Source organism: Gopherus flavomarginatus, chromosome 5, assembly GCF_025201925.1.
Source record: "Gopherus flavomarginatus isolate rGopFla2 chromosome 5, rGopFla2.mat.asm, whole genome shotgun sequence".
Classification (NCBI taxonomy): domain Eukaryota; kingdom Metazoa; phylum Chordata; order Testudines; family Testudinidae; genus Gopherus; species Gopherus flavomarginatus.
The window spans coordinates 98,210,275-98,498,632 of NC_066621.1; the positions used below are offsets into that span (position 1 = coordinate 98,210,275).

At 43.3% G+C, this 288,358-nt stretch overlaps 4 protein-coding genes and 1 long non-coding RNA gene across 16 annotated transcripts; 3 read left to right on the forward strand and 2 right to left on the reverse strand.

The window, feature by feature from the left end:
* Positions 1–1,992: 1,992 nt before the first annotated feature.
* On the reverse strand, positions 1,993–40,820 carry CHP1 (calcineurin like EF-hand protein 1). Of its 2 annotated transcripts, XM_050954890.1 has the most exons (7): positions 40,603–40,820; positions 29,458–29,530; positions 10,522–10,602; positions 8,123–8,250; positions 6,886–6,947; positions 5,394–5,516; positions 1,993–4,028 (listed from the first exon to the last, which is right to left on the reverse strand). In XM_050954890.1, exons 1-7 carry the CDS (start codon positions 40,667–40,669, stop codon positions 3,975–3,977), a joined length of 588 nt encoding a protein of 195 aa, XP_050810847.1. In that variant the 5' UTR covers positions 40,670–40,820; the 3' UTR covers positions 1,993–3,974. The 2 variants fall into 2 exon arrangements, with proteins under 2 accessions (XP_050810847.1, XP_050810848.1); XM_050954891.1 differs by lacking the exon at positions 10,522–10,602.
* A 163-nt stretch (positions 40,821–40,983) lies between these two features.
* On the forward strand, positions 40,984–88,061 carry EXD1 (exonuclease 3'-5' domain containing 1). Of its 9 annotated transcripts, none has more exons than XM_050954824.1 (11): positions 40,984–41,083; positions 43,393–43,461; positions 48,923–48,980; positions 61,949–62,079; positions 63,958–64,025; positions 69,635–69,721; positions 70,819–70,923; positions 71,041–71,121; positions 74,175–74,318; positions 75,800–75,991; positions 86,122–88,061. In XM_050954824.1, exons 2-11 carry the CDS (start codon positions 43,419–43,421, stop codon positions 86,899–86,901), a joined length of 1,689 nt encoding a protein of 562 aa, XP_050810781.1. In that variant the 5' UTR covers positions 40,984–41,083; positions 43,393–43,418; the 3' UTR covers positions 86,902–88,061. The 9 variants fall into 9 exon arrangements, with proteins under 9 accessions (XP_050810781.1, XP_050810775.1, XP_050810779.1 ...); XM_050954818.1 differs by adding an exon at positions 41,986–42,315 and having other exon boundaries at positions 40,992–41,083; positions 70,819–71,121; XM_050954822.1 differs by lacking the exon at positions 40,984–41,083 and adding exons at positions 41,109–41,165; positions 42,079–42,315 and having other exon boundaries at positions 70,819–71,121.
* Positions 88,062–94,000: 5,939 nt separating this feature from the next.
* Positions 94,001–223,323, forward strand: INO80 (INO80 complex ATPase subunit). Its single transcript, XM_050954779.1, has 36 exons — positions 94,001–94,443; positions 112,246–112,431; positions 115,971–116,137; positions 116,262–116,329; positions 120,070–120,231; positions 125,037–125,157; positions 126,463–126,677; positions 131,318–131,371; positions 134,827–135,030; positions 135,784–135,979; positions 136,192–136,259; positions 136,602–136,811; positions 139,689–139,769; positions 142,574–142,669; positions 146,262–146,321; positions 146,779–146,921; positions 148,693–148,777; positions 149,309–149,426; positions 150,478–150,563; positions 153,529–153,696; positions 154,142–154,275; positions 156,745–156,812; positions 158,511–158,604; positions 160,367–160,544; positions 169,174–169,314; positions 179,535–179,760; positions 189,203–189,330; positions 208,408–208,502; positions 211,100–211,172; positions 214,632–214,790; positions 216,074–216,176; positions 216,748–216,836; positions 217,730–217,885; positions 219,241–219,400; positions 220,245–220,460; positions 221,259–223,323. Exons 2-36 carry the CDS (start codon positions 112,289–112,291, stop codon positions 221,471–221,473), a joined length of 4,680 nt encoding a protein of 1,559 aa, XP_050810736.1. The 5' UTR covers positions 94,001–94,443; positions 112,246–112,288; the 3' UTR covers positions 221,474–223,323.
* Positions 223,324–252,028: 28,705 nt separating this feature from the next.
* On the reverse strand, positions 252,029–255,385 carry CHAC1 (ChaC glutathione specific gamma-glutamylcyclotransferase 1). Its single transcript, XM_050954888.1, has 3 exons — positions 255,035–255,385; positions 254,412–254,447; positions 252,029–253,530 (listed from the first exon to the last, which is right to left on the reverse strand). Exons 1-3 carry the CDS (start codon positions 255,236–255,238, stop codon positions 253,126–253,128), a joined length of 645 nt encoding a protein of 214 aa, XP_050810845.1. The 5' UTR covers positions 255,239–255,385; the 3' UTR covers positions 252,029–253,125.
* Positions 255,386–255,619: 234 nt separating this feature from the next.
* On the forward strand, positions 255,620–271,381 carry LOC127051925 (uncharacterized). Of its 3 annotated transcripts, XR_007774635.1 has the most exons (5): positions 255,630–255,700; positions 260,530–260,635; positions 260,957–267,350; positions 268,902–268,999; positions 270,954–271,381. It is a non-coding gene; the product is annotated as an uncharacterized LOC127051925 (long non-coding RNA). The 3 variants fall into 3 exon arrangements; XR_007774636.1 differs by lacking the exon at positions 260,530–260,635 and having other exon boundaries at positions 255,620–255,700; XR_007774637.1 differs by lacking the exon at positions 268,902–268,999 and having other exon boundaries at positions 260,957–267,346.
* The last annotated feature ends 16,977 nt before the right edge of the window (positions 271,382–288,358 follow it).

Consider the following 288,358-nt stretch of genomic DNA (forward strand, 5'->3'; position numbering starts at 1 on the left):
AAGTATTTATTGAACACTCCTGTGTTTAAATTGATAGATGCAGTCACCCTCTGAGATCTCAACCTTCACTGACAGTTTCAGTTCTCAGCTATAATTAAACAGTCTGTGGGGTAAAGCCCATTAATATTACAAACAGGGCTTCTGTTGAGGTTTTCCCACAACCAGGGGACTCTTGTGATGGATCTAAGATCCTACAAAAGTCCATATTCAGATCAAAACTCTAATCTTGCATCTTTGGCATTGCTTTCCCACACAACTTATCACACACCAAAATGCTACAATAAAAAAAAGGTTAGATTGCAAAAATTAAGCACACAGTAGTTCAACACCCCCTCCTCCCTGAATTTAAGGTTGTACAAGTAACTTCAATTCTTCCCTGTTATGCAAATGCATTATGCTAGTCTAGTTAAATTAGTGCACACTACCTTTTCCCTCCTTAAGGATCCTGCTTCTTTTGTTACACTGTAGATATACCTTCACTTCTCAATTATAGCTAGTAAAAAAAACAAAAACCCCAACATCCTACACCTCTCCCACCAAACTGCAAGCCCTGCATACTCCACCTGGTATGTAAAAGTCAAGCTTAATATTCCCCCCCCCACACACACACACTCCCTCATGCATCAGCCCCACACTAAGATGTTCTACAGGCTCAAATTGGTCCTCAATTATACCTTTGCACTCCAATTGTTATTAATGTGGTTGCATAGCTAGCAGCAAAATATGGCCCTGAAACAGACTTTTTTAAACTCATGCATAAGTCAGCATAGCAGTTAGCTCCCTGTCCCAAATCTGTGTGGACTCTAAAGTATCTTGGAGTACAGCTAGATATGACTGTGTATGCAGAACATAATCTATTATATTATTTGTTAAAACCAGACTAGAAGTGCACTTAACAGGAACTAGTGCAGGTGTGGGCAAAGAACTATAGCCTGTGGGCCACATCCAGGCCATCAGACCATTTAATCTGTTCCTCAGCTCCAGCCAGGGAGTGGGGTCTGGGGCTTGCCCCGCTCCATGTGGCTCCCAGGAAGCAGCTGGCAAGACAACTCCCCCCATTCCCAGTTCCTATGTAATACACGCAGGCGCAACCAGGCCATTCTGTGCAGTGCCCCGTCTGCAGGCACTGTCCCCCACAGCTCCCAGTGGCCATGGCTCTTGGCCAATGGGAGTTGCAGGGGTTGTGCCTGCATATGTGACAGCATGCAGAACTGTCTGGCCATGCCTCGCAGCTGGAGAGGGGACATGCTTCCCCTCTCTTGCCCCCCAAATCCCTCATCCCCAGCCCCACCCAGAGCTATCACCCCCCATGCCTCAATAGCCGGTTCCCATCTCTGATCCCCCCTCCCACCCTCTAAACCCATTGGTCCCAGCCCACAGCTCCCTCCTGCACCCCAAACCTCTCATCCCAGAGCCCTCACCCCCGCAGTAACCCAACCCAGAGCTCCCTCCTGCACCCTGAACTCATTTGTACTCCCACCACAGATCCCACACCCTCAGCCGGAACCCTCACCCCTACCACCAATTTTGTGAGCATTTATGGCCCGCCATACAATTTCCATACCCCAATGTGGCCCTCAGGCCAAAAAGTTTGCCCACCCTTGAACTAGTGGGATGATGACAGGAAGGAACAAACGATAGTTTAGAACAGTGGAGAGATTATAAAGCAGTAGGCTCAAGTTACTTACGGACTCATGGGTAAGTACTGCAAGTCTTCCCTTAACAGATGCCCTATTATGGAGCTGAGACTTAGCATAACATTTCTCTCAGTTTGAGCTTCCTTGCAGGGAGGATAGGATGGCAAATTACAGCTTGTTTCAAAGTCATAACTGCTTCAGTTAGTTACAGGATTTTTCGTAGATAATCTTCTTGAAGAAAGGAGATCACTTTAGGTTGCTTTCTGAAGTGTGTAGAATCAGACTAATTGTAGAGCCTAACAGCAGCCTTAAGATTGTTCTACAGTGAACAGAGACCGTCACCACCACACAGGCACAATTTTTACAGTGAAGAGGTTTATTTATGCATTGATAAATACAGTATCTGAACTCATTGGGACAATAAGGCACAACTATTGACTACAACTACACAGGCAGAAAAAAAAAGAGAAACATCTACTTTTAAATAAGCAAATCAAAGCCTATAACATGGAAAGGTACACAAGATTTTAACATTGTCACATTCCTCTCCTTTTTACAATTCCTATTTTACATAATATGGTCCTAAAACCAAAATGTTTCCTTCTTGTACAGAGCAGAAATCTTTTACATTTCTCTGGCCTTACTACTAAATTGCAGTCTGAAAATTTCAAAGTGCAACATTTCTTTCTGCAACTCAATTAAAAACAGAGTGTCTGAAGAATCCACTGAAAGATTTTTTAATACCATTGAGTAAAGGAACTAAAGAAATCCATTTGAGGGTTGAATCTTAGCTCAATACTTACAGAAACTTATGTTAACACATGATGTAGAGGTGGGTGGAAGCACTTAAACACTGATTTTTCAATAGAGAAGGACCTCCAGGCCAATTCAAGACACTCCACCTGTACTGGTTGTCAGATCATTTGTTGACTTATCCACATAGTGCACAAGAAGCTGTGCAGCCAATGAATTTGGAGGTTTACAGCTGGACACATTCATTGCTTTTGATTCCTTGATTTAATATAGTCTTGCTGTTAAGTTTTTAATTTAAAAAAAATTATCCTTTCAGTTGTTTTAGTTTCATAAAGATTTGTGCCAAGTATCTGATCAGATTATATTCTAAAGTCTCACTGTTTAATCTGAACTAGGATATAGTAGGCAGTTCGCTAAAAACGCTTGTATCTAAACTTTCATGAAAGTGTACCAAGTGCAGCTAAACTAACACCTACAGGGCAGATCCACCAGCCAGGGTGGGGCTCTGATAGATGTTAAAAAAAATCATTGGTTTTCAAATTATCCAAGGATTAGTATGAAAGCAGCACAAGGTGTCACTAGTGCTATCACCATTGGATGGTGACAACAACATGAAATCAAGAAAACTAGCCATCCACAAAGTTTGAATTATAAACACTGGTAAATAAATCTGCACTAATGAAAGCAAGAAGTTGTGATGGTGGAGGTATGAGTGCCCTGTGGGAAGGATCAGTCATACAGAAAAGCAACCTAGGGAGGAGTGCTTTGTGGTCCACTGGCAGTCAGAGCCTGCAAGCTGCTCTTAAAGAAAACACCCACTTCTGCACCTGGTACTGGGGTCGTTTGAGGGTTATGAATTACAGCGTGGAGTTCAGTTTGTTCCACAGAAGTTGCAACCTGCAATCATGACAGATTCCTCTCACCTCTATGAATTAATTCCTTGGAATTAAGCATTTGAGACTGCTCAGAACTGCCACTACTCCCAATCCTACAGTCCTGCAAAAGAAGCCACAGGACTTAAATGATTAATTTAAGATAGCTCTTAAGGGCAGATCTGGAAAGAGGGAAGAAAGGTCTTGGAAAAAACCAAGTGAGGAGCAAAAAAAGACAGCTCTGTTGTACTAGTATGGGAGGGAATGAGGCAGTGCTACATTGACACCTAGCACTTACTGAAGGAATGATTTAGCTGAGGTTTGTTTCGCACTATACACTACTCCCAGTTAAAAAAATTCAGATGGCTTTTCTGTGGGATATTACCCCCTCTTGGCTTCCCAGATGTAAAGTTCCAGAAGAATAAGTCTGCAGCAGCAATACATAGGAGGGAAAGGCAATCGCAGTCATACAGCAATGGAGAGGAAGAATCTGAAATAGGGACTTTTTAATGCTTCATTCCGAGCTGCACTGCAGCCACTTCCCTTTGTTCCTGCTACACAGGGAACGTTCACCTTGGTGGAACAAGCTGGTGAGGGGTTGCAGATGTGTTTTTCATGCACCAGTAGCAACACACTAAGCAAAGATGATGGGGAGAAAATAGTGTTCTAGTCCTTAGAAATTAGGAGTGGTAAGGAATAGGTCTCCCATCCATCAGTGAAGAAATCGAATGCTCATTTTCTGCTCTACATCAACCTTCTCCAAAACCTGCAATAAAACCCAGAGGCAGCTGGTTAAGTCACTTATGTACACAGTTCTGTTCCAGTTAAAGTGCTGAATGATATTAAAAAGCAAGCAAAAGGAGTATGGGGCAGCCTGGCAAGCCATTCATTCATCTGGAGGCTGCTAATGCTGTGCCCCAGCAGCTAAGCTTTTCTTTTAAAAATTAAGAAAACCACAATGTGAACCAAGTGTAACTAATATAGTAATGTCAATCTCCAGACAGCCAGAAACAGCTAAGAGAAGTGTGGACTATCCTCATTTGTTAGGAGGTTGTTAACCTTTAACTCACATGACAAGTATCAACACTGCACAATAGAACCTGAGAGTTACGAACACCAGAGTTACAAACTGACTGGTCAACCACACTCCTCATTTGGAACCAGAAGTATGCAGTCAGGCAGCAGCAAAAACAAGCAAATACAGTACAGTACTGTGTTAAACTACTAAAAAATAAAGTTTAAAAAAAGATTTGACAAGGTAAGGAAATGGTTTCTGTGCTTGTTTCATTTAAATTAAGATGTCTACATGCATTTTTCTTCCCCATAGTCAAGTTTCAAAGTTGTATTAAGTCAATGTTCAGTTGTAAGCTTTTGAAAGAACATACCTAACATTTTGTTCAGAGTTATGAACAACCTCCATTCCCGAGGTGTAAGTAACTGAGGTTCTACCGTATTTCACTACTGGACAAGGCGTAAGGGCTTGTCTACATCAGGAATTTGACTGGCACAGATAGTGTAGAAGAATAATTACTCTGCTTTAGTTATGCTAGTATAATTCCCCTGTGTGACTATTTAAGAATATGGAGTAATTATTCTGCTATAACTGTGCCACTCAATTTCACCATGTAGGCAAGCCTCAAGGAAGGAAGCGGATCATCATTTTCTAATCTACTGTGATTGGAGTATCATTCTGTGATCTCAAGTGGACCTTGGAAGACCACCACTATTTTTTCCCTAGTTTGACTCCTGGCAAAGGCTATTTAACTCTCTCCCACAAGGAAGTTACCCTTGTGGTGGGTCTCTTCCTTGCAAATCTATTTGACTGAAAATTCAAAACAGATCCAGCTACATAACCACAGAAGAAAAAGTTTGCAGAAGAGGTATATAGGTGGATTATGAGTGATTATATGCTGGCAGCACAGCCCCAAAAGTGAACCCTGCCCTTCAAGAGGCTATGATCTCATTCCCTCTGCTAGGGCACAGGGGAACTGCAATATACTGGGAAGGGCTGCTACAATAAATGCAAAAGTGAAGAGTTGTATCTTTTTGGCTCATTTTTAACTGTTTGTGACTGCTCAGTGATGACCACGTTCAATCACTTCCTATTATTCAAAAGGTTAAATTCCCCAACCTTAACAAACTCTGTGAAGGAGATGGCACTATCTCCGTCCTGATCGGCCTCCTGGATTGTCCTGTCAGCAATACTGCCCAGCTGCTCGTCTGAAATGTTTACACCAACCATCATCCGCAATACCTGCAAGGTACAAAAACCCCAGGAACTCTGAATATCACCTTTAATAATCTTTAAGATAAGAGCATTATGGGAAGAGGATTCTGAAAGTCTTGTGCAGAGTTTATTCGCAGTACTCGGAACAAGGATACCCTCCAAGTACCAACCCTGTGTAGGTGGAACTCAGGAAGACCCTTATTACTGTCTGGAAATGTCTTCTATGATCAAGATTTTCAGTTCCTTTTGTACACCAAACCTATTGACCAAAACTGCCTCCATACAAATACAGGATATACAAGGATGCCTTTGTGCGCCCCTCCCTCCCGAACAGAAGTGCAAGCTTCTTCCTCATTCCCAAAAAAAAGTGGAATTCAAAAGGGCTCCTACAAAATAAGTGAATATGATTCTTGGAAGTTTCAACTATTTTTCACAAGATTGACAACTGCTTGATTTGACCTTTCCCTGTTTAGGATTGTTTGGTTGTTTTCTGAAGCCTTACAAGTTGCAAATATGCAGTCAAAACTGGACTAGTCAGGTCTTCTCCTTCCTGCCAGTTTGTAAGGTGCCTTTCTGTGCTGCACACAGAAGTGAGCACTTTTGATCAAATGCAGTTCCTTGCTCAAGGTGAGCCACAAACTATTATGTGTATTTGGCAGGATTAGTAGAATGCAGTTACTCTCAACTCAAATCTAGCCTGATACGTACATCCATGCCATTACAGTAATGATTTCTTGTTGCTTTTCTCCATCCAGGATGAAGCAACAAAAGCTTTATCCCCATGGGAAAAGAACTGGTCAGAAACTAATCCACCTCAAAAAACAGACCCATATCTAGTCTTCTTGTCCCTGCCATAAAAACTAAGTATGGTGTTTTTTTGTAGTGGCAGGTACCATCTGCTGATGTCTTTGTTCCAATGGAAGTATAGTCATCCATAAATAATCAAACATGTTAAAAGTTAACCTAATGCTCTGTTGAAGTTTCTGATGGAGTAGGAAGTCTATGCTCTTAAAAAGAGATTGAAAGACAAAAGTCACCACATATTTGAAGCTATGGGTAGGCAGAGTCCAGTCAGCCATACATTTTTGAATGGTCTGTAAGACGGGTCTAACCATAGTCACTAGCAGATGCAGTAACTATTGGTCAAAGGCCGCCATTAGACATCTTCCATATTCTGAAGCTGTTTTAGGTCAACAGCACATTTTTTTTTGAAAGGTCACCCAAGTACCAATAAAATCTTTCACAAGTTATCAATGCAATGAGCATGTCAACTTCATTCTTTTACAAAAAGCATTCCCAGGGAAAGTTTTTCTTTAAGGGTTAAAGTTGCAAGCTAGATCATCTAAAGACCAACAGATTCATTTTAAGTCCCACATCAGCCAATAGTGCTCTTTACCTGAAGCAGCTCATCTCGGGATATCTTGTCATCTTTATCCAGGTCATATAGTCGAAAAGCAACTAGATGGAAGGTAAGAATGAGTCAAATGAGTTCAGATACTATTTGTTCACCTTCCTCACCCACATATATAAAACTTAAATTTCATGCAGTCAAAAACACTTTTGTCTCAAAGCTGGCAGCAATGTAGGTGTTGGGTCATTTTATAATGACCATTGGTGTAAATATTAGGCTACAGCTTTTATATGATCCTGTTAAAAAAGTGTTTTATTGAATTATATAATTCAGAGTTCCCACCTACCATGAAAATCAGTTTGCTCCTGCAATTTGCCAGTGTCTCAATATATACAGTCCTCTTCAGAGGATTGCACATTATTGTCAAGAGACAACAGCGACTTAGAAATTACCTTTCAAGATCAAACCAGTAGTCCATCTAATTGAGTATCCAGCATGACAGTGGTCAGTACTAGATTTACAGGAAGACTTAGGAGCCTCCCTAATGGACAATTCTATAAATAGCCTGCTTGCAGGGGAAATTTCTTTCTAACCCTGAAGCATGAGAGTTTATCTATCCCTCCTAAATGTACTTAATTCCATAAGGAATCTTCTTTGCACTGTCACTTCTCTGACTGGCCTACACTTTGCTTGAAGTATATGGTCAAATCACAGCCTAGAATGCTGATCAGAAGACTGCTGCAGACTACCTAGGAAAGTGATTACTCCTATATACTTTGAACATATGCTTCAAGCAGAGTACGCTACAATCATGAGGGGGAGAATGGGATGGAGGTCTGAAGCTGAGTGGCAATATCATACCACATGAAGGACTGGAGAAATAGCAAGAGGTATGAGGAAGGGAAATGGAAGGCTCATTCCAGGGAGCATCTCTCAGAACTGCTCTGACACACAGCATCCTATCATAAGACATTTAGGAAAGAGCTGAAATTAGTCCAGTATAATCAAGTCTCCAGTGAGCTATGAGAATCCCTGTATGTAACGCCCTTTTACTGAGCTTCAACATATCCCAGTAGCTTCTGAAATGTCTATGGCAGCCTCTGTTACCATCTACTACTTACAGGTTTTAGTAAGTCAGTGTGTGTTTAAAAATAAGTACTGCAGTATGTCAGTTCAGACAGTGTCTTTGTGTAGGGTCACTCTTTCAGGAAACATAAGGGTAGACCAAAGAGGCAGGAGGCCAAGGAATGGAATTGTCCAGGTAGAGTGTGAAGTTTCTTACAGTGCAGCTTGTTACTCCTGCTGTTGAGTGGTTCTGGTCCATTCTGGTCTTTGCTTTTTTCATTATCTTCAATGGGTCGGAAGTGGGCCAAAGTCCTCATGAATCCACGGAAATTCACCTGGTCCTCTCTGCATGGTATTACAACAGGTCAATTGTCTAAAATTTAGCATAATACATGTTATCTATTCCAGATGTGAACACAAGCTTCAGTGACCAAACATGTCCCTTCATGACATTTCTGTAGGGGCAAGTTAACTGAGTGTTCTATAGAGTTTTTATTTACATCCAGCAACCCCTTGTCTTCTTGGTCTCTTTCAGTAGAGGGTGACCACAAGAAGTTTCCTTGTGGTCATCCAGGAACAGTAAGTATTTTCAAGAGCGGTAGCAAAATTATTGGTAGATACATGATACAATGTAGAGAGGAGATGTGGTGTGATGTAGTAAAAAGAAACAAGATTTCTTAAGGTAAGGTTTGATAAGACACATCGTTTCTATAAAATAGGTATATTTACTCACCTCAGAAGCATTGTAAGGGGTTTAAGGTTTCTAAAACATTTCCAAATTTCTTAGATGAAGCACAAAATGAGGAACCAAAATTTAGAAATGAACACAAAGGCTTCTGAAGGTAGAATCTCAAAATCTCAGGCACTGGTTCTTAAAAATAACTACTAGCTTTGGGTGTCAAATTTGACACCTTAAAAGAACTCTAAATTCAGGAAGTGTGAGCTCCCACTTTCTCAAAATTGTGCCCCTTTAAGGTGCCTCAAGTTGGGCAGCTCAGAGATTTCAGATCCCCAAAAGAGTTTACTGAAGTTTGTCTAAAGCTTTTTACTGTAGGAAACCACACTACCTATGACCACCTCTTCTCAAGCCCTTTTTATCCAACAAAAAAGGAAGAAAGGCATAAGTCAGTCAATCTTGTTTTTCCCTTAGTGGGTCAATGCTGAGGAACTGGGGAGAAGGGTGGAGATCTGACACACTGGACCGAAAAGGGAGTTCCAGGTGCATGAGACAGCTTGGTAGGAGAAAGATAGGAGAACACAGAGAATCATGCAAAGGTGCTCTGAACAAAGTGAAGTGGAGAGGAGACAGATGAAATGCAGTTTATGCTAGACATTCGAGGCAAGGAGCTTACTGAACTGGAGGGTGAGAAGCCAGTGAAGCAACTACAGCCTGTGCAGAGGAGAACACCAGTGAGCCCAAAGGAAATTACAAAAGTCAAGGCAAAAGCCATCCAAGGGCTTGGACAAGGGTCTTGGCAGTAGCAATAAGAATGGATAATTTTGGAGATGTAAAACAGTTTGAGGGGAAGAGAGAGTCTGGTTTTAGTCATGTTAAATTTTAGCTGGTGGTATGGTATCTAAGATGTCAGATGCAGATTTGAGAATCAGTATTCAGGTGGCAGCAGAAGCCACGTAGCAGGTTGACATTACCTATTGAGAGAAGGCTAAGGACAAACTCCTACAGAGAAAGGGAAAGAGCAGGAGCCCCCAAAGAAGATACTGAAGGATCAGAGACACCGAAGTAATCTAGAAGAGCAGTATGTCTGAATCCCAGAGAAAGTGTCTCTAGGAGAATCCGACTGACTATGTCATGACAGCAAGAAGAATGAGGACAAAGAAGAGGCCTTATAGCTGATGGATTGACAGTCTGCCAAGCTGGAGACTGGGGTGCAGGATAAGGCAGCTTACACTTGAATGTCACTTTTCATTGACGTTTATGATTCTGGGAGAAGGGTAATGTGGTTTAAAGAAAGTCTAAAGGTGAAGAACCAGACAATTAGGGGTTAAAGCTGCTTAATAAGAGATACTAGTGCTAGAAGTGCGTTTGCAGCCGATAAGTCTCTATTGGCTCCTCTATGCAGGGTTGTTGTTGCCATATTGGTCCCAGGATATTAGAGAGAAAGTGGGAGAGGTAATATCTTTCATTGGACTAAACTTTTGTTAATCAGAGAGAAGTTTTCAAGCTTACACAGAGCTGTTCTTTAGGTCTGAGAAATGTACTCAGTGTCACAGCTAAATACAAGATGGAACAGATTGTTTAATCTAAGTAGTTAACACATTTCAAGGCTCCTGGACTTTCACCAGAGGCATTCAGCAGCATGACAACAGGAATGGAGAAAAGGTTGACATATGAACCAGAACTGAGTATTGATTAAGGATCATAACACCCTGGTATGGTAGGCAAGTGTCCCCATATTACAGATAAGAAACCATTCAAGAGAGGTTAAGTGACTGCCCAAAAGTCTCAAAGCAAATCCATGGCAAGACTGAAGATAGAATCTAGGTATCCAATTCCTACTCCCATGCTTTAGCCATAAACATTCCTCTGATTAGAGCTTTGCAATGTTTGTCACAAAACTTGTAGACCATTTGGAAATGCATTCAATAGGAACTTACCCCTCTGGGAAAAAGGCATTGATAATCCGGTCTCCCAGGGGGTTGATGGCAAGCTCAGGAATCCGTTGGAAGTCTTCACGGCTAAGGGAAGCAAGAATATGAGAGTCTTCATAAACTTAGCTGTAGAGAAAGTTGCATAAAGACTGAGTAAAGTCTAATGAAAGGATCCACAACACAGCATACCCATTTGGATTTTACTTCTTCGGAAGAGTACTTTGCTGTTTGCTTTCCAACCATAATAGCGCAATACCTGTTAAAAGTTTATTAATGGCACCAAGATAAGGAGAATAGTGCTGAGCTTGTATTACATTACACGCCTATAATAGTGCTAATTTATCAAGTTAATACCACTTCTCAGATACAGCAAATACCAATTTGTGCAAGCAATTCTACCAAAGAATTTGAGTTATCCCTCTAGAATGATTGGACAATACGCAACTACAATAAAAGAAAGCAACATAATGAAAAGCAAGCAACAACTAAAGTAAAATGTGTTTAGGAACAGAGCCACTTGAGTTGGAAGGAACTTTAGATTAATTCATCTGGAGCGATGTATCACAGCCTTGATGATATCCCCAAAAGCCACTAATCAATTTTCAGGTTTTAAATTTTAATTTCTTTCTGTCTAGACCCTTTGCTGTATGAGCAAGATATTTACATAATGCTGTGGAAGTTAAAGTTGAGCTTGTTTCTGTATCGAACAGGAATTTTTCCCTACTTTAGAACAGTAACCCTTTTCTATAGGCGCCCATCTAAACTAAATAGATGTGCTGATTAAAAACTACACTGGTGGACAAAGTTACATTAGTATAAAAAAAAGTGTTCACTTGTATAGCTTATTCAAATTAAGAATGCAAAATAAGCAACAATAAAGCACCTTTATAGTTATACTGCTATGTTTGTAAAAAAGTCTGACCAGTATAACTGTCAGTAATTGGTGTAAGACTTAGGGCTTGGCTACACTGGAGAGTTGCAGCGCTGGTGGTGGCTTCACAGCACTGCAACTCACTCACTGTCCACACTTGCAAGGCACATATAGCGCTATATCACCCTGGCTACAGTGCTGGCTGTACTCCACCTCAGCCTGGGGAATAACGATTGCAGCGCTGGTGATGAAGTGCTGCTCCGCCAGTGTGGCCACCAAAAGCACTGTTATTGGCCTCCAGAGGTATTCGGAGGTATCCCAGAATGCCTGTTCAGCCACTCTGCTCATCAGTTCGAACTCTAACTGCCCTGGCCTCAGGTGACCTGCCCTTTAAAAGCCCTGGGAATTTTGAAAATCCCCTTCCTGTTTGCACTCCACACCTGGCTGAGCAATCAGTGAATCTTTCCAGGTGACCATGCCTCCACGCGACAAACGAGCCCCAGCATGGAGCAATGGCGAGTTGCTGGACCCCAGTGTTTGGAGGGAGGAAGCTGTGCAGTCCCAGCTGCGCTCCAGCCGTAGGAATTACGATACCTTTGGGCAGGTATCAAGGGCCATGCTGGAAAGGGGCCATGACCGGGATGCGCTGCAGTGCAGGGTTCAAGTGAAGGAGCTGTGGAGTGCCTATTGCAAAGTCTGCGAAGGAAACCGCGACTCCGGCGCTGCTCCCACGACCTGCCGTTTTTACAAGTAGCTGGACGCGATACCTGGGGGTGACCCCACCGCCAATCCGAGGACAACGATGGATGCTTCAGAGTGGGTGGGGAAGGAGGAAACTGAGAGTGAGGGTACTGGGGTGGGGAGGAGATACCCCAGAGTCCCTGGAGGCACGCAGCCAGGAGCTCTTCTCAAGTCAGGAGGAAGGTAGCCAGTTGCAGCAGCCGGTACTTGGTGGAGGACAAACAGAGGAGCGGGTTCCCGGTAAGTGGCTTTTATTTTGAGGATGGAAATTTTTCGGGCGAGGAGGGAGGGTTCTGCATGCATGCATGCCTAGATGTGGAATAGCGAGGGGTGCGGGGGACCATTGCTGCACACAGGCAAGCTGCATAGGGGCCAGGGCGGAATCCACATTGCTGTAGAAGACCCTCTCACTCTTCCCAGGTGACCCGCAGCAGTGAGACATCTTCCAGGATCAACTCCTGTGGAAAATGTTGGAAGAGCATTCAGCGTAGGTGCCCCCTGCAGCTGTTTGCTTTCCCCATCGCACAGAAACCCCGAGGATAGTACAGCCCTGAAGCAATCAGTCCCCCTTACTCACCATTTCGGGGCTCCTGTGGGTTATGTGCGCTCTTTGGTATGGGAAAATTATGCTATTGTGAAGAATGTTACTCCTTCACTATGTGGGAATAACTGTCTGAGATATAAACAAAGCTGCCTCTGTTAAGTGTTGCCTTTTTTGCCTTTCCACAAGCAACCTTGAGTTCTCGGCTGCCCGAGTTATCAACAGCTCAAAGACTCCAAAACCTCCAGAAGAAGCCGTGAAAAAGCAAAGACGACCTGCTGCAAGCAGTTATGGATCACTCTGCCACAGAGAATCAAAAAGTGCAGGATTGGAGGGAAAGGGAAAGGGAAAGCAGGATCCGCCAGAAAAACGCAACAGCCAGAAAGAAAAGCCCAAAGCAGCTGATAAGGATCCTGGCATGCTAAGCAGACTCTATCCAGGCACTCGTAGCCATGCAGGCAGAGCACTACCGTGCTGGTCCCCCCCCATCCCAAAGCTCTTTCCCTTGTGCCCCAATGTCAGCTCAAAACCCCCTTCTCCAGCATCCAGGTTCTTACCACCACCAGCTGCCTCCAACACCTGTACGTTCACCAACCAGCCCTGAGAACTACAACCCTTACCCTCTGCACTCAATCCCCATCACCATGCAGTATAGGCATCCTGAAGTTCAGCAGCCATTGCACAGCACTCCAAACAGGACACATTCAAACCTGTGACTGTCCAGTTCCCCACCCTACTCCCCTGCCCTTTTAGGTTCCCAAAATGTTGTGTGTCTGTCAAAGTTATTTTTTTTTTCCCCAATAAATGAATTCTTGGTTTTGAAAACACAGTCTTTATTATTGCAGAAAGTCAAAGATACCTTACCCCAGGAAAGAAACAGGAACTGCAAATCAGCTTAGGAAAAACAGATTCCTACTAACATTGTAACCACTGCACTTCACTCTCGTGCAAGGCACCAAACATTACTGTTGGTTTTCAGCCTCAAATTCCTCTCTCAAGGCATCCCTAATCCTTGAAGCCCTGTGCTGGGCATCTCTAGTAGCCCTGCTCTCTGGCTGTGCAAATTCAGCCTCCGGGCATTGAACCTTGGAGGTCCATGCCTGACTGAATCTTTCACCCTTCCCTTCACAAATATTATGGAGGGTACAGCACACGGATATAACCACGGAGATGCTGCTTGACCCCCTCAAGTCTAGCTTCCCATACAGAGATCACCAACATCCCTTTAAACAGCCAAAAGCACACTCCACAGTCATTCGGCACCAGCTCAGTCTAGTTAAACCGGTCCTTGCTCCTGTCAAGTTTCCCTGTATATGGTTTCATGAGCCAAGGCATTAACAGGTTAGCGGGGTCTCTAAGGATCACAATGGGCATTTCAACATCCCCTACTATGATCTTCCAGTCTGGGGAAAAAGTCCCTGCCTGCAGCTTCCTGAACAGGCCAGTGTTCCAAAAGATGCGTGCATCATGCACCTTTCCAGGCCAGCCTGTGTTAATGTCAATGAAACGCCCACAGTGATCCACAAGCGCCTGGAGAACTACAGAGAAATACCCCTTCCGATTAACGTACTCTGATGCTAGGTGGGATGGCGCCAGAATAGGAATATGCGTCCCATCTATCGCCCCTCCAGTTAGGGAAACCCATTTGGGCAAAGCCATCCACAATGTCCTGCATGTTCCCCAGAGTCACGGTTCTTCTTAGAAGGATGCAATTAATGGCCCTGCAAACTTGCATCAACACGATTCCAACCGTCAACTTTCCCACTCCAAACTGGTTCCTGACCGATTGATAGCTGTTTGGAGTTGCCAGCTTCCAGATTGCAATGGCCACCCGCTTCTCCACCGTCAGGGCAGCTCTCAATCTTGTGTCCTTGCGCCGCAGGGTGGGGGCGGGCTCAGCACACAGTCCCATGAAAGTTGCTTTTCTCATCCGAAAGTTCTGCAGCCAGTGCTCGTCATCCCAGACTTCCATGATGATGTGATCCCACCGCCCAGTGCTTGTTCCCCGAGCCCAAAAGCGGTGTTCAGTGCTGAGCACTTCCGTGAATGCCAGAAGCAATTTAGTGTCATACGCATCAGGTGACTCGCTATCATCGTCAGACGCCTCATCACTTTGTATCTTAAGGAATAGCTCAACTGTCAAACGTGATGTGCTGGTGAGACTCTTCAGCATACTCCTCAGCAGTTCGGGCTCCATTTCCCACAGAAATCGTGCCGCACAGAAACTGTTGAGAGTCAAGATGGTGCCAAACGCGGATGGAAAAACAGGGATTGCTGGGATGTGAAGTGATGCATCATGGGGTGTTGGGACAGGAAGCAGAATGACCCATACCCTCCGCCCCCTTCCCACAACCCACAGCGCCAAAATGGGACGAGGTGCTCTGTGGGATAGCTGCCCATAATGCACCACTCCCAACACCGCTGCAAATGTGGCCACACTGCAGCGCTGGTAGCTGTCAGAGTGGCCATACTCCAGCGCTTTCCCTACACAGCTGTACGAAGACAGCTTTAACTCCCAGCGCTGCACACCTGCAAGTGTAGCCAAACCCTTCCTTATTCATTTAGGCCTGTAGCTGGAAAGGTATTAATTAGTGGTAGAGGTCAAGACATACTAAAATGCTGGTTGAAAATGTAAACACATTCCTGCCAAGCAGCAATAATTTCAAACTCTTCCTTGTTGGGTGACCTTGTGCCAAATTTGCAGAAATACTAAACACTGACAATTCCACTTGAAATCAACAGGAGCTCTGGGCACTCAGCCCTTCTGAAATTCAGCTCCAAGGTCTCAAGTTGGGCACCCAAGAACTAGTTGCTTTTGAAAACTGTCTTAAGCAAATGAAGTGGTGATACCAGATAACAGTCAGTTCAAGCTTCTCGAAGCACCAAACCTAGCAATGCAGGAACCTGAACATTGAGCTACCACTTCACAGAACTATAAACATTAGACAGAAAGACCCACTGAGTCGAGTCTCACCTATTGCCAGTGGGGAACTGCTCCCCACAATGTTCTCTAGTGCTCTTCCAGTCTAGTTTTAAAATTTCTCCTGCTGATGATATACTTGAGGACCCAGCTGTAGCGTAACTATTGCTGGGGTCCCAATTTAAGTTCCTTCTAAGCTGTGCTGTCACGCAGCTGCCTATTAAGCCTTGCACAGGGGCTCAGGGCTACGGCAGGGAGAGATTCCGTTCTCCCGGCGTGGATCTGTTACGGCAGGAGAGAGGAGCCCCTCCCAACCCTTGGCCCAGGCCAGGCCAGGCCTACTGGAGCTGCTGGGGAGAGGAGCCTCTCACTTGGCCCAGCCCATCCCTGCCAGAGCTGCTGCAGCTGGGGAGAGGCACCTCTCCCCCAGCCTGGAGCTGCTGCAGCGAGAGAGGGCTGGGGTGAAGTCCTCTCTCTCCACTGCAGCCCCAGGGCAGACTGCAGCCCAAACCCCTCATCCCTGGCCCCACCCGTGCCCACACTCCAACCCTTTGCCCCAGACCCGAGCCCCCTCCTGCAACCCAAACCACTCATTCAGAGCTTGCACCCCCCAGCCAAAGCCCTCATCTCCCTCACATCACAACCCTCTGCCCATTCCCATGCTCCAAATCCCTCAGCCTCACCCCACCCCACGAATTTTGTTACATGCACCAATATGGAGGCGATGTGTCACACAGCGCCTCCACACTGGTGCACATAAAATTCATTCCGCACACGAGTGTAAAAAGTTAGAGGGAACACTGGTCCCAATTATAGTATATTTGTCATAACATGGTTAAAACAGACTATGGTCTTAGAGTATAGTGGTGAAATGACCAGATTTTTTGACCGTTTCTGAACAATGCTACTGCCCTGTGCATGCCCATGCCTATGTTAATCTTCAGAGACATGATTAAGAACCATCTATACATCAAAAATTGATAGCCACGTTGTAACCCAAACCCCTCAATACTGTTGTATTTCAAACAAATGAGGAGCACAATACATTAGTGATTTAAACAAAGATGTAGTAAAGCATCTACATCGGGGTAAGAGCCATTTTAACTTCAGTGTTTTGGCTCCAATACCAACGTGTAGGATCCTACCAAATTCACAGTCCATTTTAGTCAATGTAACAGTTATAGGATTTAAAAAATTGTAAATTTAATGATTTCAGCTCTTTAAATCTGAAATTTCATGGTGTTGTAATTGTAGGGGTCCTGACCCAAAAAGGAGTGGTAGGAGGAAGGGGGTCACAAAGTTGTTTTTGGAGGGGGTTGCAGTACTGCTACCCTTACTTCTGCGCTGCTGCTGGCTTCAGAGCTGGGTGCCGGGCCAACAGCTGTCGCTCTCCGTCTGGCTCTGAAGATAGTGTTGTACTAAAAGTGGCAATACTGCAATGCCCCTAAGATAACATTGTGACTCCCCTGCAACTCCCTTTTGGGTCAGGACCCCCAATTTGAGAAAAGCTGGTCTCTCCCATGAAATCTTATAATATAGGGTAAAGCACACACAAGACCAGACTTCATGGTCCATGATGTATTTTTCATGGCCAAGAATTTGGGTAGGACCCTCCCAATGCGTACAAGCCACTGAAAGCAACTATTCCCACATCCTGTCTAAAATTTTCTATTGATATAACATCAGATTCCTTGCTTGTTAAATTTCAGCTTCAGAAAAACTTTCAATAGTTCAGTCTCATGTTGTGCCTGGTTTATGGCAAGAGATTAAAAATTAACTACAAGTAACCCCTGGGTTTCAAATCCACTTCTATTTTTGTTCATTAATGGGACATTATGGGGTAGGTATTATAATTGGAATAGCAGCAACAGTCATAAAAATGACTGCAGAAAGGCAAGTTGTACCACATTTTATACACCGAGGCCCCTCAGAGTCATTAGGGACCTACTTTACCTGGCTAAGGCTGGAGCCTACAGGAAACTGGATGTTCTATTTCTTCCTTGTTCATGCGCCATAGCAACAGGCTTCTCCCAGTGAGACTTTCCAGGAACCTGTTTCTACTAAAACCTTGCTTAAAAGTTGCTTTGCCTATGATCTTTAACTGCAGATTGGTAGTCTGCATAATAACAAGAGTATCCATGACATTTTTCAGTACTAAACAAGTGTTTCTGCTGCAAACTAGTAGTTTCTAGGTAGGCTATAATACTGAACTGTGGGATGTGTCTCCTGAAGGGAACACAAGAGCCCAACATGGGGGCTGGTGGGAGACACCCATCTCATTGCCTTGTCCCAAGCAGCTGAAGGGCCATTACTGGCCACTCATTCTTTCACAGGCTACTGCTCTTATGTTCCGTCTTCCTTGACTAGGTGGTCATACAGAATGCTGTTTCCCTGATGTCTGACAAGAAAGTGAGCACCCCTGTGCAGAACTGAGGAAAGAACCAAAGAGAGAATGTGACAGCAGCTGTGAGGATAGACAAATGGAAGATGTTTCCCTTTTCCTCACTTTTGGGAACTAGGAGGAACTACTGGAGAAGTGGGGCAAGATATAAAAGTGAAATAAAGGGAGGAGAAAACTGGCAAGGAGAGTAAAGCTTTGTCTATGCCGGTTTAAAAAAAACCAACAGAATTTCAGGGAAGTTTTCCTGTGTAGGCCAGGCCAGAGAGCTGGGAAACAAATGTCCAAAGTGGAAGAGAGAACTAGGAGAAGAATAATGGGGAGAGAGGAAATGAAAAACAGAAAGCAAAGCAGAAAAATACAGAGGAGATCAAATGGGTAAATGAGTCAAGTGAGATAGGGGAGTGGCACTATGTGCAAAAGCAAGCACAGAGTCAAATATAGTAAAAAAATTTAAGTGACTCACACACTACTGTAGAATCTCTATAGATAGAAATTCCATGCTTGAATAATAAGACTAGCAGTAGGAATATGCTACAGCCCACCTGACCAGGATGGTGATGGTTAAATGCTTAGCAAGATTAATGGTTTTCTGTTTCTTTAGCCTCTCTAATGGGGGATTTCAGCTATTCCCATATTGAATGGGAACATGTCACCTCAGTACCAGATACAGAGAAAAAAAAAATGTACACACCAGTAATGAGAGCTTCTTGGAGCAGCTAGTCCTAGAAGCCACAAAGGGGGAGGGAATTTTTGACTTAGTCCTAAGTGACTCTCAGGCTTTGGTCCAAGGGGTGACTATAGCTGAACCACTCAGTAACTGACCATAATGTAATTAAATTTAACATCCTTGTGGAGGGAAAAAATACCAAAGAAACCCACCACAGTAGCATTTAACTTCAAATAGGGAAACTACATAACATTGAGGTGGCTAATTAAACAAATTAAAAGGAATAATCGCAGAAGTAAAATGCCTGCAAGCTGCATGGAAATTTTTTTTAAAGAAAATACCGTAACAGAGGCTCCAACTATATGTATACCTTCAAATTAAAAAAACACACCACAGTCAAAAAATGCCACCATGGCTAAACAAAGTAAGGAGGTGGTTAGAGACAAAAGGACATTTTTAAAATTTGAAGTCAAATCCTACTGAGCAAGGAAAAAAGGAGCATAATCTCTGGCAAATCAAGGACGATTAGGCAGGCCAGAAGAAGACTTTGAAGAACAACTAGCAAAAAGACCCAAAAAATTAACATAAGCAGGCTTCCTGCTTAACGATCAGTAGGGTCACTGGACAATCAAAATGCTAAGGAAACACTCAAAGACGACAAATCCATTGTGGAGAAGCTAAATGAATTCTTTGCATCTGAGGTCACTGCAGAGATTGTGAGGAGATTCCCACACCTGAACCACTCTTTAGGTGATAAATTTGAGGAACTATCCCAGATTGCAATAGAGGTGGGTTTGGAACAAAAACTGATAAATTAAACAGTAAAGGCACCATGACCAGATGGTTCTGAAAGAACTTTAATATGAAATTGCAGAACTACTAACTGTGGTACGTAACCTATTGCTTAAAACAGCCTCTGTACCAGATTGACATAGCTATTGTAACACCATTAAAAAAAAAACAACAGAAAACCACACACTCCAGAGGCAATTCAGGCCAGTAAGCCTAATTCAGTACCAGGGAAACTGATTGAAACTATAGGAACTAACAGAATTATCAGACAGATGAAAATTATATGCTGGGGAAGAGTCAACATGGCTTTTGTAAAGGGAAACCATGCCTCACCAATCTATTAGAATTCTTTGAGAGCAAAGGTGATTCAGTTTATATACTGTACTTGGACATTCAGAAAGCCTTTCATAAAGATCCCACATCAAAGGCTCTTAAGCAAAGTAAGGAGCCATGGGATACATTGGAAGGTCCTCTCTTGGATCAGTAACTGGTTAAAAGGTAGGAAAAACTGGTCAGTGGAGCAACGTAAAGAGTGGAGTCCTCCAATAATCTGTACTGCTCAGCATATTCATATGATCTGGGAAAAAGGGGCAAGTAGTGTAGTGACAAAGTTTGTGGACAATACTAAATTACTTGAGAGTTAAGTCCAAAGCTGATTAAAGAGTTACAAAGGGAGCTCACAAAACTGGCTGACAAGGCAGGAAAATGGCAGATGAAATTCAGCGCTGATAAAGGCAAAGTAATACACATTGGAAAAAAATCATCCCAATTATGTATCTGAAGTGATGGGGTCTTGTCATAAACAGATAGTTAAGGGTTAATAACCCTTTACAGGTAAAAGAGACAAGCAGCTCAGTAAACCTGGCTGACACCTGACCAGAGGACCAATAGGGGGACAAGATATTTTCAAATCTTGGTGGAGGGAAGTCTTTTGTTTGTGCTCTTTGTGTTGTTGTTCGCTCTTGGGACTAAAAGGGACCAGACGTATATCCAGGCTCTCCAAATCTTTCTGAATCAGTCTCTCATGTTTCAAACTTGTAGGTAATTAGCCAGGCAAGGCGTGTTAGTCTTGTTTGTTTTCTCAACTTGAGAATGTTTCTTTTTGCTGGAAGGATTTTACCTCTGTTTGCTGTAACTTTGAACCTAAAGCTGCCCCCCCACCCCGGTCTATAGGAATCTGATTACCCTGTAAAGCATTTTCCATCCTGATTTTACAGAGATAATTTTTACCTTTTTTTCTTTAATTAAAAGCTCTCTTTTAAGAACCTGATTGATTTTCCTTGTTTTAAGATCCAAGGGGTTTGGATCTGTGTTCACCAGGGAATTGGTAAAGTCCCTCAAGGCAACCCAGGGAGGGGATGAAGTTTTGGGGAGACAGAGTGCCCCAGACACTGGAATTCTGGGTGGTGGCAGTGTATACCAGATCTAAGCTAGTAATTAAGCTTAGAAGTATCCATGCAGGTCCCCACATTTGTACTCATAAGTTCAAAGTGGGGAAAGAAACCTTGACAGGTATAAATTAGCTGATACTTCAGAAGAAAAATCTTGGAGTAATTGTGGATGGTTTTCTGAAAACGTCTGCTCAATGTGCAGCAGCAGCAGCAGCTTCCCACCCCAAACCCCCCAACAATGTTAGGAACCATTAGGAAAGGGTTGATGATAAAGACATAATATCATAATGCCACTGTACAAATCCATGACACACCCACACATTGAATAATCCTTGCAGTTTTGGTCAATCCGTTTAAAAAAAAAAGACGTTTGCCTTTCTCGATACTTTTTTGAATTCACAGATAACTAGGGGTATGGAACAGCTTCCACATGAGAAATTAAAGAACAGACTGTTCATCTTAGGAAAAAAGATGACTGAGAGGGGATATGATAGAGGTCTATAAAAATCAAGAATGGTGTAGAGAAAGTGAATAGGAAGTGTTATTTACTCTTTACAACACAAGAACCAGGAGTCACTCAATTAGCTTAATAGGCAGCAGGTTTAAAACATAAAAAGGACTTCACACAATGCACAAGCAGCTAGAATTCGGGGCCAGGGGGATGTTGAAGGCCAAAAGTATAACTGGATTAAAAAAATAAATCAGAAATTCCTGCAGGATAGGTCCACCAATGGCAATTAGCCAAGATGGCCAGGGATGCAAGCCCATGACCTGGGGCAGGAAGAATTACGTGATAATTGCCTTCTTTTGTTCATTTCCTCTGAAGCATCTAGCACCGGCCATTATCAAAAGACTGGATACCGGGCTAGATGGATCATTGGTCTCACCCAGTATGGCCATACTTATGTTCTAGATGTGGTATTTGCATCAGTGCATGCAAAGACAGTAAATTTGTTTTAGATAAAACCAGAATCCTTCTTTTCCCCGGTACGTTTTAAAAACATGTCATGTCCAGACATACAAGTATTCCAACCAATTTCATAGGATCATAGAAGATTAGGGTTGGAAGAGACCTCGGGAGGTCATCCAGTCCAACCCCCTGCTCAAAGAGGGAAGAACACCAACTAAATCATCCAAGCCAGGGCTGTGTCAAGCTGGGCCTTAAAAACTAGTGGGATGGAGATTCCACCACCTCCCTAGGTAACCCATTCCAGTGTAATTTTTCTTAATAGCCAACCTAGGTCTTCCCCACTGCAACTTGAGACCATTGCTCTTTGTTCTGTCATCTGCCATCACTGAGAACAGCCTCGCTCCATCCTCTTTGGAATCCCACTTCAGGTAGTTGAGGGCTGCTATCAAATCCCCCCTGCACTCTTCTCTTATGCGGATTAAATAAGCCCAGTTCCCTCAGCCTCTCATCATAAGTCATATGTCCCATCCCCCTAATCATTTTCATTGCCCTCTATTGGACACTCTCCAATTTGTTCACATCCCTTCTGTAGTGGGGGGGGGGGCCGCAAAACTGGGTGCAATACTCCAGATGTGGCCTCACCAGTGCCGTATAGAGGAGAATAATCACTTCCCTCAATCTGCTGGCAATGCTCCTACTAATGCAGCCCAATATGCAGTTAGCCTTCTTGGCAACAAGGGCACACTGTTGACTCATATCAAGCTTCTCGTCCACTGTAGTCTCCAGGTCCTTTTCTGCAGAATTGCCATTTAGCCAGTCAGTCAGTCCCCAGCCTGTAGCATGGGATTCTGCCGTTCTAAGTGCAGAACTCTGCACTTGTCCTTGTAGGACCTCAGATTTCTTTTGGCCCAATCCTCTAATTTGTCTAGGTCACTCTGGACCCTATCCCTACCTTCCAGTATATCTACCTCTCCCCTGAGCTTAGTGTCATCAGCAAACTTGTGAGGGTGCAATCCATCCCATCATCCAGATCATTAATGAAGGCATTGAACAAAAACAGCCCTAGGACAGACCCTTGGGGCACTCTGCTTGATACTGGCTGCCAACTAGACATTGAGCCATTGATAAGACTGAGCCTACGGGAGACCATAAATCATTCTTTGTTATTGTTACTGTTCTAATAGTGCTTTAAAATATTTGATAGGTGAAGTGACCAACTCTATTCTGTACCATGAGCAAGTGTGCTGCACATCAGTGCTAATTTTCAGAACAGTAATTTATTCAAAAGGTTCAGTTTGATCTGAACCAGTTTTTCAAAACTGCCACTTAATCAAAAAATCCAAAACCAATTGTTTGCCCAGATGTACTCTAGAGCCCAGAGCTTGTGAATCTGACCTAGAATTGTGTAATTTTTCCCTTGCTTGTTTAGTGGGAACTCATCTCTTATAAATTAAGTGTTTCAGAGCCTCACATTTTGAGCACTGGAATAGAAAGAGTGCAATTCCATTATCCATAAAGTCACTCCTCTCTGGGACTAAATGTATTTAGAATCTTCCACTTTCTACCTTTGTCATTGTTTGTTCTGGATGATTTTTCTGAGCACAGAGCTTCCTACTTCAGACTCCAAGACCTTATCAGCACTGGAAGGTAAACTGTTTGCTACAGTCGTGTACATACCCTTTGAAACAAATGGTTAGGCAACAGATATGTGACAGGGAGTTTGACACTGCAGGAGTAGTTTAGTAATTATTCACCCTAGTAAAGGCAAATGAACTCCCCTTATCCACAAAAGCTTCTACTCTTAAGCTACACTATTATAGACTGGGCCACAACTGACAATATTTGTATAACTCAGATTAATTTTAAGTCTTGACAGAGGAAATAGGTATGAATTGGATCCAAAAAAGTCTACTGTAGCAGCCACCACCTTCACACGCTAACTCTGATGTTTGAACTGTTGGGTAGAGTAAAAAAAAGGCTTATGTACTTCCGTGTAGGTATTCAAGATTAATGTGAAAATAACTGGGGCTAGAAATGGTTGCCCAACACAGTACACACTTCCCTGTTTAGCTTGAAGTAGAACTCGTAAACTTATGGATAAATGGCTTTTCAACTCATGAAAACATCCCTAAAAATTCTCATTCTGGCAGAGACTAATTTTTTCTAAAAAAAGATGACTGTTTGGTTCTGTTTGTGTCCAATGCAACACTAAAATTTGCATCAAAAGGTTAACCCATTTTCAAAGTTTGCCTGTGAAAGTCTGCTAATTTTAGAGGAGTCTAGCTTCAATCATATGTCCACTCCATGGACAACCTTCCCATTACAACAGTATTTTGTCTCAGTCAATTGTTAACATGTCTTTGCCAATGAAAAAATAAGACTAATACTACATTCTACCTTCTTATTCTAATAAGGATCACAATATCATCTTGCTTGGCGCTGAAATAATTCAAAACAGATTTAGCGCTCATCTTTTCAGGATGCAAATCCCCAAAAGCTACGGTTTACTGTAAACCATCTCTCTGAAGTTTAAGAATAAGGCTGAACTAGAGCTATTTGCAAGGATCCCACTTTTCTAATTCAACTGGGATCAATGAGTCAGTGATCTAGGTTATTCACTCTCAGACAGTGGTCCACTGAACGCAATCTATGGAGTGCTTCCTGGAGGTCTGCAAATCTGTTTGTCAAAATTTTCACACTGATAGATATCTAACTTATGTCTTACAGAGAAAAAAAGCTGTGCACAGACTAGTGTACCTGAGCTAGCTTAAATCCAACAATAGCAGCGAAGACGGTATAATAGCACTACCTTCTGTTTGGGTAGTATAAGCCTAACACAGACTCTGGATAAGAACAGAGTGGGCGAGCAAACATTGAAGCCCGTGTTGCGCTACTTGTGCTAGCCGCATTCAAGCTAGTGTGAATAGACTAGCCCTTGTACAACTTTTGCTGTGTAGATGTACTCTAAGATTTCAAGGACTGATGCTTGCTATTAGTTATAGCCCATTCCAAGGCTGAGTTTCTTGAGATTTATTTGGCTTAACAAACCCCAATCAACTCTTCACACTTTGAATGTCGGACTCATCTGTTACGTGTTTCCTTGTTGTGAATTCAGTAGATCAAATTTGCAGGAGACATCAAAATGGAAGGGTAGCAAACGTGAAGAGAACCAAAATCCCAAATTACCTCAGTAGATGACGGACAATTCAGTATTAACATAGCCTTTTCTTTGGGGTTGTTGAACTGTTAACAAAGACATAAAACAGGTGGGGACATAACCAAGACGCTGCACTCTTGTAATTAAAACAAGTTTAATTTGTTTGTGAATATATATTTAGCAAATCAGAAAGTAACAAAAATGTCAGAGGGGAAAGTGTTATGAAGAATCCACTTCAAACTTTTCTGTGCCAAACTCTGTGGTCTGGTCGATTGGCACAGTGCTTAATTCAGTATGCACTTTATTTTTGTGGTTCTCATTTGAAAGTTGTACACAGAAGACAAACTGAAGAACTCACACCCTGCACCTTTCTGATATGAACAACTACTTTTAAGAACATTCACGGCCCCCCAGATACTTGGCACCCACTCTCCTGTTTGTTCTTTTATTGAGCAAAGTATATAAAATACATTTAAAAGGTGCAAATGAACTACAAGTGAATGATCTGCAGATCAAAAAACAGTATCAAGTTCACTAGGCATCACCAAGACAATTAATAGCCTGTGACTCAGCAGTAACACAAACAATCCTTTTAGTCACAGAAGCAGCTGCAAAGAGGGTATCATGGAACAACTTTTGTGATAAGTATTTATAAAAGTTAGAGGTGACCTACAAAAGAAAATATGGGTTTGTATTTGTGTCCTTATTATAAGGTTTGAAATTTTTGTTTGTTTAAATCTTAGAAATATCAGGAATGTAACACGGCTGCTACTCTGAAGTCTGGTCTTGTATTTTTCGGAGAGATTTCTTGCATGGCTCAGACTGTATATTCACACTACAACCCTATGCAGCTTTCTGAAATCACTTCTAAAACCTCTTTTGGTTTAAAATACGTTTCCACAAAGCATCAGGAAGGTTTTGCCCTGGGGACAACGAATATTTAGAAGGATCTCAACTCAGTTCACTGGTGCTAGAGCTTTAAGCAATCTGAACAAAAAAATTAATTCTGTCTTAATCAGATTCTCACTTGCATGGTTGACCTGATGCTATACCTATCAGTCCTCCACAGAATTTTATATAAAGACAAGACCTGAATTTAATGTAAACAGGCAAAAAGAAAACCTTTAACTGTCTTTTGCACCTTCTATAGAAAAGAAGTCTGGCAGCAAAGTAGGGCTGTCAATCGCATTTAACTCATGCAATTAATTCAAAAAATTAACTGTGATTAATCGCACTTTTAAAATCGCACTGTTAAACAGAATACCAATTAAATTAAATATTTTTGGATGTTTCTCTACATTTTCATATATATTCATTTCAATTACAACAGAATACAAAGTACACACTGGTCACTTTATTTTTTATTACAAATATTTGCATTGTAAAAATGATAAACAAAAGACAGTATTTTTCAATTCACCTCATACAAGTACTGTAGTGCAGTCTCTTTATTGTGAAAGTGCAAACAGGTTTCTTTCTTACATAACTGCACTCAAAACAATGCAAAACTTGAGCCTACAAGTCCACTCAGTCCTACTTCTTGTTCAGCCAGTCACTAAAACAAGTTTGTTCGCATTTACAGGAGATAATGATGCCCACTTCTCAATTTCTGGTGACACTTTAAATAAGAACAGGCATTTGCATGGCACTTTTGTAGCTGGCATTGCAAGGTATTTACGTGCCAGATATGATAACATTCGTATACCCCTTCATGCTTCAGCCATCATTCCAGAGGACATGCTTCCATGCTGATGATGCTCGTTAAACAATAACGTGTCAATTAAATTAGTGACTGAACTCCTTGGGAGAGAAGTGCACGTCTCCGGCTCTGTTTTACCCGCATTCTGCCATACATTTCATGTTACAGTACTCTGATGACTCAGCATACGTTGTTCATTTTACAAATGCTTTCATTGCAGATTTGACAAAACACAAAGAAGGTACCAATGGGAGGTTTCTAAAGATAGCTACAGCATTCAACCCAAGGTTTAAGAATCTGAAGTGTCTTCCAAAATCTGAGAGGGATAAGATAGGGAGCATGCTTTCAGAAGTCTTAAAAAGGACAACACTCCGATGCGGAAACTACAGAACCCGAACCACCAAAAAAGAAAATCAACCTTCTGCTGGTGGCATCTGACTCAGATGATGAAAATGAACATATCAGGTCACACTGCTTTGAATTGTTATCGAGCAGAACCAGTCATCAGCATGGACGCATGTCCTCTAGAATGGTGGTAAAAGCATGAAGGGACATACGAATCTTTAGTACATCTGATATGTAAATACCTTGCAATGCCAGCTACAATTGTGCCATGTGAACACCTGTTCTCACTTTAGGTGACACTGTGAACAAGAAGCAGGCAGTATTATCTTCTGCAAACAAACAAACTTGTTTGAGCGATTAGCTGAACAAGAAAGAGGACTGAGAGGATTTGTAGGCTCTAATGTGTTACATTGGTTTTGGTTTTGAGTGGGGTTTGTTTTGTTTTTTTTTTTTTTAAAATCCTACATATGTAAAATACTATTTTATTTTTACTGCAAATATTTATAATCAAAAATATAAAGTAAGCCCTGTACACGTTGTATTCTGTGTTGTAACTGAAATCAATATATTTGAAAATGTAGAAAATATCCAAAACAAACAATAGAATACCATTTAAACAACAGTGTGATTAATCACAATTAATTTTAAGCACTTGACAGCCCATTAGCAAAGTGTTTTAGCTAAAAGTTTAGCATGTCTTGCTCCCATATCTGTCTCTAAGAACATTGAGGCAGTTGCAGAAAATTTCCAAAATTCACAATAAGTGGAAGATACAACTATGGAAGCTGCCATTTTGTGGGTCCTCATGCTGCAGATATTAGTGTTGAAGACTTGCTGAGGCTTTGGGGAAGCAATATTTTAAGCTTAACAATGTTTTTAAAGGTGTTTCAGAAAACTGCAACTGAGTTATGAACTCTTCTAACTACACAGGGGTGCAATGTGAATAATTTCTGTAAAAAAACGAAAATCTGCACAGCATCGTAGGTGTGCATAGCGTCTTACAAACATTAGAGCCTAGAGAACCTCCTCCCCCCCATTTGTGTTAGGTATTTAAACAAAAATAGCCCCTGCTCCCAAGAGTTTATAATTGAAATGGTCAAGGCTCAGTTGAGTGTAGAACACAGCTGCAGAGGGGAGGTAAGGTAGAGGGATAACAAGAATGACCAAATACAAGGTTGCATATATTAATTGGGATGCTTTTTTGAGAGATAAGTGAACAAGAGATAACAGGTTACTTATCCCATTGCCATTAGGCCATTAACATGGGCAGAGATGGGTCTTGAAGTATTTGAGAGAGATCAAAGCAGTGGCTATGAAAGTTGATTTGGAGGAAGAAGCCTTTTGGTAGGGTTGGGCATATAACTGGTCAAAAAATAATTGGTTAATGAGTCAAACATTGATCAAATATGGTCAGTGCTGTCAAATATTTTAAATTACTAGTTTATTAGAAGAATAACAAAAAAAGTAAGATTTTATAGTCTCCAATGTACATAGCCATGGATAGACATTTATGCCCAATTACAAATTTACTTAACTGGGTTATTTAACTCAGAAAAATGGACTCAAGCAGTAACAGAAGGAAAAACAGAGCAGGGAGGGAAGGGTCTCTCCACTCCCCTTACTAGCACAGAACTTTTAATATGATCAGCAAGGTATGGCTGGGGACACAGGTGGGGCATGAGGATTATAAATGGGATATTTGTTGAGGGGGAGAACTGGGTGTTTATTTACATATAGTCATTTAATGCAGAGTTGTTTGCTTAATGAGGGTGGAACTGTGATGCATTTGAGAAGGAAGAGCTTTAATGGCTGTGCCGCTTTTCTTGGTTTTGGGAAAGAGGTTTAGTGACTGAATCCTTCTCTCCTCAGCTTCCTTCTGAGTTAATTTCTGTGCATCTAGTCAGTTTAGATCAAATTTTAAACTCTCAGGAGCAGGGATGACCACCTTTAAAAGGTGGTTTATCAAGCACATGTACACTGAAGGCTTGGTATTCAAATAAATAACATATCTTTGAGAAAATTCCAGACAACCAAGATGCTCAACTTTCTATTAGTTTGCCTCCCCCCCACCCCCACAACAGTACGCAGTAAGCCATCAAGACATTTAAGTAGGCTTGCTAACAAACAGTACCATAATGAAATCAAAAAGGTAGGCCACCATCAACATCAGGGCATTCTTCCTGGAATATCTGACATTACTTGACCAGCCAATTGACTGGCTTGTCAAACTTACCTTTTGGTATAATTTTTTAGGATGTTTGACTTTTGTTAACACTGATTTTTATACACATTTTAAAACATTGTCTGCTGCTCTCCAAATATGTAACTGCTTTATACACATTTAATACATAAATTTAAAAAACTGCTTTATTTTAACATGTTCATTTTAGGTCAGTAGAAAGAAGACTCCGATTCATCAGGTGGGAAGATCTATGTACAAAATCTTATTACATTAACCATCATAACTAACTTGGATTATCACAAGCTGAATGGCAGAAAGTACCTACCTAAGAGTCCCATTCTCTCCTTTGTCTAGGCTGGTGAACCGACTGTACAGACGTGTGATCTGACTGTGGGAAACTGGAGGGGAAAAGGAAGTTAGATAAGTCAGTTAAACAATAACCCCATACCCAGATTGTTTACACTGAACAAGTCATCTGCAATGAACCAGACAGATGAAAACACTAGAGCACTGGTAAATTTGTCAGTCTGAGTTGCGCTGCCCCTTCCCACCTCCCCCAATAGCAGGGAATAAGTCTGGGGTTCTCACACGAAATCAAAGGAGTAGAGGCCAGTGCTGTACATCTAGTAAGGGGCTTAGTTACTTTTGTTAAAGACCACAGGCTACCAGTGAGAAGTTTTCAACTCTGGCAATCGGCTATCATTACATTTTTAGCCTTGAAAATGTAAACTAAGCAAAGATCAACCCCAATATGCCCATCCCTAAATTGTCAGAATCCACAATTAAAAGCCTTTCATGCCCCAAAAGTCAGTTCTGTTCACTGCATCAACCCCTTCCCAAATCCCCACTCAGGTTTGAAGAGTGGAAGTTTACATTTTTATAAAATTACATTGATACAGATTAGACTTGTAATTTGCTTTCAAATTCACATTCTAAATTCAAATAATGTGAATATCCTTCAATTGTATTTTCCATATTGCCAAACTAACAAACCAAAGCTCTTATCTCTTCCATATTTCTGATGAGCAAAACATTTTACAATCTGGCTTACAGATAGGATAGTTCCTCTGGAAAGCTAGCTGGGCATGCAAGGGAATAAAGGCAGCGAAGAATGCATTAAATCTACTTTCCTCCCGAAAAAGTCTGCCTGAATCTGAATGCAACTAGTTTCCAGGGTTCCTTGCTGTACTTGGACTCATTCAAATTAAATAAAAGAGACCACGCAAAGGAGCTACGTTTTGAGAGAGCAGAACAAAGCTTTCAGATCAGAAAGTTTAAGGGAGCCCATATGCAGACAAGACAAACATTGCATACCCAACAAGTCTACAATTAGTGGTAGAAATGCCAAATTCAAAACAAACTATTCAAAATCAACCCAGGTACTGTAGGCAGCAACTGATATGGTGCTGCCAAAAGATATTATCTAACATCTTACAAAGACTCTACTGAGGGAGTACTTTCTGTGGATTCTGGAGTCCTGATCCCCCAAGTCAACAGGCAGGACTGCACTGGCAGTACAGCTCAGACCTTGTTAGGTGTTTCAGATTTGTACTAATTTAATACACCTAGAGAAGGAGTTTCCTAAATCCTTGTGTTTAGTCTACAGCCCTCTACAAGACTTAGTTATAAAAGTGATATTAAGGACAACTGTACACTACAATTAAATGGACTTAAGTTACGTTGATGTACAGCCACCATAATAATTAAATTGGTTTTACACATCCATGCTACACTCCTTGTGTCAGCAGTGTGCTGTAAGGGTAAGATCTTTTCCTGTAGCCATATTATATGGCTGAAGGCCTTTGTCTGCAGCCATATTAGGAGAGCAGCAGCCATTAGCCAAGAAGCAGAAAAATCCCATCCTCACATTCCATCTAAATCACATTCAAACAATGTAATATTGGCTGTTAAGAAGGCGATCCTGTCCTAATAGCACCAAACATCACCAGAAAAGGAAACAAATCTTAAGATGGTTAAAGAAAAGTTACTTTGACAGCATTCTGTCTGGCAAGAAATGACTTATCAATAGTTGAGATTGTGAAATCCTCGTTTCTTTACTGTTTTGCCTTTAGGGTCTCCACTTCTCTATTGTGGATCTGTATGATCTTGGTCTGGTTCTTCGACTGTTTCTGTCTGTTACATAATTAATTTTGCTAGGTGTAAATCAATTATGGTGGTGGAGTATGACTGGTTTAAGGATTGTTTTATAGTTATGTTAGGATTGGTTAAAGAACTGTTAACCAATCATTTTACTAAAATATTGCTAAAGGTATAGCTAAGCAGGACTCAAGTTTCACTATATAAACTGGGGTCCAAGGAGACCAGCAGATGAAACAGAAGAAGAACTCACCTCTAGACTGACATGCAGCAACCAGAATCCAGATGAGACTGGCCTTGCCTGGCTAACAGGGAAAGTCTGCCTGCATGATCAGGATTGGTGAGCACAGAATTGCATGCTTAGCATGTGCATTTAGCTTGATAATTGTTAATAGAGGATAAGGATATTACTGTGTAAGGCTCTTTCACTGGTAAAAGGTCCTGAAATCTGCAAAGAGTACACCTTGAGCCCTAGGAACTGGATAAAAGGTAGGCATCCCTAGAGCAGGGGTGGGCAACCTGCAGACCACACATAGTCTATCAGGGTAATCCGTTGGCAGGCCACGAGATAGTTTACACTGACCATCCACAGGCACGGCTGCCTGCAGCTCCCAGAGGCCACAGTTCGCCGTTCCCAGCCAACGGGAACTGTGGGAAGCAGGAGAAAGCACATCCCTGCAGCCCATGCTGCTTCCCGCAGCCCCCATTGGTCAGGAACAGCAAACCACAGGCACGCCTACAGATGGTCAGTGTAAACAAACTCTTGTGGCCCACCAGCAGATTACCCTGATGGGCTGCAGGTTACCCACCACTATCCTAGAGCGTGCAAGTAACAGAATTTTGTTCTGGTAACAGTGCGTTCTCACCAAGAGCACTTGCACTGATTTAACTGCCTGTGTGGGGCATTGTGGGATGGTTTTTGAAAGGCAGCAACAGTTGCTGTAGGCAAGGCAGTGTCCACCCTGACATTGCATCGACCTAACCACATCAACTTAAGGGCATCTTGGAGGTGGAGTTATTAAGTCAGTGTAGTAAGCAAGTTACATTGATGGGAGCTACATTTTATTGTAGACTAGTGATACTCAGATCTCAGTGGCTTAGGAGCCAAATTAACAAACATTACCCAAGAGAGCCATAGTAGTGTCAATTCATTTTTTCCATTTACCATTGTTTTTATATACATCTTATTCCCACAGCAAAGTGACTGACCAAGTATTCTACAATTGGTCAACAACACTGTAAAAGCATCCTGACTGGTTAACTGTTTTATCATCATGTGCTGCAAAAAGCTTCAGGAGACACATTAGAGATATTTACGGCTCCCAAGCTTCAGTCTGAGTATCACTGATGCAGACGCATATGTCAGCCTGACTCTGTAGCATAGACCAGGCCTTAGTGTGCTATTTAGTACCACGCCAACTCAGCTGTTTCAACAGCTGATAAATAGGGTTTATTAATAACAAATGTTTAATTCCTACCTGAATAGGTTGCACAGCAGGTATCAAGTCTGTATGATTGGGACACAATAACTCAATTCTTTTATCAGGCTTGCGCTTTCACGGAGTTATTTGTTTAAACTCTGCTGTTCCCTTCGCTAGGATTGGTTGCCAACAGCAGTTTGCTCCATGTTTCCTTGACAACCTTGTGTCTTAGCATGGGTTGGGCAATATAACAATTCCAAATAACGCAAGTACATAGCAAATTGGCTCTGGTGTTTCAAATATTGAAGTTGATTGTATTATAGATGCAGCTGATAGGTCCCAGAGCTTTAAATAATTTACCAGATGCATACTTTTGAGGAGTAAAGTGATGGGGAAAGAGGGATGCACTACCATCTAAGTCCAGGCCACTGTCCAGAATTAGAAGCCACTAGAAAGGAAGAAGGTGCCAGGATTTCTACTCAGGGACCATCTTTTGGATCACCTTCCAACTAGGAGAAGTTTGATAAATTTGAAAACTTTGTCCTTGCTTCTAGCTGGGTTAGAGAGGGCATTGTCTTCTCCCCACTGAGAATCTCATGACTGCTGCAAAGGGGAAGCAAGTCAGGCCTCTGCTAATATGTTCCTTCCCAACTTATCTTTCTGGCCCTCCCCCACAGAAGTGTCAGCTTTCTGAGTTCCTGGAGGGGGCCTGACCCCCTGCTCCACCCTAGGCCCCACCCCTTCCCAAGCTCCCACCCCCACCCACCCTCTTCCCATTCCTGCTCCTCCCCTTCCCCATCAGCACCTCCTGCATACCACTAAATAGCTGATCCCCAATGGGTAGGAGGCACTGTGTGGAGAAGGTGAGTAGCTGATGAGCAGGTGGGTGCTGAGCACCCACTATTTCCCCCCCCCATGGGTGCTCCAGGGCTGGAGCACCCATGCAGCGGACACCTATGTTTAAGGGTGCGAGTATCATGGAGGTCATGGATTCTGTGACTTCTGCAGTGGCCAGCTCAGGCAGCCCCATGACCAGCCACACCATCACATCCCACTGCCCCCCCAGCAGCAGGAGTTTGGGTGTGAGAGGGGGCTCATGGACGGGGCACAGGAGGGGGTGAGGACTCTGGGAGATGCTTACCTCAGGGGGCTTTCCCTAAAGTGGTGACATGTCCCTCCCTCAGTTCCTAGCTCCACCTGCTGCCTCTGCCTGCAGGTACTGCCCTTGCAGCTCCCATTGGCTGCTAAGTCATCTGGCAGAGCCAGCCCACCTACAAGGAGCCTGCCAGCATCAGCAGGGGTCCTGGGCCACGCACCGCTGTCCATCATCTCCCAGCACGAGCAAGGTCCTGCCCCCCCTCCCCTCCCATTTTAGTCAGGGGTATAAAGTACAAATTATGGACTGGTCACAGGGATGTAAATTTTTGTTTACTGCCTGTGACCTGTCCATAACTTTTACTAAAAATATTAGAAGAGTCCTACCTATGCTCCCCCATAAAAATCTGCAGTGCTCAACTCTGCTGTCCTCAGCATTCTTGAATGGCAGTGTAACAATGACAAGATTCTTGACATTCAGTACTATCCACAAAATGCTGAAAAGCAACAGTGAAACTGATTCGAGATGTATTAAAATCAAAGTAAAATTAGCTTTACAAGCAGCATCAGCGGTGGTCCTTGAGCAATCTGCAGCCTCAGGAAGATAACATTTCCTACTTCAGACATCCCTATTCTTAAGATGACCTGTAGAATTTAAAATTTAAGTGCTTTGGGGTGGAAACTGTCTTTTTTCCAATAAACACTTACGGTGCTCCAGGGTATGCTGTCACTTGAGTACGTTTACATTTGTTTCATGTTTGGAAAGTCCTTTGCAATTAAGAATCCACTTAAACTTTTCCATTAAAATTTAAATTTTACACATCTACAAACTCTTGCACTCTCTTCAGGGAAGTCTCCCCCCCCCTCCACCCACTTGTAGCCAGCAAACTGCTTTTAAACACCCTGATTGGGACTACAATAAACGTAAGTGCACCAAAAGGATTAATATTTCTGCATCCCATGTTTTTAAGAGCCTTATAGTACAGATGTATTGTTATCAAACAAAAGTGCATTTTGAGAAAGTATGTTTTCTGTGTAATAGATATTCAATTGAAATCTTTCCCCAATTAGTTCTCTTTTGTGAGCTTGTGCGTACATGCCTAACTTGCTCTGTAATCCCCTCCCACTGCACATAGACACAAAGGAAGGGGACAGATCAGTAGTAATCTGATTAGTCATGAAACAAGATAATTATATGATCAAAAAATTCAAAGAGACAGGTTACAGGCAGGGCAACAGATATTCTATGATAGAGGTTATACTGTAAGTGTTTAGGTGCATTACTTCAGCACAAGGGGAAAAAGGGTGTGACCTAATAGTTCAAGTACTTTAACATTCCTATGTCTATTCGAGGATCTGTAAAAAACAAATGTCAACAACCAACATTTTCCAAACCAGGCATCATTCCAGACCTCTCCCCTATTTCTTACACTGGCTACTGAAATTTGCACTTCAGGGGGGTTCTTAAGATGGTCTTGAAACAAAGTTCCAAGCAAATTTCCAAGTTGATCACCATGAACTAATGGGGGAGGGGAAAACAGCAGTACTGTAAAATGCCATGTAAGATCTTAGCATGGTACTACCACTACCTTGGACTAAGGAATTCAGGGAGCAAAAGTTCAGAAGTTACTGTGGTTACACAAGAATCTACTGATGATTACTTGTCAGATGGCTGGGTTTTAAGGGACATTTAACCTGTTTTCCTTCCTGAAAGCCTTAACTATACAGGTACGGCAGACTTACTATTATGCACAGAATGAATCTCAGACTGTCAGCACAGACTAAGTACGAAACAATCCAAAGCTTGAACCTAAATTTTAAATTCAACATGTGAGGAAATAAAAACAAGCTGCCACAGAGATCTTTTTTATCCACTCCAGGTACAAAAGCTAATATGGAGTATTGTGTAGCTAAATTAACACCATCAGCTGTGGGTTTGCACTGCCTGTAAAGGGTCTACTTTCAGTAGTGGGTAAGACACCCACAACTGAGAGAACTCCACAGGCAAATATCCACCAACAGACAATGTTTAAACCAAATCCACTTACTTCTTCCTATCCAACAGAAACTGGAGAAAAGACAGGTTTCAGAGTAGCAGCCATGTTAGTCTGTATCCACAAAAACAGGAGTACTTGTCGCACCTTAGAGACTAACAAATGTATTGGAGCATTAGCTTCTGTGGGCTACAGCCCACTTCATCAGATGCACAGACTGGAACATACAGCAAGAAGATATTTATACACACAGGGAACATAGAAAGGTGGAAGTAGCCATACCAACTATAAGAGGCCAATCAATTGAGATGAGCTATAAAAAAAAGAAACTTTTGAAGTGATAATCAAGATGACCCAGAGAAGGTGTAAGGATACTTAACATGGGGAAATAGATTCAAACCAGCACTCTCAGCTATCTTCGGGACACCACTAACTTCCTGAGGAAACTACAATCCATCGGTGATCTTCCAGAAGACACCATCCTGGCCACTATGGATGTAGAAGCTCCCTACACTAACATTCCACACAAAGATGGACTACAAGCATGAGGAATAGTATCCCTGATAATATCACTCTCACAGACCTTGGGAGACAGACCAGTCCTCGCTTACAGACAGCTCCCCAACCTGAAGCAAATATCAGCAACCACACACCATACAACAAACACTAACCCAGAAACCTATCCTTGCAACAAAGCCGGATGCCAGCTCTGTTCACATACCTCTTCAAGTGACACCATCACAGGACCTAATCACATCAGCCACACCATCAGGGGCTCGTTCACCTGCACATCTACCAACATGATATGCCATCATGTGTCAGCAATGCCCCTCTGCCATGTACATTGGCCAAACCGGACAGTGTCTAAGCAAAAGAATAAATGGACACAAATCTGACATCAGGAATCATAATATTAAAAAACCAGTGGGAGAACACTTCAACCTCTCTAACCACTCAGTGACAGACCTGAAGGTGGCAATTTTACTACAACTAAACTTCAAAAACAGACTCCAAAGAGAGACTGCTGAACTTGAATTAATATGCAATTTAGATACAATTAACTTCGGTTTGAACAGAGACTGGGAATGGCTGGGTCATTACACTAATTGAATCTATTTCCCCATGTTAAGTATCTTCACACCTTCTAGGGGTCATCTCGATTATCACTTCAAAAGTTTTTTTTCCTGCTGATGATAGCTCATCTCAATTGATTGGCCTCTTACAGTTAGTATGACTACTTCCACCTTTTCATGTTATCTATATTTATATATCTTCTTGCTTTATGTTCCAGTCTGTGCATCTGATGAAGTGGGCTATAGCCCACGAAAGCTAATGCTCAAATACATGTGTTAGTCTCTAAGGTGCCACAAGTACTCCTGTTCTTTTTTTGGAGAAAATACAGTTTAGTAAAATGGAGACAGACGAGTATGCAGTCCTCAGAGTGATTAACAGTGTTACCATTTCTCAAGTTGGACATTTAGTCACAACATGCTGTTCTGCTTTAGCTGGGTTCACTTTAAGAACTATTTAGCAGAGTAAGTATCAGCAGCACCAAGCTTTTAAGAGTTGGTAGATGTTACAGAACCTTGAGAATGAGCCATATTCACAGCAATACTAACAGTGTTTTTCCACCAAACTTTGTTCTGGGTATTTTATGGTTGCTTTTTAACTGCCCTTTACTTGTCTAGACATTTACAGAGGTGGAAAGCAAGAGTAAGGTGCTAATCAAATGGTGGAATTTTCCATCCAGTGTGCAAACTACAGAAGGTAGAGCAGAATCAAGCTCCTAGTCTATAATTAAAGACCAGAAAAATGAAAGATTACTAAAAAATGTAATAGCCTGTAACAGTCCATATAGACATGAATCAATGTAAATTAATTTCACTGACAGGAGAGTTTTGTTTTATACATCCTTAAATAAAAATTAAATCCTGAAGATAGACATTAACATTTTAACTTAGACCACAAAAAACAATCTGAAATTTAAGTTGCAAACCACAAATATAAGTCTCACATTAAAAAAAAAAGTTAAAATGAAGCATTTAAGGGTAAGCAGGGCAGGAACTCTCTTAGCACCGGTTCTGTCACTTTAAAGTCAGTCTCTACACATTCTAAATGTTTATAAACCAGGCCCATTGCTTACTAATAATTCTCCAATATTAGCTGAAATATTAACAACAGTATAATGCACCAAGTGCCAGAGGCCTGTTAGAGAATCATTCCCAAATATTTGCTAGTGGTACTGGGACCAGCTAACATTTGGAATATCTAGAGGCTGACAGTTTAAGTTAAACCTTTGCTTGCTTTTAAGTTTTGCTCTTTTTAGTAAGAGATGTGTGAATACACATGCAATGATACGCTCGGCAGAGCAATTTCCGGCTGACATTGTGCAGGGGGCTGCATGATAAGCTGGTAGTAAAGATAAACGGCAGTTGATGAATCCAACGAGCATGGAAACTGTCTACGTGCTCAATCTACTTGTGACAGTGTACCCCATAAGGCTTTATGGAAATATGTTTATGAATGTATATATATATATGACATAACTGGAATATGTTTTATGCTACATATGCCATGTAACATATCTCTGTAAAGGTTATGTTCTATTGAATCTATTCATTCTACTTGTATGCATGTGTCATTGTATTTGAAGTTATGAATATTGGCTGTGTACTTGCTTTATTTCTAAGTAGCCTTAGTAAACCTTTTGGTCAGTTTCTTGGGAAAGGAATGTGCAAATTAAGTGCCCAATCAAGAAACACTTAAAGGACAATATCATGTTGGGTCTGTGCTGGAGCAGACTGGCATGTCTGGCTCAACAAGACAGGGTGCTGGAGTCCCAAGCTGGCAAGGAAAGCAGTGGCAGAAGTAGTCTTGGCAAATCAGTTGGCAGCCCCAAGGGGATTTCTGTAATCCAACCTGTCACACTACTTGTGTCAGGAATATGCAGGTGGTGGAAATGCATTTTTCTGGAAGATGCTGGGAGAGACAAAATATTCTCATAGAGGCAAAACACAAGAGGTAGGGAAACGTTTAATTTGGAAAGATCTTAGTTCTCTGCAGGGGCTGAAGCAGCAAGACAATACCTTGAAAAAGACAAATGAAATCCTGGAAGTCAAAAAAAAAAAAAAAAAGTGATTTCTTAATTCTAGGGAAGGTGGCTGCAGTGAATGACTGAAGTTCTCAGAGTTGCAACCATCATGTCTAGTCCACAAAACACTCAATTTTACCAAGACAGTTTCATTTACTAATCCATGGACTATTAGTGACACCACTCGTATTTTGCCCAGATTCTGTATTTATGGAAAGGCAATGGTTCAACAACTAGAGGATGAGGTAGGCTAAACAGAGTAGTTTTACTACAACAGTTCTTAAAATGGTCCATCTGCATTCATGGTATAAGGATTTGCAAACTTTTCTGTTGTTGACCACATCCTCAAGTCTCATGGATCATCTCTCTCGCATATATGGTGCTTTCAGCCTCCTTCTTATTTGCAATCGTAACATCCCTAATGCAACTATGCAATCACTTCAATGGCAAAGTAATACCAGGAAGCCATTTTTTGTATTTTTAGCCTTTTAAAATAAGTTTAGTAGCTGGAAACAATGAAAACCAGAAACATGCAATAAGCCAGCTCTCCAATGACTACCAGAAAGTACCCTATCAATTTATATTTTGGCAAATACAAAAGTAGACTGACTGTGGTCTTCTCCCTTCACATCTCAGGCAATGCCAAAGCAAAAGCTAACTGCATCTTCTAATGTCCATAGTAACAGCTCCTGCGCTTCCTCCCGATAGCACTGTTGCAGGGGACGGTGAGTGTTGTATTTTGGATATTTGCTCAATAGCAATAGACCACTGGGGACACTTGCCTTAGGTTGGTGCAGTCCCTATTCAGCACTTACATGTTACCTGAGCTACAGTAGAGAATCAGAGATTTGTACCCAACTCCCTGACAGTCTCTGCTTTCTATTATGCTATGCAGATCTCTGCCATAGAAGAGAATCTGTCTTGGCGGTTTAGGCCTATCAGGTTAGGAACTCTGCTAGCACTAGGAGTTAAACAATGGCCGGTACTAGCACAATTTTACCTATGAGGCAGGTAGGACCTTTGCAGACAAAAGGCTTCTCAGCACACGTAACTGATTTTGACAAGAAGTGCTACAGTGCTTCCACCCTGCGTGTTCCTCGTTTACGAGCACCAAATAATGGTGGCAGTGGGGTGCAGGTCGGGGGGTGTAAAGACCTCTGATCCCCTACAGCAAAACCCCATAATCTTATAGCGACAGTCGGCCCCTTTTGCTGGGATCGCATCCCCCATCATGACGGGTTCACATGGGCCAGTGAATCACATCCCTCCTCCCCACGAGAGACTTGTTTCCGGGACGGAGGGAATGACCAGGGCGGGAAGGTGCCTGGTCATGCACAGAGCACCTGTCCACAGGCGAGCCAGCGGTCCCCGCCTGGCCGGAGCGGGAAGGGATCGAGCCCCGGGCGGCTCAGTCAAGGGAAGACAAGGGGCTAGCTGTATGCCGGAGCGGGGGACTGACTGGGTCTTCCCCGGCACCCAGAAGCTGCTGTGCCCAGCCGTGGAGAGCCAGAGGCGGTGAGGCAATCTCCGCACTGCCGCTGGGAACAAGCCTCCAGCCCGGCAGACTGGCCCGCACTGCGATCGCAGCATGGAAGCTGCGCTCGGCATCTCAATGGCCCCAACCCCCGGGCCTGGGCTCAGGTGACCACCAGCTCGAGTCTCCGCCAGCCGCGTCGCCCCGCCCGCCAGTGGGGCAGAGACCGGCCGCCCGCGCCCGTCCCGGCTCGCTCAGCCCAAGCCCGCAAAGCCCGGGCCGGCAGCCCGCTACTCACAGCCCGTCTCCTTCTTGATCTCCTCGATCTCCTCGTCCCGCAGCAGCGAGGATGCTCGCGAGCCCATCTCCGGCCGCAGGGGAGCGGGGCAGGGACAGCCGCGGACCGCACAGAGAATGGGGGGAAAGGCAACGGTAGGCTCGGCCAGTCAGCGGGTCCCGGACGCTGCGGCCCGACACCGACGCAGCTGAACACCTGTAAGCGAGAAAGGGAGCGGTGAGACCCCGGCGCTTCCTCTTATCAACCCCGGCCGCGGGGGTGGAGCGCCCCTTCGGCCCTACGCCGTAACCCCGCCCCGCAACTCCTCACCTCTCGCAGAGAGCTCATCAGCGCCTGCGCGGCGCGGCCCCTGTCTTCCCTCCCGCAACGGTCACACTTAGGGCTCTTCAACGTCATCACGAGAGGCCCTAAAGGCGCGGCCCGTGGAAACTACTACTCCCAGCATTCAGCGTGGCGCGTAGTACTGATTACTCACTGCCAGGTGCCGCATTGTACCCTGGGAGTTATAGTCCCGAACACGGCTCTTGTGCCGAGCTAGGCGCAGGGAGTTTGTATGGTCTGAGGTGCCCGCCGCTCTGCCCGCGCTATATAGTAGCGAGTCGCTTCGTTCGCTTAGAGGACTTGGCAGTGGGGAGGGAACTTGGGGAGCTGCTCCTGTGGGGTCCGGGCCCCTGGTGTGATTCCTTGCCCCATGCAGTGACCTTAGTGGTGACCTGTTTATCCCCAGGGCTGTCTCTGGGCTCCCCCTGCCCTGCGGGGCCCAGTGCGAGCCCATCCCCACTGCTCTGCACCTGCGTGCGGGCTGAGGGGCTCCCGACTCGCGCTCTCACTCCTACTGCGTGAGCTGCGACTCGAGGTCACTCCTAAGGGCGGCGTTGAGGTCACAAAAGCAGCCCCAGCGTGGGGCGAGTTAGTGCGCTGCACAATAGGGAGGGAGCACTGGTTGGCAGAGAGGAGGATTTGATCTGGCAAACCATTAGAGGTGTTGGTAAAGGTTGGGAACGGCTGCCAAGCTGGTTGGTCCCTGTATAACTGCTTCTCTGCACTTAATAGTGCACTGTATTTACTTTTTAGTGAATGAGTCTGCTTAATCTTAGTTGTTAACAGTTCCCATGTAGGAAAGAAACTCGTGGTCTGTTCAGCAAAATTTCTGGCATTGTTATACTTTAATAATTTCAATCCTGTAATGTGTAAAGGATCTTCAGATTTTGGCATTTATGCTCCATTTGACAGGGAAGCTTGCAATGCTGGTTTTTAGAGCTAAATGTAATTTATTTTACTACCATTGCCCCATGTATGCAGTTGGTTGACAAATATGGTGCCTGTATGTGTATAGGTATATGAATTATTATATCCTGAGGTGCTTTCCTCCTCAATCTGCAGCTTTATTTTACTGGATGCTGAATGTCACAGCTGGAGAGCATTAAAATGAATCTGGCTCTATCTTTTCATTTTTCTTCTTGGATTATCCTGCAGAGGTCCTAAGAAAAACAAATATTTTAACAGAGGAGTTCCCCTTTTCATTTCCTACTCTGCTGAGAACCAGACTATTTGGGGAGCTAGTTTTGGGATATACCAACATGGATCCAAGCAGCGATTACCAGTTCCTCAATGAGATTCTGGGAAAAGCAGTGAAAATCACCTTGAAATGTGGCGTCTTCCAGGGAATATTGCAGCATGTGGATTCCAGCAGAAGTATCATTCTGAGCAGAGGTTTAACTCTTGTTCTGTACTTGTCACCTAAATTAATATAGTTCTTCAAATGCTGGGGAGGGAGGGAGGAGTTCAGGAAGATGTATTTACATATCCTGAACTGGATAGGATAGGGGCTCACTGGCATGCTATATCATATGTTGGAAGGGTGTGTGGGCTGGAACTTCATATCCCATATTGGAAAGAGAACATTGTTTCCCACACGAGAAAGAATAGATTAATGTGATAGTTATACAATTTTTGATGTGCCAGGACTGAACTGAATGTTTGTTCCATTCCATTCTCTGGTCTTTTCTGGGACTGTTTAGACTAGTAGATGGAGAGCATTGCTTGCCCAAATTCTGAATGTAGTGAACAAATCTGAGAGGCTGTTTATTTTAAAAGATATCTGAGATTTTAAGTGAAATAGAGTCATAATCTACCTTCATGATTTATCATGAACAAGATAAATCTGCATGTAGTCCTTCATTTCGGGAGAATAGGAACAGGAGAGGGTTCTGATGTACTTATGCCTTGCTCAGCAATAATTATGTGTAACTGGAACCTGTGCCACTCAAATTACTCAATAACTGACTTTGACTGATAATTCCAGAATAATTAATCTTCAGCCATTAAGAAACTAAATAGAACTAGGCTGCTCAGTCTTTCATGTAGACTGCACCTACTGCTGATTGTACCAGGCACAGACTAACCTTCCATTGATTTCAGAGGGGCATGGTTGTACTCATGCAATGAAAAACAAGCTGCAGAAGAGTGAACACTCTTACCTAATGTAACATTACAAAGGAAATGGGCCCAACTGTGCTTTCAGCTTTGGGATTGCAAAAGAATAATTGAGTCCAGAATTTGCCTCGTTATGTCCACAAGACATTTGCGTACAACACTCTCATTGTTTTTTGTATCCGTTTTACTCAATACAGTCATTTGAAATTGTTGATTTAGTGCTTTTGCCAGTTGTCATTAGCGAGCACAGTTCTCTGGCCTTATTTGGTGTGTAATCAGTTCTTACCTTGACTTTTATTGCAGAGCTCAATGTTTCTGATTATTTATCTACCTATCTTTTTTTAATTATTTCAGTGAAGAACTTGGAAACAGGCAGAAGCATGGCAGGTGTGAAGATGTTTTTTGCTTATGAAATTGTGAATGGTGAGAACTTTCTTTGTTCTGCAAGGGTGAGGTTCATGGGTATTATTGTTTAGCGCTTTTGTTTTTCTTTTCTAATGATGGGCCCTATTCAGGCCTTCTTATTTGGATAAAAGTCCCATTTTAGTCGTCGAGAGTTTTGGCTAAGTAACTCCTAAGTAAGGAGAGGAAAGATGCCCTAGTGGTAAGGGCCCTAGTCTAGGACTTGGGCAATCTGACTTAAAGTCCCTGCTGTGATGAGCAAGTCACTAACCTATCTGTGCCTCAGTTTCCCCATCTGTAAAATGGGGATAATAGTACCACTTTTCCTCAAAGGGATGTTGTGAGAATAGATGCATTAAACATTGTGATGTGCTCAGATGCTACAGTAATCAGGGAGGGCCATGTAAGTATCTTAGGCTTTGTTTACAGTAGCACTTTTGTCTGCAAAACTTCTGTAGGTGAAAAAAACAAAATTGAAAAAGATTCAGTGAGAAGTCTCTTGTTTAGATTTTCACTTTCCCCTGGAGCGTTTAAGCCAAACACAATAGAATTGTGTTAAAAATGAAAATGACTATAACAAATGAAACCGACTATAATAAAACTTTATAATCCAAGTGTTAAGTAAATAAAAATTGAAAACATTTTAAAGGGACTTATTAAGATATAATAATTTGAACAGTACATGAGAACTCTCTCTCCAATATTTCATTAAACTGTGCATTCTGTAAAACGCATACAAAATAGCTGATGTTTTCCTGTCTTTCAAAGATTTAATAGTAGATGTTATAAAGAGGTCTCTTATTACTATGATTTAAAGGGACACAGTCAACTTAAAAATCATTCTTCTGTCTCAAAATGTACTTAAAATAATAGATAAAACCTAAGATTACTATAGCTGAGAGGTCAGGGGAAAAATATTTCCTGTTCCTCTTTCTCTGCTCCCACACAGCTTATTTACTTCGTGCATATAACAGCACTTAGCATATAATCAATTTTGCTCTTTTCCCTATATAATGAGTCAGTTTCCCCATTTGTTTGTTTTGGGCCTATCACATAGCAATATAGGTGAGAAGAACACTTAAAAAAAAATAGAAACATTTGATTATGCAACGATAAAATCAGCAGGGAAGTAGTATCCAAAACTGCAAAAATTATAAAATGGGGATAGTAGTACTTGATCGTCAATCTCAAAGGGCATTGTTATGATTAGTTAATGTTTATAAAGTTCTTGAACATATAAAGTGCTATATGGTGCTGATTCAAAGCCCGTTACAGTCAATGTAAAGATGGCCATTACTTCATGGATCAGATTCTTCAATTTAAACTACTTTAACGCTTTTTTTTTTAAATGATAATATTTCAAGTTGATGGTCTCCCCTTAAATATTTTTATAAAGTATGCTATGTTACGTTGTTTAGTATACTGTGCCACGTTATACTGATTAATATGCTCTGAAGTACTATCTGAATTAATTAAAACTAGGCAAATTAAATGATCAAAGTACGTTTTGAGATTTATTAGCCTTGTGTTTATGTCTTGTTTCCATGAATTAATGAACTAAGTGAACACCTTGTGGAGAGACTGTGTTGGGGTGATCACTGTTGCCTCTGCTCGTCTACTTCCCCAGATCCAAAAAGACACAGGAGTCAGAGCACTCCATTCTCAGATAGAAGAATTTTTCTGATGAAACAAACTGTCTAAGATAACTTTATTTTGAAGCCACTCCCACAAATAAATAACTCATGTGCAGTATGCTACTCTGAGGCCTTTTTAAAGCTTCATTGGGGATAGCCATTGTGAATTTTTTAGAAATGTCCCTAGTGTAGACCGGCCTATCTGTGTACTGCCGACACTCTCAGTTTTGCATTGGGGGCAAGGAGATGGAAGGCAGCTCTGAGTGATCTATGTACTGTACATCCTTGCCTCCTCCTTTGGTTTATCACATTTACAACAAAATTTAATCTGTAAACTGTGGTGGTGCAATATTGGCCTTATGCAGGGCCATAAACTCCACCAGAGAGGTCCTTTGGGGCCATCTGCCTGTCCCAAGTCAGGATAAAGGAGGAGGGTTGGGCGTGGGGCTAGCAACTCCACCTCGTAAAAAATCAACCTGCTACAGAAACGCCAACAATAGAGACAACAGAGACTTTTACCCTGGAAAAAGAACGGTCTTCAACTCGAAGATGCATGACGCTGGGTGGTAAAAGCTGTGAGGAAGCCACTAAGCCGATTACCCTTCTTGCAACCAGGAGGATTACCATCGGCACATGGAACGTGAGGACCATGTACGAGTCAGGAAAGACGGCGCAGGTTGCAGCAGAGATGAGGAGCAACAACCTGACCCTATTAGGCATTAGCGAGACAAGATGGACGCAAGCAGGACAGAGACGACTGTTGACAGGAGAGCTGTTGTTGTATTCAGGACATGAAGAGAGCGACGCACCCCACACACAGGGAGTAGGCTTCATGTTATCCAAGCAGGCACAGAGCGCACTGATTGGTTGGGAGGCACATGGTCCCAGGATCATCACAGCATCCTTCAGAACTAAAATGAAGAGGATTAAGATGAATGTTGTTCAGTGCTATGCTCCAACTAATGACAGCGAAGAGGAGGATAAAGATTATTTTTACAACAGACTCCAGAAAATGTTAGAGATTCTCCCAGACAAAGACATCATCATCCTTATGGGAGACTTTAATGCCAAAATTGGACCTGACAACACAGGTACGAACAAGTTATGGGGACCCACGCTCTGGGAGAGATGAGTGAGAATGGAGAGAGATTTGTGGATTTGTGTGCACTTAACAACCTGGTCATAGGAGGTAGCATCTTTCCTCACAAGCGGATCCACAGGAGTACCTGGGTATCACCAGCAGGCATGACAGAAAATCAGATCGATCATGTCTGCTTTAGCAAGAAGTTCAGAAGATCCTTGCAGGACGTTAGAGTTAGAAGAGGAGCAGACGCGGCGTCCGACCATCACTTAGCGGTGGCCAGATTGAAGCTGAAGCTGAAAAAGAACTGGATAGACGCGTCAGACAGAAGAGTGAAGTACAACGTCAGCCTTCTGAAGGACTGTAAGACCAAGGAAGATTTTGGACTGACGCTGAAGAATAAGTTTTCAGTATTACAGGATCGGTCTGAGGAAGAGAAAGACAGTGTACTAAACAGATGGCAGAAAGTGAGAGAGACACTTAGGTCGGTATGCCAGGAAGTGCTTGGAATTAAGAAACACCAGCAGAAAGAGTGGATCACAGCAGAGACCTTGATCAAGATAGAAGACAGAAAAAAGAAGAAGGCAGCAGTCAATAACAGCAGGACTAGAGCAGCAAAGGCCAAAGCTCAAAAAGAGAATGCTGAAGCCCATAGAGCAGTGAAGAGGATTATCAGGAAGGACAAGAGAGAGTATGTGGATGAACTGGCAGCAGAAGCGGAGCAGGCAGCATACAGCGGTAATATGAAACAGCTGTATGATACTACCAAGCGACTGTCTGGAAAGTTCAGCAAGCCAGAACGTCCTGTTAAAGACAAGCAGGGAAAGTCTATAACGGGAATAGAACAACAGATGAACAGATGGGCGGAGCACTTTGAGGAACTCCTGAACAGACCAGCACCACCAAATCCACCAGATATCAACCCAGCCAACGAGGACCTCCCAATTAATTGCGATAAACCAACCAGAGATGAGATCAGAAAAGCCATCACCATGATGAAGAATAGGAAGGTGGCTGGACCTGATGACATCCCAGCAGAGGCCCTGAAAGCAGACCTGGATGCTTCAGTGGAAATGCTGTACCCCCTCTTTGAGAAGATATGGGAAGAAGTAGTGATTCCGGTAGACTGGAAAGAGGGATATCTCATCAAAATCCCCAAGAAAGGAGATTTTAGCAACTGTGCCAATTATAGAGGAATCACACTCCTGTCGGTGCCAGGGAAGGTCTTCAACTGAGTCCTCCTAGAGAGAATGAAGGATGCCGTTGATCCACAGCTACGAGATGAACAGGCAGGTTTTCAGCAGAATAGATCATGCACGGACCAGATAGCAACGCTTCGCATCATAGTCGAGCAGTCTATGGAGTGGAACTCCTCGTTGTACATCAACTTTGTTGATTATGAGAAAGCGTTCGATAGCATGGATCGAGAGACCCTCTGGAAGCTCCTTTGGCACTACGGCATCCCAGCAAAGGTGGTCAACCTGATCAAGAACTCATATGACGGTATACACTGTAGAGTGATCCATGGAGGGCAGCTTACTAACAGCTTCCAGGTGCAAACTCGAGTCAGGCAAGGATGCTTGTTGTCACCACTTCTCTTTCTCCTCGTCATCGATTGGATTATGAAGACATCCACTTACAAGCGTAGGAACGGAATCCAGTGGACGTTGTGGACCCAGCTTGATGACCTGGACTTTGCTGACGACCTTGTGCTCCTTTCGCACAGTAAACAGCAGATGCAAGAGAAGACCAACGTAGTGGCAGCCACGTCATCACAGGTTGGCCTCAACATTCACAAGGACAAGACCAAGATCCTTAGGATTAACTCCATCAGCAATGACCCAGTCACACTAAATGGAAGCCCCCTGGAAGAAGTGCAGTCCTTCACTTACCTAGGTAGCATCATCAACCAGCAGAGTGGCACAGACGCAGACATCAAAGTAAGGATTGGTAAGGCAAGAGCAGCCTTCTTACAGCTCAAGAACATCTGGAGCTCCAGAGAGCTGCCTTTGGCAATAAAAATTCGACTGTTCAAATCCAATGTGAAATCAGTCCTACTGTATGGAGCTGAAACCTGGAGGACAACCAAAACAACCATCAGGAAGATCCAGACCTTCATTAATAGCTGCCTCAGAAGGATTCTCCAGATCTGCTGGCCAGACATCATCAGTAACATCCACCTCTTGGAGAGGACCTGTCAACTCCCAGCAGAGGAAGAAATCGGAAGGAGAAGGTGGGGTTGGATAGGACATACACTACGTAAGCAGCCAACTAACATCACCAGACAGGCACTGCGGTGGAACCCCCAAGGCAAGCGGAAAAGAGGTCGTCCAAGAAACACCTGGCAACGCGACCTGCAGGCTGATAGCAAAAAAATGGGCTATACCTGGAACCAGCTAGAGCGAATGGCCCAGGATAGAGGACTCTGGAGATCTGTGGTTGGCGGCCCATACCCCGATTGGGGTGACGGGCATGAGTGAGAGTGAGTGAGTGCAGGGCCATATAGGTTTCAGTAGAGATGCTGTTGGTTCAACTTAAATGCCACTAGTATAAAATATTTCTACCGCATACCAGTGCCTGTGATATCTGATCTGATTACTTTTTACAATGAATGCCCCTTTTCTCACTACACCCTGCCATGACTGTGTTCCACACTGGTCAGTACTAGTTCTGGCTCACATTCAACTTCTTGGGGATTAAATGTAGTTCCTAGTCAAAGAGTTGCTGATATTAGAGCTGTAACAGAAGTTGTTGTTTTTTATTACAGTGGAACTGCTGGAGGAACTGGAACAAAATGCAGCAAAGGGAGCTGCAACTCCCATCAGGTATGTTGGAAGGGACTTTTCTTTCATGACTGGAAAAAGAATGTACCTATTAGAATAGCCAACAAATGGATGGAAAATCTTATGAGTGTAAGATTAAGTAACACCAAGATTGTGTTGAACTGTTCTGAGAGGGAGTGGATAAGGAGATGGCTGGGGTGCTTCGATTACTGAAAAGACTCTTCTAAGATGTTCCTCCTTCCTCCACCAGTGAATAATTTGTTTGGTTTGTTTTATATTGAACTTGTGGTCACCAGGGAATATTTCTCACAAAACCCCCTTCATCCATGGCCAAACAGTTGTACAGGGGAAGCTACATTTCAAACCTTATCAAATGTAGGTGAGTGTGACATCTGGAAGCTGACACAGGTGTGGATTTGTACTTAAAACTCTTTCTTTTCTACTCAGAGTTGCATCTCCAACACAAATTGTGTTAGGTTACTTGGTTTTCAAGTATTTCCCAAGGTCATATTTGAAACTATTTAATTTCCCTCATAAGGGAAATGAGGATTGACCAGCTTTTGCTAACCACTCCCTTAAACTGGAGTTTGAAAGGCAAATACCACCCTGTTTAGCAGCAATCTTTTACATATATAAAAAGTCTAACTTAATCGTTTAACAAAATTTATTCATCAATCCTTTAAATAGAAGCTTTTTGATAAATGACCCTTTGTCTTTAGGGGCTTCTCTTCTCACTTGTACTGCTTTAATTATACTGGTGTAGAAACCGATATTGTTCAAGAGGTATAGCTCCCTAGTGTGGATGCAGTTATGATGGTGTAACAGCGCTTATAGCGATATAGCTTATAAACACTATAGATTGTACTAATGTAAGTGTTTTGGTATAAAAGCATACTCCTAACCAAGATAGTTAAATCGTCCATAAAACTATGTAGATCAATCCTAAGCTAGGTGCTTCAGTATTCCTTGAAAATACGGGTAAGATCTGATGAGAAACAGTCAAATGGAAAAGAATCCCATTCAATTACATCATGTAATAGCAGACAGCTAAAAAGTGACAAGTTTTTAAAGTGCTTTTATACAAATGCCAGAAGTCTAAATAATAAGATGGGTGAACTAAAGTGCTTTGTATTAAATGAGGATATTGATATAATAGGCATCACATCAACTTGGTGGAATGAGAATAATCAATTGGACATAGTAATACCAGAGTACAAAATATATTGGAAGGACAGAGCAGGTCGTGCTGGTGGGGGAGTGGCATTCTATGTGAAAGAAAGCATAGAATCTAATGATGTACAAATCTTAAATGAACCAAACTGTACCATAGCCTCTATGGATAGTAATTCCATGCTTTAATAATAAAAATATAGCAGTAGGGATATAGTACTGACAACTTGACCATGATGGTGATAGTGACTGTGAAATGCTCAGGGAGATTAGAGAGGCTATAAAAATAAAAAAACTCAACTATCCCCATATTGACTGGGTACATGTCACCTCAGGATGGGATGCAGAGATAAAGTTTCCTAACACCTTAAATGACTGTTTCTTGGAGCAGCTAGTCCTGGAACCCACAAGAGGAGAGGAAATTCTTGATTTAGTCCTAAGTGCAGCACAGGATCTGATCCAAGAGGTAAATATAGCTGGACTGTTTGGTAATAGTGACCATAATATAATAAAATTTAACATCCCCGTGGTGAGGAAAACACCACAGCAGCCCAACACTGTAGCATTTAATTTCAGAAAGGGAGACTACACAAAAATAAGAAAGTTAGTTAAACAGAAATTAAAAGGTGTGGTGCCAAAAGTGACATCCCTGCAAGCTGCATGGAAACGTTTTAAAGACACCATAATACACATGCAACTTAAATGAAAAAACACAGTAAGCGAATGAAAAAAGTGCCACTGTGGCTATACAACGAAGTAAAAGAAGCAGAGAGAGACAAAAAAAGGCATCCCTTAAAAAGTGCAAGTTAAATCCTAGTGAGGAAAATAGAAAGGAGCATAAACTCTGACAAATGAAGTGAAAAATACAATTAGGAAGGCCAAAATAAAATTTGAAGTGCAGTTAGCGAAACACTCAAAAAGTAATAGCAAAAAAAATTTAAGTACATCAGAAGCAGGAAGCCTGCTAAACAATCAAAGGGGCCGCTGGATGATCAGGATGCTAAAGGAGCACTCAAGGACAATAAGGCCACTGCGGGGAAACTAAATGAATTCTTTGCATCAGTCTTCACGGCTGAGGATGTGAGGGAGATTCCAAAACCTGAGCCATTCTTTTTAGGTGACAAATCTGAGGAACTGTAGCAGATTGAGGTCATTAGAGGAGATTTGGAACAAATTAATAAACTAAACAGTAAAAAGTCACTAGGACCAGATGGTATTCACCCAAGAGTTCTGAAGGAACCCAAATGTGAAATTGCAGAACTACTAACTGTAGTTTCAGTGACAGACCTGCAGGTGGCAATTTTGCAACAGAAAAGCTTCAAAAACAGACTCCAAGGAGAAACTGCTGAGCTGGAATTGATATGCAAACTAGACAGCAGGGCCGGCTCCAGGCCCCAGCATGCCAAGCACGCGCTTGGGGCGGCACGCTGCGGGGGGTGCTCTGCCACTTGCCGGGAGGGCAGCAGGCGGCTCCGGTGGACCTCCCGCAGGTGTGCCTGTGGTGGGTCCACTGGTCCCACAGCTCTGGTGGAGCAGCCGCAGGCAAGCCTGCGGGAGGTCCACCGGAGCTGTGGGACCAGCGAGCGGTAGAGTGCACCCCGTGGCGTGCCGCCGTGCTTGGGGCGGGAAATGGCTAGAGCCGGCCCTGCTAGATAGTCACCTTAGGTTTGAATAGGGACTGGGAATGGCTGAGCCACTACAAACATTGACTCTATCTCCCCTTGTAGGTATTCTCACACTTTTTATCAAACTGTCTGTACTGGGCTATCTTGATTATCACTTCAGAAGTTTTTTTTCCTTACTTAATTGGCCTCTCAGAGTTGGTAAGACAACTCCCACCTTTTCATGCTCTCTGTATGTGTATATATAGCTCCTCAATATATGTTCCATTCCATGCATCCGAAGAAGTGGGCTGTAGCCCACAAAAGCTTATGCTCAAATAAATTTGTTAGTCTCTAAGGTGCCACAAGTACTCCTGTTCTTTTAACTGTAGTTTGTAACCTATCATTTAAATCGGCTTCTATATCAAATGACTGGAGGATAGCTAATGTGACACCAATTTTTAAAAAGGGCTCCGGAGGTGATCCTGGCAATTACATGCCAGGCAACCTGGTTGAAACTATAGTAAAGAACAAAATTGTCAAAAACATAGATAAACATAATTTGTTGGGGAAAGAGTTTTTTGTAAAGAGAAATCATGCCTCACCAATCTAATAGAATTCTTTGAAGGGGTCAACAAGCATGTGGACAAGGGGGATCCAGTGGATATAGCGTACTTAGATTTTCAGAAAGCCTTTGACAAGGTCCCTCACCATAGGCTCCTCAGCAAAGTAAGCTGTCACGGGATAAGAAGGAAGGTTGGATCGGTAACTTGTTAAAAGATAGGAAACAAAGGGTAGGAATAAATGGTCAGTTTTCAGAATGGAGAGAAGTAAATGGTGGTGTCCCCTTGGAGTCTGTACTGGGACCAGTCCTATTCAACCTATTCATAAATGATCAGGAGAAAGGGGTGAACAGTGAGGTGGCTAAATTTGCGGATGATACAAAACTATTCAAGATAGTTAAGTCCCAAGCAGACTGAAGGGCTATGAAAGGATCTCACAAAATTGGGTCTGGCCAACAAGATGGTAGATGAAATTCAGTGTTGATAAATGCAAAGTAATGCACATTGGAAAACATAATTCCAACTATCCATATAAAATGAGGTCTAAATTATCTGTTACCACTCAAGGAAGAGATCTTGGAGTCATTGTGGATAGTTCTCTGAAAACATCCACTCAATGTGCAGTGGCAGTCAAAAAAAGTGAACAGAATGTTGGAAATTATTAAGAAAGGGATAGATAATACCAAAAATATCATATTGCCTCTATATAAATCCACATCTTGAATACTGTGTGCAGATGTGGTCGCCCCATCTCAGAAAAGATATATTGGAATTGGAAAAGGTTCAGAAAAGGGCAACAAAAATGATTAGGGTATCGAACGCCTTCCATATGAGGCAAGATTAATAAGACTGGGACTTTTCAGCTTGAAAAAGAGTTGACTAAGGAGAGATATAATTGAGGTCTGTAAAATTATGACTGGTGTGGAGAAAGTAAATAAGGAAGTGTTATTTACTTCTTCTCATAACACAAGAACTAGGAGTCATCAAATGAAATGAATAGGCAGCAGGTTTAAAACAAACAAAAGGAGTATTTTTTTCACACAATGCACAGTGAGTCTGTGGAACTCTTTGCCAGAGGGTGTTGTGAAGGCCAAGACTATAACAAGGTTCAAAATAGAACTAGATAAGTTCATGGAGGATAGGTCCATCAATGGCTATTAGCCAGGATGGGCCGGGATGGTGTCCCTAGCCTCCGTTTGTCAGAAGCTAGGAATGGGTGACAGGGGATGTGATTACCTGTTCTTCTTTGAGTGCTGTCCCTGTAGGTGCTCCACTCTAGGTGCCGGTGCATCCTGGCGCTGTTGATCGGAGATTTTCGGTAGCAGTGCCTGGTTGGGACGCACGCAGTCAGTTGATATCTCCCGTCTCGTTGGAATCTTCCTAAGTGCGTGCGCCCCACACCCTCCTCAGTTCCTTCTCAACCATCCTCGTCTGAAGATGGGACTTGGGGCAGTGCTGCCTTTTCTTCCCTGGTCTCTATAGAAAACAGTAACAAAGAACATAGAAATAATTATTACTTAATCCCAGTTGTTTCCCTTCCTTTAGTATAGTTACATAATTAGTTTCTTAAGGTATGTCTACACTACGGGATTATTCCGATTTTACATAAACCAGTTTTGTAAAACAGATTGTATAAAGTCAAGTGCATGCGGCCACACTAAGTACATTAATTCGGTGGTGTGCATCCATGTACCAAGGCTAGCGTCGATTTCCGGAGCGTGGCACTGTGGGTAGCTATCCCGTAGCTATCCCATAGTTCTCGCAGTCTCCCCCGCCCATTGGAATTCTGGGTTGAGATCCCAATGCATGATGGTGCAAAAATAGTGTCGCGGGTGATTCTGGGTAAATGTCGTCACTCATTCCTTCCTCCATGAAAGTAATGGCAGACAATCATTTTGCGCCCTTTTTCCTTGGATTTCCCTGGCAGACGCCATAGCATGGCAACCATGGAGTCCGTTTTGCCTTTTGTCACTGTCACCGTATGTGTACTGGATGCCGCTGACAGAGGTGGTACTGCAGCAGTACACAGCAGCATTCATTTGCCTTCGCAAGATAGCAGAGACGGTTATCAGTTGTTCTGTACCGTCTGCCATGCCATTGTAAATTGGCAATGAGATGATGGTTATCAGTCATTCTGTACTATCTGGTGCTGTCATGGGTGCTCTGGCTGAGGTCGGCTGAGGGCGCAAAGACAAAAATGGGAATGACCCCCCGGGTCATTCCCTCCTTTATGGTTTATCTAAAAATAGAGTCAGTCCTGCCTAGAATATGGGGCAAGTGTGCTAGAGAACCAGTGTACCAGAGAGCACAGCTGCTCCATTTCTGCGGGATCTGACACGATGAGCTGCATGCCATTCTAGGGGGTGCCCCCGCAACAACCCCACCTGTTGCTTCCTTGCTCCCTCAACCCTCCTGGGCTACCATTGCAATGTCTCCCCCTATTTGTGTGATGAAGTAATAAAGAATGCAGGAATAAGAAACACTGACTTGTTAGTGAGATAAAATGAGGGGGAGGCAGCCTCCAGTTGCTATGATAGTCCAGGCAGGACATTAAACGGTGCGGGGGAGAGGAGCCCAGCATCCCGCTACTATGATAGTCCAGGCAGTACAGAATCTTTTCTTTAGACATGAAAGGAGGGGGCTGATGGAGCTCAGCCTCCAGTTGCTATGATGAAGACGGTTACCAGCCGTTCTGTACCATCTACTGGGAATGACTGGGAGTCATTCCTATTTTTACCCAGCCGCCCCCGGCCAACCTCACCTGAGGCCAGCCAGGAGCACTCACAGCCTGCTGCTGCTGCTGATGGATAGCAGTCACATTGTACCGTCTGCCACCGCGGAGGGGAGGAGAGAGGGTGCTGCTGTTCATTGCTCCAGCACCATGTCTACCAGCAGCATGCAGTAGACATAGGGTGACATATAAAAAAGTCAAGAAACGATTTTTTTTCCCTTTTCTTTCACGGAGGGGGGGTAAATTGACGAGCTATACCCTGAACCACCCCGGACAATGTGTTTGACCCTATAGGCATATGGAGCTCAGCTAATAATGCAAATGCTTTTCGGAGACTGTGGGGACTGTGGGATAGCTGGAGTCCTCAGTACTCCCTCCCTCCCTCCATGAGCGTCCATTTGATTCTTTGGCTTTCCGTTACGCTTGTCGCGCAGCACTATGCTGAGTCCCTGCTGTGGCCTATGTCTGGAGATTTTTTCAAATGCTTTGGCATTTCGTCTTCTGTAATGGAGCTCTGATAGAACAGATTTGCCTCCCCATACAGCGATCAGATCCAGTATCTCCCATACGGTCCACGCTGGAGCTCTTTTTGGATTTGGGACTGCATCGCCACCCATGCTGATCAGAGCTCCACGCTGAGCAAACAGGAAATGAAATTCAAAAGTTCGCGGGACTTTTCCTGTCTACCTGGCCAGTGCATCTGAGTTCAGATTGCTGTCCAGAGCGGTCACAATGGTACACTGTGGGATATTGCCTGGAGGCCAATACCGTCGATTTGCTGCCACACTAACCCTAATCCTATATGGTAATACCGATTTTCAGCGCTACTCCTCTCATCGGGGAGGAGTACAGAAACCGGTTTAGAGAGCCCTTTATATAGATATAAAGGGCCTCGTTGTGTGGACGGGTGCAGCGTTAAATCAGTTTAACGCTGCTAAAATCGGTATAAATGCATAGTGTAGACCAGGCCTCAGTTTAAAAAAAAAAAAAAAAAATCTCTCAGGCTTGTCTCCTGTTGAGACACTCTCCCCGGCCATTTCTAATTCATATTGCCAGGAGCTTCAGGATTCAAAAGGTGCATTTCCTGTCATGACTCCATGCCATGGACAGATGGGCACTCACATTGTGTGAAGTGCCTTGGGGACACCCACATCTCCGCGAAGTGCCTCCATTGCGCGAGCCTCAAGTCAAGAGCTCGTCGCGACAGGGACCTGTGGCTCAAAATGCTGATGGAAAAATCCTTACAGCTGCTTTCGGAGACGGGAAAAGTTAAACCCGCTCCTACATGCTCCCCAACCAGATCTGAACCAGTGTGGAGCATTGCTTCACCCTCCCTGGAGTGAAGGCAAGAAGCAGAATAGTCTCACAGGAGAGGCTTTAACAAGGGTAGGGGGTCTCCTGCGTGATCCCTACGCTCTCTGGTGACAGCGCCAAAGGTAGGTGCCTCAGCTTTTTCTAATGCCTCAGCCGCGGCTCCTACAGAGCACAGAGGCAGGGACCCGACCTCCCGTGCCGGGAAGGTCCTTGTTGCCCCGGTCCCCTCAGCACTGAAAACGGCCGCGGTGCGGACAGCGTGCTCCTCCTCGGCACCGAAAACTGCTGCAGTGCTGACAGCATGCCCCTCGGCGCCGAGAAGAACGTCGGCACCGAGCCTATCTTCCACCAGGGCACCAGCAGCAGACCCCCTGCAGGGCACCTCCAAGCAGTCTGCAGCACTATGTCACTTTGACTTTCTCTTGCTAATGAGCTAGAGCAGAGAGCAGGCTCAGCTCAGCCCAGGGAGGAGGAGCAACCATTTCTCACTCAATGTGACCTTTCAGTGTCACCTGAGCCTCACTCTCCGCTCCTAGATACACAGGGCTCATTTTTTTTAACTGCCACTCTCTCCACCTGAACTGGCTTTCACTGACGGTGACCTTGAGATGCAGCAGCAAGCGGAGTTCTCCCCTCCTGCTTCTCCTCCACAGGCACCTCTGCCACCTCAGGTTGTGGCTCAAGGTCACCAGCCTCAGTTTCCCTACTTCGCCCCCCCCGTGTGTGACACCTGGGTTCTCCTACCCTATGCCTTGGCCTCAGTGGTACCCTTGGCAACATCCTCCTACCACTCCTCCTTCTGTGCCTCAATCTCCTGCTCTGTCCACTTCTAGGGTGCCTGAGCCTCCTCCTGAGTATGCAAGTTATGCACCATATCCTGACTCACCGACCCCTAACTCTCCATTAGCCCTGGACAGAGCCCTCCTCCCTCCACCTCCACAAGCCGTGGACGACTGTAAACAATTTCAAGAACTTTTCAGGAGGGTGGCACTCAGTCAAGATATCCCCTTAGAAGAAGTTCAGAAGACGCAACACAGACTCCTCAGAATCCTTCAACCGTCTGCACCCTCAAAAATCATGCTCCCTATAAATGAAGCACTCCTGGAGCCAGCTGACACACTCTGGCAATCCCCAGCTTCTTTAGTACCAACTTGCAAAAAGGCCGAACATAAATACTATGTCCCTGCTAAGGATGCTGACTTCCTATTTTCTCATCCACCACCGAACTCTCTTGTCATGGATGCAGTTGCACAGAGGAAGAAACAGTCACAATATCGACCCACCCTGCAAGAGAAGGACCTTAGATGCCTCGACGTCTTGGGCTGCAAGGTTTATATGTCCTCCACACTACAATTCAGAATTGCAAACTATTCTGCTCTCCTCGCCAGTTATGACTTTGATAATTGCAATAAACTTTTTGAATTTGCCTCCTACATTCCAGAGGATAGGAGAGCAGACTTCAAATCAATCCTGACTGAGGGCCAACTAATTTCCAGAATGGCCCGACAGGCATCTCTAGACATGGCGGATACAGCAGCCCGTACAACTGCAACTGCTGTGGTTATGTGCAGATCCTCATGGCTCTCTGCATCTGGCATCCCGAAAGAACTGCAGACCAAAGTGGAGGATCTCCCCTTTGATAAGGACAAACTTTTCTCCAAAAAAACTGATGAACTCCTTCACACCATGAAAGATTCTAGAGCGACACTGCGCACCCTGAGCATTCACCCATCTCTTCCCAGGAGACAACGATACCAACCCTACCAAAGACCCCGCAAACAACAGTACTATTGTCCTCAACCCAAACCATGCAACATAACTAGGAATCGTACTAGACCCCCCAAGCGCAGACAAAATCGAAATCAAGCCACCACCTTCTGTCCATCGGGCAATAAACAACAGTTTTGAAACGTTGGTCAAGGGTCTGCATGACCACCCCTTGATTCCACCGCTTACTTGCCCATTTGGCCACCGCCTCCAGAATTTCCAACATGCCTGGCAGCAGATTACACAGGACCGCTGGGTCCTCAAATTAGTTCAGTCCGGTTACTCCATCCCTTTTATATCCTATCCTCCTACCCTTCCCCATCCTTCTTCAGGGACCCTTCTCATGACCACTTACTTCACACAGAAGTGGCGCATCTTCTGTAACTAGGTGCAGTGGAACCTGTGCCGACACAACATCAAGGGACAGGTTTCTACTCCCATTACTTTCTAACTCAGAAAAAGACCGGAGGATGGAGGCCTATACTAGATCTATGCCGACTGAACAAATTTGTGAGGACAGAAAGATTCAAGATGATCAAACTGGGCACAATAATACCTGCACTGGATCAAGGGACTGGTTCACAGCCCTTAATCTACAGGATGCTTACTTTCCTATTATCAATTCATCCGGCTCACAGACGCTTCCTACGATTCACAATCGGTCACGACCATTTTCAGTACAGAGTTCTTCCTTTCGGACTCTCCACAGCACCAAGAGTTTTTTCCAAGACTCTAGCCGTGGTCATGGCTCACCTCCACAAACACGGGGTCATGCTGTTGCCCTACCTGGATGATTGTCTTGTCAAGGGCAACTCCTTCGGTGAGACACTTCAGGCTACCCGTTTGGCCATCTCCCTCTTTCACAGCCTAGGCCTCCAAATAAACATCCAAAAATCCACCCTGACACCTACACAACAGATCAAGTTCATCGGAGCTTATCTCGACTCAATTCAGAGCAGGGCCTCGCTCCCATATCACAGATTCCTCGCTATCACGCAGCTCAGATGCACGCTCTCTATTCGTCCTAGGACACAGGCAAGAATCTGTCTACAGCTCCTTGGTCACATGGCAGCCACCACCTTTGTGGTTCAGCACGCCAGGCTACACATGAGATGTCTCCAGGGCTGGCTCAATTCCAGTTTCAAACCCAACAGACACACCTTAGGGATGCTGCTAACTCCTCCTCCCAATGTTATAGCTTCCATACATTGGTGGACAAGTCCAAAAAACCTCTGCATGGGGGTTTCCTTCCAGCAATGATCCCCAATGCTCATGCTCGCCACAGACGCTTCCCTAATAGGCCAGTGGTCCGCATCAGAGACGCACCTACACATAAATCTCTTAGAGCTCAGAGCAGTGAGGCGAGCGTGCCTTCACTTTCTTCCCTTCATAAAGAACAAATCTCTTTGGGTCTTAACAGACAACACAGCATGTATGTACTACATAAACAGACAAGGGGGAGCCCGATCACATTCCCTTTGGATGGAAGTCATTTGACTATGGAATTGGTGCATACAACATCGAATACAAATCATTGCTCCCTACCTACCAGCCACAACACTACTGCCGACGCACTCAGCAGGCACTTCTCAACAGAACATGAATGGGAACTGCACCCCGCAGTACTCCAAAAGCTCTTCTCCCTGTGGGGCCACCCCTTCAATAGATCTCTTTGCCACAACCCAGAATCGAAAATGTCCCCTGTTTCGCTCCAGAGAGGTACTCAAGATTGCATCCCTAGGGGATGCATTCCTCGTCCCATGGAACAACTCCCTCCTATACGCCTTCCCACCAATTCCTCTATTATACAGGGTTCTTCAGAAGATTGCAGACGACAAGGCCCGGGTCATCCTTATTGCCCCGGCTTGGCCAAGACAGACATGGTATCCCTACCTACTCCGCATGTCCTCCCATCACCCATGGGCTCTCCCCAACAGGCCAGACCTCCTTTCCCAGGACAACGGACGGGTTCTTCACCCCCAGCTCCAAAAGCTCCACCTCACAACCCTGGTTCCTTCATGGTTCCAAATCCATGAACTAGTCCATTCTGAGCAAGTCCAATATGTCCTCCTGCACAGTAGGAAAGACTCCACTCGTAAAACCTGCCTGCAGAAGTGGAAGCGTTTCGCCCTCTGGTACTCACGTAATCACTTAACCCCCAATAAAGTGACCCTCCGTAACATTCTAGACTACCTCCTGAAACTAAAACAGGACAGACTTTCGCTCAGCTCCATCAAAGTGCACCTGGCGGCGCTTACCACCTTCCATGACCTATTAGACAGATAGTTATTCACTCTTTACCCACCCTACCATAAAACGCTTTCTCACGGGCCTACAAAATCTCTACCCTGAAATTTACCCAACAGCGCCTGCATGGAATCTTAACCTTGTTCTTCATGCTCTCTTGAAACCTCCATTTGAGCCCTTGGCTACCTCCTCTCATCTCCATGTGGCCATAAAGGTGGCTTTCCTAGTTGCCATAACATCGGCAAGGAGAGTTGGTGAAATGAGCGCCCTGATGGCCCACCCTCCCTACACAATCTTCTCCAAAGACAAAGTCACTTTGAGACCACATCCTAAATTTCTTCTTAAGGTGGTATCGACCTTCCACCTCAACCAACCTATATACTTAGCTACTTTCTATCCCAAATCTCACAAAACTCTTCAAGAGGCAACCCTGCATACTCTTGACATCAGGCGAGCAATCACCTTTTATTTAGACAGGACTAAACCATTTTGTAAGTCCCCACGACTTTTTGTTTCCATTACCGAAAGATCGAAAGGTACGGTTATCTCTAAACAACGTTTATCCAAGTGGATCTCTGACTGCATCAGATCCTGTTACCGTGCGCAAAATCTTCAACCGCCTGAAGGCATTAGAATTTATTCCTCTCAAGCCATGTCGACATCCTTTGCCTTCCTACACAATGTTCCCATTCCTGACATCTGCAAAGCAACTGCATGGTCATCTGAACACACATTTGCAAAACACTATGCTCTCACGCAAGACACCACGGCAGACACCATAGTAGGCCTTACAGTACTATCTACAGTACTCACTGCCGCATCTCCAAAGTCCCACCAACCATAGTGGGTACTGCTACACATTCACCTAGAGTGGAGCACCCACAGGGACAGCACTTGAAGAAGAAGAGAAAGTTACTCACCTTGCAGTAACTGAGGTTCTTCGAGATGTGTGTCCCTATGAGTGCTCCACTCCCTACCCTCCTCCCCTCTACTTTGGAGTACTAGTATGATTCTCCACGGTAGAGAAGGAACTGAGGAGAGTGTGGGGCACACGCACTCAGGAAGATTCCAACGAGACTAGAGATACCAACTGAGTGTGTGCGTCCCAACCAGGCACTGCTACCGAAAATCTCCCATCAACAGCGCTGGGACACACCGTCACCTAGAGTGGAGCACCCACAGGGACACACATCTCGAAGAACCTCAGTTACTGCAAGGTGAGTAACTTTCTCTTCTGTTCATTCCATAGGTGCCAACTTCTCCTGGTGCCAGTGGGTGGCCCCCCCCATCCCAGCCCTGCCCCAACTCCACCTCTGCTCCACCCCCATTTCAACCCTTCCCCAAAGTCCCCACCCCAACTCTGCCCGCCCACTGCCCGTATTGGCCAAATCCCGGGCCTGCCTCTTCCCCACCTTCTCCCCTCAGTGCTCCGTATTCTCGCTCCTCCCTCCCACAGCTTGTTACGACATGTGGGGCAGCTCACCACATGTCTGTATGTATGATACTGGATGAAAGTCAAACAATGCCTTACAACATATTATCATGTTTATGTTGTATGTCCCAATGCGTGTTCACTACAGCACTGTATGTGATATCTTACACTGTTTTTTTGTGCAGGGACAATCTAGTTACCAGAGGAACTGATATGGACAGGGGAGAACCAGCAGATCACAGCCCACAGAGTTCTTCTCGTATTTCCCCAGAGAGCCAGGTCACCATCCTGAGTAACTTAAAATATACCCTGGCAGGTAACTGTGATATTAGGAATGCAAGTTCAGTATTTCTGCAAGCCAAACACTTAGTATGTGGCACAAGCTCCTTTCCCACGTTCTATATCCTTTTCACGCTCTATATGCAAATTGGACCAAAATAACTAAATAGGTTTTTTTTAATTCTCACCTTTAGTTATTTCAGGGCAAATCTGTGTGTGGTCTCTCATATTTTGGAATAAGAGTGACTGTCTCTTAAGTCAAATTGAAATTAGGCACTCTTGTTCCAAAATATGGCAGTCCACACACAGACTTGCCCTGAAATAACTAACGGTGTGAATTAACTATGTGTTTGGCCCCCTCCATCTTTCTATTTCCGTTTATTTAGTTATTTCGGTTCCGTTTTGTGTGTAGACAAGCCCTTATTCACGAAGCAGCTTGAAACCTTAAACAGAAGTGCAAGTTTACATCAGAATGGTACAAGCTCCTTGGCTTGTCATAAACGGAAAACAAGAAGATGGCACTGGAGCTGCTATTAAAATAGTCTCCAATTTGTCCTGGCTAATAAGGAGGAAAAAGTTCTCTCCGTAATAATGCATTTTAGTACTTGTGCCTTCAAGAGGCACTTTGAATGAACTTCATTAAATGGGCTTCAATTATCTCATAGATCAGTTAACACTAAAGCCTAATGATGCCAATTTAAATGTCAGCTTTGCTGACTATTTCACTGTTGATTGTTTCAGCATCAACATTCAGCCATTCTGGGACTGTGGCCCTATAGTCTCTTCCTCCTTACCTTTTGAACTCAAGTGGTTCACAACACCTTTTCTTCCCACATTCAACTGCAGGCTCATAAGGAGCAATATTAAAATATACAATATATATTATATAAAAGGAAATCTTAGTTGTCACATTATACATTTTTCATAACACTTTTACTATGGATTTCTCCCAGCTGTAAAATGACTCTTTCACAAAGCAGCACAACTACTCTTGCACAGAAGTCAAAGTATTTCATGCAATAAGCAATACATCTTGTGTGTGTGTGTGTTAATCTGATGTTTCATTTATTTTGTGGTATCAACTAAAAACTTAAGCCTGGAAGATCACTGTGATTCAAACTCCTTGAATCTTAAAACAGAGAGGAAAATTCACCGTTCCCCCTCCTTCTCTCTCCCCCTCCCAGACTCTCCCTGAGAGAGAAAGTAATCCTAACACAGAGAGAGAAAATTAACCTTTCTCTCCCCCTTCTCTCCTTTCTCCCCCCCAATTCTCTGGTGGATCCAGACCCAGTCCCCTGGGTTCTCACCAGAATAAAAAAACAATCCGGTTCTTAAACAAGAAAAGCTTTTAATTAAAGAAAGAAAAAACAGTAAAAATTATCTTTGTAAATTTAAGATGGAATACGTTACAGGGTCTTTCAGCTATAAACACTGGGAATACCCTCCCAGCCTAAGTATTCAAGTACAAATTAAAATCCTTCCAGTCAAATACACATTTGAACTCCTTCCAGCCAAATACACATTTGCAAATAAAGAAAACAAACATAAGCCTAGCTCGCCTTATCTACCTAATACTTACTGTTCTGAACTTAAAATAGGCACCTACCTATTTTTTTTTAAACATTTGAAGATTACTTTTAAAACTCGTTAGTGGTTTCTGTTTCACATTGAGATCAAAATTCTGGAGGCTGGAGTTGCTGCTGACAGACAATCATTCTATGTTTGCTAGGCATAGTTGCAGCAAGCTTGGTTTGGAAATGCAGTAATGTATTTGGACTTTTTTGTTTTGGAGAAAAGGGAAGGTGGGACTGTGTACAGCTATCATAAAGATGAGACTTGAGTGCGGGTATGAAATATACATCCACTGTGATTACTGATGCAGGGGAAATCTCTAATGCTGTGTTTTTCATTGCAGAGGAGGAAGAAGAGGAAAATATGAAGTACATAGTCATTGATCAATTCCAGCAGAAATTTGGTCCCGCTGTGAGTAATAACAATGATAACATTCAGGCTATATCTACATTACAAAGTTAAATCAACATAAGTTATGTCAGCTATCATCCACCGCTGTAATTCTACTTCTTTTGCAATCCACACCACACACATGATGGCAGATCGTGTCCACAGTTGGCGCTCTTGCATTGACAGACAGAGCCGTGCACCGTGGGTGGATATCCCACTGTGCAACTTGCCACCATCTGCCTCTGGGTGTTCTGGGAAGAGTTTGCAGTGCTTTGTGGGGACGGGTTCACCATCCCATTATGCAGTTTTCTCCATCCCATTATTCCATGGGCTTCTAACTACATTTTGCACGGCTTTTCAACAGCCACTGTAAACTGCGTGCCTGCCATCTGTCTCAAAGCATGGATCCTACACTTCTCTCCCGTATTGCCATGAGTGTTATGAACACAGTATTTCATTAGCTGTGAATCTGATGATGACTCCTGCTCTGTCATGGAAAGAAACAATTCAAGATTGCTTTTGGCATTCACAGAGCAGCTGCACATGGTGGACCATTGGTTCTGTGCACAGGAAACAAGCACTGAGTGGTGAGATTGCATCATGATGCGTATATGGGATGATGAGCAGTGGCTGCAGAACTTTTGGATGCACAAAGCCACCTACCTGGAACTGTGTGTGGAGCTCGCTCCTGTCTTCTGGCGCAAGAACACCAAAATGAGAGCTGCCCTAACAGTGGAGAAGCAAGTGGTGATCACTGTGTGGAAGCTGGCAAGTCTGGACTGCTACTGCTCAGTCACAAATCAGTTTGGAGTTGGGAAGTCCACTGTGGGGGTTGTAGTGATGCAAGTGTGCAGAGAAGTCCACTGTGGGGGTTGTAGTGATGCAAGTGTGCAGAGCCCTTAATTGCCTCCTGTTACGAAGGACTGTGAGTGGGAAACAGTGGATAGCTTCGCAGCAATGGGATTCCCAAACGGCAGCAGGGTGATAGATGGCACACACATCCCCATTTTGGTGCCAGACCACCTTGTGATGGAGTACATCCACAGAAAGGGCTGCTTTTCTATGGTATTACAATCTCAGGTGGATCACTGGGATTGTTTCACTGATATCAAGACGGAATGGTCAGGGAAGGAGCATCAGGATGGATTGTCTGTCTGCTGATTTTGAGCAGCCAGATACTAAGGCTATTACTTAGTACTAAGGATACTAAGAGGGGTTCAACGGGGGGGGGGCTGTTCAAATCAGGGAAGCTTTGAAGGAACATTTTGACAATGAGCCCCAGTAATATGTCTGTCTGTAATGCATTTAGCCAGGCATTGTTGTCTTGCACCGTAGTCTGAACTTTGTAATGATTGCTGTGTGTGCATTTAATTTTATAATGCAAATGCACCAATTGCCACTGGGTATGAATTTCAGCAGCAATCACTGTTTGTAGGAGATAAATAAAAAAATGTACTTATAGAAAGATATGGAATTCCCATTTAACAGCGATGCAAACATTTATTTGTTCTGGAAGGGACATGAAAATGAAGCGCACATTTTCAAATGAGGTTTTCAGAGTTGGGTATATGTCCAGCTGTCATTGTGATACATGTCCTTCAGGGTGGAGCACATGGGATACTGAGGTGGCCCAGGAACATATGAGGAGTGTGTGTGGGGAGGGCATGGAAGGCAGTTCTGTATGGGCTGCAGGAGGAGGCAAACATGGGTTTGTTCCATCTGCAGTTAAGTCAGGGACCTCAGAATGTCTGCTTGGTCCTGTAACAGCTGTATCATCTGCTCCTGTCCTTTTTTCCTCTCTTGGCTATTCATATGCATTTTCTCACTGATCAGCTCTGCTCACAATCCAAAGTATCTGAGGATTGCTGCGCTTCCCGGAACATGTCTTCCTTATTCCTCCTGTTTCATTTCCTTATCTGACAGAGCTGCTCAGCCGCTGTGCAGGAGGAGACCGTCAAGGGCACATCTGCAGAAGCTAAAGAAATAATAGGCAGGGGCACTATTGTGAGTGCATTCACAGCCTTGAATCAAACTAGTTAGAAACACCACTTTCTCACTTCCCCTTGGCAGGCACACAGCACAGCAGGGGCCCTAGCCATGGTGAGTTGGCCCTGCGGTTGAAGGAGCAAGATGGGACTAAGGGTGAGGGGCTTCAGAGGGGAATCACTATAAGCGCCTAGGGCCACTATTCTGAATACTGGCACCATTTTCCACAGGTGGGGGTGATAGCAGCTGATATCTTGCTCCTGAGGGTAACTGAAGATGCAAGGTTGCAGCTCCTGCTTACGTGTGGCTGCGGAGCAGGTTTGTATGCTGCTTGCCTAAGTGCTGCTTTGTTGCCTGCAGAAATAATTGCCGATTCATACAGCAAAGTTTCCTATAGTGGGGGGAAAACAAAGTAGCCCTCCCAAGCAACTTTTGGCAGAAGATTGCAGAGAACCTACAAGAAAGTTTCCTAGAGATCTCTAAGGAGGATTCCTGGGAAATCATGGTGAGCATCAATAAACTTTCTCGCAGGACCCCCTCTGCCTAGGTGCATAGGGGAATGAGAAGCATATACTGTGCCTGTGTTGGGTATTTAAGTCCCCCTTCTACCCTGATTTAAAAAAGCAGAGCTCTACTTCTTGTCTCCCTGCAGTATCAAAGAACAAAGTGTATTTTCCAGAGCTCCCCTTTCTTGCATCAGGTGCATCACAGCTGGAGTGCTGGGACTGGCTAGACCCCTCCGGAGTTGAGAAGAGTTCCTTGCTCACCATGCCACCGCACGTCCCTGTCACCTGTCTTCATCCTCCTCTAACTTCACTTCCTCTTCCACCACATCTTCCTCAGTGTTGACTCCACTGACCACAGTCTCCAGCTCCTGTAAAGCTCCTTGTAGAAGCTGCAAGTCTTTGGAGATGCACCAGACCAACGATTGGCCTCCCTTGCCTTCTGGTATGCCTGCCTCAGCAACTTGATCTTGGCACGGCACTGCTGCGTGTCCCTATTTTGCCCCTTCTTTATGCCATGAGCAATCTGCCCATAGATATCAAAGTTCCTGTGGCTGAAGTGGAGTTGTGATTGCACAGCTTTCTCTCCGCACAGACCCAGCAGATCCAACAACTCAAGAGTACTCCAGGCAAGCGCACGTTTTGTTTCAGGGAGCCAGCATGGTCAGCTGGGCAAATGCTATGTGAGCTCTCCATGCTGAGCAAACAGGAAGAGGAATTTCAGAAATTCCTGGGGCTTTAAACTGGTGGCCAGAGCGAACACAATGGGCTTTGTGGGACACCTCCTGGAGGCCACTTAGGGTGACATAAGCAACACAGTGTTTACACTGATACTGCATCACTCTAACTATCCCCATAAGCCCTACACCTGTTGCCAAGGTGGTTTTATTATGTCAGCGTAGCAGGGGAGTTAAATCAGTGGGAGGAACATTATAGTGTGTACACATCCACAGTTAGGTCCATGTAAGCTGCCTTATATTGACTTATCTGTGTAGTGTAAACATGGCCTTAGAGTGGTGATCTGTGACCTTGTCTTAGTTCAATAGCCAGTAGATAGCTATGCAAGATCTTGACCAGTTCTCCATGAGATATAGTTCTGGAGTACACTTTACAGCTTGTGTTCCCTAACTCCTATGGAGATGTGGTAACCACTATTTGTCTGAGTAAAGTGGCAATGACCTCTTTGATGACCATCAATGACTTCTTACACCAGCATAACAATGATGTGGAAAGGTCTGTGCACATGTATCAAATGTGGTGGAGTTCTGTGCATGTTTGGGGTTTGTAATCTTTGTGAAGTCTATCAAATATGGAGGTCTATGTCTATTTTGTGTGATTTATATCAATTGTGTATAGCAGTTGTGCAAGGGGCCATGTGTGTATGGGGGTCTATCAATTGTTGGGAGTCAGAATTAAATTGATGTGTTTTGTAGGAATTAAAATTTAAATGGCCTGTGTAGTGGGGAGCATCAGAATTACTTGATGCTGGGTGACAGAATCAGTTGTCGGTCTTTTCAGTGGTGTGTGGGGCTTTTGCAAGTTACCACCACTTTTTTTTTCCCCCTCTCCCCAGTCTGCCTCACTTGGGAAACTGGCTTTGCTGCTCTCGATCAGTGGTTCTCAAAGCCGGTCCGCCACTTTTTCAGGGAAAGTGCGGGCTGAGGGATGTGCTGGCTGTCCTTCCGCAGCCCTCATTTGCCTGGAGCGGCAAACCGCGGCCAGTGAGAGCCGCGATCAGCTGAACCTGCGGACGTGGCAGGTAAACAAACCGGTCCAGCCTGTCAGGGGCTTTCCCTGAACAAGCGGCAGACTGGCTTTGAGAACCACTGCTCTAGATTCAACAGGAGGCCTAAGTAGCTGGTGGTGAGAGGGTTCTGTCATAGTGCCCTTTGACCTAATGACAGATTCATGATTAAAAACCTTATCTGGAGGAAATGATCTTGTCCCCTATGTTTGTATAACATAAACAATTATTGTTTTTACATGGCAGTGGGACCTGCAAGGGCCCCATTGTGCTAGGCCTTGTACACACACATAGCAAAAAGATGATCCCTTCCCCAGAAAGCTAATCTAAGCATTGTTTGAAAAGGAAGATGTGAGATTTTTTTTTCTAAAAAATTATAATGCTACTGTGACTGGTCTGTGCTCTGAGACTTGCTTTATTGTAAGAATACTATAATGGTCCAGACCCCTTTTCCTTCAGTGCTCCAACTATGCCTCTCTTCAGTTTCTTTTTATGCAAAAGTTATTGACAGAAATTGATAGTGGTTAGGCCGCTGGTGTACTGAGACCACTGCCAGTCATGCTGACCAATATTGTGTCATTGTTTCCTTGTACTCCACCATCTGTTTATCTGAATCCATTTTGCCTTATACTTATATTGTAAGCTCTTTGAGGCAGGGACCATCTTTTTTTTGTTCTGTTTTTGTACAGCACCAGTGAGTGGGCTCCTAGGTGCTACAATAATATAGATAATATGTACAGCTTTAGAGGATGAACTCCTTTTAATCCGTGGGCACTGGGTATCAAAGCCTCCCCAAACAGCCCTGCGTGGCCCGGTCACGTTCCGTCCCCAGGTCCTCTCCTGCTTCCCGGTGCTGGGCTGGGGCCAGGGACTCTGGGCAGCTGGATCTGGTGCTCACAATGCCTGCCCCACACTCTGGAGGGGACGATCTGGGTTCTTGCAGGGGAAGGCGGGCAGTAGGAGTGGGCCGGGGGCTAACCTCACTGAGCCTGTGGTTCACCCACCACCAATGTTTTACTGCATGGAAACAGATAAAGTACAGGGAGCAAGCTTATCCATAGTATCTCAACAATATGCCTCAAACCTCCTCTGGTGGTGAAAGAGTTGTTCATTATCTATGCTCCATACAGTCCTTGAGCTCTCTGCCAGGACTATCAATGAGGGCACTGATTATAGTATATGTTGTGCTTCATATGCTGTCTTCTAGTAATTGGACTGAAACCTCCAGTGTATGTCTTACAGGCCACTAAACACCTGTCAGATGCAAATTACTTTTGGTCACTAATGACTTCTGTTGAATTTGAACCAATGACTGAGAGATGAAAGACTCCCTGTTTTTATGACCAGTCTCCCAAGCCATCCAATTCCTATATTCCTTTTCTTCTTGTTCTCACTAGATGCTGCACATCAAAAAACAGAGTGTTTTAGGTATGGCAGCAGAGGGTGTTAATCTGTGTCGTCATGGAAGACTCTGCTGGCTTCAGGTAAGGGACAGTTAAAGAAAGAGAGCATGTGTTTTTTCAAGATGTTCCACTGTTAAGAAGGCATAATCTGGGGGAAAAACTTGGGCTAGGTCTACACTTAAAAAAATATACTTGTATAACCCACATAGTTAAGCTGGTGAAAGCCATTTTATAGAAGCAATTATACTGATATAAAGTGTTTCATATCAGTATTACTTATTTTACTTTGCTGAACCTGAATAAGCTGTACCAATATAAGCAATCTGATATAACTGCATCTACACTAGGAGGGTTTTGCTGCTTTAACTCTGCTGGCATAGTTAAAGCAGGAAAACTCTTTATGTGTAGACTAGGCCTTGATGATGATTCATCTTGAAACAGGTCAGAATATGGGAAGATTAGCTGAAAAGTGTGAGTCCAGAGATGTTTTAAATTCATGATAGTAAGGCCTTATCTCAATTAAAAGTTGTATTGGTTTAACGTTCAAGGTTTAAAAAACAATTTATTTAAATGTGTCCGAAGCCTGTGTGGATGCTCTTAATTCAATTTTAAATCTGGTTTATGTAAAATTAAGTGTCCACACAGGGTTTGAATGAGTTTAATTAAATTGGTTTAAAATAATCCAGGGCAACTTTGAATATAAGCAAGGCCAAGTCTTATATCAAAGTCTGGTGGCAGAGGACAGGATACAGTATTTTCATTTTAACCCTTGTAGAGAAAGAGGAGTCCATGAAAGGAAAAGTTCAGGGGGACTGTTATTCGCTTTGTCTATATCCAGTGAAGGAAGTGAGGAAATGGAAGGTTGGTTTAATTCAAGCATTTTGGATAGGATTTCTAATATATATGTTCTTTGCATGTCTGAAAATGCCCATTATGTAACTGCACACAATAAGCTACTGAGTTTGATCCCTTATTGCAAGCTTGTCTGCGAGTATCTGTTTGAAAACGGGGGATTATCTCCAGATTAATATTCGTGAAACTGTAAACCTACTGTCCTCAAGGTACTTTTTGTGAACAACATTCTTTTACAAAGCTGGGTTACAGCAGACCCTCCCTCTTCTTTTAGATCCCTCTCTGGCTTCCCCACTTGCAAATAAATTGGGATTGTTTTGTTTTAGGTAGCCACGAGGAGTCGGGTTTTTTTATTTGATATTTTCCTTCTGGGGCCTCGAGTTTTCAAAAATGGACTGCAAGTGGTGCTGGAAGACAAGAACATTTTGAAAGTAAGTGTTCAGAAGGGTGGCAGGGTGTGTGAGAAATGGTTGAGCCACATCAGTAAGAAATTGCAATTGGATATTGAATCTACAGTCATATTCAAGCATCTTTCTTCGGTTCTTCAGGTCATGCATGACTGCCGTTTGATCTCAGACTGCCTGTCACATCAGCATGGAATCATTCTTTCCAACGTATTTGATACACAGGTACCCTGCTGACTAGTTTGGTTTGTAACCGGAGAACAGTTTCAGCAAGAGAAAAGCTTACTGGCTTGGTATAAGGGTTTCTCCTGACTAGGATACAAGCAGGGCTGGCTCCAGGCACCAGCGAAGGAAGCAGGTGCCTGGGGCGGCACTCCGTCTGTTATTGGGGTGGCATGTCGGGTCTTCGGTGGCAGCTCAAGCGTGCCGCTTTAGTCTTTGGTGGCAATTCGACGGTGGGCGCTTCACTCCATCTCTTTCTCTTCGGCGGAAGCACAATCAGGTTTTTCTTCTTTTGCAGCTTGGGGTGGCAAAAAAGCTGGAGCCAGCCCTGGATACAAGCATTTTGCTTAGAATGTATTAGCTGTCACGTTCTAACTAACACACTCTAACACCCCAGTACAGACCAGATGTCCTGATTTTATAGAGACAGTTGTGATTTTTGGGGTCTTTTTCTTATACAGGCTCCTATTACCCCACCCCACCCCCATCCCAATTTTTCATATTTGCTGTCTGGTCACCCTAAGGCAGGGGTAGGCAACCTATGGCATGTGTGCCGAAGATGGCACGCGAGCTGATTTTTCAGTGGCACTTACACTGCCCAGGTCCTAGCCACCGGTCCAGGGGGCTCTGCATTTTAATTTAATTTTAAATGAAGTTTCTTAAACATTTAAAAAACCTTATTTTCTTTATATACAACAATAGTTTAATTATATATTATAGACTCATAGAAAGAGACCTTCTAAAAATGTTAAGATATATTACTGGCATGCAAAACCTTAAATTAGAATGAATAAATGAAGAGTCAGCACACCAATTCTGAAAGGTTGCCGACCTCTGCGCTAAGGCAAGGCAAGCTGTATATATATCTGTGAACAGATGGTCAAAGGCTTCAGTTTGACCAGCCAGCATGTGCTAAAGTATAGCTTGCCTTGTCTATATTGGACTTTTTGAATGTGTTAGTACGTGTTAGCTAGAGTTCTAAGTCCTCCCTCCACTTTTTATCCTAGTCAAGAGAAATCTTAACCTACAAAAAAGGTGTTTTGTTTGAGCGATGGTTTAAAAATATGTTAGGAATTAGTGTAGAAAGGTTTTAACACCTTTTAAAGATATGTATGTTGATCATGATCAATCTTGGTGGAAGCTTGAGGCTTATTCCCACTTACATGGGGTCCAGATTGGCCCCTGGATACAATCAGTGTAAATCTATTTTTACTCTTTCCATCCCTATTGTAAGTGCAGAAACAGAGTAAAGAGTTAGGCCACATATGTCTACTGCTGGTGCAGCTCCACAAATGCTAGCAACAGTGAGAGTGATAGAGTAGACCAGGCAGTGATAAAAGCATCTGGTTCCACAGTTGCTAGCTGTGATAGAGCTGCATCAGTACTACACATGCGGCTTGTCTTGACTACAACTTTTTATTGTATTAGAACTTGATATTGAAGAAATGAATTAACCAACACTATGCCAACTATGATTCCACTCAGTAGAGACAGGGATAAATTGTTGTTTGGCTAGTCCTTGTGCTAACCATGACTTGTGAAAAGACATAGTTAGCATAATATTATTTGTCTCAACTCTTAAAATCATAGTCTAGCAGGATAATTTTTCTTAGTGTATGCAAGGCTTCTCTCTTAACCCATCCCCAAACATATTTTATTTAAATGCCTTTTGGAGCAGATGGATGAACTGTTGTTCTAAGTCACCACCAGCAGCCAAATATCAATCAGAATCACCAAGCCAGTGGTAGGCTTTGTTTGCACAAGCAAATTTTTGCAAAACATTTCTTTCAGTACCTACCATCAGAGAACCTACTCTAGCATGGAAGGTTTTCTGGCTCCTGCATGGTGAACTGACATATTGTTGAAAACAATTGGCAGAGCCATCTGCATAGTGAGTGCCTGGTCTAAGCAGACAAGTTGCACTGGTATAACTCCTTTTATTTTGGTGGGAACTAATATGCTCAATACTCCCTCCCTTCCCCATTGATAGATCTCTTGACTGATTCATAATCAGTCCAGTTCTGTCTTGGTGAGAGCTAAATTGGTTTAGTGGCGGAGTAGATGCATTCCACGTCCAGTATATCTAAACTGATGCAAACAGTCTTTCCACTGCTGTCTCACTGCACCAGTCACTGAAGAATCAACTTGTTTTCCTTTCTGCACTCCATTTCACTGGGGTCAATGTACCTAGAAGTCACCACCTCTTAGTGCAGGCAAACCCACGTAGACCTCATTTATGAGTTACTTTATAGCAAGCAAATACCAGTTCTTAGAGAGCCACAATTTTTCAGAGGAAAATTCAAAAGATGTATCAGTATGCCTCACTCAGCGGCATGGTTCCGCTGTTACTAACAGCTGTGCAGATATTAGGAACAATGAAATTATTTGTTTAAAAAAAGAATCTCTAGTGTAGACATGGCCCAAGTCTGCCTGGCTTGAAAAAAATATTTTATTTACCTTCTACCTGTGAGACAATTGTTATAGTAACTACCCAATCAGGTGCTATCAGTTAAGTGATATAACATTCACTGCAGCCCATTTGTGCACAGCTATGTGTGGCTTTTTATGTACTTTTGTGAAAGTATTGATTTTTGTAGCTTTACTACTGTGTTATAATAGTGAAGCTTATAGTTTTTGTTTATAAATTCATTTCATCATATTTTTCCTCATTTTTTGTCAATAGTTTAATAATTTAAGAAACAACAAGTTTAGTGAGAAAGGAAGAAATCTAACAGGAACTTTCCCTAAACGTATAAGTGTTACATTTTAAAAGGAGTGGGTAGAAAACTGTTAGCTCTGAGATTGTACACAGCCAAAATAAGGATTAATTTGATGGCAGAAAACTTATCTAGAGGTTGTGCAAAGAGTGGCCCAAGAGAGACAGGGATGGCGGAGCCTTGTTCATGCCCTAAGCAACATTTAAAGGCGTGGGAAAGATTCTGATTTGGAAATTTTAATTTTTTAATATACTCTCCAGTAACAAACTTCTATATTCTCTTTTTGGACCAACAGATGCTGATCATGACATACTGATCCCTTTCATATTCCCTCTGCAGGTTGCTGATGTCTTGCATTTTTCCAATATAACAGGTGGGTTCCTTCCACATCGCATCAGCTCCCTACAGGAGTGCTTGATGCGGCACCTCAAGATGTCCCCGCGAAAGGTGTCCTTCCTGGCGTACAGGCAGCAGGCTGTTCAAGTGAGTGGCTCAGCCAGTTCAATACCAGTCATTGTCTCTAAGGCGACAATCAAGAACTGTACATTGCCCCTTTTTAAATGTTTGTCTGTAATGATTGTCGGTTGGAGAAGGAGCTTGATGGTAGGAAACTCAGATTAATTGATGCAGTTTGGGATCGTAACTGAGGGAGTTTGACTCTACTTGGTATTATCCAGGCAATCTAACCACCTAGGGAGCACATTAGATGACTGGTGCCACCCATACTCACTGTCACCAGCTAAAGGGAAGGACATGTAACCTCCCCACATGACTCCTCCCTACCCCATCCCCAGCCCAGGGCCCCTGCACTCTCCCTGACCCTCCCCACCCCATGTTACTTGGGTGGGGGACTCTGTCCTCCTGTTGTGCCGGCTACCCCGGCATGTTTGGTTGCTCTCCCTAGCAGCCAGGCCCTGGAGCCACTCCCAAATTCCTTCCAGTACAGCATTGCAGCTGCCTGGGAGAATGCCTGGCTGCGGCAGCAGCAGGTGCCACCAACCCAGGCTTGGCATCTGGGACAGCGGCTGAGCAAGTTGGAGGCCCCCTGCCCTCCAAGGCATGCTCTCTGAGCAACAGTAGCTGGCTGCAAGAGAGCTTGGCTGGGGTGGGGGCAGCAGCAGCCTGCTCTCTGCCCAGGCTTGACTTCTGGGACACGAGCCAACTTTGAGCATGCCAGGGCATGCGGGGTGCCTCCAGCTTGCTTGGCCAGTGTTCCCAGAAGCTGAGCCTGGGTGGGGGGCAGCCTGCTGCTGCCACAGCCAGGTGCTCTTCCAGCTGCACCAGGCAGCATCCAAGCAGCGTGGCTGGAAGAGGCTCTGGCCCGACTCAGGCTATTTTCTCCCAGCTCTGGCCTCGCCTCTTCCTCTCTCCATCCAGGCCGACTGCTGGAGAGGCACTTGACCCAGTTGTCGGGACACTTGACCCTTCGTGCCCCTCTCACAAGTCGCCTCAACAGCCGGTTCAAGCTTTAATTGCCAACAGTGCTCATGAATGTATTTTCTAAAAGGTCATTTTGAAATTATGATTTATGGCCAAACAATCTACAAACCATGAAGAGTCACGAAGCTCTTAGATAATGTAGGGTATGTCTAGATTGGATTAGTTAAACTGGCAAAACTTCTGTGCACAGAGAAGGTCTTAGAGGGTGCTACTGCAGTGGTATAGCTAACAGGTTTCAGAGTAGCAGCCGTATTAGTCTGTATCCGCAAAAAGAACAGGAGTATTTGTGGCACCTTAGAGACTAACATTTATTTGAGCATAAGCTTTCGTGGGCTACAGCCCACTTCATCAGATGCTAACATGTGCTTCAACAGCACTGGGAATATTACGAGCATCTGGAAATACAGTGTGAGCAGGTGAGAAAACAAAGCACATGGGCAAAAATTGCTCTTAACTTTGCTAACATTTTTGCTAGGTTAATTGGTGGTTTGTTTTTTTTTTTCATTTATATTTGGGAAATGCAGGAGAATCCTGATATATGGTTTGTGAGACCTCTTCCACCTTTACTCCTGAAAGTGTTGGCTCTGGAAACCGTTTACCTTCTACCTCTCCGCTTGTTGCTACTGGATGAGATGATGTCTGACTTAACAACCTTGGTGGATGGATACTTAAATTCATATCGGGAGGGATCTGCAGATCTGCTGGGAAGCACAGAGGTAGACGCTGTCTCACTCGATTTTCAGATTGGCTGTATCACTTAGTGTCATTTTGCCTACCTCCCACTCTTAACTACCACAGAGTTATTATTCATGCATAACTATAGATATGTCAACTATTCTGTGCATCTGCAATTCAAATACACACATTCTTCCATTTACCAAGAAATATTTCTTTTAAAACTATTTTCCTTATCTTGCCTTCTTGAGACGTCTTATTAGTTCAAATTCATGGATAATAGTTTTCATCCTTGCTTTCAGAGAGCTTGTCAGACTCATGCCAGAATTCCTTGCAGTGGCTGTTGTGATACTTGAAGAAATGTGGGAGCATCCATCTTGAAATATTCATCAATGGCTATTAGCCAGGATGGGCAGGGATGGTGTCCCTAGCCTCTGTTTGCCAGAAGCTGGGAATGGGCAACAGGGGATGGGTCACTTGATGATTACCTGTTCTGTTCATTCCCTCTGGGGCACCTGGCATTGGTCACTGTTGGAAGACAGGATACTGGGCGAGATGGACCTTTTGTCTGACCCAGTATGGCCGTCCTTATGAAAGTGGTTCTGGGATGTGGGTGGTTGTTGCAAAACTCTTGATATCAGGAGGAAAGAACTGTTACACAAACCAGAATCAGCAAGGATGCTTGAAGGGCTGCTGATCTCAGGGAAAGAAGCTGCAATGCTTTTCAGAATGATCTTGCTACTCATTGTGCATACATTCTGGTGCATATATTCCTAGGCATCTGCATTCCTTCTGCTATCACTCCATTTCCTAGCACCTCCATAACCCTCTCTGCAACAACTCTCTTAGATGTATTCTCCAATTTGGTTCCCTTAATAAAACCCCACCTATAGGCCTCAATCTTGCAAACATTTACATGCATATAGGTAAACATATCCATGAACAATCCTATTGAATGGGACTACTCATGTGTATAATTAAGCACTTGCGTAAGTGTTTGCAGCATCAGGGTCTTCATTAGTATTTTATCCCTGGTTTACAGTAATAAAGGTCTGAGTTACCATCAACACACGTTTCAGTAGAAACCATGTAATTTGGGCCTAGGATTGAAGGTTTAAAAAAATGTTAGTCTTGGATGTATGAATATTTTTAAAAAGTATGCAGATTTTTTCTTTGTGTATAATTTTAGAAGCCATTGTTTTAAAAAGTATACAGTATACTATCATTATAATCTTTAATCAATGCATAGAAAACAAATATGAAAAATCATATCTGAGACCCACATGAGCAGGATTTCCTTTGGCTTTTGACTTGTCCCCTGCATTGAGAATCACTTTGGATCGCTGAGATTTTTTTTTCCTAAGCCTCACTAGAATTTCTGCATTGGATTCAATATCTGAAGGGTATGTCTAGAATTAGACTTGCTGAAGAATTCAGATGACTGAGATTGGAAAGGACCTCTAATCCATCCTTTTGCATCACTGGATCACACTTCACCAGGACTTGGGGCTTGGAATACCTACCTTGGAGATTATTTAATTAGCTATTACCATTGTAAATAAGAAATGAGGCTGGGACATATCCACAGAGGAAAAATGTTCTAAAATATTCTACTGCTCCACATTTAAATGACAAACATGAGATAAGGAATAATAATGTAGCTCAGCTTTAAGAAGGAAACACAATCTAAACTTTTCCTGGTCTGGCCCCAGTTCAACAAAGTGCAAGTTTAAATCCCTGGGACTACTCATACGGCTTCATCCACTAGATGTCACTGTTGCTTCACAGATGAAGGGGAAGATGCCATAATAATAAATATTTCTTGTAAAGGTGACCTGCAAAGGAAGAAAAAGGTATCCATGGTCTTCAGGGAAAATAGGTTTGAAGGGACCTGAATTTCTAATGTAAAATACATGCAGAAAAAGGGGTGGGAACAAACCCAACCTTTTAGACCATCATTATATGTAATAAAGAAGCAAAAAAGCATAAATTTATTTTCCCCTCCCCATCAGTTTACCAAAAAAAAAAACAACAACAAAAAAAAGTGGGTTACTTTAATGGAATACCCATACTAACAATGGGTCAAATCTTTGGTGTTAATCCATTGACTTTATAGGATTTAGATTGAGAATTAATCTGGCCATGTTCATTTAAAAAAAAAAATCGTTACCTATTTTTTTTAATTGCTGTTAAAATCTAAATAGTTCTCACATTTTAATGATCTAATTTTCTTCTCACTATCTGCTTCCTTTTTAAAAAGCTCTCAGCTTGGACAATGAAAATAGTTGGTTTCACTTCTGTTTCTAGTCATTTCATACTCATGCCAAACCCACACAAAAATGCAGAAATTGGGCTTGTTTTTGGCTTAATTGGCTTGTGAGTTGCTTGTTGGCTAGTTTTTGGCTTGTAGCTTGTTGCTTCTTATAGCTTGTTACTGCTGCTTTTTTTTTTTTATCTGCTCCCGGCCAGCAGGGGCAAGATGGGGGAGAGAGTCGGGGTGCACAGCAGGCCCACCACAGTCCTAGACTGGACGCTGGGGGGATCTAGTTACATAGTGTTGAGGTTCTTAGGGATTGACTTGTTTTGACCTTGTTTTTGAAATGGGATTAGCTTGATTTTTGGCTTATTGTAAAAGTTGGGGTGCGTATTTACCACATGAAAGTTGGCAACTGTGCTTTCAGCTACACTTGCACTAGCAGACGTAATCTCTGTGTGCTGTGGGAGGAACAACTAGATGTTCAGTTGTTTATGGCCTTCTGTTAAACACACAGTTCCACTAGTTTAAGTAAAATCTGTTTTAAAACTGATTTATTTAAATCAGTGCAAAACCACTGTGTAGACACTCTTGAATTGAATTAAACTTGGTTCCGTAACTAAATAAATGAAATCAATTTAAAAGCATCTGTGATGTCCTTCCCCTTTGAATGTTTGAGTGCTCTTCCCTCCCGAGTGCAAAGCCTCACTTTCCTGCTGTTTTCAGTTTTGCAGCCTGAGTAATAAAGGGAGCATCAGACAGCTGTGTTCCTATAAGCTCCCCTTTTGTCTATCTCCTCCTTCGCTGGGTCCAAATACAACATTTTGAGATGCAGGATTTTTATCCCACAAGTGTCTACTTCTGTCTCTGCCTGAAGAAGAAACATTAAGGCCTGGTCTACACTAAGCGTTTAAACCGATTTTAGCAGTGTTAAACCGATTTAACGCTGTACCCATCCACACTACGAGGCCCTTTATATTGATATAAAGGGCTCTTTAAATCGATTTCTGTACTCCTCCCTGACGAGAGGAGTAGCACTAAAATCGGTATTACCATATCGGATTAGGGTTAGTGTGGCCGCAAATCGACGGTATTGGCTTCCGGGTGGTATCCCACAGTGCACCACTGTGACCGCTCTGGACAGCAATCTCAACTCAGATGCAGTGGCCAGGTAAACAGGAAAAGCCCCGCGAAATTTTGATTTTCATTTCCTGTTTGCCCAGCGTGGAGCTCTGATCAGCACGGGTGGCAATGCAGTCCCAAATCCAAAAAGAGCTCCAGCATGGACCGTACGGGAGATACTGGATCTGATCACTGTATGGGGAAACAAATCTGCTCTATCAGAGCTCCATTACAGAAGACGAAATGGCAAAGCGTTTGAAAAAAAAAATCTAGAGGCTACACAGTGCTGCGTGACAAGTGTAACGGGAAGCCAGAGACTCAAATGGACGCTCATGGAGGGAGGGAGGGGGTACTGAGGACTCCAGCTATCCCACAGTCTACAGCAGTCTCCAAAAAGTATTTGCATTCTTGGCTGAGCTCCCAATGCCTGTAGGTTCAAACACATTGTCCAGCGTGGTTCAGGGTATAGCTCGTCAATTTACTCCCTCCCCCCACCATGTGAAAGAAAAGGGAAACAAATCATTTCTTGACTTTTTTCAGTGTCACCCTATGTCTACTGAATGCTGATGGTAGACGCGATGCTGCAGCAGTGAAGAGCAGTATCTGCTCTTCTCCCCACCCCGGTGGCAGACGGTACAATATGACTGCTATCCGTCGTCACCATCAGCCCGTGCTTGATAACTGCTGAATACCCCTGGCTGGCCTCAGGGGCGCCTGGGTAAAAATAGGAATGATTCCCTCCCTCCATGAGTGTCCATTTGACCCATGGTCATTCCCAGTAGATGGGACAGAACGGCTGGTAACCGTCTTCATCATAGCAACTGGGGGCTGAGCTCCATCAGCCCCCTCCCTTTCCTGTGTAAAGAAAAGATTCTGTAGTGCCTGGACTATCATAGCAGCGGCATGCTGGGCTCCTCTCCCCCGCACCGCTTAATGTCCTGCCTGGACTGTCATAACACCGGGAGGCTGCCTCCCCCTCATTTTATCTCACTAACAAGTCACTGTTTGTTATTCCTGCATTCTTTATAACTTCATGATGCAAATGGGAGGGACACTGCCACAGTAGCCCAGGAAGGTTGAGGGAGGAGGGAAGCAACGGGTGGGGTTGTTGCAGGGGCACCCCTCGTGAATGGCATGTAGCTCATCATTTCTGCGGGATCTGACACGGAGTGGCTGTGCTCTCTAGTACACTTGCCCCATATTCTAGGCAGGACTGACTCTATTTTTAGAAACCATAAAGGAGGAATTGACTCAGGGAGTCATTGCCAGTTTTGCTTTTGCGCTCCTGGCCGATCTCAGCCAGGGGCACCCATGATAGCAGCAGACAGCACAGAAGGACAGATAACTGTCACCTCATTGCCAAATTACACTGGCAGCAGACAGTACAGAACAAGTGGTAACCATCTCTGCTATCATGCAAAAGCAAATTAATGCTGCTGTGTAGCGCTGGAGTATCGCCTCTGTCCGCAGCATCCAGTACACATATGGTGACTGTATAAAAAAAAAAAAAAAAAAAAAAGCTGAACGGGCTCCATGGTTGCCGTGCTATGGCGTCTGCCAGGGCAATCCAGGGAAAAAGGGCGCGAAATGATTGTCTGCCGTTGCTTTCCCAGAGGAAGGAATGACTGATGACATTTACCCAGAACCACCCGCGACAATGAATTTTGCCCCATCAGCCACTGGGCTCTCAACCCAGAATTCTAAGGGGCGGGGGAGACTGCGGGAACTATGGGATAGCTACGGAATAGCTACGCACAGTGCAACGCTCCGGAAATCGACGCTATCCTCGGACCATGGACGCACACTGCCAAATTAATGTGCTTAGTGTGGCCGCGTGCACTCGACTTTACACAATCTGTTTTTATAAAACCGGTTTATGTAAAATCGGAATTATCCCGTAGTGTAGACGTACCCTAAGCAAATCATACTATGAAAAAAAGGGGAAAGTTTATCTAGAGGCTCAAGGTGGCAGACTGCTGATTTTGCTGCTGGGACAGTGTGAACCAGCCAGCTAGAGAGGGGGAAACTGGCAATTAAAAGCAGAACAAAGGAATAGGTTGCTGCCTGGAGCTCCTGCAAACAAAGCAGTGAGGGGAAAGCAAGCAGCCATATTGATTGACCAAATGCAAGTGGCAGGCAAGCAGTTTAAATCTGCATTGAGAGTTTATAACCAGCAGAGGGAGCCCAAGTACAGACAAAGGAAGAATTGTGCAGAAGGAGTACAGATGGAGAAACTCTTTTATTTGTTAGTGCACTGTGAGACAAAAAGTGGTCAAGAAGGTTAAGTCAAACAGGAGAACAAAGAAATAGCAACTTTTGTGGGCATTGCTGGTGAATTTGGTGACAATCCAAATAGTGAATGGTGTTGTACCTCAAATGTTTTGAGCAATTTGTAATCTGCGACACCATTCCAAATGAACGCGTTTCAACCTTGCTAATAGTGATGGGTCTGACGGCATATGGACTGCTATTGTCTCCAACTGCGTCCAGAACCGCTACGTTCATAGCATTTTTCTTCTACTCCATCAATGATAGCAGAACATTATTGGTTCCATCAGGGAAGTGGAGAGTTGGTAGCATAGTTTGTTGCTGCTCTAAGGAAGTTGTTTGAGCATTGTCAGTTTGGGTAAAAATTAAGTGATGCCCTGATTGATCAGTTATTCTCTGAATTAAGCAATGACCCAGTTTGGAAGACGTTACTGACTGTATCAGTGCTTACATTCAAGAAGGCTGTTGAAGTATCAATTGCAATGGAAACTGCAGTGAAGTAGTCTCTGGAATTTAGTGTGAACCAAGAAGTTCATCTCATGAATCGGTGAGACAGAAGCCCACAGGAATGGAAGGAATTTCCATGTGGCCGTTGTGGCACAAACTACATACACTGAGAAGGATTGCTGGCCAGGCTAGTTTATTTGCAGAAAGTGCCTGAAGAAAAGAGACATTGCCATGACCTGTTGCTCAGCTCAGCGACCAACACAGAGTAACCATCCATCCAAGAAGACACCTATGAAGATTGAACCTAAGAAAGGATGGAATTCGGGAATTCATAATGCGGAAAGAGATGAGCTCTAGTGACAATGACCAAGACCTAACATTACATGTGTTATCAGAAGCCGGAGTCAGCGATGGCTTCTGGGTCATACGTTTGATCAAAGAAGTTCATACAAGAATGGAGCATGATACTGGAGATGCCATCTCACTGATTTCTGCATCTACCTATCACCAGACTTTGTCACTAGTTCCTCTTGAATAAACTTACACAGTTCTGAAAACTTGTAATGGGGAAAAGTTGGTCCCAAAAGCGATACTCCAGGTAAAATTTCAACTAGATGGACAATTTAGTTGTTTTACACTTACAATATGTGACTGAAGGAAAGTTTCCACTATTATTTGGTAGATCTTGGCTTGAGACATACTCAGTGTGGATTGGACTGAGATCAAGGTGATCATGAAAGCACCTCAAAATCTTCAAAAAGAACGAGGAGTACTTGTGGCACTTTAGAGGGTTTTAGCCCACGAAAGCTTATGCTCAAATAGATTTGTTAGTCTCGAAGGTGCCACAAGTACTCCTCGTTCTTTTTGCTGATACAGACTAACACAGCTACCACTCTGAAACCTATCAAAATCTTCAGAAAATATTTGATAGATATTCTAAAGTTTTTGAAAAAGAACTTGTACAGATGAGCAACATGTCAGTGAAGCTCGCTGTTAAGTGTGACAGTCAGCCAAAATACAGTATTGCTAGTGCACAGTTGTGGCTTATGCTCTGAAGCCTCTGGTGGAGGCTAATTTGGACCGTTGAGTGAGAATATTGGAATCTTGTCACTGGTTTCACACAGTGAATGGGCTACACCCATTGTACCAGTAATCAAGAAGAATGGCTCAGGTCAAATTTGTGCAGATTTCAAAGTGATGCTGAATCCAGTTTTATGTGCAGACCAGTATCCACTACCTCCTACTGAAGATTTGTTCACTACTCTTAGTGGAGGACATTGTTTCAATAATTTGGATTTGCTCAATGCATACCTACAGATAGAGATTGATGCAGCATCTCGCAATCAACACACAAAAAGGTGTATTTTGTTACAACAGGTGGCTTTCTGGTATCACATTAACACCTGTCCTGTTCCAGAAAGCCATGGATGAGATCCTGAAGGGACTGAATGGCATACAGTGTTATTTGGACAACGTCTTTGTTACAGGAAATGATCAAGAGTGCTTTTCCCCCATTTATATTTGTCAAAATTTTCTTTTGGATGCAGATCTGTCAGTCTTTTGTGTAGAGACACAGGAAACCATGGCAGGTCACGTCTAGAACAGATTACTGCAATGTGCTCTGTACAGCTACTCCTGAGAACCACTTCGAACGTTCATCTGGTACAGAATGATTGCCTATTTACTTCTCATTGAAAGCATGCTATGCTTGTGCTCCACAGATTGCACTGGCTTCAAGTTTGTTTCCAAGTGACCCAGACTAAATGGTTTCGGTCCTGGCTTCCCCTCTCCCTGTAGGATATCTCAGCACTTGACATGGTAGACACATGTCCTCCTGGTCAAACAGGGCAGGACTGATGACAGGACATTTTCAATTCAAGGCATTTTACACTAGAATTTACTACCGCTACCATTTTGATCCAGTGGAGCCAAGCCATTGACCTTCAGGGCAAGCTAGGAGGCTTATCTATTTCTCTAGGCCTTTCTGAGGGGGTGGTTAAGTGGGTGAGAGTGGACTGAAAGGAGAAGACTTGTGGTCCTAAAGGGCTGGGTAGGTATTAATATGACATTCTTTATGTATGTTTATGTAATGTAGGCACTTAGAGCAATGAATAGGGGATTTTAACAATACATACATAAAGGCGCTAAGCCAAGACCATGTGTATGATGTATAAGGATGGCCTGAAACTGCTTGCTTCATATGTTACAAGGCCTGGGGATTGCTTTCTCTCTGGTTTAGTTGAAGGACCTGCTTGATGTCTCTGAGCATGTTAGTGAACTTTTTGCACCTTAATTTAAAAGGTGGAGGTGTGAATCTTTAGCAAAGATATCCTCTTTCCAGGATGTTAAGTATACTTTTGTGACAATGTAGCCCTGTGTCCACATCCTACACATTATTGTAATAAATGTTGTACAAAGTATGCCTTGAGAGGTATCATCTGAAAACTCATAATTTGCTGATCACTGTTGCCCTGATAAAATGTGTGGCAATATTGCATGTAAAGTTATACGGTTTCTCTGTATAATGTTGTTAACATGTTCTAAACCACAACAGAAGCTGGCAAACAGGTCTGTCTCAAACAAAGGAATGTGTGTGCTGCTTAATTTGCATTTAAGTAGTAAACAGAGTCATCAAGCAGGAAGGGTAGACAAAGGAACTCCAAACAAGTGAGGAAAAGTGACAGGGAACATCCTTCTCCGTAGACTTTTGTCTCCAGAATCTCAGCTGGAAATGTTTTCCAAGAGACAATATAAAAAGGAGAGCCAGACAGCTCAACGCACTCCTCCTCTTTGTCCACCAATTCATGTTCTAGAGGTGAAAAAGAAGCACCTGTTGAACTGGAAAAGGGGTCCTGGCCTAAGCAGTTTGGTCAGTAAGACTGATGAGAGTATGTGATAAGAAAAACTTTGCTTTCAATTTAACAGTTTGTTAAGCATCATTTGCACTTTGTTTGTCTTGTAACCGTTTCTGACTTTTATGTCTCATTACTTGAAGTCACTTAAAATCTCTCTTTGTAGTTAATAAACTTGTTTTGTTTGTTCTAATCCAGTGTGTTTTAAATTGAAGTGTCTGGGAAACGCCATTTGGGCTAACAAGATGGCATGTGCATATTATTTCTGTTAAAGAAATATGGACTTTATATTAATTTGTACTGCTTAGGAGAGGGCTGGGCAATTCAAGACATACATTTCTGGGGGAAATCTGAGACTGGGATTGTGTAGGGGTCACCTTGCACTATAACAAAGGCTGGTAAGAGCAAAGGTATGGCTGGCTGGCTGCAGCATACACAGATTTAGCTGGGAGTGAATTGCATGCTGGAAGTTGTTTGTGAGCCATCCAGGGTGGAAGCTACAGCAGTAAAGCATTGTAAAGGGCACCCCAGGTGAGAGGGCAGGGGTGACATAGCTGCTTATTAGTCTGGATTGTACCCTGGTATGTCACAACATTGGAATAGCTGTTTAAAAAAAAAATCAGCAGATTTTAAACTGTCTGAAAATCCCTTTCCCTCCTAGTTGTTTGGGGTTTTGGGGGTGGGGGGATGTCTTTCTTTCAGTCTCTTTTTTTACTCTTGTGATATGGTCATTTCCTTAGTTCTCCAGTTCACACTAGGGAATTCTACCAACCATGTTTAAATGACATGGCAGTAAAAACCCAAGAAGCCACTGGAGTCTTGTCTAAAAGAGAGGCACCACCAGCGCAGCTGAACTGGTGGTATCAGTAGGAAATTTTTTACTACAATTCCCTAATGCAGAAAGCCTTTCAGAGTAGATCAGCCTAAATTTCTAATGTAAAAATGAGCAGGACGATTTTATTTTTTTAAAAAACTTTCAGTTCTTTATACATCATAAAGAAGCAAAAAAGAGTACAAGGCCAACATTTTTTCTGTTGTAGGTTGCCTTTAAGAAGGAAGTTTTCAAGTTTTTTGTGTTTAGTTTCTCTGGAAGATAGGAATTGCATTAAATTTGGGAGGCACTATAGTAAACAATTTTAATGACAGGTGATTATTCTGTTAGGCTGTGACTTGTACAGAGGTCTCTTATGCTCTGCCTGTGTTTTTTTCTCTTTATCTTTTTAATCAGATCTCTTGTATGGAGCTGCCAGAGGAGCTGCAGCAGCTGGCAGATTTCCAAAAGCTGCGAAGAGAAAAAGCATTAAAAAAGTACAAGGTAAATGAGGAGGGTCTCCTGATCAGACCACCACTGGAATCCAAAGGAAAGAAGGCAGCAGAAGTGGAAGAAAAACAAGGAGAGGATAGTTGTTGGCTTTCTTCTAATGGAGCAGCCTTTAAAAAGACATCCTTCCATCCCCAAGATCCACTTCATCAAAAGGATGATGAGCAGAAGCAAGTGGTAGATAACTGGGAAAATAAAAAGTCTGGAATCGGCTATAAAAATCCACCCTTTGAAATGGAGTCAGGAGCAAGAGACTTGGTCAGCTGGAACTCTGTATCAGAGAACACCCAAGCAATGGGGAAGGGATTCCCTCCAGAGCAGAAACCTCACGCACAGGCTGCTGGATCTTTACAAGAAGAGATTAGTCTATTGTTCCTAGGAAACAAGGATGAAGACTTATTTTGTGCAAAGCATAGCACCACTGTGTCTGCCTCTACTCCTCCAAAAATTAGCAGTTCTCTTCATGATGCATTTCAGGTTCCACGGCAGCCCTCACTTTCTGTACTGCCTCCTTGCCCAGTCCTAGAGACTGTTGATTTGTGTCAGAACCCATCCTTGAAGATGACCCAGACCTACATTTCCAATTTCCCAGTAAGGCCAGAAAGGGAAAGGAGTTCAGCAGTTCACTTTGCCTTTCCTTCAGGTCTCAACTGCCGGATGCCAGCACCAAGCCCTGCAGGAAAATAGCAGAGCTATTTTCATTACTCTTTCAAAAAAAGAAAAGATCATTGTCTCCATTGTCCTGTCAGTACAAGTGTCTTCAAGAATTTTTAGGTATTGGAGAAAAGTATTTCATTTCTATGTTCCCCACTTGTTGAAATAGTTCTACAGAACTCTCACCCAGTTCCAGCAAAGCTTTTGTAGTGCAGACGAGGCCCTACTGTAGATATAGCTTGCTGGTATAGTTTATATCAGTCCCCTGAACTAAATAAGCTATAACACCAAAAGCACTCTTGCGCTGGTATAACTGCATTTTACCCAGGACTTTTGCTGGTATAAAAAAATCACACCCCTAGATGACATTACTATGTCTGCAAAAGTTTCTAGTGTAGACCTGGCTCAGGTGTGACAACACTGATGTAGACTTAGCTCCATCATTTTCGCAAACTGATAAAGTAACTGAGCTGTGTAGCATGGGATTGCTCAAGATTGTCCATGATTTGGTAAATACATATATTTAAGTATTGCACGGTCAGTACTCCTGATATTTTGGAAGAGAAAATCACCTCATTCTATTGGGAGTGGGGGTAGAAATGGGGAGGTTGTGTTGTGAAGTTTTGTGGCTGGTTGTATTCAGTAAGATTTCACTGAGCACTAACAGTGTTCGTAATATGGAGGAGGTATGGTTCTCTGCCCCAAGGAGATTGCACTCTTGTGGTCCCCTCATTCTTACATTGCAGAATTTCATTAATTACATGTGAGGCTGTTTCATTATCATATGGAATCCAGGGTTTGTGCTTTTGAATGTATACAAATACTTGTTTGAGTTGTTGTGTTGACCGGGACACAAACTGTTGAGCCATTGATTTCCAGTTGTCAACCTGTGATGTATATGTGCATTTCTGAAGTATTATTGCCAGGGAAAACAAACTCCATATATTTTTACCAACGATACTGAACTAGCGGTTCCCAAATAGGACTTTCTTTTGGTACTGGCTTACTTTTTTTTTTCATTGAAGGTGTTTCAGAGGTGGATCATGCACCTATATCCGTGCATTTTGGGGGCTAAAGAGAGACAAGCTTCCATAAGTTCTCTGAAACATTTACAGTATTCTGTATTTAAGAAAAAAATCCAGGTTCTGCTGTCATGGTTTAAATAAAAAAATAAAACCAGTTTGAAACCAGCATCTTAATTTTTTTAGTTTTTTAAACTTAAACTCAAGGCTCTGAAAACCAGACACTGCAGCGTTAAGGTGAACACCTTCCTAACCTTTACTCTGCCCTCTGGCGTTGGCAGTAACCACTGGGAATAATCTGCATGCACGCAAGCTGTGTTCATTATATTATAAGTTGCTGCATTGAATAATGGAGGGATGAGTTGGAGAAGTTTGGCTGAGCTGTGAGATGAGGCAATGCGGGGGGGCGCCTCTCTGAGGGGGTTTGCTGAGTGCTCTGCTTGACCCTTGCCCCATGTGCATGAAAAAGGAAACAGATGCATATGTCCCCTATGGGCTGCAGTTTAGTATCTCTAGAATGGTGGCAATTACTCAAGCACATACTAGCTTGCATAACAGTAGCAGTGAAGCTTCAGCAGCAAACACTCTACAGCCCTGTCTGAGACCTTGGCTATGTAGTTAAGCGGCTAGCTTGTGCTGCCATCCCTGCTAGGGTGGCTTCACTGCTATTGGTATTTGAGCTAACTAAATCAAAGCTAACTGGGTATGTCAGTGCATGCTTCAGTGACACCTGTTTGCAGTGTAGATATACCCACAGCAGGGCAGGTCTTCTCCAGTTACTAGCTCTCTGGGGGTGCGGATCCCCTGAATGCCAACACACAGGAGGCAGGAAGAGGAGTTGGAGCTCCACACATTGCAGCTGATTGGAGAGGGGATCATAACTCCTGGACGTGCAGCATCCTCCAGGTTCATATGGGAGGTTAGGGAGAGGGGCTCAGAGGGGCAGGCCCCTTTAAGATCCTGGTTCACCTATGAGGGGCAGGGAGCGAGGCTGGACCTGCCAAAGGCGCATTGATGAATCAGTGCTGGAACTATGCTATAATAATCCCACAGGTGGAAAAGTTGACACATGCCCAGCAATCATTCTCTCATATCTGCACAGAGCATGTGTAATTTATTATCTCTCAGAAACTAGCAGCTCTTTTAAATTAGCAGGACAAATTTCCCAAAGAGAGAAATAGTACCAACATGCCTATGGGTCATTCTCCGATTTCTGCTAACCAAGGAGTTCATGTTTACAGTGCATGTGTGTAGCTCTGGTTCCATGGACAGCACATCCCCTTAAGCCACACGTGTAATGTAAAAATGGAAGGCTGGGAAACCCTCTTAGCTAGTCTTTCGGCATATGTGCTTTTCAGTTGCTTTGGTGTGAGTGTTTGGCATGTACTATTCTAGAGAGGTAAACTGTTTCTTTAATATTTCAACATTGCTTCCCAAAGGGGCCGCAGGTGACATGCACTAGCTGAGATAAATGTTGCATAACTGAGATCTGTTGGGGGAGGATCAGAACCATTATTTGAGGCCCAGGTGTGTGTGTGTGGGCTGAGGGGGGAAGAGAGGTGGGAATTGATAAACTATTGATATTGTGAAATGCTGTTCTTTTCCAGGGCCTGTATTTCAGGAGCCGTTTGCTCAAATGACCCAAAATTTAGACCACTAACCCTACTCCACACCCTTATGAGGCACAGCAAATTTCAAGACAATATTTAAACAAAAAGGGCATCTCAACCATTAATATAACAAAGCCGATGCTGCAAAAGAATAAAATAAATTGAAAAAAAAATACTTCAGGGGTCTTTCTATTAACACACTCTTGATTGGATAGAAGTTTGAGGAAAAGTGGGGAGGCATGATATTCAAGCAGGCCTTCCCTTGTTGCAATGGAGGAACTTTGCATAGCCATATACTCCTAACTGGAGTTAGGTTAGGGGAGGCAAGAGGAACAGAAACCAATGAACTATGATGGCCAGGGGACTCCCAGAGTAATCCTCTCCTTGTTGCAGTGTGTGGACTCATATGCGTGCACACCTCATTGGATTGAACTCTGGGCAGGCTGGCACTTAGCACTGCATCTGCAAGGTTCTTTTATCAGCATTCATTAACCTCCACAACAACCCAGCAGAGTAGTAAATAGTATCCCTATTTTAATAACAGGGATGCTAAAGCGTAGAGAGGCTAAGAGGCTTCCGCAAAACTAGATAGGGAGTTAGCTATGGAACGCTGGAGGAGATATACAGTTCTTGAGACACAGCTCTTGAGGCATTTACCTCAGTGGTTTATAATATCACTTGGCTGCAGCCCTCACCACCCATGATTTTTAAAAAGATAAATTTAAATAGCAAAGTATCTTTGTTGAAGGTCAGCACAAATCCTTCGCTTGGGCCTTTCTAAGTAGTAGGGCCATATATTAAAGGTAAAAGCACCTTGTTAAAGAAACTGATAGATGCACTCTATAGCATAGTCACAAAGAAAATTGTTTCTTAAGTTACATTCAATTCATGTTTATTAGGTCTGCTTAATACTTAGTATAAGATACTTTTTAAAAACAAATACATCAAAAACCTGATGGGAGGAGTTCAGTATCATGGCAACAAGTCTAGTATAAAAACGTAGAATGCAGTGTGTGTTCCTTCTGTGGACTTACTTGAGATCATGGCAACCATGAATTAATTAGAAAATCTTAAAATAATGTGATTACTGCAGCTGTTGATCACTCTTGTGTACCGAATATTTTGAATGTGGTCTGAATGTATTTTAGCATAGCCTGCATTCTTCCTGCTCAAAATCCTTGAATTAATTGTTTACTAGTAACTTCAGGACATCCTTTGGCCTGATGATGACAATTCCTGAAGCAACCAATCTTTCCTGAAGCAGTTGAGTGGCCCAGTTGTGAGACCTGATCCTTCATTTTGGCATACAGTAAGGAAGGACTGAGGGAGGTGTAGAATGGATAGAAAAGGAGTACAGGGAATATGTATTTCAGATATGATTAGTTGCAAGTAGGCCCACAACAAGGTGGTGGTAGTACAGCTGGTCTGCTTTGTTCTGAAAAGGCACTAAGATGTGTGCTTGCTGTGGTGCAGAGACCATCCTTGCTTTTGAGTAGCAGTAACGAAGGAGCTCAGCTGCAGTGTCTTGTCCAGGGATTATAGAAATCTATTTGCCACAGAAAAATGCAGAATTTGCATTTTTACAGAAAATCTTTAGTTTTTACATTTTGTGAAAAAATAAAAACGTATTAGCTATTAACTGAATTTTACTGAAAGTACTGGTGTCACTTATGTAATGCACAAAACCTTCCCCCCTTTGTGGTTGATTTCTGAATATGCTTTAAATTTACATAGCTAAACATACTCCAATAAACTGCTTCTGGTGTATAGCGGTTACTCAATGGTGCGTAGGAGTTAGTGTTTTAATGCATCTCAAATTTCACTTCAGCCTCCAAACATAATTAAAGTTATGGAAAGATGCCGAAAACTTTAAAAATCATCCTAAACATTGTGTCACTGAGTTTGGCAAGGACAAATTTCACATTGCTGGTAATATGCTATTCTCTACTGTATGCAGCAAGGCTGTAATTTATGTTTGAAGGCGACACTTGTAGAACACATGGAAAGCATTAAACATAAACTGAATTGAAAGAAATGAACACAAAAGCTTGAAACAGCAGGGCCATTGACAACAGTAAAGAAACAATGCACTGAGACTAGATCATTCTATTAATTGTATTTTATTATGATTGTTGGCACTGGTAGGTTTTGAACTAGCTTAAAATTGGAAATACATCAATAAAACATTGTTTTCAGTTGATTCCTATATATACTGTAGCTAGAGAAACTAAAGTTCAGCATTTCATTTTAATTGTAGAAAAATACAGATTTGTATGTCTTTTATCAGAGAATTGTGGAGGTTTTATCACAGAAAACTAGGATCTCTAGTGATCCACCAACTCATTACCTGGCTCTTCCTACTATCCATCTTGCCTCACACCTTCGTCAGCCACATAGGCAAACTAATAAGGCTAGGGAAAAACCCTCTGAGTGCTGCCTGCTGCATACCAGGGATAAGAATTTACAACCCTTTCCCATACTTGGGGGCAGGAGAAGATTTGATCTCTTGAGATACCCTCCCTCCATTGTAGCAAGAGAACAAAGAATGCTGAAGGAAAAATCTCCATCCCAACTAAGGGAGGTGAAGAGCAACACCCTTGTCCCTTCTAGAGCATGATAAAAGACTCTGGCCAGCATTCCTTCATCTCAGTGCATGGCTTCTGGTGCTGACCCCCTTCTGACATCATCTACACAAAGTTTTACTAGTTATACTGGGATAGTTATATAAGTATAGCCTTTGTAGACACTTACTTTGATATAAAAGGAGCCTTTTAATTTTAAACCCTTTTCATTTAAAACTCCTTCCCATGTGACATGCTGAACTGGGAAATAAACCCTCATATCAGAATAAGTGTGTCCACAGGGTGGGGGGTTATACCAGTACCTGTACAACTGTATTGGTATAACTGGTAAAACTGTCTTATGTATAAAAGCCTAAATATCTTCTCCATTCCCTACTGGGAGTGGGCTGAGGAATAAGGAAGTGGATTTGGAAAGGATAAATAATTATGTGTAATTGGGAGCAGGCAAATGTAGTGGATTGATACTGAAGTAACAAGATTGAAGGTGAAAATGAGAGGTTGAAGGGACTGATAAAAAGTGAGAGATTTGAGATGAGATGTGTCAGAGTAAATAACAAAATAGAAACTGTACCAGAGTCCACGACTTCCTAGAACTAGCTTATCACTGGTAACCATTCATACCAAGCTAAAACCGTAATAGAAAGTGAATCAATCAAAGCAGGGTTGTAAATGCTTGTAATTTCCCCCCCGAGGATAAAATTGTGGCATAATCATGTGACAGTATTGGCCCTTATAGATATTTGGGGACTGTTTTAAAGTACACTTCTGCTGGGGAGGTTTAAAAACAAAGCCAACTGTAAAAAAGGCTGACCCCAAGCTCCTAGCTATATATCTCAAAATGTATCACAATACATTTCTAGGGGACTGGATGCCTCAACGGTTTAGTAAAAAGATATACAATCTTGAACTTCTGGTCTAGAGTTCATATCCAGGTCTGATAGTTGTGAATTAAACTACTTGATGGGTTTTGATAGTTTACGCATGATGAGTGATTGGTCTCAGTCCAGGTCTCCATAACCAAATGTATACATTGCAATACACCCCTATTAGCATGTGTAGTGGTTGCTTCAGCAGCAGAAACCAAGGACCGAATGGGCCTGAAGACTGACTGAGCTGCTTCTCAATTTGGTGGTGATCCCTCTGGATTGACACTAGTGAGAAAACATGGAGAAATCATTTTTCATGGCACAGATTGTCTCTTTACTGTATTTATATATTACCCAGCACAGTGGTGCACCAGATCAGGCTTTTGAGTTCTTTCAAAATAGAGTCTCTACTACTACTAATTCTCCACAGCTGTCAGGCTAGCAACTTGCCCTGGCACATTGGTGTACATCTTGCAACTGCCCATTGTGGTCTTATTCAGCAGGGAAATCCTGTGCCTAGCTAAGGGTGTGCGTATCTCTTGCATGCAGAAGGGACCCACTCTGTTCCGTCACCACCCCCAGGAAGGGATGAGGCTGGAGGACGGTGCAGTTGCAGGGCGAGGAAATCAGCAGTCCCTTAGTCCCGCTAATCACTGCTGCCTGCCAGACGAGAAGGTGCCACAGATGGGCTACTGCCCCTGCCCCTTGCTCGCGGCCCTGTCACAGTGGGGGGAGCTGGCAGGTGGCTGCTGCCTGTGCCCTGGGGCACCCTTGGGAGACGCAGGGCCTGCGGCGACCTGCCAGTGGGGCTTCCCCTCTAATTCGCTCACCCGCTACACGCTCAGCCAACCAACCTGACCGCCCACAAGCCCACACCCATCCGACTATCAGACTCCGCCCCCTCCTGATCCTAACCATCGCGAGGGTTTCCTCCTCCCTCACGCGAGATTTGCTGTCTCACCCCGGCCACCTTGGCCGAATCCCTTCGGCAATTTTCGTCATTGCCAGGCTCTACCAATCGGCCCTGGGAGCGCATCGATGAGCGCGGAGCCCGCGCGACAAATGTGTGGGGGGCTGCCTCGGGGTGTGGACACGGGGGCTGTGCGGCTGTAGCGGCCATACGCGCGGGGCGGCGGTTGCGGGGTGAGGTTCGGGGTAACGGGTGGGCGTGCGGGGCTCGATTGTTTAGGCCTGGCCATGGCGTCTCTCCTCCCCCCCGCCATGGCTCCCCGTGTCCCTGCTCCTCTCCTCTCAGTGAGCGAAAGTGGCCGCCGCCGCCGTCCCAGCGCCCGCAGCCGCCGCCTCCTTCTCAGCAGCAGCAGCGCGGCCGCCATCTTGGCGAGGCAGGAGCCGAGAGGGCCCTGCGGCAGGAGACAGGCTGAGCCAGCCCAGGCAGCGCAGGGCGAGAGGCCGGGTGGAGAGAGCGGGGGAGCCAGCCCAGGAGACACCCCCAGCCCCCCGCCGCTCCCGCGCCGCAGCCGGGCCCGCCACCCAGGTGAGCTACAGCGGCGGCCGGGCAAGGGCACGCTCGGCTGGGGCGAAGAGGGCCCACAGGCGGCGGCAGGGCCTGGCCAGGCCGCAGCTTCTCCCCCCCCCCCGCTAAGCAGTGGCCGCAGCAGCCGGGTCTCTTCTTAAAGGGGCAGGTCTCTTCCCTCCTTCCCCGGGGACACACCCCGATATCAGCGCGGGGGGAGGGGCCCCCGGGCGCGGTTGACTCTGGAGACTGCTTCGTCCCCCCGGAGCAGCTACCCCCGAGCGGGGGGAGGGGCGTGTACGCTGGGCTGGGCTGTGGAGCTGGCCAGGGCGATGTGTCCCAGCTGTACTTGTGAGGCCCACGTGCCCGGGCACTGCACGACGCCGCAGCCGGCTGCGAGATGTAGTCACACCTGTCATGCACACGCGTAACTGTGTCACACCCGCTCTGTGGTTCGTGCTGGTACCTGGAGCACACGTGCAATAATACTGATACTTGCTGCTGCCCAGCAGAGGCAGTCAGGGTGCGTGACACACCTGTACCTGGTACATATTTCCAGTATTGTCTCATGAAAGTGATAATCAGGGCCATGTGTCCTAATGGCACTTGTAGCGCCGAGATGGAATAATGTTGCTCAAAAGCAAGAGTGTGGGGCTGTTTCATATCTGTATCTATATGCTCAAGCAATAATATTGCACAATGGTGCTTGCCGTTGCGTGGCTAAAAGAGCTAGGACATGTCCTATCTATACTTGTAACACACAGTACCAGCAAAGTGGCACACTGGCATTTGCTGTTGCACAAGCTAATGCTTCTATATATACAGTTGTGTATGCAGATAGAAAACAGTATAGTTAAAATAAAGACAGGATAAATACGTATATCCTGAGTTTTGTCACTTTTCCTGAAATCTTACTGTTTGGACAGTAGATGCAGAGAGGGAATTAAGCTTGTGTGTTTGGTTAAAGATCTCCAGTAAACAAGTATCCATGATTTGATATTTATAATTATGGTTGGTGGTGAAAACTTCTCTACTGCTCTTCTTGACTATAGGGTGTAAATCCATCCCAAACACACAGCTCCATAGAGACAGAACCACAACTGTCAGACTAAATATAATCCACCAAACACCAACTGTGCAATCTTCAAGTCTTTCACCCGCACACTGTAGCTTTTGTCATGGGCAGCAAGAGGGAGCTGTAACTGTCCTTATGACATCACAGATGTGAATCATATTTGTACATTTTGCATGTCATCAAGTAATCTTTCATTTATCATTCAGATGTCAGATTTCAGTACTAGTTTATTTTAGATCTTAGATACTTGTTCTTGTGTCTTGGAGTATGCGGTGTTTGGCAAGATATGCATATTGAAATGTATACATACATTTTATTTTACTGTGCAGTTTAATCAAGTTTCACCAAATTTAGTCAAATCATCAAATCTGAGTATTCCAGATTCCGTATCTTAAAAGAGTTAAAGGATTCTGAGGTGTTTGTAAAATCAGCTTTACATTAACTCCCACAAAGTCCTGTACTAGGCAGTGGTTATTATGAATTTTCTGTATAATTTAAATATGTGATGTAGTTCTTAAAATCCTAATCTTGCAATGATCTTCATGTAGATGGGTCCCTGTACTTTATGTGTTGGGTGGGCACAGAGATTGGCTTATAAGGTGCTCATTGCATAATTAGAGTTTTCATTGATTAAAAGGTAACACATTAAGTTAAAATAAAATAAAGTTAAATATTTTGTTTATGCAGGTAAGTGCACAAGACAGAAAATGTTGAACTAAGGCTTAGTGATCAAACTTAATTCTGCCTCCTTGCAAGAGTACGTTACCGTACAATATCTATATGATCGTATAATATTTCTCAATAATACACCAGTCTTTACTTTATCTTACTAATATGATCCCATATATAGTAAATTTTCATCTCAGTTATGCCATTTTTCCTTTACATGCATGTGGATATGTGACTAATGCTGTATTATTTTATACTAAAACTTGTTGTTTATGGGTATTCTTTTAAAGTTTTAACAGTTTATATTTCCTTAATTTGAACAAAACTATATTAATACTCTTTAAGCATTACTGTTGTGTGGTTGTACATCCACCAACATTAAATATGTTTTTTCTTTACTTTAGTTGATGCAGTAATGAATTCTTCATGTGCTAATATAGTGGTTCACAAATGAATTTTTATTGTGGAGAAACATAGCGACACAGCAAATTCATTGTGGCTGCAGTTTTGGCAGCTAAAATATTATACTAATGACAGTTTAGTCACATGATTATTTGGAAGTGTCTTGTAAATAAAATAATAAATCAAGTGTTAAGAATAATGTGTACTATGAATACCACAAATGTTACGTGGGCTTTTACTAACTATACATTTTTAAAAAAAGTAACAAAATTCTCATACTTCTTTTTGTAGCACAGTAGTTGTAAATGTCAATGAACTTTTGTTTATTTCAAAAGGTTCTTGAAAAGAAATTGTGCATGTGTGGCCATCACTACTGGAAGAGAGAAACATTGAAGTCCCTGATGGCTGCATGCAGTCATGTGCTGCACTTTAGAACCACTATTCAAATGTATTTTTCATAAATAAGACTGCGATTTAGTCACAGCGGTCATGGAAGTCATGGATTCTGTGACTTCCAAAGACCTCCGTGACTTCAGCCAGCCCTGGCTGGGAACTGCAGGGTCCCCTGCCGGCAGGTGGACCTCCTGCAGCTCCAGGCCACCACAGGTGGCAGGGGGAACAATCGCCGCTCTTGGCCGCCACAGGTGGTGGGGTGATCCCTGTTGCTCTGGGGTCAGCCTGGCGATCCCCACAGCTCTTCAGCTCCATGGACAGCAGGAGGGACCTCACTGCTCTTGGGCAGGAGGAATCGCTGTACTCTGTGGCAGCAGGCGGAACCCCCAAAGTTTGGAACCGGTAGCGAAGGGGGCCCTTGGAGCTCCCAGCCCACCCGCAGCTGCCGAGGCTACTTATTTTATAATGGATTTTTTTAGTAAAAGTTAGGGACTAGTCACAGGCATCTGTGAATTTTTCATTATTGCCTGTGACCCGTCTCTGACTTTTACTAAAAATACCGTGACAAAATCTTAGCCTTATTCATAAACAGTATCTTGAAACTAAAAATGTTCTCGGATCGATATGTACAGTAATGACTAAACAAGAAATGGACTGCAACGTGAGTTGTTCTCAAGGTTTATGGAAAGGTTTTCTCTAACTCACTTTTTGCCAGTCTGTTCCTTGTGTCTCATTTATGTTTGCAAGGCAGTATTTGAACATTGTTCTAACTCAATTGGTTATAATAATATATAAATTCTATACCAAGCATACAGCCTGACAAGCCTGTGTGCTGGAAGTCTCCTTAGGGACTGGTAGAAGAAAGATCTTCTCTCCTCTAATGTTCCACAGCCAATATTGCAACCTGGCGTTGAAAAAACCTACATGCCAATTGTACCCCAGCTATGCCGGGGGAAAGGCTGGTGTACCAGGATAACAACTGATATCCTGAATTACCCTCAACATGCTACTTAATTCTCACTGTGTGGCAAGTGCATGTGAAGCCCCTGTAGACAGGTGCTTCAAGGGGCACAAAATGTGCATAAGCCTTTGTGCAGGAGCTCCAGAAATTCAGTCCCCTGCCCCTCTACAGCTGTTTTTGCCCCTAATTGAACAAGTATATAGTCAATTGCATTGCTTGATTTCTCCAAGTCACTTTTCTAGTCTGTAATTTACATTGTTAAAGGTGGCATCTGTGTTGCTGGAAGTAGTGTCAGACTTTTCTGTTTATTGGCTATATACATATGTATTAAGGTTTTCTCTTCTCCACTTGTGTATGTGTTTCCAATAAAACTGTCATACATGTTTGTAATTCCTTTTCTTACCCTGATTGGGATATTTGGATGCAATAATAATGAACCATTGATATTACCTAATCAAACAGCTAGCTACACAATCTGTAGCTGTATAATAGATACTACATTCAAAATAGCTAACAGAATTTAATTGATCTTCATCCCACTTAATTCCTTTCTTGAAAAAATAATGCAAAAAAAGTAATGTAGCAAAAGGAAATGTACTATAGAAAGATAATAGTACAAATTCAGATATGAGGGCCATCAATCAGAGAAGGCAAAGAAATGATCTCTCTCTTTTTTTTAAATCCTAAATTGAAAAGGGGCGCAAATGGTGTTTTGGGTTTATTTTCCAGATATATGTATGCAGGTAGTCAAAGTAATTTGTATTTGTTCGGGGTCAACATTAATGGGGACTGAAATTTAAGGTTCATAAAATTAAATTTTCTTTGCGAGCCTGCAGTCTTTTGCTAATAAATGTACTTGCTCGTTACCCTGAAGTTGTATTGAGAAATATTTCCCCAGAAAAAAGAATAAATGGGGACTACCCTTGGTTTACTAAGGCCTCGTGTACGCCATGAGGTACTGCTGGGGGAATTCTGTGCCAAAAAATTAAAAATTCTGTGCACAGTATTTTAAAATTCTGCAAATTTTGTCAAAATAACACACATCACACCAGTTTCAGTTATTTTGATAATTTGTTTCAAAATACCTGTCAGTGAGTATGTCTGTAATACAGAGAAAAAAAAGATTCAGGAATTTTTTTTTTTTTTTGACAAATAGATTCCTTACTAGACAAATCAGCACAGAACTTTGAGTAATTCATTTAAATTACGCCACAGAAACATATTTCCTGCACCCCTCAGAAGCAGTGCAAAGGCGTGGGGTGTCGGGGGTAATGGAGTAGCTGAGGGAGAGGGAAAGAGCCTGGGAGTGAACCTGGAGGGAGTTGGGTCTTTTTTTTTTTTGGTGGGGGGGGGTTGTTAGGGAGTTGTTGAGCCTTCCTCATGCAGGTCCTGGCTGACTGCTAGCCTCTCCCATTCGGTCAGGCACATCACCCCGTCTCCCTCTGTGGCCCTGCAGTCCTCCTACCATTTAGCCTCTGGCTTAATGCTGCCACTCCACTAGCTCCTCAGCCCTGCCCTGGTCTGTCCCCCCACTAGTCCTTCTGAACCCCAGGACCTCCCAGCAGCCCCATGTGCCCCCACTCTGTTTTCTCCCACCGTATCCCATGCCTCCTAACCTGGACTCTGTGGGCAGGGTGCTGTTATGAAGGCAGCCAGTTACTGGTTGTTCTGGTGCCACAGTGGCCTCTGGTGGGCGAAAGACAGAATACATTTTGGGCAGAATGTATTTTCTGCGCATAAAGAAAAATTCTGCATTTGCGGTGCAGGAATTTCCCCAAGTCTGTATGAGGGTTTACCTGTATGGGTATACTGGAAAACCCTTCGACTGTAGACACAACTTATAACTTAACTTAAAGCCCTCTTTTGCTGGTATATCTTTTACTATATATATATATAGATATCAGACGTGTACCCAAAGCCTCCTACTGCAAGACAAACCCAAGAAAGAAACCAACAGGACTCTACTGGCCATCACATACAGTCCCCAGCTAAAACCCCTCCAACGCATCATCAGGGATCTACAACCCATCCTGGACAATGATCCCACACTTTTCACAGGCCTTAGGTGGCAGGCCAGTCCTCGTCCACAGACAACCTGCCAATCTGAAACATATTCTCACCAGTAACTGCACACCGCACATAGGAACTCTAGCTCAGGAACCAATCCATGCAACAAACCTCGATGCCAACTCTGTCCACATATCTACACCAGCGACACCATCACAGGACCTAACCAGATCAGCCACACCATCACCGGTTCATTCGCCTGCACGTCCACCAATGGAGTATATGCCAGCAATGCCCCTCTGCTATGTACATCGGCCAAACTGGACAGTCTCTACGGAAAAGGATAAATGGACACAAATCAGATATTAGGAATGCCAATATGCAAAAACCTGTAGGAGAACACTTCAACCTCCCTGGCCACACTATAGCAGACCTTAAGGTGGCCATCCTGCAGCAAAAAAACTTCAGGACCAGACTTCAAAGAGAAACTGCTGAGCTTCAGTTCATCTGCAAATTTGACACCATCAGCTCAGGATTAAACAAAGACTGTGAATGGCTTGCCAACTACAAAACCAGTTTCTCCTCCCTTGGTTTTCACATCTCAACTGCCAGAATAGGGCCTCATCCTCCCTGACTGAACTAACCTCGTTATCTCTAGCTTGCTTGCATATATATACCTGCCCCTGGAAATTTCCACTACATGCATCTGACGAAGTGAGTATTCACCCACGAAAGCTCGTGCTCCAAAACGTCTGTTAGTCTATAAGGTGCCACAGGATTCTTTGCTGCTTTTACAGATCCAGACTAACACAGCTACCCCTCTGATACTATCTTTTACTAGTTACCCAAGCAAATTAAGCTGTGCTGGCTAAAGCAGTCTGGTATAACTAATCTGCATTGGGGCTTTTGCTGGTTAAAAACACAGTAAAAGAAATTGCGTCCTTAATTGGCATGATTTATACTGGCAAAAGTTTCTAGTGTGGACATGGCCTTTAGCCTCTTTGTGTATGTTTGCTTTTAAATTGGATGCTTACCTGGGGAACATTGTTGCTGTTGATGATATTTCTTGCACCAGTCTGATGTGATGTTTTATATGTCACAATGGAGAATTTTCCTGGAAAAAGAAAAATGAAATGTCTCTCTTAGAGAGCGGAGGGAAATACAGTTTGTCTGGGATTCTTTGGCTGTGGATAAACTCTTGTAATGGGTCTCAGTTAGAATGCAGAACATGAAGGGTCGGATGAGGGGAAAAATAGTGACAAAAGTGTGAAGGAACTGTAGAGGCCTGATAGGTTGTGTTCTAATTGTCCTGGGTTCAGTTCTTAGGCATCATCTATGAATGTTTTAGTGGCATACCTATTTCAATTAGGGTATGACTCTTGTGGTTTTTAAAAAAAAGTGTTATACTGGGAAAAGCTCAATGTGACACAGTTATACTGGTATAAAGATACATTATACTGAACGTAAAACATAAGAATGGTCATACTGGGTCAGACCAGACGTGCATCTAGCCCAGTATCCTGTCTTCTGACAGTGGCCAATGCCAGGTGTCCCAGAAGGAATGAACAGAAGAGGTCATCATCAAGAGATCCACCCCCCTGTCGCTCATTCCCAGCTGCTGGCAAACAGAGGCTAGGGACACCATTTCTGCCTATCTTGGCTAAAAGCCATTGATGGACCTATCCTTCATGAACATAGTTAGTTTTTTTTAGCCCAGTTATAGTCTTGGCTTTCACAACATCTTCTGGAAAAGGGTTCCACATGTTGACTGTGTGCTGTGTGAAGAGATACTTCCTTTTACTTGTTTTCAACCTGCTGCCTATTAATTTCATTTGGTGACCCCTAGATTGTGTGTTACGAGAGGTAGTAAATAACATTTCCTACTACTGGTATAGTTTATTCCCCTTCTTGTTTGGGAACAACTTTGTCCACAGTGTGGAGGATTGTACCATTTTCACTGTACAGTATAGTTTAAGTAATACAACTTACTACTGTAGACAGGGACTTAGTACTGCTGTCTGCCTCTCTCTTTTCCTTCCCCCAGGCCAGCAGCACTGTGCAAACATGTCAGAGGTAGCCTATTCTGCCTCGGAGAAGTTCCTTTTTTGTCATTAGCAGGGTGAAGTGATTCAAACCATAATTTTAATCACTTTAAAAAAATTGATTTGAAACAAGTTAAGGCTTTGTAAAGCTAACATGAAAATGTGTGATATTGCAACTTTAGATTTAAATTGATAGTGAACTAAATCAGTAATGTTTCAGAGGGATAGACGTGTTAGTCTGGATCTGTAAAAGCAGCAAAGAGTCCTGTGGCATCTTATAGACTAACAGACATATAGGAGCGTGAGCTTTCATGGGTCAATACCCACAAAGTGGGTATTCCTATATGTCTGTTAGTCTATGAGGTAATCAGTAATGCTGATTTGGGTTTGTTTTTTTTAAATGGCACAGCTGGTAGGGTATCCTATTTGAGTTTTATGAAACTAGGCAAAAAGAAAATATTGAAAGTGAAGGCCCTGATCCTGCAACTGCTTAAGCAGATATGTAATTTTACTTGCATAAATAGTACCGTTGACATCAGTAGACTACTCGTGTTCAAAACTAACATGTATATAAGTGTTTGCAGTATAAGTGGCTCAATTGTATTTTTATTCAACTTTTCTTTTAGTGGCATAAAGTCTTTGTCACTTCAAAACAAAAGTGGTTCAGTGTTAATAGAGGTTCAATGTATTAGCAAAATTATTAATTTTTTTTAAACACAGGCCAAAATTATGAAAATTGGACACTTAAAGTAAGACTCAATATTTAGGCATGTAAGGATGGATATTTAAAAGTATTTAAGTGACCTAAGAGCACAGGTCCCATTGACTTCAAACCGCCACTGCTGATGCAACATTTAAACTTTCTTGACTCATGGAAGTATATCGGAATGTGATGTAGGTGGCAAATATACCACAAGCTATTTTCTTTCAGCTTTGTTTTCCATATGTGTTCTCATAGTAAGGATGTTAGTGAGGACCTGGACTTGTCATTTTCAGCACAGATGAATATTTTAAGTGTAAAACGTCTCGGTAGAAAATCCTTCTGCAAAATCTGAAATTCTTCTTAGAATTTGAAAACTAATAATAAAAAGTACAGAATATCCACTTTAGCAATCAGAGACTATAAATTGGGAAGAAAATAAACTAGTAATAATAAAAATGTTTGAAATAAGATTATATTTTGTTCTTTTTAAAAAAATCATGATTTTTGAATTCACTCTACTCAATAATTCTCTCTCCAGCTGATTAGAGGATAGTGTTGATGATCTCCAAAGACAGTCTAGTCAGCCTTTCACTAGCAGGTTGATGGGTTATCAAACTGTTTGGCCTCAATATTAAATGCAAAGGAGGAGAAAACAGCAATCCTTTGAGTTTCAGCTAGGATGTAGAGGTTCTGAGGCATGCAAAAAAAATGTAAGACAAGGATCATGAAGAAAGATCCACTGTTGCAACTAGACATGCATAAAAATTCTCTCTGTTTTTGAAGTGAAATATAATTTGTAAATTGTGTACATGTCATATATAGGGCTTCTTGTTTAAATGGACTTCTGTTGTAAAAGCATGTTGAAATCAAAGTCAGCAATAGCCAGCAAATATTTGTTTAAACTGGAAAACCCAGTGTTTAAAGCTGAGCTTTCTCTGTGCTTCTAGAAGGTGATATGTTTGCTGTTGTTTAGTGGAAATAAATACCAAAACCTTGGAAGCCCTTAATATAAAACATAACTAGTTGCTTCTGAACATGTCCTTGGAGAGTTCTCCTCTAGTGCTGTTTGTTGACTGACTAGACATTGTAACTGGCAGATTTTAAAAAAAGCAAACAAAAACACCACATCTAAATTATAGTTCAACTAAATAGTGATCTAAAAGCAGTGTCTGTGGGCAAGATACTTAAAAAAAATTAGCTTCAACCTCAAGTGTTTCTCAGTGTGTCTTGATTAAGGTTAATCAAGGTTACTCCTACCCAGTTTGAAGGTGGTTAGAACTCTAAACCCATTGGCATAACTTCAAGTTTGCCTTTAATAATTTATAGAATCACATAAGAATGGCCCTACTGGGTCAGACCAAAGATTCATCTAGCTCAGTATCCTGTCTTCCAACAGTGGCCATGCCAGGTGCCCCAGAGGGAATGAACAGAACAGGTAATCATCAAGTGATCCACCCGTTGTCGCTCATTTCCCAGCTTCTGGCAAACAGAGGACACCATTGATGGACCTATCCTCCATGAATTTATCTAGTTCTTTTTTGAACCCTGTTATGGTCTTGTCCTTCACAACATCCTCTGGCAAGGAGTTCCACAGGTTGACTGTGCATTTTGTGAAGAAATACTTCCTTTTATTTGTTTTAAACCTGCTGCCTATTCATTTCATTTGATAACCCCTAGTTCTTGTGTTGAGAAGTTGTAAACAACACTTCCTTATCTACTTTCTCTACACCAGTCATGATTTTATAGACCTCAATCATATCGCCACTTAACTGTCTCTTTTCCAAGCTGAAAAGTCCCAGTCTTATTAATCTTTTCTCATATGGAAGCCGTTCCTTACCCCTAATAATTTTTGTTGCCTTTTCTGAACCTTTTCCAATTCCAATATATCTTCTTTGAGATGGGGCGACCACATCTGCACGCAGTGTTCAAGATGTGGGCGTACCATGGATGTATATAGAGGCAACATGATATTTCCTGTCCTATTTTTCTACCCTTTTCTTAATGATTCCCAGGATTCTGTTTCCTCTCGCACACTTGGTACCTGATGGGCCCTTATTTTTAGACTTAGTCCTTTTTGTCACTCTTCGCCCTTTCCCCCTCTCTCTCCTTTCTTTTTACACCCAACTATATTTTGAAGAGGCAGAGATTTTAGGACATTATTTTATCACTGGTCAGTGATTTGAGTTAACAATGGCAAAATCTGAATGTCATTTTAATTTTTTTATTTGGTTATTTCATATTAATAGGGTCAAATATGCCCGCTAGTGAAAGCGGTAAACTTCATTCATTCCTATATCACAATTTTAGTCAGATGTAAAGATCAGCAGTAGAACCACAAGAAAAGGATAGCGAGAAAGCTGCCTTGAACAATCCATAAGAGAAGTATCTGAATGGTACTTGATATTATGACCCAAGGACTTTTTGATGCCAACTGGCATAAGGTTAACAGGAATTCCCTGGATTTGGTATTTGGTGAACTAGAATGTAAAGAACATCATGTGAGGTCTCTTTTGAAAGATTGTGTCATTCAAGTCATCAATATCATTGCAAAAATGCATGCATGGATGGATGTTGTATAAGCATTTACATATATAAATACTGAAAAGTGTGTTCTTAAGATCTGTGTCTAGGGCTGGGCACAAGCAAATGTGAAAAGCAGGTTCTCTTTCAAACAAGCAATGTTTCTCTGTATGTCTGCTTACATATAAATTAAGTATTATATGGTTTACAATGGACCTCCAACTCTCAAATCTGAACTGAATGCCAATGAAAGATGGTGAAATCTTCAGAGAGAGGAAATTAACAGGAAGAGGTAAATAGCAGGTGTTACCCTGTTTAGGAGTAATACAATTAACTTTTGAAACTATATCTGGAGTACAGAGGAACCCCCATGTATTCCATCAGTCTGAGAAGACAAACTCTCAACAGGCTTGATTTTATGAGAAAGGGTCTCGACCAAGCTGGTGGAAAACAATGGAGAAAATTTACACAGGAGGATAACTTGTTAGTTAGGTTTAGGCTTTAGATTGTGTGCTGTGATGTTGCTTTATATGTTACCATTTGTTCCCATCTCTCATACTAGTTTTTATTTGAATCGCCAGCCGTTTTTAAGTAAAGAAATAATCTTTACTTAAAATAATCTTAAATTCTTTCCTTTTTGCTGTATAATTGAAGTCAAGCATGGTGTGTATTACAGGAGTGGTGCTCTAAGGTAAAACTGGTGAACTGAGATACACTGTTTTGTTGGAAACAGAGGATCTGGGATTTCTGTGGGTATCCACTGATCAGGGATGGCTACCGCAGAAAGACACTTTGAAGGGGGGTCAGGTGCATTTGTTGTCAACCTGCAAGGCAAAGACAGGTCTGATGCAGCCCAGAGGAGAGTGCTTGAGTGACTAACAGGCTGGTTGTGTTAGGAAACTAATACTTAACGGGTACAGACAAGTCTCCCTCTCTCTGGAGGCAGGTGGTAACAAGCTGACTCACAGCTCTGGGTATCCCAGGAAGCATCATAGATATAGGCCCCCTTAATTAGTGCAGTCTGTAGGCTACATGAAACTTAAAGACTTCTCTCAATTAGAAGTATTATAATGTTTACTATTAACGGATCTTCAAAGATAAACATAACACAGAAATAAGTAAAAATATTGAAATATCTTTTACCTAAATAATATTGCCATTTTAAGTATATATCTGCATTAATTTTCACACAAAGGTGCCGTAACACTCTGAGTTACATATTTCTTAAGCTTGTTTAAAAAGCCCTGTGGAAGCTCCAAAATTTGCAAATTTGATTTCCTTTAAAGATCTTTGGGGTTGCTGGATACTAAGTAATACACATCTAAAACCATCATCTCTGAATAGTTTCCTTGCTGTTCTCTGTCATTGCAAATATGGAAAAATCTCTATGCGCATTACAGTTTTTTGCATTTGAGAAAATAAAATATCTTTAAAATTAAAATTAAAATTATGTGGGTAGTTGCAGTAGATAGTCGAGAACCACTATGAGAGTATTGTGTAAATTTAAAAAAAAATTTAAAAAAATCCATGATAAATTCAATGACTGGACCTTTGTTCTGTCTACAGTATGACTGTAAAAATGGTTTAATGAATTTGTCCTCAGCAGAGTTTTAGTATGTTTAAGAACATGTGTTAAATTCAGAAGTTTTATTTAGTTATTCAGAGCAAGATATTGATTATCCAGTATAACTGAATTGAGAAGGGTATTCTAGCAACCAGCATTATATGTAAAGTTTATTTAGATAAGAATGCCGTGCATAAAGAGACTAAGAATAATGCAATCTTCCACTTTTTTTTCATACAAATCCTGTAAGTGAAATATAAATGGCATTTACCACATAATAAAATATAAGAAAGTTCTCCTCTGTCTCAAGTGTGGAAGTGAATATTACCCTAACTCAGGAAACACATGTAAATACTTCAGAATACAATTAATTTGGGGAGGGGGGGGTGAAGTTTGGATGGAACAAGTATTTAACGTATCTAACAATACACCCATCAAAAGGAAGTTATTATGTTCATAAAACTTACCCTTTGTGGTTACTACAGTTTTTTGAAGACCAGAGGGGAATATTATCTCTTGCTTTCCGGCACACTTCCTGGGAATCTTAATATTTGGTGTATGTGTACCCCTCTAAATATATCTGTGTTCTGTCTGATTTATTTACTAATTGTTCCCAGCACACAAATAAATCATTTATGAGAGGAGACTTTAGTGCTACATTTAAAATTTCGGTTAGATGAAATTCCCCCAATTTACAGATTAGCAAAAAATCTAAAACCTTCAATTCTGTCCTTATGGGAAAAAATGTATTTGATGTCTGGTGGCTGCTAAACCCCAGAAGTAAAGAATCTACTTTCCAAAGTTCATGATTCCTCATCTGGAATAAGTTTGATTTTCATAAAGGCTGAAAAAGTCTCAAAATATTTAGCTTCTGAGACTCTGATCCTGCTAAAAGTATGCATGATCTTAGTTATTATCTATATTTGGGAAGAAGTTGGATGATGTATTCATATCCTGATGATGATGATATACTTCCCACTGCAATGGTAACTAAGGGGGATATTAAACAATAACTGTTCAAGTTAGACATTTTAAAATCATCAGGTCTGGGGAACTTGCATCCAGGAGTTTTAAAACAGCTGGCTGAGATGCTTTTTAGACCATTAATTAATTTAATAAGTATATGAGCACTGGAGAAGTTCCAGAGGACTGGAAAAAAAACTAATGTACCAATATTTGGAAAGAGTAAACAGGAAGATATGGATAATTACAGGCCTGTCATTAATCCTTGGTAAAGTAATGGAATTGCTGATACAGGGCTCGATTTTAATAAGGAATTAAAAAAGGTTAATTAATGACAGTATGGGTTTATGGAAAATAGACTTTGTCAAACTAACTTGATATCTTCAAGAGACAAGGTGGGTGAGGTTAGTATCTTTTATTGGACCGATTTCGGTTGGTAGGAGAGACAAGATAATGAAATTACAATTTAGGTTGATAAAGCTAATAGTGTTGATGGAATATGTTTAGACTTCTGTAAGTCATTTAACTTGATGCCACACAACATTTTTATTATAAAGCTAGAACTATACAAAATCAGTATGGCACACACTAAGTGGATTAAAAATTGTCAGTTTTTCAAAATGTAATTGTAAATAGTGAATCATTGAGTGCGTGTCTTTCTAGCCAAGGCCGACAGATCAGTTCTTGTCCCTCCTCTATTTAAGATTTTTATCAGTGATCTGGAATAAAACATAAAATCATTGCTGCTTAAATTTGACAATGACAAAAAGATTGGGGGAGTGGTAAATAATGAAGAGGACAGGTCACTGATACCAGCCAATCCAGATTGTTCTGTAAGTCGGCCTCAAGCAAAGATGTTTCTATATGGCCAAATGTAAGGTCATATTCTTAATTTCCATATATGTAGGCCATACTTGAGGAATGGGACTCTGTCCTGGGAAGGAGTGACTCTGAAAAAGACTTAGGGGTTATGGTGGATAATCAGCTGAACATGAGATCCCAGTGTGAATGTGATCCTTGGATGTGAAAATGGTGAATAGTAAAGAGGTTATATTACCTCTGTATTTGGCACTGGTGGAACTGCTACAAGGTTACTCTGTCCAGTTCTAGTGTCTCCAATTCAAGAAGGATGTTGATAAATTGGAGAGGGTTCAGAGAAGAGCCACAAGATTGATTAAAGGATTAGAAAACATGCTTTTATAGTGAGAGATTTAAGGAGATCAGGCTATTTAATTTATCAAAGATGGTTAAAGGATGATTTGATCAGTTTATAACTACTTGCCTGGCGTATAGAAATTTGATTATAGAGGGATCTTCAGTTTAGCAGACAAAGGTGTAACAGGAATCAGTGTCTGGAAGTTGAAGGCAAACAAATTCAGATTAGAAATCAGATGCAATTTTTTAATAGTAGTGGTAATTAACCATTGGAACAATTTACCAAGGATTGTGGTGTATTCTCCATCTCTGGAAATTTTAAAATCAAGACTGCATATTTTTCTAAAAGATATGCTGTAGTTCAACCACACCCTTTGAACTTGAAGTAGAATTCAGGTCAGTGAAGTCTTATGGCTTGTGTTATGCAAGAGGTCAGACTATGTAATCTCAGAAATCCTTTCTGGCCTTAAAATCTACAAATCTTTACTAAGTCCTTTCAGAATCAGGGCCAAAAATGGATACAGTACTCATTTCAGATGATGTATGTCAAGATCCAGAGCCTTGACTAAAAGCACAAGCTAAAAATAAAACACATTTGTTCACTTCAGCCATTGAAAAAATGTAACAATATTTTGATATAAATAACCAAGGGAGAAATCTCCTCCTTTCAAGTTTTGTGGCATTCAAGGATACCTTTTGAGAAATTGTTACTATACATATGACACAAACCAGAAGAATTATTTAGAAGGCAAGTGATCTTGGCAAAGAAATTATAAAACTCTTCAACAGCTGATTTATGGTGCTTCCCAAGAAACAAAATCTCAAACTGAACAAATTTATTTGCAACTGAACATCATTATCACATAGGTAGGGCCCTACCAAATTAATGATCCATTTTTATCAATTTCATGGCCAGAGGGTTTTTAAGTTGATCAATTTCACGTTTTCAGCTGTTTACATCTGAAATGTCAGTGTTGTAACTGGGGATCTCTACCTAAAAGGTACCCGGAAGAGGGTCTGATCTCCCCCTTCCTCCCCTGAGCTGCCATGCAAGGGAAGGACAAGTCTTGTCCCTCCCCAGCCCAGTAGAGACTTGTAGCTGGGAGCTGGAGCACTCCCAGCAGCAGGGGAATGTTGGATCTATCTCCACAAGTCTCCTCCAGCTGCAGGAACCTCTGGGGCTGGAGCTTCCTGCAGCAGGGGAAAGCAGTCTGAGGTGGGTTTGATCTCCCTGGGAGAGCTGCCCTACATGGAAGGACAAATCCTGTTCCTCGCCAGACCAGCAGCAAGAGGGAGATCAGATTTCACAGAGAAGGGCTTATTTCACAGTCTGTGACTTGTTTTTTCACTGCCATGAAATTGGTAGAGCCCTACACATAGGACATAAGTAGCTCTCATATGCACGGTAATTTTTTTGAATTTGGAAATAAAACCAATCATATGTGTTCAAAAATAAGCTTTCTTATTACTGTCCTGACCATTATGCCTGTATTTGTAACAGAAGAAAACAAAAGAACAATTGATAAGGTTGTAGTAGAGACATTCTCAAAGTCTACTAAACATTTATTTACCTTGAATAACGTCAGCAACATAAATATTTCAGGCGTTTTTGGAGAACCTAAAATCCTGAAGATAGATGATGAACAGTTTGAAGCAAAAAGGTTATTTGGATTAGTGTTAGACAACCCAGGAGCTTTCAGTAACATTACTAAATGGACTGGGTAAGAAAGGAATTTGGATGATTTTTAAAAAAATACATAAGCAAAAAACCACATAGGCAATAGTTGATATTAAACTGTTGCGCCTTTTGCTATACTTAGTTTTAGACTGTAAGCTCTTTTGGGCAAGAATTTGTAGTATGTTTGTAAACCAAATATCAACCACACCTTGTGGCACTATGAAAGTAATAGTTATGATATGCATGAAGAAAAAATTATGAGATGCATGAGGAAAAAATACATTGTAGCTTCAACTGTGAACTTAAGCGGGTACACTCAAAAAGTTCTTCTCCTATGTTGGTTTTTGTCACTCCTTTCTCTTCCAGAACACCTTTATGTAAGATTCAGTTGAAAAAAGGATTCTCTAACTTTTTTTAATCTCTGGGTTACAGGTATGCAGTTCATATGATATATGTGGCTGCCCATTTCATTCAAAGATCAGCTTCTTTCCTTTAATAACGGTGAATGTTTCAGTACATGATTCTTACTTTCATCGGTTGGATTCTTTGTACTTCCTGTGTTCCTACCTCTATTATTTGATATAAGGTATTGTTGTACTAGATCAGGCCATTGCTCAGTCTCTCTGAAAATAGACCATAAATACCTATAGGAAAATATAGAGAACTTATTTGGCCAAGTTAACATTACTGTGGAGATTCTAGGTTGTGCATTTCCTGATATATTTTTTTAAACTATGCAGCATTAGTATTGCATTAACAGATTTTGCCGCTTATATACATATACAAAGTTGTGTAATTTAACATGCCCAGAATTCCGTATTCCTATTCTTAGTTACCATATATTGAAATAAGGTGTTTGTCAGCTAGCCAAAGAGAGGAACAGAAATTTTATGAGCTGGGGACAAAAGTGATCAGTGATATAGCAACACTAAAATAGCATAGCTGCTGGCTTGTTTTGAAACTCTTATTTCAGGCAATTGGTTGACCAGTGTGCTTGAAATAATCTCTTATTAAAATTGTTGCCGTATTTAAAGTGCTGTAGAAACATTAATGAATCCCCATAACAATTTTATGAGGTAGGTATGTATTACTGTTTCCATTTTATGATGCAGACTGAGGCAGAGTGGTGAGGTGACTTGTCCAAGACCACACTGGTGGCAGAGTCCACAATAAAACTAACATTGGGAATGGGCTTTCCTGATGCCACACCCCATTAGTATCTCCAGAACCCAATACTTAATAGAAGTCAACCCTCTGTGTTTCTGATATCTAGGTGCCAGCAGTTAGGCCTATTTTTAACAGGATGAAGGTGCACTACAGAAAAGCACAACAGCTTTATTGTTTATTATTATTATTATTTATTTTTTATTTCTTACTGCTTAAGGGTTTTTTGTTCCCAGCCAGTTTTGTCAATTTTATTTCATGGAATGTTTTTGGGAAACATGTTTCACATCCCAGTCATTCCAACTTTCCATTATTCTCTGGCTAGTCTTTCAGTTACTTCAGAAATCTCTAGTTTGTAAGCTCTTTTGATCAGGAATCCTGTTTTTCTGTGTCTTCTATGAAGTGTTTAGCATCTTTTGGGGTTCTATAAAATAATATGCAATACATTCTGCCAGTGCACTTAATTCCGTCTCTTTGGTCCCTGGTAAGTGAGGTAATAGTAATCGGTACATTTTGTTCTCACCCAGCTGTGTGTTTGGAGGCATCAGTGCATGAGGACAGATTTGTTCTATGGCCTCGGAGCTGGGTGCCAGGGAGGATGGCAGCTGCACAGAGCTGGCGAAGCCTCTCTATCTGCAATGTCTGGAGAGAGCTCTTCGATTGGATCAGTTTCTACGGCAGACATCCACCATCTTCAACAGGAGTATATCCAGGTACCAAAAACCTATCCTGTTTTAGGTTGGGAACACCTGGAAAAGAGACGTTGTATAGTATTGTTTCCAGGCAGCCCCCATATTAAGGGGTTAGTAACCACTTGTACAAAGTATAAATCCTGCTTTTTCAAGGATTTTTGTTCTCTGGTCTTTTTACCTAACATTGGTTGGTTACTTGGCTCATTGTTAGCCAAGATACTGTGTAATGGTCAAGAATTCTTTTTGTCAGCTTTTACTAAAAAGTAGGCTTAGTTTATTAAATCTTAAATTAGTTTTCAGGGAATTGGCCCTTAATCATTTGTAACATCTCCGTGCTGTTGTCAGACACAGAATTGTGTGGTAGGAGACAAATATAACTATTAAGAAACAAAAATCTTGTCTTAAAAAAAGCAAACCAACCTACCAGTTTGATCTTTGTAAAACATGTTGAGATCTTCCAATGAGAAATGCTATGTAAGTGTAAAGTATTATTACATGTACAAGTCAAACATGACTTTAGTAAGGTGTCCATTAGCATCCTTGGTAAAATGTTTCATTCAAACAAATTTCATTTTCTATATGAATTTTGGATATGGAAATTGATGTGAAATAAGAGGGAATTTTTGGGGGGTGGGGGTGCTGTCAGAAAATTAGTTACTCATAGGAAAATGTGAAAAGGAGTAGACTTTTTTTACCATCATTTAGTCCTTTTATTTTCTTCTGTTGTGTTATCGAAGAGCAGTAGCAATGCCATAGCTAAAGGTGAGCAGAGCTTTCTGTTCGAGAGCTCATTTTTCAGAGTGCTCTAAAATGCATATGAATATTTATAGGCAGATTGCCTTGAAAACCGCCAGGAAACATCAGGGCAGGGGTAGAATTAATGGTGCAAATCTCAGGCTATTTGCTCCAGCGGGTCAAGTTACAGACTCCCTTTTGAAATGACCCACTTTTAAAAAAAATTTTGTTCTGAATCTCTCGCGCCCCCCCCCCCCCCTTCAGAGCTGGGGGGGAAATATAGGAAGCATCCACATGAAACTGATATCAGTGGATTTCTCATTATTTCAGCTAGTGTGTGCCACAGAGAATCATCTATACGACACTATTTCAAAAGTTTAGACTTTTTCTGGTTCTGCGAAGGGGTTCACAACTGTTGGTAGTCAGATCTGGAATGGAAGAAGGATAGAACCAAAACACATCATAAGAACATAAGAACGGCCATACCGGGTCAGACCAAAGGTCCATCTAGCCCAGTATCTGTCTACCGACAGTGGCCAGTGCCAGGTGCCCCAGAGGGAGTGAAGCTAACAGGCAATGATCAAGTGATCTCTCTCCTGCCATCCGTCTCCATCCTCTGATGAGCAGAGGCTAGGGACACCATTCTTTACCCTTCCTGGCTAATAGCCATTTATGGACTTAGCCACCATGAATTTATCCAGTTCCCTTTTAAACAATGTTATAGTCCCAGCCTTCACAACCTCCTCAGGTAAGGAGTTCCACAAGTTGACTGTGCTCTGCGTGAAGAAGAACTTCCTTTTATTTGTTTTAAACCTGCTACCTATTAATTTCATTTGGTGACCCCTAGTTCTTGTATTATGGGAATAAGTAAATAACTTTTCCTTATCCACTTTCTCAATATCACTCATGATTTTATATACCTCTATCATATCCCCCCTTAGTCTCCTCTTTTCCAAGTTGATTTCAAGTTGATTTTTCAAAGGGTTATATAGTTTACAGGCACATCCAGATTGGTTTAAGATTTAGTATGCCAATAGAGGACATGGATTGCAGTTTGTGGTGTAAATTTGGAGTCACTGGATCAAGAGTTTCCTAAGATACAGCCCTTAACGAGGCTTGCTTTTACTTTTCAGTGTGTTCTAAATGCGTGTCTAGGCAGATTGCCTTGAAAATAGTTATGCCACAGGATGGTAGATATGGCAAATTTGGGGTTATCTGGTCAAGGAATTCCCAAGATGAAGTCCTTCCCCCTCAGTTACCTGCTTTTAATTTTCAGAGTGTTCTAGAATCATGCACACATCAGCAAAACTGGGTGGTAATTGAGAATGATCATGCTACAAGTACACAGCATTGAGAAACATGAGGAATTGAGAATGGACATGTTCTGTACATGACACAGCTACAGGTTCTGAGATGTGGGCAAGGAGCTGAGACAAAGGAACCTGTTCCCTGGCTTATCTCAGGGCTCAGGTTCTTACTTAGTTTATGCTCCCCAAGGAAATGCTCAGTGAGTCAGAAGCTGAATGAGTGACCCACTCATTTGGTGGCTTAGGCTGAGTGGAGCTGATCTGAACTTGAACTTTGCCTTTGAAGCACTAACACTAAGACTTAGGACTATAACAGTACCTTACTCCTCCATAACCAACCCTGTCACTTTGTACACTGCACAACTCCAAGTCAGCACTCCCACTCATGCAGCCAATGGAGCCTTGTTGTGCTCTGTGCAGCCCTCTTGATCCAGGGAATACTTGCAGCTGGTTGGAAAAGGCTAAGGGAGAGGTCAGGTACTATGATCTTCCTGATGATTTAGGACAGGAATCAAAGTGGGCAGAGCAGAATGTGTGTATAGTAAGTGTCCTCTTAATTCTGCATTGCTTGTTTTCTAACATTTATGTTCTGGGAACTGAGTTCTCCTGCTCTAGAAGGGCATGAGGTGCATAGAGCAGCACTGAGCAGCTCAACTCAACATTATGTGAACAAAGTTTTCGTTGTAAATGCCAACATATGATCCTTTCCACCCTTCCTTTATTCTGATATATCTGAGCAATGTCATTGAATATGAGCCTGAGGACCAGTCTATGTTTTTGGTATGATGACCTACTGCATTTATCATGTTTGATTATCTCCAATTCTCAGGTGGTTACAAGACCTCATTTCAGTGTGATTTTGTAGCGTAGGACAGTCTGTGCATTGGCTTGATTTATCAGTTAATTGCATATGTGGCTGAGAACAATACAGTGCTTGAGGACCATACATTTCCAGCAAAGAGCTGAACACATTTGTCTATATAATACAGCAGGTAAAGAGTAGTGACTTGTAATGCCCTTTAATATAGATGCCATAAAAGATATCAAACTCCGCTATGCAATATTGCTTAAATGGTCTTTGAAATAGAGGGCCATCCTACATCAGTTACCTGACTCTCTTCCTCTTCGAAAATTTTCCATGTAATGTTGCTCTAGACTCATTTTCCTATTTGCCAAGATCCTTCTCCCTGGAATAATAAGGCAAAATTATGATTTCATTTGCTTTTGCATTTATATTTTTAAATCACTACACCATTTTATTAAAAGTTTTATGATACTATCAAATTAGAGAGCAGTTGGCAAATTTGTGTAAGAAGTTAACATTAAGCAGTGCTTCAAATTTTATAATTGTTGCAGACAATTTGAGACCTTTCCAATCCCTAATTCCTAATCTCCAGTACAAGTGCCACACAGGAAAATTGCATTTTCTATAATGTCTTTTATGGGTGTCCTTGCCCATAAAATTTATGAGTGTTTTCCTCTCCTGCTGTGATCATATTTTTGTGTGTCCTATTGCAGTGATGAAAGTGAGGATGGATTGGATGACAATCCTTTGCTGCCACAGTCTGGGGATTCCCTGATGCAAGTTAAGGAAGAGCCCCCAAATTCATTGCTTGGGGAATCTTCTGGAGCTGGAAATTCTGGGATATTAAACACACATTCCCTCAATGGAATACTGCAGCCAGGTGAGTGTGCATCAGACTGAATTCCTGCTTGCTATGGGGTAAGGTGGCTTCTTTGTTTATATTTATAGGTTTGTTTTTTCCTTTAAATTCACTTACTTCATAATAAAATGTCCTCTTTAAACAGAGCCAAAGTCAGAAAAAGGGAGTTTGTATAACTTTTCCAAACTGAAGAAAAGCAGAAAGTGGCTGAAGGTAAGAGTACTGGAGGTGAAGGGGAGCTGTGATAAATAACTATTGTGGTGTAGTCTCTAGGGATGTTCTGCCTGGACTGGGGACACAAAAGTAGTTGTGTGGTGGTACTCCCTAGTGTGCTTATGAACACTGAACACTTAAAAAAAAAAAAAAAAAACAAAACAAAACACTTGAACCTGCTAGTAAACACTGATGAAAGTGTGGCACATCCATTTATTAACTTGTGTATTATTAATCATGTTTATTGTGGCTAAGGGCCAACCAAGAATGAGGGGCCATTGTGCTAGGTGCTGTACAAAGATGGAGTAGGAGACATTCCGTGCCCTCAGGAGTTTATGGTCTAAATAGACATGGCTGGCGGAAAGGGAGTGAATAAGCAGAGTGAACAAAGTGATAGCAGCCAATGTCATGTTAGTTCCACTTTTTTCTGTTTTGTTTTTTTTTTTTGGTGGATTTACTTAAGAGAGAAAAGCTAGATGTAAAGAAGAAGGAAATGGAGCTGTGAAGGTGGCAGGGGAGAAGAGAATAAGAGGGGCAGGTTGGAGTGAAAGCTGAGGTGAAGAAACGGCTCCAGCTCACTTCCTTTCCCTTCCCTCACAAACAGCCAATCAAATGTAGTGCACTAAACATTTCCTCTGACTATAAGCTGCTCATTTCATTTCACCCCTTCCTTGTAAAAACTAAATAATGGGTTATTGAATGTCTGGTTCCTGGTGTTCCTTATTCATTAGGATTGCTTAACACTGCTCTGGTGATGCACTAAAACTGGCAGTTGCAGCCACATGACGACTCCCCTTCTCTCCATCCAGTCAAATCTTCACATGGCATTGAGCCATATAACAGTTATACACCATCCCCCTCCTGGTCACTAGCATGGGATTTGTGGCTGTAGGAACTAGAGCAAGGCCAGGGCTCCTATATGCTTCAGCAACTCCTGGCTACCAGAATAACCCCTAGGACCATTGGCAGCTGTCACAAATTAAAGCAGTCTAAAGGCTGATGTAAGTCATATCGGGGACCAGACTGGTATGCTCTCAGCTTCAGGATTGAGGGAATATCATAATATTTTAAAGCCACTTTTGCAACCTTTGCTCTTCAGATGCACCGAGGGCTGACTGGACACAGCCTAAAATTAGGATTATTGTACTGCAGGGCAGTTTTAGGAAGAAAATGCAGTGCCCTCTTACTAGGGACAGAACATAGTATTGTGAAGTTGTGTAACTGTTAAGGGGTGTGAGGATGTTTTGTGGAGCTGTGAAAAGAGGAAAGGTGATATCATGAAAAATTTTAGTTTGCTCTTTACTCCTGGGGCAATTCTGCACCACTGCGCAATGCAGAATTGTTCAGAAACTAACGTGCATGGAAAATTTCCTTTTCCTCATAGAAATTCGCCTTGCTGCTAGTTGCCGCTAAGGGGTCACTGGACTTAACAGAGCCTAGCTTGCACATAGAAGACACTGCTGTGGAGAGGGAAAGTAAGCTAGTGGAGTCCTTGCATGCCCTGAGGGAAGGAGAAGGCAATCTGCAGGAAACTCCTTACAAGTCTGGGACCGAGCATCAGGCTGTTTCTCCCTCTGCATCCATGGGGTGGGGAAGGGTGTGTGTGTGTGTGCGCGCGCACGTGGGGGTATCTGGGCTGGGGGGGCATGGTTGGGCTCTGGGGAGGCGGGGGTTTGGGTGTATTGGCTAGGGGTGGCCCTGCAGATGGGTTCTGGGGAGGAGGGAGGGGTTGTGGCTGTCTGCCCCACCCCTTTACCGCTACCAGTGGCTAGGCTCTAGTGGGGGATGGGGGCAGAGAAACAGGAACCAAATTTCTTTAACTCTCTACTCCTGGGGGAATTTTTGTGTGTCTGTATTGTCACAGACCTATTTGCTGACAGGTATTTTGAAATAAATTGCTGAAATAATTGAAACTGGCATGATTATGTGGTGTTACTTTAACAAATAAAATGTGCAGAGTTTTGTAGAATTTTTAATTTTTTGTCACAGAATGCCCCCCGGAGTAGCTCTTGCACTTTCTTGGTCTCTTCTCTTTTGTTCACTGCACCCTCTTCATTAGCTCAGTGTAAAATCTGACTACTTTTCAGAAAGCTTTGGTGTTAGTTTCTGTATTATTAAGGGGAAGGACAGCTTTTATTTAGATTAAGAAAAAAAACAACAAACCCTACCAAAACAAAATGGTATGTTCTACACTCAGTTCTGTCCTGGGGGAGAGGGTGAGTGAGAGAATGACCACATATGACAGATGTTAGTCACCTTGCTTAATACGCTACTGGAAGGTGCTCTGATGCTGTAATGTATGGTATGAAAACCTATATAGAACAGAATGTAGTTATGGCTCCTTGGATCAGGGTCTTAGTCTCCTCTGTATTCTGAAATAGTGACTGAACTGATGACACTTAGTGAATGATAGTATTTTTGGTTTATTTACATGAGAGGTTTGTGTTCAAAAACATGAAATATGTCTACTACCATGTCCAAATTACAATGAGCTGTGGTCAAATAAATGAAATGGACATTTGAGGCCCAGTTCATTATTGCTCCAGGTCTGAATGGGAAAGGAGAGTGGGAGGGAATGGTGGCTTTATGCTCCTTTATTCTGGAGCTGGTCCCCAGTGAAGGTAAAGTAGTTTTAGGACTTGACATAACTTGTACCTCACTGTGTATGGCCTCAAAGGCTTTTCTGGTTTTGTATAAAGAAAGAGAATGTTTCCCTTAGTGTATGGTGCTTGGCGTTTGAGGAATGCTCTCCTGAAAAATTATCATAGTGGCTTAGGCTACAGGTTCATCAAATTTGATATCTTGCTTTTGGTAGTTGCCAGTATTTTCAGAGAGAGGCAGAAATCCCATTAATTAACTAAGTAATTTATACATATTTCAGATAACAGGGAAATCTCTGTCCTGCTCTCTAGTTTTAGTTGACTTTTTACTTCTGAACATACTGTCAGTTTAATCTTCTGATCCAGTTAACCAGGAAGCTTTTGGAGAAGTAGTGAGACTTCTGGCACAAAAATAAATTTGTAACAAAACTCTTTTGTGTACATGTTCTCTCTTCCACCTTGGGGACAAACTACTGAATATTGTGGGTGTTTCAGCTGAAAGGTACCTCGAACTACAGTCTGAAAACAACAACTAGTGTAATCAGCCTCCATTTTTTTTTAAAAAGGCCTAAAAAGGGTGTTCTAAGGTAATTATGCAGTGCAATATGTGGTCAGAGGTGGGGTGTGTGTGTTTGACATTCCATCGTTGCTCCTCTTATGTCCAGAATCATGAGGTTAAATTTCATATAGAATTTTTAACTTTGTTATAGTAATAAATTTACTATATAATTTTGTGAATCCAACTATGGTATTTCTGATCTGTTGTAACACTAAGATATGCAGGTTAACCTGAACACTTGAAAGAAAAAATGCTTGCCATTTACTGCCCCTTCAGTTTAATCAAGTGTCCCTTTGAAATCAAATATAGGAAAAGGAATTAGAATCAGTGGTATAACTAAAGGGAATGATGTAGAAAATTGCTGCTTTGGCTGCATATGAGGCATTCCAAACTATTTGTGTTTTGCATGGAAATGCTTTTTGGTTATTTCAAATAGGAAGCACTGTATGAATGGTAATTACTGCAGTTGTATCAGTTCTGCAGTACTTAATTAGGCAAAAAACTGCTGGAATTCTGCCTAAGTAAAAAATTCACTGTGAGATGTGCTGCTGTTAAACTAGAGGTGCTTTCACTCTTGCCAGAGCATCCTCCTGAGTGACGACTCCAGTGACACGGATTCACCAAGTGATGAGGATGGAGAGGAGGAGGAGGAGTTTTCTCTTAGCCGGGAAGAGCTTCATAATATGCTGCGATTGCACAAGTATAAGAAACTGCATCAAAGTAAATACAGCAAGGACAAAGAGGTAAATGTGACACACTTCTCACGAATTTTTGACTTTCTGATTTTTTTCCCCATTTTTTTAAAAATGGTACAATATTTTAATTGATCTTAAACTTGCTTACAGAACTGAGTGTAGTCTCTGGCAGATTAGGAAAACATCCTATTGTGCAGCACCCCAGGACAACCTAAAACTTGGTCCAAACAAGTGTAATTTAGTTACAGACCAATGGGCAAGCTGCTGACCTTACGTTCTAGAATCCCCTATTCTGAGAATCCCCCAACATTACACAAACACCAATGCACTTTTGGTATCTCTCCTTACCCCAAACCCATGTCCCTCTTCACCAGAGCTAACTACTATCTTGAGACTAGAATTTACTCAGCAAGTGTGAGAAGTGAGGTGTTATGGGATACATTTTGGTATAGCTAGCTGCTGCAGTTAAGGTTGAAACGGTATTTTTAAACTGCAGGCAGCAATTCATAGCCCACACACAGCCTCTTTGCAGTGAGAGAATAGTGATGAGCACTACTTTTTTCAGCAGAGGTTTCTGTCGCCTGCCCCTCCCCCCCCCGCCCTTGCTTTCTCCCTGGTTTTGTTGACTTTTTTCACTTTTCTCAGGGTATGTCTACATCTGCAATTTTGCAGCGCTGGTTGTTACAGCTGTATTAGTACAGCTGTATAGGGTCAGTGCTGCAGAGTGGCCACACTTACAGCAACCAGCGCTGCAAGTGGTGTTAGATGTGGCCACACTGCAGCGCTGTTGGGTGGCTTCAAGGGGGGTTCGGGGAAGGCGAGAGCAAACCGGGGAAGGAGACCAGCTTCGCCGCGGTTTGCTCTCGCGTTCCCCGAACCCCCCTGCAAACCGCAGGGAAGGAGACCTGCTTGCTCGGGGGTTCGGGGAACGCGAGAGCAAACCGGGGAAGGAGACCAGCTTCGCCGCGGTTTGCTCTCGCGTTCCCCGAACCCCCCTGCAAACCGCAGGGAAGGAGACCTGCTTGCTCGGGGGTTCGGGGAACGCGAGAGCAAACCGGGGAAGGAGACCAGCTTCGCCGCGGTTTGCTCTCGCGTTCCCCGAACCCCCCAGCAAACCGCAGGGAAGGAGACCTGCTTGCTCGGGGGTTCGGGGAACGCGAGAGCAAACCGGGGAAGGAGACCAGCTTCGCCGCGGTTTGCTATCGCGTTCCCGGAACCACCCAGCAAACCGCAGGGAAGGAGACCTGCTTGCTCGGGGGTTCGGGGAACGCGAGAGCAAACCGGGGAAGGAGACCAGCTTCGCCGCGGTTTGCTCTCGCGTTCCCCGAACCACCCTGCAAACCGCAGGGAAGGAGACCTGCTTGCTCGGGGTTCGGGGAACGCGAGAGCAAACCGGGGAAGGAGACCAGCTTGATTACCAGAGGCTTCCTCAGGTATGCTGGGATACCTGCTTATTCCACGGAGGTCAAGAAAAGCGCTGGTAAGTGTCTACACTTGATTACCAGCGCTGGATCACCAGCGCTGGATCCTCTACACCCGAGACAAAACGGGAGTACGGCCAGCGCTGCAAACAGGGAGTTGCAGCGCTGGTGATGCCCTGCAGATTTGTACACCTCCTAAGTTGCAGCGCTGTAACCCCCTCACCAGCGCTGCAACTTTGTGATGTAGACAAGCCCTCAGTCTTTTTCCTTTCTTCACTTTTCTTCTCACATTCCAGATACTTCTTCTCATACACTTACAAATCCCTATAACTTTCCCTCACTAACTGTCCTTTCTCTCCCCCTTTTGGAAGAAGAGGGGATCCAGCTGCTGTCACTGCACCCTTAGATCTCTCCAACTGTTATGAACCCTTCTGACTCCAACATTCCTTCCCTTCTTACATTTAAGGAATGTTACCCAAACTGTTTTGCTTTCTATTTGAATTGCAGTAGAAAGTGTGGGGGGGAGAACATTCCCTGTATTCCACATTACATACTGACAAACCAAAGTGCTGGGCCAGAGTCTGAAATGAAAATTGGCACCCTCACTTCAATTTCCTTGTCAATTCCACCACATGGGTGGAGAAGTAGATGATTTTCCCATGCTTCTCATTGCCTCTGTCCAGTTTTCTGTACCTGTTCATCCAGTAGTCTTGTCAATGAGTAGCCTCCTCCTGGCACCCCCTTGTGGCCTCAGGGAAGCCTGGCAAGCAGCCCCTCAGCTGAGTTTCCTCCCCTTCAAGGAGCTTCTTTAATATACTCCACACAGACTTTCATAAGTCTAATGACAGCAGCTGATCTTAGAGTCTGATTTTATTTGCATGAAATTCTTCTACAGCAGCCTTTAGCTGGAAATAGTCTCTCCTCCCTGAGCATCCGTCCTTCAGCTTCACGCTGCCTTTTATAGGGAAGTCAGATGATCCCTGCTTAGTAACTAGGGTTGGTTGGCCTCAAGCCTCTAGCCTTTAAGGGGCAAGCCACCTTTTTACAAATCATATATTAACTTTTGGGAAGAGGCCCCAATTTAACTCTACATGCGTTCATATTCCTGAAAGTGCAATATCGAACACCATTGTTAGACCTTTTTTTAAAAAAATGGAGGCTGATTACACTAGTTGTTGTTTTCAGACTGTAGTTCGAGGTACCATTCAGCTGAAACACCCACAATATTCAGTAGTTTGTCCCCAAGGCAAAAGAGAGAACATGCACACAAAAGAGTTTTGTTACAAATTTATTTTTGTGCCAGAAGTCTTGCTTCTTCTCCAAAAGCTTCCTGGTTAACTGGATCAGAAGATTAAATGACAATATGTTCAGAAGTAAAAAGTCAACTAAACTAGAGAGCAGGACAGAGATTTCCCTGTTATCTGAAATATGTATACGTTACTTAGTTATTATGGTGACTGTTACTTCAGAAGTGCTGATTTTTGAATACTGAAAATGTTTTGTCAACTATATCTATTTTTTTATTTGACGACCTGTATCTTAGGTAGTTGCACCTGGAATAATTGCTTTAAAAAGTCTTTTCCTTTTCCTTTTCTATGGACACGCTACTTGTGGTGTTGTCTGTAGAGTCATGGAAATGATGTAATTTCTGGATTAGACTATTAAAAACCATATACTGTACCCTCTTCATGCTTAAAGGGATGCTATCCACTTCAATTAAAAAAATTAATGAAAAATAATTTCAGGTACTACATCTGCCCTATGGTTCCTCAGGCAGCATTTATGGTACAGGAATTGTGTTTCCCTATTTTTTTGGAAATGTTTTTCTCAAATTGCTGTGTGAAATGCCCACACAAACAACTAAGGACATTGATTGACTAGGTAGGAATGACTTCACACAAAATGCTATCTAATGCACAAAGCATGCAAACTGGAAAAATAGAGCTTTTGTTTTTTCCCCCACCTCTCATCTGTCAATTATAGTAATTGTATGATGTTAACAAGTAAACGCCTGTCTTCAAGCAGGCTGGAGTCTCTGTCTCAGAGGAGGGAGGAATTGTCCCCCATCTATTCTTGCAGAGGATTCTGTGTATGTGGTCCCTTCATGCCACCTCAGCGTAGGACTCTGTGTTAGGCTCCCGCTATTGCTACCCCAATAGATCTATGATGGAGTGGCACCATTTAAATCTCCACCACACACACTTAGTCCTCTACTGGGTTGGTGTCCAGAGGAGTGGGGAGCACCCGTTTGTAGAAATACCTGCCCTGGCTGCCACCTAAACATATGAGTGCAGCCTTCCCATTCCCTCCTTTTTATTTTTTTTTTTTCTGTCAAGAGATTGAGGATGGGTTGGCCTCAGGTCCTTCCTTCAACCAAGGGAGAAGCAGTATTGTCTGGTTACTCAGACTGAGTAGTAGGAGCAATTGCAATGACTCTCTCTAATTCTGGCCAGCTGGGAGCTGCAAAGACAGGGCCTCCACTTTCCCTGGCTGCTGAGAGATGCTGTGGTGGCTGTGATTCCCTTACTACCCAGAGTGCACCAAAGGAAGCAGGAGCATCCTGCCCCTTCATTGGTGGCTGGAGGGAGGAGGGGGTACACCTCACAGGCCCTCTCTTTTCTCCATCACACTCAGGACAGTCAGGAGGACCGACTCTTCCCTTGATGGTAGTGGTGACCCATAGCCCTTTCAAGATGTGGCAGTATTTGTCCCCATCCCTCCCCCCCCCCCAGCGAGCAGTTTCCTGGTCTGCTCTGGTGATCGGCATGGTGCTGTACATGGCTTTCTCCCTCTGTGGGAGCCTGTTTACAGACTTGACATTGAACACTGCATTGACTACACTGGCCATACTTTCACTCTTTACTTTGCATGCATGAAGGTTAGGAACGTTACTTTTAAAAAAAATGAAAACTGAGATTCTGACTTCATCATGTGACTGCAGGAAATGGGGTCCTATACATGTTCTTATAGTGCCTATGCTTTAATTTAGTGCAGCTTTTTGAGCACCCTATTAGCAACTTGGTGGGAGCCTGATGGCTATGCCTGCTTTGCATAAAATAGAGCGGATTTCAGTTATAAAATGGGAATGTGGCCTGTAATAACGATGTACTTCCTAACTTGCAGTGTTCTAATTTGAGCCAAGCAGATGGCTATTTGAATTTAGTTGGAATATTGTAAGCTGAGATCTGTAGGCTGTACAGACAGTTATTTCATATTACTGTACTAGTAAGGAGGCTGCAATTCACGTTGTAGGGCTTTGGGAACCAAATCTGGCCCAGTGGCTTTACTTTGGGCACCCTGTCTTAATCCAGTTCAGTTTTAAATACGGAGGAGTACACATTTTTCAAACTTTTGCTTATGGACAATATTTGAAGTTGTTCACCCATCTGTATCTGTGAGCAGTTATGTTGCTTAACTCTTTGTCTGCTTCAGTTGCAGCAATACCAGTACTACAGTGCAGGGCTACTCTCCACACATGATCCCTACTATGAGCAACAGCGCCATCTCCTAGGGCCCAAGAAAAAGAAGTTCAAAGATGAAAAAAAATTAAAAGGTGAGGTAACCACCATATGTTACTAACTAGAGTTTGTGTGACTAGACTTGTCATAATTGTATTTCCACTTACTAATAAACATTAATCTTCAATACCACTGATGTTAGGTAGATCGGCAATATCACATTTTATAGAAAGAATCTAAGACACAGGCTGTGGCTTATCTGCTCCCTCCAGAGAGAGTTGATATAGTTCCTGTCTCCTAGTCTTGGTCTCTGACAACTAGACTATGCCTGTCTCTGTCACTTTAGAGCTAATACCCTTCAACCTATTTTATTACTCAATAACATTTTGGAATCAACAGATATCATTGCATACTGTGGTTCTGGTACTCAGTTTTCTGGCAAATATAGCAAATGCTTGAAAAGCACAAGAAGTTGCCACATACTTGGATACTTATCAGTATGATCCTTCTAAACAAGGAATTATGGGGACTGAGACCACAGTCTGGAAAGTGGAGGGATGTGTTAGGAAACTGCTGTCTGAGGTGAATTAAAGTAGAGAGTTCTGACAACTCTCAGAGTTTCTCAGATGCATGTTTTTCAGGAAATGCAATTTCCTTTCTTGACTGAGCTGTCAGCAGCTAGAAATCTGAGGGGAAACTGGAAGAGAAGGTTGTGAACTATCAATGCAAAGTGGATTCTGCCTTGTGCAAGTACTGAAAGTCTGATCTATATTCAAGGAGGCTATTTTGGCCTGACTTCCTTCCTTCCTTACCTACCCTCCTGCACATCCCTCCAGCTACATATGTTTTTCTCTCAGAAACTTACAGTGTACTTGGCTTTGCAGAATCTCTGCAGCTTACTTGTTAATTATCCAATCCTAGTGTCTGTTAGTTTCCTCTGAACACATGGTATCTACTAAATATAACTAGACATCTCTTTCAAATGACCAACAGCTTGGTTTGAGACTTATACTGAACGCTGGTCTTGTTCTTTTTAAATGTCTGTGACTAGAGCTTCACTCAAAGGCAGAAAAACATACCAGCTTTCAAGTATTTTAACTATACAGGCATGTTTCCTTGGGGAGAGGTGTATCTAGCTCTCATCATCTAGTAATATGATGATTTTCCTGTCTAATGGTTAAGTAATGAAGAGGTAGCTAGTGTTATGAATTGGTGGGCCCAGAATGGGAGGAACATAAAACTAGTCCTGAAGCAGTCCTGTTTTTGCTGCTGTTAGATATAAAGTGCTGTTAGATATAAAGTGGCTAGGAAAACAGGGCAAGAGAGGACATACGAGTTGATGTGGAGGATCACAAATGACAGGAAAAGAAACTGATCTTATGCCTATTGTTCCCATGCAGCCAAGTTGAAAAAGGTGAAAAAAAAGAGGAGAAGGGATGAAGAACTCTCCTCAGAAGAGTCACCAAGACGCCACCATCACCAGACCAAAGTTTTTGCAAAGTTTTCTCATGATGCACCACCACCAGGGTCCAAGAAGAAGCACTTGACCATCGAACAACTGAATGCCCGCCGACGGAAAGTGTGGCTTAGCATTGTCAAAAAGGAGCTACCAAAGGTGAGGTTGGCCAGTGGCATTGAATGGCGGATGTCAAGGCAGAGAAGGGTTGAGGTATCAGGAAGTCAGAATGCACAGGAAAACAGAATGCAGTCTGAGATCTTTCTGTGGATCACCAGATATCACAATAGTATTCCATACTCCATCTGTTGCTGTGTTGATGAATGAGGTGCTCTCCCAACTTCTCTGATTTATTTTAAATTAAGTTTTCATTAGATTTTAAGTCAGTATACAATTACTGCAAAGAGGAAGGGGTGCATTCCACAGAAACAAGGAAAAAGCTGGCTGTGGGAAAAGAGGAAAATGGAGACAATGGCAGAAGTGTAGGAGAGAAGAGGGAGGGATCGATGGGTTGTTCAGAAAATGAAGAACATGTGAAGCAAGGCTTCTTTGTGAACTGGCTTAGCTGCTGCTCAACAGTTAAAGAAAAATGAGTTGTCATACAAAGAGCACTCAGTCACACTTCCTTTATAATGAAAAAACAATATTTAAAGTAGTATTCAATAGAACACTGGTTGAAGGGTCTTTTAGAGAACCTTGTACAACTTGTATTTAAGTGTGCTTGCTTAACAAAACTAACTGGCCAGGACCAAAAGGAAACTTTTTTATAGTTTAAAAAAAAATGTCAGGGAGTCTGGTTTTGTACTTATACTTTTTTAGTATTTTGTAATAACACACTAAATTGATCTAAACTTTGTAGCAACTGCAACTCAGGTGAGATTGGGGAGATAAAGAGGGAGAATTTTAGCCATAATGTGCAGAAGGAACTATGTTTGCTTCTTCAAGTGTGTGTATAAGTGGATCTCACTATGTGCAAGATTGGAGTCTTTTGAATAGCAGTGTCGGTTGGGGCCGTTCATGAGCCATGTGCTTCCTTGTGTTCCATATGAAGGATGGAATGGCTATGACCTTCCCTCAGTTCCTTCTCGCTGCCGATAGCAGCAAGACAGAATTTGTTGAGCGTCCAATCTGCTAGTTCTTTGCTCCAAGTAAGTCTTCAAAAAACTCTTCAGATCCAACTGACTTTTGACTGCTCTGCACAATATTGACTCATCTTACTGAGTACTGATGGTGAGACCCGCTCTATATAAGCCCTTCCCCCCCTACAGGGCCCCTCAACATGACAAGTTTGAACCTGGGGGCTTCAAGCCTGTCCTTCCTGTGATACACTAATTCTGTTCCAAGACGGTACAAGGGGTGCCTCTTGTTTGGGAGAATCGCATATGTCGAGCATATGCTTGGTGTACCTATTGTTTTCTGTAAGAATTCACAAATCATGGGATGTGTGGTTGAAATTCCATCACTTGGATCCTTCAGATCTTGAAGAGATGGGCATCAGAGTCTTGGTGTCAGACAAGCCAGCTTCCTCCAGTACCCCATCTAAGACACATGTGACACCATCGCTGAGAAGGATGCACTGAGAGAAGACCTGGAACTGCCATAGACACTGAAGGAGACTCCACTGGCACTACAGACATCTCTGGTTACTGAAGTCCAGCACTGAAACAGCTCCAAACACAAAGGCAGAGACCCTAGCTTGGAAGTCAGTGACCTTGCACAAAGACAGACCACTAAAACCTCAGGAGAGAGAACCACCAAGCACTATTTGGTATTGAGGTGCCACTTCAGTTTTAGCAGTGCACCTTTCAGTGTCGAACCCTACGGCTGAACCAGGATTGTCTGAAGTACATTGGAAGAACTAGGACTGTACGAGGCATCTACCAGTAACCAGGCTCTGCACCGGATCTTGGCTCTGTATATCTTGATGTCACCCCTAAAGGATACTTACTCCACCTCTTCATCACTGGGGCATATGTTTTCATCTCAGCTGAGCAGAGGACCTTCTCTGAGATCCTCATAACGTTATTGAACGACTAGCGGGCTCTCCCTACTGGTCTCAGCTGCCATCCTGTCAGGAGTGGCATTGGATTGCTCAATACCAGATAAGACAGCCATACCCATACAGTATTCCACTGTGGCCCTATTGGGCTTACTGAGGACCACTTTCATATGCCTCTTAAAGCAGATTTCCAACTCATTTGAGGAAAAGGAAAAGATTGCTCTACCCTGTAGTATCTCTGGCCAAACCACTGGTGACACATGGGAAGAACTAAGAAGAACCAGATCTGGGGGCAGAGGAACACCAGTGTCCTGTCTCACCACCTAAGGACCTCTCAATTTCATCATGCAGTGAAGCAGTGTCTTTGGCATGGATACTGGCACCCAGATGACTTCAGTTCATTCCAGAGCTGCTTAGGAGAATCACAGAGACTCTGGAAATATTGGCACCTGTCATACCGGAGAAATCTCCTAAATTGTTTGATATTTTGACACCTTCCGGTCCAGCTAGGATCACATTCCCCATAAATGAAGGACTGCATGACCCTTAAGGCCCTGTGGCAAACATCGGCCATGATAAAGCTACTGTAAAGTGAAAGTGAAGCAGTACCAGGTCCCTCAAAAAGGGTTTGTGTAATTTACTCCCATCCTACCCCAGGCTGCTTAATAGTCTTGATGATAAAGGAAAAATCAAAACTGAACAAGTGTACCCCCAAGGACAAGGACCAAAAAAGGCTTAATCTGTTTGAGAGGAAATCTTACTCCTTTGTCTCCCTGAAACTGCAAGTGGCAAATTGCCAGGCCCTCCTGGCTGAATGAGTCTTTTTGATGTGGAATAGAGTAATATCCTTCCTGTCTAAGATCCTGTCTGACAACAGGGAAGAGCTCAAACGAATAATCAAGGAGGGCCAGTTGGTGGCCAAGACCATTCTCCAGATTGTAATGGACGCTCTTGACACCATGGCTGATCTATAGCCACAGTGGTGAAAATGCAAAGAGCATCGTGTCTCCAGGGGGCAGGGATCCCTAAGGAAGTTCAACCCATGACTGAGGACCTGCCTTTTGAAGGCATGGAATTATTTAACGAGTGAATGGTCAGTGCTCTATGCTCATTAAGACTTTAAAGCCAAAGTTGAGGCAAAAGGTCTTACCATTTCAGACAGCCTGAGTATCTTGCCAGAAAAAGCCTAGTCCTGCATGCATCGTCAGCCTTCCTTTTCCTTGGCAAGGCACCCCTCTCATAACATACACCAACAAATTTGACAACTTTTGAGAGCCCTTCAGATCCAGTTCTGAGATCATAACCTTCAGAAGCTATCTAACTTCATTCCAACATCTAACTTCATTCATGCTGTAACATCAGACAGACAGATACTAGAGATCATCACCCATGACTACCCCATCCAGTTCCATTCTTTGTTCCTTTCCCATCCCTCGTTAGGAACCCTTTTTACAAGCGGAAGTATTTTTGTTACTTCATCTAGGAGCCATAGAGGAGGTGCCCCACTAGTTTTTTGGGGAAGAGGCTTCTTTTTCTGGTATTTTCTTATTCTGAAGAAGAAAGTGGGCCAGGGGGACGACCTTCAGTCTATCCTAGACCTAGAAGACTCAGATACATATGCCATCTCGGGCTCAGGATGATAACTTTTTGCCTTCATCATTGCATCTCTTCAAGCTCAAGACTGATTCGTGGCTCTCAGCTTGCATACGTCTGTATAGCTGTCCATCTGGCCCACAGGAAGTACCTAATATTCACAGTAGAGTCCATCCATTACCAGTATAGGGTGCAGCCCTTTGGACTCTCCAGCCCTGACAATTTTCACAAAATGCCTGGCAGGGGTGGCAGCATGTTTAAGGAGAAAGGGTGTCCATGTCTTCTTATACTTGGATGGATGGCTGATCAGAGGCAAGTCACAGCAGGAGTACAACAGCCTAGAGTATGACCTTTCCCTGTTTTCCCAGTTAGGTTACCTTGTGAACTGCAAGAAATCTTTTCTTACACCATCACAGACGATAGAATTCATAGGAGCTTTGATCAGCTGTCGGTCGGCAAGAGCTTATCTCCCAGAAGACAGGTTTTGGTCTCTCTAGTCAATGATAAACAACCTAAAATCAAATCCAACAATGTCCATGCATGTATAACTTGAACTGCTAGGCCACATATTGGCATGTGATGTTACTAGACATAACCATCTGTCCTTGCAAATGTGGAAGAGTTCAGTGTACTTGCTATCCAATATCATATAAACGAGAGTTTCTGTCCTGCCTCAAGTTGAGCAAGAATGCACCTGGTGTCTGGACCCAAAGAATGTATCAAAAGGGGTACCATTCTCTGCCCTCTCCCCAACAATGACACTTTTATCACACATGCCTCAGGGACAGGTTGGAGTGCCCAACGGAATCATGTGCAGAGGCAAAGGACCTGGTCCCAGGATGCCTGAAACTATACATGAAATAATAAGCAAGGAGTCTGTTGTAAAAAGAGGGTTAGTGGGACAGCTGAATTGCACTGTTTTTTATGTTCGTTTTACATAATTCGTTTAACTGTTGCAATACGTGTGGATGCCCCCAGTTACCAGGATGAAAGCCATTCTCATACTTCAGAGGAAGGCAGAAATCCCCATAATGCTTATGATTATATAGTTGAAGACTGTATTGTAATATAGTTATATAGTGCTATAGTTATATAGTGCTTTAAGTTTGTGTATGTATGGGTGTTTAAAAATGAATAATTACCTATAAAACATTATCAAACCATAATCTCATAATTAATGGGTATATGAAATTTTGTCTTGTTTTAGGCATACAAGCAAAAAGCTTCAGCACGCAATCTTTTCCTAACCAACAGCAAAAAGGTAAAGGTGGTCAAGCTTCATGTTTGCGTATTATATCTTGTGCAAATTTTTTTTGCATGTTGCTGTTGTTTCTTCTTAATTCATTGCCGTATCTTTAAGCCATTGCTAATATAGCAACTGTGGTAGCACGTAATTTGACGTTTTCATTACAGATCCTCTCACTCTCTCTCCGGTTTTTAAGTTACCCATTTATAAGTAGGAATATGACTATTTGCTATTGGTGACGTCAGTCCAGCTGTTTGGGCTTGATCTTTGAAATAAATTGAAAGCCTCCCATTGACTTTGATGGGCTTTTGATCAGGACCCTGGTGAGCAGATGTTCACATCACCAACAATTAGAGGTAGTCTCTCCAGATTGGAATTAGATCACTTTGGCAGGGCCGTGTTGGGAACACTTGCACAACCATTGTCAATTCTACATCCATCCTTTAGATAGAGATCTTAACACTCCAGCTCTGTTTGTGTGGTATGTTTCATACGTAACAGATACATTTTAAAAAAATAAAACATGGATTTTTGGAGATTTGGATCTGTTTTATTTTTGGTAGTAAGAGCTACTTTGAGAATTTTTAGTTCACTGTTCTTTGATACAATAAAATGACTCCATTATCGATCACTTTATTGACTTTTTTTACTATGTGATCCTGCACATAGTTATCCACATGCTTAACTTTACTACTGTGAGTTATCCCATTGAAACTGGTGGGGCTGCTCATGGTGTAAACTTAAGCGTGTGCATATACGTGTGTAGGATCAGAGCCTAACAGTTGAGCAAATTCCTGCATAAGTGATTCCAAAACAAATTTATTAATAAATATTCTTAAATCTTTTGGCTCAGCAGATGAGAAGCGCCCCTGTTTGTACTATTAAAAGTTATTTTTAAAGAGCATTTGATAGTGGCTTTCTCAGCATGTGCAGTAAAATTTTTCTCTGAGATTGTGAGGTGCACATCTAAGGGCTTGTCTACAAAAAATGCCCCCCTGAACGCAGCAAGTTGCAGTGTTGTAAAGCACCACTGTAAACTGTGCTCCAGTGCTGGGAGCTACGCCCCTCGCTGAGCTACGCCGCAACCACACAAGGCATATTAAAACGCTGCCAGTGTAGACTAACCCTAAGGAAGTGCATAGCTAACTTAATTAGCAAGTGAGAAGTGTAGTGAAAAATATTGCTGTGAATCAGTAGGAACAACTTGAGATGGGGGAAGGACTCCCACTGACTTTATAAAGTGTGAATAGATTGAGGGAAGGTTTTCTGTGTACATTTATAAAATATGCAGGAGAAGTGGTATCTCCTATGCATTTTAGGAGCTTTACAACAGACAGGTTCTTTCCAGCATGCTTACTTAAGTACAAGTGTCATGGTATAATTCCCCAATCTGAACCTTAGAATCCAAAAGATGGGGTACCAGCATGAATTCCTCTAAGCTTAATTACCAGCTTAGATCTGATAGGCTGCCACCACCCAAAAATATAGTGTTTTGGGGCACTCTGGTCCCCCCCAAAAACCATCCCTGGGGACCCCAAGACCCAAATTCCTAGAGTCTCACAACATAGGGGAATAAACCATTTGCCTTCCCCCTCCTTTCTTCCTCCCACATCTTTCCCGCCCTGGGTACACTAGGAGATCACCGTGATTCAAACTCCTTGAATCACAACACAGAGAAATCAGGTTTTTTCTCCCCCTCCCAGGCTTTCCCTTCCTGGGCTATCCTAGAGAGAGAGAGAGATTCAAGCTCCATGAATCTAAAACACAGAGGAAATTCACCTTTCCTCCCCCTCCTCCTCCTTCCTTTCTCCCACCAATTCCCTGGTGAGTACAGACTCAGTTCCTTTGAGCCTTAACAAGGGGAAAAAATTACTCAGGTCTTTTAAAAAGAAAAGCTTTTAATAAAAGAAAGAAAAAAGTAAGAAATCTCTGTAAAATCAAGATGGAATATTACAGGGTCTTTCAGCTTATAAACACTAGAAAGAAGTCTCCCCCCAGCACAAATACCAATCAAAATCCATCCAGCAAAATACACATTTGCAAATACAGAAAACAATCAAAAGACTATAACTGCCTTTTCTACTTAATACTCACTATTCTGAATATATAAGAGACTGTAGCAGGGAGATTGGCAAGAAACCTGGTTGCACGTCTGGTCCCCTTCAGGACCCAGAGAGAACAAAGCAAAACCCAAAAACACAAACAAAGGCTTCCCTCCACCGAGATTTGAAAGTATCTTGTCTCCTGATTGGTCCTCTGGTCAGGTGTTTCAAGTTCACTGTTTGTTAACCCTTTACAGGTAAAAGAGACATTAACCCTTAACTATCTGTTTATGACACAGGGGCAGGGTGTTCTGGTGATATGTGGACAAGTAGTTAGAGATTACGATATTTACAGCAGCTGTTGTCTACCTTTTGCAAGCTTGCAGAGCTGCAAAGCTCTGGAGAGTGAAGCTGTGCTGTTTTCTTCAAAACACACAGCTTTACCCACACACCAATTAATAGAAATTAAGGCTTCCGGACTAAGCTCTCAAAAGTCAGAAAATGCCAAAGGTAAGGTTGCACATGCATCCTTAACTCTGCCCCTTGTGTGTGTATGTGTGTGTGTGTGTGTGTGTGTATATATGTGTGTGTATGTATATGTATATATATATATATATATATATATGCATGCACTAAAATACAGCATTTAATCACCTGTTTGTTCACATAATTCTCAAATAATGCAGTATAACAATATATACTTTTTCTGTAACCTTAGATGTACAGTATTAAGAAGCTACATGTGTGCCATTTTGTGATACTACATAGACACTCCATGAAAGACTTTATATGAAAAATACATAGTAACCATTGTTTACAGAACACACTACAGACTTAGTATATTACATAGCAGATATTTTACACAATTACTCTGTGTAGGCCCACCTACGTGTGTAGCTAAATTGGCTTTATAGTTGACTACCTTATCCCTTGACTTGAACCTAAGGAAGGCTTTGGTGCTGGTTGAAAAGAAAATATCTCCTACATATTATTAAAATATATACATTAGGGAAAAAAAACCTTAACACAGTGTCTAAGCCAGCAGAGATTTACTGGACCATGATGACAAGGAAGTTAGCATAATAGAATGAAAAAATAAAATATGCTACACCTTTATCTAAGGTTGTAGGAATAATTGTATGATAATATACTGTATAATTTAGAAATACGATGTGATCATGTAATTAAAGACTGTGTCATAATGCATATCTAAAACAGATGTAGGTGTGGACAGCAGCGGAGTTAAAAAGCCAATGGCCACTTTACACTTACAAAAGCTATATAAATAAGCACAGCATCAAAGGTTTTTAGAGGGTCAACCTTGGTTGTAGGAATTTGCAACCTTGCAACACCTGAATATTGCCCTTTGGTGATGGTGATTTTAAATCTTTTTTTTCTCTGTCCCTGAACCCTCCCTCTTTACCCCAGCTGGCCCATCAGTGCATGAGGGAGGTGCGTCGCGCTGCTATCCAGGCCCAGAAGAACTGCAAGGAGACTCTACCACGGGCACGTCGCCTCACCAAGGAAATGCTGCTCTACTGGAAGAAGTATGAGAAGGTGGAAAAAGAGCACCGCAAACGAGCTGAGAAAGAGGCTTTGGAGCAGCGCAAGCTGGATGAGGAGATGAGAGAGGTAGGGCCAAAATCTAGACTGCTGAAAATTAATCTGAAAAGAGCTAGAGCATGGAGCTGAAGAGACATGAACAAGCACAATAGTCAGGGTCTTTAAACCTGGACAGTCAAACTCACCAACTGTTCTTCCTTTCAATGATCTTCCAGAGATTTTCTTCCACTCTATCTTAAAAGGATTTACCAGACTCTTTTGACAAATTAGCTATAGCCAGAACCTTCAAATTGCAAGAATTACAGTTACAAACCATAATGTTGGTTAAAGAGGATGTAACTAGTGAGATGTAGTGTGTCTGACTTGCACATAGCGCTCAGTGCTCTCTATTTCTAGAGGATGATCTTTTAGTGATTGTAACTCTTAAGTTCTTCCTCAAGTTCAGAAATCAGACTATTTTTCAATTCACTGGTGTGTTAAGTTTATTTTATCTTAAGTTATGTATAGAGCATAATAAAACATATGGAATTTATCCTCAGAACACATAAGAACAATCGAGGACCCAAATGATAATTGTCCTGTGGTCCCTTTGTCTTTGTGATGCCAGTGCAAAGGGTTCACAAAGCAATCAGATGGCCCTCTCAGGAAGTACCCCATGGTGATGAGTGCAGTATAAAAATTTAGATTGTTTATATGTAACAGGGTTAAAAAAGGTTGCAACATATAACTTACTTGCATGTCTTTGTCTTTTTCTCTTCTTTAAACATTAAACCTCATTTCATTTTCCCCTACCCTTTTTTTTTGTAAATTGTCTTGTCTCAGGCTAAGAGACAACAGCGAAAACTTAATTTCCTGATCACCCAGACTGAGTTATATGCCCATTTCATGAGTCGCAAACGAGATATTGGACATGATGGAATACAGGAAGAAATCCTGCGCAAACTGGAAGACAGCTCTACCCAAAGGCAGATTGATATTGGTGGCGGGGTAGTGGTCAACATTACCCAAGAGGATTATGGTAAGGCTAGAAACAAAATTCCAGCAGGCCATAGGAACCATTGGAGATGATGGTTACTGTATGCAGAGAATGATACAGACCTAGGGGCTTCTGTGTTTGGAATATTATGTGAAGAAGCACTTCTGTAAATCATTGGAATTTATCCATGTCTTAATTTGAGGTACTGTAATGTGGTTAACAGATGTATTTTAATGTAGTGATATTCTTTTCAGATAGCAACTACTACAAGGCCCAGGCTCTGAAGAACGCAGAAGATGCTTACCAGATTCACCAGGCCCGGGTGTGTATTGCTTGGGTGCTTGAAGTGGAAGGGGAAGTGGAGTAAATTGAAGAGACACGAACTAGAATAGTGATCTTCTTTCAAGTCACCCATTTTAGTGATGAACTCTAAGCTTCCTTTAATTTGATTGTTGCCCTGTTCATTTGTGAATATCTGGGAAACTGGAGGGCAGAGGACTGGATGAAAATAAATTGTATAATCAAGCTACAGGGACTGCAATGTTATTCATTGCTTTGAAGGGGACCATATGTATTAGCATGTGAAGGATGAGAGACCATTTCCCAATGAATTTCTTGTATTAGGTTGCATCCTGTATCTTACCCAAATTTTCCCCTTGTTTAGACCAGGTCATTTGATGAAGATGCAAAGGAGAGTCGGGCAGCTGCTCTACGGGCTGCTAACAAGTCTGGCACTGGCTTCGGAGAGAGCTACAGCCTAGCAAACCCATCTATCCGGGCTGGAGAGGACATTCCACAGCCTACCATTTTCAATGGTAAACTGAAGGGATACCAGTTGAAAGGCATGAATTGGCTGGCCAACCTGTATGAGCAGGTATGCTAGTTTGCAGCCATTTCCACTTCCAGGGACAAATTCAATCCTGGTATAATTCCATGGTAGAAAATATATAGTGACAGACCCAGGCCAGTGGGGTACAGGAGTCTGGTAGAGGGCAAATATACTGGTCACTGGATGAGTAGTTTTCTGTTTCCTGAGTGACTAGAGCAGGGGCTGCACTAGAGTAATCAGGAACCCGCTAGAACCAGTTAAGGCAGACAGGCTGATTAGAACACCTGCAGCCAATCAAGGCAGGCTAATCAGGGCACCTGGGTTTAAAAAGGAGCTTACTTCAGTTTGTGGTGGGCATGTGAGGAGCTGGAAGCAAGAGGCGCAAGGAGCTGAGAGTGAGAGGGTGTGCTGCTGGGGGACTAAGGAGTGCAAGCGTTATCAGACACCAGGAGGAAGGTCCTGTGGTGAGGATAAAGAAGGTGTTTGGAGGAGGCCATGGGGAAGTAGCCCAGGGAGTTGTAGCTGTTCTGCAGCTGTTACAGGAGGCACTATAGACAGCTGCAATCCACAGGGCCCTGGACTGGAACACGGAGTAGAGGGCTGGCCCGGGTTCCCCCCAAACCGCCTAACTCCTGATCAGGAACAGGAGGAGTTGACTCAGACTGGGGGTTCCACCAGAGGGGAAGATCACTAAAGTGTGCAAATCTACCAATAAGCACAGGACCCACCAAGGTAGAGGAGGAACTTTGTCCACACACACACACACACACACACACACACACACACACACTCTCACTCTCTCTCACTCTCTCTCTCTCTCTCTCTCTCTCTCTCCCTTCCCCCCCCCCAGAACTGAAAAGAATATTGTGTAGCTCCATCAGACAAGTATCCCTGACTTCCTTAAGAACTAATAAGATAAAATCGCACGTGGTATTAGCCCTTATATTTTTCATTTGCATATTTATGCGCCCTCACCAAAACTAGACTGAGCAATGGGGAGTTTATGCACATTGTCATTCTTCATTTAATGCCTAGCTCAGTATGTAAACTAGGGACAGTCTTGCATTTGAACACAAACATGCTTTAAATTAGATTGCAAATAGAGAGCATGCTGAGGAAAAAAATCAGGTTGGGAAATGGCTGAAGAGCTGGAAGGGGGGAGAGATTACACTGCTCTACAGCCAAAATGCTTCTGAAATAAATGTAGTCCAACTTTACTAATTCTGGGTCACTGAGAACGAAAATGATGCTTAAAATTGTTGATTGGCTCTAGTTTTCAAGATATGCTATTGGGTCAGTATATACGACCCTTGACTTGGGAATGGCAGAGGATAAGTGAGTTATAAAGGGAAGGGATCTCAATTTAAACCAGAAATGACTAAAATACATCTTTGACTGGATCGATGAATAATTCTATGACTGGGTTTGGACAGTACTTGCTTTTTAGGCAAAACAATGAATGATGCAATCTGAAGCTGGTATTGCGTCATACATGATATGAATTGCATCATGTTATTCCTAGAAGTCATGGATGATGCAATCATAACAAAGCTTACATCACTCTGCTGAACAAATTGCCCTATATCAGCTCTAGAAATCATACAGTGTGGTGCTCTCTTCTTTGTCAGTGTTTGATTTTGCAAAGGGACACATTTCTGTTTAGCCAAAGTGAGCAGAGATGCCTCGTACTTGTGTGAACAGTGCAGATAACTTCTGCTATGTTTGTGGTGAAGTCACTTTTGAATCACAAAAGCGCAGTATAACCACTATGGTTAAGAAAGCCTATCAGCTTTATTTTGGCTGCAAAATTGGAGATCAGGACAAGAGGTGGGCCCCACACATGTGCTGCAACACTTGTGCAACAAATCTTCGCCAGTGGTTGAACAGAAAAAGGAAATCTATGCCTTTTGCAGTGCCAATGATTTGGAGAGAGCCAACAGATCATACCAGCAATTGTTACTTCTGCATGGTGCCTCCAGTTGGGAAAGGTGTGTCAAAGAAGAAAAAGTGGACTGTGCATTATCCAAACATTCCATCAGCTATACGCCCAGTACCCCACAGAGAAGGACTGCCGGTTCCTGATGCACCAGAATCATTCTCACTTGAGTCAGACGAGGAAGAGGATGAAACTTCTGGTCCTGAACCATCAATGTCACAGGACCCACATTTTCTCCCATCCTCCTCCTCTGAACCACACCTCATAACACAAGGTGAACTGAATGACCTTGTCAGGGATTTGGAACTACCCAAGAGTAAGGCAGAACTGTTGGGCTCCAGACTACAGCAGTGGAATCTCCTGGCAGGTTATCAGGGCAAATGGAGCCCATCAATGCTTGCAGACTATTGCTGGACTGTGACAAGAGATGCTCCATTTAATGAATACAAGAGACAAGCCAAGAAGCGCCGAGTAGAAACTGAATAGGACTAAACTATGTACATAATAGTTTTTTGCCTTTTGTTTCATAATAAATTTTATTTATATAACCCTTTTGCTGATTTTTAAAGTGTTACTTAAACAGGACAGGTGAAATATTATCATGTAAAGCAACCATAAACACATGAAAAGACCTAGGTTTACAATTTATGATTAAAACTCTATCTACACAATATACATAGACATAAAATGTAAAAACTTAAATATCTTAGAAACAGTAGCCAATCAGTTGTTTTAATTGTCATATTTAAATTCAGCACATCAAAATACATAATAAATATCACATTTTATCTCTGAAGCAGACAGCTTCTCAAAAATTGTAGACCAGTGTTATCAATTCATAGGATCACTGGGGGAAGATGATGTAGGAGGTTTCATATTGATTATAAACAGGGCTGCTGACTTCACTTTGGTGGCATGTGTTCTGATAGCCCTACATGTGTTATGGAAAAGCGAGGTAGAGGTATTCACATGTGGGTTTTTTGCAGGGCATCAATGGAATTCTTGCAGATGAAATGGGTCTGGGTAAAACAGTCCAGAGTATTGCTCTTCTAGCACATCTGGCTGAGGTAAGTGGATTCTTTGTCACCCATCTACCTGATGGAAGACATAGTTAATGTGATTGAACTGGGTTCTAGATGCTTAATTGAATGCCTTAAGATGGATGCCTGATGCTGCATTTTCTTTCAGTGTGCATATCCTTCTAAAGATGCAACTTTAAAAAGAGAATATGCATACTGAATTGCACACACTTGGCATCCAGAGAGCAACTCCCTTTGATTGAAGCTGAATTATTTTATAAGAAGAAACGATAAAGACCCCAGGAGAGAAGATGATGCAGTTTTATCTGTCCATTGATTTTTAAGACATGAACACACCAGTAGGAGGGCAACTTGAGTTCTGCTTTTTGAGTCAGTAAGCAAGAATTCCTGCTTCCTACTGTTCTTGGCAGTAAGGAGCATAGTAAATCTGTCTTCTGTGCTTCTCTGTTTACATTAGAGGTGCACCCAAAGTAGCCTGCACCTTTACGTATGTGCGTAGAATTGCGCTGTGTGCTAGATTGTCACCTTGCAATCTGTACTATATAGGAAAAAGAACGAGGAGTACTTGTGGCACCTTAGAGACTAACAAATTTATTTGGGCATAAGCTTTTGTGGGCTAAAACCCACTTCACTGGATGCATGCAGTGGAAAATACAGTGGGAAGATGTATATACACACAGAGAACGTGAAAAAATGGGTGTTGCCGTACCAACTCTAACAAAACTAATCAATGTGCTGTTCAGAGGTGTGTTGGAAATATTCTTTGGGTTGGAAAGTTGAAAGTAGGATTCCAGGTCACTGCAGAACTGTATCATGTTCGCAGGGATAGAGGGGCAGAAGGAGAGGCCCCGAGATTTGACAGACTCTTCTGCAGGGCTAAGATTATAACTGGATAGATTAACAATATTGTTGGGTGAGTTAAGGGAACAACTATTGTGGCCCTTTGTGGCATGTAGTAGTTTAGACAAGCGTTCTTAAAACTACAGTACCCACCTGGGGAAGTGAAGAAACAGATTGACAGAGCCAGAAGAATACCCAGAAGTCACCTACTCCAGGACAAGTCCAACAAAGAAAGTAACAGAACGCCACTAGCCGTCACCTTCAGCCCCCAACCGAAACCTCTCCTGCGCATCATCAGGGATCTTCAGCCTATCCTGAAGAACGATCCCTCACTCTCACAGATATTGGGAAACAGGCCATTCCTCGCTTACAGACAGCCCTCCAACCTGAAGCAAATATTCACCAGCAACCACACACTACACAACAAAAACATTAACCCAGGAACCTATGCTTGCAACAAAGCCCGTTGCCAACTCTGTCCACATATCTATTCAAGGGACCCATCATAGGACCTAATCACATCAGCCACACGATCAGAGGCTCGTTCACCTGCACATCTACCAAAGTGATATATGCCATCATGTGCCAGCAATGCTCCTCTGCCGTGTACATTGGTCAAACCGGACAGTCTCTATGCAAAAGAATAAATGGACACAAATCAGACATCAAGAATTATAACATTTAAAAACCAGTCGAAGAACACTTCAACCTCCCTGGTCACTCAGTTACAGACCTAAAAGTTACAATTCTCCAACAAAAAAAACTTCAGAAACAGACTCCAACGAGAAACTGCAGAACTGGAATTAATTTGCAAACTGGACACCATTAAATTAGGCTTGAATAAAGACGGAGTAGATGGGTCATTACACAAAGTAAAAACTATTTCTCCATGCTAATTTTTCCCCTACTGTTACTCACGCCTTCTTGTCAACTGTTTGAAATGGGCTGTCCTGATTACCACTACAAAAGTTTTTTTTTCTCCTGCTGCTAATAGCCCACCTTAATTGATTAGTTTCAGTAGAGTTGGTATGGCAACACGTATTTTTTCATGTTCTCTGCGTATATACATCTTCCTACTGCATTTTCCACTGCATCATCCGATGAAATGGGTTTTAGCCCATGAAAGCTTATGCCACAAGTACTCCTTGTTCTTTTTGCTGATACACACTGACATGGCTGCCACTCTGAAACCAGTACTATGTGGGGAGCAGTATGTAGCTGTACTGCCCTAGGAGGGAGAGCAAGAACAGAATTGTGACCGAGAGGCGGTTTGGTCCTTGTTTTCCCACTTTGACCATGAAGGAAGTAAGATGCACCATCCTTCTTCCTGGTACAGATTAATTCCGCTTTCATGCCAGCTTTGCTGCATTGGTGGCCAGCATGCTGGAAGTGCATGTGGAGCCAAAGCTTCATCCACTTCCTGCCCACCTGCGTGGAAAGGAACCTAGCTCCCCTGAGAGGCTGCTCTCTCCATTGTGTTGAGTCATGATTCTGGAAGCCTACACTGGACTTTATTCTCCCTTACTCCCTTGCATAGGTGTGTAGGCCAGCTCCTGATTGGACCCTGTATCAGTAGGCCTAGAATTCCTTGTTCATCAGCGTGAATGTGCTGCTTTGTAGGAGGAAGCTCAGGTTTCCACGCCACCTTAGATCTTTTGCTTGCCAAAGTGGCAGATGCATTGAGCCCTGGGTTAGTGGCAGTAGCAGTGAGCAAATAGCAATTTGCAGAAAGTGAGAGACAGGTCACAGTTTGAATTTAGTATTCACACATCCACTGGGTGTTTGCAGAACAACATTGTGGATTTGAAAGGAGGCCACACTAAATGTTTAATCTGCTGAATCTAGCTGTGCATCACCCTGCTGTGTTGGTAGGAAGCTTTATTATGATCTGTATACTTTCCTCTTTTGCATCCCTTGTCCTTAATTAATCACAATGCTGCATGAAACTGTTTCTGTTTCCCTCCAATTGATTTGTTTTTTCCCTATATCAGAGAGAGAACATCTGGGGACCTTTTTTAATTATTTCACCTGCCTCTACACTCAACAATTGGCATCAGGAGTTTGCCAGATTTGTTCCTAGATTTAAGGTAACAACCATATTCAGGAAACTATTCCTTTTGGCTCAGAAAACCTACTTCCTCACTCCCTTCAGCTCTTTGTCGCATCTGGATGATCTGATTAGCTTGACGTTTCAGAGGATGTGAGGGACATGATTCTGTGATCTTGTCCCTGACCTGCTGTTCTGGAACATGCTGTTATTCAGAACTTGAGTATCTGTCACTTGAATTCCATTATTTTCATTTTGGGGCAGATGTTTCTAAAAGAGCAGCTTATCAGCGAAGCATTTAGATTCTGCAGTGGCATAACCATGGAGATGACACAGTTATGATTGTGCCACAATGCCAGGCAAGAGAGTGATTTCTGAATCTTCTGCATTGTCTGTAGGATTAGTGCTTTGTTGTGGGTTGTTCAAAATCTGTGTCTGAATGATAGATGGTTTAATTGTGAACTGAAACAGCTCTAAAAATTTAGAGGGAGGAAAAACTTCAGCAGCGTTAAGCGAAAGTAAAAAAAAATGAACAAGATTGTAATCACTGTTCAAAAAGCAAGGAGAGTAATGAAGCACAAATAGCTTCATGTATTAAGATAAAATAAACAAGTTAGTGGAGGATGAAAAATATGAGAAATAAGGAATTGCCACAAAATAAATTATCAGCAGTACATCCATGAAGAATATTTGAGTCTTGCAAAAGATAAATTGGAGGAAAATGAGATTACTGACAGAGCCAAATGAGCGATCAGCATTACCCAAAAGAGCCATCATAGTGTGAATGGCGGGAAGTATTTAGTGTGTGTATATATTGTGATAGACCCAGGCCAGTGGATACAGCAGAGTAGAAGGAGGCAGATATACTGGCCACTGAATTAAGTTTTCTGTTCCCTGAGTGACCAAAGCAGGGGCTGCTCTAGGCTAATGAGAACACCTGACTCCAATTAACCTGCAAAGAGTCAAGTGAAGCTCTTAAGCTAATGTGACCACCTTACTCTAATTAAGGCCCCTCTGATACTATAAAAGGGCTCACTCCAGTCAGGCAGAGGAGAGCCAGGGAGCCAAAGGAGAGGAAATGCAGCTAAAGGGCTGGTTAATGAAGATACCCTCAAACCATCGGTAAGGGAGCCCTAAGGTAAGGGTGAAGAAGGGAGAAGCAGGAGAGTTGTGGGGAAGTGACCCAGGGAAATGCAGCAACTCTGGCAGTGAAAGGTTGGCTGCCGACAGCTGCTACTATTAGGGTCCCGAGGCCGGAACCTGGAGTAGAGGGCAGGCCTGGGTTCCCCGCAACCCACCACTGCAGAAATCCCTCCTGGGAGGGGAAGACAGGCCCGTGTCAGGACAGGAGGCTAAACTGTTTTGGTATGAGGCCATAGGAGCCACAGAGACTGTGGGAGTTCTCTAACCAACCTCTTTACTGGCTTGTGACGAAAAGGGCTCAGTAGACTGTGTCACTGGCTCTAGAGAGAGAAGGGCTTCGTGGAGGGTTGCAGTGAGCCTCTGAAGCGAGCATAAACTGCCTGGAAGCGCGGGACCCACGGGGACAAGGTCGGAGCTACAGAGAGATGCAGGAGACACACTAAAGAGCCACCTGCAGCTTGAGAGCCACAGTCGGAGTATCACTGAGTGCTAAGGAAGCATGAATAAAACAGATAGGCAAAGCACCAGGTAGCTATGAGTTACACCTGCAGGCAATAGAAGATTATAGATCAAATATCTGAGTCATTATAAAATATTTTTAACTAACCAGTATTCTCCAGTAGCAAGAGGCTGATTAGAAAACAATAAATGTAAGTGCAGTTTTTGAAATATATATAGGAAAGAATAAAATGCAAGGTGTCTAGGTGTAAAGTGGTACGCTTGAGAACAAATGACATCCAAATTAATAGTCTGAATGCCTAGTATTAATTAATATTGTAAAGGAGGGATCTGAGAGTACTATTTGAACTAATATTTAAATTATTGGTCCAGTGTACAGCAGTGCTAAAAATTGTTGGCTTATTGAGTAGCATGTTATGCAAATCACTGATGAGGCCACATTTGCAGCATCATGCCCATTGTGGGTCATTTTATTTGAAGGAAGATACTGCTAAAACAGAGTGTAGCACAGAGGTGGGCAAACTATGGGCCACATCCGGCCCACGGGACCCTCCTGCCGGGCCTGGGAGGCTAGTCCCTGGCCCCTCCCCTGCAGCCTCAGCACGCTGCGCTGTCGGTGCAACACTCTGGGCAGCACAGTTGCAGAGCCGCGGCCTGACCAAGTGCTCTGGGCAGTGCGACCGTAACGCCGCCAGCCACCGGTGCTTTGTGCTGCGTGGTAAGGGCCAGGGGGTGTTGGATAGAGGGTAGGGGAGTTTGGGGGGATGATCGGGGTGGGGGTGTGTGGATAGGGGTTGGGGCGGTCAAAGGGTGGAGAAGAGGGGGGTTGGATGGGGCAGGGGTCCCGGGGGGCAGTCAGGAATGAGAGGGGTGTTGGATGGGGTGGCAGGGGGCAGTCAGGGGTGGGCGTTCCGTGGGGGGTCAGGGGACAGGGCGCAAGGGGTGGTGGATGAGGCAGGAGTCCTGGGGGGGCTGACAAGAAATGGGGGGATGGGTTGGATGGGGCAGGAGTCCTGCGGGGGGCATCAGGGAACAGGGAGGTTGGATGGGGCAGGAGTCCTGGGGGAGACATCAGGCGGCAAGAAGTGGGGGGGATCGGATAGGAGGCGGGGACCGGGCCACGCCTGGCTATTTGGGGGAGAGAGCCTCCCCTAACTGGCCCTCTGTACAATTTTGGAAATCTGATGTGGCCCTTAGGCCAAAAAGTTTGCCCACTCCTTGTGTAGCATATAAGGCAGCTAAGGTGATAAAAGCTGTTTAGGGAGAGTTGTATATGTGGTTTTGTTTGTTCTGTGCTTCAGAAACCAGCATCCTTTTATGCTCAATACCAGTTCTGTGCAGTTCCCATATCAAACAACAGATGGCAGTAACAAGTTACTCGGAATTGCTGTGGAGCTAACTGCTGAGCTCAGATCTCCATACATAGGACATGGCTCAGCAGGACTCTGAGTTATAAAAGAATAAATAGAAATCTGTGGCTGTTGTGCTTGCTCCTTTATTTCTTCCCTGAGGCAGTCCAGTAGGGATTACTTGACGTTTAGCCCATAGTAAAGTATTGAGGCATAGCCTTGAAGTACAAAAATAATTGTACCAGTGAAGAGGGGAATTCGGTACTAAGGGAACCACTGGTCATTCAGGGATGTCCAAGAGTAAGTTGCTAAGTTGACTAGCAGCCATGGGCAAACTTCTTTCTACAGTGAACTGAAAGAATATCAGTATTATTTTCTTGGAAGGTCGGACTGGCAAAGGCCGCAGCTGCTTTGGGGCTATTGAGGGATTCTCTTAGCAGTTTTTCCTTGAAGAACTAAGGTGCTTGAGGCTTTTGTTTGGAAGATTCTGTTCCTTAAATATATTTAAATGCTTTCATATTTTCTCTGGGTTAGGAAAGACCCTCTTTCCCTTTGGTGGCTTTGATGGTGAGATGTGCCACTTTCTGAGGTTTATTTTGTTTTACTATGGAGAACATGACATTTATAGTTTTAGTTCAGGTATATCAATATTTGAAAATAACTTTTTTGTACTTGTTCTAGGTGCTACCATATTGGGGAAATCCCCATGACAGAAAAGTGATCAGAAAATTCTGGAGTCAGGTAACATCCCTGTCCTTTCACCCTCACTTCTGCTTGTACAGAGTAAAACAGAAACTGCTGATATGTTCTACAAAGCAAAAGAATGAGTAAATATAGAGTTCTATATTCTTCATCCCCGTCTGCTTCACCTTTTTTTAAATTTATATAAATAAAGTGAAAGGATTGCCCCGTTCTGGGTAACAATATAGGGTGTAACAATGTAGGGCATTCTAGAATTCAGTCAAAGCTACTGCATTCTGCAAATAAAGAAGAGGACTTCAGGGTCAGGCATTATTGCTATGCTGCTTTAATAACCCAACTCATTTTTTAAAAAATAAGATTCCAAATAAGGGAAAGGAAAGTATAATGGAGATAGAAGATTATTGAATGGAAGTATGAGACCCCGTACAGATGAATAAACTCTTCATTCCACTGTGTTTACATGATCCAGATATGTGTCTCTCTTTTGTGGTTATAGAAGACGTTGTACACTCAGGATGCACCTTTCCATGTGGTGATCACTAGTTATCAGCTGGTGGTCCAGGATGTGAAGTATTTCCAGCGAGTGAAGTGGCAGTATATGGTGCTGGATGAGGCACAGGCACTCAAGAGTAGCTCCAGGTAATACTTATAGCAGAAACAAAATCCTCTCTTGCTCAGGAATCTTTTGAGTTGGTACAGAAAAGAGTGGGGAAACACTAAGAATACATGAGTTGATGAGTTAAAATTCGAAAGAAAGGTTAAATTGTCTTAGGAACTAGCAGAAAAGTAAAGAATCCTTATGGCATTGCATTCTATTATGCACATGTTTTTAAGGCACCCAGCAGGGAACCTCAGTTTCTCCCTTCCCCCTCTCAAGGTCCTGTTATAACAGTCATTTTGGCTGAAGAAGGGTTAACATGTTCTAATGTCAACTAGGAGGAGGGCGAAGCCTTGTTCTTTCCCTTTCCAAAAGGAATAAAGATCAAGTTAGTGCTGAACACTTCAGCCCAACAGTCTACTGTGTGCAAAAATTAAACTAATAGGCTGCTACCCCAGTCCACGTAACTGCATACATTTGGGGAACTTAGTATTCACATTCTTGAGCTTATTGTATGTGAAGTTTTTGATGGAAGGAAGTTACCATTTATAAGGAAAAGCTATCTTCTTAAGTACCTGACTGTACTGAGCGAGGTGTTTATATGGTTCCATCTCCATGGATTTGAATGCCTTGGTATTTGGTCATATGTACAAAATATGCAAGCGTAATTACAAAGTAACCATAGGATAGAAGGTATCAGAGGGGTAGCCGTGTTAGTCTGGATCTGTAAAAGCAGCTAAGAATCCTGTGGCACCTTATAGACTAACAGACGTTTTGGAGCATGAGCTTTCGTGGGTGAAATGCATCTGAGGAAGTGGGTGTTCACCCACGAAAGCTCATGCTCCAAAACGTCTGTTGGTCTATAAGGTGCCACAGGATTCTTTGCTGCTTTCACAGGATAGAAGTGGGGGTGGGGAGGAGTTTGAGGCAAAAAATGGTGAGAAATACTTGTAACAGTCCTTGACCTCAGCCACCAGCAAAGACATTCTTAAATACTGAGTGGTCTATGTTCGTTAATCGCCATATAATGCTAACATATCTGTTAAATACAGCATTATTTGTTTGTATTGTAGTAGCACCTAAAGGCCCCAATTGGGAATCAGGGCCCCATAAAACCTGCAGATTGCAATATAGCCCAGCAACCATATCCAGGCTTCCTCATTATAAGGTTGATGCCCATAGTGGTTCCTGTCTGTTCCCAGCTCCTGTCTACTGTTTATTTCTTTAATTGTCTTTTCTTCTTTAATTGCTTCTTCCTAACTTTTTCTCCCAAAATTGTCACTCATATATTTCTGTGCTTCTTTTCTAAATGTTTGACAGCCCCAGAGCCAGGCTCATGCACATTCATATGAGCTACCCTCTTCAGCACTCTTCAGGAATTTCCCATTCTAAGAGCACTGTAACATAGAATTCAACTCCCCTTACTTAATGGCTGTAAATTTAACTTTGTAACAGTGCAAAAAGTGTATGTCACCATTTACTTGGGATACCTATTTGCTATTTTAGGGGATGAATACTCTAGTGACTGGCCTTTACTGGTAGCCAAACATTGACATGTTACAAAGTAAATAAAAATACACCTGTTGTATGTAAGATAAACACTGCTAATCTCTTTATGACCTCCTCTAAGAACCAAATCTCCCAATGAGGCAAAGGGAGAGTACTTGTCAATATTACCCAGTGCCCTCTTAAAGAAAATCATTCCAAGAATGTGTCTGAAAAACAGTTGGTTCTAAAATATAAATGTAATTGCTCTCCTTTCTTACTGTTTCTATTGTAGTTCATTTTTTAAAAAACTTTTTTGTTGATCAGTGTCCGCTGGAAAATCCTACTACAATTCCAATGCCGAAATCGACTTTTGTTGACTGGGACTCCCATCCAGAACACCATGGCTGAGGTAAGCAGGAGGCCAGCAAGAACTGATTTTTGTTCAAAAGAGTAATTTATCCAAAGACATAACAAATAACGAGAGAATTGTGGTACTCCTATGTGCTCAGGTGTATACTTGGGAGTTTGTCTCCATACCATGCTGTGGGAAATCACTGAGATCAGCTTCAAAAGGGATAATTTGGCTATATCCTACTCATTGGGGAAGAAATACGATTGAAGGTTGCTGATACTCTGTCATCCCTAAATCATGGGATGAGAAAATGTGACTGTGCCATTTTCTTCAGCATGGTAAAGTTATTGCTCTTTACTTGGAACCACGCTCTGACACTGGTTTGAAAAGTTGCACATATCTGGCTTCTGTCCATTGTGAAAGGAAGATGAGACTACCACTAATTTAGTCTCCTGAGCTTGGCACATCACCCTGTCATTTGATGGACTTGGCCCATAATGCTCTGCAATAGGTTGAAATTCATGATCATCCTGTCTACAGTGGGGATAGCTTTCACTGATTCACTGTCTCTTTGCCACTCCTTTATAGCTGTGGGCTCTGCTGCACTTTATCATGCCAACGCTGTTTGATTCACATGAGGAGTTCAACGAATGGTTTTCTAAGGACATAGAGAGCCATGCAGAGAATAAATCTGCCATTGATGAGAGTGAGTACTAAGCACAGTGGGCCTCAGTTTCTAATTCGCCTGCTATAGCTGCCTATTCACTTCAATTCTAGCGGTTGCATATGGGAAATCTCCCGTTCTGTTACAGAGCAGCGAGTGAAATGGCTTTGATTGTCGTTTGGTCTGGGAATTCTGCAGGACAGATGTTGTCAGAGATAGAGACATATTGCTTCTTATATAGAAAGAAAAGCTACTCAGAGTGAATCAGATTTGCCTACTGTTTGCTGCCTCCATTTCCTCACCTATTCTAAATGAATGAAGAATGATATTTAAAATATTGTACATTTATATAGCATTTATCATGAAGGACTCCTAAGTGTGTTATAGGCCATGTGTATGGTACAGAGAATGTACCACTGACCACTGAATAGCAGCCATCTTTTTACTAAAAAGACAACTATTTTATTTCAGCAATGCTACACACGAGATTTTAGGCAAAGTGAAGCGCAATATACAACAAACTGGGGGGGGTGGGTGGAATTTTGATTGGCAGAATATAACTATATAACCACATGATTTGGAATTGGGCCAGAATATCAAAGTTAAACCATTACTTTTATGGAAAGTGCCATAAGTTCTTTATTTATCAATGAAGGGTCTGAACTTTGGTTTTACATCTCATCCAAAAGACTGCACATCTGCAATAGCACAGTGCTCTTTAGCACTGTGTTGGTTCAGTTCTGACTCTGGGAGAAATTAGCCAACTGTTAGTGATGGCTAGCAGTATATCCTAATAGTACTGAATGAGCTGCATGATCAAGTATTATCCTCACCTTTTAATAGACATTAGATGCTAAATGTATGTCCAAAGAGTTCTGCTCATCAGATTGTAATACATACTGTGCTATAGAAGTGCATTGCCTGATGGAGATATTTAGAGATCCATGGAGTTATCAGCCTGTCTCAAAGACAGATCAGTCCTGTGACATGCCTGAGGGGAACTGGGTATGCAAGAAGGGTTTGAAAAGCAACTGGACATGGTATAGTTTCTGGCCATTGGGTCAGTAATCATGTTTTCTCCCTGGCATTTCAGACCAGCTGTCCCGCTTGCACATGATCCTGAAGCCTTTCATGTTGAGAAGAATCAAGAAGGATGTGGAAAATGAGCTGTCAGACAAGGTGCGAAACAAAATAATTTGGAAAGCAAGCTCTTCATCTGGCTTACTTTCCCTTCTCAGGTTTTTAGTTCGTATCAATTCATATGTGGATCTGTTTATCTACAGCTGATTGAAAGGTCAGAAAACATCACCCATTCACATCCCTTTCACTTTTGCTAGCACATGCCTATTAGATCACACCTGTATTTAACTGGAGAACTTACAAGAGCCCATTAATGACAACCTCTTCTACAAGTAAAACCATTAATCCAAAGATTTGTAAACAAACCATCCTTAAACCTGATTAAACTAATGGAAAAGTCAGTACATGAACTGAAGGAGACTAATACAGCATTGAAATATCTAAAAGACACAAGAGCTCCACAGAGCGCTAAAGGCAAGGTCCTCTGAATGATATGAGAATTACTTAGTGTCTTTATGACAAAAAAAAAATTGAGTATTCCTTGTTTTTAATACCCTGTAATTTCCCTTCCTCATTGCCTGTCTCCTCACCACCTCTCTGTCTTCCTTTGAAAATGCTCCTAAGTAAAACTGCAGTGATTTGATACACCTTAGAGCAGAGGTTCTCAAAATTGTCCATTGTGTCGATATAAATACAGAGATTGTCTTGTGGATGCCATCCCGCCATTCCCAATTACATAATATCACTGTGGTAATTATAGCAATTGATTACATAGAAAAGTGGTATTAGGGAATGGGGTTCACTCACTGTTGGGGTGCCTCATTGTGGCCACGTCTGGGGATTAGCTCCATTCATATCTGATGCCCTCCTTCCAACAGTTGTTCACACCGTGTCCCTCCTCGCTCTCCAGGACTTGCAGTGCTCCTCCTTTGTGGTTTGGCCCTCCAATCAGATCACTATATAGCTCTCCCCTTCTAGGATATCACAGAGTGCTGCTGGCTCAGCTGTCTGCATGCCATTCCAGACAATTTTCTGGTCCAAAGCCAGGCCCCATGTCCTTTCTCCATGTTTGCTCGCTATTCTGGGTTCCAGCCCCAGCACCATGTGTCCTGTAACTACTGTCTGCTTACTCACAGGATCTGTTGCTGCTTCTCTGGACTCCTTCCTACTTCTCTTTTCTGTCTTCTGCCATTACAGTTTTTACCAGCCCAAACTACCTTCCCCAGGGCATAACTGTAGACTACTTCCATCAATCCAAACTCTGTAGCCCCAAACAAGCCTTCTTTCACCCAAGGAGTGACTGCAGACTACTTCCCCTACAGCCCCCTTCTGTTCTCAGCTTCATCCCTTTATGCTGGCTGAGCCTGCTCCTTCCCAGCAGAATGTCATCAATTAGCCTTTATCAGTCTCTTGCTCTCTTCCAGGTGCCGCCGATAAGGTTGATTGTCTTATTTTAACCTTTTGTGGGGGTGAACACCCCATCACAGGGAACTATTAGATATAGTCTCTAGTTTCTTTTAATGCAGTTTAGTAGCTGAAAATAAGTCAGCACTGTATATGAATAGCCAGTCCATTTAAAAAAAAAAAACAACAAAAAACCCAACTGTCGATATGGTGCATTCTTAAACAGAAACTAGTATCCACACGCAGCCTTGTACCAAAATAACAAAAGGCGTCAGTTACAATTGATTTAGTTATTTTGGTGCAAGTTTGTGTATAGACCAACTTTTAGGTCTTGTATACACCTAAAATGTGGCAGCTGCTGTAGCATTTCAAGTATAGGCACTACCTACGCCGATGGGAGTGGTTCTCCCATTGGTGTAGGTAATCCACTTCCCTGAGAGCTGATAGCTAGGTCAACAGAAGAATTCTTCCATTAACCTAGCACTGTCTACGTTGGGCGTTAGGTTGGCTTAACCTATGTTTTTCAGGAGAGTGGATTTTTCACACCCATGAGTGATGTAGCTAGTTTGCCCTTACTTAATGTAGGCCAAGCCTTAGTTTACTAAGGGACTAATCCTGGTCCCAGTACACATCCAGAGTAACTAGGCTGCGTGTTAAGGAGTTCAGCACAGAAGGGAATTCATCTCCCCCATCCCATGAAGTAGCAGTGGAGCCACTACAGAGCTGCAGTATTCTCCAGAGTTCATACACCTTCCTTTTACTAAATGGAATTGGCAGGTGGAGCTGTGTAGGTCTGGATCCATGAGTCCCATTCCTTCTCCCCTATGATGTCTCTCACTTCCTCAGAATGTTCTCCACACTGGGTCAGAGCTGGGGGAGTGACAGGGACTTTCTGGAGACATTGATGAAGCAAACAAGGGCTTTAAGGGATTCTTCTTTGCTCTGAGAGAGCCTTTTCCATACCGAACACCACCCCTCATATGGTAATATGGGATGGCCAGGGTGATCATGATGATTGGCATCTGATTTGTGACCCCTGGTTGAGAAAACCTGCTTGGTGACATGACTTTACCATAGTACTTGCCCTGGGACACATTTTCAAAGGTGCCTAAAGATGCAGGTAGGCACATAGCAGGATATTCAAAGGCACCTCAAATCAATGGGAGTTACATGCCTAGGCACCATTAAAAATCCACTAGGTGCCTATTTGCATCTTTAGGTGCCTAAAATACCTTTGAATACCCCTTACACACACACACACACACACACACACACACACACACACACACACACACACACACACACACACACACACACACACACACACACACACACACACACACCACACACACACACACACACACACACCACACACACACACACACACACACACACACACACCACACACCCCCTGTTCTTGGCTTCTCTCCTGATTCCTTGCAGCCTTCCAAGACAGGGTTCTCAATTAGGAAGTGCTTTCTGTGGCAGGTCCTGGATCATTGAATTACAGGTATGATGGCAGTTGCCTATTTATTTTTCTCAGATAGTTATGTACTTTTCCTATGATATGATCCTACAAGAGTTATATTTACTGAATCTTGTTCTAGTATTGCTCTGTTTAGGGACAGACTAAGACTATAATCCCGTAACTGTTTTGCAGATTGAGATTCTCATGTACTGCCAGCAGACCACCAGGCAGAAGCTGCTGTACCAAGCTCTAAAGAACAAAATCTCTATTGATGACTTACTGCAGTCCTCCATGGGCACTACCCAGCAAGCACAGAATACCACTAGTAGCCTCATGAATCTAGTCATGCAGTTCAGGAAGGTAAGGTCAGCAAAAAATATATAATCATCGGCCATCTTGGAAACACCATAGCAAAAAATATTTCCTAACCTGTGCTGGTTGATTGCATGCAGCCCTAAGTTATGCCCTGATGCAGTATAACTTGAGACCAGCAGTTATAATATACAATAAAGCAGAGCCCCTGCCGTACAGTGCATGTGTGTACTAGTTGGATCCCCATTCGTCACTGAAGAAATCATTCACCTGGGGAAGAAGAGGCAATAGGGGTGACATGGTCAGGAAATTATATTATTTGGTACCTAAACTAAGATGGATGCTCTATCAAACAGTTGTCATTGTGCGCTCACCAGTTCCATCGTTTGAGTGAGCAATTTTTCCAAACATTGGGCTGGAAAATGATGCATATGACTAGATTTCTATTTTTTTCCCCCACCTAAGCAGCTGACATCTCCCTTTTCTTACCCAGGTGTGTAATCACCCAGAGCTGTTTGAACGACAAGAAACTTGGTCTCCATTTCACATCTCCCTAAAGCCATACCAGATTTCAAAGTTCATCTACCGTCATGGACAGATCAGGGTCTTTAACCACTCACGAGACAGGCAAGCCAATTCAACCTTCCCGTCAATTTATTCAGTACCTTTTATTTCGTCTCTTAAAATGTCTCCCTCTTTTCTGCTGTTGTGATTCTGCAAGGGTTTTATGGGGTTTGTCAGTCAGTCAGTCTCCCAAAATGTTGATTTTAGACAAAATGGGGCTGGTAAAGCTTTTAGCCAGAGACTGAAATAGTCAGTAGCCTACACAACATTGAAATTTTGCTGATAGGGCTGATTGAGTTGTATATCTTTTTCTCTCACTCTCTTGCTAGGGGGATACATCCATGCATGGATGTGGGTATTTGTATTATAAAGCATGTGTTAGCATATTCCTGTCTGTTATGGCATGTCTTTGCATTTTATGCACTGTTATTTTGGGGAGGTGCTGTAAGATCTACCTTTGGTGGGGTTTTTTGGGGGGGGTCCTCCAATTACCTTCAGAACTCCCCTTATTGTCCTATCTTCCTTGCTGAGGAGGGCTAGTTGCAGCTCCCTCTGGGGCCATTTAATGCCTTTAGAGAGATGGATGCGTGAGCGGTCACTAAAGACTAGTGTGAGACAATTTTTCCCCATATGGGTTGTGTGTGGTGTCCACAGCACTCTGTCCCTACCAATTTGCAGCCCACCTGCTTCTTGTGGCACCTGCTACTAGATGACAAGTGAAACTGTTCAAGTACTTTACAGTGTTTTTATAATGTTATTTAGACTTAACTGTAGCTTTGTAAATGACTTGGGAGTTATGGTGGATAATCAGTTGAACATGAGCTCCCAGTGTGATACTGTGACCAGTAGGGTTGATGCAATCTGTGGATGTGTAAACAAGGAAATCTCAAGTAGGAATAAGAAAGTTATATTACCTCTGCATTTGGCACTGGGTGTTGCCTCTGGAATAGTGTGTCCAGTTCTCGTGTCCACACGTCAAGAAGAATGTTGATATATTGAAGAGAGTTCAATGAAGAGCTATGAGAATGATCAAAGGAGTGGAAAACATGCCTCATAGTGATAGTCAGCTTAACAAAGAGAAGGTTAAGGGTTAGGTTTAATCACAGTTTATAAGTTCCCATGTGAGGAACAAATACTTGATAAAAGGCTCTTTGGTCTAATAAACAAAGGTATAACAAAAACTGATGGCTGGAAGCTGAAGCTGGACGAAGTCATAGCTGTAAGGCGTACATTTTTAACCATGAAGATAATTAATCTTTGGAACAATTTAACAAGAGTTGTGTGGATTCTCCATCACAGGCAATTTTAAAATCAAGATTGGATGTTTTTCTAAAATGTGCTTTAGTTCAAACAGGAAATATTTCAAGGAAGTTATATGGTCTGTGTTATACAGGATGTCAGACTAGACGATCAGTTATCCCTTGTGGTCTTGTAATCTGTGTGAATCTATAAGTTCTGATTGACCCCATTCCCTGAGGTTTTTAAATAGTGCTAGCCAAGTGATGGCTTCCCTGTTTTCTTTCATTTTATTTAGCTGTTACACACCCAATATTCAGTGTTCTCTCATAGCAGAGCCATAGTCATCAAATAATCCTCTAACAAACAAGCAAGTCAGCACTGGTCTACACTACAAACTTACATCTGTATAACTACATCACTCGGGTATGGAAAATCCAACGTAGCTATTCCAATGTAACCCCCAGTGTACACAGCCCTATGTCAATGGGAGAAGTTCTCCTGTCGACATAACTACTGTTTCTTGGGGAGGTGGAGTACTTATGCCAACGGAAGACCCGTCGGCATGTAGGTAGCGTCTTCACTAAGCGGAGCTGCACCTCTATAGTGCTGTAAGTGTAGACAAGCCCTCAGGAAAAGTAAGACAAAGCAATTTATACTCTCTCCTTTTTCTGCTGATCATGTGTAATGGAATTAAGCTTCAGTTAGAATACTGGAGGAACCTGGTTTCCCTTGAGTGGCTTTTCATATGTAAGGAAGCTATCAGTGTTGATTAGGTGTAACATGATAAATTGTGAGCATCTTCCAGTGCCTTCACAGCTAGTAATAGCTTACAATGGATGGAAAAGAGCTGTTTGAGTATAGTCTGCTGGTTGCTCTGTTTATGGGAATGCCTGCTTAAGCTTTATCTCATTCAATCATAAGAAATGCACAGAGCAGTGGATCACATTAACCATTATTTAATATTAAAGGATAGGATTGGCACTCTTTCCCAATATGAAAAGCAATCCAGAAATGATGTTCTGACTCATGGTTAAATTAAGTAAAATACATTGTGGCTGCTGCTTTTCATTAATTCATTGTCATGCAATACTGGAAAACTGGAGTATCAGGTTTCTTAACATGAAAAACCAAATTCTGTAGACTCCTCGACAGCAAGAGGAGAGTAAAACTGTAATACTGTGACTGAAAGTCACTCTGTAGTTTGGGGTCAGAACTTAGTACTTCTGACTTCTTGATTGAATGTGAACTAAATTACCACTTTCTCATTTTTTATTTTGTTCTGTTCATTTTCAGGTGGTTACGGGTTTTACTTTCGCCATTCGCTCCGGACCACATCCAGCAGTCTCTCTTCCATAGGAAGGGTAGGTTTACTTTCCTGTGGAAGCAGTTAAGGTGGCTAGCACACTTCAGTATGATGTTGCAAGCTGTCTTGTTTGGAGGGAGAATTGATGTAGATTAACTTCTCCCTGGGACTATAGATTCTGTGCCTCTCTGGTCACAATTCATTAGAACCTTTCAACCTTGGCACTTGACAGGAAGTCAACAAGCTTATTTCTGTTGATTAATAAGAGGCAAGGTAGAAGGATGATCTAAAAGAGCTCTGTTTAGCCTCAGCGTTCTCCTGCTCTTATCTCTTGCCCTTTTAGTCCAGTTTAAAAGAATTAATATGGTTTTTGTACACTAGTTTGAGGTCTGTGAATTCTTCATAGATTCAAGCTAGTGAAACCTCAGGAGCATTTTAGTGCAGTTTCTATAGTACACCAAACTACATGTTCCTCTTTCCTATGGACCAGTAGGAGAATGGACATGAACCAGAATTAAACTGAGACACTGCTGGATCCAAATTAGTGACCAGCTGAACAGAAAACTAAACAATCTTTGTACATTTGATATACTATTCCATTTAAAATTGCTATTACTAGCTATGCTAGTAAGAGAGAACCTGGTAATTAACTTGCCAAAAGAGAGGGTAGATTTTGGAAGAGGAGCAGGAGCACACTTAAGGCTCTATTCCTGCATCAGGATCTGTTAGTATGGACCCCTTAATCTATGTGACGTTTCATTGAAGTCAGAAGGACTTTGCGCAGCTTCAGGGATTTGGGCTTCATGGGTGATTGAGAGCTGTCTGTACAGCTCTTCTTCATATCTTGTGGGCTGCTCTTTAACTGTCCATTAGTTTTGGCTTGATAAATCTTCAGAGAGAGATTATCTGTTTTGTATTAACTGAATAGAAAAATGTAACGGTGGTGGAGAGTTAAATATGTTAAGAATATGAAAATAAATAAGTGTACCCCTTCCTACATCTTTAATATTCCTTCTCTTGTCTGGCCCAGAAGCAGTGACTTGAATTCAGGGAATAGCAATCAGGGTGAAACCTTTAGCATCCTCTAAAGCCCAGGTTCTCAAACTAGGGTGTGTGGAATGTATTCTGGGGGCATGACAAGCTTGGGGGGGATGGGGGGAATTATTGCACACATTGTACCCATAGCAATGAATAACTAGCAAAGCTGATTCCTACAGTCGTATAAGGGCCTCAGATGGTGCTGTGCATTTTGACTGATTTGGTAAGCTTGCATAGCATTATACAAAGTTGTTGTCATCTGTACATTAATCCATTTGCTATGACGATATGTGCACGTTTAATTGTAAGTATGGACCGTAATCACAGTTTTTTGCTTTTGCTTTTATTACAATGAATCATTGGCTCATTCATGCAACAGGGAAAAGAAAGCAACTCAAGTGAAAAACAAAGAAGCCCAAACTGACAAATGAAGCACCACCGCTGCATATATCCACATATGTACTTGTGTGGCAGGAGCCGGGCAGGGATGTAGACTACTACAAACACAAAGAAGGGGGGGGTCTGATCAAATATGTTTGAGAACCACTGCTCTAAAGGGATAGGTTACATTTGGAGCTCCTCTGTCATTTCACATTCTTTTTGTAGTAAGGCATTTGGATGTCTAGAACCTTGGGATCAGAATTCACCCGGACTGGTCCATGTGTGCTCCTTGTCTCCTGTAGATATCAGCCTTAACTTTGATATATTTGTGATCTAGGTGCCAATGAAGAAAGTTGCTTTTCTTTCCTCCGGTTTATTGATGTCTCTCCAGCAGAAATGGCAAACTTCATGAATCAGGGACATTTAGCCAGGTGAGGAAATTAATTCTGTTCATTTAATTTTAAAAAGAAACTTGAAGGAAAAGTATGTGCAGTTTAATAAGTATTTCTGTAATAAAATTGAATGTTCTTGTGAGAACACATAGTGAGAAAGTGTCTGTGCCCCAAAGAGCTTACACTCTAAATAGACAAGACAGGCAAAGGGTGTGAAGGAAAAGATTTGACCATGGTGTCACAGCAGGGCAATGGCTTCCATAGACCACACTACTTCTCTGTTTTTATTAATTTTTCTCCTCTGTCTTTGTATATTTTAAAATGTATAGAGAATTACTCTGGGCCATAATATTGGCCATAGTTGAACTGCAGTTACTATTGCCTTCCTTCCATGTGTGCCAATCACAACATGAAATGATTCTCCAAGGCACACTTACAGGTTTATAGACTTTTAACCATGAAGGACTCCGTGCTGGATCTGCACTGTGGACTCCACTGTAGTAGATAGTGGGGCTGCAGCAGTTTCCCAGCACTGACAGCAGGGCGGTGCAACACACCAAGGGGCCCAGGGCATCCAGTCAGGGCTGAGAGGAGGATGAGGAGCTCCTAGCCTGGTGGGGAAGTGGGGATACCTTGCTGCTGAACAGTTCCTGCTAAGGGATGACTCCCACATTCTGGGCCGCTGACTGAGTCAGCGGGACTGGGACAGTGGAGCTGCAGAGGGCTCTCTGCATGGCTGCTGGGCTGGTGACACCTGATCCCTTCAGGCACAAGATGCTGAGGAGGCTGTGATCCTGGCAAGGCAGAGCAGAGACCCACTGACCAGCGCCCTGAGAAGGAGGACAAGCTCCTGGCTACTTGGGCTTGAGCCTGCTGGTGAATGGTTCCTGCCCAGTGACAGAGCCATTCAGCAGCAGGCTGGCCTCCTTCATGTCTGGAGGCTTCTCCTTCTCCTCCTTGCAGTCCTGGCTGGAGGTCTCTTCTCTGCCTGCCAGGACGGTAGCCTTCTGTACACCTATTTCAGCCCTCTGGCAGTGCAGGGAGCCCTCTGCAGCCCCGGTCATGGGAGTGAAAGAGCAGAGCTGCACAGACTTTCCTGTGCTGCCACAGAGCCAGTGACATTCAATCTCTGCAGGTGTGTGGTGCCAAGGGGCTGCACTCGTTCCTGCTGTTACTGGTGGATTTCTTTTTGGTCAATTTCAGTGTGGTAGCTGAAATTGATCTATATAGACATCTATCAATTTAAATCAAACCCTGCCAAGACTGCTTACGTTATATAATACTGTGGGGGAGGGTGTTAAAATGAAAATTCTGAATCTTAAAATTTTGAAGTGAGCATTTTTTGCAAAATGGATTAGTACCATGCTGTTAACTGAAAGAAAATTCAGCATAAAAATGAATGCAGTATAATCTAGATATCTTGCCAGGATAATATGCAAGTGTTGTAGGTTTTCATGATTTGAGCTTATTGGACCATTCACTTCTGTTCTGTGATTCAGTAATGTGTCTCCTAAAGTGACAACATTCACGTAGATCTTTGTATAGCTCTGTGCATTGTTCTTACCACAAGTATCTATATATGCAGGTGCTTGTAGAGAAGTCAGAGAAAGGTACTAGTGAAAATGGGAAATAGTTAAATTGGAAAGTGGATTGGGGGAAAAGATCGTGTTTTCCCCAAAACCAAAATACTGTAAAAACAAAATGTTAAAGGAATAAGACATGCCCACTAGAGACCTGCTGTATCTATTTAAGCCCCTTCCACAGAGCAGTGAATAAGTGCGTTTACTGTTGTTTATTTCAGATGGTTAGCTCTTTTCCTGTCTCTGAAAGCCTCCTACAGGCTCCATCACTTGCGCTCCTGGACAGATCCAAAAGGGGAGCACCCACAGAGGACTCAGTGTCTGGGGAATAAAGATTTCTTGCTGGGAGTCAATTTTCCACTCTCTCTTCCCAACCTGCACAGCTGCACTTTTCTGCAGGTAAGGAAGATTGTCAAAGACATGCAGATCCTTCATTCTCAAATACTAGCAGGCTGTAGTGAAGGGGAAACAGGGAGAACCCTTCCATCCTTCTTCTAAAACACATGGAAGGATAGACATGGAAATAAGCTTCCTCTTATGATAGGTGCAATGTGACTTAGTTAATTTTACACCACTCCCTAAGAAAAATTAAGATACTTAAAGTGGACTTTAGTCTTTCTACATATTTTTATATACCATATGTAGTGATTATTAATAATTAAATAAATATATCTGTGTACCAGCGTGCAGGTTAGCTGAGTTTTATTGCCCAGTGTGAGACTCACCTCTTCAGCCAAGTTTTTGCTTGATCTTGATCTGCTCATTAGGGATTGCTAATTTGTGGGGAAAGGGGTTAAGAGAGGCTACTGCAGCCAGTGCAGGCCTCACAGTTCATGTTTTGTTTTTAAAGTATGTAATGTACCCAGGCAATGGGAGCATAATAAATAAATAAGCACATTTTAGTAACCCTTTTGCATGCTATACTCCTCCATTGACCAGAGGGTATCTTTTTTGCACTCAGCGACAAAAATGGCGGTTGAAGAAAATCAAAGTGTTTGTGCGTGGGGCAGGGTGTGAGAGGAAGACTTGAGGGAAAAGAAACAGCACAACGCAGCCTAGTAGGGTGTGCATCGCTGTTCCTCAGCCCATGTCTGTTACGTATTATATGATGCTGTCGCCAAGCTGTAGACTGAGAATGGAAAACCATGATGCTAGTGAGATGCAGGTCACTGGCAGAGAAGAGTGGCCATGCTGCTGATCTGGGGGATTAGAGAGGCCTGATATTGTTCGTAAGCTGTATCTCTTACATGTAATGAAGTACTAGTTCTAGTACTAATACAACAGACCAGGCTGCACCTGAAATGTCTAACACATAGTGGCCACAAGATGTATTTATTTATTCTCATGTGCTTTGTGGTTAGTATTGTAGTGATATCGCTGGCCTGATTCTGCCTGTGTGCTACAATGTGGTGCAGTATTGCGTAATACAGCCTCATCAACAATAGCGCAAGCAATCTATGCAGCAATTCAGATCAGTAATTTGAGCCCATGTGCCTGGCACTAGCTTTTGATTAAATTTAAGATTTTCTGGCCATTTAAATCTGCTTTGTGCCAAAAACTAGTTTTAAATAGCTACTTGGGGATTATTTCGGCACAGGTGAATCCCCATGTGATAAAAGGTCAACATAATGGCTGCTATGCCCCTACCCCTTCCCAGCCCTAGCATAAGGGTCATGGCCAGGAAGCTATTACAACTGCCTGATCCATAGCTGCTGTAACCGCCCCTTGGGACCATAAGCGTCTGGCATAAGGTAGAGCTGGTTTAGGCCTGTTCTGTCTTACACATGGACTAGTACCTGCTTGCCAATCCCACAATTAGGGAAATACTGAGATGGTTTAATACCATCTGTGGCCCCCCCCCCCCCATCTCCTTCCAGTCTTGAGTACAGTTTGGCAAGTGTGAATCTAGCCCTAAATATTTTGTATCTGGATTTTCACTTATTCACTTCCATGTAAATAATTTGGGGGGGGAGAAGGGGGTTAGAGTGGTTCATGTGTGAATTTATGGAAGGGAATGTACTTTATTCTGTAATATTTGATGATTACCTCCAAATCTCTTTTGGGTTGTAGGACTAGGTAAGACAAAAAATTTTGTGTGAGGGAGGGCAGGAAGAACATAGGATGTGCTGGAGCCATGTGCTGTGTGGGAGGGAGTGGTTCTTTAAAACAGAGTTACTGCTCTTTTTGTGAGGAAGATGCCAAGTGCCTATGTGACTTATAAGCTCTCCCTGTTGTTTTTTCAAACTTTAACTATTGCAAGCATCTGTGGACTCGGTGACTGGAATAATATGTAAAGGGAGCTGGGGTGGATACCAGAGTGTTGTAAGTGCAAGTGTTGCCAATTCTCGACAAGTTATCACAAGTCTCACAGTATAAGCTGTCTTTTTTCTTAAGGCCGTAGCTTTATTTTAAAATATGTAAATTTCTAGCTCCCTTGGCTGTGGAGAAAATCTTGAAAAATCCAAGTGGCTCAGGGGAGATTTTCAAAGGCACAAAGGGGAGCTAGTTGCCCATTTTTCACTAGAAGTCTGTGAGAGTTGAGCATGTGACCCCTTTGTGCCTTTGGAAATCTCTCCCTCAAAACCCATGAGGCAAATAAAAAGAACCACAAATTTCGTGTGTGTGTGTGTGTGTATCAATCATGATTTTTAAGCCAACTCACAATTTTTTGAGTCTTAGGGCTGGCGTTAGATGAAGTGCTGCATTTCTGGAGAGGACAGGTCAGAAATGCACTCTTTGCAGACAGTGGAAGATGTCAGTAGGGGAAACTGATGGTTCTTACTGAAGACATTGGGCAGTCTGATAGATCTTTGCCTTACTGAGTGAGTTGGACTCTCCTTTGTTCTGCTGGATGGGCTCTCATTCATAACTGGTATGCATTCTGTGCACCACAATCAATCTGCTATTAGGGAGCACTAACCAGTCAAATGTGCTTTCTTTACTTACCTGGACAAGCTTCTTCATGGCCTGATTGACGATATTAACATAGGATCAGAGTGGTTGGAGAGTGAAAAGATCTGTCTGTCGGATCATCAACTCCACTCTTTTTACTTAACTGCTAAACACTTAACTGCTGTTCTGGTTTGTTCTTACTCTTGAGTTTTTTCTTTCTCACTTCTTCCTATGAATATTTTCTTTGATTAGTTAGGGTGACATTTCAATCCTGTAATGAAGTCAGTGTTAATAGGTTTTATGGTGCAGTCATATTGGGTGTTCTATTTTTGTAATTACTCGGGACAGATCAGCTGCAGCCTCTTTGTGAGGTTCCAGTTTTATCCAACTTTTCAGCTAGACCAGATTCTCCAAACCCGGAACCATATAGTTAATCAGATCACAGTTCATGTCTTTAAGCCAAAGCTTTCCCTGGCTTTCTGTCCTTAGCTTGAACCACTACATAGCTTGTGATCCTTAAAATTGTTCTTTGCCTTATCTTTGCATTTCTAGATAACAGCTGCTGAATGTGTTTTACTTTATATTAAATATAAACTGAGTTCCTGGTGGATTTAATGCAAAAATTGAGTTCCAAAATTTTGTAGCCGTCAGCCTTTCTTCCCTCACCCTCTTAAGCTTGCAGATGCTGTCACAGGACCAAGTTTTGCTTTTTGGCATTCCATACAAGAACTTTGTTTTCTCATAACTAGCCAAATGAGAAGCCAGTCATGCTCAAGAGCAAAATGTGCTGAATGTTGATTGATACTTGTACTTTCAAGTCCAAGGGCTATAGAAGCCAGAGAAAATGAAAGGGCTATGAGTTCATGTAGAACAGGGGTAGGCAACCTATGGCATGTGTGCCGAAGGTGACACGCGAGCTGATTTTCAGTGGCACTCACACTGCCTGGGTCCTGGCCACCAGTCTGGGAGCTCTGCATTTTAATTTAATTTTAAATTAAGTTTCTTAAACATTTTAAAACATTATTTACTTTACATACAACGATAGTTTAGTTATATATTATAGACTTATAGAAAGAGACCTTCTTAAAATGTTAAAATGTATTATTGGCACACGAAACCTTAAATTAGAGTGAATAAACGAAGACTCAGCACACCACTGCTGAAAGGTTGCCAACCCCGATATAGAATCTCACAAATGTCCTTAGAGCAAGACAACTTGAGTGGTGAGTTGCCAGAAGTGGATTCTGCACATGAGCTCAGGAGACCTGGGATAAAATATATTGAAAGCTAAGCAGAGTAACTGCACAAGTCTCGGGAGCTGCAGGTTGTGGGTCAATGGAATTACCACATAGATGATGGCACACAAACCCTGGGAGCTATAGTGTTGGGTAAGGTGAGAGAGCAGACAGATCCTACAGAATCTAAAGTATTCCAAAGGGGATGAAAGAGTGAAGAAAGTTAAGAAACAGCCAGAAGAAATTACAGTAACTCCTCACTTAACATTGTAGTTATGTTCCTGAAAAATGCAACTTTAAGCGAAACGATGTTAAACGTATCCAATTTCCTCACAAGAATTAATGTAAATAGAAGGTGTTAGGTTCCAGGGAAATTTTTTTCACCATATAAATTGTTTGTTTAAAACTTTTATACTTACTTTCCCCCACTCTATGGAGATGGGGTAAGCCAGGGGCAGGAGCAGGGCGGAGGGGGACACCCTGACATTAGCCCCTCTCTCCCTCTTCCCCTCCCTGCTCAGCAAGCAGGAAGCTCCTGGGAGCAGCTCCAAGGCAGAGGGCAGGAGCAGCACATGGCAGGGGGGGGAGGGACAGCTGAACTGCCAGCAATTGCTAGCCTGCTGGGCGGCTGCTGCACAGGGAACTTAGGGGAGCAGGGAGCTGATAGGGGGGTTGCCGGTCCGCACTGGTTCCAAGCCCCCACCAGCTAGCTGAAATGGGCTGCTCTTTCTGCAAGCCATGGACAAAGCAGGTGGCTGTCAGACAATGTGGTAAGGGAGCATTGCGCAACTTTAAACAAATGTTCTCTAAATGATCAGCAACGTAACGACGAAACAGCGTTAACCAGGATGACTTTAAGTGTAGAGTTACTATAGTTTGTAGTTCTAAGGTGCAAAGCCCATTATGGCTTGGGTCCTGGCTCTCATATGCTGCTGCTGCAGCCTTTGGGATGTACAGAGATCTCAACCTAACAGTGTCTGAATCTTAAATGTCTAGGGCTTGGTAGTTAACTATCCTCAGTGGTATGTCTTTCAACTCTGGAATTGGCCTTCTTTGGCTGATCAAATGGAGCCCAGATCTGTTCACTATTAGTGCGTAATGCAAAGTCAGTTTCTTTCCTGCCTTTTTTCGGAGGAGTGAATGTCTCTCTCTATGATTAAAAATGATATCAACTTTTGGAAATGTACAGTGTACTTTGGGTTATGATAATTGAGCCCGTGTTAAAATGAAGAATCAAGTCACAAAAGACAGATCAAAGATGGTAGCACCTAGCTTATCTGCAGGGAGAGAGACCTTTTCTGAAGCACTGGGATCTTGTTTGGGCACGTCTGTTTTTTCTGAATGTGAATTCTGGAGCAAGAAAGGAGACAATGTCTGTGTGGAAGGAAACCGCTAGAATTCAGTTGAAGAGGAAGGTGAAATTGAAGATGCGTAACAGGTAGGAAACCAATCTTGGGCTTAGTGTGTCATATTTTGTAGCGTTATCAGAAAAGCCAACAAAAATAAGCCCATCTAAGTTTCAGTCAGACAAAAACAGCAGGGCAACCATGTGCATGCGCTGATTAACTCTGGCTGTGCTGGAGTTTAGACCTTGATTCCATATCTGGTTTGATGAAATGTCTTCTCTTCTCCTGTGAGACTCCTGTGCAGGTGTTTGGCTGAAGTAAATTTTCTGGAACACTGTACAGCCTGCTATGGACTGCATGTGTAGTACTAGTCTCATAAACCATGAAGTTGCATTGCACTTATCAAGAAGGAGAGGAGGGAAACTCTCCCTGGTTCTCACTGTGTGCCTTATAAAAACCTAGAGGCTTTGAAAGCCTACCACAGTAAAGGGTGACAAGACAGTACACGCCAGGGCAAGTAACCCTTTTTGTAGATGAGCTGAAATACCAGTTACTTTTACAAAGATACAGCTGACACCGATATAATTGATATAGATAATGTAGTGGACTAATATGGCTATAAACGTATTTCTGTGTACCAGAGAAATCAGATGCTATTGGGAGTAGGGCCTCCTATGTAATCAATCTGTACACTTGAATTTTTAGGTTTCAGCTATATTATTTTCTCTTGGCTTGATTGTGGCCAGCCCAAAGTCAGTGGCCCACACAATTGAATAGCCTCCAGTTGTTGATCAATTGATTATTCGAAAACTGCCTTGCAGAGGATAACAGTTCATAATATGAATATAGTTGTGTGTACTTAAAAAGGTTAGTATTCATATTTGCATAAGCGGAAAAGCAGTGAACAAAACCTGGATCTAAAATGGCGGGTGTCCGTCCTGAAGTATGGGTTTCATGAGGCTATGTGATCCATCCTAGAGTTGTATCTATGCCTTGTCCTGTAACCTTACTCAGTTCCTTCCAATGTATGTGAATCTGATGGGAAGTTAGTTTTCCACTGTGTCTGATATATCTACTGCCTGCTCCAATCATGAATATTTAATGGCAGCACGTCATGGAATTCAGCCAGGGACACTTCTCTTGTGACTTGCTCATAATTTGTGTACAGATAACATGGAGAAGTAGACTCTGTATTAAGTCTCTTAATGTTCTTTGTACACATTCATACAAAATATAATTTGGTTTTCCTTATTTGAGGTACGGTCTTAGAAGTCTTTCCTTTGTTTTTTCCTGTTTCTAACTGGGCTGAAGCCAACATGGCTTGCTTTTTGATATCCGTGCCCAAAGGAAAATCAAACAGTAAAGATGTCCTCAGGAAAGTGTGTATCAGTGGAATTAAACTTTTTTTAGTTAATTGTTGCAACATAGTATCCTACACTCCAGGCTTTACACAGAGAGAAATTCCAGTTTCACACTATCTCATCCCCAACTCTCTCTCTAGGAAGTAAAAAACGAAAACGTGCACCAGCCAGAGCTGCAGCCAGTATTCCAGTGCTTGCTGTCAAAGAACTTGCTGAGAAATTCCTGACCCTCTACAAATTATGTAAAAGAAAAATCAATCCAATCTGGACTCAGATTGAGGGGCAGGAATTCAGTCAGGATGCATGAATTCGCTTGGTGCCAGCCCAAGGCCTGGAGCTAGACTGACAGCAGCTGCAACACTGCTTTCACAGCTGGGGCTGACTGAGTGTACTTGGAGATATATGATGACAGCAGGGCTACTAGCATAGATTGACCATGAAGGCAGTTACCTCCATTGTTTTTGAGAGTTTTAAGTTATGAGCCATGAGAATATTTTTTTTGTCTTGCAGTTAAGGTAAATTTTCAACTACAGTATCTACCTCTTGTGTTTGCTTGGACTGTAAAGTGGCAGAATCCAGCTAAAGACCTATTCATGTCTCATGGAAGTTCTGCAGAACCATCTAGAAACATTTCTGTTGGTGTCAGATTTTGCCCTTCAGTTTTAATTACAGAGCATACATCTATGGATCAGAAAGAAATTTCTCCCTCTAACTATCACACAATTGATTTAGAGGCATTATGGGATGTATATGTTATGAGTTATCTTTTTCTGAATCTTCAGGTAATGGTTGCTACTTACGTAGCTTAATGAACTAGGGGTCAAACTCCCTACAACAAATCCTTTGATTCTATGAAAATAAGAGATGTTCCTTAGTTCATCTGCTCCTGCTGCTAGTGTCTCCCGCAAATTATCTCCCATTTTGGACATAATTATCCCACAGCAACTAATTGTGATCAGAAGATTACAAGTTCAGATACAGAGTAAGCAGCAGGGGTGGATTAGTCTCTAGATCACATAGTTCATATTTTGATAACAATATGTATGGCAATAAAGACAAAGGGAAAGCGGGACACAAACTAATATAAGCAAGCAAAATTGTTCTGAAGCAGATGGTCTTTCATTGTTTTCCTCGAGGAGCAGAGCATATTGAGTGGCTTTCCTTTCTTTAAACTGCAGTGCATCCCAAACCCCACAATTTTGGATCCATCTACTTACATGATACCAAAATTATCCTTTGTTTAAAATGAGGGATCTGCCACTATGTGAGCATCACAGTTCTGGCAGTGGGATATACACCCAAAGTGCCAGCACCCTCAGGCCACCACAGATAAATTCAAGAGCAATTTTGCATGGAAAGAGGAAAAAGGATTAGAAAAGGGATGTAAATAACAGAAATATAACAATCTGTTCATCTCTGATGTCCTTCTAGTGCTCTCTACTGCTAAGGTTCTTTCTATCCACGTCGGCTGTGCCTTAGGCCAGGTCCACACTACAGCATTAAATCGATTTAAACAGCGTTTAACGCTGTACCCATCCACACTACAAGGCACTTAAAATCGATTTTAAGGGGTCTTAAAATCGATTTCTGTACTCCAGCTAAACGAAAGGAGTAACCCTAAAATCGATATTACTAAATCGATTTAGGGTTAGTGTGGACGGAAATCGAAGTTATCGGTTCCATTCTTTTACTGAGCTACCCAGAGTGCACCGCTCCGGAAATTGATGGTAGCCTGGGACCATGAACGCACACCACCGAAGTAATGTGCCCTAGTGTGGACGCGTAAAATCGATTTTATAAAATCTGTTTTATAAAATCGATTTTATTAATTTCGATTTTACTCTGTAGTGTGGACGTGGCCTTAGAGTAGTGTGAGGGAGGGTCATCCTTACTGGAATATGTATTTGCTTTCCTGCCATTAAAAGCTAAGGTGAAAAAGTGCTGAGGAGGCAAAAGAGTGTCTCCAATTCCAGAAAAGAGGGGGAAAAGTGGCAGCTGGGCAGAGTCTCCCTTTCTAATTGAAAATGGAGGTACTGAGAATTCTGTGCACTAGCATTACAGTAGCTATGTAAAGATCCCTGTTCCCAAGGAAATTATTTGATTGTTCATTATCATTCTTTCTGACACGGGGATAAACAACTAAAAAGGATTCCCTTCTTGGATGAATTAACTCTTTATTTAATTTAATTTTTAGAACCTTGTGTTCAGTAGCCACTGTAAAACAGTTACTGGCTATTCAGACCATGTCATACATCGAAAAAGATCAGCTACCTCATCGGTCCGGTGCTGCCAGGTCACTGAACTGCCATCCTTCCTGTGCATAGCCAGCCCACGGGTAAGTCCTGCAAAGATATTATTACAGCGAGGGAATCTACTCCTTCTTGTAACTATTTATGAAGCTGCTATGATGTTTTGTATAGTACCATTGTCTTTGAAAAGATGCTTTTGTGCATTTAAAAAATGTCCTGTCCCCGCAAAACTTACAAATCTCCACCTGTACAAATGTTATGTGGCAAGAAATATCTCTAATATTGGCCCAGATTCTGATATAAATTCGTATTAGTTTTATTTGGTCAAGTCCTAGAGAATTTATTAATAGGATCCACTCCAATTTAGTTCTATAGGAATATAATGGACTTTTATAGACATTATCTCCAAAACAGCTGTAGCAAATGATAGCCTTTTTAGTGTGGGTTTTTTTGTTTTTTTTTAAACCATTTTATGGAATGCTATAGTAGGGATAGAATTCTCTATTACGTTCTATTGGTTGGTTTTAAAAAAAACTATAGTAAGCATATCTTTTGGTATTAAATTCTCTAGAACTTGTTTTGTAACTTTTGTACCCAGTGGGAGGAAAGGCAAGGTTGTAGTAGCAGAAGCAACCAAAGGAAGGTGCAAGATAAATTGACCTATCACACCCCAAACTTTCATAACCATTTTGTTTTTCTGTTACAGTGCTATGCTGCTGCTATGCCCCTTAGTTAGTGTGTAACTTGTACCACCTTTTTATCACCTTTGAATTTGGTCCATTATGTAGTGCTCTGAAGCTTGGATATGTATTTTTACAAAATGAAAGATGCATGTCCCTGTGTAGGATTGGATCACAGATGCCCCCTGGGAGCTGCCACCCGATGTGCCATGAGTACCTCTGCTCCTGCTTTCTCTGCCAGCTCAGGACTCCAGCACCCTGTCTTGCTGAGCCAGACACACCTATCTGCTCCAGCAAAGACCCAGAGTCTGAATTACTTGCCCCAAAGCTGCAGGTTTACCTGAAAGCAGCTAACAGAAGTGTGCTTGTCTTTAACACTAAGATGCCCAACTCCCAATGGGGTCTGAACCCAAATAAATCAGTTTTACCCGTTATACAGGGTAAACTCATAAATTGTTCGCCCTCTATAAGTCTGATAAAGAGATGCACAGTTGTTTGCTCCCTCAGGTATTAATACATAATTAATAAGTAAAAAGTGATTTTATTAAATACAGAAAGTAGGATTTAAGTGGTTCCAAGTAGTAACAGACAGAACAAAGTAAGTCACCAAGCAAAATAAAAAAATGTGCAAATCTATGTCTAATCAAACTGAATACAGATAATCTCACCCTTAGAGATGCTTCAGTAAGTTTTTTCCTCAGACTGGACACCTTTCAGGCCTGGGCACAATTTTTTCCCCTGGTACAGCTCTTGTTCTAGCTCAGGTGGTAGCTAGGGGATTTCTCATGATGGCTCTCTCCTCTTTGTTCTGTTCCACCCCTTTATATATCTTTTGCATAAGGTGGGAATTCTTTTGTCCCTCTCTGGATTCCCACCCCCCCTTCTCAATGGAAAGACACCAGGTTAAAGGGATAGCTCAGCGGCTTGAGCATTGGCCTGCTAAACCCAGGGTTGTGAGTTCAATCCTTGAGGGAGCCATTTAGGGATCTAGGGTAAAAATCTGTCTGGGGATTGGTCCTGCTTTGAGCAGAGGGTTGGGCTAGATGACCTCCTAAAGTCCCTTCCAACCCTGATATTCTATGATGAAAGATGGATTCCAGTTCAGGTGACATGATCACATGTCACTGCAAGACTTCATTACCCACTTGCCAGCACACATGTATACAGGAAAACTTACAGGTAAAACAGCCATCTGCAGTCAATTGTCCTGGTTAATGGGAGTCATCAAGATTCCAACCCACCATTAATGGCCCACATTTTACATAATTACAATAGGTCCTCAGTTATATTTCATATTTCTAGTTTCAGATAAGAGTGGTACATTTATACAAATAGGATGATCACACTCAGCAGATTATAAGCTTTGTAATGATACTTTACAGGAGACCTTTTGCATGAAGCATATTCCAGTTACATTATATTCACTCATTAGCACATTTTTATAAAATTATATAGACTGCAATGTCACAGTCCCCTTTCTGAAATTCAGCCCAAATACTCTAGCAGTATATCTGGCCAGTAATATGCTGTTTTTCTGCAATATGAGTAGTCTCTTCCAATAATATATCTCTTGATTTCAACTCCTCTCTTAATCCCCAAGGCTGTAAAACTAACATTGAGTTTTAGAGTAGTGAGTTATTTAAAGAGAATGGGAGCTGTTTTTTGTCTGTAGTGAGCTTTTTTTGTATCCTTTTTAGAGGAGTGGGAAGGAGATTTGTTTAACAAAACACCCAATCCCACCCTCTAAGTGCTGGTCAACGCTAGGAACTTACATCTATAAATGACATCTTTCAGGGGTGTGAATAATCCACACTCCCGAGAGACATAACTATATCAACCTAACCCCCAGCATAGGCAGTGCTAGACTGATGGAAGAATTCTAGCTACTGCCTCTCGGGGAGGTGGATTACCTACACCGACGGGAGAACGTCTCCTGTTGGCGTAGCAAGTGTCTGCACGGAAGCACTATAGTGCTACTGTGCTGCTGTAGCATTTTCAGTGTAGACATAACATTAGTGGACTCAGCGCTCTCTTCAGAAAAGGAAGAACTACATTCTAATATCTAGAAATTTCTCTGGTTGGCATTTCCTAGCTCTTGATTGTTGAATGGCACAACCTGATTCAGTAGGCTTGTGCTCTGTTAGCAGCATTTTAAAATGATGTATCATTCTGAGTCTTTGTGACTCTTGTTCCACATTGTTTTGTATTATGATGTTGTGCTGTATTCATTTTGGGGTGTTTTGTTTCTGTTGCTTTTTCTTATGCATATCTTTCTTGATGTTGCCTAATTATAACAAGCACAGTGAAACTCTAGGAACTATACTGAGAAGATACCTCCCAGCGTCAGTTTAGAAGCACTGTGACGTTTACTTTCCTCCCACCCTCAAATATATACCTTTTTATAAATTATGTAATATTCCTCCACAATAAATGGATATTTCAGAGGAATGGAGTTTTTTGGGCAGAAAAATGTTCTGCTTAACCAAGGCATGTTTGGGCTGCATGCCCAGAATGTGTAGAACTCGGCAGGTAACTTGACACCAGTTCCATCCTATCTGAGTATACGGGTCTCTCTTAGCAGGAGAAATGAAAGCAACTTTTCCCCCTTTTTATAATTGTGACATCCCCCAGACTTTATCTAAACTAGTACTTTTGTCGGTCAGCCCTGACCGACATAAGTTATGCTGACAAAAGTGCTGGTGTGGACATTGCTATGTTGACAGGAGAGTTTCTCCTGCTGACATAGCTACTGCTACTAATTGGAGGTGGTTTAATTATGCCAGCGGGAGAGCTCTCTCCTGCTGGCATAGAGTGGCTACACAGGAGATCATCCAGTGTTGCAGCTGCAGCGGTACAGCTGTGTTGCTGTAAGGGCTGTAGTGTAGTGCTGCGTCACCTTAATTTTCCAGACCAGAACATCTTTTATTTTGCTCTGCTAGTGAAAAGCAGCCTCTCCAAGCACTGCTCACACATCCATTACCATCTAAAGGCACACCCAGCAGAGTTACTCCCAGCCACTCATGAACAAATGTAGGGCCACACCTGCAAACCCCTCAGACCCTGGCACCCCAGAATTGTGCATCTTACATTGCTGGACAGCGTAAGCTCATTAAAAGTCCATGATTCTATCACAGAGTAATAATTATGCAACAGCCTTTGTTAACCTGAGTAGAAATTCTCCAGACACTTCAACCAAAAAGCACACTGGCTTAGATAAACAAGGAAACAAGTTTATTAACTAAAGAAAGATAGATTTTAAGTGATAACTAATTCTGACTTGTATGCTTTTATAAAAGCTTGTGTGTTTATTTTTTATTTCTATTTCGTAAACTTTACCAAGGCTAATAGTTCTAAAAGAAAAACAGATTGTCTCATAAGTTTTAATACATTTCATAGGCTCTCTCCTTCCAGCCTGGGGCCAGCCCTCCCACAGTTCAATAGTGCTTCTCTTTATCTTCCAACTGATCTTGCTTCCATGTGTCAGGGTGTGGGAGGAGAGTCATGGGGAAGCCATTGTCTCTTACTTCATACCCTCTTTCTTGTTCACACCTCCTGCGTATGTGAGGGATGACATGCAAATCTTTTGTTTACAGTCCCACCTGATGGTGAATGGTTGCTTCAGTGGCTAATAGTTTTCTAACACCTGTGGTCAGTTCTTTGTTGACACTGGGGAGTTAGTCTGTGGGCATTCTCCAGAATTACAAAATGTTTCAGGAACAAACATATAGCAAAATCTAATAACTCAATATTCAATGTTGGTGCACACATTTTAACAGGACAACGATGCTCAGCAGATTATGGGTTTTCAAATGATACCGCACAAGGCACATGTTGTACAAAATACATCATAACCATATAAAAGTGATGAATATGGGGTACAGGTGTCATATGAGGTACAAGCTATCACAATAATACTGCATTAAATCCATTTTTACTCTGTAAATTATTCTTTTTATTGTGGTACTCTAGAGATGCAGTTATCTATTTATTAATTCCCAACCATGCATGCATTCCCTTTTCATAAGGAGTTTTGGCACATTGTTTTTTAATAAGAAGTGAGCCCCTGAATCCTGCTGCTTCTGATTACTAGGGTTAAAGTGCAGTTTTTGAGAAACAGCATAAAGTGAGAAAAGCATGTGGCATGCGCTAACTACACTATATGGTAGACTGCATAGCACAGATACGGTGATGATGGATAAGAATGAGTCTCTCTGCCAGAGCCTGATCTAGCAAGCTGCTGAGCACATTGTGCAGTTACACTACAGTCAAAGAGAGTTGTGGGTGCTCAGCACCAAGTAGGAGCACTTACAGGAGGATTGGCCCCTTAGACTTTTTGTCTTTTTCAAACTATGTAATTCATCATCCTCGGCTTCACCTGTGCGCCCCTCCCCCCACCCCCAAAAAAGGAGGCGGGGCGGGGCAAGCTGAACATGGAAAATAAGAAACAGGCTGAATGAGAAGAAACTCCAAATCTACGGGAAATGACTCGCGTGGCATACTTATCTTTTATTCCCTTTATTTTATGGTCCCAATAAAATGTAAAAAGCTTTCATTCTCTTGCTAGCAATAACTGTGTTTATGGGTATGAAACACCTTCATAGGTATCACATGTAGCTCCAGAAGTCCAGTCAACCACCTGCTCTCAAAAAAAAGAACCCTCCCCTAAATGAACTGGAACATTGGCTGCAGAGGAGCCACAAGTGAGGACATCTGCTTCCAATTAGCCTGCACTCCCAAGCCTGATGCCTACTGTTTACTTTGAATCAATAGCAGGCCAATAAATCCCCGTCGCTGATGGAGAAGCAATAATGGTAATAATCATAGAGAAGCAGACTGGGAGCAGAAGACTCTTATCACCAAGCCACCCAAATGTTCCATTCCTAATCTGTGTTTGTGTTACTGCTGGATTTATCAGTGGGCTTGACTGAAGCTGGATGTGCGTGTAATTATACATTGGCATCTGTGGAAAGGAAGATGGCAAATAGCCGTTTGCACTCATCGCCTGTTTGCTTCTCCTTGGCACCTTCTGGAATGAGCTCATCTGCTCTGATTGTGAGGCCAAGAATCTGACTAGGCCTTGCAGAATGGGGGATATCCTTCCAGATCCTAAGATCACATTGTTCAAGAATGGACAGTTAGCTGAAAATAGCTGTGAATGAAAACCTGATCTCCATAGAACAGGGGTAGGCAACCTATGGCACGTGTGCCGAAGGCGGCACACAGGCTGATTTTCAATGGCACTCACACTGCCTGGGTCCTGGCCACCAGTCCGGGAGGTTCTGCATTTTAACTTAATTTTAAATGAAGCTTCTTAAACATTTTAAAAACCTTATTTACTTTACATACAGCCATAGTTTAGTTATATATTATAGACTTAGAGAAAGAGACCATCTAAAAATGTTAAAATGTATTACCGGCATATGAAACCTTAAATTAAAGTGAATAAATGAAGACTCGGCACACCACTTCTGAAAGGTTGCCGACCCCTGCCCTGGAATTACTTATGTCAACTCTGCAGCGTAGGGGCTCTTCACTGACCTCCATAAATGAGTTGTGTCATCTGTGAAGGTGTGTGTGTATTTTCTGTACTGCAGGTCAGTGTGAGTGGAGCATGGTTAAAAGCTCAGTTCAGGAACTGATATGCTGATCCAGTATTGAGCTGATGGGCGAAAATAGTGTCTGCAGTTTATTTTGTCATAAGTCTTATAAATGGGGAAATTGTCCGGTCTTGGTTTGGCTTGGCTACTACATAGAAAAGATGAAGTGGAGACAGGGCTTTGCTTTCCTGGGAAGCGAAGATTTAAGAGTTTCATGCTTGTTATGAACTGTTGGCAAGAATGTATAAGTCTTTTAAACAGCAGAATAAGTCCAAATGCTTCCAGAAAGAATGTCCGGTTGTTGGTGCTGAGCTATGATGAGGTATGAGAAGTTAATGGAGCAAGAGACAGGGATGGGATTGTGAGTAGATGATTGTTGCGGTTGTGACCGAGTATAATTTGTATGCATTTGTAAACCGTTATACTGAATCAGAGAGAGATCTGAAACATGAAGGTGATTTGAAGGATACATGTGTCTCATGTTCTTACTTTCAGTGGGCTCATGAAATCAGTCCAGAACATTATGTATTGTTCACTTCAGTTTGAGTTTGATAAACTCCTGTATGGATTCCAGCTATCACAATGATAGATGATTTAAAAATCCTACAACATATTCAGGGTTAAATCTGCATGAAAATAGAGAAAGTATTCCTTAAACTAGCACTGATTTTTATACTGTATAACTGTTGAGTTACAGAGGTTATATGTAGATTACCTCAAAATAGAGTATCTTCTTACTGATCTAATCCATGATTGCTGCACTAATACAATTTGATAGCATGCACTAATAAACATGAGAATTTGGAGTCAGGGACTAACTGCTGTTCATTACATATAACACCGCAAGAACAAACCTGACAGTGAGGGAGATGTTTGTGCACACACGGACAAATAATACTAATGGAAAAGCTTCATATTTCTTTTCTTTCCCTTCCTTTTACAGGTTCCTCAACATTTTGTATGATTTTTTTTTTCTTGAAGGACATGTAGATGTTTTTGGATGGTGTCTTATAAATATTTGTGTGTGTGTGTGTGTGTATCTGGAGCTGTCATGACTAAATCAGATTACCCCAATTTTGGCCTAAGATATTATTAACCTTTACATGTGCACACTTCCTGCATGTGAAGGTTCTTTCCTGTTAATATAGAGAGTGCTTTCAGACATCTCAGGCACGTAGAGTTCCCTTGGCATTTTCTTCTAATAACTCTTCCTTTAGGGTCAGATATAACCCAAGTGCAGCCCTCAGTTACTCTCATTTTTTCCATACAGAGATGTAGCCTGAGGAAATTAGGGTTCCTGGCACACAACTTTCCATCTTGAGTTCAACAGCCATAATGATTTGCATGCTAGGGCCTACAAGTCTACACAGGTCACACTTCTTTATTAAATATGGAAGTGGCTACAGACTGCTCCATTTTGAGTAAAGTGCTGGCCTTCAAGTGCCTTTCAAGTAGTAAAAGATAAAAATTTTGGGCATCATTGCCGTAAGGAATACACTTCTCTGTTCCAACTCAGGTTTGTTCAGTGTAAAAATATGAACTTCAACTTGAGAGTAAACAATGTTCTTTACAAAGGGAAAAGATAGGCCTCTGGGTACATTTTCGCCACAATTACTGTGGGATCAGTGTTCAGGCAGAGGAGTCTGAAATTCATTCACCATGAGAAACCTTTCTGCCTTGCACTAAATACAGCCTCTTGCTTTGACTGCAGATGGCAGTGTAGTGTAGCAAATCCTCTTAGAATCAGTGCTAAGCGCTCAACCTTGCCTTTTGGTTCTGATTAAATGTATTTTTTCATAATGATGGTATTCTGAATCCTCAGTGAATTAGCTGTTCTAGTATTCATTACTGACTTCAAGTTGGTCTAAAGTGAAATCCTGACATCCTGTTCCACTTTCCCAAATCCCTATTTCTTTGCTCTTGGAAGAGCTGCAGCTGTGGTGTACCTCTATTGGCACTATGGAAACAAGTACGCTCAAAGCCATTTTTAGTCTGTGAATAAGTCAGACCTTGTGTGTGTTGAAATACACAAATTGCTGCACTATTTGTTTTTCTGTTTGAATTTGTACCATAATTGTGTGCCAGAATCTAAACATTCATTTAAAAAAAATAAGCCTCTAGTCTTTGTTTGCAAAGAAAACCTTCCATTCAGGAAATGAGGTTTTATCGATTTAAGGAAAAGAAGGTAATGATTAGCCACAGTCTTTCCCCTAGTGTAGATGTAGGCTTTCATTCCTTTTACCTTGATTTAACTGGTCAGGATCTACCTTAACTACTGGAAATTGTGGCAGAGAATTCCTAGTTTTTATACACTTGCATAAATAACATCAGTTTTCTACATCCTACTTCTGGTATATAGCATTGTGTCCTCTAAAGTGATGACATACTTGTTTCCTGGAACTACAAACACGCCATTATCAATAAATAACTTTTCTCTCATCTTAGGGAATTAATTTCATAATATGCACTGAAATGTTGAAATTTAGCTTTCATTATTTTGAAGCTGTTGAGGTAATGAATTCAAAGCATCTTTCTAGGTCTCAAAAGCATGTCAAAACTTCCTATATCATCTTTATAGGAAATGGAATATAAAGAGCTTTTGCAGAGTCTTTTCCCTCAGCATGCTTGGCCCAGAGCAGACTTACACTTAGAAGGGAAAAGAGGAAGTTGGAAGTGTACTCCTTCTTGTAAAATACTGCATGTTAAATGATGATTTGGTGCTTTAATTTTAGGATTGTAAAAGAAAGTGATGCATTTGCTCCATCTGCTTTGGATTTTATGCGCTAACAGATTGTTAGTGAGAGATCTGTAGAGCATCCTAACAGAGCAGTTGTATATGTGTGATGTGTCAGACTTTTTCCATGATTCCTTCTGTTTTCATCACTTTTGTGAAATGGGAAGAGAAAAGGAAACTATCAGATGGAAGCAGAACTCTGTTTTTCAACTGTCCCAGGTAAAAATGGATGAGAACATCTGGGATTACATGGCCCAGCACTCCATATCTTTCCCATTGCTTCTTGCATCCATCTTAACTCTGTGCTCTTCATTAGGCAGCTGTTAAAATGTGTTGATTCTGAGTAGTTATCTGCTGCACAGGATGGCACTTCAGAGTTGCCTGCTAGCCTGGTGAGGAGAGATAAGAGAATACTATAGATCGATTCAAAAGGCAGCTTGTCTACTGGAGCAGACACTTTATCAAGGGATTTTCAGCCATCTGAACACACAGCTATTTGGCTAACCAGTCCCTTCTACTCTCCATCCTGATAGCAGCAAAGATTAAAATGATGGAGATGGTCCAAGATAGTTAGTTATGGTATAAGGCCTGGGTTCCTGTGTTGGCAAAAGACTATTCTGTGTAGCTGGAGAAAGTATACTGAAAGCAGGCAATGAGGAAAGGGATGCACAGAATGACTAGCTAAAAAACTTAAGATAAACCTCCCTACTCATCCTACATACAAATAAGAATACAAGATATAAGTATGACCCATCGTTGCCAAGTGCTGCCTCTGAAAGACTACCAAACTGTGTCTTTTCCTCCCTTTTACATTTTTCTTTCCTGATTTCCACATCTTCAGTATTTCAGCTATACATCGGTCACTGCTGAAATGCAGTAGCCCTCTAGGGTAGGGGAGAAGTTGAGGGAGTTGTGCAAATCTAGACTCCGACAAGTAACTACTAGACAGTGAAGAATTCAAACCGAACATAGATGAAATGAGCTATACAGTGACAGTGCACATTATTTGATCTTCGTTTTGCTCTCCATCTTGCAACAGTTGGCACTAAGTATAAGTCAAAGTACAGATTATCAGAAAGGACAATAATTCATGCCTGCATGTTGGCTGGGCACTTTTTTTGCATCTCTCATTATTTTAAATCAGTTTAAGATGGTATTACTATTTGTATATTACTATAATGACTTTGCTTTTAAATCTTGTCCCTCTGGAAACTAATTTAACTGAACACTTTTTTTGTGAGAAGAGGGACAATATGAGTATATGTATTCATCATTTTACTTGTGTTTTCTCATAGGTAATAGCAGTGCCTCTGGATTTCTACTGCAGTGATAAAAGTGCAGAGTATGAACATAGGGCATTTAAGGAAGGAGGAAGTCTTGAAGCAAAGCAGTGTATATTGAATGGAGCACCTGAACTAGCAGCTGATTACCTGAAACGATGTTCCCAGTTCTTCCCAGAGTATCCGGGAGGGTTGTTGGGAGTCAGGCCTCAGAATGGCTGGTCTTTCATCAGGATACCAGGTAAGTTTCTAATTCCTTTCTAAATTTCTGTAGTGGAATAGATTAATGAGACTAGGAAAGTAAGGTCATCTGTTCCTTTTCCTTTGAGTGAGAAAGTATCTCTTTAAATTCTGGTTTCTACCCATACGTTGTCTGGAGCAAAGCAGCCAGTGAAGGCAGAACTAGTTTAACACAACCTCTTCTGGTGCTTAACTCAACAGGGCCGGCCTTTGGGGTGGGCGGCTGGGCTGGCTGCCCAGGGCAGCCTACCAAAGAGGGTGGCGTGTGCTGGCCCAGCCCATCTTGGCCAGCGGTCCCAGGACTGCCCCTCCTCCCTGCCCCTTCCTCCCCTTCCACTTGCTCCTGGCAGCCAACTGAGGGCTCCTACCAGTGACAGGGGCGGAGAGGAGCCCTGTTCCGGCCCCACCTCCTCCCCCCAGAGGCTTGTGCCGCTTGGTGGAGCAAGCTGGGGGGAGGGAGGTGGCAGGCCTGGGGATTTCTGGCTGCCATGCACCTTGAACAGTTGGACTCCCCAGTGGCGTGGCCCCTGCCTCCTCCCTGGGCTCCTAGGCCCCTGCCGGGCCTGGGGCAGCGCTGGTGGGAGGGTGCTATGCATGCAGCTTGCCCCTGTGCCTGCCCCGCCCCCACCATTATTCGAATGTGAAGGCTGGGGAGTGTGGGGGTCCCGGACCATGATGGGCAGTAGGCAGCACCAGCACCCAGTGGATGGACACCCCAACCAGTGGGTGCTCCTTGCTCCAGGTAAGCCCCCTTGGCTTTGGCCCCGCAGAACAACTGGAGTCCCTTTGCCCCATGCCCCCCACAGCTTCCCTGGGGTAGACCCAGTGCCCCTGCCCCTCACCAGCACCCCTGAAAGAGACTGAACCTCCCTCAGTTTCTTCTGCCCCATCCCCCCACCAGCATCCCTAGAGGAGACTCAGTGTCCCCTACCCCTCACCAGCATCCCCGGGGGAGACAGCCCTACCCCAGTTCCCTCTGCCCCATCCCCCCACTAGTGCCCCTGGTCTAGGGAGGGATGTGGGTCAGATCCAGTTCAGTCTGGGGAGGGATGTGGGTCTGGTCCAGTTTGGAGGGTTGGCCTGGTCTTTTGGGGGCACAGCTGGTCCTGATCCTAGCCTCGGTGCCTCTCTACCTGGGGGGAGGACTAGCAAGACTAGTATGAATAATGACACTGTAAATAAAATGTATTAAAGTTTTTCATATTTTTTATTTTTATTTTTAAAATGTTTTTAAATTCGCCCCAATTTCATACAAAAATTTAATTCAAGCCCTGGTAGTTTATATGAGAAATGGGAAGGATGAGAGAGTGTGCTGGTTCCCTTTTAGTGGGAGCAGCACATGGCTGGTGTTTTGGCCAGCTTTGGCTTTTGTTAGCTGTTTTTATTCTCTCTCACACACACGGTCTCCCTCACGCAGTCCTTCACACTCACACTCACACACACACACACACACACACCCCCAGGACTCCCTGCGTCCAGGTCACTTTCCCCACCTGGGCTGTGAGGCATCAAGAGCTGCTGCTCTCATGCCCTCTCCTTACGCAGCCCAGGCAGGGAAAGTGACCTGGATGTAGGGAGCCCAGTTGTTGCTCCTTGCTCCCCTCCTCACAGCCCTCTAGAAGTGTGTGGGGCAGAGGAGCAGCAGTCCAAGGGGGAGTGAGCAGCAATGCCAGCTGATTTGTGCATCCAGGTCAGTTTCCCCAGGAGGGGGATGCAGGAACTAGGAGCGAAGGGGGTGCAGGGATTAGGGGTGCAGGAGGGACAGCAGGCCTGTGGGGCAAAGGGAAAGAGGGGAACCTGAGGAGCCGGGGGCACGCGCACCACACCCATGGGGGCCAGGGGAACCAAAATGCAAGTTCGTCCAGGGTGCCATTTTCCTGTAGGCCGGCCCTGTAACTCAACCAGCATTTTAGGCTATAAAGAGATGTTTTTGATAGCTAGCCAACAATACTAGGGCTTTGGTTTTTGCCCCTCCCCTTGTCCCCTGTCCTCCTGCTGGGCACATATTCAAAAATACTTTTTCCATCAGTGCTCCAGAAAGAAGACTCTCTAGAGATTGGTGGATAGATGCTCATTTCACAAGCGCCTCTTGTGAGCAAGTCCACTGAGACACTGTGGTATTGGCCTAGGCGGTCTGTTTGTTAGTCTTCTGAACTAGAGGATAAACATTACTCTTGCAGCAGTCTGCAAAGAAAAGGCAAGATGTGGGGAACTGAATAGAGGATGAAATGGCCTGAGAGGCAAAGGCGGGCGGGGGGGGGAATGGGATGATTCACTGGATTTGGACTAGAAAAATCTGTGTTTGCAACATGGCGGATTCACTTAGATTCTGGGGCCAAGGGAAGAAAAAGATATCACTGCAATAATAAAGCAATCTCAGCCTTCATTTTGATCCTCTTGATTATCCCATAATTCTGAGCATAGGTAATTAGCTCCCAGTTTGATTACCAGTACCACAGTGACATTCAGTAGCTGGGAATACTGTTACTTTGCAGAATGATGGACCTGAACCGTGGCCTGCATGAAGCACTAGAGATTTGAGAGATAAGCAAGAGGAAAAACAGCTCACGCTGCTAGAATGCTAGCTTGTTCCCAAGACCCTTTTGGGTCAAGGATCTTTGGACGGGGATATGAGCAGGGTAAAAGGAAAATGGTTTTTGCTTGCTGCTTTCTGATTTACTAAGATTTATCATAAGGGAATTGAAGACAGGTTATCAGAGGGGTATGTGTATGTGTGTGCGCACACAGACACACTCACTCACTTTTTAGTGGGGCTAATATACCTGCTGAGAGAGTTTCAGATTAGTCTGATTTATACCATGTAGTGAACTCTTATGCTGTTTGGTCTCCAGCAATTATACAAAATCAAAAGTTTAATTACTGCAGCTAAAAGAAAATGGGAGGGATAGAAGTGTTGGGGTAAAGTAGGTGGGAAGGCATGAAAGGAGAGGTGCACGAGTGTAAGAGAGTTTTGTGGCTGAGGTGGACCCCAAAAGATGAGGATGTGTTCTGAAAAAGTCTTGACATCTCATTCCGCCACTTGCAAAAGCTTATAAAAGAAAAAAGTTGGAATTAAATATTGTTTGAATAACAATATACAAGAATCTTGTGGGTGTGCACTCATTGTAAATAACCATATGGTGATTGATGCAGGTGCAAGGTTAAGCATATGAATGTCAGGGAGCGAAAGAAGCAAAGATAAGCAGGTGGGTGGTGGAGGAAGTGTATACTGAAACTGCGTTAAGCAGGTGGATGTTGGTTAAGTGAGAAATAGAGTAGGTTTAAGTTTGAGTGCTGAGAAGAGACATAGATGCAGGGACAGGGGAGCAGTGTGTATGTATGGATGCAGGTATGATCCAAGTCATTATGGAAAGTGAATAATGAAGCGCCGAAGAAGCAGTTTGATGCAAGAATAAAGCCCAATGAATGTAAAATTGAACTGTGAGTGAAAAGCTTTAAAATAAATAGGTACTGAAGCCACTTCTATCTCTCTTAACACTGTCCCCATCTCTCTCTGACTGAATTCCCACTACCCTGGCAGCAGACATAGTTGTGATCACTGTGGGAATCTCTTGAGGCTTTTCCTGTTCTTTCAAAGAAAAATGGTCCTGGATTAAATGGCAGGAAGTGTCTGAGTCCTTTTAGCATCGATAAAAAGCACTGGCCTCACTGGCTGTTTACTGTGAGAGCCAGCTAGCTCCTTATTGACCCCATTGTGCTCTGCAGACTGCCTGGGGGGAGAGTCACTGGAACCCAGACTTGTTATCTCTTTCCTCTGTATTTTTATATATCCAGAGGGGCATTTTCTAATTCCCCAGGGGTCCATGTGTCCGGCCACAGTCATCAGCCAGAACTCTCCCTGAGATTTTTCTGAGTCATAATCATTAGTGACTATCTGTTTTCCACAGGCAGTAGTATCTATAGCACCCCCTCTCAGCCAGCTTAAGTCCATCCCCTGCCTGGCTGGTTGGTAGTCTTTTATTCTGTTGACTGAAGAGGCACCATTAGGCCTGCAACCCCTTTCCTGCTGATGTTGATTACAGGACTGACTGCTTTTCCTCCTCTGCTTTATGTAGTAATAAAGAATTTGTTGTTGGGCGCAGTGCAATCTGTAAGTCATAGGACTGGTTGAATTTTTTTAATGAAAAATAAAATTTCAGTGATGACATTTTGTGCTGGAAAAAAATCACTTTAGTTGACATTTTCTGATAAAGTTTCAAAATAAAAATTTTTACAGTTTCAAATTTTGGATTTTTTTATTTTTTTTCAAAATTTTAGACAAATTCCACTCACTTTTTAAAAAACTTTTTTTCCACAGGGGATAAGGGGGAATGGAGAGGAAAAGTAAAATAAGTGGGAGAAAGTGGGTAGGGAGAGAAAAACCTTTTAACTTTTTCCTAGTAAACTACTCAATGTTGCTTTCTGTTGAGGATAAATAGAGGTGGAGAGGGTATGTAAGGGTAAGCCTGATCATGGCTTTGCAGAAGCAGTCTGTGATGTTTCTTGAACACTAGGTGGCAGTCTTTGAACATACAGAAATTTTTGGGTTTTGAATACTCAGTGTTGTCAAGATAGGACACGGCAAACACAAAATTAAAACAAACAAATTTTCTCTCCCAAATATAAAAGTATTCCCTTTGATACTTTTTTCTTGCTTTCCTGTTGGTTGTATTCCTTGGGGGATCTCTGCCTAAATTCTCAGTAGTTTAGTTTGTTCTGTATGCCAAGAGATTGAGCAAAGATTGGGATCGACAGATTATTTTTGTACTGCTGAGTGTTGACAGTGTGACCTTCTTCTCACCTGACAGAGTCAAGGGTTACCTGCGGATAAGTTGTTCTTCACTCTCAGTATGCATCCAGTTGTTTGTAATTGTTTAAAACATAGTAAACCATTAAAGGGAGATGGTTGGAGCCAGTGATGAGGCATCTAATGTTTCCAGTTACCAAAACTTAATCCTCTATTCACACTTGTTAAGAGATTGCAAAAGAAAAGCAATAATATTTTGCCTTTTGAACCATGCCAAACGTTCTACCTAAGCACTACAGTGGAATCCTTTAGTTGGGTTGCTTGTCTCAGCATACTTTCTTTTGGCAATCTGACTAGACAGATTTTACATTTGAACAACCACTGCTTGTTATTTCACTTCTTCCTCTCATACTCATCTCACTTATAGCTAACAACCACATCAGCTTTTTATCATGTCTAGCATCTTAGTGTTTCATAAGTAATGACACTAAATAATTTAATTCATCCTGCAGTGGAAAGCTAGCAACCAGAAGAACAGCAGCATTAAATGGGTCTTCATTTAAAAGTAAATTTATACCTTTTTTTTTTAAAGATCCCAAATATGTCAACTTAAACCAAATGGCTCTTAAAGCATTTAATCTGTCAGTTACCTGCCAAAGCCTGAGTTCAGGGTTCTGTTTTTCTTAAGAGTTGATGAAATTCCTAACATCATTAAGGTGGCTGTGCTCTGTTTTAAAGGTAACTAATGCCATCATTTGCAGCCGGAAAACATCTGAGGGCTTAAATTCAGGTATTGAACTGTGTGTCGTCTTCTTGTGCTGGCCCCTATGTATATTTCAGTGCGGATGCACGTGTGCTTCATGCGCCTGGAGTCAGAGAATTCTTACAAGCAGTGTCGGTTGGTCAACACATGTGCCCTTGCTCTCCTCACGCCTCAAACTAAGGGTATAAAGGGCAGAGATCAACCACCTTTCCAGTTCCTTCTTACCACTGTGTGTCATGAGTCAGAATCTCCAATGTTCAGAACGGTTACTTCATTGTTCTTCAATCTGTAAATATTTTATATTTTGCCTTTACTGTGTTTTTTGCCTAGTTTTTAATACAGTAAAAGGTGTTTTATCTAGCATGTTGGGGGAATAAGGGATGCTGGTACGCGAAGAATGCTGGTTAACTAAGAGGGAGGGAGTTTGAGTATGGGAGAGGGTGCAGGGTTGGGGGGTGTGGGAGAGGTTGTGGAATGTGGGCTTTGGGAAGGAGTTTGGGTGTGGGAGGGGGATTGGGGCACAGGAGGGGGTACAGGCGGGTGCCGGATCCAGGGGCGCTCACCTCAGGTGGTTCCCCACAAGTGGTGACCTGTCCCTGCTCCTAGGTGGAAGCGTGGCAGGTCTGTGTGCTGTCTCCGCCCACAGGCACTGCCCCCACAGCTCTCATTGACCGTGGTTCCCAAGCAATGGGAGCTACGAAGCTAGTGCTCGGGGCAGGGCAGGGGCAGCGCTCAGAGCAGCCTGCCACACCTCCGCCTAAGAGCAGCTGGGACAGGTTGTAGCTTGCGTGGAGCCACCCGAGGTGAGCACCCCATGGATCTGGCACCCCCATCGCTCCCCAGCTCCCTGCCCTGAGCCTCTCCCACACCCAAACTCCCTCCCAGAGCCCACGCTCCGCACCCCCTCCCGCCCTGCAATCCCCTACCAGCCCCGCGCTAACCTTACTATAAACTGGAATTTCAATGAAGATCAGAAATGCCGGTTTATAGAGCTTTTCGGTTGGTGAAGTGCCGGATAAAACAGCTTATACTGTAATTTTAATAAGTTAGATTCCCTGCCTGGGGGAGCACCCACTTCCACCTGCCCCAGGGAGGACAGAGACTTGTATCGCACCAGAAGATGTTTTTTTCTTCCTGAGCCTCAATTTCTCCCATCATCGGGACCTTCTCTCAGTAGGGAGATCTGGATTTCTGGCTGTATCCTACTCCACTATCAGCTGTCACATCTTCCTACCCTATATGGAGTAAAGGCTCATTCTACAAGAACACAAGTAATATCAGTGACTGCTTCAGGAAGTATCTCTTCTTCGCAGTTACAAAGCAACTACATGGAGTTCCATCCACACATTCACAAGTCATGATGCTCTAGTACAGGACTCCTCTGTTGACACTTCCTTTGGTACAGCAGTCATTCAGATGGCTGTTCCACCTGCATCGTCGCACCTTCCTCCTACTTGAGTACCGCTTCTCAGTCACCCACTGTAGAATACACATTGGGACCAGCACTCAAAAAAGAAGTTACTTACCTTATAATAACTGGAGGTTCTTTGAGATGTGTGATCCCTATCTATATTGCACTACCCACCCTCCTTCACCTCTGCTTCAGATCATTCTTGGATTTGCGGTAGAGAAGGAACTGGAGAGGCGGTTGCTCTGCTCCATCCTTTATACCCTCAGTTTGAGGCATGTGGGCCCATGCTTGGACCAATAGACACTGCTTCCAAGAATTCTCTGACTCTGCATATGCACGCAGTGGAATACAGCTAGGGACTATGCATCTCAAAGAACCTCCAGGTACTGAAAGGTAAATAACCTGGTCTTCTTGGTGACTACATCTCTGGATTCTGTAGTTGGAGGAACCCAGAGAGAAGGTTTGAAATCATTTAAGCTGTGAACCTAGTTTAGCATGTTTAAGTCCTGGCAATGCAAGCACGTTTTCATCAAATGACCTCCATGAACATAAGGGAGGAAGAAACTGATTGTTGATTGTGCACATAGACCAGCAAAAAAAGAACATTACGAGAGTCTAAACAGGACAAAACGAAGGCGTAGACAAAGGTGTCTGTGTCAGTAAGAGAGAAGTGTAAAGACAATGTCTGACAGTGTTGCTAGTGTGGTAGAAATAAGCCCAGAAAGAGGCATTATGGTCATTTAGTTTGACATCCTGCATAACAGGGCATAGAATTTAGCCCAGTAATTCCTGCATCAAGCCTGTAACTCAGTCTGTGATAGAATACATCTTTTAGAAAGACATTCAGTCTTGATTTTAAAGACTCCAAGACATCCCTTGATAAATTGTTCCATTGATTAATTACTGTTACAAATTTATTTTCTAGTCTGAATTTGTCAAGCTGTAGCTTTCCAGTCACTGGATCTTATGCTTTTGTCTGCTTGATTAAAGGGCCCTCTACTGTCAGAAGTATTCTCCCCCCATATAGGTATTTATAGATGACTAAATCACCTCTTAGATGTCTCCTGGATAAACAAATACATTAAACTTCTAACATCTCTTACTGTAAGGCAGATTTTACAGCTCACTTGGTATAACTGACCTGTCCTTATTACTTACTACTAATAATTTTGTGCTAACTGTAGACTTTGTCATAAATGATTTTATATTTTCTTCCACATCATATTATTAATAAACATATTGAATAACGTTGGACCAAGAACAGATCTTTGCAGGACTCTACTAGAAACATTCCCCTTGGATGAGTCCTCATTTATTATTATTAATTATTATTATTATTATTATTATTATTATTTATTATTTATTATTAATTTAATTTTAGATCTAACAGTTAACCAGTTTCTAATCAATTTCATATGTGCTACAGTGATTTTTTTTTATGGTAGTATTTTTAATCTGAATGCTGTGCTGTACTAAGTTAAATGCCTTACAGATGTCTGTTATGTTAGCACATCACTTCTGGGCTAATCGATATGTTGACAAGTCTGCACACACCAAAAAAAAAAAAAAAAAAAAAAAGGTGGGTGGGAATCTGCTAGATAATAGGTAAATATATGCTCAGAATCTCAGGACTCTGCTACAACATGAACTATCTGCGGTTATCACATTCCATTCTGATTATAAGCCTAGGATTCAGGCATCAAAAGGATAAAGTTATCTGTAATCTTTCCAGCTGAGAATTTTGGAGGAAATTTCTCCACCACCACTGTTTCCCTCCTCCTGTCTCCTTTTTAGTGGTAGTACATTGCTTATGCATGGAATCTGCAAACAGAAACTCCTTCCTGCCCAAACTGCTGCTGCAGTGCTGAAGAAGAGAGGATATGAAAAATGATGTATAAAGTGTCTTAAAGCTTGTCCACTGGAAACTGCTCTTAAAAACAAAAAAAAACTAGAAACGAGGGGGGAATCCAGGCAGTGTGTGAAGGACATTTTGTTTCACAATGAACCAAATTGTTTCTGTGTACTAGTAATACTGCTGGTCTTGTGCATGCATCACTAATATGAATAATATAACCAAACGTCAGAGGGTGGTAGTAGCAGATGTCCGAAAGACAGAACTTTGATATCTGTGTGGGATAACATGAAGAGATTGCTTATAATTCTAGTGTGGACATAATCCCCGGTGATACAAAGGGAGAGGCCTTGACAGTGGAATGTGGCTATCTAAATGAGGATCAAGTCTTATTTGTTTGGACATGATTCCCAGGTTGGGGAGGGATGTAAATATTACTGAGTGGGAGCACTTATATGTCAGTTCCAGCCCAAACCGGCAAAAGTTACTATAAACAATGAGGTTAGACGTGCTGGCCTCAAGGGAGCTTGCAGCTCCCCCAGTCCCAGTCACTTTAGGAAATGATACTGCAGTGAAACACTACAAAGCTTCAGAAATAAATCCTTTATATAAGCTTGTTAACATGCAACTGTTTCAGCTTTTTACTCATTTCTCACCCTCTCCTTCTCAGACAAAGAGAGCCTGATCACGGACAGTGGGAAGCTTTATGCTCTTGACCTTCTGTTGACACGGCTGAAATCTCAAGGACACAGAGTTCTTATCTACTCTCAGATGACACGGATGATTGACTTGTTAGAGGTAGGTGGTGGATTCTGAAGATAATGATTTGAAATCTAGCTCTTTTGATACAATAATTGTAATTTGGATCAGACAAATATGGCATACAATTATTATAGGGATGCCCAGGAAACACATTCTCATACAGAAGTTTAATGGACATTAATGATGAATGTAGATGAGATATGAAAGGAGGAAGATAATGGTCAAGGATGAAGTTGGTATTCATTGTTGAAATATCTTCAGTCTCTGCCTCAGAAGTGACAATTCCATTGGATTAGTTTCTTGGGTAGATGAGAAGAGTCTGTCTTAGAGGAGGTATGGGTGAGAACCAGGATCATAAACCAGGTGGCCTATTGGTAGAGCTTTTAACTGCTGTGTGGGAAATGAGTTCACTTCTCGATACCCTGCAGCCACAGAGACAGGATATGAGAGGCCTGCCAAAACAGCACATGCAACCCCTGGAAGAAGGGATGCATTGTGTCAATTCATGCCAGCCCCTCCCTTTCAATGAAGGATCAGCATTAATAGCTTTGTGATTTTGCAGTCCTCTTCCACTGGAAAGATAGTGGCCATGATGCATGCTAGGTATGAAATGGCTTTGAGGTTTTGGAAGACCGCTGGAGTGTGTGTGTGGCTGAGGATAAATTGTTTAGACTGAGTAGTGTGGCTGGAAAATATGAAAAACATATGAGGCAGTGCAATTTCAGTACTGCTGGAACATCAGGGTCCTGTGATCATTCAGGTAGCCTCCCATAAGTGCAGGTGGTGGTTATTAAATAACATTTTATATGCTACAGTATCTCTGCCATGTAGTCAAGACAGCCAGGAGAGTATTTTCAGGACTTAAAAATGTGCAAAGTCTGAATCAACATGGGTTATAGGTTACAAATTTGGAGTCTACTAGGCGTACAGCTGACAGGAGGCTTGGTAGCCATCTGCATGCTGAGTTGTATTTCTACTGCTATGAGAAGATCACACTTCCAAATGACAGAGGGATTCATAAGGTTGTCTTTCTGGATCTTGGCCAATTCCACAGCCTGCTTCTCTTCTTGCAATACGGGACGTAGTTCAGTCTTGTCCCCAGGCATTAAAGGCTGTCCACACCCCAGATTGTACCTCAGAAGTCAAAGTGGCAGCTTAGTACTCTCATCTTGTCTGTTAGCATTCTAGCTTTTAAATCTTGTTGTGGTGCACCAGTGAGCAAACTTTTCCCCCATGATATCTCCTCTCCCTCAGGGAACCAACATTTTTCAGGGCTCTATTCCCCGAACAGGTCCACCTGTCAAGATCTCTTTGTTTTGCCCTCTTCCCGTATCAGGGCAGAGATGCTTGTGCTGAGCAAACCAAAGGCCAACAAGTGCTCCAATTGCAAGAAAATTCTCTCAGGAACTATGTCACTGCTGCTCCGAGCCCTTTGATCCTTGCTTTACCAAAGGAAGGGACTGGACTGCACATAGGGGTGTTTTCTTCTCCCGGTGGTAGCCAAGACTTCTCAACGAATATTTCTGTAAAATGTGGATCTATCCTCATTGATGCCGGGGAGCAGCAAACCCAACACACCTTGCTAGAAAAGGTGTTCTCAAATGCAAGTCCCATAATTTCCCAGGTCTTTTCAGTCCACCTATATCTATCTCATAGAACTGGAAGGGACCCCAAGGGTCATTGAGTCCAGCCCCCTGCCTTCACTAGCAAGACCAATTACTAATTTTGTCCCAGATTCCTGAGTGGCCCCCTCAAGGATTGAACTCACAACCCTTGGTTTAGCAGGCCAATGCTCAAACCACTGAGCTATCCCCAGGGATATACATTCTACCTCAAGTGGGTAATTGAGTCACTTGTGCAGTAGTCTGGCTTACGGTCTGACTCTTCTTCTCAATAGGAGGATCTTAGCTTTTCTGGCATCTACACCTGCATTGCTTCTCCGGTTGCGTACTGGAGCACTGAGGAACAGAGTCTTTGTTTGGAGAATAGAGGGACCGCCTTAATCCAGGAGGGTGTGGAGGAAGTGTGTATGTGAAAGCTTAGTGTTGGGTTGATGGAGTGTTGTGAATCCACCATGCAAAAGCATTTAGGATGTGGGATGTATCAAAATGTACAAGTTAAGTTAGATGCACCAAGGCTGGTAGATGCACCAAATGTTTTGTTCTGAGTGCCTATGTGGTAACAGGAACATGCACATTTATTCTCTTTGCCCACCCTTTGCCTGTCAACTCTCTTCTCATTAGTGGACATGATAATGAAATAGGCAAGGTTTAATTTTCTGAAGATTTAGAAGTTGAATACTCATGTTTTTCACTATTTTGACCTCTTCCAATAACTCTGCAGATAGGTAAAGAAGTGGGATGGCATGTGAATGTGCAATTCATTGGACTATCGTGTGCCCTCCGAGCATGGGTGTGGATTTGTTAACAATCACTCATCAGAGAAGCTGATTATTTTTTCAAGGTTTCAGCCCACGCTTTAGGGAGTGGATATTTGTGGTTCAGAAAAACTATTGAAAAAACAAATAATGATGTAAAGATACATAAAACATTGGGCTTCTCAGCCTAGATGGTGTTTAGGGCTGGAGGGATAGCTCAGTGGTTTGAGCATTGGCCTGCTAAACCCAGGGTTGTGAGTTCAATCCTTGAGGGGGTCACTTAGGGATCTGGGGCAAAAATTGGTCCTGCTAGTGAAGGCAGAGGACTGGACTCAATGACCTTTCAAGGTCCCTTCCAGTTCTAGGAGATTGGTATATCTCCAATTATTACCTATAACATAAATTACTGTTAAATAGAGGGTTCTGCACTTCATATCAATGTAGAAAAAGTCAAGTGCCCTTATTTAGTACAGTTTTGTAACAGTGGTGTCTTTGCTTCTAGTGAAAGAGAGAGCTTAATGAATTTACAGAAATACATTTTGGTTAAAGCAGGGGCTGAGAATCCATTGTGGATACTATTTCTAGTTCTACAACTGATTTGCTCTGTGACCATAGGCAAGTAACTTGTCTAGGCTTGTCTATAAGTTTAGATGACAGGGTGGTAAAAAAATGTTTGACTTCTTTACACTACAGCTCTACCACCAGTGGAAAATTATGGATCCAGTTTTTCCTAAGGGTGTAGATGTACCCTTAGTGCTTTAATTCCCTATCTAAAAAGATGGAGAAAATGCTTACCTACTGTGGTTAGATGTTTGGCTGTGGGTATGTGTTCTCCCTGTGTGCTGCCCCAGCTCTGCACAAACAGCCAGCACATCAGACCTCGAGCGAACTGCTTAATAACCACAAGAGCTGTTCAAGTACAAAGGTGCCAGGCCAGGTTTATTGTTGACAAAGCATGGTAATAGCACCTGGCAGACTATGAGGTTGCTAAGACATGTATGCCCATGACAATGGATGCAGCCCATTCTTCCCTTGGCTGGACAAAAATACTCTCTCTGACATACATCTTTGTTCCCTGATACAAACAAGTTAGTATTGCCTTTTTTCTGACATAGTTACTGCTCCCTGACATGGCTAGTTATCACCTTGTACATGTTGGTTCAATCAAAACGTCTTTATTACTTACTGTTGTCCTGACCTTATCTTTTAGGAGGGGTCAGTGTGTTCCTGCTATCCTTGGGGAATGTTTTTGTACCATCCTTATTATCAGGATGTTCTGGTACCACTTAATATTGGGGTGTGTTTGCGTGAGTATTGTGTGCTTAGCACTTCTGAAGAATGTGCATTTTTTGCAATATTAGCCCTCTTCATGCCAGATTCTGTGAGCAGGCCCTGCCTCATACTAGGCCTCTGATACAAGAGCTTGTGTCTTCCTGCTGGACCTACCACATGGAGGGGTTGGAAGACTTATTTAATGTTTGCACAGCACTTTGGAAATGTTAAATATTCTATATCTGCTGCTGCTTATTGTTGTTTGTTAAATGTTCAAAAAATGCTTGGATGCTCTTGGATGAAAGGCACTACAGAAGTACAACATATTGTTAATAGTAGTAGTAGTTTATTGCTGCTTCTCCGGTTCACTGAGTATTTCAAGATAATATTTTGGCAAAGGTATAAGATAAAATTAAAGAATACATCAATCAAGAATATTTCAAGATGGGGAAACTATAATTAAAGTGCAAATACAGTATTCAACATACTTGAAAAGAAAAAAGTATGTGTGTGGCAGGGGAAGGAGGAATAATAATGCAGATCTGATGATTCCTCCTGGCTCATATTTTTAATGTTCTGTTTATTTCAGAAACATAAAACTAATTACAGGTAATATCCATAATAAGCAGTGGCTAAAGCAGGGGTAGGCAACCTACGGCATGCGTGCCGAAGGCGTCACGGGAGCTGATTTTCAGTGGCACTCACACTGGCTCAGGTCCTGGCCACCGCTCTGGGGGCTCTGCATTTTAATTTAATTTTAAATGAAGCTTCTTAAACATTTAAAAACCCTTATTTAGTTTACATGCAACAATAGTTTAGTTATATATTATAGACTTATAGAAAGAGACCTTTTAAAAAGGTTAAAATGTATTACTGGCACGCGAAACCTTAAATCAGAGTGAATGAATGAAGACTCGGCACACCACTGCTGAAAGGTTGCTGACCCCTGGGCTAAAGGAATTGAGTGTTAATTCGACATATAACCAGAGCAGATATAGCAATTATAGAAACTAATGAAATCTTAAAGAAAAAATAGCCTACCCTCAACCAAAGTTTTTGCCCCAAAAGAGAGAAATGCCACAGACTCCATGAAGTCCTCTAAGGGACTTCACTATTACTATTGATTTTACATGGAAAGACTCAAATAATGCAGTAATAGATGGCAGTGTAAAACCTTAAGATAGATAAATAGTAATTATGTGAAGTGGTGCCACTAATTTAAAATGAATAACTCCCTGTGTAGACAATCCCTAAATCCAATACCTAAGCACAATGGAGCACTACTTTAGCAGGCTAGTAGAACATCCTGTTATATCTAGTTAATGCAGATTTTATTATAAGCAGTTCCCTGATTTATGTGGGTTTGTTTTAGAAAATAAATGTTCTTTCAGTGTCATTTTTGCTCTCTGTATATTGACAGATTCTGCATATAGACATAATGGCTTTGTCTAAACTACAAGCTGGGGGGTGATTCCTAGCTCATGTAAACATACATACTCACGCTAGTTTGATGAGAACTAGTGGGAGTATAAATAGTGGAGCTCTTGTGGCACAGGCAGTGGCAGCCATGCTAAGTACATACCACACAATTCAGGCAGGCTTGTACTCAGCATGGCTAAACCATGCTGCTACTGTCTGTGCTACTTGCAGCTAGCACTTGTATATGTACTCAAGCTGGGAATCACCCCTTGCTTATAATGTAAACATAGCCAGTCTAGTAATTTTAACCATTTTATCACGTTCATGACATATTAATGTGGGTCACTGCTGTATATGTACAGCTTTCATACTGTTAAAGAGGAATCCACCAGCAGCTCTACACAGTCTTTGGACTGTGACTCGCAGATTGTCTGAGATCCCAAACAACAGCTACAATCTTCTGCGTATGAGCAACATTTCTTCCTAAAGATACAACTAAAGTCTTGTTCAGAGGGGCCTAGTTTTAGGAGGAGAGAGGTTTTACTAGCTATTTATCTTCCTCTGTAATTTCTGGGGCTGGGGTTGTCAATTAATTACAGTTAACTCATGCTATTAACTCAAAAAAATTAATCACAGTTAATTGCACTGTTAAACAATAGAATACCAGTTGAAATTTATTAAATATTTTGGATGTTTTTCTACATTTTCACGTATATTGTATACTATGTTTTAACTGAAATCAAATTGTATATTATTTTTATTACAAATATTTGCACTGTAAATGATAAACAAAAGAAATAGAATTTTTCAATTCACCTCATAAAAGTACTGTACTGCAATCTCTTTGCTGTGAAAGTGCAATTTACAAATGTAGATTGTTTTGGTTTTGAGTGCAGTTATGTAACAAAAAAAATTGTAAAACTTCAGAGCCTACAAGTCCACTCATTCCTACTTCTTGTTCAGCCAATTGCTAAGACATACAAGTTTGTTTGCATTTACTGGAGATAATGCTGGCCTCTTTTTAGTTACAATGTCACCAGAAAGTGAGAACAGGTGTTTGCGTGGCACATTTGTAGCCAGCATTGCAAGGTATTTACGTGCCAGATATGCTGAACATTCCTGTGCCCCTTTGTGCTTCAGCCACCATTCCAGAGGACATTCTTCTGTGCTGATGATGCTCATTAAAAATGTGTTAACTAAATTTGTGACTGAACTCCTTAGGGGAGACTTATATATCCCCTGCTCTGTTTTACCCACGTTCTGCCATATATTTCATGTGATAGCAGTCTCAGATGATGACCCAGCACATGTTGTTCATTTTAAGGACACTTTCACTGCAGATTTCACAAAATGCACAGAAGATACCAATGTGAGATTTCTAAAGATAGATACAGCACTCGACCCAAGGTTTAAGAATCTGAAGTGCCTTCCAGAATCTGAGATGGATGAGGTATGGAGCATGCTTTCAGAAGTCTTAAAAGAGGAACACTCCTATGTGGAAACTACAGAACCCAAACCACCAAAAAAGAAAATCAGTCTTCTCCTGGTGACATCTGACTCAGATAATGAAAATGAGCATGTGTCAATCCGCACTGCTTTGGATGGTTATTGAGCAGAACCCGTCATCAGCATGGACGCATGTCCCCTAGAATGGTGGTTGAAGCATGAAGGGACATATGAATTTTTAGCACACCTGGCATGTAAATATCCTGCTATGCCAGCTACAGTTGTGCCATGCGAACACCTGTTCTCACTTTCAGGTTACATTGTGAACAAGAAGCGGGCAGCACTATCTCCTGCAAATGTAAACAAACTTGTTTGTCTGAGCGATTGTCTGAACAAGAAGTAAGTCTAAGTCAGTGGTTCTCAAACTTTTTGTACTGGTGACTCCTTTCACATAGCAAGCCTCTGAGTGCGACCCCCGCCCTTATAAATGAAAAACACATTTTTATATATTTAACACCATTATAAATGCTGGAGGCAAAGCAGGGTTTGGGGTGGAGGCTGACAGCTCATGACCTCCCTCCCATATAATAACCTCACAACCCCCTGAGGGGTCCCAACCCCCAGTTTGAGAACCCCTGGACTAAGTGGACTTGCAGGCTCTAAAATTTTACATTGTTTTATTTTTGGATTCAGGTTTTTTTGTACATAATTCTACATTTATAAGTTCAACTTTCATGATAAAGAGATTGCATTACAGTATTTGTATTAGGTGAATTGAAAAATACTATTTCTTTTGTTTTGTTTTTTTCAATGCAAATACTTGTATTAAAAATAAAGTGAGCATTGTACACTTTGTATTCTGTGTTGTAATTGAAATCAATATATTTGAAAATTTAGAAAACATCCAAAAATATTTAAATAAATGGTATTCTATTATTGTTTAACAGTGCGATTAATTGCGATTAAAATTTTTAACCACTTGACAGCCCTAATTATTTCTTAATCCATTGTTAAACATTGCCTTCCATAACTACCTATAGGGAAGATAGAGGTACTGCTTGAGAGCCTAGACACTGGATCTGTTCTGATAGATTTAGTGAGGAGTGTGCAACATATGCTCAGCCAGGAAGCTGTAGGGCATTTCTGACAGCCTGCTTAAATTGACTCCTGTGACTGTGGGGCTTGTTTCCAGTCCTTAGTCCATTCACGTATCCGGGCGGAGTTCCTCTGGGTGGCGTCCACTGGCTCCCTTGACGCCTTTGAGGAGCAGTGGGCGCTGTCTGGGGTTCTCTGTTCAGTGTCCCGTCAGACTCCCTTCTTATGACCCTCTGACCGCACTCCTGTCCCTGTTCTTTTATTAGTTGTCCCCGGAATCAGCTGGGTTTTTGAGGTCCTCTAGATCCTCCCTTTAGGCTGGGAGGGGATCCTTTAGCAGTGGGCGGGCTTCCGCCCGCCTAGTTCCCAGGAACCCCATAGGTACAGGGAGCGCTCTGTGTCCTCGGGCTGCCCTGCTGGCTGGAACGCTCTCCCCCCTTCTCTGGCTGCCCTGCTGGCTGGAGCTCCTTCTCCCTTCCTGGGCTGCTGCTGGCTGGAGTGTACCTTCCCTGGACTGCTGCTGCTGCCACTGCTGCTGAGTGAGGAGTGGGGGAGCCTTGCTGGCCAGCCCCCACCCCCCCACCTCTGGAAGGAGAAGCCAGGACCTCACCACCACCACCGCTGCTACCACCTGTGAGGGGTCCTTCCTGCCTGGCCACCAGGGTTGCTGCTGCTGCTGCAGCTGTGTTTGTCCTGGGGAGCTGCTGGAGCCTAGAGGAGGAAAAATAAATTGGCTTTTAGCTCCTCTTCTTTCTCCCTCACTTTCCTTTCCTGTGGGCACTGATTTTTGTGCTATTGTGTTTGATAACATGCTGAAAGGGAGAGGTGGAATGTTTAGGGATGCAGAAGACTTTCAGGTACTGCCACTTCTTTAGAAATTCATGCAGCAGTTTAGATTGTTTCCTTCTAGTCTGGAGTTTGCTACTCATCCTAGCTGACCATTCTCTTTCCCCCGACAGAAAGATGCATGTGTTTATTAGAACAAAACTAAAAATGAGAAAATACAAGACATTTGAAATAGTAGGATCGCTCCTACACGCTTGCGTTGCGGGGGGTTACATCGCTTGTCAGATGTGACTAGATCTGCATTACAGGGGCTCCTATCATGAATGTGAGCTGCCATTCTTACAGCAAGCAAAGTCAGTGAATTGCAACATGAAGAGACCTGCATTTTTGTTTCCAACAACACCAAATAGAGATTGCAAAGCCAAGTTGCTCACATTAAATAAGGAAGGGGTGTGAAACAGTTACCTAATGATAGAGACAGGTATGTATAGATTCTCCTTGCAGTAGTCTCCATGAGAAAAAGAAGCTTAAATCTACCTATAGCCTTTGCATCAGGGAAGAAGCATTATTAGAGTGAGTCTGCAAATTTTCCTCAGCACTTCACAGCTTGCTTTTCCATAGGACCAGTCAGAGGCACCAACTTTCCAAAGAGCTAGGGGTCGATCACCCACTTGCTCTTGGAAAGTTGGCACCTGTGACTGCTCTGCCCCAGGCCCTGCCCCCTCTCCACCCCTTCCCCCGAGGCCCCACCCCGCCTCTTCCCACCCTCAGGGTGACCAGACAGCTAGTGTGAAAAATCAGGACAGAGATTGGGGGTTAATAGGCACCTACATAAGAAAAAGCCCCAAATGTCGGGACTGTCCCTATAGTGACATCTGGTCACTCTGCCCCCACTCCAGCCTCACCTTGCCTTTTCCTGCCCAGTTCCGCCTCCTCTCCTGAGCGAGCTGTGTCATTGCTTCTCCCGCCTCCCTCCAAGCCTCCTGCACACCATGAAACAGCTGTTCTTCTTCGAGTGGTGTTTCTGTGGGTGTTCCACTCTAGGTGTCGGTACATCCCTGTGCTGGAGTTCAGACATTTCTCGCAGCAGTACTCGGTTGGGGGAAGGGCACGCACAGGGGTCATCTCTTGCAGCTGTTGGCACCTCCTATAGCGCACGCTCCCCTGACTGTCCCCTCAGTTCGTTATCAAGTGTTCTTGGCTGGGCAGTGCTCTCCTTGATACTTTCTGGGGTGTGGGGACAAAAAACCCAAAGTTAAAAGTTACATAGGAACTTCTTTTTAGTCTGTACTTAGTTACATGGTTTAGTTAGTCCTAGTCTAATCATAGTTACATAGTTTCGTTAATTCCTCTTAGAGGTTTTTCTTCCAAAAGAAAGAAAAGAGAAGAAAGAAGAAAACATTCTCTCCTTAACCCCCATTTGGGAACAGTTTCTACAGTTTACCATTACAATTAACTCCTGCTCTTATCTCTCGAGAGGGGGGAGAGACTTTACTGCAATCATGGCAGGCTCAACAGGATTTAAAGAATGTGACTCCTGCCGTGAACCAATGTGGGTCTCTGAGGGCCACACATCCTGCATTTGCTGTCTGGGAGAAACTCATATCGCCCAGAAAGATGCATGTTGCACCAACTTAACAACAAGGGCAAGATGTAACAGGGATCCCTGCTTGAAAATGCTTCTGCTGGAGAAATGTCTCCAACCTCCACAAGAGACATCCTCTGGGGAGTTTCATAAACCAAGATACCTGAGCTCTGATAAGGCTCCAACTTCTAAACTGTCAGGAAGCGATTCTCAACCTCTCCAGCAAGGATCGCTCAGAAAAAGAGAACTTCCCCAGTGAGGTCTCTACCCTCAATGTTCCACTCATCCAGAGTGAGCACTTACGAGGCACCGGGCTCCTCCAGCACCGTCCCTCAGCGGATCCGTGCCAAGCCCCAACGTGTGGCACCGGAGTTGAGACAGCAAGTCTCCTCCACAGCACCGACTACCCCGGTGCAGAGTGCGGCACAGGCAGCAGCACCGCGATCAATGCTGCTGCCACCTAACAAGCCAAATCCAGCACCAGTCAGCGCTCCAGTGGTCAACTGCAACCCCAAGGCAGGACCAGCGCAACTCCTGCGTCCTGCTGACATAGCAGTTTCTTCGGCACCACAGTCACCACTGCTTGGCACCGAACACTCTCCGAGCTGCATAGCATGGCACCATCCTTCATCTCCTGCACCACTCTCCATGCATCGTGGCGAGGAAGGAGACATGCAGAACAACCGCTTCTCCTTTCAGCGTTCATCCCCATCACAGATGAAACCTACATGGAATACTGTGAAGCCGAAGCCTCATCTGAGCATTCACAGCCCTGGTATGCACAGCACTGGCCTTACCCATTGCCACCTTACCCCATGCAATGGCCACAATGGGGTCCTTGGCCCACATACAAGAGTCCCTGTTCTAGTCCTCCTTCCCCAGCAACAAGAGGTTCCAGAATACACCCAACATTATCACACAGAGAAACCCCCTAACCCTTCTGAGACAGAGATAGTATCTCTTTCTCTTCTATATCAGGCAGACCTGGATTATTCACCACCTGCCCCACATTCATCTTCCACATCAGTTGAAGCGGTGACACCGTCTACCCCTACGACACCAGATGACCTGAAACAGTTCCAAGAACTCTTCAAAAGAGTAGCAAACAGCCAAGAAATTGCCTTTCCTGAGGTGCAGGAGAAACAACATAAGTTGTTAAAAATCTTACAAATGGCATCATTGACCAAGATTGCCCTCCCCATGGACGAGGCTATAATGGAGCCTGCAGAGGTAATATGGCAAACACCGACATCGGCACCACCCACCAACAAAAGGGCTGACAGAAAATACTTTGCTCTAGCCAAAGGCATGGAATTTTTGTTTTCACACCCTCAAGCCTGCTCTCTGGTAGTAGAGGCTGCTAATCAGCGCAGTAAACAGCTTCATTTCCGCTCCTCACTGCAAGATAAAGAGCATGAGAGACTGGACCTCTTTGGGTGGAAAGTTTACTCGTCAGCCACCCTTCTGCTTAGAGTTGCCAACTATTCTTTTCTGCTAGCAAATTACGACTATTCTAACTATAGTAAAATACAGGTCTGTCTCATCTTACACTGGAGTTATGTTCCGCAGTTAGCACCTAAAGCGAAAAATTGCATATAGTCAAAATTACATTGAGTGTAATGGCAGTCGGAATCGCCTGCAGTACAGAAACAGTATTTAAATGGTTATTTTTCTCGTTTTATTTCCAAACGCGTAAAGCTGAAATCGCACATATTAAATGCGCCCAAGATGCGACAGACGTGTACAGGAGCTTGTGGAGTTCCTCCCTGAGCATAAATGTCCTCAACTCAACGCCATTATCAACGAGGTTCAGTTAATAGCATGCACAGCGCTGCAAGCCTTAATGAATATAGCAGACACAGCTGCCTGAACAACCACAACAGCTGTGGTTATGAGAAGAATATCGTGGTTGCAGGCTTTGGGAATTCCTAAAGAACTACAGCTAAAAATGGAGGACCTCCCCTTCGGTAGGGATAAACTATTCTCGTTTCAAACAGACAACGTGCTCCATACCATGAAGGCCTCCCAACCAATGCTGCGTACGTTAGGCATATACCCACCACCTGACAAACGCCCTCGCTTTACACCATACCAGAGGCCATTAGACACTTCATTTAACAGTCAACAACCATGATACTTCACTCAGAACAGACCCAAACAACGGGTTCTGAGATGACGAGCTCCACAGAACCAGGTCTCGTCCACCTGTCCATCTGCATCTAAGCCACAATTTTTGAAGTCTTGATGGAGGGTATGCACAACCTCTGGTGCCAACAGATACCCCATCCCACAATTTTGGTCAACACCTATCCTCATTTTACCACGTCTGGGCCAATAACCACAGATCAATGGGTATTGGAGATCATACATTATGGCTACACGATTCCTTTCACAGTTCCTAGTGCCAATCATGTCTGCCAGACATGTCAGCAAAATAGGAGCATTGATGGCTGAACCACTGTACACTATATTTACCAAAGACAAAATCATGTTACATCCTTACCCAAAATTCTTACCCAAAGTGGTTACAAATTTTCATATTAACCAAACCATACACTTACCTACCTTCTATCCCAAGCTACAAAACGATTCTCAAGAAGCAACCTTGCACATACCAGATGTCAGATGGGCTGTAGCCTTCTACTTGGACAGAACTAAACCATTTAGCAAGTCACCAAGTCTGTGGCAGAGCGCTCCAAGGGCTCTACAGTATCGACCCAAAGACTCTCCAAATGGGTCTCTACTTGTATTCAAACTTGCTACCACCTACATAACAAAGAACCCATTATAGGCATCAGATCCCACTCAACACAAGCCATGGCAACATAGATTGCATTCTTGAACAATGTCGCCTTAATAGATATTTGTAGAGCTGCAACCTGGACATTGGAGCTCACTTTTGCAAAGCATTATGCTATCATTGGCCTTACAGTGCTCTCATCACACACTTATGTATAACTCTCTGAACCCCTACCACTCCTGGTGGGGTACTGCTCTACAAGCACCTAGAGTGGAGCACCCACAGTGACACCACTCGAAGAAGTAGTTACTCACCTTGTGCAATAACAATGGTTCTTTGAGATGTGTGTGTCCCTGTGGGTGCTCCACTACTCACCCTCCTCCCCTCTACTTTGGAGTTCACACAGCCAAGTTCTGCGGTAGAGAAGGAATGGAGGGGATGGTCTGGGGAGCGCCCCTGTGCGTGCCCTTCCCCTGACTGAGTGCTGCTGCGAGAAATATCCGGCACAGGGACACACCGACACCTAGAGTGGAGCACCCACATGGGGACACATCTCAAAGAACCATCGTTACTGCACAAGGTGAGTAACTTCTTTGTGGCTGGGGGGAGGCATGGTCGGAGGGGGAGGCGCTGAGCTGCAGGACTGCTGGCAGGTGGGAGCTGCTGGGGGATGGGGGGACAGACTGATGGGGGGCTGCCAGTGGTTGCTGAGCACCCACCATTTTTTCCCCAGGGGTGCTCCAGCCCCGGAGCACCCACAGAGTCAGCACCTATAAGACCAGTAATGGCTGTAGTGGGGAAGGGAAAAAACAAGAGATCACAGAACAGGAAATGATAGTCTTCCTACCTTTTATAGACAGGGAGACTATAGTGGGGGCTATCAGTATCTGCCCTTATGTACAATAGAAACTAAAAGTTATAGTCAGTTAAATTACTTGCTTTAGAAATCCAAAACTTAGTAGCCAGTGATATATAGCATTATAACTTCTGGGTATGGAAAATAGCATCCTGTGCAGATCAATGCCAGTTCTCAAACTGCGGCTCAGGACCCCAGAGTGGGTTGCAACCCCATTTTAATGGGGTCGCCAGGGCTGGCAGTTGACTTGCTGGGGCCCAGGGCCAAAGCCAAAGCCTGAGCTTCATGGTCTAGGGCCGAAGCCAAAGTCCTCTGCCTTTGCGTGGCGAAGCTCAAGTTACAGGCCCCCTGCCTGGGGCTGGAGCCTTGGGCTTTGACTTTAGCCCTGGCCCACCAGCCTGGGGCGTTAGGGCTCGGGCAGGCTCAGACTTCAGTCTGCCCTCCTGGGGTCATGTAGTAATTTTTGTTGTCGGAAGGGGGTCACAGTGCAAATGAAGTTTGAGAACCCCTGAGTTATATGGAATAAAATGTCTCAGAATATAACCCAGGATCCCACTGTACTATAACCTAGGTGGAAATCCATAGGTGTAAGTGGGATTTGTAAGCAGAAAACATGAGACATTTTTTAGTATTCCTCTCGCTCCTCAGCTGTCTGCCATCAGAAAAGCCTACTATGGGCAGTGGGGTGGTGTGTGTGTGTGTGTGATTCGTTGGTGGGTTAGAACTAGCTTGTTTTGCATTTTTTACATTTTTATGTTTTGTTTTAAACCATCTTGCTTGAGGAGTATCTAGATTTCTCTAGTATCCTGATGTCCCTGTAGGTCCCAGTGGATAGAGGGGAGGAGGAGATGGAAGTGGCTTGACTTCTTTGTTGCTTCAGTTAACAGACTTTCTGCAGCCAAGGTTGATTTCATTATTTTCCTGGAGTAATACTCTTGCGATCATGCTGACCTTGTTGGCTAAACACGATTAGCAGGAGGATTTTCAAGTGAGTTTAATATAAGTATCCCCATAGAACAGTGGCTCTCAAACTTTTTTTTACTGGTGACACTTTCACATAGTAAGTCTCTGAGTGCAACTTCCATTATAATTTTTTTTTTAATATATTTAACACCATTATAAATGCTGGAGGCAAAGTGGGGTTTAGGGTGGAGGTTGACAGCTCGTGACCCCCTGAGGGGTCCCGACCCCCAGTTTGAGAACCCCTGCCATAGGGTTAGGCAGCAGCTTCTGTTTTACTATAATATATATATTTTACTATAATATAACACACACACACACACACACACACACACACACACACACACACACACACACACACACACACACACACACACACACACACACAGAGAGAGTCTATGCTTGGTTAAAGAGGTTGAGTGACCTTTTGGTGAGTATTGCAGTGTACTCCTTGGACCCTTTGCTATCGTTGCTGTATTTGCCTTGTCTTGTTTCACCTGGGGTACTCTGCTCAGTATTATTGTGACTTTCTGAATCTTTATCTGGGTCTTGGTGTGGAATGCTGATTTTCTTCATCGCTATTATGCTTTTTTAGATCTCCATTTTAGCGGTACTTGAATACTTGGTTGTCATTAGGCCCCTCCCTCAGTCACAATAGAGGAGTTGCTGTACTAGTTTACAACTACCATTTAGCTTTGTGTAGTTTCTTTTCATTAGAATTATTTTCTAAGTGCTTTGCAGTCTATTGCTATGTTCAATTTTTTACCAAAAATACAAAATTCAGGGGAGCACCAAGGACACCAAATGAAGTATGGATGAAGTGAGAGTAAAAAGATTTTAGAAAAAGGAGTGATTTGTTAAATGTGTGTATTTGAAATGATGAGATTATTGGATAAAATGTAATTAATAGAAAAGAGTGTTTAATAGAAACATTGTTAGCATAGTTAGAAGTTCTCCTTTGAGTGCTGATCGCTATGTGTATTCCAGTTTGGATGTGCATGCATTCTATGTGCCTGAGATCAGAGAATTCTTGCGAGCAGTATCCACTGGTCCACACCAGCACCACTGCTCTCTTCATGCTCCTTATCGAGAGTATAAGGGGCAGGGAAGACCGACCTTGTCTCCATCTCCTTCTTACCACAGCATGGCCCTACTCAGTGTCCAGAGCTTATCCTTTCTGCTTTTTATTATACTTGTATATTATTCTTAGTTTTTTGTTATTAGTGTTTTGATAGTTCCCCAGTTAGTTAGTGTTAGAATCCCCACCCTAGGAAACTCTCCTGGCATGGGATTTAGATAATGCCCAAGATACTGGGCTTCAGAAACCACGTTTCCTGCCCATTTTTCATCAGCTATGACCACCAGCACTGCCTCTACTGTCTCAGAGAAGCTCATAGTAAGTACTCTATTTGCCACTCTTTTCCCATCCAAATGCAGCGGTTGTGAGAACTCTGGCTTTGGAAACACCGTATAGAGCGTGCAGTGAGGTCCAAGTCAGACCCAGTCTTGGGAGACGCTAGAATCATCAAGGAGTACACCCTAGTACTATGTCAGACTCCAGAGTGGAGAAGAGATGGGGGAAAAACTCTTCATCTGGTCCCTCTCATGAGAGTAAGCGGCACTCTCACAAACAGATCTCCACCTTCTAAGGGGAGAAAACACTCCCATACTCCATCCGAGTCGGGTGAGCCTTCACACACAAGCCACAAAGATTTAGGCCCTCTGAGTTTCATGGGCATGATCAGAAGGCACATAGGAGCAAGAGTCCTTTTGTACCAGCCACCGCATCAGCTTCAACACTAACTGTAGTACAAACTAAAATGAAACACTGGGACCTGAAGTACTGGGTACTGTTGAAAACCACCAGGTCCAAGATTCATTCGCTAGCAGTGCCGTGACAGTACAGTAAGGAACAACTGTCTATACCTACTCCGGCAAAATGGAGTAACAGAACACAACTGCCAAAGGAGCTAGTGACTTGTACCACTTGGAAGGATATCTTCATCCTCCTGGACCCACAATTTCCCTGATATCAATACTGATCCTCATGAGGGAGATTCTAACATCAGTGGCAATTGAGGACTCTGGAAGAAATTTATCTCCTGTCCTCTCCACTAGCTGCTGTGTCCTCTCAACAGGACCAACTGCACAGATGGAACCAGATCTGACTTTCTCATTGTTGGGAGATTAGATGTACCAGTGGAACCAGCTTCACCTCTGCTTAGAAAGATCAGCCCAGACAGGCTTAAGTCTCCTATAACCAGCCTCAGCCACAACAAACAGGGACCTCCTCCTTGGGATTGGTGGTATCCAATGCCTTAGGGACCGCTGCAACCTATTTTTGAGCCCTCATACTGGCCTTATTAGGGTCATGGTACCTGGAATCTGTGCTACATGACAGGGAGTGTTACCACCCCTCTCCTTCAAGGGGTCTACCAAAATCTCCCACTATGGAATAGAAGGAAGACTATCTGGTACCAACAGGAATATTGTCCTCATCACCTAATGAGGCTGTTGCTCCAGCCTCACTTGTAAGCCAGACAATCAAATAATATCAAGAGTTGTTACAGAGAGTGGTGGAAGAGCTCCCATATCATCTTAGAGGAGATCCAGGACTCTCAACACAAGCTCCTGGATCTCTCTCAGGCTATGGGCTCCTGTTGGGTTGCATTCTTGCATATTAGAACTGGCAGGGTCTGTCTGGCACATGCTGGCTACCTTTGACCCTATCCCCAAGAGTACAGAAAAGTGGTACTTTTGTCCCAGCTAAGAGAGTGGAGCTCTTGTTTACCAACCTTGCCCTTTACTCTTTGGTGATCCAGGCAGCTATAGAAAGATCCAAACAACAACATAAAAGGGCCACTCTGGCCCATAAGGAGGAAGGTGTATACATATTCAGGTCTTCAGTTTAGCATCTCAAACTATCAGACCCTTTCTGCCAAATATGATTTCTCAAATTACTCTTAAGTTCCTGGACTTTAGCGACAAGTTACCTTAGGAAGACAGGACTCAATTTCAAGCCCCTACTGACAAGAACAAACTAGTAGCCAGACCTCATTACAAGCTGTGGCTGATGCAGCGAATGCAGCAGGTATGGCATCAAATTTAGGGCAGCTGCCATTGTGATGTGATGGGAATCATGGCTGCACTCTTCAGGGTTTCCCAGGGAGGTCCAAAACACTGAAGACTTGCCCTTGAATCTTTTCACCGAGAAGACAGATGAGCCTTTACACTCGTTGAAACGCTCTAGAGAAGCCCTTAGCTCCCTGAATATATGTACACTGGCCCTGAAAAGAAAATGCCATAAACAATTCTACAAACGGAGGTCCTTACTGCAACTTTCCTTTCACCAGGGCTTTTATGAGCCACCTTGCAAATGTCAGAAAATAGAATGGTCAAGAGACCTTGCACCTTCCACTTCAACCATAGCTACTCAACCTCACCTGCCAACCAAGAGAGATTTTTTATGAGGCATCTGAGAGCTGCAAACCAGTATTGATGTTATCTCCACCCGATTCAGAGATCCACTTTGGGGTACACCTTGCAAAAATTTCTCACATTCTGTTTCCAGTTTGCTGATCCATTTACCTCCCTAATCCTGTCTCCCAAGAAATGAAGCCTCACCCATGTCCAATTACTTATGTCAAGCCAGGCCTACACCATTAGCTTGTTTTCCACCCCCAGTGATTTCAAACTAGTGAGACTGGTCTCTCAGAGGACACAACTATATTCCGTTTGTGGACAGCATTTTAAAAAAGTCATCATCCAGAACAGCTTGTTGCAAAGCAACTGATCAATCTTTGGAGATGATCTAAGATATTTTGGCTCCCGAGGCCAGCGTTATATCGGGCTAGAGGTGTACTTATCTAGGAGGCAGATAATAGGCAGTAACTGGAAAGTGAGTTAATATCTAACCATTAGATGTTGGTGGCGACCTGAAGTCAATCTTTGTTTTTCAAGACACCACTCAACTGGTGCAGAACCAGCAGATTTTATGCATAACATGGAGGATATCTTGTTGATCTAATGAGAGCGGGGTCATTTAAAGAGATACTGTCAGCTCAAAATTTGGTCCAAAAATTAAATTTGGTAATAACGAGCTTTTACCAAACCATAAGACCAGACCGTGTTCATGACCCTTTTCTCTTTTTTTTTTTAAAAAAAAAATGCATTGGAAACTTTTTTTTCTAAATAAACAGATACACTTAGGCAGTGTCTGTAACCAAACCAATGTGATCCTGAAAATGAAATGGTAATGAACAAAAGTTAAGCTAACTTCATTTGTCATTGCCCAACTTGAGTGAAATGCAGAAAATAAACAAATGGTACAAATGGCAAAAAGTGAATTGGATTTTTAAACTTCCGTTTTAATACTCTTATGGGGCCTCTAACATAGTAAGATTTTTTTTTTAAAGTTGATAGTGTCCCTGTACCCGTCATATTCTGAATTATTTTTTAAAATCTTTTCATTGGTATTACTTCCACTATTGGTGTCTTCTATTTGAGGAGTCAGGATTAAATAACTTTATGATACTGACTCAGTATTTTTATTTATTTATTTATTACATGCTTTGCAGGAGTACATGGTTTACAGGAAACATACCTACATGAGATTGGATGGTTCTTCGAAGATCTCTGAGAGAAGGGACATGGTAGCTGACTTTCAGAACAGGTAATCTATTTATAAAAGCAGTGGATTAAGCACTTGAGAAATGTTAAGTAAACTAAGTCACTGTCTCAAAAGGCTTACATACTAAATAGAAAATGTATGTATGGAGGGAAGGGGATGAGATATAATGGAAATCAGTCTGATTGACCAGTCAAGTTTAGCTAACATCATGGAAGTTCCATGCTTTTTATTTGTCTCGTTTGTTTGTTTTTAATTTCAAGTTAACCTTGATTAACTGAAAGTCTCACTGAACATGTGACACCTTCAAATACATGGCATTTGTTTAACCAGAATTTCTAGTCCTGTGGCACTTAAGAGCGCCATAGGGCTGAAGCTAAGCTTCTGTGAAATACGGTAGCACAAAGCAACTCTACAGTACCAGAAAATCTGTCCTTACTTGTCTTGAATATGGCCTTGTCTATAGAGAATCCCAGTGGGAATGAAATGCTGGTATGTGGTGTACTATATGTTCTGTGGAGTGACATTCTGAGAGTTAAATTGAAATCACAGATGTGATTTTGAGCTTTCGAAATAGGCCTCAGTCACTTAAGTGCAGTATGTTTCACAGAAGGGCAAAAGAAATAAACTATATCGTCTGTTAGGCAGTAGGGCTCTACTTACCAATTTTGATGTTAAGCTATAGGAACTGAGTTATGTAGGGCCAGTCCAATGTAATGAAGCAAAGTTTCTAAACCAGCCCTCTTAGGTTACACTAACATGAAAAGAAGGGATATGGAGTCTATCTCATCTTGTTACAGGGTTACATATTGTTGCAAACTTCATCTCCGTCAATGCATATTATACCCACTATCTGTATTTATGTTTACTAACTCAAGTTCCCTCGTGTAGTCATGGGTTGTAACTTGCTAAGATGTTGCTATGACAAATAGTCCACAGTCTGAGATGATGTGATGTTTATTGGTAAAACAACCCTTGTGAATGAATTGTTAGCCATTGAGAACAAAATCACTATCCTTTCACAGCAATAGGATTTATAAAATACTGTTGTTTTCCATCTACCAAGGGATAAAAATGCAGGTTCTAGAGTACAGGATGGTCTTTGTGCTGGCCTTGTCAGAGTGGAATTGCAGTTTTGAAGGTGGAGTGGGACCTACATGTGAACTCTTGGGTTTTGAAAATAAAACCAAGCATCATTGCCTTTGAGGCAGAAGGACTTAGGGGGATTGTGTGCTATGTAGAGACTATTGGGTAAGCCTCTCTGAGCAGGAATATTTGAAAAGGGCAAACGTGTGCAAACCTTGAAGAAAAGTGAGATGAAAATACACTACCTAATATTTAATTGATTCCAGCAGTCAAAACAGGTTTCCAACTGGTTATGATCTCCTCTAGAATTTGAACACTTCTTCCTGTAAGAAGTTCAGCAAATTATTTTTATTAATGAATAGAACATCTATCAAGAAAAGTAACCATTTGAGCTAGAAATCCCTTTGATATAAAGGTCAGGCAGTCTAAACAAGAATTCCTATAAAAAACTGTCTAAATTCCCCTTGTGCAGTATTTATTTGTGAGGAATAAGTCCAGGAAAAAGTCTGACTGAGTCTAAAGGCTGTTCTGCAGGATGTCCTGACAGAACACTGTTAACACACAACTCTAGAACTACGATACATTCATAAGATCTATAGTAAAATCCTCCCTCTCTCTCTTCCCTCTGACATTTCCAGGAAAGGATACTTGGACCTTTCAAAACTGCAGATTTCATGCATCATCCTGTCATTGATATCGCATAAATAGTCATTCAGCTTCAAAATATTTTACAATAATTCACTACTAGCCCCATGACATTTTGTGAAATAGATAAGTAATGTTATCTGCATTTTACAGATAAGGAAAATGAAGAAAACAGACTGTAGTTTGTAGCTCAAGGTCAGTGTCACAGCTAGGGCCAGAATTCAGGAGTTCTTAGATCCTAGACTTACGCTCAGGCGATAAGCTCTTGCCCTTTTCTGTCATGCTGCTATAACAGTATAAGCCAAGACAGCTGGAAAATCAGATTGTTCCTTTTTATTAAAAAATCAAATAAAAATTTTGGGACCTCAAAGAAAACATTCATTTTAGGAACAGTTTTTTATCTAGGTAATGTTTTCTGAGTTCCTCTTTCTTTATTCTTTACCAGTAGATATTTATAGTTGGACAGGATCTTTTGTTTGAGTTCATCAGCTTCTGTTCATTTCACCATTTAACAGCCTAATCTTAGATTTACAGTTGGCTCTATGAAAATGTTTGTGAAACTACAGGTCAGGAATCATGACTTCAGAGGCTGAATGAGTAACATGGGCCAGATGAACACATCCTATATTGTAATCAAGTATAAGAAGCCTCTACTATGTTTTTAAAAGAACATTCTGTTATATGTTGCAGTCACAGGTGTCTTTAAGCATCACTGAACTATATTTTAACTCCTTTTCTTTCTCTCCCTCTCCACTCACCCCTTTTTCTCAAACCATCCAATGGGAGTTAGGTGCCTAAATACCTATAAAAACCTCCCAGGGGGTTCTTTTCTCGTTCATTATATAGTGTAATGTTTGTAATAATGACATCATAAACTAAGCAGATTTTTTTTCTTCACTTCCTGTCTGCAGGAATGATATCTTTGTGTTCCTGTTAAGCACAAGAGCTGGAGGATTGGGCATTAACCTCACAGCTGCAGATACGGTAGGTGGATAGCTTAGAATAGTAACACCAGATCTCAAGACCTATGTCTGTAGAAGGTTAGTTAGCTTACTATTATTTTGGTTAATTTCAGTTGTAACTGTTCTTTTGTTTTATCCTGGCTTCACATATCCCAAACACCTTTTTCTCTCAAGCTTTCCTACCTTTCTTCTTCTCTGTTCTGTAGCAAAACTGATAGTGTTGTCTGTGTGAAACTCTGAGCTGTCTCAGCCATGTTTTTTTAAAATACCACCATTCTTATCAAGAAACTGCATTATCTTATTGATTCCACTCATATCTGGGAAACATTTCTGCAGTTTGTGGCATGTATGAGAAATAAAGGAACAGTTTATAAACAATTTGCAGACCTACAGCATTGGCTGTGTGAGATCTTGGAGACAACCCTTCCCCTAAGAGTTTTTAATGTCTGCTTTATGAGTGAACCTGGAATGACACTGGGAGCTTACAAATAGCAGATAATACACTTTCACAATGGATTGTGCTTTACCACTGGACAATTTAAACTTAAGCTTCAGTAGTAAAGGAATATGGTAACTTGCCTCAGCAAAATGATTACAGCACTGTCCACTTTGAAAGCATTTGTGATGTCAGAGAATGGGCAGAGCAGCCAATAAGCCAGGCTGTAGTACTTGTTGAATCTGTCAATAGATTAGTACAACTCTGGCAATCCAGTTTAAGAATAATGGGTCAGCTTTTCATTTCATGTCTACACCATATCAGACCGCTGTGTATGAACTGCTGCTGGATCACTTTAATTCACCTTTTAGGACTTTAAAATTGGCAGTTGTTGAGTTTCAGTGGCTTTTTTTCTGAAATTATAAAAATTAGTTCAATAAGCATGAACTGCTAAAAGAAAAGTAGGAAAGAAGAGACATAATGTTGGCATTCAAGAGGGCATAGACTGAGTATCTTCTAAAAGGTGCTATACAACTTGCATGATAAATCAAATAAAATGGAATTATTGCTGGGGCTTTTTCCCACTAAGTGTATGAATCTTGCCAAAATCATCATTCAATGATTGACCTAGATTTTCTGCAGCTTTATTCTGTTACATGAAGGATTTATTTGGGTGATTCCAAAGTTGCATATTTCAAAGGCCAATGAAGAGTAGCTGTATATCAACAGAAGCACAAAGAGCTTCACATGACTTGAAAAGAAGGAGTTCTTGCCTGCTTTTATTGAGTCCATTTAATCTGCTTTTCTTTTGGGTTTATTGAAGATACTGTCTTCTGAATTTGAATTAGGGCAACTATATTTTGATATATGAAATACTTGCTCTGAATAGTCATCTTTACTCCTTTAAATTTACAAATCCATTTACCCTTTACATGTTGGTCATATCTGTTCTGCTAATGGGATAATTGTAGCTACTGTAGTGTTCTGGGAAAACCTCGATAGGTAACTTTGTGCCAGATGTTTCTGTTCCCACCTAAGAGACAGACAGACAGCTCAGGAGCTCTGGCTCGCTCTGCTATTTTAAATCAAAAGCCTGGTGAAATTCTTCTAGTACTTTTTTTGTTTTGTTTTGTTTTCTCTCACCACCTTCCCCCACAGCACAGAGTTGTTTTCTCTATCTATGGAACTCGGCAACTAGCTGATGCAAGAGGATGGCACAAGCAGAAAGTGCACAGTGCAGGGGACCCCTTCTTCTTGAGACCAGAATGTCTCTTGTACTCTTAGGTACCCCATATTTATGAGGCTCTGCATAACCTTAAATATGTTGCATCCCTGTAATATCTTTGGCCTCTAGATAGGGGCCAAACTCTTCAATAACAGAAAGGCATATGACCCGCGTCAGCCCCCAAACTTGACATTCATGAAGAAACCATTGTTCCCAGATTCAGCATGGTTCTCAAGTCAGCATCAGAAGACCAACAGCAGTACATGCACTTTGCAAAGAAAAACAAGAAGACTGGCAAGCAAGACAGGCCTTCCTCCTGCAAGAGAGAATTCTTTTGGAGCTCCTCTCTTGTAGTAGATATATGGGGAAGCAAACCGTCCACTCTGTACCAGCAGTGACTGACTTGGTCAGCATTTCTGATCTTCCTGTTCCTGTGCAAGAGCTCTTCCAACACCCCTATCCCCCAGCCAGTGCAGTTGGATGGTAATATTAATGGGTCAGAGGGTGGGCAGTGCTCCTACATGATAAAGGTCACATGTGAGGCCCCATCAACCAACAATTATATTAAAAAAGGGAAGAGTAACTTTTAAATGACCAAAAAGAAAGCAGTTAAAGTCACTGCTCTTTCATATCAGAGTTCACCAGAACTTTTCTTTTGAATGGGATGCATAAAAATCTAATAAGACGGAGGGATAGCAAAGAAAACCCTCAGGCAATTCCTTCATGAAGTCAGAATCCTCCTTGGATACTTTGCCCCATGAGATTGGGAGTTTTCGAGTTAGAAGAAATCAGAAGCTGGCTCCCAGTTCACGTCATTTGCCCACAAATTCTTCAATATCATGGGGAAATAGGTGATCCTAGCACTCAGTCTGCATCAGATTCCTGATTACAGCAAGGGAGAACAGAAACCATCCATGCAGAAAAGGATTCCAGTATAAATTCAGAAAACAGCCAGGACTCTTCTTGTATGTGACAGCATTAATGAGGTAATTAGATAAAAACAAGACCAGTCCATGAAAGATAGACACCTCAACAGACCATTTATGAAGCAGTAAGGATTCTAAAAGAAGAATCAATTTCATATGGAAGTGCCTTAAACTGAAAAGCTGTTGTAGCAGTAGGGTTGAAAAACCAACCACCTGAGACTTTATCTGAAGAAAAATAGGAGAGCTTCTGCAGTCTTGCATAAACTACCTTAGTTCTGGGTTTCCTTAATGTTTGACGTGCTTCACTTTTCAGTCTTAATGTTTTTTTAATTTCTGTTTCTTATGGTAAATGTATGTAAAGTATTTTGGGATAAAAATGGAATATTAATTTAAGATGGCAGTTGATGTTTGTGATAGGAGCACCAAAAGATATTTTTTTCTGATTTGAGAGAAGAAATTGTTCTTGTACAGAAACTCTTTACATGAACTGCTCACTTAGATTGAATTTTTGCAAGCAAATCATACAGCTTCTAAAAATGTATTTTATAATATAGATGGTCTCAGGCAATGCTTATTTTTTGTATTGTAATAAACTTCAGAATTCTGTTCATCCAAACAAAATATGTCAAGGTAGATAGGACTTCCTCAGCCGTTCCATAGGATTCCAAACACTAATGGTAAACAGCAGTTTGGAAGCACCTGAAGTGCAGTGCAAAGGATTTTACAATCCTGTACCATGGAAGGCTTTGTGGAACTTCAGTCTGCAGTTTGCAAGTATAGCAGACTAAAGTCCCCACAGTGGCAGGTTCTTTCCTTTTCTCAGTACATACATCTAAATCCAAAGTGTTCTAGTCATTTTAACCCTATCTGTGCTTCTCTGATGTTCCTATGCAGGTGATTTTCTATGACAGTGACTGGAATCCAACAGTGGACCAGCAGGCCATGGACCGGGCACACAGACTGGGTCAGACGAAACAGGTCACTGTTTACCGGTTGATCTGTAAAGGCACCATTGAGGAGCGCATCTTGCAGAGAGCAAAAGAGAAGAGTGAGGTAGGAATGAAGAAGCCATCTGGAACAAGAGTGGGGTAGAGTGGATAGCAGAGAGTTCAGCTGTGGAATTGCTCGAGAAGTAGCATAGTCTCTTCAGACATAGAGAGAGACCTATATGGGTATCTCTGTGCTGAAGGGGGAAAAAATAGTATCCATATTATAACAGGGTAGCTGCACTGTGTAATGTGGACAGAGCCCAGGTGGTATCATGTCATGTGCTAAAAAAACCCCACTGTTCTTGCTGAAAATGCCTGGGCCCAGTTTAGACTAAAGCTTACACTGTTGTTAATCTAGGGATTCCAGTTTTTCTGGTGTAGACAAACCATCATGGCACACCAACCACTAAATTCTACAAAACTAAACCACTCTGCCTACAATTTCAAATATGTGATCTGATCTTACCAAATATGTATAGAATTTTTTCAGGAAGTTTTGACAAAAACCAGAAGGGGTCTATTTGAGATACGAAGGTTCACAAAAGTGCTCAACATCTTGCAGAATCAAGCAGTAAATGCTGTAAAACCTTGAGCCTCACAACACCTTCAGGGAGCACATCTATACTTGATAAATTGGGTGCACAATGAACCATTGTTAGTGGTAGCAGCATTGAAAGTTGTATTGCAGACGGGGCTCAGGAATTGTACCATCTTTCCTCTGGATTAGACTTTGACTACATTAGAGCCTTCAATCAGCTGTGCTTTGGTTGGTTGTATTGCAGCAATTGATGCACCCCTAACTGAGTGCATCCATCTTGCCCACCCTGATTTAGTGTGTGTTTCCCCTTTGCATGCAGATTAGGGCTGCCTAACACCGAGTGGGTTGAGAGGTGGCTGTCATCTTTGACAGTTGACACATACTCCTGATCTTTTTATACTATAGCTTCCATGGTTATTACCACCCATGATGACTTGTGCATTTGATTTCTGTCAGTGTAGATCCACCAAGAGAGGTTAAGGGACTTGGTCATGTCCACACACTGAATTGTTGTCCAATCTAGGGTTTAGAACTTTGGCCTCCTAAAACCCTAAACCACACAGCCTCCCATGTAAGTCACTTGAAAAATAGGGATAGTAATACCTACCTCACAGGGAGGCTGAGGATTATTAATTAATATTTGTTTAGTACTGGGTTAAATTCTGCTGTTGGGTTTATCAGGATAGAATAATCAAACTTTTTTTTCCTGACTTTCACTATTTTAACTAGCACCTTTTCCTGGTTAGTATTTAGTAAAGAGAAAATAAAATAGCTCATGGTTTCTCTGTTTATATTTTCTTTACTTATAGATCCAGCGGATGGTGATTTCAGGTGGCAATTTCAAACCAGACACCTTGAAACCCAAAGAAGTGGTCAGCCTTCTGCTGGATGATGAGGAACTCGAGAAGAAATGTATGTGCAGTGCACGTTGTTCTCCTTCTGTCCTGTGCTTCATTGGTTTAGAAATTTTTCCTCTCAACCCCTACAAACACATGCACTGTAGATAACCCCTTCTGTTTCCTGGCTTATTTTGTATCACTAATTGTTTTTAGTTCAAGCTGGTTTCATGTCACTATTGAGTGAAATGCATGTGAGATATGTGATGGTGCAGTATAAAGTTTTTAATGTCACTTTTTTAGGATCACCACGTTATTCATGAATGACAACCTTTGGCCAAATAAATGCAAATAAGAACTTTATATTTCAGCACACATTTGGATGTACAATGTAGATGCACATTTTGATACCACTTGAGAGAAGAATTTCCCAATGAGGCTTTTACTTTTCTGATTTCAGGAAGTTTGAATCTAGCATTACTCTTCAGGGACTTTCAGTCTGTTAGTGTAATATTGCTAGGTTTTATCCAGGGCCTTTTCTAGACCCGGAGTCTTTTGTGAGATAAATAATATTTATAGAGGGATAAGAAATAGCTTTGAGAAACTGATTCTTACATTATGCTTTTGCTACCTTTGTTTCCTGACAGTGCGTCAGCGTCAGGAGGAGAAGCGGCAGCAGGAGGAGACAAATCGTGTGAAAGAGCGTAAACGAAAGAGGGAGAAGTATGCTGAAAAGGTACTTTGATGCAAGGATTGTTGTGGGGAAGAGTCTGAAAGACTTTAAGCAGGGGTTCTCACACTATTACATAGTATGGCCCAAGTTTTAATACAAAGGTGATTTCATGGACATCCTCTTCTCCCATTCCCTATTATGTAACAGCCCTGTGGCAACTAGAGCGATTGTTTACATATGAAAGTAATATTAGGAAAATATGTAATGTATCTTTTACTTGTATCTTTATCTGCCTTTTAATGCAACTTGCAGCTTGGAAATAATGAAGCGCTATGCGTGTATAGAACTCTTTGAACCACCAGTGATCACAGAGCAGTTTGGAACCCTCTAGTTTAAAGAACTAAATGGCATAATACTTTTCTGTTTTCATAGTTCATAAATCAGAGGTTTACTGATGCTGGCATCTTATCAGATTTTGTTCTGGGAGTGTACAAATGGAATGTAAATTCAATACCCGATACCAGTAAAATCTCTCTATCTAGCTTAATGAGAGGGGAAGCAGAAATTTGTAAAATCAGAATTTCATTTTCTGGCTATTCAGATTTGCATAGTCTGAATTTAAGATATTGGAATTTGGATAATCAGAGTTTACAAGAAAGCTTTTCATGCTCACTTTTAAAAAAAAATTGAAATCAAAATCCTCTAACTCTTCAGTAGCGGAAATGCTGATATCTCATTCAAGCCATATTAAAAAACCTTACTAAATCTAATGTACAAACTTCTGGTGTCATGTCCTCCAGAAAAAATCCCAACACACCTTATTGGTAAATGCCATGCATGGCCTTTATCTTGTTATATTGCACTGGATGGTGGGCTTCCCAGTTTACCTGCACCATTTCTTCTTCCTTAATGTATTTTCAGTCCTTGTATTACTGGTTTGTTTTGCTTATCTGCAGAAGAAAAAGGAAGATGAGTTGGATGGCAAGAGAAGGAAAGAAGGCATGAACCTGGTGATCCCATTTGTTCCGTCTGCTGATAACTCCAACCTTTCTGCTGATGGGGATGACTCATTCATTAGTGTAGACTCTGCCATGCCCAGCCCCTTCAGTGAGGTGAGATTGTCTTTAAACCATCTCCCATGCCACCGTAGTCTTGTGGTCTTTAGGACTCTTGCTTTCTGCTCTCTAGCTAGAGTGGAACCCGTGTACTGTTAGGGAACCAGAGATGTCTTAACCTAATATTGACCCATGAGTTCAAACCAATCTATCTAAAATAATCTTCCCCTTCCAGTGCTCTGATGATCTCATCATTGTGGCTCTTTCACTGACTTTCTGCCTTTTTCTGCATCAAGCCCTTCCTCTTTACCTTCAGACTCTGTATAGCTCCACTCCTGCCTGCATTCCAGCTTGTTTCCTCCTACTCTCCCCTTCCTCATCTTTATATTCTCCTCACATTTGTGACTTTGTGCCTTTTTTCTTATCACGACTTCTTCCCATGCCTGGAACAGTCTCTCTCTGTTTTTGTGAACAAAGCAACTTCCCTCTCTTCCTTCAAATACCTCCTGAAAGCTCAGTTTTTGTGAAATCATCCATCACTAGTCTCTCCTAGAGCTCTTTCTTCTCCCTCATGTGTTTCTGGTCCTTAATTGTTGTGTTCTCTAACTTAAACAGATATATCTCACAGCACAGATCTTGTCTTCCTTCATGTTTTTAAAGAGCCATGTTCTTCTATAGTACTAAATACATATTATTGTTTTTATCGGGGCGGCTCCAGGCCCCAGCACACCAAGCGCATGCTTGGGGCTGCAAGCCGTGGGGGAGCGCTCTGCCGGCACCGCGAGGGCGGCAGGCAGGCTGCCGTCGGTGGTTTATCTGCAGAGGGTCTGCTGGTCCTGCAGCTTCGGTTGACCTCCCGCAGGCAAACTGCCGGAGGCAGCCTGCCTGCCATGCTTGGGGCAGCAAAATCCCTAGAGCCGTCCCTTTTTATACCAGGTTGAGTTAATTAAGATCCTTCACTCATTACTAAAAGGTTTTGATTAGCAGTAGTGGTGGAGCAGAGAACAGGATTCTCAACCTTTCTCCTGAAGTGGATGCTCTCTTGAGGGTAATCTTCATGGGAATCAGCAAGGTTGAATGAAGAGGAAATAAAGATTCTCTTTGGATCTCTGCCAAATCCCTGAATCTCCCATTTTTAAAGTTAGCATGTATTTTAGTTCAGAGTTGAACATTAAACATCTGCTGGGGAGAGAATTTAATTTTGCACTGTGTGTAAGTAGAGGACATGGTATGATGAGACAGGATATATATCATGTTTCCTGTCTTGCATTGAGAGAGAGCCAGGGCTAGCTGTCATTTAATTGCCTGGGAGTAAAATGCTCTTTAATCTAGTTGCACCTTTTCTGAAGTTCTTAGCATGCTTTTACCCTTGCTGTAAACAAGCTGATGGGTTTTGTCGCTGTGCTGTCTAGATCTCCATCAGCAGCGAGTTGCATATGGGGTCTATCCCTCCTGATGAAAGTAGCAGTGACATGCTGGTGATTGTGGATGATCCAGCCTCTTCAGCACCACAGTCGAGGGCCACAAACTCTCCTGCTTCCATCACTGGCTCAGTCTCGGATACCATGAATGGTCAGTACTCTTCACTTACGCTAATACTTACAAGGAGTAGTCAAGCTTGGACTTTGTATATCTACAGAGTATAGTTGTTCTACCCCCACTTTATGCCTGCCTTGTAGGATTTAGTGAGGGGTGAAAAGGTCTATGAAAAAGAGTTCCTTCTCATTATGAATTTTTTTCAGCTTTGACAGATAGTGTCATCTACTGATGTATTCAATCATCTGTCATGCTTTACCATTCCCATGATATGTAATACAAGTGTTTTTTGTTCCTGTGATGCAAAGGTCTGTTCCCCTTTTTGCAATGTGTACATATCAGTAAAGCTCACTGCTATTACTAGACAGCTGTGTAAAGAAGTAGACTCCTCCATAGGACCATTCACTTATATGTTTAAGCTTTTCCCTGATCTCACTGTGGAGCCCAGGGACAGGTTCTGTATTGCCTACCTTTTCATTGTATGATTGAGCCAGCTGTAATTGCATGACATTAGCTACCATAATTCTGTATTCCAAAATAATTATAGCCCTAGTTTTTGATGGGTTTCTTATAGGTAGCAAATGGAAGAGCCAGAGTATCTCCAAATAAGAGTGTTGTTTTTCCTGGGATATAAAGGAGAGTTCTCCCCTGGATTTAGGAGTGGGGCTCAGTAATGACAGCTAATTGAAGTTAGTGAGGTGTGACTAATGAGAAGAAATTGAGGAACAAAACTCGTGTATTTGTTTTTTCATAGGGGTTGACGATTTAGTTACTAGCAGGCTGATGTAGATGTCAGGTATGTGTGAAGTTGTATTTAACTCATGAGTCACCTTGTGTATTACAATAACTAATATTTTCATCTCCCCCTTCATTGTTTAAGGAATTTCAGTCCAAGATATACCTGTCACAGGGAGAGGTAATTCAGGTAGAAGCCGGGGTCGCCCTAAAGGTTCAGGCAGTGGATCCAAAGGCACAGGGAAAGGCCGGAGCCGGAAGTCAACAGCAGGAAGTGCAGCTGCAATGGCAGGTGCCAAAGCAGGGGCGGCAGCGGCCTCTGCAGCAGCATATGCAGCATACGGGTACAATGTGTCTAAAGGTAAGGGAGACTACTACATAGAGCAAACTAAACGATGTTTTGATGTAAGGCTGTTCAGACATCCTGCCAGGGAACAGGAATTGTATTATAGTATCTCTAGAGTCTTGTGTTCTTTCTCATTGCGATTCAGTCATGTAGCTGTACTGAATGGCATGTAGTATGATGTCAGAAGATTGTGATAGTACAGCAAGTTCCACCACCCCAATGCAGGGGAAGTAAGAGATTGGGAGCACTACCTCTAACTCTCCTCTAGGTTTTTGATCTTATGTTTTCTAGGCAGAAGTCTTGCTTGCCCTTGGATTACGTAGCACTTCATGCATTTCCTTCCTCTCTCAGTGAAATGGGATTTTGTTCGATCACATTGGACAGTGCTGCTTACCACGGAAACATGGCTATCGCTGTTCTTTGCGGTTGTCATGTGGTAGCTCTGTAGCTATAACTGTAGAGCCAGAACTTCAGCTGTTTGATTTGACATAACTCCATTTAAATCAATTGGTGCTACAGTGATTCACACCTGCTGAGGACCTGGCAAAGTGGTGTATACCAGATGGGCTATGGCTCCCTGTTAGACTTCTCTCCCTTATGTGATCAACAGGCTCAGACAATTCATAAGCACAAGGTGGTCAGTGAAAGCAAGTTGGATTAAAGAGCATTAATTAAGAGTCTGTTAATATATTCCTTTAATGTAAATGCAAGTCACAGAAGTTAAATTTTTTGTTACTGACAAGCCACAGTGTGTGAATGGTGTGTTCATGTGGAATCTTTTTTTTTTTTTCCCCTTCTTTCCCCTGTTGCTAGGTATGTCTGCAAACAGCCCTCTCCAGACATCAATAATTCGGCCTGCTGGACTTGCAGACTTTGGACCTTCAAGCACCTCTTCTCCTTTGAATTCCCCCTTGAGCAAAGGCAACAGTGTTTGTGGGACCCCAAAAAGCTTAAATGTGACCAGCACTATACCAGAAACCCCAGTTCGGAAACAAAGCAAAGGAGCCCACACCTCAGGTGGGCGGTAGTAAATTTGAGCCCTGGAGCTTACCTTAACCGTATTGGCTTTCAAAGTAGCCCACCCTGCCAGCAGAAGGCATGCAGATAAATGCCTGTTGCCATCCCACATGTCTGTGAAAAGAAAATCACAGCACAATGGGGATGAGTGGTTTACGTGAGCACCTTGATTATGTGTATCCAAAAAAATTACTTTTGCAGATTCTGTGAGGAGTATGGATAAGGAGTGGGGTTAACTGAGAATGTTTCAGATTAGTTTTTCAATTAAGATTTACTGATACATCCTACAAGCATGCTGTGAGAGAGATCCTGCAGCTGTTTGTGGTTTTGAACACACCAGTGTACTGTCCTTCCTCTTTTTTCAGCTTCAGATGGAGTTCAGCTCCATTCTTATTCTAAGAAATCAGTATCTGAACTTGGAGGGTATTCTATGAAGTCAGAGAAACCCTGTGCACTGAGGACCTGACAGTGCATTTGAGGGTGTGCCCATCCAGGGGAGCTGGGTATTTGAATAGTCTGGCTTCTCTAGTGTGAATCAGTAGTGAATCTAGGGATTCTATGAAGAATTATCTGAAGACCTTGATTTCAAGGCCATGAGAAAGAAATCTCACAGTTTCCAGGGTTTGGACTCTTGTCAGCACTATGCTTTTGAATCTGTTCTAAACATCTAGCAGGAGCTGGAACCACAGTTCGACAGAGTGCGCCTATTTAGTGTTCCTACATCTGCTTCACAGAGAGAAAGAAGCTGCAAGTAACTGGTTTACATTTCAAAGTCCAGGTCTGTTAGCATTGAACATTTGCTATGCTGGATTTAACAATGATCTCTCTCAGTTTGAGCTATGCTGAGCTCTTAAAAGGTGTAGGAACCATCAGGCTCTGCTTGTGTATGTTTCAAGAAGAGGGAATGCTGATGTGTAGGGGGACGAAGTTCATTGCTATTCCTCTCATTGTGCAATAGCAGAACTTGCTGATGTTGCCTTTTGGGTACGGCAGCTTGCTATGCCACAAGGGGAGCAATGGGCAACTTTACTGAAACAAGGAGTGTGCCAGTCAACCCTCTGGGAAAAATGAAGTCCCCCATTCCAAGCGCCTACACAGTATGTTCTTCCAGCATGTTTCCCATTTGTCAGTGATTGTCTCACGCAGCAGCTTGGCTGAATGCATTACAGTGTGCAGGCACTAGTAGCCAAGCCCCATAAGACTTATAGAAGCCATTAAAGAGAACAGGAGTGCTGTCAGTGCCGCTCTGTGTCCTCATTCTCTCAGATCTCTCTTTCCCCATCCTAAATGCACAAACCTCTCTATAGCCCCTGACTTGGCTGTAAGTGTTGTCTGCATTGCACTGAGACATAGGTGGGGGGGGAGCAGTTCTCCTGTCAGGCTCATTGAAATCAAATGGCTATGCTACTGGGGCACTTTCATCCATTGTGAGAGAAAGAGAAGCAAGCTATGAGTTACAGGTCTCTGCTGTGACAGCAGATGATTTTTTTTTTCATCCCCAAACCCCTTGCCTGGCATCTCACAGTGTGAAGCAAGTGCTTCTTGTGGGCTCTGCCTCAAATTTGCACACCTGAAAATAGCAGAACTGAGTTTAGTTTGGTTGATTTTTAAACAGATTTGTAGGGGATAATTGGGGGGTGTCACTTAAATTAAATCATGAAGACTTCCCCCTTCCCCTCATATTCACATGTATATATGATATTTAGAGGGAATCAGAAAAATGCCAAGCCTTTTTTCTCTTTGAATGTGCTGTCTATTTTTATAACTGAACTTGTATATATGTATAAAAAGAGACACATCTTTCTTTTACTAATTGGAGAAGAAAATCTTAAATAAATTCAGTGAGATAATTTTATGTAAATCAGAGTCTCTGTGGTTTGTACTCGTGTAGCCATATGAATGGGGGGAAGTAAGGTAGTGAAGTGTGTGGGAGTGCACATCTGTGGGGATGTGTAAGTGTGCTTAGGCTTTGGAATCAGGTGGTCTGTGTTCTACTCTCTGAGCAATAGTGCACTCTAATTATTTTTTACTGTTTTTGTTGTCTAATTAATTTACTGGATATGTACATTTTATATAACTAAGCAACCTACTGTGTGCAGTGCAGAGAGAACATGTACAGTACATTACAGGATAGCAGATGAATTTCTTCCAAGGAAGGTCGCAGATCTCGTGTCTGGAAAATGGTTGATTCCTTTTTCAATGCTTCAGCCCATATAGTTATTCCTTCAAATGGAATTGTCAAGGGTTTGTTTATATGCATTTTTTTTTAAACTGCTAGAAAGTTATGCCAGAGATTGAAATAATGCCATTGCAAGGTAAAGAAAATGAGGAGAACCTTGCGTATAGGAGGAGATTGCAAAGATTTATTATAATTTAATCTACAAAGGCTTAAAGTGAGGATACTAGATTTGAGGTAGTCAAATTAATTTTTTAAAAAATTCTCAATGACCTGTCATGCTGTGTCAGGGAAGGTGATGGAAGCCTAATTGTTTGGGACGTTTAAAGTAGACTGTGCAAACTCTAGAAGATGCATAGCAGGGAACAATTATCTATCTCCCTCCCTTCATAGGCAGGGAGATAAACAGGATGACCTACACTAGGTCTGTGCTACAGACCTATATCTGCATAACTACGTCGCTCAGAGGTGTGAAAAATCCACACCCCTAAGTGACATAGTCATACCAACCTAAGCCCCAGGGAAGACAGCACTATGTTGGCAGGAGAGCTTCTCTGCAGCTGCCATCTCTTGTGGAGGTAGATTAACTATGCCAACGGGAGAAGCTATCCTGTCAGCATAGGTATGTCTTCACTTAAAATGCTGCATCGGCGCAGCTGCACTTAAGTGTAGACCTGTCTGAAGACTCTTCCACCTCTCACTTCTGTGAAGGATTGTACTGAAAACTGATCAGTTCTTCTTTATCATTATGTGTAATGTGAGAACAAGGGTACCCTTGACGAAGTTAGAGAGCAGTACATTTAAAAGGAATTAAAATGGATGCTGTTTTATTCAAAGTACAGTTGACTTTTGGAATTCACTACTGCTGGAGATTATGAAGACAAATAGTGTTGGGGCTTTTTTAAAAGGCAGCCTAGTTTTTATGACTGTCCATTAACACTGGGCATTATATGCACAATACAAGAGAATATAATGGATATGCATAATGAAACCACTTGCTTTGAAGTGTCAGGTAGAAATTCTCATGGCCTCTTTACCCAGGTACTGTGTTGAACAATTGTCTTTCCTCTGAAGCATCAGATACTTGCCACTTCTGAAAACAAGGTACTGGACTAAATGACTTTATGGTCTGAGCTGGTATGGTAAATTGTGTGTCAACACATTTGTGAGATATTGGGGATTGCATATGTCCATCATGCTGTTTGATTGTAGCATTTACCCCTTTATCCACTTATTGCTGTAAAACTGTAAGTATAAATATTAACCAGAGTTAACATTACTCTTTAGGATTTTAAAATCTTCATTTAAATCCCTTTAGCTGAGCTTTCTTTAGGCCAATGGTTCTCAAACTGTGGGTCAGGATCCCAAAGTGGGTCGCAATCCCATTTTAATGGGGTCGCCAGGGCTGGCTTAGATTTGCTGGGGCCCAGCGTTGAAGCCTGAGCTCCACCGCACGAGGCCAAAGTCCAGAGGGCTTCAGTTCTGGGTGGCCGGGCCCAGGTTACAGGTCCCTGTCTGGGACTGAAGCCCTTGGGCTTCGGCTTTAGTCTTTCCCAGGGCGGTGGGGCTTGGGCTTTGCTCTCTCTCTCCCATCCCCTGCACCCCCCAGGGCAGGAGGGCTCAGCCAGTCTCAGGCTTTGGTCCCTTCTCCTGAGGTCATGTAATAATTTTTGTTGTCAGACGGGGGTCGTGGTGCAATGAAGTTTGAGAACCCCCACTTTAGGCCATCTGGGTTTAGAGTTTGCAGGCTGTGCATTAACTTTTTGCTCTCAATCCTGGATCAAGTATATTGTCATTCTCAGTAGCTATTCAAGGACTAGATCACCTCAGTTATACTGGTCTGCTAAATTTTGAAAGATATTCTAAAAGAGATTTCACCTGGGAGCTACTTCATTTCTTAACTTCACTAGATTTATACTGCACTGCTAGGATAAGGCTAAGTACTTCTCATGCTTAAGGGCATAATCTGATTACCTGCAGAAGTTGGGAAAGATTTTTGTTGATGTAAATGGGGAATAGCGTTGGGGAGAAGAATTCATCTCCTTCAGAAGCATCAGCTATTGGCAAGATACCAGATTTAATAGCCCAATTGTCTGAACCAATATGGTAAATCCTATGCTCCAAATTACAACCTTCCTCTTTCTTGCAGCACCTTGGAATGCTCTTCCAGAAACCTTCTTGACATATGTCCTCTGAAAATAGGAAAAGCAAGATGTTGGGTCCTGGGCTTTCTCTCTAGCCTTATCCTACCCCTAACTTAAATCCCACCTCTCCTCTTCCTTGTAGCAATAAAATTATTCCAAACCAGATGAAGCTTTGAACCCATTTGATGTTAGACTTTACTTACATAATGTTCTTTTCTGGGATGTGTTTCAATGTTCAGGTGTGAAATAACAGTTCCCTCTCCCCTTGACTGATAGGCATCGTCCATTGTGGCTGCAAGGATGGGGTGATGTGGGGTGGGAAGGGAAATTCTTCAAGCAGAACAGCCGTGTGCTCTTGAATTCCTGTACAGATAGGCTCCTTCTTTACTCTCCATGATAGATGGCTACTGCACTGTGACCTCCAACTGCATTAAAACGCTATTATATGAGCCTTTTTACTAACATCACTTCTCGCTACAACGTAAAAGATTCGTTGTTTTCCTCCATGATGGCAAGGATCACGGCATCTACAGTTAGCACCTCCTTTCAAATGGCACGAGACAACATCAGTAGAAAGTTTGGGATGACCAATCTTCTGTCTTCAAAGCCAACTGGTATGTACAGTGACTTCCTATGATTGTGATGTCTATTTACAAGCACCAGTCCTTCCTTCAGTCTTCCTCATGAGTGTTATACCACCATTCAAGATCCCTACGTTGCCTTTGGGGCTTTGGATTGACTGGAATGATACTTCTGCTTTGTCTGCCTGAATTCTTAAAACAAAAGGTTTAGTAGAACCTGCTTCCATCCCAAGATTGTGGAAACAGAATGAATTATACTAAACCCAAATGTATGTGTAGTTTGCACGCATCGTTACCTTGAACAATCCTCACTAACCTTTCCAAAAACAAGAGGTGCCTTTATTTTTAGTCAGAGACTAGGAGAATCAGTTTGAAACTATTACTGCTGCTTTGGACTGTTATACAATATTTTTGTGTAGGATGAGGCTAAAGTCGAGCTTATTCCCATTTCCATATTCATAACCTGAAGCTGGTTATTTTGTTCTCAGATAGCATTTGAGGGGTGCCTCACTTGGGGAGAAGTCATCTATACACTTAATTGACCCCCAGTTACTCCATTTTGTGTCTTACTGGAGAGAAGCTGTCTCCACGTCTTACCTTCACCTCTGTGTGTTTTACTTGGAGAGTATAATCAAATTTTTTTTTTTTTAGATCTCTGGAATCTCACATGGAGGGGCCCTCTCGCCATACCTCTAGCTCTCAGCTTTCTCTGTGTCCCAAACCTTAGGAAGATGCTGGTTTTTCTTTTCAAGAGTCTTATTCTTCGAGGGGTTGCTCATGTCCATTTCCATATAGGTGTGCGCACATTGTGTGCACCATCACTTGAAGACTATTTTCTCCTAGTGGTATCCGTCAGGTCGACTCTGGTGCCCCTTGGAGTGGCACCTCTACGGCGTGGTGTATAGGCACTTGCTGGCCCATCCCCTCCTCAGTTCCTTCTTTCCGTCTGTGGCAGTCGCTGGAATGCTCCTATCTCTTCCTTAGCAAGTGGTTCCGATAGTAGTCCTCTTCCTGTAAGTAGATTGTAGATGAGTGTAAATAGTTTGTTAGAATAAGTATAGTGACAGTTAATGATAATAGTGGGTAAGCACCTGCTCTGCAGGGGGGAAGAGAGGGTGTGGTGTCCTGCCCGGGCCCTGGGGCATGCCTCAATCCCAGGGCTTCAGACAGTGTGCAGCATGCCGCAAGCACGTGCCAATTCATGACCCTCACAAGAGCTGTTTAAAGTGCTTGGGAGAGGGTGATATTCAGGATAAGTGCTGGATCTCTAGGAACTTCAAACTGAGGATCAAAAAAAAGACACAATCAATTAAAGTTCCTACTTATGGAGGTGACACTCCGTTCCACTTCAGAGCGGCACCGGCACGCTTCTCCGGTGCCCAAGAAGGTGGAGCCAAAGACACGGTGCCAACTCCATCACTGGTGCTGAAGAAGCCATCAAAGAAATTTGATTGGGGTATTCCCCCTCGGGAGAGACTGAGAGTGCATGATCTGTGTCAGACCACTCTCAATCAGAGGTGATTGAACCAGCAACATTAACTCCAGCACTGGCAGGGGAACCATTGAGTTCTGCACCGAGAGCCTCCTCATGTAGGATGAGACAAGAAGGGGACACGACCCTCACAGCACCATTGACGCCAGAGGCTTATGAGGTGGTGCAAAACCTCTTTACTCTCCTGGCACCACCGTCCCAGAGCCAAAGCCTGCAGAGGATAAACTAAACGCTGCAGATTCCAGCCACCATGGGACATAGCACCATCTTGGTCACCTAGGAGCAGGTCTTCTGGCATGCCCCGTGGATGAGACCCAGGGGCACCACCGCAAGTGATCCAGGGCTCCCACAGAGGACGTTCTGTTTTGGCATCCTCAGAGACAAGGGCACCCACTCTATCCCCTTCAGAAAGAGGACCAGTCCCTGGGGAAGAGGTCAGGGACCCTCACACCACACCAGTGAGGGACCTGCCAGGGCTGGAGGAGGTCCATGCACTAGCGATGGTCCAGGCCACTTTTTTCATCCTCCCTGGACAAAGCAGTGGCGGGTAAGGCTATAGGCTTAAGGATGGCTTCAGGGCCAGCAAGAATTTCCCTGCCCCTGAATGAGGCCATTCAACAGCCCATAAAAGCACTGTGGCAGAACCAGACCTCTCTTCAGCCTGCTGCTAAGTACAAAGGAAAGGGTACAAATTCCTTTATACTCATCCTCCATCAGGCTCCTTAGTTGTTGCTTCAGCCAACAAAAAGGAAAGGCAAGGACAGCAGGGCCTGTCACCAAGGCCAAAGAGGCAAAAAAGCTGGACCTCTTGGAGGAGAAAGTCTACTCCACAGGGTGCCTTCAGCTTAGAATTGCTAACCACCAGGCTCAGTTTAGCGGTTATGACTTCAATTCATGGCCAGCAATTCAGAAGTTCAAAGAGCTCCTGCTAGCTGACTTTAGAGTGGAGTCTGGGGCCTTGGCTGAAGAGGGCAGAGCAATAGCCAAGGCATCCCTCCAGGTGGCACTAGATGCTGCAGATGCGGCAGCCTGGGCGATGGCCACAGGCATTGTAATGAGGATAAGCTCCTGACTACAGTCAGGCCTCCCTCTTGAGGTCCAGCAAATGGTTCAGGACTCCCATTTGAGGGGCAGTCCCTGTTTTTGGAACAAACCGATGCCCAACTGCACAGCCTCAAGGATTCAAGGGCAACCTTCAAGTCATTGGGCCTCCACAGTCCAGCCCTGTCCTGGAAATATTTTAAGCCGCAGCTTATGTGCCATTTCTGCCAGCCCTACCAGAGAGAGGACTTTGAGCGAAGGAGGAATAGGGGTTTTAGAAAGAGACAGACTGCTCACCCCTCGACAGCTTTGATGTCTCTGCCCATGAAACGATCATTGGGCAACAGACAAAGCTTTTGAGGATGCGCTCAAGGACGTTGCCCCAACCCCAAAACCTGGATCTTACCCCTATGTTTGTTGACCGTTTGTCTCCCTTTCACCAGGTGTGGGCCAACATCACGTCCAACTGATGGGTGCTCAGTACTGTAGAAGTGGGATGCATCTTGCAGTTTGTCTCTTCCGCTCCTGGTCCCCCCATCCCCGTCCCTCTTCAGGGACTCTTCTTATGAAATCTCCTGGCCACGGGGTGCAATTCCTCATAAAGGCAGGAGCAGTGGAGGAGTTTCCAACAGAGCTAAGAGACAAGGGGTTTTACTCCTACTATTTCCTGATCACAAAGTCCAACGGGAATCTCAGACCTATCCTAGATCTCAGGAACCTCAACAAGTTCTTGAAGTTGAAGTTCTGTATGGTCTCTCTAGCCTCGATTATTCCTTCCCTAGATCCAGGGGAATGGTATGCCTCACTCAAATTGAAAGACACATATTTTCATATAGCCATCTTCCAGAGGCACGGAAGTTACCTTCAGTTTGCAGTAAATCAGAATGACTATCATTTCATGGTTCTGTCCTTCAGCCTATTCCCAGCCCCAAGAGTGTTCATAAAATGTATGGTGATGATAGCGGCCTTCCTCAAAAGGAGAGGGGTGCAGGTCTACCTTTAGCTGGATGAGTGTTTGGTGAGATGTCAGTGCAGGGAGTTAGTGGAAGGACATGTGCCAATCGTACTGTTGACTTCCAAGAGCTTGAGTCTCCTGATCAACAAGCAGAAGTCCACACTCACGCCCACCCAGAGGATAGAATTCATAGGAGCGATCCTCGATGCAAACCAAGCTCAAGCTGCCCTGCTGGAGAGATGCCTCAGGACCATCTCCTTCGAGGCCTGCCAGCTTGCCCCACAACCACAGCAAGAAACTGCCTAAAACTTCTCTGGCATGTGACCTCCTGCACCTATGTAGTTCAGCGTGCATGTTTCAGGCTCCGCCCTCTATAGCTGTGGCTGGCTTTGGTGTACATACCGGGGCGTCACCTGCTAGACAGAATGGTTACTCTTCCCCAAGAGATGCTTGATGCCCTTCAGTGGTGACTGAATCAAGATGTAGTACAAGACCCGCACTGCTGGTAGAGCTGGTCACGAATGCCTCAGGTATGGGCTGGGGAGCCCACTTGGGGCCCCTCAGGAAACTAGGTCTGTGGGCACCAGAGGAGGTGCCCCTGTGTATCAGTGTCTGGGAACTAAGGGAAATATTCCTTGCCTGCCAGGTGTTCTGTCACAAGCTCCGGTACAAGTCCATATCAGTCTTCATGGACAACACCATGGCAGTGTTCTATATAAACAAGCAAGGGGGAGCCCAATCGTTTCCCTTATGCCTCAAGGCGTCAAAACTCTGGAACTACTGCGTAGCCCACTCTATTCACCTGCAAGCCACTTATCTTCTGGGTTCGCAAAATAAGCTAGCAGATCACCTGAGCAGATCCTTCACCAGTCATTACGAGTGGTCTCTCCGACTGGATGTCATTTAGGCTATTTTCTGGAGGTGGGAGTTTCCCGAGGTGGACCTGTTTGCAACCAGGAGCAACAGGAAATACCCCCAGTTTTGCATGTACCTGAGGCACAGTTCGGGGTCCCTTTCAGATGCCTTCCAACTGCCATGTGGGGGGAAACTGCTATATGCTTCCCCTCACAACCTTCATTCACAGGGGGGTACTCCATGTCAAAGGGAACAAGACGTGTAATTCTCATGGCACCGGCATGGCTGCGCCAACATTGGTTCACAACTCTGCACAAACTCTTGATAGACGTCCCAGTCGATCTCCCACTGTGGCCACATCTGATCTCCCAGGGCCATGGCCGCATGCTTCATCTGAACCTGGACTCTCTACATTTGACAGGTTGGCACCTTCGTGGCTGAACGAAATGGAACTGGTCTGTTCGGCACTGGTCCAAGAGGTCCTTCTTGGCAGTAGAAAGTGTTCAACTAGTACGGCCTACATAGCGAAATGGAAGAGGTTCTTGCTCTGGTTACTTCAGAAGGGGTTCTCCCCTCTGGAAGCCATGCTCCCTTTTATCTTGGACTATCTGCTCCATCTGAAAGGGGAAGGTCTAGCAGTGTCCTCTATTAGATTCCACTTGGTGACAGTATTGGCATTCCTCCCTCTGGTGAACGGAGTTTTTTCTCCAACCCAATTAGCTTTTGATTCTTAAAGGGCTTGGAGCACTTGTATCTACACGTGTGATGACCTCTGCCCTCCCGGGATCTCAACCTGGTCCTATCGTGTCTGACAGGGTCACCGTTCAAGCCACTAGCAACATGTCCTTCCATTAATTTATCCTGGAAGGCCATCTTTCTGGTGGCTATCACCTCAGCCAGAAGTGTGTCAGAGATCTGAGTTCTCACCTATGAGCTGCCGTACACGGTCTTCAAGGACAAAGTTCGGTTATGGCCCATCCATCATTCCTTCCGAAAGTGGTCTCCCATTTCCACAGTAGTCAGGACATCTTTCTCTCACTCTTCTATCCTCAGCTCCATGCAACGAAACACGAACAGTGGCTGCACTCTTTTGACACTGTGGCTGCACTTCTTTTTATGTAGAAAGACCAAACCATTTCAAAAGTCACCCAGCAATTTGTGGCCATTGCAGAAAGGATGACGGGCAGCCCAGTCTCGGCTCAAAGGCTTTCCTCATGGATAAAGTCCTGCATCAGCACATGCTATGACCTGGCAAAGGTGTCTTGGCCACATGTAACGGCAAACTCCACATGATCACAGACCTCATTAACAGCATTTGTGGCCCATGTCCAATTATAGGCATCTGCTGGGCACTGACCTGCTCACAGAATACTACGCCTTTCCTCAGCAGGCGAGGAATGATGCAGCCTTCAGTGTAGCAGTCCTCCAGTCCATGTCTCACAGGAACTCTGACCCCTCCACCTGAGTGTTTGCTTGGCGGTCACCTATATGGGAATGGACATGAGCAAGCACTTGAAAGAAAAACAGTTACTAAACTTTCCATAACTCTTGTTCTTTGAGATATGTTGCTCATGTCCATTCCACAATCTGCCCTCCTCCCCCTCTGTCGGAGTTGCTGACAAGAAGTAACTGAGGAGGGGGCGGGCCAGCAGGTGCCTATATGTCGCACCATAGAGGCACCACTCCAGGGGGTACCAAAGCTGACCCAACAAATACTACTAGGTGAAAAATCTTCCAGCGATGGTGCACACGATGCATGCACACCTATATGAGAATGGACATGAGCAACACATCTCGAACAACAACAGTTACAGAAAGGTTAGTAACTGTTTTTTAAACCCAGCTGCTCAGGAAAATACTAACTTTGTTTATCATAGATGCTTATAAAGTTCCCTGAGGAAATAAGAATTTAAATAGAGTTTCGATTTGATCCAAGCTGTTGAGAAACGTGATCATATTTGCCTTCCAGAGCGTTATCTGCTGTCTAGAATATGAATGAGAATGCTGTATAACTCTTATCAAAGTATCCTTAGGAACCACTTAATCTTCTTATAAAGCAGATGTGAGTGCAGTGGGTGTCATTGTGCAGACTTGTTTTAAAGAAGAATTAAATCTTGCAACCTTTATCCACCCCATGCCAACCGTAATTTGGACTAGTTGCCTTTATGCATCTTACAACACCTATAAATGTTTTTTATGAAGGTTGGAATAATCAGCAAATGTCATGCATTATAATGATGATTACTTTTAAACTATATTAAACCATTGCCACGTGATTTTAATGATTTCAGCAACTGGAAAACTCCAGAGTGTTGGTGATTAGTAAATGAAGTGGATTGTTCCTGGACACACCCTACAAACTCTCCTCTATTACCTGTGACAAAGCCCTTTCCAAGCTGAACAGCTCTTCACCCTTTAAGGACTCTCCATTGAGAATGCACCAATCAAGTGTCATGAAATCACAGAAATTCATGTTGGAAAAGACCTTTTTAGGTCATCTAGTCCACCCCCTAGGTACTAATGTTAGGGTTATTCTGTATAGTATGTTCTCTAGTTATTCCTTCTGCTTTCATGTGACATGGTTTCCAGCACTTCCTTTCAGAGGCTATTCTGCATTTTTACAGGCCTTGTTGTTAGCACATTTTTCTGATATGCAATCTACATTTTCCTGTGCTCAATTTCATCTGGTGACTAAGTATATTACTACTACTATAAAATTATAGCATCCTTCATCCATGAATCTCAGTGTTTTTCAAGCTACAGTTAAACCTCACAATAGCTCTGTGGTACAAAACAATTTATAATCATTTACAGATATGTATACTCCACTAGCAACAGAGACCTGTGGCACCTTATAGACTTCTATAAGGTGCCACAGGACTCTTTGGCGCTTTTTACAGATCCAGACTAACACGGCTACCCCTCTGATATGTATAATACACTGATACTCGCATGGATCACCCTAAACAGTTCTCCACTCTTTAGTGTTTGCAACGTGTTGACAATTATTGTGTCTTTACTCTTAGTCATAATTTGGTGAAGTGAACATTTAGTTCTGTTAATCTGTTCTCATAAATGAATCCTCCTAGCTTTTTAATAATTTTTGTTACTCTTCTCTGAATTCTTTCTCCAGGGTGAGATCTGTCTGGCATTGTTATGTCTGGAATTGCACACTGGGGGTGGATTTTCAAAAGTACCTAACGCTCTCTGTAACTCTCTATATTTTTTTGACCCTCTGAGGCACCAATACTCTGGCTCAGTAGGATAGAGTCTTTGAGACAGAGTATTGGTGCCTCAGAGGGTCAAACAAATGTAGAGCAGATCTTGGCACACAAGATCTGCTTCTCTACTGTCCCCTTCTGAGTCCTGTCTGTCCCTCATGCCTTTTCTGTCCAGTGTCTCTCCCTGGCATCCTGATGGTCTCTGTGCTGAGCTGTGGATGGGCTCGTAGCGTTGGAATGTGGAAGTAGCCAGCAGAACTTAACAGGTCCAGCTATTCCTTGAAGAGAGATAACGAATACAAGAAACAATGTTGTTGTTTAAATGTTATATTTAAACCATGGCTTGTGTCTGAGATGTTACGGGAATAAATGTGTGTGGGTAGTTTGGAATTGCCAGCAACCATGTTTCTTTAATTAGAGGAACTTGGGAAATCAATATAAACGGAGAGGATATGTTAAGAAGAACTCATTTTAAAATGTTTCCTTTGCCAAAATTAACATCAGTTTGACCACACAAATGTTGTAGAAAGTTCAGTTGTACCATGAAGAGTATGGTAAATATAGAGACTTTTATACACACAAAAATGTGAAAAAGAACATCATTAAGTTTCAAAGCCAAGCACTCAGAAGTTAGGAAATGCCAGAATAAGGGTTTTTTGTGGAATCTTAATTAAGCTGCCATGTACATATACATCTATGTTATTTACATAAATCACCTCCTTTTTTTTCCACAGAACCCTTGCCTCATTCAGTGCACAGAATGGATGGTGCCACTTAATGAGCAGCCATTCAGTTATTTTTCCTCAGTTCAATCTGTGACCCCAGGTGGTCTTTACTGCACATTATTTAAACACTGCTCTGACTACAGAATTAATTTTATCATGGGCATTTCTGGGGGGCTCATCACTGTAGTATTTGAGTTCTTCACAAACATTAATTTATCTTCACAACACCTCTGTAAGGAAACGGGGTGCTCTTTCCCCTATTTTACAGGTAGGAAATAGAAGAACAGAGAGATTTGAGTATCCACTAATTTTTGGTGCTGAATTTGAGACACCTAGAATCTAATACTTCAGAGTACTTAGCACTGTATAGCACCATATATGTTAAAAGAGGTCCTGTGGAAAAAATATGTGGTCACCTAATTAAAGACTATCTTATAAAGCATATTCACAAGGGAACTGAATTAATGTTGCACAGGCAACCTTTATTCTGGTATTTCCTAACTGAGTACTTGACTTTACACACACAAAAAACATACATTAAAAAATTAAGGTTGAAATATCCTAGATGTGGCAGGGCAATGACTCACTGGTGCGGTGCCTCCTGCTGGTCATCCTGGGAATTAGCTCTTCCAGCCCAGAGCGCCCTCTGTAGGCTAGTGTCTCGCCTGCCACTGGCCCCTGTGTCCCTCCTGGAACCCGATGCCCTTTGCTCAGGGGTTCTGCCCACCACAATATCCCCTCAATCTGGGTCTCCCCCCCACCCCCCGGGGAACCCCATAGACCCACCTTGCCTCAGTGGCTACTGCCAATCTCACTGGGACAGATGGCAGTCTGTAAACCACTCATCGTCGGCAAAGGGGGTTGGACCAGCTGCCTCTGCCTATTCCTTGGCTGCCAGTCTGCAGCCTTAATATCCTTTTGTGGGCCCTTAACTCGGCTTTGCTAGGCTGGAGCTCCCCAGCTCCCTCTGCCCTTCTCCAGCACTGCTCCCCACTAAGTACCCTCTTCAGCTTCCCAGGCAGCCAGGTCCTCCTCTGTCTAGGGAGCTAGAGAGAGTGTATGTCCTTCAGTGTCTGGCCCTCAGCCCTCTTATAGGGTCAGCTGTGGCCTGATTGTGGCATGGCCCAAGCTGTGGCTGCTTCCCTCAGTCAGCCTAGCATTCCCCCCCACTACAGCGCTCTTCCAGGGCTGTTTTAAGCTCTTCAGGGCAGGAGTGGGGTGACTACCCCGCATAGGCGCCAACTTTCTCCAGCACCGGTTGGTGCCCATGCCACCCTGCCCCTTTCCCCGCCCCTGGGCTGCCCTGTCTCCACCCCATCCAAAGTCCCCGTCCTAACTGTGCCCCCTCCCTGCCCCTATTGGATCCCTACCCCAAATCCCCACCCCAGCCCCACCTCTTCCCCAGTGTGCTGCGTTCTCCCTCCTTCCTCCCTGCGAATCAGCTGTTTTGCCGCACAAATGCTGGGAGGGAGGGGGGAGAAGCAGGATGCGGCGGCGCGCTCATGGAGGAGGCGGAGGGGAGGTGAGCTGGAGCAGGGGAGCAGGGTGGGGCCATGGGGAGCAGCATCCACCAATTTTTTTCTGTGGGTGCTCCAGCCCTGGAGCACCCATGGAATTGGCACCTATGCCACCCTGGTACACTAGGGTTGTTTTGGTTTTTTTTAAAGCCAACTGTGAAACAACAGAAAATGCATCATGTAGCATCATATTGCCACCACCATGGGTCATCAGCAGGGTAGGACCTTAGATCTAATGCACAAACATCTGCCACTTGAGCTAATGGAGTAACTGAAAGTAGGCTGCCATTCAGTAGGTGGACCAGCATTGGGCGGATGAGACATACACTTTGCCTGTGGGTTGCACAGGTATTCGTTGATAGCAGAGGAACAGTGTTGCTCAGGAATTTTGTGTTCCATGAATGTGCTCTATTAGGCACAGATCCTTCTGTCTGTTCTCTCCTCAAGCCTGACTCCTCCTGTCCCATCCCCTCCAGCTTGTCTCTGTTCTGGTCCTGTCTCTTCTCACCCCTGGCTCCTCATCACAGTCCCACTCTTCTTGCCTTCCCGGTCTCCAGTTGTCAGGCTTCTCATCCCTGTCTGTTTGACCCCATCACCCCCAGTCTGTCTCCCTTCACTTTCAGTCCCATTCTCCTTGATTAGTCGCTCCCTGTTCCCCCTCCTGGCTCCTCATCCAATCTCTCTCTTACCTCCTCCTGGCCTCCATGCTTGTTTCCCCTCTGCACATTGGCTCCCAGTCTTCTCCCTGGGCTCCTTAGCCAATCCCAGTCCTCCCCCACCGCCATGGGTCCTTGTCTCAATCTTCCTGTCCCAAAAGGAAAAATTCTGTGTAGCCTCAGTCTTAACCAGCTGTTAAAAATATACCTGAGGGCCAATTATCTGAGGGAGAGAGCACCTCAGTATAACAACTGTGTCCCTCGTAGGTTGTTTCAACGAGTGCTGTCTGTTTCCAGGTCTCCAGAACAACTCAAGGATAGGTGGGGACAAGGTGATTGTCCTCAGTTCACTGTAAATAACACCTCCCTGGCTTTGAGTTTCACTGATCTTTCACATCATTTCAGCTGCAATACTGAACATGTTATTTACAACACTGGCTTTTCTTAGGGCCTCTGAAAGTGTTAACACATACCACAGTGGCTGGCACAAGATGATTACTAGAAGTCAAGAGTTAACATAAACATATCCACAAACAATTTATGGGATTTCACAACTTAAAACAGAACTTCCTCAGCATTCTCTGAAAGAGGGGCAACATTCACTTCCTCCCCTGGGAACTAACGCCATATCTATTGTGCAACTTTCAGCTGAATTGGAACCAGTTAGACCTTATCTAGACTAGGAGAAAAAAAGTGTTTTAAATTTAACATTAAACACATTTCAAACATGACTTAGTAGCTGGGGGTGGGGGGAGCTGCTTTGTGGACATAAAATGTTGTTCGTTGTAACTGCGTTAGATGGGAGTGTCGTGAACTGCTTCCAAAATATAATTGTAGTGTAGATGGATCCAGCCATGCCTCTGGTTCAGAGCAGAATGGTGATGATGTGGTTTGAACAGAGGACGGAGAGCCAGGAACTAATGAATTCCAGCTCTGATACTGACTTTAGGCAAGTCACTTACCGTCTCTGCTTCAGCGTCGTCATCTGTTATTTACTTGGTTCTCAAGGATTCTGTGTGGATTTTTAAAGCACATTGAAGGTTAAAAGTGCCATAGGTGCATAGTATTACTATTAATATGGACGACTCTAGTTCTGTTTTAATAGTATAGCACAGGCTTACACCAATGAGGTTTTTAACCTTTTTCACACACACTTCACCCATTTAAGAATTCTACTTTTACATCCTCCTCAAGTACAAAAGGTTCAAAAAAGTCTGGGTGCCCCCAGACACTGACATACCCAGTATCCAGGCACAGCAGACTTTCTGGTACGCTCTGTAGCTTCCCAGTCAGACCAGTCTTTGAGCAGTTTAATTTAAAATCCTCCTATTTCCGTGAGCTTTAAATGCCAGCAACTATTCAGGTTTGTCCTAAACTGCAAAACTGGCAGCACTGGCCCAAACTGATCCTGCGGGAACTCCCCTGATTTTATTTAAACTTCACCGGGGATGAATTTGGCTCTTTGTGTTCTCGGAACACAAAGAACAGTGAGGAAGGAGGCAAAAAGTTGAATAAATGGAAGGGCAGAAGAGAGAGAGAAGTCTTTGTCTCCATGTCCCCAGAACAGTTCGAGTTGGCCTGAGTATGGAGTTGGGGTCAGCCCTGGTTATTCAGCACCTCTCTATCTTTGAATTTCACTGACCTTTCACATTATTTCTGTGTCATTCTCCAGAGTTCAAGGTACTGGCTGTGTCTCAGGAATTCAAAAGCATAAAAGCACATCAGGTTGGCTGACACAGTGGACAGGATGAAAAGGATGCTGGGGAGAGATTAAAGCACATCCAAAAATGGGGAGGGGGAGGAGGGGGGATTTTTAAATAAAGCATGTAGAAATTCCACTGCATTCTCTAGAATGCCCACTTCCATGTACCTCTCCATCCCCCAAAAACCTTTAAAGCCCTTGTAAAACATTATTCAAATATTGTGATACTTAATTTTCTAATATTCATATAGCACCAAGACAAACCAGTGAGGATCTTCACATAGGCAAAACAGCCAATCTGGAGGCAAGGAACCCCAAAGGCTGGTGAGTGGCAGTGGGGTGACTATCTGGGGCAATGACCTGTGTTTGTGGATCCACTGACCCCTACCCTGACTTATTCCCCACTGTGTTCATGGAGCCAGGCAGAGCTGGGCTATGCTGCATGCAGGTAGTGTGTGCCCTCACCTGCACACTCGGGCAGCACCAGTTCTGCTGGAGAAAGGCCCTCTGAAGCCATAGAGAAGGGGGTCAGATTTGCCTCCAGACTGAATAGAATCTCTTTGCACATCTTTTAACGTTTCTAGATTCTGATCTCATGCTCCTCTGTGCGAGCAAAGCTCCCACTGACTCCAATGGGAGTACAGGTAGAGGAGTGGAGCAGGTATGACTGAGGGGAACGAGATACCACAAAGGGCAGACAGTGTTGTATGAGCCTAGCTTGGATGGTTTCGGGGGTGATTATTCATTTTGGGCCTGAGGCACCTTATGATATGCAATGTCCTCCTGGAGCATGAGGAAGTATAGAAGAGACGAGATAGCAGTACAGGCACAGGAAGCACTGGAATGAAATATTTTCAGGAAAAAACAAGACAAAACCCAACCCCAGCTACAAGACAGTTAGCTAATATACCTTTACAACCTTATGTCTGTTTTAAAACAAAAACTTAGAATGTTAAAGGTTGTTTTTTTTTAAAGGTGTTTGAAAGGCAGGAAATTCCAAGTTGAAGTTACATTTTGGTAAATTTAAAAATCTGGAAATTCAGTTAAGTCTCCAAAAACAGCCTTAACTCTTCTCCTTTACCCTGCTAAAGTGATGCATTCTTATGCCTCTAATGCACGTTTCAAATATTTGCTGCCTTTGTCCTTTATGTGGAAAAGAGCATAGTAGAAGTTTGTTTTAAAGAACGTGGTACAACACTCTGTGATTGGTAGATACATTTGTACAGTAGACAGAAGTCATAGTTGATATCTAGTTGTGTATAAATGTTTTGGCCTCAGATCAACCCTGGATGTGTCAACAAGTCTGGTGGAGAATATAGAGAGAGTTTGGTTTGTTTGGGGGCTGGTTGTATTAATTTAGATGGAATAAATGAGCCAGAGGTGTTAATACAACTCAGTCACTGTCCAATATTAAACAATATTAAACGAAGTCCAGGGTTTGGTACACAGAGACCTCAGGCTGCTTAGTTCCATGGTAAACACACCATTAAACATCTTTTTAACCTTTTATTAAAGATACAGGAAAGAAGGAAAAAGCATCTGAAATGTAACCATTAAATAAGGCTTTCATTTTTAACATCTCTTGTTCCTTTTCCCTTTAGCCGGAGAGAGTTTTAGAAGGAAAAGAACCCATGTCTGACAGTCTCTTAGAAGATGCTATCAAAGATAGTAATACCTGTCCTTTTGCAGAGGAAAGGAAGAAGTTAGTTGATATGTGCTGGAGCTGCTGTTGCTGATGAAGTCAAATCCCATTACATCTCAGGTAGTGGTTGGGATTTAGCTGGTGCTGACAGAGATGGCAATGTCATATGGGTGCTTCTCTCTGGCCCTGGTCTGGTCAGGACATCTCTCAGGGTGACAAAGGTCCAGGGTCTAAGGAAACAGTGGGGCTAGCAGCCATGATGTTGAAGCTTCCTCCAGTAGCCTCCGTTTGTTCTTCTCTATTTTCCCCACAACGTTTCTTTAAGGACCCCCAAAGGGAATGGTGGATGGAACAGCCCATCCTCTCATTATTTTGTCCATCAATTAGGCCTAATAGCTAACACCAATTTTGGTTTATTAATATCTGGTTCCACATCTGTTTTTAACCAAGCATGATTTAAAGATAGTCCTTGAGTCTCATCAATGTGGCGGCCTCTCTTGTTTGGATTACTGTAGTCTTTCTGGTTCTTTTGCACCTGTTTATAACATTCATTACTGAAAACAATTTGACTCAGCATTTGTTATAGGATATTGTAACATCTTATGAACTTTCATATATTCTTTACACCTGAGCTCACAATTAGGGTAAATTTGTAAGCCCAATTATCACAAGAGGCCATACATAGAAGGTCAGATATAGAAAAAGTCTCTTGACTAATGAGAAATATAGGAATAGGGCCAGAGAGTCTTTGATCTGGGTAACGGGTGGAGCAGGGTAGGTGGTTCATTGTGAGGGGAATCAGTGACTGAGTAGATGATGTTTATGCAGTGAGCTTGAGTTCATACCTATTTTTACAGGAGGTTGAGGAGTTTGTGGCTATATTGGAAGGGTATGAAAAGGTAAAGGTGTTTGTGGGATACAGGTGGAAGATGGGGGGTGGAAGAGAAGAATTGCCATACTGGATCAAGCCTGTGATCCATCTAGCCCACTATCTGTCTCTGACAATCCAGTATGAAATATTTCAGAGGAGGGCACTGTTTAATGGACATGTATGGAAGGCATTCAGATACTACAGTAATGAGGGACATATAAATACCTAGATGATAAAAAGGAGTAACATGCCCATACAGGATGTTTTTTAATCTGGTCAGTGATTATCTTATGTCCTGAACATGAGTCTCTATCCCATACATATTATATTCTACCTACAACAACTGTGGATGGTCTCACTATCCATATAAGTATCTACTCCTTTTTTGAATCCTACCAAACTCTTAGATTCCATGATACCTTGTGGCAGTCAGTTCCTCTGGTTAATCATCCATTCTGCATAAAATGTATTTCCATGTATCAATTTTATTTGAAGACCCTTAAGTCACAAACTTATTTTAGTGGCCTCAGACTTCCCAAGGATATTCTCCTCTGGCATAAGACTTGAGGCATTCAAAACTTGAGGCTAAATGGGGGGGGGAGGTTTCTGTTTTTGGCTGAAGATAGGGGTATGTATGTTGAAACTAGGCTTAGATTGGAAATAACAGGCTTTTAGCTGTTGCAACACTGCAGTTCCTGGTGGATAAATGTCCACATCATTAAAATCACACAACCTTTGGCTGCTCTGCTGAGATGTTCAAGAATTAAATGAGCCTGGTGTGTCTGTGTTAAGGTTAAAGGCACATTGGCAGAGTGATGTATGGGGAAATTTGCATTTCCACTGACCATACTGAACATGATATATGATTTATAGAGAAAACGTCAGACTTAGTGGCACTCAGTCCAACACGTTTCAAGAGAATGCAAATCACTCAAAATAGCAAACTGAACTTAAAACAACCCGAAAATTCAAACCCTGGTCATTCCTTAATTTTCCGGTTTGGGAGCAGGCTCTTGACTTGTCAGCAGATGGAAACCAGAACTTAGTGTAAAGTGTTTTAAAGCAAACCACCACCTAGATCCTTTCACTCATAAATTGGATCAGTTCCTGGGATGGCTTGTGATGGGATTTTGTAACATGTTGACTGCTGGTGGTGCAATTCTCATCTTTTTATTTTACTGAGAATGTTTGTGATTTGTGTAAAATTGATGGGTTTGTGTGTAATTGTGTATTTAAGAGTTTCTCAGTATACTATGCAACATCTTATGCATGTACTGCTTTGACTGATTCATGCTGCAGTGTGCGAGTCAATCTTACCCGATCGTTGCTGGTATACAGATGTCAGGCTCCCTTTAAGATAGTAGGAATGGAGTACATGACTGGGACAAAATTACTATTGGCAATCTGAGGTGCCTACCGTCTTCTTATAATGTGTATCCAGAATGCTGCTAGTGCCAATGCTACAGATGGAGGAGCTCTGTTTGCTGCAGCCATTGTTGACCACATTGAGTTTATAATAAAGTATGTGGACTGCTTTCTAGGGTATGCACAACAGCCAGAATAGCCATCTCTAGAGGTTGAGTCTGGCTGGCATGATAGCTGATAGCTATGGTACATTTTTACTTTTTCTCTGCCTGTGAAACACCTGTAAATGATTAAACCAACAACAAAATCTGTCTACTAGCTGGCAGGCTAGCAAACACAAGTGGAACAATGTGTATGCCAGATATGAATAGCTGTATGTGGACTGCTGATGCAGCTGCACAATGAACAGTTTGCCAGTTCCATCACTGGGAGCAAATGCCAGAAAGAGACAATTCATACTTAGGTGAATTCTCAGAACAGACTCAGCTGTAAACATACACCCACTTTCCAGCTGCTTGAATTCTCTCTCAAGGAATTATGGGGGAGGGATAGCTCAGTGGTTTGAGCATTGGCCTGCTAAACCCAGGGTTGTGAGTTCAATCCTTGAGGGGGCCACTTAAGCATCTGGGGCAAAAAATCAGTATTTGGTCCTGCTAGTGAAGGCAGGGGGCTGGACTCAATGACCTTTCGGGGTCCCTTCCAGTTCTAGGAGATTGGTATATCTCCATATATTATAAGGAAGACTGACCCGCCCCACCAATAGACTACCAAACCTTTCCACTCAGACAAAGAACCTCAGTCCCCCACCACAGATCTCTAGTGTTCCTGCACCCCTTCCCTTTCTGAAATGTGCCCTGGTGCTGCTGTCATCCAGAAACAAGTCCTTCTTCCCTGCCAGTTTTTCAATCTTCCCTCCATCTCCCATGACAAGCAACCTAACACTTTTCCAAGCCCCTCAAGGCTGCATCTGATCTAGCAAACTTCATACCTGTTGTCATGGTATAATTCCCCACTCTGAACCTTAGCGTCCAAAAGATGGGGTACCAGCATGAATTCCTCTAAGCTTAATTACCATCTTAGAACCTGTAGCACTGCCACCAACCAGGAATTCCCGTGCCTGGTACACTCTGGTCCCCCCAAAACCTTGCCTGGGGACCCCCAAGACCCAAACCCTCTGGATCTTAACACCAGGAAAGTAAACCCTTTCTCTGACCATTGCCTTTTCCAGGCTTCCCCTCCCTGGGTTACCCTGGAAGATCACTGTGATTCAAACTCCTTGAATCTTAAACAGAGAGGAAAATTCAACTTCCCCCCTCCTTTTCTCTCCCCCTCCCAGTCTCTCCCTGAGAGAGAAAGTAATCCTAACACAGAGAGAAATTAACCTTTCTCTCCCCCTTCCCTTCTTTCTCCCCACCAAATCCCTGGTGAATCCAGACCCAGTCCCCTGGGATCTTACCAGAATAAAACAAAACAATCAGGTTCTTAAACAAGAAAAGCTTTTAATTAAAGAAAGAAAAAACAGTAAAAATTATCTTGGTAAATTTAAAATGGAATATGTTACAGGGTCTTTCAGCTATAGACACTGGGAATACCCTCCCAGCCTAAGTATACAAGTACAAATTAAAATCCTTCCAGCCAAATACACATTTGAACTCCTCCAAGCCAAATACACATTTGCAAATAAAGAAAAACATAAGCCTGACTCGCCTTATATACCTAGTACTTACTATTCTGGACATATAAGAGACTGTATCGGAGAGATTGGAGAGAAACCTGGTTGCACGTCTGGTCCCTCTGAGCCCCCAGAGTGAACAACAACCAAAATCTAACAGCACACACAAAAGCTTCCCTCCCTCAAGATTTGAAAGTATCCCTGTCCCCTGATTGGTCCTCTGGTCAGGTGACAGCCAGGCTCACTGATTTTGTTAACCCTTTACAGGCAAAAGAGATATAAAGTACTTCTGTTCTATTAACTCCTACTATCTGTTTATGACACCTGTAATTCATCACTGATGCAGTTCAGGTACTTTTTACTACCATGTCTTTTAACCCAGACTAGGGTTAGGTGACATGGTAAAAACAAACACACAAATCCTGAGCCTGACCTACATGACCGTTTCTATGTTTGCCACCAATGTCGGAATCATACTGATGGTGAATGATGGGCTTGAAGTTTGCTGGTATAGACCAGCTCTCGGTTTATAGGTATCATTCATCTGGAAATTAGATGATAGTCTAAGGTTGAAGAACCAGATTTTTTTCTCTGTTTTGTCTCCTCTTAACCCTTTTCCTGTCCAAATCTCTTTCCCCCCTTCATACTCTGGCCTCGTGGGAGCAGTACCATAGATGTGTGTGTGGTGATTTATATATGAAGCTGAAGAGGCAGATTAACTAGTTTCCTGAACCTTATATAGTTAGTTATATCAGTATAAAGTGGATATAAAATACTACTGTTCTGTTGTGGTGCAAGGCAACAGTGAATCAGGACCAAGTTCCCTCCAGTGAAGAGTTTATTATCTCATCAAAGTATGCTGAAAGGGGGATGGATCAAGCAGGGATTAAAATCATACGAATTGTGCTGTATTATTTAGACTTGACAAACACTTTGTAGAGTCTAATTTGTTTCTAACATAGATAGAAGAGGATTGTTAAGCAGTGGGAGGCAATCCACTAAAAGTGAGTTTGTAGGAGGGAGCTTGAAGGAGAGGAGAAAAGAGTCTAGGGGTAACAGAGAAAGGAAGCTGTTCTAGGTATAATCATGCCTAGCTCTTGTATGGCACTTTTCAAAGCAGGTAAGTATCATTATCGCAGATGGAGAAACTGAGTCACAGAGGAGTGGCGTGAGGAGGCAGCCTATGATAAAGAGGGAGGAAATGGCTAAGCAGATATTGCACAAATGGCACAGTCCCCTGTCTGACTCCAGCTAGCTATTTTCAGTTTGGTTCTTGAGATACAAACCACCCCAGCTGCCCTTTTTGGGTACTGGGCATGTCACATTAGCCGGGGGATGTAGTGAGTATTACAGGCCTCAGGCTTTCTTTACTCACAAAGTGGCACAGGTCAAAACTAGGACGCTGACCTTTTTTAAGAAAATGACTAAATTGTGACATTCTGTCAGAATCTTGTTAAACAGGAAAGCCCTACGGAAGTTCCCCTTCTTCCGGAACTTTTCATCACTCTGTCTGACATTGATAAGCTACAGTAACAGACCGATGATGGGAGCTATACAGCCTTCTCCACCCCACACCTAGGACTGGAGGAAAGATACTTTTCCTTAAATTCTCCAGCCTCACCATAAACAGCTCACTGAAAAGTAAAGATTGTAGCTTGATGAACCTTCCTTAATTCCTCCCATCTTTGAACGATAACAGCAGAAGGAGTATTACCCGCCAGAGTCTGTTGCCCTTGAACATCCACTGTCCATTTCCTAGCAACTAGACTGTGGTCTACAGTACCAATTCTGGTTTGACTGGATGGAGACAAACTGTCCTCTCCCTTCTCCTTGCTCTACAATCATTAAATAGCAGCACTGGTTGCCTGTTGCTTAGTCACTATCTCTGTCAGCCATAACGTGTATAGTATCTTTACAGCCTTCAGTAGTTTGGCAAGGCTTAAGGCTATTTATGCTCTGTTTAGGAATAATTCACCTTGTCATCCTTTTTCCTTTGTGTTTTATTGCTAAAGGTGTTTCCTTGAAAACAAGATGTGATTCTTAATACTTGCGCTGCTTTCTAGCGAAGGGACATTGGCAAGCTGGAAGGGTTTGACAGCTGGGAAAGAAACCGAAGCTTGCAGGTCAGTTTGGCAGCATGAGGAGTACTTAGTGTAGGAATGGTGGCAGGGGTCAGCAGCAGGAAGGGGCTCTGGCTTTAGGAAGTGCAGGGCCAAATTCGAACATTTTCGGCGGGGCCCTGGCAGGGATGACTTAAAAAAAAAAAAGTGGAAAAAAAAGCCTTTCATTTCTTTCATGTATTATTTACTTTCCATAACTATATGAATAATAAAATTATATATTATATACATTGCATCATATATGCTGTTGATTGGCTATTAATGACTGCCATTTCACCCTGGGGGTGTGCACATGTGTTGGTCCCAGCTGCTCCCTGACCCCCTCATTGAAGCAGGTGTGCAGGGTTACTGCCCTGCAAACTGCAGGGCAGCAGTGGACGTGGGGCTGGTTGGAGGCAGGGCAGGGGCTGACTGGAGGTAGGGTCTGGCTGCAGGCAGGGCAAGGGGTATGGGGCTGGTTGGAGACAGGGGGTGTGGGGCGGACTGGCTTCAGGCAGGTCCGCAGGGGGGTGCAGCAGGGGTTTGCAGGTCTGGAGACAGCGGAGTGTGGAACTGGCTGGCTTCAGGCAGTGGGGTGCAGCAGGGGTTGACTGGAGACAGGGCAGAGGGTGCAGGTTGGGCAGGGTGTGCAGGGCTGGTGCGGGCAGCAGTGTGTGTGGGGCTGCCTGGCTTTGGGCAGGGCTGCAGGGGTGTGTGGCAGGGGTTGGCTGGAGACAGGACAGGGGGTTTGGCAGAGGCTGGCTGTGGGCACGGGGTGCAGAGCTGGCTGCAGGCAGGGGGGGCCGGACTGGTGTGGGCAGGTCAGGGGGTGCAGCAGAGGCAGCTGGAACCCCAGCCCTTTAAGTAGTCCCCAAACCCCCTTCTACCCTGCCCCGGGCCTTTTAAATAGCCGTGGGAGCGCTGGGGAATGCATGGGGGAGGCAGGGCTCCGGCGACTATTTAAAGGACTGGGGTGGCAAAGGCAGCTGGAGCCCCGGGCCCTTTAAATAGCCCCCGGAGCACCTCACTGCCCCAGGGCTCTGGGGGCTATTTAAAGGGCCCAGAGCTCCAGCCGGGGTCGCGGGGCTTGCCGCGCTCCAGCCGGAGCCGCCAGGATTGCCGCACTCCGGCTGGAGCGTGGCAAGCCCCGCTGCCCCGCTCTCCTGGCAGGAGCTCTAGCTGGGAGAGCGGGGCCATGCTGCGCTCCCGCCGGCGCTTCACTCAAAGGAGCGGGACCATGGAAGACCCCGGAGCAGACCGCAGCCGGGGACCGGAGTAAATTAAAAAAAAAAAAAAATTAAAAAGGTGCCTAAGGCGAGGGGTCCTCTTAGGCGCGGGGCCCAATTCCCCAGAATCAGTCAAATCGGCCTAAAGCCAGCCCTGCTGCTTGCTTGTGGGTGGAATTAGCAACTGGGAAGTTAAGTGAAGCTTAAAGACTATGATACAAGATTAGACACTGGTTGGTACCTGAGGAGAGATCCCATTTACACACACGAATGCTTATCTGCTGTGCTCAGACATGAGTGAGTATGACGTAGATCCTCAAAGATATTTAGGTGCCTAACTCTCTCTGATTTTGAAAAGACTGGTAATACAAGAGAGAACTTTTTACCATTAGGCTGTATGTTTGAATCCAGCCCAGCAGTTCCCTAATGTTGTTCCTAAGAACTGTTTAAGGAGGCCTCATATTTGACAGTGGACAAGTGTCTACACTTTGTTTCAGAGGGGTAGCTGTGTTAGTCTGGATCTGTAAAGGCAGCAAAGAATCCTGTGGCTCCTTAGACTAACAGACGTTTTGGAGCATGAGCTTTCATGGGTGAATACCCACTTCGTCAGATGCATGTAGTGGAAATTTCCAGGGGCAGGTATATATATGCAAGCAAGCTAGAGATAACAAGGTTAGTTCAATCAGGGAGAATGAGGCCCTGTTCTAGCAGATGAGGTGTGAAAACCAAGGGAGGAGAAACTGGTTTTGTAGTTGGCAAGCCATTCTCAGTCCTTGTTTAATCCTGAGCTGATGGTGTCAAATTTGCAGATGAACTGAAGCTCACCAGTTTCTCTTTGAAGTCTGGTCCTGAAATTTTTTTGCTGCATAGTTAAACTTAAGGTCTGCTATAGTGTGGCCAGGGAGGTTGAAGTGTTCTCCTACAGGTTTTTGTATATTGCCATTCCTAATATCTGATTTGTGCCCATATAACCTTTTCCATAGAGACTGTCCAGTTTGGCCGATGTACATAGCAGAGGGGCATTGCTGGCATATGATGGCACATATTACATTGGTGGACGTGCAGGTGAATGAACCGGTGATGGTATGGCTGATCTGGTTAGGTCCTGTGATGGTGTCGCTGGTGTAGATATGTGGGCAGGGTTGGCATCAAGGTTTGTTGCATGGAGTGGTTCCTGAGCTAGAGTTACTATGGTAGCATTATCAGCAGAGGAGCCAAGGGCTGAATGGCTGTGGTGCCTGATCTATTTCCTTCTGATGAAAGATGGTTCTGATGCAGAATAGGCAGAAAAGTTTATTTATATATTTCAGAAGAAATGATATAGTCATGTCATACATGATGAAACTTTCCTTTCCAGTAACAACTACGGAGGCTTTGAAACAGCAGCTTCTAAAATCAGAGATTTTTAAATCAGCATGTCTGGATAACTTGCATCCAAGAGTTGAAAAAGAAAAAAAACTGGCTGAGGAGCTCCCTCGACCAGTTATGTTAATTTTCAATCAGTGCTGGAACACTGTGGAAGTTCCAGAAAGCTAATGTTGTGCCAGTACTCTAAAGGGGGAAAGAGGATGACCTGAGTAATTACAGTCCAGTCAGACGAGCATTGATCCTGGGGAAGACAATGGAATGCCTAATACAGGACTCGGTTTAATGAAGAATGTTAATTAATGCACATCAGCATGGTTTATGGAAAATAGATCCTTTCAAACCAACTTCATATTTTTTTGAGACTACACATTTGACTGAGAGAGGTGATAGTGTTGATGTGCTGTACTTAGACTTCTGTAAGGCATTTGACCTGACATTTTGATTACAAAACTAGAATGATACAAAATTAATGTGGCACACACATTAAATGGTTTTAAACTGAGCTACCTGATTGGTCTCAAAGCATAATTGTAAATGGCGAATCACTGAGCAGGCATGTTTCCAGTGCAGCCCTGCAGGTCTATACTATCTAACATTTTTATCAATGACCAGGAAGAAAACAAGATCATCACTGATAAAGTTTGCAGATTACATAAAGATTTTGGGAGTGATAAATAATGAAAAGGGCAGATGATACCACTACAGAGCAATCTGGATCACTTAGTAAACTGGACACTAACAACTGCTATGCATTTTAATATGACCCACTATGAAGTTATGCATCTAGGAACAAAGAATGTAGGCCATACTTACAGACTAGGGTGGGGTATGGTGAGGGACTAACCTGGAAAGCAGTGACTCTGAAAAGGATCTGTGGGGAAGGAGGCTGGTTTTATGGTAAATAATCAGTTGAAAATGAGCGCCTACTGTGATGCTATAGCCAAAAGGGCTAATGTGATCCTTGAATGCCTAACAGGAATCTTGAGTAAGAGCAGAGAAGTGATTTTACCTCTGTTGCACTGATATGACTGCTGCTGGAATGATGTATCCAGTTCTGGTGCCCACAATCCAAGAATATTGTTGATAAATTGGAGAGGGCTCAGAAGAGCCAAGAGAATGATTAAAGGGATTGCAAGACGTGCCTTATAGTGATAAACAGATTGAACTCCTTGAGTCTGTTTTAACAAAGAAAAGATTAAGGGACTCTGGCCTGAGCATGGATGTCTACACAGCAATTTTATATCCCCATAGCCTCAATGCTGCGTCCCAGGCCAGGGCTGCCCAGCGGGAGGGCAATTTGCCCCAGGGCCCGGGATCCGCAGGGGCCCCATGAGAGTTTTTCGGGGCCCCTGGAGCAGGGTCCTTCAATCACTCCGGGGGGCCCGGAAAACTCTTGCAGGGCCGGGCCCTGGAGCGTCTTCCACTCCCGGTCTTCGCCGGCGGGGGGTCCTTCTGCTCCGGGGCGGAAGGACCCCCCGCCAGCGAATTACCGCTGAAGCAGGACCTACCGCCAAAGTGCAACCCAGTCTTCGGCAGTAATTCGGTGGCGGGGGGCCCTTCCGTTCCGGGATCCGCTGCCGAAGTGCCCCGAAGACCCGCGGTGGGGGCCCCCCGCCACCGAATTACCGCTGAAGAGCGGGCTGCACTTCGGCAGCGGGTCCCGCTTCGGCGGTAATTCGGCGGTGGGGGGCCCCCGCCGCGGGTCTTCGGGGCACTTCGGCAGCGGGTCCCGGAACGGAAGGGCCCCCCGCCGCCGAACAGGGCTGGCTCTAGACATTTCGCCACGTGGGGGGCGCCCTGTAGCTTGCTGGTCCCGCGGCTCCGGTGGACCTCCCACAGGCGTGGCTGCGGATAATCCACCGGAGCCGCGGGACCAGCGGAACCTCCGCAGACATGCCTGCGGGAGGTCCACCAGAGCCGCCTGCTGCCGACGGCCCCATGCCCCCGGAATCCTCTGGGCAGCCCTGTCCCAAGCTGATGTGGGCCGGCTGTATGGATTTTGTTGCAGTGAAGACATAACCACAGTGTCATGGCTAAATTACAAGGTGCAACAGATTGTTCAGCATGAATAGCTAATGCGTATTTCAAGGGACCACTGAATGTCAAGAGGCCAGTTAACAGCCTTCCAGTCAGGGGTTAGTGTGTTATAGGTTGTAATAAGCAGCCACACTGTGTCTTTTCAGTGTCTTTGGACAGCTCTGGAATCTGAGGGCTATTTATGATGATTATACATTAAATTGTTTCCAATGCTTCTATCTTCCCTCTGTGCCTGTATTTCTCCCTGGTACAAGCAAAACATGTTTTAGCTAGTTACATCTCTTGTTCAGCTGCTTCTTGGAAATGGTAGGGCAGCCTGTTTCTCCTTTCTTGGCATCCTCCCCAAGCTGGAGCTGCAGTTCTGTGCTTGCCCTTTATCCTCAGGAGCACTGCTTTGGAGCTCACAGCAACCAGCCTTTAGGATCAGCAGACTAGAGGTGGATGGAGAGAGAGAATTCTCCTTTTCCTTTGACAGGTGTGGTTCTTCTGCTAGCATTGCAAGGGAAAGTCACATCAGTACTATCAAACTGCACTTATTGCTTACACCATAGAGGATGGCAAGCGCACTTTGAGATGAGACTTTAAAAAAATAGGGATGGGAGTAGTAGGTGGTAGCCACCAGCTCTTAAACTAAGGTCTTGTCTACATTACTGGCTGGATCAAGGGGCAGCGATCAATCAAGCATGGGTCGATTTACTGCATCTAGACGAGATGCAATAAATCGACTGCTGAGCACTCTCCCATCTCTGGTACTCCACCATGGTGAGAGCCAGAGTCATCAGGGAGCATTAGCTGTCAACTTACTGCAGTGTCTTCAGTGCGGTAAGTAGATTTAAGTACATCGACTTCAGCTACGCTATTCATATAGTTGAAGTTGCTTAACTTAGATCAATTCCCCCTAGGGTGACCACTCCTGATATTTGGAGCTTTTTCTTATAGGTTCCTATTACCCCGCCCCTCACCTCCTGTCCTGATTTTTCACACTTGCTATCTAGTCACCCTAAATTCTGCCCCCCTCCCCCCTGCCATGTAGACTAGGCCTAAGTAAGGAGAGAATAGTGGAATTAGTGTGTGGGGCAGTTGGGGACTAGTGTTAGTCTAATTATTTTAGTGTAGTCACTCATGTGCAGGATATTCTCTTGGTGTGTGCCATTAGCTTCTAATCCCCCCCACCCCCAGCTGCATAAGCTTTGCTGCTTAAAAGAATCCATCAGGTTTGTTTTTCATTTTAGTGTCAGTTGGTTTATTACTGGGCACAATACAATTTCACTTTCTCATACACACAAGCCACAGTAACATGTCAGACAAACATTTCTTCTCCCCTATCATAGTTAAACTGTTTAAAAACAAGACTAGTCCATGTTGTCAGAGCCTGTTGAGAAGAATTCTTCTACCCTACCTTGCAATAGCAGCAGCTCTGTCACAAACACTATTTAACAGCAGGGAACTTGCCGGGTGAAGCTGATGAGTTTAGTCTTTACAGCTTCATCAGCTTCCTTCTCCCCCCTCAACACTGTCAGGACAGCTTTTTCTCCATGTGTAAACTCAAGGTCCGGTAAGGGGCACATACTGTGTGCCACACCCTGCACTGCAGGGCATGAGCTGTTATACCAGCAGACAGACATTCTCCCTCTTAAGGAAATATGTATTACTACACATTACAGTAAATACATCTTCAAGTTGCAAAAGTAAGTGCATTGGTTCTGTCCCTTTGAGACATATATAAGGAGGTAGGGCTCATAAGAACCTACAGAGGCAAATTAATTTTATATTGCACAGGAGCCCCAGCATTATACTTTAAAGTCCAGTCACTGTACTGGAGATGGGAGAGGGAAGAAAGAGGAGGTCTCATTTGATACCAAGCATGCTCTTGTCCCCATCACCGTACAAGTGGCTTTGCCCGTCTGAGGTAGAGTGACCGTTATACTGTGAAACACTGCAGTCAAGTCCAGCTCAACTGGTGTCCAAAATAAAAGTACACTGAAGAGGACAGTATCCTCTGTCTCTCTAGAAGAGGCGTGAACATCATGCTGTTCACATTTGACTGCCACAGAACCAAGCCTGACAGTGAAAACTCAGTCATGATCCTCACACCCATCTCGGAGACCAGAAATGGCCACCATGGTTTCCACAGGTGGTGAGTGTGGCAGTTCAAGTATACTTGTAGCAGTTTCCTCGCCCCCAGCTACTAGCTCACTGTCATGCTTATGTCTCCCCCAGTCCAATGTATTTTTTCCTTGCTTTCCTTCCCCCTCATGTCTTTGATATTTTCAAATGAAAATGTCTCCCCTTTCAACCCTCTGAGATAGGAGTCTCATTCACACCTCCACTAAAGGCTCCTCAGCCTGGCATAGACAGGGCAGGATGGAAACAAGGGCCTCCTCAATGGAAAACAAGTGTTCGTCCTCCACCTGGGGACAAAAGTAGCGCATGAAGTCTGCCAGTCGCAGCAGATACTCTATGTTGTGTCCAGACCGACCACTTGAGACAATGATCTGGGCTGCAATGTCCTCTTCAGACGCTGGGCCAAGGTAGGTGGGGTTCTGGGGTGTAGCAATGTAAACTAGGGCCAGGATGGGTTCATCAGCCTCTTTATCCTGGGGGTGGAACTTCACCAGTTTGGTGTCATAGCCCCCCAGGACTGCTTCTCGCATGTTCAAGTACTGGAGCGATGCAGCAATCTGCTCTCCACGAACTTCATAGGCAACACCCCATGTGCATGCCTGAAATTACAAGTGATGGTTATTTGCTGCTGCAGATACAATGCAACAAATGCACCAGCATTTCCTATACAAAATCTTTTGTTTCAGGATCCATGGTCACCCTGTCTAGTTAAACAATGGGAACAAGGCCTGAAAAGATAATCAGGCATCTGAGAAGGGATGGCACAACTGATCCAAGGAAAGAGATGGAGGAAGATATGGTCTCCCTCTTCTGTTCTCCAAGGCAGCAAAGAATAGTTGCCTCTGTCTTTCAAAGTCACAAAGTGCAAAATTCAGCTCTTGGTGTATGCCATTGAAATAAGAAAAACTGACCCCAGAACACTCCCAGCAGCCTGGTATTTTTTCACAGGGCAAAAAGGCTCTCTACTGACTAGTTTATTCTGGAGGGGCAAATCTAGTGTCTACTTTCATCTTGCAGGACAAGGGACCAAATTAATCCCTGGTGAATAGCATCAAAATGAGTGAGTATATTGCTGATTAATCTGGCACAGCATGTCCCATTTAATTTAATTTCCCAGGTCTCTAGTTTTAACTCTAACCTTCTTTGGCTGAATGGTCTAAAGTAGCATCTGCAATTCCCTCACTTCCAGCTGAGTCTGCTGACTAAAAAAAAATATGAACTCCAGCAAGGCCATCATGTTAATTTATACTAACCCACAAAACTGTATCCTAGGGTTGTTTTACCATTATTATGGGATACAGTTGCCAAGGGATTACCACTGCCACGTAGTTAATGATGGAGATGTTGATTAGCTACTGAAATAGTCTAGTATCATTACTGCGGGAGTAATCCAACTAAAGCCACACAATAAACCTGAATAGCAGCAGCTATAGGTTTAATATATTTTATTATAAAAGAGATGCTAGATGCAGATACTTACATCATAATCCTCCTGGAGCGTAACCACACGGCCAGGCTACAGGGGGAGAGAAACACTTTAGAAACCAGATCAAGTACCAAGTCACCAGTACAGGCAAGCTAGGATGATACAGCCCTGCTGACACCCACCGCAGCTCCAGGTACCACCATTACACTGCAAGTCACTGCAGGCCCAGGAGACACCAGCAGCTGCAGGGCACCCAGCATCATAATGATGGCACCAACTTCAGACAGAGTATGGGTTGTGCTAGGAGGCATAGCAGGGTGGGAAGGAGGCAGATTTTTTCCCCTAAGATTATTAGATGTGGAGCTGAATTTACGTGGAGCTGAATTTACAAACAGCTGAATCCTGAGAGAGTCTGGGCAGGTGCCTTTATCAGTAAAAAAGGGACACTTACTTCCAGCAGAGGTATCTAGCCCATCCCAACTGGGCACTGACTGCTCCAAGGGCAGATAGATGCCAAGGGGTGGCTTTGATTAGGCACTTCCTGACACCCCCCCCCATGCCCACGGCAAGGCGCCAGAGATTCACGCCCAGGGTTACCCACCTTCACCCCGGGGCCCGCACTCCCTCCTTGTGCCCCTCTCCCGCCCCCCAGCAGCCGGGGTCCGATCCCCCTTTACCATCTTCTCGTTGCCACGGTGGAAGGTGTCTCCCTGCCAGAAGCGGCGGCTGTAGCCGCGGATGAAGCCCACCTTCCGGGAGCTGAACTCGAAGTCGGGTCTCCACACCAGGGAGCCGTAGCCGAAGATCCAGAGGGGCGTTTTCTGCTCCCCAGCATCCTCCTCCTGCGCCTGGCGCTCCGCGGGCGGCGGGTCCCGCTTCATCGCCCCGCTGCACGGGCTCAGGGGGCGGGGGCGGGGCCGCTGGCGGGTGCAGCAGCGCTGCAGCAGGCTCCCGAGGCTGCTGCACTGGGGCAGCCCCAGCGCGGGGGCGGGGCGGCTCTGCTCGGCCGGGGGCTCCAGTGGCGGGGACTGGGCTACCAGGCAGTGAGCGAAACGCCGGCAGCTCCAGCGCTTTAAACCGCAGCCCGGCGCAAGCTCCGCCCACCTGTCACAGTGAGGTGCGCTAGGAAGGGGCTCGTTGTCCTCGCCTCCAATCAGCGGCTCCGGCTCCGGTCCCTTTCCTCCTTGCGGAACTGTGATTGGGAGGAAGAGCCTTCAGTCCCGGCGGAGCTCGCTCGCTGATTGGTCGAATGCTGACTCCTGTATCAATCCGGGATGATGCAACGGAACGGGGATCTTTCGCCGGGCCGTGCGTAGAGGAAACCCGGCGGCCGATTGCATCAGGTAGCCGGGCCATGGCGAGAGGCGGGGGCGGGACAGATGTGGGGCAGTAGGAAAAAGGCGGGCTCGTGGAACGCTCATAGCTTGAACTAGTCCAAGCCTCAGAGCCAGTTCACTGCCTGGCTCTGGCCCTCACTCTCTAAAATGAGCGCAATCGTACTCCGCCGTACCACAACCTAAGCTAAATAGTGAGATTACACTGAGGGGGGGATATTGTAAGTATCTGGATTGTAGTAGTGGGAAGGGATAGAATACAGTAAAGATCTGGGGTTAAGATGTAAAGAAGCAGGTTATCCAAATAAGTGGCTTGAACTTCCAAACTGTTAAATCATTTAATTACATAGTTTTATTACTGGCATCTCCTCCTCTCCTATTGTTTGTCACCAACTTGATATGTTTTGTCTCAGCCTAAACTGTACAATTTCTAGGGCAAGGACTACATGTTTTATACAGCTCTTCTGGCACAGTGGAGCCCTGTTCCTGACTGGGGCTACAGGAAGATAAATGAATAACAGTCTGGGAGAGAAGTATCAGGGAGTAGCCGTGTTAGCCTGTATCCACAAAAACAACAAGAAGTCCGGTGGCACTTTAAAGACTAACAGATTTATTTGGGCATAAGAGAGGTTTTTTACCCACAAAAACTTCTTTAAATGCATGAAGTGAAAGTTACAGATGCAGGCATTATATAATGACACATCAAGAGACCTCACAAGTGGAGACCTCACAAGTGTTGACAGTGCCAATGTACATGGCAGAGTGGCACTGCTGGTACATGATGGCATATATAACATAAGAAGATGTGCAGGTGAATGAGCCCTTGATAGTGTGGCTGAAGTGGTTGGGTCTTCTGATGGTGTCGGTAGAGTAGACATGGGGACAGAGTTTAATACAGGGATTGTCCAGGTAGTGTCCAGGAAGTGGATCTCTTGTGTGGAGATAGCTGAGAGTGCTGGTAGCATAGGGTCGGAGGAGAGAACCTCAGCCTGGCCCAGTCAACACAAGAGATCCACTTCCTGGACACTACAGTGCAAATAAGTGATGGTCACAAACACCACCCTATACTGGAAACCTACTAACCGCTATACTTACCTACATGCCTCCAGCTTCCATCCAGGACACATCACACGATCCGTTGTCTATAGCCAAGCCCTAAGATACAACCGAATTTGCTCTAATCCCTCAGACAGAGACAAACACCTACAAGATCTTTATCAAGCATTCTTAATACTACAATACCCACCTGGGGATGTGTTGTACCAATTATATTAGACCAGTAAAAACCAGCAGGATCTTATTAAAGGGGACAAGGCAAAGATGCCACATTTATTATGATAACAATTTATGACTAATGACTAATATCTTAATTCTTATACACACACATTATACCTAATACCTATACACACACACACACATTCACATTATACCTAATACCTATACACACACACACACACATTCACACACACACACCCACATTCATCAGGTGTTCCGCAGCTGCTGCATAGTTACCAGTCCTGAAGATAGCTTAAGTTCATGGCTTGATTTTGCAGCTTGGGTTCATAGCTTGTGGCAGCTATCTGGCCAGGAAAGCTGGGCACAAGGCTGAGCTGGATCTCTGTTGGGCAGGCACCGATGTTCTTCCATGTTGGCAGCAGAATGTTACGCAGAGTCTCTCATCTCACCCTTCTTTTTTTATAGGCTTTTAGTTTGGATTCAAAGTCTATAGGTCTTGCTGTGTCACACTGCCTCTGGGTTTAGATTGATCACCCATCAATTGCAGGCGTGACTTTCAGCCTTGGACCTGGCTTTGATCTTCCTTCTGTTGTTCTGTTGTCCTTTTCTTTTTAGGGTGGATGCTTCTTACTTTGTTTAGGGCTGTTGTCTGGGTCTTCAGCCATTGGTATTTGAACTTTATCTCATCAGGACAGGCTGGGGCTGGAGGCTGATTCAATCATTCATACATAACTCATTCACACATCTAAACTAAACTAATAAGATTACAGCAGGGTTTGCAAAAATGAAGGTTGGAGGAAGCTTTTACAAAATGGAGTGAGTGTTTTAAAATGGGGTTTGAATTACAATATGGAACAGAAGTTACAGTGTAGGCAAGTGTAGTGAATGGTGAACAGAAGTTACATTAATAAAGTGAACAATTAAAAACAATTTCATTTATCAATTCTACAGATGTGGGGAAACAGATTGACAGAGCGAGACAGGTACCCAGAAATCACCTACTACAGGACAGGCCCAACAAGGAAGACAACAGAATACCACTGGCCATCACGTACAGCCCCCAGCTAAAACCTCTCCAGCACATTATCAACAATCTACAACCTATCCTGGAAAACAGTCCCTCACTCTCACAGACCTTGGGAGGCAGGCCAGTCCTCGCTTACAGACAATCCCCCAACCTGAAGCAAATATTTACCGGCAACTACACACCACACCACAGAAACACCAACCCAGGAACCAATCCCTGTAGCAAACCTTGTTGCCTACTCTGTCCCCATATCTACCCTGGGAACACCATCAGAGGACCCAACCACATCAGCTACACCATCAAGGGCTCATTCACCTGCATGTCGACTAATGTTATATGTGCGAGCAATGCCATTCTGCCATGTACGTTGGCCAAACCGGACAGTCCCTACGTAAAAGAATAAATGGACACAAATCGAACATCAGGAATGGTAACATACAAAAGCCAGTAGGTGAACACTTGAACCTCCCTGGACATTCTGTAACAGATTTAAAAGTCACTATTCTTGAACAAAAAAACATCAGAAACAGACTTCAAAGAGAAACAGCAGAACTAAAATTCATTTGCAAATGTAACACCATTAATTTGTGCTTGCATAGGGACTGGGAGTGGCTGGCTCATTACAAAAGCAGCTTTGCCTCTCGTGGAATTAACACCTCCTCATCTATTATTGGGAGTGGACTACATCCACTCTGATTGAATTGGCCCTGTCAACACTGGTTCTCCGCTTGTGAGGTACTCCCTTCTCTTCATGTGTCATTATATAATGCCTGCATCTGTAACTTTCACTCCAGGCATTTGAAGAAGAGGTTTTTTACCCACAAAAGCTTATGCCCAAATAAATCTGTTAGTCTTTCAGGTGCCACCAGACTCCTTGTTGTTTTTACTGGGAGAGAAGGGCTAGGATGGAAGCAGTACTGGTTTAATGGAATAGAATGAGGGTAATAGTGAGGGGAGTGGCTGGGCTGGCGGAAATGCTGGGCATAGGGGAATGAATGAGAAAGTGCCAGATGAATTAAATAATAATCAACGTTATTACAGTAGCATCTAGAGAGCACAACTGAGATTAAGATAGGGTATTGTTAGATTAATGGGATAGAAGTAGTCAGTATTGGATTAATTATATAGGAATAGCGTCCTAAGGGAATTGTTTGAAGTTCCAGAGTTTGCAACGTTTTAAACTGAACTAGACCAAGCACAGGAACACACCCTGATGAAACAACCCTGCAATGATCTAAAAGCAATTTACATACTCTGTGTCTCTGATATCCAGCCACCTTGAATAAGCATATTAGCTGGATGATTCTGATAAACAGATCAGAAGGAAAATAATTAAAAATGCTGACAATGAAATTATCATGTTGATCTATAGGCCAGATTTCCCCGTGATGCTCTGGTAGTCATGCTAAGAAGTGAAAATGCTAGCCTGCTAGGAATGCATATTTTCAGTGATGTACTGTATTAAACAAATACACATACTTATGTTAACAAAATTTTGATTGACTTACCAAAAAGATATAAGTTAATAACAAATGTCTGTATATGAAAAAGAGGAAGGAATAAGACTGAAATTGTAAATGGGACTGGCAATAGGAAGGTCAATTTGTAAACCAAATTCAAAGCTAGGATTAGACAAATTGTGCAAGCTAAAACTGTCTTGTCTTCAGCCTGCAGGAATGGGTTTTTACAGATTGTGGTGATGTCTTTCTCTTTCTGTTATGTGCTGTCTAATTAACTAATTATATTAATAAATCTAATCAAGCTTACTTATGCTCTTTAATTACTGAATAAATTCTAACCTTATTAAAACTGGTTGATTACAATTTGGCAACATTCAGTAGCCTAAGTATTAACAATCTATATTTTAAATGAATGGGAGCTCTTCAGATTGCTCTTAGAACTACTGAGGTTATGCCATAGATGAATTTGTTTCATTCTATAGCTACAGCCTCATATAAATAGAAGATCCCTTCAAATTCAGAAAGTTTCTATGTAATCATATGAGTTTGACATTTATCTAAAAGAAAACATTAAATTTTAGTGATTAGTAGAGCCACTAAAGAAAACCTAGCTTTTTTCATCAGTAAATCTCACAAACACCTTGCAGAGGTGGTAAACCTAATTATTCTCATTTTACAGACAGGAAAACTGTGGTACAGAGTAGTGATATGAGTTTACTAAGGTTACCAAGCAGGCTAATAGCCAAGTCAGGAATAGAACCCTGATGTTTCAAGTCCCTGTCCAGGGTTCTGTCCACTACAGGGACTTGTCTGGTGCCATGGTGCATTCTGACTTAATTTAAACCTGGTCCAAAATACCATTTATTTTTCTCAATGATTTGTTTAGGAACATTCATCATATTGTGACAATGCCATAAAATGTGTAACATTGCCTTAATGCCCATGCAAAATTCTTCAGACCTCCAGCAGGCACCTTCTTCACAGTTGTGTAGTGGTGAGTGCATGGCCCTCAGTTGAGTTCTGTGAGCAAGAGAGTTGCCCAAAGTATTTGTGATTGAGAATTGTGGTTCAACATTCTTCCACGAAACAAACTGTGATTTTTTTCCCCCACTTAGCTTTAAGGACGTGGAGTGACAACCTGGCAGAGGTCAACCCTCAGAAGACGGGACCTGTGTCACCTGTTTGCAAAATTAGATGTGGTACCCATTAAGATAGTTGCAGGTGAGCAAGGGATATGCAGGCAGGGACTTTAATGCTTTGCTGTATGCTGCATATAAATGGAAGGAATTTCTGCTACTGAGCAGGCTGTAGAAGAGATTGACTTTGCAGCGACACTGGTTTAAGCAATATCAGTGCTCCCCGAGAGAGCAAATCATCTTCTCAACACCTCTCTGCATTGGGGCCTCAGTGAAATAGTCTTCTCACAGGTTTGTGTTGCCCCCATAATGGAGATTCTAGTAGTAGTCAGGGATTGGAAAGCCTAATTCACCCTATTGCAGCAATCTGAGTGCTTGTACTGATGTTCTCCTCTTACGCTTACAGAAGCTGAGGGCCTGTGGTACAGCAGACCTATCCATCTGAGGACGCCTAGGCCTACCCTGTATGCTTTAAGCCCTGAGATAAATATCTCCATTCTATCCTACTGAACATGTTCTTCACATCTGGAAAAGTGGAGATGGCCGTGTAATTGGAAAGTCCACTCTCCTAATCCTGAGCTGTACAGAGCACTGGCAATTCCAATGTGAGCTACAGGTGCTGATCAGGCCCAAAACGAGAGGTTTCTAAATGAGAGCTGCATTTCTCACCGAGAAAAGAACAAGTGGAAGAGACAGACTAGTGTGAGCATGCATTTCTCTGTCCATATGCAGATGTTTTGCCATATTGGCAATATTTTGAGTTCCATGGTAAGTACATATTGACAATTGGCAAAGTCTCGGTGGGCCCAAGTTGGGAGGAGATTGAAGAAATCAAGGCTTTGCTGTGATCTGCAGCAAGAACATGCTCCTTCTCTGTGCAGAGAAAGTACTATTGGGGGATTCTGCATCTTATGTTTCACAACAGCAGATGATCATTGTTGGCCAGATTGAGAGCCCCTTACTTGCAATGATAAGCAGTTGTTCACATGAGGAGTCCTGTTGTAACGATTTGTATAGGTAGCTGTTCATCAGTATTCAGGGTTTACATTCTGGCCCTGTGTGTTTCCCAACAGAGGTTGTGAGATGACAAGAGTCTTATCTTATTTAAGTGGAAGCAAGAAATGAACCTTGGAACGTGGCAGGCAGGAGGCTGGAGCTGTCACTTAGCTCTCCTTGTTCTCCAGCCTGGTCACAGACATGCAAGACTCTAACCCAGCAATGGATGATTAATTGCTGGACATAGCGAAGTCTAGGTGCTCGTCAGAAGGGCTACAAACTGGAGAACAGGTTAGTTTTGCGGACAAGTCTTCCAGACAAGTCTTCCATTGTCCAGGGCTGGCTCCAGCTTTTTGCCGCCCCAAGCGGTGAAGAAAAAAAATTAAAACAAACAAACAAACGATTGAGCAGCTGCTGAAGTGCCGACGACGTGTGAAGAGAAGGAGAGTGAAGGACCCAAAGCCATACTGCCGACGAAGAATCAGACGTGCCACCCCAACAACAGTGGAATGCCACCCCTTTCTATTGGCCGCCCCAGAGACCTGCTTCCTTCGCTGGTACCTAGATCTGGCCCTGCCATTGTTAGACTATCTGGCACCAAAGTGCCCTTGCAGTTCTCCTCTCCATGCTGATGGGTGTATGAGTGTGGGCAATGGAGGCATAAGAGAAAAAATGTTCATTTATTTGCAAAGTCTCCTATCCTAGATTTTACCTGCCACAGTCTGTTTAACTTCAGCTGAGATCATTAACTGGCTGTGTTTAATCATTAAGCAGTTAATATTAACCTCTAAGTGAAGCAAAAGCCTCCAATATCAGCCCAGGTTAGGAGTAATGATCTTAAGTGAAGCAGAGGGAATGTTAAAGTCCAGTTTGGTGCTCGGAAATTATAAATTAGAGCATTACATAGGCCAACTGTACCAATACAGGCAAGCCATGCCTCAGTTTCCCATACAGGCCCCAGGGCTGATGAAGTTGCTCATCTTCTCCACCAGGGTTCAGACCAACAGTCACCACCTCCTCCCCACCTTGGAAAAGAATATTGTCCCTCTCAGAGTTCATTGAAGCCCTGGCATAATTTTAATACAAGTAACAACATTCTCCAGCCCCCAAAGTAAGACAGGTTAAAATGAAGCAAGTCTCCATCCTCACTGTAGGCTGCCTACCGAAAAGTCAGCCTCAGCACCTATTTCATTTCTCAGTTCCTTTTCCCTTTTCCAGGGCCCCACCCTTCAGGCCATGTACATCACTGTTAACAGGCCTCTTCTTCAAGCCCTGTACATCTATTCCAGTGTCTCCACACCTCGGCCACCTTCATGCTTGTTGCAACTTTTCTCCTCCACAGCCCTTAACTCAGGGCTTCTGCAGGCTGGCTCCCTGCAGCGTGCCACTCCCCAGACCCCCTTCACCAACACCTACAAATCTTACCTCTGCTGAGCATTGTCTCATGGTAACCTCCCTCCAGAATCAATCTTCCTTTACTAGGCTCAGCCTATCCTGACTGAGCTGGGTCTTCCACTTTGCTTACTGGCCTCTGTCTGAGCTGTCAACACAGCACATTCCCCAACTCTGGCCAGTCCTTAGCCAATGCAAAGAGCGTGCTGTGGGTATCTGCACCAGCAATTCTCAAGACTGCTCTCTCAAGTCTCACATAGCTCCCTGCCACGCCTTCCTACCACCTCCCCCCCAACACACACACACTTTTTTTCTTTTCCTGGTGGAGCAGATTTGACTGGATAGTCTATTGTCACCACCAGTTATACCTCTTAACCACATAGCAGTTTATATTCTCTCATTGTGCTAAGAGGAGAGATATGTGTGCAGGAATAAATCAAATGGGTGCCGAGGAGCCAATCTGGAAAAAGACTAGGGGATCTGGCCTCTTCTCTGTGCATGTGTAAATGGCGATGGCTATTAGCATTAGTGATACTAATGCTTATATGTTCATACTGCAGGGAGAGCAGACCTCCAAGCTAAAGCACATGGATGTTATAGATGCCAAGATAAACAGACAGGTGCAAAGGGGAGATATGAGGACAATGATGTCATGGAGTGTTGAGGAGATGGATGCACATACAGGGATAAAGCAGAAGGGGATAAAGGAGATGGAAAACTAGAAATCTGGCAGTTTATTATTGCCAGTCAGACAGCTAGTGGAAAGGAATGTCATTGATATGTTAACAGTGGAAGAATTAAAACACATCCTATCCCAGGCTCACTGACATTTAAGAAGGAGAAAAAGACAATTGTAGATTTAGGTTTTGTGGCCTGAAACTGGTTTTGTCAGGCTATAGAGAAATAAAGACCTGTTTTATATTTAGCAGTAAACACATTGCTCCCTCAGGGCAAACATTCTGTGTGTTAGTCTCAGATGACTGATGCATAAGTACCAACACTGGTTAGGATTCAGTGCAGCTGTGAATCACTGCAGAGCAAGAGAACCACAAACAGGTTTGGTATGATGTACAGGAACAGATTGTAACAGAAATAGTTATCTTCAGCTCAAATTTCAGGTCTGTAAAAACATATCTCGACAAGCCATGGATGTGCAAGGATTGGAAGATGTGTTCTTGTTATTAAGAAAGGGACTGTACTGTACAGAAATCACTAACAGTGAGATAACACAGGGAGTCCTAGGACAGGAGGAACATTGGCCCATTTCCATCCACCCTGCTTGGCATTGCTTTCCGTTCTCTGCAGGGAAAAGAGGAGAGAATTTCAACATACATTTACTTCTCTCCCCTCCGGCTTCAGTGACTACGCTCAGTTTGGAAGTGACTCACAGATTCATACAAACGTAGGGCTGGAAGGGACTTTGAAAGGTTCCACCAGTGCTTCATGCACTGGGCCAGAGCTGCAAGTGATATAAATTGGCATCGCTTTGTTGATTACGGTGGAGCTACATTGATTTCCACCAGCCAAGGAGCTGGCTCACTGTCTCTAGTGAGACTGACTCAGTGCAATTCTTACGGCAGCAACAAATGCTCTTCAGACCTGAATATGGACAGGACAAAGACAAATTGCTATGAACCATCTGCATTTGGTTAGCTTAAACAAACCAAGTGGGAAAGATATTACCACAGCTTCTGAATAAAGGATTGGATGATATAAGATGAAGTGGGGAAGGGTGGGGCACGGTGGCTACATCCAAAGGGATTAGACGTTCATTGGGAATTTTGACTCAGGTGTACAAATACATTTGAATCAATGTTATTCTGTCCTGAAGGGGGGGACAATAAAAAGAAAGGGCAAAGGTTCACTGGTGACATCCCAGTGTCTTTTTCTAAACCAACTGTAGCGACTGTAGTGCTAGTGTAACATGCTGATTGACAGCTCCAGTGACCAATGCCCTAAACAGTGAGGCAGGCTTCCCATGCTGTCCTGGGACTGTGGTTCCATCTTCATGATGCCTTGTGTACTGTCGGCTCTCTACAAATAATGAATTATTAATAACTTGGGGGAATCCACCCATAAGAGTGAGAGGGAAGTTCAGACTGCTGACGCAGCCAACCCCGAGTCTGTTTACTGATACTGGTACCAGTAAGTGCCAGCTGAGTGTGTAGTTTTTGTGATATTGAGTGTCAATCCAAGAAGTGGACTGAGACCAACTCATTGCACATAGATCACATGACTCGCCTTCAGCTAGTAATTAATTTTAATCACCTCTAACCTAACCTGAAACTGACTGGTGATCTCATAATGAAAAACTCCATGTAATCTATTAGCAATCCCTTGTATGAAAGAGTCTCTGACATCTCAGTGTTTTACCTGGAAATCATCTAAAGAAACCAGTTCTCTTGGAGGTTGTTTGCTTCTATACAAAAGAATGTCCCAATTGTTGTACGTTTTCCACAATTTTCTCCCCCCCTCACACCCAGGAATCAATGCAGTTTCAGCACTGCTTCTATAGGCCATGGACTACCTGGACATGCCAGTGTTGCTCTGGCCACATAGTGATAGTTACTCTGTCTTGGAACTGTTATTTCTCAGTCAGCCAGACCACATCTCTGTCCTAGTGCTTACTGTATCCGACTGATCATCTCTTCCAGGCACTGATCCTGTCCTGGCACTCTCAGAGGGCTTATCTATATGGGTTTGAGCAGTTCTAGAGATCACAAGTTCTCTGAATGAAAAGGGGAACTTGTGCTTTATATTTTTTCACCCTACAGTTCCTGAGTGTAATTTCTTCATAATGAACTGAAGATCTGGTTGATTTTGAAGTGATTTGTCTTAGTTAATTTAAAGAAGGCCACATGTTGACTTATTAGAATGCTCCATTCCAGTAATATCACGAAAACAAACTGGCCTGTATGGGCAATTAGATAATAGGCCAGATCCTCAGCTGGTATAAATTGTCCTAGCTCCATTGACTTCAGTGAAGATATGTCAGTTTACACCAGCTGAGGAGCTGGTGCAACATGTCCACAATTACTTCTGCTCTTAGAGCCACAGAACATTTCTCATGACAGATATTAGATCTTCTAAGCCAAGGGTTCTCAAACTTCATTGTACTGCAACCCCATTCTGACAATAAAAGTTACTACACAACCCCAGGACAGGAGAACGAAGCCTGAGCCCCACTCAATGGGGGGCAGGAGGGAATGTGTGGAAAAGCTGAAGCCCAAGGGCTTCAGCCCCAGGCAGGGGGCCTGTAACCTGAGTTCCAACATGAAGGGCTGAAACCCTCAGGCTTTGGCCTCGGGCGGTGGGGCTCAGGCTTCGGCCCTAGGCCCCAGCAAGTCTAAGCTAGCCCTGGCGACCCCATTACAATGGCTCATGACACACTTTGGAGACCTGACCCATAGTTTGAGAACCACTGTTCTAACCCATAAAGAAATAGGACTTTATGTCTCAATCTCAGTAGAAATTCTGTCAGCGATCAGGAGGACATTAGATTCAACCTAGTGGGCACAAGCTTAGACTACAGGAGCTTTTTATTAAGAGCACAAATTGCAAAGCTTCATTAAAGAGAAAGAGAGTCAAGAGAATGTGAACTCTAATAAAAGAGAAAATTGAAATACTTCCTAAATCCACTGTCTATGACAAAGAAAACCAAAAATGATTTAGTAAGAGCCAGCATCTTAAAACATCATTATGGATCTGTCACAGGGTGAGATGGGCTTTTATAGCACTCATGTCCTAGCTTTGACCTATGCTTTGCAGTCCCTTCCAAGACCATGTGACTGTGAACCAGGAGCAAGGCCTTTGAAGAAAGCAAGTTAAAAGTCAGGTCCTACCTCTCAGTAATGAAGATAGCTCAAAGGGGCTCTCCAGCCACCAGGTGTAAGGAAGTGTTGACTGATTTTTAATCTGGCCAAGAAATCAGCCTAGATTCTCCTCCGTATCCGACATCTGTCATTGGGTTGTTAGCCCCCAAGAAAACTTACAAGGTTAAGATATAGATAAAACTGTTATTTTATGTTTAACACAACAGTTAAAACAGTAATAGAGGAATAAATACTAAAGACTTCCTCTATGACTATAGAGGACCAAATATAAACACAGCTATGGCTGTAACAACAAGGGGCTTAAAGCCCTGACCCAAAACTATATAGAGGACAGGTGATAGGAGCCTAGATGTCTCTTTACCATGTCTTGCAGGTTGGTTACAGACACCCACCGACACGATAGGACAGAGCACTAAATGCAGGCAGTGACAGCAGGCTCCTGAGGCTGGGACCTCCAGACAGGTAAGTTGACAACTCTGTTCTTCTCTTCATAGACCTTCCACCCTGTGCCGTCATGTGTCCATGAGTGAACTGGAACCAAATGGCAGCAGATGGATGGGTATCCTCACATAGAGGTACGTGCTGTACCCCAGCAACCCTTACTCTGGTACCCGTCTGCCTCTCAGATGGGCAGCCCTGTGGGACTAGAGGCTGGTCTTTTATACTGCCTTGTTCCTAGGCAGATTACTAGTCACATGACCTGCCTTTAGCAAAAAGGGTGCCAAAGGCTGGGGAAGAAGGCCCCAAACATGGATTCCCAACAGCAACTAAGGGAAATCCAAGATGGCTATGTGCAGATAATGTAAAAATTGAAAAATAAAGAAAGTTCCCCTACAGAAGGACAGGCAATGAGCTTGAACAAGTCCTGGGGAGGGTCAGCAGCAGAGCCCCTGAAGGACAGCAACAGCAGGCTGGGGAAGTTCTGTGGGTGTAGGGGTGGTTCCTTGTGGGGAATGAGCTGGAGATGGAGCCCATGAACGGCTTGGCTAAAGAGACCTGAGGAAGGTCAATGAGGAGATGAGCAACATAAGCAGTAGCCAAGGGGAAAGTGAAGCTGGAGTATATGAGTAACAGGGACAGTTGCTTCCTGAACCCAGTGTGGAGGGAGGGACTCAGCTCCCCAATACCCAGTTGTGCCACCTGCAGCTAAGTGGCAAAGGCCTTATGACAGGGTGCAAGCTCAGTCCTCAGAGGGTTAATGTAGCAGATGCTAGAAGTAAGGACGCAGCTAGATTGCTTACCTGCTCCATTACCCCAGGTAGTCTTATAATAACCTTAGTCCCAGATTTGGACCTTAGCGTCCAAAATATGGGGGTTAGCATGAAAACCTCCAAGCTTAGTTACCAGCTTGGACCTGGTACCTGCTGCCACCACCCAAAAAATTAGAGTGTTTTGGGGCACTCTGGTCCCTCTGAAAAACCTTCCCTGGGGACCCCAAGACCCAAATCCCTTGAGTCTCACAACAAAGGGAAATAATCCTTTTTCCCTTCCCCCCTCCAGGTGCTCCTGGAGAGATACACAGACACAAGCTCTGTGAATCCAAACAGAGTGAATCTCCCTCTCTGTTCCCAATCCTGGAAACAAAAGTACTTTCCTATTCCCCCAGAGGGAATGCAAAGTCAGGCTAGCAATCCAACACACAAATCTCCCCTTCCTTCCTCCCACCAATTCCCTGGTGAGTACAGACTCAATTTCCCTGAAGTAAAGAAAAACTCCAACAGGTCTTAAAAGAAAGCTTTATATAAAAAGAAAGAAAAATAAGTACAAATGTTCTCTCTGTATTAGATGATACAACACAGGGTCAATTGCTTAAAAGAATATTGAATAAACAGCCTTATTCAAAAAGAATACAAATCAAAGCACTCCAGCACTTATATTCATGCAAATACCAAAGAAAAGAAACCATAGAACTTACTATCTGATCTCTTTGTCCTTACACTTAGAAACAGAAGACTAGAAAGTAGAACTACTTCTCCAAAGCTCAGAGAAAGCAGGCAGCCAGAAAACAAAGACCTTAGACACTCAATTCCCTCCACCCAAAGTTGAAAAAATCCGGTTTCCTGATTGGTCCTCTGGTCAGGTGCTTCAGGTGAAAGAGACATTAACCCTTAGCTATCTGTTTATGACAAGTCTAATGAGTGCATCTGGGCCCCAGCTGAGCTGCCTGATTGGCCTAACCCTCCGATTGGCTGAGGGGATCAGCAGACTTGTTCTGAAGGCTGCAACAGGTGAGTACTAGCTGCTCAAAGCTTTTGTCCATGGCTATGGTACCTCTTGCCTTGCTGTGCTACAGGTAATCAGGTTCTGATCTCTAAGTCTGGCTCTGACCCTGGATGCCTATTCCTGGCTGCTGACTCCTGCTCTAACCACTGTGACTGCCCATGTCCCAGTCTCTGGTAGTTAACTCTGACCTGTTAGAGGGGGTTGGGGAAATATAAAGGGCTGCCTGGGTGGCAGTAAAGGGAGGAAAGCTGGGTGTGAGTAGGAGCATAGCTTACAGCTCTGCATAATTGTAGAGACTGTTGATGGTAGTTGCTGCCTTTGTTTTGTTAGTGCTACTGCTTTTCTGTTGGTAGTCTGTCTACGTTCCCATACTGGTGGCCTGACTGTTTTATTTATTGCTGGGAGATCAGTGTGTCAGCCCACTGGCATCTGCCAAAAAGTGAAATGGTCAAGACCTCAGAACAGGCAAAGGACCTCCCCTACACCAAGGGGAGAAACTTTGTTGTGTAGGGTTAGACTTTTGACTGCTCTGTAAGGGGAAGACTTTTACTTTGATTAGAGGGCCAAAGCACTAAATTATTGAACCACCACAAAGAGACTGTAGACCACTGCTGGGAAACTGAGGTACATAACCATTCAGACAGCAGAGGAAAGCTGCTCCTTCACAGGGTCCCTTCCCCTGTACCTTACTACATCCTTCATTGTTTGCAAGAACTATCCCACATCTTGCCTACTTTACAACATTTGACTGTGCTGGAAGGAACACAAGTGAGTGAGTAGCTGCCCACTGTACCCAATGTGTTCAATATTTTGTCAGTTAACTCAAGTGTAACATTCTGCAGATAATCTGGGAAGATATAGGTTAAGGGTCAAGGCTCCTAAGTGACTACAGATAGTTTAAAGTTCTGAATCCTATCAAATTGTTTTATGTAGTGTATATAAGGGAATTAGGATGTGATGGATGTGAGATGTTGGAGGTCTGGAAATGTCAGCAGATTGTTATACTGAGGTGTGCCAGATGTTTTTGTAGGCACTGTGATTATTCCTATTCTTGTGTACATGTAACACTTAGATATCTGTGTGCATTAGGGATTATATTCTAGCTCCATGGGGAATGGTCACTGAGCTTCCACCAGGAACTAAAATCTGGGGGGTATAATTAATGCAAATTCTAGGACAGGTAAACAACTCTAGGGAATCCCCCTATGCCCCCTGGGAATTGCCTGTACGGGCTCAGATTAGGTTCAGGAGACCCAACAAAGAAAGAAAGGGCTCTTGGTATAAATGGTCAGCCTGAACTGGCAGGGGGACCCTCATTTGATCCTCAAACTGATATGAAGTTGTAACCAAGAGGGTGAAACTCTTTGGGAAGGGCTTAAAGGATAGGTAACTTGCCAGGGTCCCCAAGTGGAACACAGGTGACATGTTTCTCTTTGGTTCCAGGATGCACACACACTTGCTTTTGCTCTCATTCCTTAAAGAGGCTTTGGAATTTGTGCCTTCAGTGAAAAGCTTCTGGGCTCTAAGCATGTGCTCACTGGGCTGACTCTAATTTCCTGACACTGAGTATATCTGGGCGCACATCCAGACTAACCCGCGGCATCGGCGGGTTAAAATCGATTGCTCGGGGATCGATATATCGCGTCTAGTCTGGACGCGATGTATCGATCCCCGAGCGCGCTTACATCGATTCCGGAACTCCATCAACCCGAACGGAGTTCCGGAATCGACACGGAGAGCCGCGGACATCGATGCCGCGCCGTCCAGACGGGTGAGTACCTCGATTTTAGAAATTCGACTTCAGCTACGTTATTCCCGTAGCTGAAGTTGCGTATCTAAAATCGATTTTAATTCCTAGTCTGGACGTGGCCTTAAGTCTCAGTAGATAAGCAATCAGGAGTTGCGATATCTTGTAGGGAATTCATTTTCAAATACAAGTGAAAGCCCATTTCTTTACAGGTATTAGAGCTTCTAAACCATAATGAGAGAGGTGCTGAGACATTAACAGCTGCAGTAATCACAGATGGGTTGTCTGTGAGTCTCCAAGTTTGTTCTTGTGATGTTGTTGAAGGGGAACTTTGTCTTCAAGTAAGTCAACATGTGTCTTCCTTAAGTTAAACTAATGTGAACCACTCCAAAATCAATTCTCTTTAGTTTATTATGAAGAAATGCCCCTCACAGGCAGTGTGGAATGAGGAAATAGAAAGCACAAGTTCCCATTTGTGCTCACAAATGCCACAGCTGCAATGTCTTTAAAAGCACATCCGTTTTATTTCAATATAAACAGAACGAAGCACTTCTTGTCAGTGTCACGGGGTTGGCAGTGGATCTCGTTGCATCTTCTATGTGGTTCCCAGCCTGGTAAATAAAACTTCTATGAAACTTCAGTTGCATCCTCCATGTGTTTTGTCTCTGCACCAAACTCTCAATATGACCATGCGGATGTAGCATGTTCTGTAATGATCGTGCTGAAGTGTATTAAGACAGAAATGTAAGGATCATGATGGCATGTCATAGCGTTCATTGGAAAATGGTAAACGGGCATGGGTTTGCATCAGACTGCAAAATGCTGGTACTGACCTAGCCCAGGGCAAGAACAATATGGGGCTGGTTCCAGATACTAAATCTGTTTGAGTCATTTTCTGCTTCTCTATAGGGAAAAGATTGCGTCAAGTCAAAGACACACTCGCACTCCTGCCCTTCCCTGGAAGATGGTGTGGGCTGGAGATAGTGGGTTTGGAAGTGAAATTCTAGCAGTGTCACTATACTGTACCTTGTCTGAGTAAGAGACACCAAATGGGAAAGATTCTATCAGCCTGTGGTGGGGTGTTCACCACCCACTTGCCCTGAAACTGTTAATGCAGACTGAGAAAGGGGCTAATTAACCAGACAGGGCACAGCTGAGGAGAATCACATGACTAAGCAATCCCCTGACTGGGTGAGGGAGCCCAGCTGAGGAGGAACAAGCTGGATTTATAAAGCCAGGAAACTGGAAGCAGAGGGGGCTGCTGGGGAAGTCTGCAGTTACACTCTGGGAGAAGGGTGTACGTGCGGCGGCGGCTGCAGAGACACATAGCCTGCAGTTACTTGTTGGGAGGCTGGCAGACCAAGAGATGGGAAGTGCCAGATGGCAAGGAAAAGGTTTAGGGAAAGGCAGTAAGGTCTAGGAGGGAGCAGACCTTGGCTGCTAAGTAGTGGTCCCTGAGCCAAAACACGGAGTAGAGGGCAGGCCTGGGTTCACCTGCCAGCTGCTGAGGAAGTGGCACTATGAGGCAGTGAATGGGAAGATTGCTTAGGATTGTAGAAGAAAGACATCAGTATTGTGGATGGGGAAAACATGTACAGTGACTTGGCCAGAGGGCCAAGTTGCAAAGAGGTGGCAGCAGCTCGTGGAGCAAGAGAGACGCTGTAGACTGAGAAAGAGGGACAGAGAGATGGCATGCAACTGTGGGAAGGGGGTGTCAGCCTCCTGAAGCTAACCCCCAGAATGACTGGGAGGAGGTGCTGGCCCAGTGCTGAGTACAGCACCCTGTCACACAGCTGCACGTTCTTTTCCCACCCAATCAAGAACTGAAGGACAAATAGAGTTATTCAGATATGAATTCACCTTTTTAGCTTTAAAGATATGAACTGAAAAGACCCCAGGTAGGTTTTGGGTTGAGTGATTGCAGGTGGGAGAAGGTAAAGCTATAGTTGTTGATGAATAAGGTGAAGATTATTTTCAGAGTGTTTTCATAGCCTAGCGGATGGTTCATATGAAATGACAGCTGCAAAGTCTGTCTCCTTCCCTGCCCGGATACAAGGAAACTGTTTTTCAGGGAACAGTCTATTGCCCCTCTGGTCAGGGTAGTAGTTAACACCCTGGATTGGCAGCGCATTGCATAGTAGCTAGCTAATGGTCAGCAAAATGATACAGGTTGGTAGTGACTAAAAGTTACAATCTGATGGCTGTCAGGTGGCCTATGAGTTTGATTTCAGCTCCCTGAGGCTCCTTGAAGGTGTGACTAACTACACAAAGTGCACAACAATGGAGAACCAGGCCTGCAGTAACTAGTATAACACAAAAAGGGTTTGTAAAGAATGCCTTTCTGAACTGCAAGAGTGGCAGTTGTTTCTCCCCCCCCCCCCCGCATCTCAGATGGGAGGGGTGAATTGGGCTAATTGCATGTTAAAAGCACCTAGTGTGGATTTGCTTTGGGATGTGTCCAAGAGATCCTTGGTTCATATGATACCTGTGGATGCCATCATGTTCTATGCAGCACTCACTCTGGGAAATTTCCCTCACCCTCCCCTGTGAAACTTTGGACATAACTTGCAAACGAAATACTAGTTTTCTTTATGGACCATTCCTGTGTGTGCTGTGGTAGCATGTGTTCTGGAGGCTGATGGTTACTGAGTGGCTGTACCATTCACAATGGAATATCAGAGTCACAATCTGAACATGTGATATCCATAATATTACATAATGATCCTGCTTGCGGGTAATATCTGAGCAGATAAATCATCACTGTGAAATTCTCTGGTACTGATGACACGTGGCCTCAGGATTACGTCAGGCTAAAGAGCGCTGCCAATCAAACAGCCCAAGCAATTCTACCAGCCCAGTGCCAAGCATGAAGTCTGGCTGAGTCAACTTCTTGCTTGGTATTTCCCCCCCACCCCCATGTGGGAAAAGACAAGGTCATTGCAACCTTATCTATGCTGGATGCTCCACTTAACACCTCTCAGCTGAAATCTGCCTTGGAAATACTTTAGTCAAGTATGAAACCCAGCTTGGTATAGATTGTTCAGCTGAGCAAGGGCTCCCTCCTGCTTCCTGTGCCTGTTATAAAATACCACTCTGACTTTAAAAAGAGATGTGAGCCGCTATCCTCTAAGCTCGAGGGGGAATGATTAATCTGGGCACATGTACAGCACCCTTCCTTCAAGATTCTTGCACACTAACTAAGCTTCACAACACCTGTGGGAGGCAACAGATGCTCATTATGGTCTTTAATGTGTGGGTTGTCTACAGACTTTCTGGTGTAATACATTGGACTCTTTCCTGTAACGTGTCCAAACCCTGCAGTCCTTTCTCAGCGAAAGCTCCCAGTGAGCATGGCTACACTTGCAGATGTAGAGCACTTTGAGTTAAACCAGCCTTGGAGAGCGCAATAGGGAAAGTGCTGCAGTGTGTCCACACTGACAGCTTCAAGCACACTGGCGTGGCCACATTTGCGGCACTTGCAGTGGCATTGGGAGTGGTGCATTATGGGCAACTATCCCACAGAGCACCTTTTCCCATTCTGACGCCGTGGCTTGTGGGAAGGGGGTGACGGGGTGTGGGGCATTCTGGGTCCCATCCCAACACCCCATGATGCATTGGTTCACATCCCAGCAATCCCTCTGCTTCCATCCACAATTGGCACCATCTTTCAACATTTTTTGTATGCGTGCTTTGTCTTCCCTTTCGGTCTGTGGGAATGGAGCCCCAACTGCTGAGGAATATGCTGTTGAGTCTCATCAGCACATCATGTTTAGCGGTCGATTTACTCCTTAAGATCCAAACTGATAGTGAGGACTCCAACGATATTGACTCAAGTAATGCATATGACATGAGATTGCTTGTGGCATTCCCGGGCATGCTCACCACCGTGGAACGCTGCTTTTGGGCTTAGGAAACAAGCACTGAGTGGTGAGATCACATCATCATGCAAGTCTGGGATGACGAGCAGTGGCTGCAGAACTTTCAGCCCACCTAGTCTCTGAGTACATTAATCGGAAGGGGTATTTCTCTATGGTTCTCCAGGTGCTTGTGGATCACTGTGGACATTTAATTGACATTAACGCAGGCTGACCCAGAAAGGTGCATGACGCATGCATCTTTGGGAATGCTGGCCTGGGACTTTTTTCCCAGACCAGAAGATCACCGTAGGTGAAGTTGAAATGCCCATTGTGATCTTTGGAGACCCTGCTTACCCTTTAAGGCTTAGCTCATGAAACCCTACACAGGGAGCCTTGACAGCAGCAGGAAGCTGTTCAACAACAGGCTGATCCAGTGTAGAATGACTGTGGAGTGTGCTTTTGGCCGTTTAAAGGGCCGCTGGCACTCTCTGTATGGGAAGCTGGACCTGGCCAATGACAGCATCCCCGCGGTTATATCCGCATGCTGTACCCTCCATAACATTTGTGAAGGGAAGGGTGAAAGCTTCACTCAGGCATGAACCTTGGAGGTTCAACACCTGGAGGCTGAATTTGAGCAGCCAGAGAGCAGGGCTGTTAGAGGGGCCCAGCGCGGGGCTGCAAGGATTAGGAATGCCTTGAGGGAGCAATTTGAGGCTGAAAGCCACCAGTAATGTCTGGTGCCCTGCATGAGAGTGAAGTGCAGTGGTTCCAATATTATTAGGAATCTGTGTTTTCTACGCTGATTTGCAGTGCCTGTTGCTTTCCTGGGCTAAGGTATCTTTTACTTTATGCAATAATAAAGAATGTTTTCAAAGCCAAAAAATCCATTTATTGAAAAGAAACACAACTGCTTGGGAAACAGAAAGGGCAAGGGAGTGGGGTGAGGAATGGTACAATCACAGATTTGTGTATAAGCAGCAAAGAATCCTGTGGCACCTTATAGACTAACAGACGTTTTGGAGCATGAGCTTTCGTGGGTGAATACAAAAAGCTCATGCTCCAAAACATCTGTTAGTCTATAAGGTGCCACAGGATTCTCTTCTGCTTTTACAGATCCAGACTAACACGGCTACCCCTGAGATTTGTGTATGTCCTGTTATCATACTCAGCCTTTCTGTCTAGAGTGCTGTGCAAGGAGTGCTGCACTTCAGGATGGCTATATTGCATGGTGATGGAGGTTGAGTGCAGTGGGTAAGGGTCATAGTTTTCAGGGCTGGGTGGTGAAGCTACAGGTGCTGGAAGCAGCTGGTGGTGATAAGAACCCGGTGTGACAGGTTGAATCACAGAAACCCCCTTGAGAGCTGCCAACTGATGTGCCAAGACTACTACTACCCCTGCTTTCCCTGCCAGCTTGGGAATCCAGCACCCTGTCTTGTTGAGCCAGACACACCTGTCTGCTCCAACACAGACCCAAGGTCTGAATTACTTGCCCCAAAGCTGCAGGTTTACCTGACAGCAGCTAACAGAAGTGTTCCTGTCTTTAACACTCAGATGCCCAACTCCTAATGGGGTCTAAACTCAAATCTGTTTTACACTGCATAAAGCTTATACAGGGTAAACTCATAAATTGTTCATCCTCTATAACACTGATAGAGCTGCATAGCTGTTTGCCTGTCCTCCCCCCACCCAGGTATTAATACATACTCTGGGTTAATTAATAAGTAAAAAGTGATTTTATTAAATACAGAAAGTAGGATTTATGTGGTTCTAAGTAGTAACAGACAGAGCAAAGTGAATTACCAAGTAAAATAAAATAAAACACGCAAATCTAAGCCTAATACAGTAATAAAATTGAATACAGATAAAACTTACCCTCAGAGATGTTTCAATAAGTTTCTTTCACAGACTGGACACCTTCCTAGTCTGGGCACAACTTTTTCCCCTGGTACAGCCCTTGTTTCAGCTCAGGTGGTAGTTAGGGGATTTCTCATTATTGCAGCCCCCTTTCTTCTGTTCCACCCACTTATATATCTTTTGCATAAGGTGGGCATCATTTGTCCCTCTCTGGGTTAGCACCCCTCCTTCTCAATGGAAAAGCACCAGGTTAAAGATGGATTCCAGTTCAGGTGACATGATCACATGTCACTGCAAGACTTCATTACCTACTTTGCCAGCACACGTATACAGAAAGACTAGCAAGTAAAACAGAGCCATCTACAGACAATTGTCCTGGTTAATGGGAGCCATCGAGATTCCAAACCACTATTAATGGCCCACACTTTACATAATTACAATAGGCCCTCAGAGTTATATTTTATATTTCTAGTTTCAGAGACAAAAGTAATACATTTATACAAATAGGATGACCACATTCAGATTATAAAATTTGCAATGATCTCTTACAAGAGACCTTTTGCATGAAGCATATTCCAGTTACATTATATTCATACTCATTAGCATATTTTCATAAAATCATATAGAGTGCAACGTCACACCTGGATGTTGGAGAAAGTGGGTTGGAGGTGATGCGGGGGCACAAGGGAAAGAGTTTTGGGACAAGGGCTGAAGGAGGGGGCGGGCATAGTAGTGCTCTGCCTGTATGGCTACGAGCGCCTGGATCAAGTGCACTTGGCACTCCATGATGCTTATCAGCCGATCTGTGCTTTGCTGCCAGAGCTCTGTGCTTTTGTGCCAGCGATATGCATTCTGCTGGTGGATCCTCCTTTCACTCTCCCTCCACTCCTGTGCTTTTAGCTTCTCATTAAGTGACTGCTGTATTACTTCATGCAGCGTGTCTTCTTTGCTTCTACGTGACCTCTTCCTGAGTCTTTGCAGTCTCTTGACCAGTGATAACATGGACGGCTGAGATCTTAAGATTGCATCTGTAAAGGCAAAATGCACCATTTAACAGAGGCAGCATTGTTCACACCAGATACAGCTATGATTCCCCCGTACTTAAAGAGGGCAAGCACAGTCTACACAATAGTATAATATGCCCATCCCAAAGTGAGTGCACATAACCCACGAGAGTCCCAAAATGGTGCGTAAGCAGAGGGTCCGGGGGAAAGATTGTTTCATGGCTGTACTGTCCTCTGGTTTCTGTGCCTTGGGAAGAGCCAACAGCTGCAGGAGGCCCCTATACTGAACACTGTCCCCACATTTTCCACAAGAGTTTGTCCTGGAAGATGTCTCACTGCTGAGGGTGACCTAGGAAGCAAGGGAGGGTCTTCTGCTACAATGCATCTTCTGCTCTGGCCCATATGCAGCTTGCCTGTGTACAGCAATCATCCCCCCTCCCCTCACGGCACAGTGGCACGGACATGTTAGCCTGACTGGGACAAGGACCACAGTGGCTCTCCCAAGAAACCTGCGCAAGCACATTGCCCATGTCCTGGACGAGACCTTTGAAAAGATCACTGAGGCCGATTACTGCCATGTGAGACAGCACATCAATGCCCTATTCCACATCTAGGCATGCATGTAGCCCTAAGCCTCCTCGACCCAAGAGCCCACACCGAATAACTTCCTTTCCAAAATAAAAGCCACTTACTGGGAACCTCCTCTGGTGTTTGTCCTTCCCCAATCACTGGCTGCCGCGACTGGCTATCTTCCTCCTGGCTTGAGAACAGCTCCTGGCTGCATGCATCTAGGGATTCTGGGGTGTATTCCTCTGCCTCAGCACCCTTGCTCCTGCTTTGCTCCTCCTCCTCCTGCCTTGTTGAACTGGGTTCTGAAGTGTCCATGGTGGTACTCGGAGTGGAGGTGGGGTTGCTGCCAAGTATCACGTCCAGCTCTTTGTAGAAACGGCAGGTCGCGGGGGCAGCACCGGAACAGCGGTTTGCCTCGTGGACTTTGCAGTAGGCACTCTGCACCTCCTTCATTTTAACCCTGCAGTGCAGTGCATCCCGGTCATGGCCCCTTTCCATCATGTCCCTTTATATCTGCCCGAAGGTATCCTACAGCTGGAGCGTAGCTGGGACTGGACAGCTTCATTTCCCCAAACACTGTTGAGGTCCAGCAGCTCACCATTGCTCCATACTGAGGATGAGGGCCGGTGCAAGGATGTTTCATGCCCTAGGTGAAACTTCCACCTTGCGCCCTCCCCTCCCGCGCCCCCACCCTGAGGCACACCTCCCCCCCCCCCGCAGCAGCTCCCTCTCTCTGCCCTGAGGCGCCCCCCTTGCAGCAGCTCACCACCCTCCGCTCTGAGGCACCCCTCCCCCCGCCCCAGCTCATCCCTGCTCCGTGCACAAACACCCCATGCACGCCATGGCTGCTTCACTTCTCCTGCCTCCCAGGCTTGTGGCGCCAAAGCTGATTGGCGCCGCAAGCCTGGGAGGCAGGAGAAATGAAGCGGCCACTGCATGCTTGGTGAGGAGGCAGGGCAGGGGTGAGCTGGGGCGGGGAGTACCCCTGCGTGCTGCCCCCCCCTTTACTTGCTGCAGGTGGTCCTCCCTGTGCTCCTCTGCCCCAGCTCCCTCCACCTAAATGCCGGCAGCGACGGGGCGGCTGAAGATCCAGCCGCCATGGTTGCTGCTGAGCAAAATGGCACCCACCAAATACCAGCATCCTAGGTCGCCTAAATGGTTGCACCGGCCCTGCTGAGGATCGCCTGGCGCGTGGAGGCATGGTCACCTGAAAAGATTCACTGAGAGCATTCCACTCCTTGCTGAGCAAACAGGAAAGGGATTTTCAAAATTCCCAGAGAATTTAAAGGGCGGGTCTGATGGTTGGACACCTGAGGACAGGGCAGTAGAGTTCGAAGTGATGACCAAAGTGGCTAGAACAGGCATTGTGGGACACTTCTGGAGGCCGATCAGAGCGCATTAACAGACCAGAGCATCCACACTGGTGCTGTGGTGCTCCAGCAGGGGTGCATCAAACGTTATTCTACTCGCCGAGGTGGAGTACCAGGGGCGCTCTAGCCATGGAGTCCGGGTGCTTTACGTGCCTTGCCAGTGTGGATGCGTTGTGAGTTAGAGCACAGTAAAGCAGCACGGTGCTCTCTAAACTCGCAAATGTAGCCACGCCCAGTGAAGTCGATGGCAGATAGGAATGCTCTCACCTCCCAGTGAGCCCCTTTCTCATGGGTCACGGTTCTCATCTATTTTTACACTGTAGGCTCACACAGCCCTCTGTCCTTGCTAAAAGGATTGTGGTCTCAGCAGGGAACCAGTTTGGAAGGCGGGGTGAGGGGTATTGGGGCTAGGGCTGGATGCAGAGGGCTGGAGGTGTGCTAGCTGGGCAATTCCTTGGGGAGCCTTAACCCTAAAGTCTAGGACTAGTGCTGGAGGCTGAGGCTAAAGTATTTTGTTTCTGTTCTAAATGCATTTCTTTGACTGTGGAATGATGGTGACACCAGCTTGTGGGTTGGTTTTGTGGAATGTTATGACAAACCCAGTGTGGTGCCCCTTCCACCCAAAAACAAACAGCTGAGATTTCACTAAAGCTGGGTCATGAAAGTCAAAGGTCTCTATTCAGAACATCACTTAAGCACCCACTGACAAACCACTGAAGCCAGACATAAGTTTATACTTAAAGACAAGCGATTGGTTAAAGCCCAAGTTTTTGAAGGTATGTAGGTGTTGCAGTTACTCAGCGTTGCAATGCCTAAGGATTTGTCTACACGTAAAACTCTGCAGCAGCACCACGGTAGCACTTCATTGAAGGCACTACCCACACTGACAGGTGGTGTCCTGTCAGCATAGGTAATCTTCCCTCCTTGGCAAGCGGTAGTAACTAGGTTGATGGGAGAATTCTCCCACCGAACTAGCATGTCTTCCCTAGGGGATAGGATGGTTTAACTGCGTCACTCAGGAATGTGGATTTTTCACCCCCTGAGCAATGTAGATCTACAGTAAAGATCTGTAGTGGAGACCAGGCCAATATCTCACTTTCAAAAGTGGCTTTGTCTCCTAATCCCTTTATAAAAAGAGGAGTAGGCCAGGTCTACACTATAGACCTATATCAGTATAACTAGATCATTCAGGGGTATGAAAAATCCCACCCCCACCCCCGCCCAAAAGACACCTATCCTGAGCTAACCCCCTGCATAGACAGTGCTGTGTCAGTGGGAGAGCTTCTCCTATTGACCTCACTACTGCCTCTCAGGGAGGTGGGTTAATTACACTGATGGGAGAAGCTCTCCCGTCAACGTAGTAGCATCTTCACCAAAGCATTACAGCAGTGCAGCTGCAGCACTGTAGGTGAAGACAACCCTGTAAGCTCCTAAATCATTAGACTTGCAACACTGAGGACAGCAACACCTAAATACCTGTATAAATCTGGGTCTCGTCCCTAGTCAGGAAAGCACTGAGTCCAGCATTAAAAACTACCTGTAACTTCAGACATTATGGGCTAGATCCTCAGCTACAGTATGAGCTACACAAGATGCAGCAGGGTAAGGGGGAGTAAAAGTCATGCAGCTCTAGCCCACTTCTGCTTTTCCCCGCTCCTGGGACTGGTGGGGTGCGCAGAGATTCACTGTGTTTCCCCAGGGGCTATTTCAGCAGTCACGAGTCACTGGGTAGTTCTGCCACTTCTGAAGCACAGAAAAACCTGCTGGTTTGATGGGTGGGAGCAGATCCCAGGGGAGGCAGGGCTGGTCTGTGGGTAAAGCAAAATCCTAGAGCTTGGGGAACCCTGGGGAGAGGCTCAGCTCTTGGAAAGTTCTGTGAGACCTGGAAGGGTTTGGGGGTGGGACTAGGGTGCTGTTTCCTCACCGGCTGTATCTGCCCCTGGAATGCTGCATGCCCAGTGGGACCCGAGTGCCCACCAGGCAGCCATGGCACACTCCCAGCCATGATGTGCACAAACACTAATTAAGATAGCTGTGTGCGTTGCCACACAGCAACAAACCTGGCAAATTACTGCTTCTGATCAGCACGTGGTAAAGTACTAGGAAAACCAGCCAAGCCAGTCAAAAACTGGCCAGGTGGCAACCCTATCCCTGGGTGAAGGGACATCCTGGCTAATTCCTTTTTCTCCTTCTGGTGTGCCTTCCCGCCCCCACACACTAGCAGTAGGAGGTTACATAGAGCCATTACCCCAGCTCTATATCAACCAAATGTTCTTCTTACCCTTAATTGGCTAGGTAAGCCAACTTTCCAACCTCTGTGTACTGCCAGAGTAGCACAAACCATTCAGAGCAGAGCTGGGAATTAGGCCCTTAGATTTTTTATGAGGTGAGGGAATGGATTAGAGGGCAGTGGGTAAGAGCAGGGGAGGTGTGACTTGGGAGTGGTAATAGACGAGGGTGGATAACTGAGCTGTGAGCTGTTGGGAATGGCTTGGCAATGGGAGAGTGAGCTGGGAAGGGATGGATGTGATGATGGGTAGATGAATGCATGTAGGGGGAGGTGTTTGAATAAATTTCAGGACAAAAGAGAAACCCTGGATGGTATGGACCAAGGTTGTGATGGACATGGTATAAGAACCTACTTAGATCTGCCCATCTAACCCTAGGGCTTTATATAGCACTTATCACTGTTGTAACTAGAATGACCAGATGCCCCAATTTTATAGGGACAGTCCCGATATTTGGGGGTTTGTCTTATATAGGCTCCTATTACCCGCCACCCCCGTCCCAATTTTTCACACTTGCTGTCTGGTCACCCTCACTGCAACTATGCTGAGCAAAATGGTAGTGTTCTCTCTCTCTCTCTCTCTTTTTTTTTCTTCAGGTCAGAGTGACTTTGTGTATGTAGGATATATTTTAAATAAGCATTGATCCTGGGGAGGAGCATCAAAGAGGTGCATGTTTTATACCTTGTTCTCAAGACCATCAGGCTTGAGCCCCACTTGATCTCGTGTGGCCAGGAATCCTGCAGATAGAAATGCCTTGTTCCCAGAGATAGTCATAACTGAATTCCATGGCAACCTTTCAGCCATTTTCCCATAAAGGAAACTATACCTTAGAACTGTTTGAGTGAGCTTTGGTTACAGATATACTATTAGAGGATGAGTGTTAATAACCAAGGGAATCAGAAACTGGACTGCTCATAATGGAAAACTGGTGTCGTGATGTGAACATGTAATATCCATGATATATTGCATAATGCTCATACTGGAATGTACTGAGAGAAAGAGAAGTGTCATCATGTCATGGCAGTAATGACATATTAGTGACTCAATTAATAAAGCACTAAAGGAGCTTGATATAATTAATGCCATTCAGCTTGGGTTTATGGAAAATAGAACCTGTCAAACCCATCTGACTTTTTTCGAGATGACAAGTTTGGTAGATAAGGTAATAGCGTTGTCATACTTAGACTTCTGTAAAGCATTTGATTTGGTACCACATGACACTTTAATTACAAAAAACCAGAACAATATAAATTAACATGGCACCCACTAAGTGGATTAAAATCTGTCTAACTGATAGAGCTCAAAATGTAAATGTAACCAGGGAATCATCACTGAATGGATGTATTTCTAGTGGGCTCCCCTAGCCAGGGATTGGTTCTTGGCCCCTAGATTATTTACAATTTTTATCAACGACCTGGAAGAAAACATAAAAATCATCACTGATAAAGCTGGCAGGTGACACGCAAGTTCGGGATATGAGAAATAATGAACACAGATCATATTGATATAGAGCAACCTGGATTGCTTGGTAAACGGGACACAAACAAATTATATAAGTTCTAATATGACTAATATAAAGTTATACATCTAGGAACAAAGAATGTAGACAATACTTACAGACTGGGGGACTCTGTCCTGTGAAGCGGGGACTCTGAAAAAGACTTGGGGGATATGGTGGATAATCAGTTGAACATGAACTCCCAGTACGATACTATAGCCAAAAGAGCTAATGCCATCCTTGGAAGCATAAAGGGGAATCTCAGCTAGGAGCAGAGAGCAGACCTCTTTACTTGGCACAGGTGGGACCGCTGCTGGAATAGAGTATCCAGATACAGAAGGATGTTGATAAATCGGAGAGGGTTCAGAGAAGAGTCATGAGAATGATTAAAGGATTATACAGAACATGCCTTCTAGTGATAGACTCATGGAGCCCAATCTGTTCATCTTAACAAAAAGAAGGTTAAGGGGTGACTTGGTTACAGTCTAAAAAGTATGTATCTGGGGAACAAATGTTTGATAATGGGTTCTTCAGTCTATCGGAGAAAAGCATAACACAGTCCAATGGCTGGAAGTTGAAACTTGACAAATTCAGACTGGAAATAAGGTGTACATTTTTAACAGTGAGAATAATTAATCATTGGAACAAGTTACTGAGGTTTGTGGTGGATTCTTAATCATTTGCAATTTTTAACTCAAGTTTGGGTGTCTGTCTTTTTTAAAAGATGTGCTCTAGGAATTGTTTTGGAGAAGTTCTCTGGCCTGTGTTATACAGAAAGTCAGCCTAGATGGTCACAATGGTCCATTCTGGCCTTAGAATCTATGAGCCTATGAAACATGGCCACAGAATTGCATCAGGATGCAAAGCAGTGGCAGTAAGACTGCCCCAGGAGTCACAGGGCGAAAGAAACTAGACCAGTTCCAGCCACTCAAGCAGGCTCAGCCAGCTTGCTGGTTGGTGTATCTTCCTTCACAGGAAAAAATCAGATCAAGTCAAATATGAGCTCAACTCCTCACCCTTCCTGCAGGGTATGATAGATGCTTGATACCAACGGTGCTGGAACAATTTTTATAGTGGAGATGCTGATGATGGAAACCACGTGTTTGGTCTTTGTTATTACTACTTCAAGCTGGGGTTGTGGCAGAACCCCTAGTTTAGCACCGCTGCCTGATACACTGGACTTGGAAGTGAAATGCCACGTATCCTGTATCTAGACTAACAAGGAAGGATTATTGCAGCAGTCACAAATGCTTGCAAGCCAAGAAATAATTCTGGAACAGACCTATGTCTGACAGTCAAAAATGAAGAAGCAGGAAAGATTCTGTGTAGGTCTCTGAATTAAGTGTTGCGAAGATGGGGATGTGATGCTGGCAGATCAGGTGCCAGCTCATGCCAAAGCCTCTAGGTCTAACGGAACACTGAAAAATGCATAGCTGGAAACCAGTCTGGCTCACCTGTATGTTAGCATTGGGAAAATAGGTATTAGACTTAAAAATGTGTTTAGACTTTGATATGCTTGTGAGTGTCATCAGATGCTCCTGGTGTGGTGCTCTACTCTGTCCAATGTTGATATCAATCGGTTGCATGCGTGTGCTCCCTCTGTGTGCTGTCCCAGCTCTGAGTAGATAGCTGACACAGCAGACCCTGAGAGAATCCCCAATGACCACAGACTCTAGTAAGGTACGAAGGCACTTCGGCCAGGTTTATTGTCAAACAAAGCACAGTAATAGTTCCGTCTAGACTTTACTCTACAGGACATACTACAAATATGTGCCCCCTGGCAATGGACTCAACTCAGTCAGCGGGACTTTCTATTACCCCCTAGGCTGGACCAAGACACCGCCCCAGGGATGCATTCTTATACACAGGCACAAACAAGTTACACATTACTCCTGACGTATTGAGGTGCAACCCCTTTACGTAGCAAGGTACAACCCCACTATGTAGCAAGGTGCCGCCTCTCACCTTGTACATGTTGGTTTGAACAAAACAACTCTATCCTTCATATTACCCTTTTGGTCCTGTCGTTGGGATGGGTCAGCTTGTTCCTTGTTATCTGTGTGGAATGTTCCAGTATCAGAGTGTCCTGGTACCGTGTTTACACTTCTGGTATCCAATTCACTGTATAGGTATATGTTTATGCAACATCAGCCCTTTCCTTGCCAGCTTCTGTGAGCAGGGCCTGCCTGTGGCTCACAGCTTAACTTTGCTTTATGTTAGCAAAGTCTTGACCATTGCTTTAGTTCAGGCCTTAGGCCTCATACCGGGCCTCTGATACCAAGGGTTTATGTTTCAGAGCCTCATCTTACTACAGTGAGTTGCTGCCTGCATTCATTTCACTTATATTATCTGTATCCCATATTCTAAGGTAGTATTTAACTGCGCTGAAACTGTAACCCCCCACAGACAGGAGAGAAGCATTACGAAGTGAAAATACTAGTTTTCCACAAGAAATGTCATCTGCCCCACAAAAGAAGGCCCACAGACACTAGACAAGCCATTGTGGAGCATCAGAGGAGAAAAGACTTTGAGTGTTCTCCCCACACCCATGAAGAGGAGACGTGCAGGGGGACTTGTCCCATCAGTTTGAATTCTGGAGGAAGGTAATCAAAATCTCCGATGAGAAGAAACTGGGTCTCTATGCTGTTTGAACTGAGGGGTAAAGATTTCTAAGCAAGAGTTCCCCTGCGCGTGGCCTGGGTTAACCCTAAAGGTCACACACAGCTTGCATACTACAGCAGCTTATATTACCATTTGGGAACCTAAGACTAACTCGTGTGTATGTTTACCAGCTTTAACCTTGTAAATAACTCATTTCTTTTTCTTAATTGATAAATCTCTACTTAACTTATTATGGGATTGGCTATAAGCATCGTCTTTGTCATAGGATCTGAGGTGCAATTGACCTGAAGTAAGTGACTGGTCCTTTGGGAGTGGGAGTAATCTGAATATCGTTGTAACTTTTGGTGTAATGGACCATTTATCACAAAAGCAGGCTTGCCTGGGTGTCAAGATAGAGGAGTACTGAAGAGGACTGCCTATGACTCCATGTCAAGGCTGTTTATAGTGCTTGAGGAGTTCACATTTGTTGCTTAGTTGGTGAAAGCTAAGTATAGACCACACAACCAGTTTGGGGTTTTTGCCCTGGTTTGTAACAGTTTGCCTTGAGACTGGTACTCACGTTCGTGAACCACTCCAGACAGCTTGACTGGGGAAACCAGCTCAGTGCCCTTTGATATAAGTAGTTGAACCATTAATTTTAAGTATCCCACATACCTTGGGCACTAGGTGGGTCAAGGAACTATCAACCCCCTACAGGCCAAAGTAAATGCTATCTAAAATTGGCCTGTCCCTAAGTCAAAGAAGCAAGTCCAATCCTTCTTGGGCTTGGCTGGGTATTACCAATGATTTGTACCACACTACAGCCAAATTGCCACCCCACTGACCGACCTAGCCAAGAAAACACAACCAAATGCAGTTCAGTGGACTGAGAAGTGTCAGAAGGCCTTTAACCAGCTTAAGGCAGCCCTTACATATGACCCGGTACTAAGAGCCCCAGACTTAGACCAACCTTTCGTTGTAAAGAGAAAAGCTGTAACCTTGGGAGTTTAATACAAGCCTGGAGTGGCCAGTATTAATTTTTAGAATCCTTGTGGGCCTCGACCTTCTGCACTTGAAGTGCCAGAGTCGGGAATTAGCCTTGACAACATCCCTGAGAAATAGGTGAGTGTTATTCCCATTTTAAAGATGGGGAAACAGAGGTTAAGTGACATGCCCAAAGGCTACAGTGGGAATTAGTGTCAGAGCTGCAGTTAAAATGGTTGAGTTCTTCGCTTTCAGACCCTTGCTCCAGCCACTAGGCCACACCTCTCTTGACCTCTGTGCAGCCCTCACTCTGGGAAGTAAAACTTCCATGAAACCTCAGCCATTTTTCCATGAAGGAAATTGTTTTTATTTTGAACAGTGTTGAATGTATTGTGGCTACTAATGTACTGGATGATGACTGTTATGAAGGGTGTTAAAAGCCAAGGGAATCAGAAGAAACTATACTGTTCCCAGTGGAGTCAGATGAGTGCAATACTCTGAGTTATATGTGATGTATACAATATTTAACACATTGACTGAGAAATGGATGTGTAGCACCTGAATGGAAAGATCACGGTAGCTTGTCATATTGCTCATTAGAAAAATAGTACTATTGACGCAATGTCAATAGGTTTGCATCAGGCTGTAGTGCACCGGCAATGAGAGAGCCTGGGAAGTCCTAAGGAAAAGGGATGTTGGTCTGGTTCCAGCCACTCAATCTGGCTGTGTCAGAGCCCTGCTTGGCATTTCCTTCCCTCTTTTCTAGAGGAAAGACAAGATAATTAAAACACAAAATCAACTCCTTGTCCTCTACTGGGATTCCACTGGTGCAGATGTACTGGGTTCTCTACAGTTCTACTGAAGAGCAATTATGTTTGCAGCCCACACACAAAGAAGTGTCACTTAACTGCTATCAGGAATGAAAAGGTCTCTCATCTAATTAAGCACATCACTTTCTCTGCACCTTTCAGTAGGTGAGTGTATCCCAAGATGAGGACATTCTGAACTACCTGAGCCTGACAGAGGTGGGACATGAGTTGGTACTAGGACTTCCCGGCCAGAGTGAGGGTGAGTGGTTTAAAAAAGATCAAGGGGGGCTCACCTGATCTCTCTCTGATTAGCATCTCTGCCCCTTTTATCACTTGGCCCCATGTCCAGAATAGCCTCCTTCATTCTATGAGCCTGGCATCCTTACCTGCCTCCTTCCTATCCATCCTCAAGCTTCTCTTCTCCTTCAGCTACTGACCTGGAATATGTATTGTTAGAAAGAAAAGAACAACTAATATGATGTGTTCACACCAGAAGCTTATGTCAGGGTCCTTCACTGTTGCAAACCTCATTTACTTTACCTGTCCCATCCTTGTCAGCAAATGTGCTGTATCTACGCTAAATTGTAAGCCTTTTAGAGAAGGGATCTGTCTTTTAGTTACGCTGTAAAGCATCGTCCACAGTTAAGGAATTGTATAAATAACCACTCAAAACAGAAGGCCAGATTCTGCCACCCTTCCTTATATTCAATAGTAAGCTTATTCCATGAGTGGTCCCATTGATTTTAATGAGATATCATGTAGAGTAAAGTGCTAATCAATAT

Excerpts from the sequence above, each read along its gene's own strand:
- CHP1 (XM_050954890.1), bottom strand. The coding sequence starts at position 40,669 with ATGGGCTCGCGAGCATCCTCGCTGCTGCGGGACGAGGAGATCGAGGAG. Across the intron at positions 10,603-29,457 it reads GGAGAGAATGGGACTCTTAG|CCGTGAAGACTTCCAACGGA; the intron begins GTAGGTACTTTC and ends TGCTTCCCTTAG. Across the intron at positions 8,251-10,521 it reads AATGCCTTTTTCCCAGAGGG|AGAGGACCAGGTGAATTTCC; the intron begins GTAAGTTCCTAT and ends AATACCATGCAG.
- EXD1 (XM_050954818.1), top strand. The coding sequence starts at position 42,183 with ATGGATCCAAGCAGCGATTACCAGTTCCTCAATGAGATTCTGGGAAAA. Across the intron at positions 48,981-61,948 it reads GGAGCTGCAACTCCCATCAG|GGACAATCTAGTTACCAGAG; the intron begins GTATGTTGGAAG and ends TTTTTTGTGCAG. Across the intron at positions 64,026-69,634 it reads AGCAGAAATTTGGTCCCGCT|ATGCTGCACATCAAAAAACA; the intron begins GTGAGTAATAAC and ends TGTTCTCACTAG.
- INO80 (XM_050954779.1), top strand. The coding sequence starts at position 112,289 with ATGGCCTCGGAGCTGGGTGCCAGGGAGGATGGCAGCTGCACAGAGCTG. Across the intron at positions 112,432-115,970 it reads TTCAACAGGAGTATATCCAG|TGATGAAAGTGAGGATGGAT; the intron begins GTACCAAAAACC and ends GTCCTATTGCAG. Across the intron at positions 154,276-156,744 it reads TTTAACCACTCACGAGACAG|GTGGTTACGGGTTTTACTTT; the intron begins GCAAGCCAATTC and ends GTTCATTTTCAG.
- CHAC1 (XM_050954888.1), bottom strand. The coding sequence starts at position 255,238 with ATGAAGCGGGACCCGCCGCCCGCGGAGCGCCAGGCGCAGGAGGAGGAT. Across the intron at positions 254,448-255,034 it reads ACCGTGGCAACGAGAAGATG|CCTGGCCGTGTGGTTACGCT; the intron begins GTAAAGGGGGAT and ends CTCCCCCTGTAG. Across the intron at positions 253,531-254,411 it reads CGCTCCAGGAGGATTATGAT|GCATGCACATGGGGTGTTGC; the intron begins GTAAGTATCTGC and ends TTGTAATTTCAG.